This window comes from Scyliorhinus torazame, chromosome 5 (assembly GCF_047496885.1).
Source record: "Scyliorhinus torazame isolate Kashiwa2021f chromosome 5, sScyTor2.1, whole genome shotgun sequence".
NCBI lineage: Eukaryota > Metazoa > Chordata > Chondrichthyes > Carcharhiniformes > Scyliorhinidae > Scyliorhinus > Scyliorhinus torazame.
The window spans coordinates 166,164,350-166,452,707 of record NC_092711.1 but is presented as its reverse complement, the minus strand read 5'-3'; the positions used below and the strand labels follow the sequence as shown (position 1 = coordinate 166,452,707).

The window sequence follows — 288,358 nt, the reverse complement described above, 5'->3', positions numbered from 1 at the left end:
AAAGTAAAGGGGCAAAGTGGCAGCATGGTGGCACAGTGGTTAGTGCTGCTGCCTGATGGCGCCGAGGTCCCAGGTTTGATCCCGGCTCTGGGTCACTGTCCGTATGGAGTTTGCACATTCTCCCCGTGTTTGCGTGGGTTTCACCCCCACAACCCAAAGATGTGCAGGGTAGGTAAACTGGTATTGCTAAATTGCCCCTTAATTGGAAAAAATAAATTGGGTACTCTAAAATTTCAAAAAAAGTAAAAGGGCAAAGTCTATTTATAGTTTAAGAGATACATTCCTAATAAAAACAGTGTTTAGGCACTGTTGCTTCTAGTTTTTTGCAGTAAAAGTTATAAAATCTGAAGTTTTTGCCTTATGACTCTTTAATTTGTTCACTGGGTTTAGAATTTATCATTTAAAGTTACTGATCTGTTCAGAAATCTTACACAGTTGATTTAGAGCTACAAGTTTCAACTTCCCATTGAGCCTCAGGCAACTTCTGTCTCTCCATTGCTCATGTCAATGACAGCCCAGCAACAGAGCTGAGGGCTGGAGATGCTGTCACTCCTTGTAGGAGCTGGAATCAGTAGAAAGAAGAACCATAGTTTCTGGTTGAGCTATTTGTTCGCTGTCTGACCATATATAAATAGCTAAGCAGGTAATATGCTGTGATGAGGGTTTAGAAACAGACCCTGGGTAGACGAGTTCACTGAAGCTGTGGGCTTGTCAGCTGTACAGTGAAACCAGGCATCCAACAGCCACAGAGACCTCTAATATTGGACACTGGGTTTAACCCTGTTCTGTAAAAAACAGACCTATCTGATACTGGGGGTGATATGGTTAATCTGACCCTTAATTCATTTAATTCCAAAAGTGAATAACATTGATTCAAGTATAGTGATTACTCTGTTAATCTGTCAACAAAGTGGTGTCAGTTCATGCAGATCTCTGTCTGAACTCAATTTAATTACATATTTTTGTTACTGACTAGTATAGTGTCCAATCTAAAAGGACGGTAGCACAGTGGTTAGCACAGTTGCTTCTCAGCTCCAGGGTCCCAGGTTCAATTCCCGGCTTGAGTCACTCTCTGTGAGGAGTCTGCACTTTCTCCCCGTGTCTGCGTGGGTTTCCACCGGGTGCTCCGGTTTCCTCCCAGTCCAAAGATGTACAGGTCAGATGGATTGGTCATGATAAATTGCTCTTAGTGTTCAAAAAAGATTAGCTGGGGTTACTGGGTAAAAGGGGTAGGGTAGAGGCATGGGCTTAAGTAGGGTGCTCTTTCAAAGAGCCGGTGCAGACTCAATGGGCCAAATGGCCTCCTTCTGCACTGTAAATTCCATGATTCCTCTATGACACAGCTCAGAATAGGGATGTTTGGTTTGTGTTTCCTGTCTGCAAAACCTCTCTGCTCATCGCCTGGGAAAGGTGATTACAAAGGACATCGCTGTAAGTAAAGGGTAGAAATCCAGAACTGACAATTCTAGTCATCAGAGAACATACTTTTCCCTCTCAAACTATAAATCACTGTTCCCCACACACTCCCTATTGATTATAGATCGAATACATCCTCCTATCACATTACCATGGGCACCTCACCAGCAGAGAGACAGGAAGGCGCTGGAGGATGGACTGGAAATGGGGCTCTACCAATCAGGGCACAAGGTTTGGGACAATGTGGGGGGGGGGCTTTGGTATCGTGACCCACAGGGTTCAGTTCTCATGTCCAAAGCAGGGAGTCACGGGAACAGGGTACAGAGGAACCAAAGAGAAACAATTTGGATCCTGAACATTGTGAACATTCTTTACTCTGGTTGTCTTTGATCCTCAAGTCATTTTGTCTTTCTCACATTGTTTGTTTCATTAATTAACATTTGTTATAAAAATGTTGATTTTTGAGACTTTTCATGATTAGATTGATGCACTTTTGGGAAAGTGGGTGAGAGGGGTTGACAGGCTCTTATTAAAAATAAATTTAGAGTACCGAATTATGTTTTATCCAATTAAGGGGCAATTTAGCAGAGCCAATCCACCTACCCTGCACATCTTTGGGTTGTGGGGGTGAGACCCATGCAGACACTGGGAGAATGTGCAAACTCCACAAAGACAGTGACCTGGGGCTGAGATCGAATCCGGGTCCTCAGCGCCATGAGGCAGCAGTGCTAACCACTGCATCACCATGCCGTCCCTGACAGACTCTTTTAACAGAAAGTGAGTCCCTCCAAGGTAATTGACAAAGGAGCCAGAGGGACAGATGAGATTTTATTTTTGACACAGCGATGTTAGACAATGGGCTTCCGGGAGTCAATACAGCCTTTATCCCTCTTTCCCAAATTCGGGAATGATTCACAGTGATAACCCTTATTGGGGACAGCGGTTAGATTTTATTCAGTAGCTGACACATGCTAATGTCTGAGCAGTTGTATCAAAGTGCAGCAGCATTACCATTATACTCTGGGTAGAAGCACCATCTCCAGGTAAATGCTCCCTGCTCTGCCCCAGATGCCATGGTCCCAGTCAGTGGAATATGTAAAACCGCAACAAATCTCTGTGCTCGGGGAATCCCTTCTTATACTTTATTACATCACAAAGTCTGTGGAGACTGATTTAACCCAATCATTGCTGAGCTAACATTTGAACGGACCAATTACAAAACCTGCCATTGAACCATCTGTACCCGCTCAAGCCACATCAAACTCGCAAACAATTGTCTTCCCCACGCTCCGTCCCCAGTACAGGGAGTCAGCATTCCCATGTCAAGCAGTGAAAACATGATGGCCTTGACACTCGGGGTGTTGTCTAGGATTCCAGGCATTCTTGTTTTCTCTGTCCTCTGGGATCTGTTTATCTCCCTGTTCCCACACAGCAAGTTGTCTGTTCTCAGCTCTGTTCGATTTCTGCTGGAGTTTGGTCCCTTTTACACCTTTCGGATCAATAAAACATTTGGTCAGCGAAGACCCAAACCACAATTTCCCATCCTGTCACCTGTCAACCATCCTTACCCAGAGCGTAATCTCAACAGGAATAAAAACAGGAGTGGAACAATCAAATTCAAAATAAATCCACAGCCAGTCGTAGAATTTAATTTAATGTTCACTAATTAGCAAGAAAACCCGAAGCAGGGAGTCCCCCAGGATTCTTACACTCCACACCTTGAGGGAGAGGAGAACTCTCTCTCTGACCCCTCACTCAATTTCACTCCGTTATTTTCCAGTACTGTTCTGGCTCCACCTGGGGTAACATCTACTCGATCTTTTCGTCTCCTGAAGGAGCGCTGTGAGTTCTTGGTTACTGGTACAGTGGGACAGATGTTTCAAGGAGTAGATGAAACATGGACGTAAAAGATTCTCCAACTCTCTCTTTACCCCCGTTCAACTTGTGAGCACTTCTTACTTGTATTATTTCTCCCAAGTCCATTATTGGCCCAACTGAATTTTTAAATTAAAAAATACATATAGTTACAGGATGTGGGCCTTGCTGGCTAGACCCAGCATTTATTGAACATCCCTAGTTTCCTTAGAGAAGGTAGTGGTGAGCTGCCTTCTTGAACCACTGCAGTCCATGTGATGTTGGTATATCCACTGTGCTATTAGCGACTGAAGGAACAGCAATATATTTGCAGATCAGGATGGTGTGTGGCTTGGAGAGGAACATCCACATGGTGCTGTTCCCATGTGTCTGCTGTCCTTGTCCTATATGGTAGTGGTCATGGGTTTGGAAGGTACTGCCTGAGGAGCCTTGGTGAGTTCCTGCTGTGCATCTTCTAGATGGTACACACACTTCTGCTCCTGTGCCTTGGGTGGTGGAGGGAGTGAATGTTTGTGGGTGGGTGCCAGTGAAACAAGCTGCATTGTCTTGGAAGGTGCCGACCTTATTTAATTTTGGAGATGCACTCAGCCAGGTAACTGGAGAGTGATCCATCACACTCCTGAACTCGAGATAATGGACAGGCTTTCAGGAATGAGGAGGTGAGTGACTCACAGCAGGATTCCCAGCCTCTGACCCACTCTTGTAGCCACAGTATTTATATGGCTCGTCCAGTTCAGTTTCTGGTCAATGGTAACCCCCAAGATGTTGATAGTGGGGTATTTAGCAATGGTAATGCCATTGAATGTCATGGGGAGGTGGTTAGATTCTCTCATGAGGGAGGTGGTCATTGCCTGGCATTTGTGTGGCTCAAAGTTACTTGCAGGACTGCAGAGCTCAAATCTGATCGATTGGTTGTTGGATCATTTAGCTCTGTCTATTGATTGCTGCTTTTGATGTCTGGCATGCAAATAGTCCGGTTTCATTCATAATACCATTCCTGCCTCGCAGTGCCAGGGACCTGGATTCAATTCCAGCCTTGGGTGACTGTCTGTGTGGAGTTTGCACATTCTCCCCGTGTTTGCATGGGTTTCCTCCATCGCTCTGGAGTCCTCTCACAGTTCAAAGATATACAGGTTAAGTGGGTTTATGGGGATATGGCGGGGGAATAGACTGAGGTAGCTGCTCTGGGTACGGTTGGTGCAGACTCGATGGGCCGAATGGTCCCCTTCTGGGACTGTAGAATTCCATTCTATGGAATAAACATCCTTGCGGATTCTTACAGCTTTGTGCTGGGCCATTTCAGAGTCAACCACATTGCTGTGGATCTGGAGTCACACGTAGTCTAGACCAGGTAAGGAGGCAGATTCCTTCCCTAAAGGGAATTAGTAAACCAGATGGGTTTTTTCTACCAACAATGGACAAGATCATTCGACTTTTAGTTCGCGTTTTTAATATATGTATTTTATTCCAAACACAATCAATTATACAAACAACCGAATACCATTGGCTTTCAAACAGTTTGTCATTTTCCCCCTTTTCTTCCCTAAACTACCCCAACATTCCTTTCCCAACTGCTGCCCCCCCCCCCCCAACCCCGGCGACAAACAGATCCTCAAATAGAGACAGAAAGACCCTCCATCTTACGTAGAACCCTCTTTACCCTCGGAGAACGTACTTAGTCTTCTCCAACTGTAGAAATTCCGCCAAATCCCCCAACCATGCGAATACCTTCGGTGGGGCGACCGACCTCCAACCCAGTGAGATTCGCCACTGGGCAATCAGAGTGGTGAAGACCCACTTCCCCTCCAGCAGCTCTGGCAGATCTGAAACACCAGAAAGCCCCACCAAAGAGCACGGCTCCATCGTCACCCCCACACTTCCGGCAGGGTCTCGGAAATCAATGGCCAGAATCCCCCAACTTCGGGCACACCCAAAACATGTGAACATGATTGACAGGCCCCCTCCTGTACCTCTCACATCTGTCCTCAACCTCCGGGAAGAACCCACCCATACGAGCTTGAGTCATAACATGCACAAAACAACATAACATTTACAAAACTTGTATATACACGTCGAGACAGAACGATCCCACCATTAGTCCTCCCCCAACCCAAGCTCCTTGACAAAGTCATCCGCTTCCTCTGGCATCATAAAATAATGCCGTTTGCCCTTGCGAAAGTCACCCAGAGTTTGTCCGGGTACAACACCCCAAACCGGAGCTTGGTCAAAAGAGCGCCACCTGAGCTCTGTTAAAACCCGCCTGCCATTTGGCCAGGTCAGCCCCAATGTCCTGGTAGATCCGGATCAGATTCCCCTCCCAGCTACAGTCTCACATTGACTTCACCAACCTCAGAATCCTCTCCTTCTCCTGGAACTTGTGCATCCGGCCGATCACTGCCCACGGTGGCTCACCAGCTCTCAGCCTCCGTTGTAATGATTGGGAAGCCCGATCCACCTCCGGGGCCTTATCGCAGACCCCCTTCTCAACCAGCTTCGTGAACATTTTCAATACATAGCCCGTGGCACTCGTTCCCTCCACCCCTTCCTCAGACCTACAATTCACAGATTCTGTCGCCTGGACTGATTCTCCTGGTCGTCCACCTTCGCCCTCAGCACCTTGCAGGCCTCTCCCAGCATCACTATCTCTGCCTCCAGCAACACAATCTGATCACTGTGATCCAACACCATCCTTTCCACCTCTCGGATCATTGCACCTTCTGACTCCAGGCGCTCCACAACCCACTCCAAAGTCCCACGAAGAGGGGCTACTGCTTCCTCAATCACCCTGGACCAGTTCTCTTGCATCTCTTTCCGTTGCTGCCGAAACATCCTCCAACTCCACCATACTCTCAGTTGCTGCACCACACAGATCCTCCATCTCAAGCCAAGGCTTTACTCAACTTTTGCCGGGTGTTGTAACCTGCTGATATTCCACTTTGGAGGAGAAACCACTTCCCTCCACTTATTCTGCACTTTATACAAACTAAGTCGCCATTAACTGGGCAGAAAGGGCCAGAAATCCAAGCTTCCAAGATGCAGCCACCTTGTGTGCAGCCGATAAATTCATGGCCTCCACTGGAAGTCATTCCAGGACATTTTTGTCATTTAATCTCACCAATCCCTGACTTTCCCTTTTGTTCTCCCTGACCCTCCCCCTTTCTCACCAGCATCAAACCCATCACATTTCTCCCTCTCTTTAGTTCTGAAGTAGAGTTACATTGGACGTGAAACGTTAACTCTGTTTCTCTCTCACAGATGCTGCCAGACCTGCTGCGTTTTTCCAGTTCTTTCTGTATTTATTTTAGATCTACCTGTAATGGGGGGAAAACACTATTATTATTCAGGATAAAATAAATGTCCTTCATCAATTTTTGTGGATCAATTCAGTGGAAATGCGCTCTCCCAGGCTCAAAGAGCATCAACCCACTGGAAGCAAAGTTGTGAGATCGGCCAATCCAGCAGAAAGAAACTCTCCGACCCTCCCACTTCACCAAGTGTCAGAATGAACATGGTTCAGTCCTGGATGTGATTAACAGCAGTAATAACAGCATAATCCAACCCCTCTCTTCACTCGTGAACTTGCTGGTGTCTCAGCAGAAGTGTTGACCGAGTGAATCCCTTCTCACACACGGTGCAGGTGAATGGCCTCTCCCCTGTGTGAACTCGCTGGTGTGCCTGCAACGTGGCTAAGAGAGTGAATCCCTTCCCACATTCAGAGCAGGTGAATGGCCTCTCCCCAGTGTGAATTCGCTGGTGTGCCTGCAGATTGGGTAGCTGAGTGAATCTCTTTCCACAGTCAGAGCAAATGAACGGCCTCTCCCCAGTGTGAATTCGCTGGTGTGTCTGTAGGTGGGATAACCAAGTGAATTCTGTCCCACAGTCAGAGCAGGTGAATGGCCTCGCCCCAGTGTGAACTCGCTGGTGTCTCTGCAGGTGGGATAACCGAGTGAATCCCTTCCCACAGTCAGAGCAGGTGAACGGCCTCTCCCCAGTGTGAACTCGCTGGTGTGCCTGTAGGTTGCTTATTTGAGTGAATCCCTTTCCACACTGAGAGCAGGTGAACGGCCTCTCTCCGGTGTGCAGGAGCTGGTGTGTCAGCAGATGGGATGAGATTCGAAACATCTTTGTGCAGTGAGAGCAGCTGAACGGTCTCTCCCTAGTGTGAACTAGTTGGTGTGTCAGCAGTCTGGAAGAAGTACTGAACCCCTTCCCACACGTGGAGCAGGTGAATGGCTTCTCCCCGACGTGGACTGGCTGGTGCTTCTTCAGATTAGATAACTTAGCAAATCCCTTCTCACACTGAGAGCAGGTGAACGGCCTCTCCCCAGTGTGAATGCGTCGATGAGTTTCCAGTGCTGATGGGAATCTGAATCCCTTCCCACAGTTCCCACATTTCCAAGGTTTCTCCATGGTGCTGGTGTCCTTGTGTCTCTCCAGGTTGGACGATCAGTTGAAGGCTCCCACCGAACTCGGGTATGGTCACTCCCCGCTGTTTTTTTCAGGCTGTGTAACTGGTTAACGCTCTTTTCAGTCAGTACTCTGGAACACTCTCCCTCAGGTATGCGTGTCTCGATGATTTTCCAATCACACTGATGGTTAAATCCATCTGAAGCAGAAAGAATAGACAAATCTTTTTCCTTCTCAATTCAAAGGCCGAAGATATTCAAGTCCCGGTGAATTGAGTGAATCAGTCAAATCGAGACGTGAGGTTTGGTTTGAGATTTCTGTCTGTAATTCTTCCTCTTCTGATATCCTGTAAAAGGAGTTTACAAAAGACATCACTGTCAGTACAGGATCGGAATTCAGAACTTTTCTGGTTTCGATGGTCCTCTCTCATTTCCCCAAATCTGTAAATCTACATCCCACACACACCCCCTCCACTCTCACTCTGCTGTATCTAATATTCACCCTCCCAATTCTCCAGAAGGTGCTGATTCAGGCTGATTGACAGATCCCTGCTCACTGCTCACTCATCACAGAGAGATGAAAATCTTCATGCAGGCTGCTAGCCTATCGGAAATATGTAACAGGACTAAAATTGTGTTTGATGTATCGGATTGTTCCAGTTGGTTAAAATATACGGGGTTGTGATTGATCATGATCTGGAACTTTCTGGATTGGATGGACGCTGCAGGGTTACTTTTGTCAATAATAGATTATTATTATCCTCCTGTAACCAAAGGCTAGCCTACTCACTATTTACCACCACCAATTTTCACACAATCCGTGAACTTACTGAGAGACCTGGCCCAACCTTTCCAGAATCTGCACACTGGAATCACTTCCTTTTCCTTCAGAACCAGAGACCTTCCGGTCCTCCAACTATTCCCATTGGTCAACACCTCAGCTGAATGGTCAGGAGATGGGATCTTTCTGCACATGCGCAGCTCCCCATCGCTCCCATGGACATGGGCAGTCCGGGCCGCCCGCGCGGCGAATAGACCGGTTTCGTCCCCGCGGTGGGCTATGGGAGCTGTAACCGCCATTACCCATCCTGTTTCCAGTCTCCAAACTCCTTGGCATGGGATGAAATGTGTGTGTGTGTGTGGTGTGTGGCCGGGGGGGGGGGGGGGGGGGGGGATGACTCCACCCTGACACACAGTACATATGGGTAGTCAGTGGATTTGATTGTGGCGCCCCTTAACAAAACAGTTTGTTAACTTAATATGTAAAGGTTAGACACGTGGGTGAAATATTGGGGAGGGCAATAGTTTAGTGTGAAACTGAACTCGAGTGTCAGCGCCTTCAGGGGAGGAGATTTTGGGGAAAAGCAGGAGGATAGTGGAATGAGTTAGCGTTGAAATGAATAGGAAGGAGAGAATATGTGGGGGAATGAGATGTAGAATTTCTGAGAGCAGTATTTTGTGTCACATCATGATCTTCGACAACCTTCGTGAAACTTTGTTTTACAATGTTCCTGGAAAATCCTTGGCATTTTTTTATTAAGTCAAATGTGCTGACCAATAGGGCGGCACGGTGGCACAGTGGTTAACACTGCTGCCTACAGCGCTGAGGAGCTTGGTTCGACCCCAGCCCAAGTTGACTGTGTGGAGTTTGCATAATCTCCCTGTGTCTGCGTGGGTTCACCCCCGCAATCCAAAGATATGCCGGTTAGGTGAATTGGCCACATTAAATTGCCCCTCAATTGGAAAAAAATAATTAGGTACTCTAATTTTTTTTTTTTAATGTGCTGTCCAAATGCAATTAATGCTTTATTGAAGACAGCCACTTGAACTCCTCGACTACTCCCAAATACCAAGTACCTGTTCATGAACAGTCTGATCAACCATCTAATTCACACAGACCAGCCGAGCCCACCCATTAGCCTGGTATTGCCTTTAACTCTGACATTGTCCATTCCGGGTTCAAGAGAAAATGTTTCACTCACAGAACATTTCAGATCATTGTTTCCAATATTGCCCAATCAATGCCTTTCCCAATCCGGTATCTGAGTGAGCTGCTGAGGCAATAAATTCAACTACAAACATCAAATGGGATTTCTTCCAATATATCTTTGAAGAGCAGATTTTTTTTCAAGTGGACTAAATTGGTTATGTTTTCTCGGTCACAGTCCTTTCCGACAACAATTATTAATTATCAGCCAGTCTTATTCAAATTATGGAGTCTGTTTTATACAGTAAGAAGTCTCACAACACCAGGTTAAAGTCCAACAGGTTTATTTGAAATCAAAAGTTTTCGGAGCACTGCTCCTTCATCAGGTGAAGTGCTCCAAAAGCTTGTGATTTTAAATAAAGCTGTTGGACTTTATCTTGGTGTTGTGAGACTTCTCACTATGCCACCCCTGTCCAACGCTGGCATCTCCACATCATGTTTTATACAGGACAAAGCATCTGCTTGTTCAGTACCCCATTCACCATCTGAAACAGTGACTCTCTTGACATCCTGAGCACAATGGTGGCAGTGTGTGTACCATCTACAAGATATTTCACTGTAGCACAGTGATAGGGCAGGATGTTAGCACAGTAATAGGGGCAGCACGGTAGCACAGTGGTTCGGGCAGCATAGTGGTAAGGGCAGCACGGTAGCACAGTGGTTAGCACAGTTGCTTCACAGCTCCAGGGTCCCAGGTTCGATTCCAGGCTTGGGTCATTGTTTGTGCAGAGTCGGCACATTCTCCCCGTGTCTGCGTGGGTTTCCTCCGGGTGCTCTGGTTTCCTCCACAATCCAAAGATGTGCAGGTTCGGTGGATTGGTCAAAGTAAATTGTCCTTAGTGTCCAAAAAGGTTAGGTGGGGTTACTGGGTTATGGGGATAGGGTGGGGGCATGGGCTTAAGTGGGGTGTTCTTTCCAAGATCCGGTTTAGACTCGAAGGGCTGAATGGCCTCCTTTTGCACTGTAAATTCTATCATCTATGAGCTCACCAGGCCTCCTTCAACATCACCTTCCCAACCCATAACCTTGACTGTCATGAAGGACAAGGGCAGCAAACACATGGGAACAGCACCACCTGAAATTCCCTTAGGACGACTTGGAATTATCTGCTTCAGGGTCTGTGAATACAAAAAGTGCTTCAGATCAATATCTGTGTGTACACAAACCTCTTTAGTTCAGAGTCTGTCCAGACCCTGGTCCCTTTCAGCTCAGTATCAGCTTGCTCAGCCCATTCTGCTGCATTCTGGGCAGGTTTTAACTTGGCTATTTCCTGATCTTTAGCCCCTCCCCTCTGATCCTCGCTATTTTTACATTTATAAGCGTGGCGCTGTTTCAACATTAAGATCCCCACCCTAAACTTGAGCATGTTTTCCATGTTAAAACACCGCATCTCAAACAAAGTTTTTAACACATCAAATGCCAAAACGTTTTTTTAATAAGTATTTCATTGGCTGAAGAGGTGGGAATCTTCTGTGATGCAAGTTCTTCGCTCACAATGTACAGCACCCGAACCAGGCCATTCAGTCCCTGTTATTTATACTGTACACGAGACTCCTCCACTTTACTTCATCAAGCTCCAGCTTTCTTCCTCATGTGTTTACCCAGCTTCCCCTTACATACACCTGTATTGTTCACCTCAAACACTCTGTGTGGCAGCGAGCTCCACATTCTCACCACTCTTATCCTTCTCTTCTCCTTCATCTGTTCATCCAGCCACCCTTGATATACATCAATACTATCCACCTCATCCACTACCCGTGGTAGTGAGTTCCACAATTACAACTGTTCGCTTTGGAAGAGGATTATTTTTGTAACCTTTGTCTTTATCCCTTTTAGTTACTGCCCAGTTTCTCAGCTCGATTTGCTGTTCCTGGAATGGGGTAAAGGATAGGGAAAGGATGAGACTGAGGCTTCATATCACTTCCCCGAACACCGTGGCTCAGTCAATCTCATACTCTCGCCTCTGAGGCTGAAGGGTTCAAGTCCCCCCTCCAGAGACTCGACTCCCCCATAATTCAGGGCTGATTCTCTTTCAGTCTTCTGCTGCCAGGTTCCTAAACTCTGGAATTCCCTCCCTTGACCCCCTCCACTTCTCTCCCCTCCTTCAACACTCTGCTTAAAACCTACCTTTTCCTTTCGGTGACATCAAGGACTTGAAAAACTCACGGGAGATAATTTATTTGAAATTAATCCAGAATAATAAATTCCCAGCCCAGTTACAGGGATTATTAACAACAACAGAAAATACCTCAACTGTCAGAGTGAACATGGTTCAGTCCTGGATATGATTAACAGCAGCAATAGCAGAAGAATCCAACCCCTACATTCAAACAGAAACTCACTGGTGTGTCAGGATATTGTCAGGGAGTGAGTGACTCCCGTCCCACTGTTATGGGCCAGGGCTTAGGCAACTCCAAAATGTATTATGGCGTTCACCTGATCTACAACCTTTATGTTGAATTTGGCTAGGATGAGCGCAACATTTTTCAAAATTTTTCATTTTCAAAAGCCTTCGCCTCAGTTGTGATTCAACAGACTCCCTAGACACCTTCATCAAAACAAGGTTTATTCGAAGAATATAGTTAACATATATATATAAACACACAGCAAGAATGATCAATTACATATATAAAGGCGCCACACAGCTACAGTAATCTATGTATAACATTTAACGAATTCCCTCTTTAACTGTTCCAATTCAATAACAAAATCCAATAAACCAAAAAGCCCTACTCAAACCACACACTGCATTCTCACTTGAATGGGACTGGTCTTTTTCCTGAAATTCTGATCCAGTCTCAACCAGCAGATTTAAACTCCTTCCGGAAACCAAACTATATATTTTTAAGATACCAAAGCAGGTAACCACAACCAATGTTTTTTTTTATTGGAACAGATATTTCAAATGAAAATAGAGAGAGATAGGGAAAATCACTTATTTCCTCCTCTGCACTCAATGCACACAATGAAGCTGAGACCAAACACCTGACAGCGACAGCCCAGCTCCATACACAAAATGACATCACTGAAGCCATGTGATAAGACAATAATCTTTCTTCAAGGGACACTCGCATGACACCACACACACAACATTTAATCAGCCTCTTCCTGGAGTGAACTCACCGTGGCGTCAACAAATTGGAAAACTGGGTGTATCTCTTCACACACAGGGAACACTTAAATGCACCTAAGATAAAAGCTAATTACTGCAGATGCTCAATCAGAAACAAAACAGAAAATGCTGGACAGTCTCACCGGTCTGCCAGCATCGGTGGAGAGAGAATGGAGCTACCGTTCTGGATGTCTCTTTGTCAAAGATGGAGGAAACTGGCAATAAGATGAGATTTCTCCTGTTGTGAGGGGTGGCGGCGTGGAGCAGTGGGGCTGGATAGAGGGCCAGTGACAGGTGGAGATATCGGGGCATGTTTAGCACAGGGCTAAATTGCTGGCTTTTAAAGCAGACCAAGGCAGGCCAGCAGCCGGTTCAATTCCTGTACCAGCCTCCCCAACAGGCGCCGGAATGTGGCGACTAGGGGCTTTTCACAGTAACATAGAACATAGAAAATACAGCACAGAACAGGCCCTTCGGCCCACGATGTTGTGCCGAACCTTTGTCCTAGATTAATCATAGATTATCATTGAATTTACAGTGCAGAAGGAGGCCATTCGGCCCTTTGAGTCTGCACCGGCTCCTGGAAAGAGCACCCTACCCAAACTCAACACCTCCACCCAACACCAAGGGCAATTTTGGACATTAAGGGCAATTTATCATTGGCCAATTCACCTAACCTGCACATCTTTGGACTGTGGGAGGAAACCGGAGCACCCGGAGGAAACCCACGCAGACACGGGGAGGATGTGCAGACTCCGCACAGACAGTGACCCAAGCCGGAATCGAACCTGGGACCCTGGAGCTGTGAAGCAATTGTGCTATCCACAATGCTACCGTGCTGCCCTTAAGAACAAATAAATCTACACTATATCATTTTACCGTAATCCATGTACCTATCCAATAGCTGCTTGAAGGTCCCTAATGTTTCCGACTCAACTACTTCCACAGGCAGTGCATTCCATGCCCCCACTACTCTCTGGGTAAAGAACCTACCTCTGATATCCCTCCTATATCTTCCACCTTTCACCTTAAATTTATGTCCCCATGTAATGGTTTGTTCCACCCGGGGAAAAAGTCTCTGACTGTCTACTCTATCTATTCCCCTGATCATCTTATAAACCTCTATCAAGTCGCCCCTCATCCTTCTCCTTTCTAATGAGAAAAGGCCTAGCACCCTCAACCTTTCCTCGTAAGACCTACTCTCCATTCCAGGCAACATCCTGGTAAATCTTCTTTGCACCTTTTCCAAAGCTTCCACATCCTTCCTAAAATGAGGCGACCAGAACTGTACACAGTACTCCAAATGTGGCCTTACCAAGGTTTTGTACAGCTGCATCATCAGCTCACGGCTCTTAAATTCAATCCCTCTGTTAATGAACGCGAGCACACCATAGGCCTTCTTCACAGCTCTATCCACTTGAGTGGCAACTTTCAAAGATGTATGAACATAGACCCCAAGATCTCTCTGTTCCTCCACATTGCCAAGAACTCTACCGTTAACCCTGTATTCCGCATTCATATTTGTCATTCCAAAATGGACAACCTCACACTTTTCAGGGTTAAACTCCATCTGTCACTTCTCAGCCCAGCTCTGAATCCTATCTATGTCTCTTTGCAGCCGACAACAGCCCTCCTCACTATTCACAACTCCACCAATCTTCGTATCGTCTGCAAATTTACTGACCCACCCTTCAACTCCCTCATCCAAGTCATTAATGAAAATCACAAACAGCAGAGGACCCAGAACTGATCCCTGCGGTACGCCACTGGTAACTGGGATCCAGGCTGAATATTTGCCATCCACCACCACTCTCTGACTTCTATCGGTTAGCCAGTTCGTTATCCAACTGGCCAAATTTCCCACTATCCCATGCCTCCTTACTTTCTGCATAAGCCTACCATGGGGAACCTTATCAAATGCCTTACTAAAATCCATGTACACTACATCCACTGCTTTACCTTCATCCACATGCTTGGTCACCTCCTCAAAGAATTCAATAAGACTTGTAAGGCAAGACCTACCCCTCACAAATCCGTGCTGACTATCCCTAATCAAGCAGTGTCTTTCCAGATGCTCAGAAATCCTATCCTTCAGTACCCTTTCCATTACTTTGCCTACCACCAAAGTAAGACTAACTGGCCTGTAATTCCCTGGGCTATCCCTAGTCCCTTTTTTGAACAGGGGCACGACATTCGCCACTCTCCAATCCCCTGGTACCACCCCTGTTGACAGTGAGGACGAAAAGATCATTGCCAACGGCTCTGCAATTTCATCTCTTGCTTCCCATAGAATCCTTGGATATATCCCGTCAGGCCCAGGGGACTTGTCTATCCTCAAGTTTTTCAAAATGCCCAACACATCTTCCTTCCTAACAAGTATTTCCTCGAGCTTACCAATCTGTTTCACACTGTCCTCTCCAACAATATCGCCCCTCTCATTTGTAAATACAGAAGAAAAATACTCGTTTAAGACCTCTCCTATCTCTTCAGACTCAATACATAATCTCCCGCTACTGTCCTTGATCGGACCTACCCTCGCTCTAGTCATTCTCATATTTCTCACATATGTGTAAAAGGCCTTGGGGTTTTCCTTGATCCTACCCGCCAAAGATTGTTCATGCCCTCTCTTAGCTCTCCTAATTCCTTTATTCAGTTCCCTCCTGGCTATCTTGTATCCCTCCAATGCCCTGTCTGAACCTTGTTTCCTCAGCCTTACATAAGTCTCCTTTTTCCTCTTAACAAGACATTCAACCTCTCTTGTCAACCATGGTTCCCTCACTCGACCATCTCTTCCCTGCCTGACAGGGACATACATATCAAGGACACGTAGCACCTGTTCCTTGAACAAGTTCCACATTTCACTTGTGTCCTTCCCTGCCAGCCTATGTTCCCAACTTATGCACTTCAATTCTTGTCTGACAACATCGTATTTACCCTTCCCCCAATTGTAAACCTTGCCCTGTTGCACGTACCTATCCCTCTCCATTACTAAAGTGAAAGTCACAGAATTGTGGTCACTATCTCCAAAATGCTCCCCCATTAACAAATCTATCACTTGCCCTGGTTCATTACCCAGTACTAAATCCAATATTGCCCCTCCTCTGGTCGGACAATCTACATACTGTGTTAGAAAAGCTTCCTGGACACACTGCATAAACACCACCCCATCCAAACTATTTGATCTAAAGAGTTTCCACTCAATATTTGGGAAGTTAAAGTCGCCCATGACTACTACCCTATGACTTCTGCACCTTTCCAAAATCTGTTTCCCAATCTGTTCCTCCACATCTCTGCTACTATTGGGGGGCCTATAGAAAACTCCTAACAAGGTGATTGCTCCTTTCCTATTTCTGACTTCAACCCATACTACCTCAATAGGGTGATACTCCTCGAACTGCCTTTCTGCAGCTGTTACACTATCTCTAATTAATAATGCCACCCCCCCCCCCACCTCTTTTACCACCCTCCCTAATCTTATTGAAACATCTATAACCAGGAACCTCCAACAACCATTTCTGCCCCTCTTCTATCCAAGTTTCCGTGATGGCCACCACATCGTAGTCCCAAGTACCGATCCATGCCTTAAGTTCACCCACCTTATTCCTGATGCTTCTTGTGTTGAAGTATACACACTTCAACCCATCTCCGTGCCTGCAAGTACTCTCCTTTGTCAGTGTTCCCTTCCCCATTGCCTCATTACACGCTTTGGCGTCCTGAATATCGGCTACCTTAGTTGCTGGACTACAAATCCGGTTCCCATTCCCCTGCCAAATTAGTTTAAACCCTCCCGAAGAGTACTAGAAAACCTCCCTCCCAGGATATTGGTGCCCCTCTGGTTCAGATGCAACCCGTCCTGCTTGTACAGGTCCCACCTTCTCCAGAATGCGCTCCAATTATCCAAATACCTGAAGCCCTCCCTCCTACACCATTCCTGCAGCCACGTGTTCAACTGCACTCTCTCCCTATTCCTAGCCTCGCTATCACGTGGCACCGGCAACAAACCAGAGATGACAACTCTGTCTGTCCTGGCTTTTAACTGCCAGCCTAACTCCCTGAACTTGTTTATTACCTCCACACCCCTTTTCCTACCTATGTCGTTGGTACCAATGTGCACCACGACTTCTGGCTGCTCACCCTCCCCCTTAAGGATCCTGAAGACACGATCTGAGACATCCCTGGCCCTGGCACCCGGGAGGCAACATACCTTCCGGGAGTCTCGCTCGCGACCACAGAATCTCCTATCTATTCCCCTAACCATTGAATCTCCTACAACTATTGCTTTTCTATTCTCCCCCCTTCCCTTCTGAGTCCCAGAGCCAGACTCAGTGCCAGAGACCTGGCTGCTATGGCCTTCCCCCGGTAGGTCATCCCCCCCAACAGCATCCAAAACGGTATACTTGTTTTGAAGGGGAACGGCCACGAGGGATCCCTGCACTGTCTGCCTGTTTGTTTTTTTCCCCCTGACTGTAACCCAGCTATTCTTGTCCTGTACCTTGGGTGTGGTTACCTCCCTGTAACTCTTCTCAATCACCCCCTCTGCCTCCCGGATGATCCGAAGTTCATCCAGCTTCAGCTCCAGTTCCCTAACACGGTCTTTGAGGAGCTGAAGTTGGGTGCACTTCCCGCAGGTATAGTCACCGGGGACACCAGTTGTATCCCTCACCACCCACATCCTACAGGAGGAGCATGCAACTGGCCTAGCCTCCATCCCCTCTTACCTTACAGAATATAGCTGCCCTGTGGACCAACTGGACCTCCGCCCTCTGACTCTGCTCCCAGTCAGCTGCACTCTCTGTAAACTCCTGGCTCTCTTCTCACTCTTTGCGGAAATGTAGGAAACAAAATGAAAGGAGCACCTTACTCCCTCCTCACCTAACTCTCTCAGTCACCAAACTCTCACTATAGCACTCAAATGCACCAAATTCAGCACTTCCTCAATCACCAAACTCTCACTATAGCACTCAAATGCACCAAATTCAGCACTCCCTCAGTCACCAAACTCTCACTATAGCACTCAAATGCACCAAATTCAGCACACCCTCAGTCACCAAACTCTCACTATAGCACTCAAATGCACCAAATTCAGCACTCCCTCAGTCACCAAACTCTCACTCTAGCACTCAAATGCACCAAATTCAGCACTCAGTGCAAACAAAGTCTGCACTGTAGGGGATCACTTTTATACTGCGAATCGAGCCTCTGAAAACTGGCCTAATCCAATTAACTAATTAACAAGCTCCAGCTGCAAGTGCCTACAAGTAGAAGCTTGTTTAAAGCTGATTGAAAATTCACCTTCTTCTAAACCAAACAGCAACTTTTAAGTTAATTAACTAAATAAAAGAAAGACTAGACTTTAGATAAAAATGAAGCCTTATACTCCCTCAGTCACCAAACTCTCACTATAGCACTCAAATGCACCAAATTCAGCACTCAAACTTCATTTGAAGTCTACTTGTGACAATAAGCGATTTTCATTTCATGAACAACGTCTGGTGCATTTATTTATAAGAAACAATAATGAAATTTGAGACATGATTCACACATGATTGTAAGTAACAGGTTCACAGAATGTGTAGGTGACTATCTGTGTAAAAGAGGTGACTTTAATGTGAATGGTGAGTCAGTCTTAGATTATATAAAATTGGTCTCTTCCTTCATACATCGGAATAAAGCTGATCCTGAGTATCTCCTGGTGGGGACTGGGTTGTCCCACAACGGTCGCCATCAGCATTCTCAGCCTCAGAAGTTTTTGTTTGATTAGTTATTATTCAAAAACACGATTCTTTCGCTGATGACAATTCATTACATAATGATACTGAGAATCAATGATGAAAACACTGATTAATCATCCCCAGTGCATTTCCCGGGTTCAAACACCTCCGGTTACCATCCAAGACCCATATTTTGTTTCAACTTTCAAATTGATGAACAGTTTGACTATTTTCACATCACCTATCAGCAAACATACCTTGCTCCCAATATGTCACCCAGGTGTCTAAATCTTTACACCTGAAGTTAACGAAATATTTTGTAAACATAGAATATAGAACATACAGTGCTGAAGGAGGCCATTCGGCCCATCGAGTCTGCACCGACCCAATTAAGCCCTCACTTCCACCCTATCCCCGTAACCCAATAACCCCCCCTAACCTTTTTGGTGGCTTTATCATGGCCAATCCACCTAACCTGCACGTCTTTGAACTATGGGAGGAAGCCAGAGCACCCGGAGGAAACCCACGCAGACACGGGGAGAACGTGCAGACTCCGCACAGACAGTGACCCAGTGGGGAATCGAACATGGGAAGCCACAGTGCTATCAACTTGTGCTACCGTGTTGCCCCCGCCCCCCCTCTCCCATAAGGGGGTGTCACAATCAAATCCAGTGACCACCCAGATGTACTCTGTATCAGGGTGGGATCACCGCGCCCTGCCCCCCTTTTGAACACTGTCCCAGGTGTTTGGAGACTGGGCCCTGGATGAGTAATGGCGTCCGTCGCTCCCACAATCCCGCGCGCTGGGGAAATCGCTCCATCTGCCGTGCGGCAGGCGGCCCAGGACTGGGCATGTTCAAGGGAGAAGAGAAACAGCGCATGTGCAGTGGAGTGCCTACCCCCTGACCGTTCCCTCAGGTTTTGACCAATAGAAAGAGGTGACACCGGACAGACTCTTCTCCTCCAGCGAATCAAAGTGTGGGCTTTGTGTGACTGATTTAGCCCCACACAGACTGAAACTTCCTCCTGTGACTAAAACACTTTCTTTTCGCCCCTTTCCCATTTTCTCATTCTCACCTTCAATTGGTCACTTGCAGCAACTGAAGGGAAAGGAAGTGAATCCAGGGAGGGTGCAGACACTGGAAGGTTGGCCCAGGTCTCTCTCTCTCTCTCTTAAAGACATTGACAGCCTTTGCTCCCTCAGCCTGACACATTTATTTGTCTGACTGAAAGGATGGTCTCTTTCCTAATGTTCACAATTAAAGTGCTGGTTTCCCCAGGATATGGCTGACAATTGAGGGAGCAGTAAATTATCAGAAAGAGATATGTCTACTGTTGTTATATGGTACAGATTAGATATATTATTGATGGTTCAGTAATAAAATATATTTGTTATTATTCCTAGTTTTGTGATATAGGTGTGTATCTATGTTTCATTTTTCCAGTCATTGAGTGATGATAGCACAGAAGGAGTCCATTCATTAATTTGAAACCGTACCGAATCTGTTGAGCAAACTAGTCAGTGCAATTATATCTCTCTATCCATGTTCCCCTGCAGGTTTAGTTCCTAAATGGGCCCAAGCTATTTCATTTTGAAATCAATAATCATTGCAGCTTCCATCAACCTTATAGGCAGGAAGTTAGAATTCCTGACAACTCGCTCCTAAATAAAGTTTTTCCCATACACCCATCTCTAATCAAGCAATACAGTTCGGCAGCACAGTGGTACGGCTGCTCACAATACCAGAGACCCAGGTTCGATTCCAGCCTTGGATGTGACTTGGGTGACATATCCTTTGCTAATGTGGTGACCAGAAGTGTAACCAATATTCTACGTGTGGCCTAACTAAGGTTCTGTGCAGCTGCAGCATGACTTGCCAATTTTTATACTCAATGCCCAGACCAATGAAGACAAGCATGCCGTCTGCATTCTTAGCTCCTTATCCACCTGCGTTGCCACTTTCAGTGATATGTTTATTGTAATTTCCCCATCTACCACAGACAACTTGCCCCTCATACCATGACAGTTTCCTTCTGCAAGAAACATCCAGATAAATTAGGCAAAAGAACCATGTAACCACCATAGCCCATCTTCATGGCTGCTTTGGGAACTAAATATCTTCCAAAGTGCAAACACCTTTTCGTTCTGTGCTCCGCGTCAAACTTGGAACCAGGTAATTGCAACTAGCCTCAAAAATGGTCAGCCCACCGGAGGCAGAGGTGTTAGACTGGCCAGTCCAGCAGAAAGAAACCCTCCAATCATCACCATTCACCAGATATCAGAATGAACAAAATGCAGTCCTGGATGGAAGTGAGAGCAGAAACAATAACAACGGAGCCAACATCTGTAATTTATTGTGAACATGTTGGAGTCACAACGGGTGTGATGATTCACAAACCCCCTCCCCACATTGAGAGCAGATGAATGGTCTCTCCCCAGAATTAACTCGCTCGTGTCTCCGTAGTTGGGACGGATCATTGAATGTATCCCCTGCTCAGAGCAGGTGAATGGCTTCTTCCAGGTGTGAACTCGCTAGTGTTCCTGCAGGGTGTATGGCTATCTGAATCCCTTCTCTCACTAAGAGCAGGTTAACGCCGTCTCCCCTGTTAACTCGCTGGTGCCTCTGCAGGTTGGATAACTGAGAGAATCCCTTCCCACACTTAGAACATGTGAACGGCCTCTCCCCAGTGTGAACTCGCTGGTGTATCTGCAGATTCGATGAAGTAGTGAATCCTTTCTCACACTGAGAGCAGGTGAACGCCCTCTCCCCAGTGTGAACCCGCTGATGTTTCCACAGGTTCGATGAAGTAGTGAATCCCTTCTCACACGGAGAGCACGTGAACGGCTTTTCCCCAGTGTGAACTCGCTGATGTATCTGCAGGTTTGATGAAGTAGTGAATCCCTTCTCACACTGAGAGCAGGTGAATGGCCTCTCCCCAGTGTGAAGTCGCTGATGTTTCTGCAGGCTCTTTAAAGTAGTGAATCCGTTCTCAAACTCAGAGTAAGTGAATGGCCTCTCCCCAGTGTGAATGCATCGATGAGCTTCCAGCTGAGATGGAGCCCTGAATCCCTTCCCACAATCCCCGCATTCCCACGGTTTATTCATGTTTTAGGTCTCCTCGTGTCTCTCCAGGTTTGGCAATAAGTTGAAGCCTCGTCTACACAAAGAACACGTGTACGGCCTCTCCCTGCTGTGAATGGTGTAATATTTTTTCAGGCTGTGTAATTGGTTAAAGCTCTTTCCACAGTCAGTGCTCTGGAACACTCTCACTCGGGTGTGTATATCTCGGTGCTTTTCCAGTCACACTGATGTTTAAAATCTTTTGAAGCCAACAGAACAGACAAACATTTCTCCTTCTAGATTCATAGTCCGGTGATATCCAGTTCCAAGGAATTGAGAGACTCAGCCAGATTGAGACGTGATGTTTGAGATTTCTGTCTGTAATTCCTCCTCTTCTAATATCCTGTAAAAACAGTTTACAAAAGACATCACTGTCAGCACTGGATAGAATTCAAAACAGACAATTCTAGTTCCTAGAGAACATTCTTTCCTCTCTTATTCCCCAAAAGCTGTAAATCTCCATCCCACACACTCTCCCTCCATTCTCACTCTGCTGTATCTAATATTCACCCTCCCAATTCTCCTGAAGGTGCTGATTCAGGCTGATTGACAGATCCACTTCCTGTCCTGGTCACAGAGATCATAACAAATAGGAGCTGCAGTCGGCCATTCGGCCCATCAAGCCTGCCCATTTATTCTGTGGGATCATTGGGCGATCTATGTCAGCGATATTTTCCGTGTTATTGACCAGAGGCTGAGTGTGCTGACTCAACATCTGTGAGCTCAGGAGGCCGAGCTGTAAAACACCAAGGAAAGGATCGACGATCCTGAAGAGAGAATCCTGAATGTTGAGCAAGATGCCTCCTCGGGGGAGGCAAGAATTAAATCCTTGGAAAACCAGCTGAGTGATGTGGTGGACTCTTGGAGAACCGAGGGTCAGAGAAAGAACATCCGAGTTGTCGGCCTGCCAGAAGGTGTGGAGGGTGAGGCTCCGGTTAGGTTCTTCGAGGACCGGCTGCCATGTTTTCTCAAGCTGGATGTGAAGCCTGGGTGTTTCAAATTAGAAAAGGCATCGGATCCTGTCTTTGAGGCCGAAGGATAGTTTTCACCCCAGGCCTGTAATCATTCACTTCCATGTGGGAGGGACTTTCGACCCCCATTCCCTTGTTGGCCCTTCTTTTCTTCTCATTTTGGAGAAGGTGTCCTGAGGGTAATGACAGTCTGGCCGTGGGGTTAATCCTCCGGATCCTCAGTCTTATTGAGGATCACCAGAAGGTCCTTGAGATGGGTCAGATGAGATGGGACTTGGCTCCATGAGGGAGTGAGGATTTCCTTATTCGAGGATTTTTCAACAGCAACGCAAACGGAGCATCGAGGCTTCGATGAAGTTTGAAGGGAACTCTAGGCTGTGGGAGTGAATTATGTCGCTTTATCCTGAGACTCTGAAAATTGTATCTACAACTCCGTCAAGTCTTTCGAGAATCCATCTAGTGCCTTGGCCTTCGTTAAATCCATGAAGGTCAAGGATTTGGAGGGATGGTTTGCAGCTCAGACTAACTCAGGCTCTAATCTGGACTCTTTCCCTATCATGGTGTTGTCTGAATTTATTATCTTTTATCCTGTTGAAGGGAGTTGTTATTCTGTGAGCGCCGATTGAATGTCTTCTCCTCCTTGAGTGTGACAGGTTCTCGTGTTATCTTATCTCAGTTATGGTAGATGTGCCATATGCTTATTATCTGCCGTCTTTCTTCTATTATCCGAGCGTTAATCATGGCAGAATTGAGTGGTGCCATTGCCGAAGGGTGCGTTGTGGTGGATGCAGGTCTTCACGGGTGGGTCTAAAATGTGGGAGGGATATTCAATCCCCATTCCCTTGTTGGCCCTTCTTTTCTTCTCCTCATTTTGGGGAAGGTATCCTGAGGGTAACGACAGTCTGGCAGTGGGGTTAATCCTCCGGGTCCTCAGTCTTATTGAGGAATGTCCCCTTGGATCTATTGTGGTGGTGATTCTTTTGTATTTTTGTTATTATGGGAGGGTTTATGTGTTGTTGACTTTATCCTACTCTGGTACAGACAGGGCTTTTATCTGTGAAAGGAGCAGTTTGGGGAGACTGCTTCTGTTCTCTCTGTCGCCTAACTAATGGCGGCAGTTAATCTTCAAATTTTCTCAGGGAATGTACGGGGCATCCATCACCCTATCAGAAGGAAAAAGATCATCTCCTTTCTTCAGGAGAAAATTGACAAGAGCTTTATTCCAGGAAACTCATCTGGATGATGAGGAACACATTAAATTGAGACGGGATTGGGTGGGGAAGATTTTTTTCCTCCTCCTTTTCATCAAGTAGCAGGCGTGTGACAATCCTTATTGATCAAATATCCCTTTTAAGGTTTAAACGTATATCAAGGACAAAGGAGGTAGATATGTGATCATTAGAGGTTTGGTGCATGGAGATGCTGTTTCGAGAGTGAATGTTTATAGATCCCCGAGTTACTCCCTGGAGTTCATTACGAAGGTGTTTCTGGATTTTGCAGAGTTAGCTTCGACTAATTCTTTTGTGGTTGGTGACTTCAACGGCCACTTAAGTCCTCTGGTAGATAAGCTCCCGGTTAACAGGGTCACCCCCCCCCCCCCCCCCCCCGCGCATGCTGCAAGCTAGGCCCTCCCACTCTTCCCATTGGTCGACATCTCAGCAGGAAGGTCAGGAGGCGGGCTCTCCTTTGCACATGCGCAACTTTCCCTCTCGGACATGCGCAGTCACGGGCCGGGGGAAGGGGGCGATCACCGAGCGGCTTCTCGCTCTGGCCGGAGCCGTCAGCCAGTTGCCTGGAAACCTTGTCTCGAGGAGGTGAAGGGCGTGCGAACTGGAACCCAGAGATGTCATGGCGGAGATGATGATTTCTATTGGCTGATTTATTCAGGGCTTCATTTAGACGTCACAAAGCGAAAATTGGAGGTAAAACCTCCTCCTGTCTCCTGTGAGTAAAACACTTTCCTCCCCCTTTCCATTTCTTTTCTCATTCTCACCTTCAATTGGTCACTTGCAGCAACTGAAGGGAAAGGAAGTGAATCCAGGAAGGGCGCAGACTCTGGAAAGGTTGGCCCAGGTCTCTCTCTCTCTCTCTCAAAGACATTGACATCCTTTGCTCCCTCAGCTTGACACATTTATTTGTTTGGCTAAAAGGATGGTCTCTTTCCCAATGCTCACAATTAAAGGGCTGGTTTCCTCAGGAAATGGCTCACATTTAAGGGGACAGTAAATTAATACCAGACAGAGAAATGTCCAGTGTTGTTATATGTTACAGATTAGATATATTATTGATGGTTCTGTAATAAAGTACATTTATTATTATTTCTAGTAGCGTAATATTGTACTGTAGCTACGTTATATATTTCCAGTCATCTCTTCCGTCAGAGGGTTTTTAGTCTGTGGGTTTCTCTTCCACAGGGACCAGTGGAGTCTGGGGCCATTGAATATTTTCACAGATGAGTTTGACAGATTTTTAAAAATTCATTTTTCACATTTTGTTTTACCGTTGTATGACAATAAACACAACAGAGTAACAGAAAAATTGGTGGAAAATGGGCACAGAGCAGAACAAGAGGTATTGCCGCATAAATACAAGCAAAGCATTGCAGAATTCATTCGGAACAGGATATTTGACGGACCAGAGCCTCTAGGTGAAATGCCGGATCAATTGAACAACCAGTAATCGTGTTAACACGGTGAGAGTGGAAAAAAGATTAGATTCTATAAAAACAGGAGGATAACCATGCAGCTCGCACACCCCAAAATATTGTGAAACAGACTAACAACATAGTTGACTTAAAATGAATAAGGTGAATTGAATTTGGTCATGGAAAACCCAGGAGGAGCAAGTCAGCTGAATTGGAGCCTATGAATTTAAGATAGGGCTCCCATACTTTACACAATACTACTTTACACAATATTTCAGACTTGGAGCAGAGTACAGATGTTAAAAATTCCATAGGGATGCATTCTGTAATCAGCCTATCTCGGTTTTGGATAATCTAGGGAGATTATGCTTCAGTTATACAGGACATTGGTGAGACCACATCTGGAGCACTGTGTACAGTATTGCCCTCATTTAAGGAATGATGTAAATGTGTTGTAAGCAGTTCAGAGAAGGTTTACTGGACTCATACCTGGAATTGGAGGCTGGTTTTATGAGGAATGATTGGACGGCTGGTCTTGTGTCCAATGGAGTTTTGGTGACTTGATTGAACCGTATAAGATCCCAAGGGGCCTTGACAGGGTGGATGTGGAAAGGATGTTTCCTCTTGTGGGAGAATCTAGAAATTGGAGTCATCTTAAAATAACAACTTTTCCTACATTGTACTCCATTTGGGAAATTTTATCCCACTCATTTAACATATATTTTTGTAACCTCCTTATGTCCTGTTCACAATTTAATTTCCTACCTCTCTTTGTAACATTGGAACATAGGGGCAGGAGTTGGCCATTCTGCCCATCGAGCCTGCACCATCATTCAATACGATCATGGCCGATCATCCACTTCAATGCCTTTTCCCCCACACTATCCCCATATCCCTTTGTGTTGTTGATATTTAGAAATATGTCAGTTGGGCGGCATGGTGGCGCAGTGGTTAGCACTGTTGCCTGATGGCACCAAGGACCCGGGTTCGATCCTGGCCCTGGGTCACTGTCCGTGCGGAGTTTGCACATTCTCCCCTTGTCTGTGTGGGTCTCACCCCCAGAACCCAAAGATGTGTAGGGTAGGTGGATTGATACTGGTTTTGCAAATCAGTCCATAATTTTCCATGGTTTTTAATTCTATCTGGAATAATTGATTCTGGAAGCTTGCCCACCAATGATGTTAAACTAACTGATCTGTAATTGCTATCCTTTTTGAACAAATGCATAAGATTTGTAATTCTCCAGTCCTCTGGCACCTCCAGCAAAGACTGGGAAATTATTGCCAGCTCCCCTGTAATTTACATTCTCACTTTAACATTTCCTCACCTGTTCAGGTACACTGAGGGAGAATTCAGAATGTCCAATTAACCTAGCAAGCATATCTTTCGGGACTTGTGGGAGGAAACCAGAACACGTGGAGGAACCCCACGGAGACACAGGGAGAACATGCAGACTCTGCACAGGCAGTGACCCAAGCCGGGAATCGAACCCGGGACCCTGGCACTATGGAGTAAAAGTGATAATCACTGTGCTACTGTGCCGCTCTAGCGACAAAGTTTCCTAGTCTGCCTCCATGGCCTGGGTAGCATCTATATCCTTGGTAAAGACAGACAATGAGTTTAGTTTCATTTTGAACAGGGTGTCAAGTTACTGTGTCTCATTCTTTAAAAGATCCTTCTTCCCATTTAAACAGGTAATGGTAAGTGGGGGAAAAATGATGCACAGTGACCCAAAAACAAGATACTGTCGACTTTCAGATAAAAGCAAATTACTGCAGATGCTGGAATCTGAAACAAAAGCAGTAAAAATTCAAGTATTTCAGCAGGTCTGACAGCATCTGGGGAGAGAAAGGGAGCTAATGTTTCGAGTATGGATGGCTTTGACAAAGAGTCATCCAGGCACAAAACATTTGCTCCCTTTTCTCTCCACAGATGCTGTCGGACCTGCTGAGATTGTCCAGCATATTCTGTTACTGTAGACATTCCCTGTCTGCCCAGTTCTATTTTGAAGTCAGCCCCTGAATTGTGTGGACATAGTTTCAACTTTCTACATTTGAGGAACAAACGTTGAAATATTTGCTCCACACCCATAGGGTTTCATCTGTTTAAAGCCACACACAGAAAGGTGCAGTTTCCTCCTGGAGTTTGAGACAAATTAGCTTTCAAAATGCTGCAGAGTTTCAACCAATGAGGAAGATCCGGGCTCAGGCCCGCCCCTCATTCACTCTGATTGGCTGGTGGATCAGCCGCTCCCGTTCAGACATCCAGGTCCGTCCCCTCTTCGTATTGGTCTGGAGCTGCTGTCAATCAACCTGGCATTGTGATGCAGAGCATGCGCAATGCGGCTGCTATAGTTGGACACCAGTGCGCACGCTCAGGAACGAAATTTGGAGCATGCGCAATTCCAGTGTTGGCCTTGCGGATGAGTCCTTTGTCCCGGAGAAGCGGAGTCAGCGTCAGGCGGTGAGTGGGAGAATCCGCAAACCCTTCAGAATCATTGTCAGCTCCCTGGTTTGCAGCTGCCGGGAACAGGCCCAGGTTAACCCTCCTACTTCAGCGACTGGAGGATGGTTCACACCAGAGGAGGGGGGACAGTAAATAAGAGCTGTCACTTTGCACTCAAATCAATGAGGATTCTGATCTCTGGAAAGGAAGGAAACCCTGGGAGGTGGGCGGGGAGGATTCACAAACACCCGCTGGAGGCCCCAAACCCCCAATAGGAACCTGCAGGTCCCGAGTTTGCAGCTCCCGGGGCTTGTTTACTTGTGTGCCCAAGTGAGCGGGCATCAGGGTCCCAGCGACCAGGACAGAAAATGATTGATTAATTGATTTTATTCTCACTTTGCAAAGAGAGGCTTGAGAATTGAACACAGCCAGAGTGGAGGCAGGAGGTAAATTGTAAGGAAAATAATTGTGACGGTGCTGTGCTGGGTTTGACGGGCTGACCAACTCTCATGGTAAATATTAAGGGTGGCGTCTGCCAGAGCTGTTGGAACATAGAAGCGGTAAGGAACATGGTTCTGTGCAGTGACAAAGATCCAGTTTATAGTACAGCCAGCATCCAGGCAGCATGCAGACTGGGGCAGTGAACTCAAATACATTTCTGTAAAATATGGGACTATTAGTCACCCTGGGATTTGCATTCAGCGTGGGGTGCAAGAGAGTGTATGGGTTTACTGTTTTGCAGGTACAAATGAGGAAAATATGTTGTATAGAAAATAGAATTGTATTTTCAGGATTTCTCTCTATATAACGTTTTGTAAACTTCTTTTCCAGGGCTGAATGGGTGGATTTACAGACAGGAAGCTCAAACTGAACATCACAGCATGATCTGACAGAGTCACTGAGTCGCCATGGCCAGAATATCATTAGTCATTGAATTTGCAAGGAGAAAGGTTTGCGTGTTCTGCCTGTGTGACACCATTTCAGACATCATTGTGACTGGAAAAGCATCAGGACACACAATGGAATGAGAGTGTTCCAGTACATTGACTGTACAAAGAGCTTCAACCAGTGAAACAGCCTGTAAAAAAATCACACGATTCACAGCCAGGAGAAACCATACAGGTGTTCTGTGTGTGTGGACAAAGCTTCAACTGACTGTCCAAACTGGAGAGATATGAGGAAACTGGCACCATGGAGAAACCGTGGAAATGTGAGGACTCTGGTGAAGGATTCAATTCTTCACCTCGGCTGGAAATCCATCGACGCGTTCACACTGGGGAAAGGCCGTTCAGCTGTTCTGTGTGTGAGAGGAGATTCACTCAGTCATCTGCCCTTCGCTTACACCAGCGAGTTCACGCTGAGAAGAAACCATTCAGCTGCACAACCTGTGACGAGAAATTCAAGTCTTTATCCATCCTCACTGAACACCAGCGAATTCACACGGGTCAGAAACCATTCATTTGCTTTGTGTGTGGGAAGGGATTCACTCAGGTATTCACCCTCCAGACACACCACCAAATGCACACAAACGAGGAACCATTCAGGTGCATCACCTGTGGAGAGAGTTTCAATCAGTCTACTGACCTCAGTGAGCACCAACGCATTCACACTGGGGAGAAGCCGTTCACCTGCTCCGTGTGTGGGATGGGATTTCCTTGGGCATCCCAACTGCTGACACATCAGTGGGATCATACCGGGGGGAGACGGTTCTCCTGATCCTTGTGTGGAGCGGGATTCACTCAGTCACAACACCTGCTGAGACACCAGCGAGTTCACAAATGACTGCAGGGATTGGAATCTGCTGTTTTGCTGCTGCTAATCACATCCAGGATTGATAGTCTGACAATATCTGGTTTGATTCTGCTGATGTTAACAATCCCTATAACTGGCTGCAGTTTAATATTCTGAAAATGTCACTGATTTTTGGGGCTGAAATGTCCCTTTTTTAAATCCCCCCTGTGATCTTTCTCCTCAATTCAAAAACTCTCAACAGGAACACATTTACAGTAAAATTATGAACTTGTACTTCAATCCTAACGTGATCTTTGATGCAAATCAGTGTCTAAAAGGTTCCACTGATTGTCATCTCCAATTAGAAAGTGCAGATTAATCCTTGCTGACAATTCTTACTGACTCCTTCAGTGTTATGTCCATTATGATATTAAAATTGTGAAGGAAGCAAAACAAACAGTGAAATATTATACAGGTACTGTAAAAACGTACATAAAAACCATTACATCAACATTGACACTGATGAAGTTTGGAAGTCGCTGAGTTGAATCATTTCTGACACAGCAGCAGCAACATTTGGTAAAGGTGGAACCCACAACAAAGACTGGTTCAGACTCACTCAGCCGAGATGACGTCTGGCATTGAAGCAAAAAGCAAAGTCGACCTGATGTGCAACATAAACCTAACAGCTAGAACACTGCATTACTTGAACGTAGCCAAGACAGTTGTGTAAATATCAGGGAGATCCTGTGCAAATAAACATTGGACCAGCCTCTGTCAATAATTCCAAGCTGCCTGTGACAATGGAAATCTACGACTGATGGGGTCAAGGGGGATCTTTGTCCGACCATCACCAAAGTTGTGCGACTGAAATTGGAAGCTGGTGAAGTTCTCACCAACAGAAATAGACAGATGTCCTGCTGGGTTGATCACGGCTGTGAGCTGGACATCTCCCAGACTCTGATTGTCTCTATTGCAGCTTCCATGGTTGAGTTGGACAAGGAACCCTCACCGGTTGAGCTGGAAAAGGCCATTGATTGCTGAGCAAGCAGAAAGGCACCCGACAAGGATGGGATTCCAGCTGATCTGCTTACACACGGAAAGTCCCTTCGGCTGTTACACCTTCATGACCTCCGACGTCTCTGATGGGTGACAGGAACCATTCCATACGTGTGATGGAAAATCATCACAATATATAAAATCAGCAGTGACAGAGGAGATTCCAACAACTACAGGGACATCTCACTCCTTAGCTAGGAGGACCTTCACTAGGGTCATGTCTAAAAGATTCATCTACTTGCAGATTGAATGTATCCAGAAGCACAGTGCGGTTTCTCTGCTGACAGGTCTGCAGTGAACATGATCTCCACACACCAGCTACAAGAGAAGTGAACAATTGGTATTTAATCTAAAATGTCTATGCTGAGAAAAGTGAAACGTTATCATTACTGAGTGAAAGTGAACCATTCAGTGTGAATCACAATTTAATTGTACAATTGGAAAAGGCACCAAAATGTTTGATTCCCTCAAGACAAACTTCAGCCTCACATAGAAACATAGAAAATAGAAGCAGGAGGAGGCCATTCGGCCCTTCGAGCTTGCTCCATCATTCATTATGATCATGGCTGATCATCCAACTCAGTAACCTGTTCCCCGCTTTCCCTCCACATCCTTTGATCCCTTTTGTCCGAAGAGCTGTGTCTAACTGCTTCTTGAAAGCAGACAATGTTTTGTCCTCAACTCTTTCTGTGGTAGTGAATTCCCCAGGCTGACCACTCTCTGGGTGAAGAAATTTCTCCTAATTTCTGTCCTAAGTGGTCTACCCCATATCCTTCGACTATGACGCATGGTGCTGGACTCCCTCACCATCGGGAATCCTTCCCGCATTTACCCTGTCTAGTCCTGTTAGAAGTTTATAGGTTTCCATACGATCCCTTTCATTCTTCTGAACTCCAGCAAACATAATCCTAACTGGCTGAATCTCTCCTCATACATCGGTCTCGCCATCCCAGGAATCAGTCTGGTAAACCTTCACTGCACTCCCTCTATAGCAAGAACACCCTTCCTCAGATAAGGAGACCAAATCTGCAGACAATATCCCAGGTGTGGTCTCACCAAGGCCCTGTATAATTGCAACAAGACATCCCTGCTCCTGTACTCAAATCCTCCTGTTAATAAGGCCAGCATACCATTTTTCTTCTTCAGCACCTGTTGTACCTGCATGCTTACCTTCAGTGACTGGTGTGCGAAGACACCCAGGTCTCATTGCACATTCCCCTCTCTTAATTTATAGTTATTCAGATAATAATCTGCCGTCCTGTTTTTGCTGCCAAACTGGATAACCTCGTATTATCCACATTGTACTACATCTGCCATGCATTTTTCCACTCAACTTGTCCAAATAGCACTGAAGCATCCCTGCATCCTCTTCACAGCTCATCCTACCACATAGTTTTGTGCCATCTGCAAATTTTGGGATATTACATTTATTCCCTCATCTAAATCATGGATATAGTGAATAGCTGAGGTGCTGGTACCGATCCTAGCGGTACCCCACTGGTCACTGCTATTCGGAAAAATACTTGTTTATTCCTACTCTTTATTTCCTGCCTGCCAACCAGTTTTCTATCCATCTCAATATATAATCCCGAAACCCATGCGGTTTAACTTTCTGATGTGGAACTTTGTTGAAAGCCTTCTGAAAGTCCAAATAACCCACATCCACTGGCTTCCCCTCATCAACTATTCATCAGTTACATCCTTGAAGAATTGCAATAGATTTGTCAAGCATGATTTCCCTTTCCCAGGATGGTGTATTGCCTCCCTGGTGCCAGGGTCAAAGATGTGTCTGAACGAACACAGGACATCCTGAAGGGGGAGGGTGAACAGCCAGACGTCGTAGTATACATAGGTACGAATGACATAGGCAGGAAAAGGGATGAGGTCCTTCAGAAGGAGTTCAGGGAGTTAGGCAGTAAGCTAAGAAGCAGGACCTCTCGGGTTGTAATCTCGGGATTACTCCCTGTGCCATGTGCCAGTGAGGCTAGAAATAGGAGGATAGTGCAGCTAAACACGTGGCTAAACCAGTGGTGTAGGAGGGAGGGTTTCAGATTTCTGGGCCAGAGGGATCTCTTCGGAGGCAGGTGCAACCTGTACAAGAAGGACGGGTTGCATCTAAACTCGAGGGGTACCAATATTGGGGCAGCACGGTAGCATTGTGGATAGCACAAATGCTTCACAGCTCCAGGGTCCCAGGTTCGATTCCGGCTTGGGTCACTGTCTGTGCGGAGTCTGCACATCCTCCCCGTGTGTGCGTGGGTTTCCTCCGGGTGCTCCGGTTTCCTCCCACAGTCCAAAGATGTGCATGTTAGGTGGATTGGCCATGCTAAATTGCCCATAGTGTCCAAAATTGCCCTTAGTGTAGGGTGGGGTTACTGGGTTATGGGGATAGGGTGGAGGTGTGGACCTTGGGTAGGGTGCTCTTTCCAAGAGCCGGTGCAGACTCGATGGGCCGAATGGCCTCCTTCTGCACTGTAAATTCTATGAAATATCCTGGCTGGGAGGTTTGCTTGTGTCACTCGGGAGGATTTAAACTAATATGGCAGGGGTTGGGGACCAGAACGTTAGCTTAGAAGCTGTCATAACTGAAGAGGAAATAGAGAACAAAAATAGTAGAACATCACCCTCAGGCAGAACAAAAAAGGTGACAAGTGTGAGAAGGGAGGTGGTCAATGCAGGACTGAGGGTATTGTACCTTAATGATCGCAAGATACGTAATAAGATCAATGAGCTTGTTGCGCACATTGAAATTGGCCGGTACGATGTTGTGGGCATCACAGAGACGTGGCTGCAAGGGGATCAGGGTGGGATCTAAATATACAAAGTGCTGGTGGACAAGGATAAGAGCGGACCTCGGTTGAATGTGGTAAATTGGGGGAAGGCTAATTCTAACAATATTAGGCGGGAACTGAAGAACCTAGATTGGGGGCGGATGTTGAGGGTAGATCAACATCTGACATGTGGGAGGCTTTCAAATGTCAGTTGAAAGGAATTCAGGACCGGCATGATCCTGTGCGGAAGAAGGATAAATATGGAAAATTTCGGGAACCTTGGATAACGAAAGATATCGTAGGTCTCGTCAAAAAGAAAAAGGAGGCATTTGTCAGGACGAGAAGGCTGGGAACAGATGAAGCCTGTGTAGAATATAAGGAAAGTACGAAGGTACTTAAGCAAGGAGTCAGAAGGGCTAAAAGGGGTCACGAAAAGTCATTGGCAAATAGGGTTAAGGAAAATCCCAAGGCTTTTTACACGTACATAAAAAGCAAGAGGGTAGCCAGGGAAAGGGTTGGCCCACTGAAAGACAGGCAAGGGAATCTATGCGTGGAGCCAGAGGAAATGGGCAAGGTACTAAATGAATACTTTGCATCAGTATTTACCAAAGAGAAGGAATTGGTGGATGTTGAGTCTGAAGAAGGGTGTATAGATAACCTGGGTCACATTGAGATCCAAAAAGACGAGTTGTTGGGCGTCTTGAAAAATATTAAGCTGGATAAGTCCCCAGGACCTGATGGGATCTATCCCAGAATACTGAAGGAGGCAAGGGAGGAAATTGCTGAGGCCTTAACAGAAATCTTTGGATCCTCACTGTCTTCAGGTGATGTCCCGGAGGACTGGAGAATAGCCAACGTTGTTCCTTTGTTTAAGAAGGGTAGCAAGGAGACTACAGGCCGGTGGGCCTTACGTCAGTGGTAGGGAAATTACTGGAGAGAATTCTTCGAGGCAGGATCTACTCCCATTTGGAAGCAAGTGGACATATTAGCGAGAGGCAGCACGGTTTTGTGAAGGGGAGGTCGTGTCTCACTAACTTGATAGAGTTTTTCGAGGTCACAAAGATGGTTGATGCAGGTAGGGCAGTGGATGTTGTCTATATGGACTTCAGTAAGGCCTTTGACTAGGTCCCTCATGGTAGACTGGTACAAAAGATGAAGTCACATGGGATCAGGGGTGAGCTGGCAAGATGGATACAGAACTGGCTAGGTCATAGAAGGCAGAGAGTAGCAATGGAAGGGTACCTTTCTGATTGGAGGGCTGTGGACTCGTGGTGTTCTGCAGGGACCAGTGCTGGGACCTTTGCTGTTTGTAGTATATATCAATGATTTGGAGGAAAATGTAACTGGTCTGATTAGTAAGTTTGCGGACGACACAAAGGTTGGTGGAATTGCGGATAGCGATGAGGGCTGTCAGAGGATACAGCAGGATTTAGATCGTTTGGAGACTTGGGCGGAGAGATGGCAGATAGCGTTTAATCCGGACAAATGTGAGGTAATGCATTTTGGAAGGTCTAATACAGGTAGGGAATATACAGTGAATGGTAGAACCTTCAAGAGTATTGACAGTCAGCAAGATCTAGGTGTACAGGTCCACAGGTCACTGCAAGGGGCAACACAGGTGGAGAAGCTAGTCAAGAAGGCAGATGGCATGCTTGCCTTCATTGGCCAGGGCATTGAGTGTAAAAATTGGCAAGTCATGTTGCAGCTGTATAGAACCTTAGTTAGGCCACACTTGGAGTATAGTTTCAATTCTGGTCGCCACACTACCAGACAGATGTGGAGGCTTTAGAGAGGGTGCAGATGGGATTTACCAGGATGTTGCCTGGTATGGAGGGCACAAGCTATGAGGAGAGGTTGAATAAACTTGGTTTGTTCTCATTGGAACGACGGAGGTTGAGGGGCAACCTGATAGAGATCTTCAACATTATGAGGGGCATAGAGAGTGGATGGTCAGAATGAAGGGGTCAATTACTAGGGGGGATAGGTTTAAGGCGCGAGGGGCAAGGTTTAGAGGAGATGTACGAGGCAAGCTTTTTACATAGAGACTAGTGAGTGCCTGGAACTCGCTACCGGAGGAGGTGATGGAAGCAGGGACGATAGTGACGTTTAAGGGGCATCTTGACAAATACATGGATAGGATGGGAATAGAGGGATACGGACCCTGGAAGTGTAGAAGATTTTAGTTTAGTCGAGCAGCATGGTCGACGCAGGCTTGAAGGGCCGAAGGGCCTGTTCCTGTGCTGTCCTTCTCTTTGTTCTTTCATAAATCCATGTTGACTCTGACCAATTCTGCCACTGTTTTCTAAGTACTCCACTATAAAATCTTTGATTATGGACTTTAGAATTTTCCCCACTGCCGTAATCACGTCGATTAATCTATAATTGCATTTTCTTTCTACCTCCCTTTTTAAATAGTGAGGTTACATTAGCCTCCCTCTGATCTGTAGGAACGGTTCCAGAGTCTATACAATCTTGGAAGATGACCACCAATACATCCACTATTCCTTGAGTCACTTCCTTAAGTCGTCTGGTATGTAGATTATCAGGCCCCGGAGATTTATCGACCTTCAATCTCATCAATGTCCCCAACACCATTTCTCTACTCTGATTTCCTTCAGTTCCTCCCCTCTCTGAACCCTGCATTCCCCAACATTTCTGGTATGTTATTTGTGTCGTCCTTTGAGAAAACAGAACCAAAGTATGTATTGAGTTGCTCAGCCATTTGTCTTCACCAATCTCTTTCTCTTCATGTATCGATAGAAACTTTTGCAGTCAGTTTTTTATGTTCCACGCAAGCTTCCCTCGTACGCTATTTCCCCTTTCTTAATCAATCTCTTGGTCCTCCTTTGCTGAATTCTAACCTGCTCCCAATCCTCAGGTTTGTTGTTTCTCCTGGCCAATTTGTATGCTTAGTCCTTGGATCTTGGAGTAATGTTTCAGAACTCACAAACTGTGGGAGGCTTCACCCTCTTTAAGAAGGTTGAAGCTTACCTGTGAAAGCTAATGTTCTTGCTTTATTTTTCTTCAGGTTTATTCCTGTGATTTGGAAAGGTGCCTCAAGGAGAATGGGGGAAAACAGTCACAATTGGGCAAAGCTGAAACCCCCTTCCCAAAAGAATTGGAAAACAAAGTTTAAAATGGTATTTGGTTCATCTTTGATCTGAAAAGGAAAGTCACCTAAAGTCAGCACAATTGGCAGAGTTGGGAATGTTTGCAAACAAACCGAGAAGTTAACCCTTTCCACTGACAGCACGGTGATAATTTGCCTTTTAAAGATTTGGCTTTATCCCATTTCTTATCTTTCAAAACAGGGTGTTTGAGAACGGGAGATATGGGAGTTATCTCCAAACTGATTTCAAATATTTGTGTCTCTGATATACAAAGACAATATTGTGTGAATGCAATACTATTGGACAGTAAAGTTTCTCCAGGACTCCTGAATGAAACTGAATAATAATTAATAGGATGGCCCACTCAGAATAAGATCGAGAAAATCACATTACCCAATGGAAATTGGAATAACTCACCCCGGGGAGAGCTCAATAGAATAGATCAATGTTATATCGATGTACATTCTAGTGAAAAGCAGTGTAGATCAGACAAATAGATTGATAACTTTCTCTTGGAGATAAATGTGTCCCTGCCTCTGAACTTTAAAAGATAAACTGAATTGATTGGCCATTGACTGAGGCATTGGAGCCATGCAGGGAGAGAGAAGTACAGATCCTCCGACAGAGATCTCCCCCCCCCCCCCCCCCCCCCCCGGCCCACGCGCCAGATGTTTTGGTAAGATCACCTGAAAGTCCAAGAGTGACGTGTGTGGCACATGGAGCCTGATACTGGGATACCAGTGTGGGTGTGCTGATGTGGAAATGCATGGTGAAGCTGGAAGCTGCACTGAAGAGCGGGTCCCAGACATACTCAGCTATTCGATAACAGAACAACATTGAGTGATTAATGTGGTCAGTAAAATGAGACAACATTTTAAATCATTATGATATTGACACATATTCCACTGGAAAATAGACTTTAAAACAATCAGAATCTAATTATACACACTTGTATCTGTCAGAGGGAGTGAAATTAAAGTGAAAAGGGATCTAGAATCTGGATTTAGAAAATATCCACAAGGTGGAGGTAGGTGAACAGAGAGCTGGAGAATCTTTAAAGTCCGTGCATGAACTTCTGTTTGAAGCTGATGTATTTTCAACATGCCAATAATTTGGAATGGTGTGAGATGCTCTGCAGCTGGGAAAGATGAATCTAAGTGAACAGTTATCACATTTTACTGGAAAGGTTTTTACTTTTATTCTTGGTGGCAGCTCAAGCATTTGTGTTGCTGATTCTGATAATTTTAGCAGTTTTAGTATGTTGTCGAAATGTGTTATCGACGTAATCAAGAAATTATGAAAACAAGCTTGTAGTGTAGAAATAGGTGGGTTGATCAGAAATCAGTTGAGAGAAGTCAATAAGGATATTCACTTCTCAAGACGGGAAGATTTGTAAGAAATAAATGATAAAATATGAAGGCATTTATTGAATATTATAGGAATAGCTCACTTCCTTTCTCGCCTGTGAAGAAATCTTCCACAGCAGCTTGCTGGGTGACAAACACAGGACAGACCTGTTCTTTCTGCCCAGGACTGGTCTCTAACACAGGCTCTTAAATTGACATTTCTAATCCTGATATGATTGGATGTCAGGATCCATCCGCAAACCATTTGTCTGTGTAAAGGTTAAAACAGGAAGAGATTTCTAAAAAGATCCATACTGGCTTCACCCAACACCCACACTGGCTCACAGCAGTGAACCATCCAGAGTAGACTGCAGCCACTAGTCATGGAGACCAGTACTCATTCTGCATCATCCGTCTGTCCTCTGGGACTGGGAAATCATTCTCAGGCTGTATGATGTTTAGTGTGTCCATTATGCATCATTTTTAAACTGTTGTTTCTTAATAAACCAGCGTAAAATCGCATATTAGCTTGGTCCCATTTTTTGGGTTATCTGTGACTCTTGGATCAAGTATCTCACCGATCACTGCATGTTGTTCCGGTCACGATATTATAAAATGATACCGAGGCACTGAAGAGGGTGCAAAGAAGATTTATAATGGTGAAACCAGAAATGTGTAGGTACATATAAAATATCAGGAAAGGATTGACAGGCTGGGTCTCATCTCTCCTTAGAAATGAAGGCGGTGGGGATAACCTAATAGAAATCTTTAAAATAATGGAAGGTTTTGTGAGAGAGGATATGGAGAGAATGTGGGGAAGAGCATAACTAGAGAACATCAATACTTTATACACATGACATGGAGTCACCAATCCATATCTACATGTGTTCCAGATTTTAATGTAATTGTCCAATACAGAAAACACAGTATTTTGTGTCTGTGTGGGTCTCACCCTCAAACCCAAGGAAGTAATAAGGTATGAGAATTGAAATAATATAGAGTTAGAAAGGAGAAAAGTCCAAAAAATGGAGCAGTCTGTGACAGGACACAAATTAGTTGCCTCTTATCCTGGAGAAATTAAGGACCCAACAAAGTGTGTGTCTGAAACATTAATTTATTTGACAAATATCAAAATATTAAACTCCAACTGGTTACAGGGATTATTATCAGCAGAAACAAACTCCAGCTGTCAGAATGAACATGGTTCAGTCCTGGATGTGATTAACAGCAGCAATAACAGCAGAATCCAACCCCTGCAGTCACTCGTGAAGTCTCTGGTGTCTCAGCATGTGGGATGACCAAGTGAATCTCTTCCACACACACAGCAGATGAACGGCCTCTCCCCAGTGTGAGTGTGTTGGTGTTTCAGCAGATCAGATGTAGTTTTATAGCTCTTCTCACAGTCAGAACATTTAAAAGGTTTCTGATCACTGTGAACAAGTTGATGTGTAGCAAGGTTCCATAAGTGAAGGAATCTCTTCCCACACTCAGAGCAGGTGAACGACCTCTCTCCAGTATGAACTGTCTGGTGTCTCTGCAGGTTAGATAAATGATTAAATCTTTCCCCACACACGGAGCAAGGGAACAGCCTCTCCCCAGGGTGAACTTGCTGGTGTGTGAGCAGGTTGGCTGACTGAGTGAATCCCTTCCCACACTCGGAACAGGTGAATGGCCTCTTTCCGGTGTGAACTCGCTGGTGTCTCAGCAGATCCATTTCACTTTTGAAGCTCTTCTCACAGTCAGAACATTTAAAAGATCTCGTATTACTGTGCACAAGTTGATGTTTCATAAGGTGTGCTGACTGAGTAAATCCCTTTCCACACAGGCAGCAGGTGAATGGTCTCTCCCCAGTGTGACTGCGTTGATGAGCTTCCAGCAGGGATGGAGATTTGAACCCCTTCCCACAGTCTCCACATTTCCACCGTTTCTCCATGGTGCCGATGACCTTGTGTCTCTCCAGATTGGAGCCTCATTCACACACAGAACATCGTGTACAGTTTCTCTCTGCTGTGAATGATGTGATGTTTTTTCAGGCTGTGTAACTGGTTAAGGCTCTTTTCACAGTCAGCTCACTGGAACACATTCACTTGCGTATGTATGTGTCTCGGTGCTTTTTCCAGTCACACTGACCTTCCCGCAGATAGAACATAGAACATAGAAAATACAGCACAGAACAGGCCCTTCAGCCCACGATGTTGTGCCGAACCGTTGTCCTAGATTAATCATAGATTATCATTGAATTTACAGTGCAGAAGGAGGCTATTCGGTCCCCTGAGTCTGCACTGGCTCTTGGAAAGAGCACCCTACCCAAACTCTACACCTCCACCCAACACCAAGGGCAATTTTGGACACTAAGGGCAATTTATCATGGCCAATCCTCCTACCCTGCACATCTTTGGACTGTGGGAGGAAACCGGAGCACCCGGAGGAAACCCACGCAGACACGGGGAGGACGTGCAGACTCCGCACAGACAGTGACCCAAGCCGGAATCGAACCTGGGACCCTGGAGCTGTGAAGCAATTGTGCTATCCACAATGCTACCGTGCTGCCCTTAAGAACAAATAAATCTACACTATATCATTTTACCGTAATCCATGTACCTATCCAATAGCTGAAGGTCCCTAATGTTTCCGACTCAACTACCACAGGCAGTGCATTCCATGCCCCCACTACTCTCTGGGTAAAGAACCTACCTCTGATATCCCTCCTATATCTTCCACCTTTCAACTTAAATTTATGTCCCCTTGTAATGGTTTGTTCCACCCGGGGAAAAAGTCTCTGACTGTCTACTCTATCTATTCCCCTGATCATCTTATAAACCTCTATCAAGTCGCCTCTCATCCTTCTCCGTTCTAATGAGAAAAGGCCTAGCACCCTCAACCTTTCCTCGTAAGACCTACTCTCCATTCCAGGTAACATCCTGGTAAATCTTCTTTGCACCTTTTCCAAAGCTTCCACATCCTTCCTAAAATGAGGTGACCAGAACTGTACACAGTACTCCAAATGTGGCCTTACCAAAGTTTTGTACAGCTGCATCATCATCTCACGGCTCTTAAATTCAATCCCTCTGTTAATGAACGCGAGCACACCATAGGCCTTCTTCACAGCTCTATCCACTTGAGTGGCAACTTTCAAAGATGTATGAACATAGACCCCAAGATCTCTCTGCTCCTCCACATTGCCAAGAACTCTACCGTTAACCCTGTATTCCGCATTCATATTTGTCCTTCCAAAATGGACAACCTCACACTTTTCAGGGTTAAACTCCATCTGCCACTTCTCAGCCCAGCTCTGCATCCTATCTATGTCTCGTTGCAGCCGACAACAGCCCTCCTTACTATCCACAACTCCACCAATCTTCGTATCGTCTGCAAATTTACTGACCCACCCTTCAACTCCCTCATCCAAGTCATTAATGAAAATCACAACAGCAGAGGACCCAGAACGTATCCCTGAGGTACGCCACTGGTAACTGGGATCCAGGCTGGATATTTGCCATCCACCACCACTCTCTGACTTCTATCGGTTAGCCAGTTCGTTATCCAACTGGCCAAATTTCCCACTATCCCATGCCTCCTTACTTTCTGTAGAAGCCTACCATGGGGAACCTTATCAAATGCCTTACTAAAATCCATGTACACTACATCCACTGCTTTACCTTCATCCACATGCTTGGTCACCTCCTCAAAGAATTCAATAAGATTTGTAAGGCAAGACCTACCCCTCACAAATCTGTGCTGACTATCCCTAATCAAGCAATGTCTTTCCAGATGCTCAGAAATCCTATCCTTCAGTACCCTTTCCATTACTTTGCCTACCACCGAAGTAAGACTAACTGGCCTGTAATTCCCAGGGTTATCCCTAGTCCCTTTTTTGAACAGGGGCACGACATTCGCCACTCTCTAATCCCCTGGTACCACCCCTGTTGACAGTGAGGACGAAAAGATCATTGCCAACGGCTCTGCAATTTCATCTCTTGCATCCCATAGAATCCTTGGATATATCCCGTCAGGCCCAGGGGACTTGTCTATCCTCAAGTTTTTCAAAATGCCCAACACATCTTCCTTCCTAACAAGTATTTCCTCGAGCTTACCAGTCTGTTTCACACTGTCCTCTCCAACAATATGGTCCCTCTCATTTGTAAATACAGAAGAAAAGTACTCGTTCAAGACCTCTCCTATCTCTTCAGACTCAATACACAATCTCCCGCTACTGTCCTTGATCGGACCTACCCTCGCTCTAGTCATTCTCATATTTCTCACATATGTGTAAAAGGCCTTGGGGTTTTCCTTGATCCTACCTGCCAAAGATTGTTCTTGCCCTCTCTTAGCTCTCCTAATCCCTTTCTTCAGTTTCCTCCTGGCGATCTTGTATCCCTCCAATGCCCTGTCTGAACCTTGTTTCCTCAGCCGTACAGAAGTCTCCTTTTTCCTCTTAACAAGACATTCAACCTCTCTTGTCAACCATGGTTCCCTCACTCGACCATCTCTTCCCTGCCTGACAGGGACATACATATCAAGGACACGTAGTACCTGTTCCTTGAACAAGTTCCACATTTCACTTGTGTCCTTCCCTGACAACCTATGTTCCCAACTTATGCACTTCAATTCTTGTCTGACAACATCGTATTTACCCTTCCCCCAATTGTAAACCTTGCCCTGTTGCACACACCTATCCCTCTCCATTACTAAAGTGAAAGTCACAGAATTGTGGTCACTATCTCCAAAATGCTCCCCCACTAACAAATCTATCACTTGCCCTGGTTCATTACCAAGTACTAAATCCAATATTGCCCCTCCTCTGGTCGGACAATCTACATACTGTGTTAGAAAAGCTTCCTGGACACACTGCACAAACACCACCCCATCCAAACTATTTGATCTAAAGAGTTTCCACTCAATATTTGGGAAGTTAAAGTCGCCCATGACTACTACCCTGTGACTTCTGCACCTTTCCAAAATCTGTTTCCCAATCTGTTCCTCCACATCTCTGCTACTATTGGGGGGCCTATAGAAAACTCCTAACAAGGTGACTGCTCCTTTCCTATTTCTGACTTCAACCCATACTACCTCATTAGGGTGATACTCCTCGAACTGCCTTTCTGCAGCTGTTATCATAGAATTTACAGTGCAGAAGGAGGCCATTCGGCCCATCGAGTCTGCACCGGCTCTTGGAAAGAGCACCCTACCCAAGGTCCACACCTCCACCCTATCCCCATAACCCAGCAACCCCACCCAACACTAAGGGCAATTTTGGACACTAACGGCAATTCATCATGGCCAATTCACCTAACCTGCACATCTTTGGACTGTGGGAGGAAACCGGAGCACCCGGAGGAAACCCACGCACACACGGGGAGGATGTGCAGACTCTGCACAGACAGTGACCCAAGCCGGAGTCGAACCTGGGACCCTGGAGCTGTGAAGCAATTGTGCTAACCACCATGCTACGTTGCTGCCCCGGTGGTTATACTATCTCTAATTAACAATGCCACCCCCCCCCCCCCCCCCCCACCTCTTTTACCACCCTCCCTAATCTTATTGAAACATCTATAACCAGGGACATCCAACAACCATTTCTGCCCCTCTTCTATCCAAGTTTCCGTGATGGCCACCACATCGTAGTCCCAAGTACCGATCCATGCCTTAAGTTCCCCCACCTTATTCCTGATGCTTCTTGTGTTGAAGTATACACACTTCAACCCATCTCCGTGCCTGCAAGTACTCTCCTTTGTCAGTGTTCCCTTCCCCACTGCCTCATTACACACTTTGGCGTCCTGAATATCGGCTACCTTAGTTGCTGGACTACAAATCCAGTTCCCATTCCCCTGCCAAATTAGTTTAAACCCTCCTGAAGAGTACTAGAAAACCTCCCTCCCAGGATATTGGTGCCCCTCTGGTTCAGATGCAACCCGTCCTGCTTGTACAGGTCCCACCTTCCCCAGAATGCGCTCCAATTATCCAAATACCTGAAGCCCTCCCTCCTACACCATTCCTGCAACCACGTGTGCAACTGCATTCTCTCCCTATTCCTAGCCTCGCTATCACGTGGCACCGGCAACAAACCAGAGATGACAACTCTGTCTGTCCTGGCTTTTAACTTCCAGCCTAACTCTCTAAACTTGTTTATTACCTCCACACCCCTTTTCCTACCTATGTCTTTGGTACCAATGTGCACCACAACTTCTGGCTGCTCCCCCTCCCCTTAAGGATCCTGAAGTATTTGGCAGGAAGGATCAAGGAAAACCCAAAAGCTTTCTATAGGTATGTCAGGAATAAGCGAATGACTAGGGAAAGAGTAGGACCAGTCAAGGACAGGGATGGGAAATTGTGTGTGGAGTCTGAAGAGATAGGCGAGATACTAAATGAATATTTTTCGTCAGTATTCACTCAGGAAAAAGATAATGTTGTGGAGGAGAATGCTGAGCCCCAGGCTAATAGAATAGATGGCATTGAGGTACGTAGGGAAGAGGTGTTGGCAATTCTGGACAGGCTGAAAATAGATAAGTCCCCGGGACCTGATGGGATTTATCCTAGGATTCTATGGGAGGCCAGGGAAGAGATTGCTGGACCTTTGGCTTTGATTTTTATGTCATCATTGGCTACAGGAATAGTGCCAGAGGACTGGAGGACAGCAAATGTGGTCCCTTTGTTCAAAAAGGGGAGCAGAGACAACCCCGGCAACTATAGGCCGGTGAGCCTCACGTCTGTAGTGGGTAAAGTCTTGGAGGGGATTATAAGAGACAAGATTTATAATCATCTAGATAGGAATAATATGATCAGGGATAGTCAGCATGGCTTTGTGAAGGGTAGGTCATGCCTCACAAACCTTATTGAGTTCTTTGAGAAGGTGACTGAACAGGTAGACGAGGGTAGAGCAGTTGATGTGGTGTATATGGATTTCAGCAAAGCGTTTGATAAGGTTCCCCACGGTAGGCTATTGCAAAAAATACGGAGGCTGGGGATTGAGGGTGATTTAGAGATGTGGATCAGAAATTGGCTAGCTGAAAGAAGACAGAGGGTGGTGGTTGATGGGAAATGTTCAGAATGGAGTACAGTCACAAGTGGAGTACCACAAGGATCTGTTCTGGGGCCGTTGCTGTTTGTCATTTTTATCAATGACCTAGAGGAAGGCGCAGAAGGGTGGGTGAGTAAATTTGCAGACGATACTAAAGTCGGTGGTGTTGTCGATAGTGTGGAAGGATGTAGCAGATTACAGAGGGATATAGATAAGCTGCAGAGCTGGGCCGAGAGGTGGCAAATGGAGTTTAATGTAGAGAAGTGTGAGGTGATTCACTTTGGAAGGAATAACAGGAATGCGGAATATTTGGCTAATGGTAAAGTTCTTGAAAGTGTGGATGAGCAGAGGGATCTAGGTGTCCATGTACATAGATCCCTGAAAGTTGCCACCCAGGTTGATAGGGTTGTGAAGAAGGCCTATGGAGTGTTGGCCTTTATTGGTAGAGGGATTGAGTTCCGGAGTCGGGAGGTCATGTTGCAGATGTACAGAACTCTGGTACGGCCGCATTTGGAGTATTGCGTACAGTTCTGGTCACCGCATTATAGGAAGGACGTGGAGGCTTTGGAGCGGGTGCAGAGGAGATTTACCAGGATGTTGCCTGGTATGGAGGGAAAATCTTATGAGGAAAGTCTGATGGACTTGAGGTTGTTTTCGTTGGAGAGAAGAAGGTTAAGAGGAGACTTAATAGAGGCATACAAAATGATCAGGGGGTTGGATAGGGTGGACAGTGAGAGCCTTCTCCCGCGGATGGATATGGCTGGCACGAGGGGACATAACTTTAAACTGAGGGGTAATAGATATAGGACAGAGGTCAGAGGTAGGTTCTTTACGCAAAGAGTAGTGAGGCCGTGGAATGCCCTACCTGCTACAGTGGTGAACTCGCCAACATTGAGGGCATTTAAAAGTTTATTGGATAAACATATGGATGATAATGGCATAGTGTAGGTTGGATGGCTTTTGTTTCGGTGCAACATCGTGGGCCGAAGGGCCTGTACTGCGCTGTATTGTTCTATGTTCTATGTTCTAAGACACGATCCGAGACATCCCTGACCCTGGCACACGGGAGGCAACATACCTTCCGGGAGTCTCGCTCGCGACCACAGAATCTCCTATTTATTCCCCTAACCATTGAATCTCCGACAACTATTGCTTTTCTATTCTCCCCCCTTCCCTTCTGAGCTCCAGAGCCAGACTCAGTGCCAGAGACCTGGCCGCTAGGGCCTTCCCCCAGTAGGTCATCCCCCACAACAGTATCCAAAACGGTATACTTGTTTTGAAGGGGAACGGCCACGAGGGATCCCTGCACTGTCTGCCTGTTTGTTTTTTTCCCCCTGACTGTAACCCAACTATTCTTGTCCTGTACATTGGGTGTGGTTACCTCCCTGTAACTCTTCTCTATCACCCCCTCTGCCTCCCGGATGATCCGAAGTTCATCCAGCTTCAGCTCCAGTTCCCTAACACGGTCTTTGAGGAGCTGAAGTTGGGTGCACTTCCCACAGGTATAGTCAGCGGGGACACCGGTGGTATCCCTCACCACCCACATCCTACAGGAGGAGCATGCAACTGGCCTAGCCTCCATCCCCTCTTACCTGACAGAATATAGCCGCCCTGTGGACTAACTAGATCTTCGCCCTCCGACTCTGCTCCCAGTCAGCTACACTTTCTGTAAACTCCTGGCTCTCTTCTCACTCTTTGCGGAAATGTCGGAAACAAAATGAAAGGAGCACCTTACTCCCTCCTCACCTAACTCCCTCAGTCACCAAACTCTTACTATAACACTCAAATGCACCAAATTCAGCACTCCCTCGGTCACCAAACTCTTACTATAGCACTCAAATGCACGAAATTCAGCACTCCCTCGGTCACCAAACTCTTACTATAGCACTCAAATGCACCAAATTCAGCACTCCCTCGGTCACCAAACTCTTACTATAGCACTCAAATGCACCAAATTCAGCACTCAGTGCAAACAAAGTCTGCACTGTAGGGGATCACTTTTATACTGTGAATCTAGCCTCTGAAAACTGGCCTAATCCAATTAACTAATTAACAAGCTCCAGCTGCAAGTGCCTACAAGTAGAAGCTTGTTTAAAGCTGATTGAAAATTCACCTTCTTCAAAACCAAACAGCAACTTTTAAGTTAATTAACTAAATAAAAGAAAGACTAAACTTTAGATAAAAATGAAGCCTTATACTCCCTCGGTCACCAAACTCTTACTATAGCACTCAAAATGCACCAAATTCAGCACTCTGTGCAAACATTTCTCCTTTCACATAGAAGACAAACATTTCTCCTTCCACATTCAGGGGTCGATGATATTCATATCCTGAGAAATCAAAAGGCTCTCAAACCTTGAGTTTGCTGCCTGTAAGTCTTTCCATTCCATACCCTGTAAAAAGAATCAAAGTAGAATGAAACTCAATAGACAGCACAAAAACAGGTCATTGTACCCAGTGTCAGTGTATATATTCCCCATGAGCCTATCACTTCTCTCTGTCAGCAGGTATTTCTACTCCTTTCTCTCTTGTGTCTGCAACTTGCTAAGTGCATTCATGCTGTTTTCCTCAACCAGTCCCTGTGGCAGCAAGTTCCACACCCTCTGGATAAAGACATTGAATCTAACCAGTACTATCCTGTGTGGCCGCAGAGCAATGCTGCCTCTTTTCTCAATTTCCTGCAGAGGCTGAATCATTGTTGATGAAAAAGCGTTGAGCCCAGCAGCATTACTCTTGTCTGATCATCTCTGGAAAGCAGGCCTACCAGAAAAGTCAGCTCAGCCTTCACAACACTCACAATACAGCCAATACCTTGTCAAGGAACTGCAATGAACCACAAACAACTATTTGTAGGAACCACTGTCTGCCTATCCTCCGGTAAAACATCTTGAGATGTCAATGGCGATATGTGAATAAGATGAGGCGTCTCTTCATTCAAGTTTGTCAATTGGAATTCAACACCTTGAAGGCTGTGGATGCTCAGTCGCTGAGTATATTCAAGACTGAATTCAACAGATTATTGGATACAGGGGGAAAGAAGGAAAATGGCGACAAGGAGAAAAAGTGGAGCAGGCTCTATGTCCTCCAACTGCTCCTGTTTATTCTGCTCTTAAGTAGCTCTTGATGGACAGTGTCCTCTTTACATTTAGTAAAATGACCAATAACGATTTCGGATTTTATTTTGCTTCCATTCAGGTTCCGAGAATCGTAGAGATGCATTGCACAAGAGGGGGGCGATGGGGGTTGTTCAGCCCATCTTTCCTGTGCTGACTTTTAGAAAGAACGGACTTGTTCAGTCCCTCAGTCCAGTTTCATGTCCCTCGCCTTGCACCTTCTCATCCTCAGGTAACTATCCACCTCTCTTTTAAAATTAATTAGTGAATCGTATCGCTGCCTTTTCAGGCAGATCCTGGAACTCACTGAGTTTTGCTCAACTGCCATTGTGATACAGGTAGTTCAATGAAGGTTTTGCAGTGGGCAGTACGAGAGAATTTCAAAAATATCAACTGAAAACTATGTTTGAATATTAAAATTATTGGATGGGAGGGTAGAGCTGGTCCAGGGTTCAGAATGATTTTTCTTCTGGTCACTGGGACCCTGAAGCCTCCACTTCCTGTTCCTTCACCAAAATGGCCACACGTGCGCCACTTCTACCAAGTTTCTACTTTGTTTCTACCAAGATGGCGACCGGTCACCCTGGGTCAGTGGGCCGACACTAGACTCTGGACACTTTGGGAGCAGAAGGGGACAAATAGAAGTGGAGAGACAAGAGGTGAAAGAGACAGATTTTATACAACTACAACTTCAGACATGGTTGAATGGTGGAGTGGACTCGATGGGCTGAATGGCCTTACTTCTGCTCCTGTGTCTTATGGTCTTATGGTCTAACTTGAACAATAACTTTGACAGAATCTCAAACCCCCAACTTCCCCAAAGTAAGGGGTGTATATGAAAACCACCACCTCCAATTCACACATCGTCCTGACTTGTCTGACATCCAGAATTGGGTGAACAGACATTTCCTCCAATTAAACATCGGAAATAGTGAAGTCATTGAGTTTGCACATTCTCCCAGTGTCTGCGTGGGTGTCATCCCCACAACCCAAAGATGTGCAGCGTGGGTGGATTGGCCACGCTAAATTGGAAAATAATAATTGGGAACTCAAAATTTATTTTAAAAAATAAATAGTGAAGCCATTGTCTTATGGCCCTGCTACAAACTCCATTCTCTAGTCACCATCCACCTCCCTGGAAACTGTGTTTATTTTATCCTTTCATAGGGCGTGGATATTGCTGGGAGAAATCATTGCCCACTCCAAATTGCCCTTGAGAAGATGGTAGTGAGTTGTCTTCTCAAACCGCTGTAATACATGATGTGTAGGTTGAGTCACAGCATAGCCAGGGTGGGAGTTCCAGGATTTTCACCCAACAACAGTGAAGGAACAGTGACATAGTTCCAAGTCAGGATGTTGTGTGGCTTGGAGGGGAACCTGCAGGTGATGGTGTTCTCCTGTGTCTGCTGTTCTTGTCGTATGAGGTGGTCAAGGGTTGAAAAGTACTGTCTAAAGAGCCTTGATGAGTTGCTGCAGTGCATCTTGTAGGTGGTACGCGCACTGTGTGCGACTAATGCAGATTTCAATGTCATATTTGACCAGATGAGCTTTTGACTACATATTTGCACCATCACTAAGACTGTTTATATCCAGCTCAATAATATTGCCCTCACCTCAGTGTGTCTGCTCTGAAACCAACATCTATGCAACTGTTATCTTTAAACTTGATGATTGCAACATACTCCTGACCAACTTCCCAACTTTTATCATCTGTAAACCTGAAGATAATTTGCTGCCCATTTTCTCACTCTTACCAATTCCCTTTTCACTTGGCGCAGTCTTATCAACTGGTTGAACTGTTGATTACCAGAGGCAGCAGCAACACATCCAGCTCTACCTGGCCCTGCTCTCCTCTGCCTAAACTGATCACTATTTCTGGATTGTTCCTGGAAGCAAAGACAACCCAGATTCTGTTCTTCATGAATATCTTCTTAAATCTCTTTCCTGACTTCAAACAAGTGCAAGGAGCTCATTGATTTCTTTGTCACTGACACTGAGATCATCCGTTCAGCTGAATCTACTTCCAAAAGTTATTTGTGAACTCATTTGTGTCTCATTTGTGAAACAGTAAATCCTCATCACATCCATTCTCCCTCCTCCCTATGCTGGGATCCAAACCAGCCCACATTTTATGGGCCATATTTGAATCCACTGAGTTATTTGTGTCTCATTAGGTTTTGTGACTGCGTGAATCTCTTCCCACACATGGAGCAGTTGAAAGGCCTCTCCCCGGTGTGAACTCGCTGGTGTGTTAGAAGGTCAGGTGAATTAGTAAATCTCTTCCCACACTTGAAGCAGATGAACGGTCTTTCCCCAGTGTGACCACGTTTGTGTTTCAGCAGGTGTGATGAACTGCTGAATCCTTTCATACACACAGAGCAGATGAATGACCGCTCTCCAGTGTGAATTCGCTGGTGTGTGCGAAGGTTGAACAATCGATTAAATTGTTTCTCACACATGGAGCAGGTGAAAGGTCTCTCCCCTGAGTGACTACGCAGATGAGTTTCCAGTTGGGGTGGAGATATGAATGCCTTCCCACAGGCCCCGCATTTCCATGGTTTGTCTGTGGTGTGGATGTCCTTGTATCTCTCCAGGTTCGACGATTTCACACCTGTAGATTTCAAATTTCCCATAAAAAGAGTTTCTAAACATCATCATTGTCAACACCGAATAAAAATGAAGGAGAGACAATTTTCATTTGTATGGAACAGGCTTTCTGCACTTCTTTCTGTGAAACAGTAAATCCTCATCACATCCATTCTCCCTCCTCCCTATGCTGGGATCCAAACCAGCCCACATTTTATGGGCCATATTTGAATCCACTGAGATTTGCTGCTTGGGTGTCTGACTCGTCGACTGGACCTATGTAGAACTCTGTTCCAACCGTTCTGGCAGCCAACCACCCCCTCCCTGGCCTCACATTTCTGTCAGCAGCCCACCCAACACCGCCCACCTCTTCACGCAGACCCGTGCAGGCTTACCTTTAATTTTCACCATGAGAGTTTGTCAGTCTGCCAAACCTTTCAAACCATCTTCAAAATTCCTTTCCTTACAGTTTACCCGCTCCCTCCACTCTGGCTGGGTTCAGTTCTCAAGTCCCTTTGTGTAGAGTGAGAATAAATGGGTAATTTTCTCTCCTGGTCACTGGTACCCTGATGCTCCGCTCACTCTGTTGTTTCAACAAGACAGCCGCAGCTGAAGCAAACAAGCCCCGGGAGCTGCAAAATCAGGATCTGTGGGTTCTTCTTGGGGGTTTGGGGCCTCCAGCAGGTGTTTGTGAATCCTCCCCGCCCACCTCCCAGGGCTTCCTTCCTTTCCAGAGATCAGAGTCGTCATTGATTTGAGTGCAAAGTGTAAGCTCTTATTTATTGTCTCCCCCCTCCCCCATCCTCTGATGTGAACCATCCTCCAATCGCTGAAGCAGGATGGTGACCTTTAACCTGGGCCTGTTCCTAGGAGGGAGAAGCCCCGCAGCTGCAAATCAGGGAGCTGACAATGATTGTGAAGGGTTTGCGGATCCTCCCTCCCACCGCCTGACACTAACTTTGCTTCCGCGGGACAAAGGACTCTCCTCCAGACGAACAATAGCATTGCGCCTGCGCGCTACTGTCTCACCTCATCAACCGCACTGCACATGCTCCAGATCACAATGCCCAGGGGAATGATTGACGGCGGCTCCTGACCACTAGTAATAGGGGGCGGGACTGGAGGACTGTATGGGAGCAGCTGGTCCTCCAACCAATCGGAGCGAATGAGGGGCAGTGAATGAAGCATGCGCAGTGCGGGAAATGGCGAGGGGTGGATGCTTTTTTTCTCGGATCTGTAATTTGTAAGCGGAAAATCACAGATCAGAGCGTATGATGGAGCTGGCGTGTGGACGGTACAATTTCTATTCAGGTTCTGTCATCTACAAACTCCCTCAAAAACTCATCAATCCCATTTGTACTGAGCGGGGCCAAAGATCCCTTAAATCGTCCCGGTTAATGATCACCATCTTTATTGGGGGCAATGTGCAGCACTGAGCATGTGCGGCCGCCATCACGTTGGGGGCATTATTTTCATAGCTGGGTGGAGCTTGTCCCCCATTATTTCGAATAGAGACAACCTGTCCATCAAACTGGGTCACCCTTTGAGTCCCAGTGTCTTAATGAGGAGGCAGGGTGGGAGCAGGGAAGGAAGGAAAAGGATGTAACTCCTGCTCTCTGGATCCTACTTCCTCAAGGGACGTCCTGCCTTTTGTGCCCAAAAATCTGTGGCGAAGGTACCCTAAAACATATGGAATTATGCTCACTACTCCCAAAATGTTCCCCTACTGAAACCTCAACCACCTGTCCAGGCTCATTCCCCAATACCAGATCCAGTACTGCCCCTTCCCTCGTTGGACTATCTACATATTGCACCAAGAAGGGATTGCTGACAATGACAAGGGGTAAAGTTAAGTTCAGTAGGGCACACGAGTGTTCATCCTAAGTTAGAATTATATTCACACCCAAAGATGTGCTGGTTGGGTGGATTGGCCACGCTAAATTGCCCCTTAAATGGAAAAGAAATATAATTGGCTCCTCTGAAATATTTTTTAAAAGTTAGAATTATAGAATCCCTGTTTCTGGAAGGGCAGTTTACGAGCTTTGAGGAGCTGACCGAGATGTTTGGGTTGGCGTGGGGAGAATGTTTTAGGTATATGCGGGTGCTGGACTTTGCAAGGAAGGTCTTCCCGACCTTCCGAATAGTGCCTGTCTCCTCGCTGTTGGAGGCTGTGCTGTCAGCGGACCGGGGGCGGTGGGGGGGGGGTCGTCTCTGTGATTTACAGGGGATTTTGTAGGAGGATGAGGTGTCCATGGAGGAGTTAAGGTGAAGTGGGAGGAAAAGCGCTGGAAGAGGGGGTGTGCTTTGAGGTGCTGCGGAGACTTTGTGTGCGAGGCTGGGGCTGATACCGCTGAAGGTGGTGGACAAGGTGCACCTTACAAAGTCTTGTGGTCTTGGCACCTTCAGGTAATGCCACCTAAGACAGAGTAAATAAAATCAGGAATACTCAGGAAGTATCAATTCGAGGAGCATAGATCTCTCAGAGGTAACAAAGGAATAGATCAGAGTTTCAGCAACAGATGCTCTGAGCCTTGGCTGGAGTCAGGCAATGTTACTGAGGTGGAATCCAGTCTTCAAGATGATGTAAATATGTGGTTGGGAGCAAGTCACAGGGTCAAATATCACACCAACCATTTGGACAATCTCTTTCAATCTCAATTTCAAAACAATGACCAGGGTGAGGGATGGAGTCAGTGGCTAATAAATGGAGTTTGTTACAGGGGCTGAACGCAATGTCTTCCCAATGTTGAAGTGGAGAAAGTTTCTGCTCACCCATTACTTACTGTCAGAACTGTGTGTGCCTTGGAGGGGAACCTGGATGTGATGGTGTTCACAGACCCGATATCCTGGTCCTTCAAGGAGGTGGAGGTTAAGGGTTTGGGATATTCTGTCAATATAAATTCCCTTGCCTTCTCCACCTCTGCTCTCAATCTTTTCTCACTCTCCTCCCCCCACAAAGGCTTGTAACTTTTCTGGCCCAGACCTGTGGAAGGTTCCCTTCCCTGAACGACATCAGTGAATCAGTTCTTTTGTGAACATCTGGCAGTTTTGAAGGTCACCTTTTCCTAGTGCCGGCCTCACAAATGACCAGATTTCAGCTCAATATTCACAATCCACCTTTGTGTTTTTCTGGCTTTTCTCTCACTCCTTTTTTCTGTCTAAACAGATTTCACAGGATATTGGAAGGGGAAGGTTTGCATTTGGGAAACATCACATCAGGATCTGACGGAGTCGCTTAAGTTATTGTTACTGAATATCAGCAGGTTTTGAACATAATATAAAAATATAAGAACTGGAAGCAGGAGTAGGCCATCTGGACCTTCGAGCCTGCTCCGCCATTCAATGAGATCATGGCTGATGTATTGTCGACTTAGCTCCACTTTCCCGCCAGAACACCATAACCCTTTATTCCTTTATCCTTCAAAAAACGATCTATCTTTATCTTGAAAACATTTAATGAACGAGCCTCAACTGCTTCACTGGGCAGGGAATTCCATCGATTCACATGGAAGGAAAAAACACCGTTCACAGTGGAGAGAAACCATACATGGGTTGTGTGTGTGTGGACGAGGTTTCAGCCAATCTTCTGGCCTGTCAAGACACAAGCGCATTCACACTGGCGCGAAACCGTGGAAATGTGGAGATTGTGAGGTGGCATTTGGTTTCCCGTCTGAGCTGGAAACTCATCGACGCACTCACACTGGGGAGAGACCATTCATCTGCTCCGTGTGTGGGAAGGGATCTACTTGGTCAATAAACTTGCTGACGCAACAGCGGGTTCACACTGGAGAGAAGCTGTTCACCTGCTGTGCGTGTGGAAAAGGATTTACTGATTCATCCAACCGACTGAAACAGCAGCGAGTTCACACCAGGGGAGACCATTTGCCTGTACTGAGTGTGGGAAGGGATTCACTCATATATCCACACTGCTGAGACACCAGCAAGTTCACACTGACAAAATTCCTTTCAAATGTCTGCACTGTGGGAGTGCCCAGACTATGTGAAATGTTATGAAGGCTCCTGGGAGCTGATGTCCCATCAACATATTCACACTGATGAGAGACCGTTCAGGTGTTCTCGCTGTCGGACTGGGTTCAGGCGATCATCTCAACTCACTGCCCACCAGCGAATTCACACTGGGGAGAGGCCATTCATCTGATTGTGGGAAGGGATTCATGCAGTAATCCGCCTTGCTGAAATACTAGTGGGATCATATTGGGGTGGTACAGTAGCACAGTGGTTAGGGGTCCCAGGTTCGATTCCCGGCTTGGATCACTGTCTGTGGGAAGTCTGCACGCTCTCCCCGTGTCCACGTGGGGTTTCCTCCGGGTGCTCCGGTTTCCTCTCACGAGTCCCGAAAGAGGTGAACATAGAACAATACAAGAACAGCACGGTGGCGCAGTGGTAGCACTGCAGTCTCATGGCACCGAGGTCCCAGGTTCAATCCCAGCTCTGGGTCACTGTCCGTGTGGAGTTTGCACATTCTCCCCTTGTTTGCGTGGGTGTCACCCCCACAACCCAAAAGATGTACAGGTAGGTGGATTGAACATGCTAAATTGTCCCTTAATTTGAAAAGATGAATTGGGTACTCTAAATAAAAAAAAGCAGAGAACAATACAGCACAGGAACAGGCCCTTCGGCCCTCCAAGCCTGCACCGACCCTGGTACCTGCCTGAACTAAAACTGTCTGCACTTATGGAGTCCATATCCTTCCATTCCCACCATTTTCATATATTTATCTAGATGTCCCTTAAATGCTGCTACCGTACCTGCTCCCACCACCTCCCCAGGCAGCACGTTCCATATATTTCCCACCCTGTGTAAAAAACCTGCTCCGCACATCTGTTCTGAACATTTCCCCGTGCACTTTAAACCTCTGTCCCCGAGTACTTGACTCTCCTACCCTAGGAAAGAGCATCTGACTATCCACTCTGTCCATACCACTCATAATCTTGTAGACCTCTATCAGCTCGCCTCTCAACCTCCGTCGTTCCAGTGAGAACTGACCGAGTTTATCTAACGTGCTGTTGGGTAATTTGGACATTCTGAATTCTCCCTCCGTGTACCCGAACAGACGGCAGAATGTGGCGACTTGGGGCTTTTCACTTCATTGCAATGTTAATGTGAGCTTACTTGTGACAATAGAGATTATTATTATTAAAGACAGACCTTTCAAATGTCTAAACTGTGGGAAATTCTATAAAATGTCCGGGGAACTGATGCCCCATCAGTTTGGTCACTGATGAGAGACCGTTCAGGTGCTCTCACTGTGGGACGAGATTCATGCGATCGGAGCAACTCACTATACACCGGCGAATTCACACTGGGGAGATCCAATATTTCCTCATAGTTAAAATTCTCCATCCCTGGTAACATCATCATAAATCTCCTCTGCAGCAGGCAGCATGAGGTCCCAGGTTCGATCCCGACTCTGGGTCACTGTCCGTGCGGAGTTTGCACATTCTCCCCCCGTTTGCGTGGGTTTCGCCCCCACAACACAAACTTGTGCAGGGTAGGTCGATTGGCCAAAATAAATTGCCCCTTAATTGGAAAAATTAATTGGGAACTCTAAATTTAAATAAATAAATAAATAAATCTCCTCTGCAGTCTCTCTCGTGTGATCACATCCTTCATGTAATATGGCTGTGGTCTAACTGGTGTTTGATGCTGTTCCAGCACAATCTCCCTATTCTCATAATCTCAGCCCTCGGCTACCAAAGGAAACTATCCCACCTGCCTTCCTAAGCACTGAAGAGAGAGAGTGATTGGCAGCTGAGAGAGACAGAGGGAGAGAGAGGAAGCAGAGGGAGTGAGAGGCACCAGAGAGAAAGGAGCACCAGAGACTGAGAGAGGCAGGAGAGAGAGAGGCGAGAAGAGAGAGACAGTCTAGTCAGTAACAAAAATAAGTAATGGAATTGAGTTCAGACATGGATCTGCATGAACTGACACCACTTTACTGACAGATTGACATGGTAGTTACTTTACTTGAATCAATGTTATTCAATTTTGAATAAAGGGTAAGATTAACTATATCACAGTCACCCAGTATCAACTAGGTCTTCTGTTTAATACAGAACAGGATTAAACCCAGTGTCCAATATTCGAGGTCTCTGTGGCTGTTGGATGCCTGGTTTCACTGGACAGCTGACGAGCCCACAGCTTCACTGAACTCGTCTACCCAGGGTCTGTTTCTAAACCCTCATCACAACATATTACCTGGTTAGCTATTGCATATATCATCATGGTCAGACACCTCACACAAAGCTCAACCAGAAACAACGGTTCTTCTTTCTACTGATCCCAGCTCCTACAATGGGTCACAGCATCTCCAGCCCTCAGCTCTGTTACTGGGCTGTCATTGACATGAGCAACAAAGAGACAGCAAGTTGCCTGAGGCTGAATGGGAAGTTGAAACTTGTGACTCAAAACCAACTGTGTAAGATCTCTGAAAAGATCAGGAATTTTAAAGGATAAATTCTATACCCAGTGAACAAATTAATGAGACATAAGACAAAAACATCATGTTTTATGATTTTTACTGCAACAAACTAGAAGCAACAATGCCTTAACACTATTTTTATAGGGAACGTATCCCTTAAACTATAAATAGAATGTTGCCCTTTTACTTTTAAGACAATCAAAAATCACACTCCATGGTTTTGTCGCTGAAGTTGTCACTCAATTCTCCTGGAACCAGCCCAATGTGATTCTTCATTCCTGTGTTTACTTCCATTCTGTTCCTTCGCCTGACTGGCAATCCTTAACCCCAGATGTGTCTTTTGCAGTGATAGTTTTCCTGATAATATTCAGGTCCTGAAAAACCAAGTGACTCTTCCAAATCCTGAAGTGACGTTCGTTTTTTTTCTGCAAATCTTCATCTAATATCCTGTAAAAGGAATTTATAAATGGAAATTGAGAACAGGCAATTCTAGTTTCCATCCAACACACTCTCCCTCCATTCTCACTCTGTAATGTTCATCCTCCTAATTCTCTAAAGGTGCTGATTCAGGCTGACTGACAGATCCCTGCTCACTGCTTCCCATCTTGGAGAGGCCTGAAAATCTCCATGCAGACTGCCAGACATAAATATGTCTATATTACTGAACTCAAAATGTGTGGAACATATCGACTAGATTCACTTCCTTTCTCTTCAGTTGCTGCAAGTTACCAATGACCCCTCAGGATGAGAAAAGAAATGGAAAGATAAAGTAGACTTGGAGCGGCTGCTGCCTCTTGTGGGGCATTCCAGAACGAGAGGTAATAGTCTTACGAAAAGCGGTAGCAAATTCAAAACAGTTTTAATTTTAAAAATTTTTTTTTTTAGAGTAACCAATTATTTTTTCTTCCAATTAAGGGGCAATTTAGTGTGACCAATTCACCAACTCTGCACATCTATGGGTTGTGGGGGTGAAACCTACGCAGACACGGGGAGACAGTGCAAATTCCACAGGCAGTGACCCGGGGCCGGGATCGAACCCAGGTCCTCAGCACCGTAGACAGCAGTGCTAACCACTGGTCCACAGTGCTGCCCTATTCAAAACAGAGTTGAGGAAAAACTGTTTCTCCCAAGGGCTGTGAATATGTGGAATTCACTACCCCAGAGTGCGGTGGAGCTGGGACAGTGAGTAAATTTAGAGTTGGACAGATTTTTAATCGGGTTCAATGGTTCTGAAGAACTCTCAGGACAGTGGAGATAAGGCCAGGATGAGATCAGCCATGACCGAATGGCAGAGCAGACTCGATGGGCCAAATGGCCTAATTCTGCTCCTATATCTTATGAACTTCTGGTTAAAGTCCAACAGGTTTATTTCGATGTCACTAGCTTTCAGAGCTCTGCTCCTTCCTCAGGTGAAGGAGCAGCGCTCCAAAGCTAGTGACATCGAAACAAAACTGTTGGACTTTAACCTGGTGTTGTAAGACTTCTTACTGTGCCCACCCCAGTCCAACGCCGGCATCTCCACATTATGAACTTCTGAAAGGGGGAGACATTGATTTGATTCCCAGATGTTGCCCAGAGGAGGAAGTTTTAGTCTGAAACTCATTGTCCAATCTCCACATTGTGACATCACAAAGGAGATCATCCTCTAAATCAGCCAATAGGAATCGATCCGCTCCGCGGTGACGTCAATGCATTAGTGCGCACACGCAGGCGCGCGGACGCGCGAGCCCCGTCCCCACCCTTTGTTCTCTCTTCCCCAACACATCCTCGAAACGGTTTCCAGGCAACCGGCTGACAGTTCCGGCCGTCGGTGATAGCCCCCTCCCCTGACCCGGGACTGCGCATGTCTCAGGGAGAGGGGAAGCTCCGCATGCGCAGGAGAGCTCACTTCCGCTGACCTTTCCGCTCAGATGTTCACCAATGGAAAGACTGGGAGGACCGGAAATAATCTGCCCCTCCGCTAATCAGATGCGGAAGTTGGAAAAGGAGGTTTCTGCGGAGCAAAGCTGTTGTTCCTTGAACCCTGACTGAGCTTGAGCTGCAGACAGACTTCTGTCTTCAACATCTGTGAGTAAAACACTTTCTTTTCTCCCCCTATTCTCATTCTCACCTTTAATTGGTCACTTGCAGCAACTGAAGGGAAAGGAAGTGAATCCAGGGAGGGTGCAGACTCTGCAAAGCTTGGCCCAGGTCGCTCTCTCTCGCTTAAAGACATTGACATCCTTTGCTCTCTCAGCTTGACACATTTATTTGTCTGGCTAAAAGGATGGTCTCTTTCCTAATGTTCACAATTAAAGGCTGGTTTCTCCAGGAGATGGCTGGCATTGATGGGGTCAGTAAACAGGCCAAATCCAACCCAGCCAGTTACTTCCCTGTCGGAATACTCTCCATCATCAGCAAAGTGATGGAAGGAGTCATCAAAGGTCCTATTAAGTGGCACTTATTCTGCAATAACCTGCTCCTGGACGCTCAGTTTGGGTTCCGCAGGGTCACTCAGCTCCTGACCTCATTACATCCTTGGTTCAAACTTGGACGAAAGAGCTGAATGCCAGAAGTGAGGTGAGAGTGACTTCCCTTGACATCAAGGCAGCATTTGACCGAGTATGGCATCAAGGAGCCCCAGCTAAACTGGAGTCAATGGGAATCGGGGGATAACTTTCCACTGGTTGGAGTCATACCTGGCACAAAAGAAGATGGTTGTGGTGATTGGAGGTCAATCATCTCAGCTCCATGACATCACTGCAGGAGTTCCTCAGGGCAGTATCCTAGGCCCAACCATCTTCAGCTGTTTCATCAATGATCTCCCTTCCATCATAAGGTGAGAAGTGGTGATGTTTGTGGATGACTGCACAATGTTCAGCACCATTCTCAACTCCTCAGATAATGAAGCAGTCCATGTCCAAATTCAGTAAGACCTGGACAATATCCAGACTTGGGCTGATAAGTGGCAAGTTACATTCGCGCTACACAAGTGCCAGGCAATGACCATCTTCGAAAAGAGAGGATCTAACTACCACCCCTTGACATTCAGTGGCATTCCCATCGCTGACACCCACACAACCAACATCCTGGGGGTTACCATTGATCAAAAACTGAACTGGACTAGCCATATTAATACTGTAGCTACCAGGGCAGATCAAGGGTTGGGAATCCTACGACGAGTAACACGCTTCCTGATACCCCAAAGCCTGTCCACCAGACATCTACAAGCACAAGTCAGGAGTGTAATCGAATGCGCTCCACTTTGCTGGATGAGTGCAGCTCCAACAACAAAGAAGCTCTATCCAGGACAAAGCAGCCTAATTGATTGCACCCCCTTCCATAAACATTCAAACCTTCCACCACCTTCCAAACAGTAGCAGCTGTGTATACCATCTACAAGATACACTGCAGTAACTCATAAAGGTTCCTCAGACAGCAACTTCCAAACCCACAACCACTACCATCTAGAAGGACAAGAGCAGCAGAAACCTGGGAAGCCCACCACCTGGAAGTTCTCCTCCAAGTTACTCACCACCTTGACTTGGAAATATATTGCCATTCCTTCACTGTCCCTGGGGCAACATCCTGGAATTCCCTCCCAAACAGCACAGGGGATGTACCTACACCTCCAGGACTGCAGCAGTTCAAGAAGGCAGCTCACCACTACTTCGGAAGGGCAACTGGGGAAGGGCAATAAATGCTGGCCTGACCAGCATTGTCCATATCCCGTAAATTAATTTTTAAAAATTTAATATTGGACAGAGATATGTCTAGTGTTGTTATATGGTATGTATTGTAGATATTATTGATGGTTCTGTAATAAAATACATGGATTATTATTTCTACTTTTGTAACGTAGTACTGTACCTACATTATATATTTCCAGTTACAGTCATTGCAGCACTGACAGAATCCATTTGGGAACTCAACTCAATGCTGACTCTCTGTACAGCAATCCAGTCAGTGCCATTCCCCCTCGATATCCCTGTTCACCTGCAAGTTTATTTTCTTCAAGTAACCATCCTATTTTACTTTAAATTATTGATCATCTCGACTTCCACAACCCTTGTGGGCAGTGAGTTCCCTGTCATGACTAAATAAAATTCTTCCTCAGAATTTCCCTACCTCTAATCAGTAAATATACTTATATGGAGATTCTCTACTCTTGTACAGGTTTTAGTGAGTTTAGATTTGTTAATCAGCGCCTTCACGAAAACTGGGAGGGAAAATAAGTGAATACAATCTGTATATTACAAACATTTTTCATCCAGTAATATCGACATATATCTGTCTGGCAGCCTGCATGAAGATTTTCAGGTCTCTGTGTCCAGGACAGGAAGCAGTGAGCTTGGATCTGTCAATGAGCCTGAATCAGCACCTTCAGGAGAATTGGGAGGGTGAATATTAGATACAATGAAAATGAAATGAAAATCGCTTATTGTCACAAGTAGGCTTCAAATGAAGGTACTGTGAAAAGCCCCTAGTCGTCACATTCCGGCGCCTGTTCGGGGAGGCTGTTACGGGAATTGAACCGTGCTGCTGGCCTGCCTTGGAGTGTGTGGGATTGAGATTTACAGCATTTCAGGGGAAGAGAGAGGAAAGAATGTTCGATATAAACTAGAATTGTCTGTTCTGAGTTTCTATCCTGTACTGACAATGATTACTATTGTAAAATCTGTTTGCAGGAAGTTCGAACGAGAGGGGTTTGAGGCCGATATCTCAAACTAAATATCACATCAAGAACTGACTGAGTAACTCAATTCTTGGGATCATCGGCCTTTGAATCTAGAAGGAGAAATGTTTGTCTATTCTGTCTGCTTCACGAGATTTTAAACATTAGTGTGTCTGGAAAAGCACTGAGACACAAACACACACCCGTGTGAGACTGTTACAGAGCACTGACTGTGGAAAGAGCTTTAACCAGTGACACAGCCTGAAAAAATACTACACCATTCACAGCAGGGAGAGACTGTATAGGTGTTCCGTGTGTGGACGAGGCTTCACTGATTGGTCAACGCGGTGAGACGCAAGATCACCTGGACCATGGAGAAACCATGGAAATGTGAGGATTGTGGGAAGGGATTCACAGCCCCACACGAGCTGGCAAGGCATCAACACAGTCACACTGGAGAGAGGTCGTTCACCTCTCAGTGTTTAAAGGGATTCACTGCCATTGGCAGCCTGCGGAGACACGAACGAGTTCACACTGGGGAGAGGCCATTCATCTGCACTGTGTGTGAAAAGGGGTTCACTGACATTGGCAGCCTGCGGAGACACGAACGAGTTCACACCGGGGAGAGGCCATTCATCTGCACTGTGTGTGATAAGGGATTCACTGACATTAGCAGCCTGCGGAGACACGAAAGAGTCCACACTGGAGAGAGGCCTTTCACCTGCTCTCAGTGTGATAAGGGATTCACTGACATTGGCAGCCTGCGGAGACACGAACGAGTTCACACCGGAGAGAGGCCATTCATCTGCACTGTGTGTGATAAGGGATTCACTCATTTACACAACCTGCAGACCCACCAGCGAGTTCACACCGGGGAGAGACCATTCATCTGCACTGTGTGTGATAAGGGATTTACTCGGTTACCCCACCTGCAGAGACACCAGAGAGTTCACACCGGGGAGAAGCCGTTCATCTGCACTGTGTGTGATAAGGGATTCACTCAGTTATCCCACCTGCAGAGACACCAGCGAGTTCACACCGGGGAGAAGCCGTACATCTGCACTGTGTGTGATATGGGATTCACTCAATTATCCAACCTGCGTAGCCACAATGTCACTCACACCAAGAGCAGGCCCTTTAAATGCTCTGACTGCAGGAAGGGTTTCAAAAGCGCTCAGCTACTGATGTCCCACCAGCGCATTCACACTGAGGAGAGACCGTTCAGCTGCTCTCACTGCACAAAGAGGTTTCAAACATCATCCAGATTGCGGAGACACCAGCGAGTTCACACTGGAAAGAAGCCATTCACCTGCTCTCACTGTGGGGAGGGATTCACTCAGTCGTCCAACATGCTGAAACACCAAAGGGTTCACAAGTGATGTTGGGTTAGATTCTGCTGTTAATCACATCCAGGACTGAACCTGGAGTGGGTGTAAGTGTTTGTCTCCTCGCCAACTCCTGGTGCTCGGACGTGGTGACCCTGGCGAACTACTGCTCCCCGGATCTGGAATACCCGACTGTGAAGTGCCGTCCAAACTACCTTCCATGGGAATTCTCTTCTGCCATCATCACGGCGGTCTACATCCCACCCCAGGCGGAAGTGAAGAAGGCGCTTGCTGAATTGTACACCGCACTGCTATAAATAACAATGAAGCAGAATACCCGGAGGCCTTGTTCATCGTGGCCGGGGACTTCAACCAGGCCAACCTCGAGTGTACTGCCAAAATTTCACCAACACATCTCCTGTCCCGACAGGGACCCCAACATCCTTGACTGGAAGTATCGGCAGTATCAAGGTGCTAAAGTACATCCTGTACTTTCCCACTAACCTGCAGACAAAACAGCTGCAACTGTACTGTGTATAAACGTGTGTTATTGTAACTACTCCCAGAGATGCTTTGGTTCGCTGAAGCATTCCCTACATGTTTGTAATAAAGATTCCCAAACTTTACCCAACTCTAGACTCTGAGTGACATTTGTCCCAAAACAACCTGGTGTCAGGAACAGGATCCACTGACGGCTCTGATTAAAGGAAAGTCCCCGTGGACAGCAGATACCGGGGTGAGTATTGTTTGTTTTATACCACCCGTGTTTAGTTCAGTTTGACTGACCACTGGGGACTCCTCAGAACCTCAGGGAGCTGTTTCTGGTCTGTTTCTTTGACATCCATTCAATGCAATTTCAATAACTGGAACATTTCAGGCAGGGAATTGTCGGTTTTACACCAAGGATATGTTTGGGGGCGATACTGAAGTCCCCGTGACCGAGAGGGTTTTGTAGCTGCCAAAATATGAGGGGATAAAGGCGTACGGGAGGTGAAACAGAAAGATTTGGCAGTTGGACAGAGTTTGGCGTGTGTTCAGAGGTCCCAGATAGGGGTCAGCCAGCATCATCACATCGATGGATCTGCACAGAAAAGGTCCAACCAGATGGAACTTATAAGGCCCAAGGTGAGGTCAGTGACGCGGGAATTTGAAGAAGTCTTTGGAGAGAAAGAGGTCAGAGTGGACTCACCCACAGCGGGAAAGGTAAATTTGAAATTTCTTTGGCCCTTTTCGTGACTTTTTCTCGGAACCTTCAGTCAAGAAACATAAAAGCTGCATTTGCGCTGGGGGATCACCTCCAGAGGGCAGTGTTTCTGCAACCACCTACGGTGCCAGATGGAGATCGAAGACTTTGGAAGTTCAATAAGTTTGTCCATGTTTTGAACAATGTTTCAAGTGTATGGCACTTCTCAGTTAGATCAGTTTTGTCCAAGTCAGGTTGTCCCTACCTGAAGGCAGAAGCTGCCGTGCTTTATTGGTACGAAGGCAGGAAACTCTCGGGCATCTTTATGATGCATGTTGATGGCTGCCTATGTGGTGGTACTAGTGAGTTCCAAAATAATGTTACTGACAGGATCAGAACAACATTTAAGGTTGGAGCCAGGCTTCTGGGACCTTTAAATAAATTGGATTGGAAATCGGGCAGTGTGGGTCTGATGTGACTTTACATCAACAATCTCAGGGAGACAGTATGAACCCTGTCACAGTCAATGGGGCCGGGGCCTCACAGAAAGATGAAGATGTTTCCAAAGCTGGGACTGAGCTGCTGCAAAGTTGAATTGATGAATGGGGCCCACAGGCAAGGCTGGATACAAGTTTTGATGTCTTCGAGCTGAGTTCTGTAATGAAACATCCAGAGGGCAAGGATATTTAACAGGCAAACAAAACATTAAAAAATACAAGATGGAGAAACGTGTGCTGAAATTTCCATCTTTGAGTGAGCTGCAAAATATAAAATGGATTTTTTTAGTGATGCCTCACTCGGATGAGCCTGGCTCAGTGTCTGTACACTGAGTGATGTGTAAAAATCTCTTTCAGCTGAAGAACAGACAAACATTTCTCATTCTAAATTCAAAGGTCGATGATATTCAGCTCCCATGAATCGAGTGACTCTGTCACATCTTGATGTGATGTTTGGTGTGAAATTTCTGTCTGTAACTCCTCCCCTTCTAATATCCTGTAAAAGGAGTTTACAAAAGCCATCACTGTTAGTGCAGGATACCCAAATGAAATGTGAAATTCGATCCTATTGTAAGATCCGGGTTTGGCTCCAATCTCAATTGTAACACTCAAATCAATTACACGTCAGACTGTGTTGTGAAACTTACCTGCAGCTCCTGACTAGTTGCAGACCATTCCAGGTACAAGAATATTGTCACAGAATTTATTAAGTTAATTGTAATAAGTACAAAATCACAATAATTAACAAAGGCAGTGGATCAGTCCGTTCACTCTGGATCACCAGCTCTCAGCTTCCAGGTGACTGTGGAGCTGTCTCTTGTTCTGTTGACTGAAGTCTATCCTCTTTCTTCATGTTGTGTTGTGCACCGAGCTCGAGAATTGTAGCTCATTAACCCTTTCTAGTACCTACCTCTATGCATGGCTGGTAGTTTCCTGTGGTTCTGATTGGCCCAAGCAGCCCATGATCAGTCCCTGATTGGTTAAATGGGGCACGATCACTGTCTGATTGCTCTCTGAAGGATATCGGTCACCTTGCTGATGTGTGATGTCAGTTTCTCATTGTGGTGTCACTTCCTCATGATTAATATTCGTCAGGCTCATCGTCCTAACTGATGCCTAAAGTCACCCATGATTATTGTGGTACATTAATTACAAGCCTTATTTAATACTTCCTGTACACTCTACCTACAATGTAACTACTGTTAGGAGGCCCATTAACTACTCACACAAGAGACCTTGTAACTTATTAGTTCTTATCTCGAGCAAAGCTGATTCCACACCCTTAACGTTCAGGCTAAGTTGATCTCTCTGTCCTGAACTAATGTAATCCTTAATGAACAGGAGCAATCCCATCATCTTTTCCGAGCTTCATGCATTCCAATATGTCAAATACCCTTCAACATTTAGATTCCAGCCTTGGTCCCCTTTCAAACAAGTCTCTGGAACGTCTATCAGGACACACATTTATCTCTATCCGTGCTGACAATTCTTTTTTTTAAATTTAGAGTACCCAATTCATTTTTCCAATTAAGGGGCAATTTAGCATGGCCAATCCACCTAGCCTGCACATCTTTCAATTGTGGGGGTGAAACCCACGCAAACACGAAGAGAATGTGCAAACTCCACATGTCAGTGACCCAGAGCCAGGATCGAACCTGGGACCTCGGCGCCGTGAGGCAGCACTGCTAACCACTGCACCACCGTGCTGCCCCATCTGCGCTGACAATTCATCCAATCTCTGTCAAATGCTGCGTGCATTTTCAATCCATTTTCAGGGGTTCAATAATCCAATAGGGATTTCAAGTGAAACCTCTTCATCCAGCGAGTTGTGAGAATGTGGAACTCGCTACCACAGTGAGTGGTTGAGGTGAACAGCATGAATGCTGCATGAACAGCTGTATCTTGACAAGGGAGAAAGGAATAGAAGGATATGCTGATGGGGGGAGATGAAGAGGGCTGGGTGGAGGCTCATGTGGAGCATAAATACTGACAGAGACCAATTGAGCACCGACTGGCCTGGCCCAGTACTGTAGACTCAATGGAACCGAGACAAATGTATTTATTTTAGATCCACCTGATAAAACTCTTTTCTTGGGATGGAGACATCACGGGCTGGGTCAGCATTTGTTACCCATTCATAATTGCCCTTGAACTGAGTGGCTTGCTAGGTCATTACAGTGGGGGACAGTTAAGAGTCAACCACATCTGTGTGGCTCTGGAGTCACGTGTGGGCCAGACCAGGTAAGGATGGCAGATTTCTTTCACTGAAGGACATTAGTAAAACAGATGGGTTTTTACAACAATCGACAATGGTTTCATGGTCATCATTAGACTTTTAATTTCAAATTTTTATTGAATTAAAATTTCACCATCTGTCCTGGTGGGATTCGAACCCCAGAATAATACCTGGGTCTCTGGATTACTCGTCCAGCGGCAATACCACTAGGCCACCGCCTCCCCCATACTATCCAGGATAAAATAAATGCAAAGTCGTGAGACTGTCCAGAATGTACCTGTTGTATAGAACCTTGGTCAGACCGCAGCTGGAGGACTGTGTGCAGTTTTACTGCCCTTGTCGCCAGAGGGAAAGGGCAACAAAGGTTCACCAGACTTGTTCCGGGGATGGCAGGACTGCCCTTAGAGGAGATATTGGAGAAACCTGGCCTGTATCCTCTAGTGTCAAATAATGAGAAGTGATCACAATGAAACCTACAAAATACTGAAAGGAATAGACAGGGGAGGTGCAGGTGAGATGTTTCCCCTGGTTGGGGAGTCTGGAACCAGTGGACACAATTTCAAAATAAGGGGGAAGCCACTTAGGACCGGTCTCGGAGGAGACATTTTTTTACTCAGAGTGTTGTGAATGTTTGGAATTCTCTACCCCAGAGGGCTGTGGAAGCTCAGTCATTGAGTGTGTTTAAAGCAGAGACTGACAGATTTCTAAATAGCAATAACACAAAGGGATATGGGGATAGTGTGGGGGACCCAGACTCACTCACTCACTCACACAGACTCACTCACTCACTCACACAGACTCACTCACTCACACAGACTCACTCAATCACTCACCCAAACTCACTCACACAGAATCACTCATTCACTCCCACATACTCACTCAATCACTCACTCACTCACTCACACAATCACTCACTCACTCCCACATACTCACTCAATCACTCACTCACTCACTCACACAGACTCACTCAAGTGGATGATCAGCCATGATTGTCTTGAATGTTGGCGCAGGCTCGATGGGCTGAATGGCCAAGTCCTGCTCCTATGTTCCAATGATACAAAGAAAAGTAGGAAAGTGAATTGTGAAGAGGACATAAGGAGGTTACAAGGTGATATAGATAGGTTAAGTGAGTGGAAAAAATATGCAAAATGGAGAATAATGTGGGAAAATGTGAAATTGTCCATTTTGGCAGGAAGAATAAAAAAGCTTCTTATCTAAACGGTGAGAGATTGCAGAGCTCTGAGATTCAGAGGGATCTGGGTGTCCAAGAGCATGAATCACAAAAGGCGAGTATACAGGTACAGCAACTAATTAGGAAAGCTAATTGAATGTTATTGTTTATTGTGAGGGGAATTGAATACAAAAGTAGGTTATGCTCCTGTGAGCGGGAATGAATCCAAAAGAATCCCTCGACATTCAGGTCTGCTTCAAACACCAAACAGTTTATTGTTGTAACACCGGCGGGGAGTAAGCCTCTGGGCAAAGGCAGATACCTCTCCACTGAACAAAGAGAATCATCATCATTTATACAATTTCAAATAGTTAGTCAGCCCAACTCAGCCGGACACGATCCAATCACAATGATTGTAGATTACACACATTGACTGGTAGACCCAATGAAAGTGGTTACTGGGCAGCAGGGAATTGCGTGATCAGCTCATGGACAGCTAGGGGGTTACTCATGAACTCAGGATGCCTTCCAGACCCCCTCATCGACCATCCTTGGGTCTCGTGTATACATAACTCACTTATCTTAACCTTGTTACTGGCTGGTACCATTGTCAGAATTCCATACGAGCATCCCCCTTTGTGAGAGAGAGAGTGAGCTGACTGGTGGTGATTTAATCTGAGGGTCACCACACCTCAGACGAGGGACAATGTTGAGGAGGCGGGGCCTTCATGGATGGCCTCAGCCGGTACGGCAGTTGAACCCACGCTGTTGGTGTCGCTCAGTATCACAAACCAGCCATCCAGCCAACTGAGCTAACCAATCCCCTGAAATATTATTTATTGCCTGTCTCCCATCACACCATTTAATGTTGTTTCTCAGTCCATGTCAGACAACCTGCCCCATACCTTGATAATTTTCTTCTGCGAGAAACACAAGAGATAAATTAAACAAAAGAACCATGTACCCTCCATGGCCCATCTCCATGGCAAGGTGGCATGCTTTAGGGGGATCCAAACAGAAATGGGAAGGAAACATCTTCCAACTTCCAAACCAACTTTCAATCTGTGATCCTTGTGAAATTTGAAACCAGGTATTCGCAACAAGGCTCGAAGAGCAACAGCCCACTGGAGTCAAAGTCATGAGACCGGCCAGTCCAGTAGAGGAAACTCTCCAACCATCCCCATTGACCAACTGTCAGAATGAACAAAATGTAGTCCTGGATGTAATTGAGAGTAGCAACACTAACAGCAGAATCCAACCCCTGTAATCACTTGTGAACTTGTTTGTGTCTCAGAAGCTGCGATGAATCACGGAATCCCTTCCCACATTCAGAGCAGGTGAACAAACTCTCCCCAGTGTGAACTCGCTGATGTGCCTGCAGATGGGATAACTGAGTGAATCCCTTCCCACAAGGAGAGCAGGTGAATGGCTTCTCCCCAGTGTGAACTCGCTGGTGTCTCTGTAGGTTGGATAACCGAGTGAATCCCTTCCTACAATGAGAGCAGGTGAATGGCCTCTCCCCAGTGTGAACTCGCTGGTGTATCTGCAGGTGGGATAACCGAGTGAATCCCTTCCCACACTGGGAGCAGGCGAATGTCCTCTCCCCAGTGTGAACTCGCTGGTGTGACTGCTGGCTGGACATATGAGTGAATGCCTTCCCACACTGGGAGCAGGTGAATGGCTTCTCCCCAGTGTGAACTCGCTGGTGTGTCTGCAGGTGGGATAAGCGAGTGAATCCCTTCCCACACTGGGAGCAGGTGAACGGCCTCTCCCCAGTGTGAACTCGCTGATGTGACTGCAAGTTATCGAATCGAGTGAATCCTTTCCCACACTGGGAGCAGGTGAACAACCTCTCCCCAGTGTGAGTTCGCTGGTGTATCTGCAGGCTGATCAACTGAGTGAATCCCTTCCCACACTGGGAGCAGGTGAACGGCCTCTCCCCTGTGTAAACTCACTGGTGTCTCTGCAGGTTGGATGAGGAAATGAATCCTTTCCCACATAGAGAGCAGGTGAATGGCCTCTCCCCAGTGTGAATGCGTCGATGAATCTCCAGCGCAGATGGGACTCTGAATCCCTTCCCACAGTCCCCACATTTCCATCGTTTCTTCATATTTTGGGTCTATTTGTGTCTCTCCAGGGCGGACAATCAGTTGACGCCTTGTTCACACACAGAACACGTGTACGGTCTCTTCCTGCTGTTTTTTCAGGCTGTGTAACTGATTAGAGCTCTTTCCACAGTCAGTGCTCTGGAACACTCTCACTCGGGTGTGTGTGTCTCGGTGCTTTTCCAGTCACACTGATGTTTTAAAATCTTCTCAAGCCAACAGACGAGGCAAACATTTCTCCTTCTAGATTCAAAGTCCGATGATGTTCATGCCCTGATGAATCGAGTGACTCAGTCTGATCGAGACGCTTAGTTTGAGATATCTGTCTGTAATTCGTCCTTTTCTAATATCCTGTAAAAACAATTTACAAAACACATCAGTGTCAGTACAGGACAGAAACTCAGAACACACGGGGACTTCCGGTTGCGACATGTCGGGAGCGGCCGCATATGAGGCAGCTCTCATCCGGGGACTTTGTTTTCCATCTTTTTCACCCGGTCTTTGAGGGGGTTTGGGGATATTTCAAATTTGTCAATGGGATAAAGCTCAATTACTGTGGAAATGTCCAAGAAACCAAGTTTGAAGAAGCCAGCGGGCAAAGAATCGTCATCCGATTCAGATTCTTTTCCAGGCTCATTGGAAACAAAATGGCGGCGGCTGCTGCCGAAGCGAAAGTTATAGTGTTGTCAGTTGAGATGCTCATGGGCATCTTAGCAACAGCCGACTATCTCCGAGGATTTCCCTATATCAACCGAGAAGCCCCCAGCTCCTATTCAATTGATAAACGGTAAAGGGTGCAGGGCACGAGGGCGGCTCTTTCGATGAAGAGCAAGCAGATTGTCTCTTTAGAGGCTAAGATGGTCTTTTGGCTGATAATAACAAATCTCTATGTGCCAAAGTAGACGACTTAGAGAATCGCTTCAGGAGACAAACTCTTCGCGTTATGGGGCTGCTGGAGGGATTGGAGGGCCCGCACCCGACTGAATACACGTCCAGGATGTTTGGGAAGATGGTGGGGAGGGTGAACAGTTGTTCCTTCCTGAGCTGGATGGGGCCCATCACTCGCTCTGTCAGACGCCTTGCCCAGGAGAGCCACCTCGGGCAATTACCGTCAGGTTCCACAGTTACCGGGATAAGGAACGAGTCCTGAGGTGGGCGAATGATCACCGTAACTACAAATGGGATAGCCATGCCATCAGGCCCCATCAGGATGTGGGGGCGGAGCTGCCAAAAAAGAGGGCGGCATTTATCAAGCCCAAGGCTGCACTTTTCATACGTGGTGTTCGGTTTGGGGTGGTTTACCCAGCACACCTCCCAGTGAGTTTTAATTCAAAAGACCACTACTTTTGAGGCGCTGGATGATGCCGATGCTTTTGTGAGGAAGCTCAGGCTCGGTATTTTTGTATTATATATGGGGTCTTGTTGTTTTTGGAGAGGGATTGTGGTTTTGGGGTCTTGTTGGGGTTTCTTGTACCAGTTTGTATTTGACTGTTTTTTTGTGGGGGTGGGGGTTTCCTTTATTTAAAGTTGGGTGCAGGTGGGAGGGGGGTTTGTTATGGTTACTCAGTTTTATATGCCCCGGGGGGGGAGTTGCCCTGCGAGCTGAAGAAGGTAGTTAATGGGAACAAAGTGGTGGGGGTAACTGCAGCTCATTAACATAGTATAGGTTTTAGATTATGGGCTGAGTGTGTTGGTTCTGTTTGGCGTTAAGGATTGTTGAGCAAGGATTGTTGAGCTAAGGGTCTGAGGGGGTTCTTCGGGCTTTTGGTTGTGGTTTTACTGAGAGGCAGGGAGATGGGGGATGGAGAGCTGGGGGATGGAGAGCTGGGGGATGGGGAGCTGGGGGATGGGGAGCTGGGGGATGGGGAGCTGGGGGATGGGGAGCTGGGGGATGGGGAGCTGGGGGATGGGGAGCTGGGGGATGGGGAGCTGGGGGATGGGGAGCTGGGGGATGGGGAGCTGGGGGATGGGGAGCTGGGGGATGGGGAGCTGGGGGATGGGGAGCTGGGGGATGGGGAGCTGGGGGATGGGGAGCTGGGGGATGGGGAGCTGGGGGATGGGGAGCTGGGGGATGGGGAGCTGGGGGATGGGGAGCTGGAGGATGGGGAGCTGGGGGATGGGGAGGGTTTATCGACAGTGACTACAGCTTGCTCTTTGCTCTGTTTTGTTGGGGGCCTGGTGGCCGACTCAGGTGGGCTCGATGCCGATACTTTTTCAGTCATTTTAGAATGATCTCTTTTGGTGGATATGGCTGACTGGGGTACGGGGTGGGTGGGGGTAAACCCTCAATCCGACTGGCCATTTGGAATGTGAGGATGTGAGGGGGTTGAACGGTCTAGTGAAGAGATCAGGGATATTCGCTTATGTGAAGAGTTTGAATGCGGATGTGGTGTTTTTGCAGGAGAGCCATTTGCGGGTCAGGATCAGACACGGTTACGGAAGGCTTGGGTGGGACAGATGTAGGTCCCAGGGGACCGCAGTGTTGATAAGTAAAAGCGTTTCTTTTTCAGCTTTTCGAATTCTGACAGATCCGAATGGGAGACACGTGATTGTCAGTGGGTCTTTCGTGGGCACCTTGATAGTCCCAGTACATGTGTCCACTCCGAATTGGGACGATCACAGTTTATATTAATAAATTACTGACCTCTATTCCTGACTTGGACACACATCAGCTAATCTTGGGGGGAGACTTTAATTGTGTTTTGGATCCTAGTCTGACCGATCTATGCCCAGGTCTGTGATTCCTTCGGGGTGGCCAAAGTGGTGGTGACTTTCATAAGACCATATGACATAGGAGCAGAATTAGGCCACTCGGCCCATCGAGTCTGCTCCGCCATTCAATCATGGCTGATATTTTCTCATCCCCATTCTCCTGCGTTCTCCCCATAACCCCTGATCCCCTTATTAATCAATAACCCATCTAACTTCATGGAGCAGATTGGGGGGCAGAAATTCATACCTTGGATCCGTTGTTATAAAGGCCTCCCACCACTAGTGTTTATACAAATATGCTGAGCTCAGGTTATTTTCAGTTGGATAGGGGCACAAGGCAGTGTTGCCCACTGTCTCTGCTTCTGTTTGCCTTGGGGTGGCATGGTGGCACAGTGGTTAGCACTGCTGCCTCACAGCACCATGGACCCGGGTTCAATTCCAGCCTTGGGTGACTGTCTGTGTGGAGTTTGCCCTTTCTCCTCGTATCTGAGTGGGTTTCCTCCTGGAGCTCCGGTTTCCTCCCACAGTCCAAAGATGTTCAGGTGAGGTGGACCGGCCGTGATAAACATCCCCCTAGTGTCCAAAAGGGGATGGTTGGGTTACAGGAATAGGGTAGAGGTGTGGGCCTAGGTAGGATGCTCTTTCAGAGGGGCGGTGCAGACTTGATGGGCCGAATTGCCTCCTTCTGTACTGTAGGAATTCGATAATACTATGAATAAAGCCATTGGCTACTACGTTGAGGTTTTCCGGGTGATGGACAGGGTTAGAGAGGCGAGGGAGAGAGCACAGGGTGTCCCTGTATGCAGATGATCTGCTTCTTTATATCACGGACCCAGTCTCCATGATGGATGAGATAATGAAGCTTTTGTGGAGTTTTGACTCCTTTTCTGGGTACAGAGTAAATCCGGACAAGAGCTCATATTATCTGGTGATCCCCCAGAGAGGGGGGCTGACCTGGGGATGTTGCCTTTTAACCTTGCCAGATCCAGCTTGGTTATCTGGGAATCCAGGTAGCCCACGAGAGGGCCTCTCTTCAGAAATGTCAGTTTGCTCGGCTGGTGAATGAGGTCAGGGCAGATTTGCAGAGGTGGCAACCTCCCACTGTCTTTGGCCGACAGGGTTCAGATGGTTAACATGAACATCCTTCCGAGGTTGCTGTTTCTTTTCCAATGTCTCCCTATCTTTTATCTTTCTTCACAAATCATCCAATGTTAAAATCAATACGCTGATTACTTCTTTCATTTGGGTGGGAAGGACCCCGAGGATTTGCAGGACATTCCTGCAGAGAGAGAGAGACAGGCTTAGCCATATTTCATCTGTTTAAGAAGGGTAGCAAGGATAATCCAGGGAACTACAGGCCGGTGAGCGTTACGTCAGTGATAGGGAAATTACTGGAGAGAATTCTTCGAGACAGGATCTACTCCCATTTGGAAGCAAATGGACGTATTAGTGAGAGGCAGCATGGTTTTGTGAAGGGGAGGTCATGTCTCACTAACTTGATAGAGTTTTTCGAGGAGGTCACTAAGATGATTGATGCAGGTAGGGCAGTGGATGTTGTCTATATGGACTTCAGTAAGGCCTTTGACAAGGTCCCTTATGGTAGACTAGTACAAAAGGTGAAGTCACACGGGATCAGGAGTGAGCTGGCAAGGTGGATACAGAACTGGCTAGGTCATAGAAGGCAGAGAGGAGCAATGGAAGGATGCTTTTCTAATTGGAGGGCTGTGACTAGTGGTGTTCCGCAGGGATCAGTGCTGGGACCTTTGCTGTTTGTAGTATATATAAATGATTTGGAGGAAAATGTAACTAGTCTGATTAGTAAGTTTGCAGACGACACAAAGGTTGGTGGAATTGCGGATAGCGATGAGGACTGTCAGAGGATACAGCAGGATTTAGATTGTTTTGGAGACTTGGGCGGAGAGATGGCAGATGGAGTTTAATCCGAACAAATGTGAGGTAATGCATTTTGGAAGGTCTAATGCAGGTAGGGAATATACAGTGAATGGTAGACCCCTCAAGAGTATTGAAAGTCAGAGAGATCTAGGTGTACAGGTCCACACAGGTCACTGAAAGGGGCAACACAGGTGGAGAAGGTAGTCAAGAAGGCATACAGTATGCTTGCCTTCATTGGCCGGGGCATTGAGTATAAGAATTGGCAAGTCATGTTGCAGCTGTATAGAACCTTAGTTAGGCCACACTTGGAGTATAGTGTTCAATTCTGGTCGCCACACTACCAGACGGATGTGGAGGCTTTAGAGAGGGTGCAGAAGAGATGTACCAGAATGTTGCCTGGTATGGAGAGCATTAGCTATGAGGAACGGTTGAATAAACTTGGTTTGTTCTCACTGGAACGACGGAGGTTGAAGGGCGATCTGATAGAGATCTACAAAATTGTGAGGGGCATAGACAGAGTGGATAGTCAGAGGCTTTTCCCCAGGGTAGAGGGGTCAATTACTCGGGGGCATAGGTTTAAGGTGCGAGGGGCAAGGTTTAGAGTAGATGTACGAGGCAAGTTTTTTTACACAGAGGGTAGTGGGTGCCTGGAACTCACTACCGGAGGAGGTGGTGGAAGCAGGGACGATCGTGACATTTAAGGGGAGTCTTGACAAATACGTGAATAGGATGGGAATAGAGGGATACGGACCCAGGAAGTGTAGAAGATTGTAGTTTAGTCGGGCAGCATGGTCGGCACAGGCTTGGAGGGCCGAAAGGCCTGTTCCTGTGCTGTACTTTTCTTTGTTCTATTATTGGGCAGCCAATATTGAAAGGGTGCTGGGGTTATTCAGAGATCTGAATTCTATATGGGGGCAGATGGAGACAGGCACTTGTCAGGGTCCAGTTTACGGGCCTTGGTTAATGCCTTGCTTCCGTTTTCTCCTATGAAATGTACCTTGAGCCCTGTGGTGGTGGCTACACTGAGGGTTTGGAGACAGTTCAGGCAACGCTATTGGCTCAGCTCAATATTGTTGTTGGCCCCTCTCTATGGGACTCACCACATTTTGCCTACGGATTTAGATTTAGGTCCTCGAGGAGGGAAGCTCTGGAAAAGTTTGGTGACTTGTTTGTGAACGGCAGGTTTATTGGTTTTGATGAACTGGTGGAAAAATTACAACTCGCGAGCTCTAATTTTCTTAGATGCATGATTTCCTACGTAAGGAGATCTCGGCGTTTCCTTTAGCACGCCTGCCGTCTCTGATGATTTGGATTCTATCTCTTGCTGACGTGGGTGAGGGTAGGATTTCAGATATCTACAGTCTGCTAAGCAAGCTCCACTGAATGAGGTGAGGAGAAAGTGGAAGGGGGAATTGGATCTGGTTTCTGTGGAGGGGGTGTGGAGTGAGACTGTACAGGGTCAACACAACCTCCTCCTGTGTTAAGTGGAGCTTGACAGGGGACATCTGACTAGGTTGTGTGGTTTTGTTCTCGGGGGTGGCAGACAGGTGATCTTGGTGTTCTCGGGTCTGGCGAATCATAAAAGGTACCATCTTTTTAGCCAGACAAATAAATGTGTCAAGCTGAGGGAGCAAAGGATGTCAATGTCTTTCAGAGAGAGAGAGAGAGACCTGGGCCAACCTTTGCAGAGTCTGCACCCTCCCTGGATTCACTTCCTTTCCCTTCGGTTGCTGCAAGTCACCAATTAAAGATCAGAATGAGAAAATAAATGGAAAGGGGGAGAAAATAAAGTATTTTACTCACAGATGTTGGAGACAAGAGGAAGTATCAGTCAGGGTAAAGCTCAATAGTCATTCACACAAAGCCCGCGCTCTGATTGGCTGGAGGGCCAAAGTCCTTCCGGTGGCCCACTCTTTCCTTTCGTCAACATTTCAGCGGGAAGTCAGGGCGGGGGAGGGTCTCTGCACATGCGCAGCTGCCTCTCTGTTATGGACATGCGCATTACCGGTCGACGTTGGGACGCAAACGGAATTGTCGGTGTTTGGAGCATGCGCATTCGGAATAATGGGCCTGTTCGTTTTGGAAAGCCCGAGCAAAACTAAGGAGGTGGGTGGAAAGATTTGGAAATACTCTGTGGAGCCGCAAAACCTGATGAATAGTTGTCAGCTCCCTGATTCTGGTTCGGGAAATTCTTTCCCAGGACCAGGCTCAAGTTAATGCCCAAAATATTTATTCAGTGAGTGGAGGATAGGGAGGGGAAAACAATAAGGTTAGACCCCGCCCCTCATTCACTCTGACTGGCTGAAGGACCGAGCGGCTGTCTCCGTCCTCTAGCCCCGCCCCTCATTCTCTCTGATTGACTGGAGGACCGAGCGGCTCTCTGAGTCCTCCAGACCCGCCCCTCATTCACTGCGTGCTGGAGGACCATGTGTCTGTCTCAGTCCTCCAGTCCCGCCCCTCATTCACTCAAATGGCTGACACAGTCCTCCAGCCCCGCACCTCATTAACTCTGACTGGCTGGAGGGCCAAGCGGCAGTCTCAGTCCTCCAGGCCCGCCCCTCATTATCTCTGATTGGCTGGAGGACCAGTCGGCTCTCAGTCCTCCAGACCCGCCTCTCATTCACTCTGATTGGCTGGAGGACCAGGCGGCTCTCAGTCCTCCAGCTCCGATCCGTTACCTGGAGACTGGGCAGCGCATTCCCAACGTAAGGTATTCAAATTCCGGCTCCAATATCACACCCTGGCGAGTAGGCCGTGAATCCCCAAGGAAAGGTTTTTTCATTGAGCTCCGAAAATCCGGACCTCTCAGTCCACTCCCTGGAAACTAGGCCGTGAATCCCCGAGGAAAGGTCTTTATACTGACTGCACCGAGACTCTGCCCCTCCAAGTCCGCTCCCTGAAGACAGGGAGAAAGAGGCGTTAGAGACTCGGTATTGGGGAATGAGAGAGGAAAGAATGTTCTCCAGGAACTAGAATTGTCTGTTCTGAATTTCTATCCTGTGCTGACAGTGATGTCTTTTGTAAACTCCTTTTACACGATATGAGAAGAGGAGGAATTACAGACAGAAATCTCAAACGTAACGTCTCGATCTGACAGAGTCACCAGATTCCCTGGGATCTGACTATCATCAGCCTTTGAATCTACAAGGGAAGAAGAACTGTTTGCCTAATCTGACAGCCTCAAAAGGATTTTAAACATCATTGTGACTGGAAAAGCCCTGAACCCCCCCCCCCATGAATCAACATTGTGCCATTCACAGCGGGGTGTGACACATGTGAACGAGACTTCCAACTAATTTTCTGACCTGGAGAGACACAAGGAGACACAAAACATGGAGAAACCGTGGATATGTGGGGACTGTGGGAAGGGATTCAATGCACCATCTCAACTTGAGATTCATCGACGCATTCACACCGGGGAGAGGCCGTTCACCTGTGCTCAGTGTCGGGAGGGATTCACTGTGTTATCCCGCCTACAGACACACCAGCGAGTTCACACTGGGGAGAGGCCGTTCAACTGCTCAGGGTGGGAAGGGATTCACTCAGTTATCCCATCGACAGACACCAGCGAGTTCACACTGGGCATAAGCCATTCAACTGTTCAGTGTGGGAAGTGATTCACTCAGTTATCTCACCTGCGGAGACATCAGCAAGTTCACACTGGGGAGAGGCTGTTCACCAGCTCTCAGTGTGGAAATAAATTCTCTGAGTTATCCAGCCTGCAGACACACCAGTGAGTTCACACTGGGGAGAGGCCTGAGAAAGATGGAAAACAAAGTCCCCGGATGAGAGCTGCCTCATATGCGGCTGCTCCCGACATGTCGCAACCGAAGTCCCCGTCTGTTCTTAATTTCTGCTGTACTGACACTGATGTCTTTTGTAAATTGTTTTTACAAGATATTAGAAAAGGAGGAATTACAGACAGATATCTCAAACTAAACGTCTCGATCAGACTGGGTCACTCGATTCATCAGGGCCTGAACGTCATCGGACTTCGATCAGACTGGGTCACTCGATTCATCAGGGCCTGAACGTCATCGGACTTTGAATCTAGACGGAGAAATGTTTGCCTCGTCTGTCAGCTTGAGAAGATTTTGAACATCAGTATGACTGAAAAGGCACCAAGACACACACACCCGACTGAGAGTGTTCCAGAGCACTGACTGTGGAAAGAGCTTTAACCAGTTACACAGCCTGAAAAAAACATCACACCATTCACAGCGGGGAGAGACCGTACACATGTTCTGTGTGTGAACAAGGCGTCAACTGATTGTCCGCCCTGGAGAGACACGAGGAGACCCAAAATATGGAGAAACAATGGAAATGTGGGGACTGTGGGAAGGGATTCAGAGTCCCATCTGCGCTGGAGATTCATTGACGCAGTCACACTGGGGAGAGGCCCTTCACCTGCTCTCAGTGTGAGAAGGGATTCACTCAGTATTCTGACCTGCAGACACACCAGCGAGTTCACACCGGGGAGAGGCCGTTCACCTGCTCTCAGTGTGAGAAAGGATTCAGTCAGTTATCCAGTCTGCGGACACACCAGCGAGTTCACACTGGAGAGAGACCATTCACCTGCTCTCAGTGTGGGGAGGGATTCATTCAGTTGATCAGCCTGCAGATACACGAGCGAGTTCATACGGCAAGTGGCCGTTCACCTGCTCTCAGTGTGGGAAGGGATTCATTTCCTCATCCAACCTGCAGATACACCAGCGAGTTCACACTGGGGAGAGGCCGTTCACCTGTTCTCAGTGTGGGAAGGGAGTCACTCAGTTATCCCACCTGCAGTCCCCACATATCCACGGTTTCTCTCACCTGTGGAGACATCAGCGAATTCACACTGGGGAGAGGCCGTTCACCTGCTCTCTGTGTGAGAAGGCCATCACCACGTTATCCAACCTGCGGAAACACCAACGAGTTCACACCAGGGAGAATTAACTTAGTTGGCTGGATGGCTGATTTGTAATGCAAAGCGACTCCAACATCAGGGGGTTCAACTCCCGTACCGGCTGAGGTTATCCATGAAGGCCCCACCTTTTCAACATTGCCCCTTGCCTGAGGTGTGGTGACCGTCAGATTCAATCACCACCAGTCAGCTCTCTCTCTCTCTCAAGAGGGCAAAGCAGACTCTGGTCCTCTGGGACTTTGACGACTCTTATTTCACACAAATACAACAAACATAGATTCCTTTAAGGAGCAAAAATCCAACAGGAAAGGTGATGCAACCGTGGCTGCAAGAAATGTTAAAGATTCCATTAGATCAATGGAGGAGACTCATAAAGTGGCCAAAATAGTCGTAAGCCTGAGGATTGAGAACTTGTTTGAGAATTCAGCAAAGGAGGATCAAGAAACTGATAAAGAGAAAATAGAATATGAGAGCGATAAACATAAAAAATGACTGGAAAAGCTCCTATAGGAATGTGAAAAGGAAAAGATTAGCAAAGACCAATGTGGGTCCGTTCCAGGCAGAGACAGGAGTGTTTTTTTTAAAATTTAGAGTACCCAATTCATTCTTTCCAATTAAGGAGCAATGTAGAGTGGCCAATTCACCAACTCTGGACTTCCGGTGGCGGCTATGGAGGGAGACTTCCGGTGGCGGCTATGAAGGAGTAAGTTGCACATTTGGTGGCTCCCGCTCTGGTTGGACTTTCGGACCTTTCCCCTGGACTTTTTTCTGGTTTTAAACGGTAAATTCAAAGGCTGAATCAATTGGGCACTGTTTCCACGTATTCATGTATGGAGCAAAGAACCAGAAGTGCACGAAAAGGCAGAAATAAAAAGTTAGCCAAGAGCTGTGTTGAAGCTGCAGCAGGAGACAGCATGGCCGAGGACCGGACGCCTGGGGTGGTGGCGCTGCGACCATCCGAGCAGTTGATGCAGGTCATCCAGGATGGTTTCGGGGTATAAGCTCAATATGGGGAAGAGCAAGATGTTTGTGGTCCAGGCGAGAGATCAGGAGAGACGACTGCGGGATCTGCCATTCAGAGTGGTAGGGGACAGTTTCAGGTACCTAGGTATCCGAGTGGCGATGGATTTGCGACTAAATAGAATTTGGCCCGACTGGAGGATCAGATGAAGGAGGGATCCGGAAATGGGATGCGCTCCCGTTGTCTCTGGCGGGCAGAGATTAAACGGTAAAAATGACGGTCCTCCCAAGATTCCTATTCATTTTTCAATGTCTCCCCATCTTCATCCCGCAGTCCTTTTTTCAGCGGGTCAATAAAGGTATTGTGGGCTTTGTGTGGGGGGCAAGTCCCCGCGAGTGAAGAGGGCAATGCTTGAGTGGAGTCAGGGGGATCGTGAGCTGGCGCTGCCGAATTTCAGCAATTATTACTGGGCGGCTAACATAGCCATGGTGAGGAGGTGACTGGTGGGGGGGAAGCCGGCGTGGGTGCGCATGGAGGCGGCTTCTTGCAAGGGCACAGGTCTGGGGGCGTTGGTAACAGCGCCTCTACCATTCCCGCCAGCGCGGTACTCCACCAGTCCGAGTGGTGGTGGCGGCCTGAGAGTCGGGGGAGTGGAGGAGACATGTGGAAGCAGAGGGGGCATCGATATGGTCCCCAATCTGCGATAATCACTGCTTTGCCCCGGGGAGGATGGACGGGGGGGTTCCGAATTTGGCGGAGAGCGGGGATCGAGAGGACGGGCGACGTGTTTATAGAGGGGAGTTTTCCGAGTATGAGGGCGCTGGAGGAGAAGTTTGCATTGGCGGGGGGAAATGAATTTCGATATCTGCAGGTGCGGGACTTTTTGCGGAAGCAGGTACCAACCTTCCCACTCCTGCCGCTAAGGGGGATTCAGGATAGAGTGGTTTCTAGAGGATGGATAGGAGAGGGAAGCGCCTCGGACATATATAAAGAGCTTATGGGATCGGAGGAGATGCAGACTGAGGAGCCGAAGCAAAAGTGGGAGGAGGAGCTGGGGGGAGAGATAGAGGAGGGCCTTTGGGCTGACGCGTTGAGTCGGGTCAACCCGACCGCAACATGTGCCAGGCTCAGCCGGATCCAATTTAAGGTCGTTCACCGGCCCACATGACGGTGGCTCGGATGAGCAGATTCTTTGGGGTGGAGGACAGGTGTGCGAAATGTGCGGGGGGGCCAGTGAACCATGTCCACATGTTCTGGACATGTCCAAAGCTGAGGGGATTTTGGCAGGGGTTTGCCGACGTCATGTCCAAGGTATTAAATACGAGGGTGGCAATGAGTCCAGAGGTGGCGATTTTCGGGTTGTCGCCGGATCCGGGAATCCAGGAGGAGAAAGAGGCAGATGTTCTGGCCTTTGCTTCCCTGGTAACCCGGAGGCGGATATTACTGGCATGGAGGGACTCAAAGCCCCCGAAATCGGAGACCTGGCTTTTGGACATGGCTGGCTTCCTCTCTGCCTGGAGAAAATTAAGTTTGCCATGAGAGTCTCTGTTAGGGTTCACCCGGAGGTGGCAACCATCCGTCAACTTCTTTGCAGAGAATTAATCGTCAGCAGAAGGGAGGGGGGGGGGGGGGGAGGGGGTTAGACTCGCATAGATTAGGGGGGTAAGTAATTGTAGGACCTGTGGGAGAGGGAGGTGGTATTTGCACTAGGTTAATATTTTCCTTGTTATGTACATTGTTATTTTGTTGCTGTTACAATGCCAAAGAAATACCTCAATAAAATGTTTCTTTTAAAAAAACGGGGGGGGGGGGGGTGGGGAAGGCCCGGGGTGGCACCAAGTTGAGGTGGGGGGGGGGGGGGGGGGGTGTAAGGATGTTGTGGCTGTTCGCTGTTGCCATGGTTGTTTTGTGTTTTTCTTCTTTGTTAAGTATATATTTGAAAATGCCTCCAATAAAATATTTAAACAAAAAGAATCCCGCCGCCGGCGAATGGCGCGCCGCCGAGAACCACGCGGCTGGGGAACCGCAGAACCCCACGCCCTATCTCTCTCGGTACATCCAGACCATCTAACTCGCCCTATCTCTGTTACCAATTCCAATCTCTGCAACGATCCCCATCAATCTCACATTTTCCTCCCACTAGAACCCTCCAGTTCTCTTTACGATCCACTAAACCTTCGCCCCTTCCGATCTGAGTTTGTCATTCAGAGGCTACATCCTATATCTTCCAGCTCCTACAACCCTTCCTATCTCTGTGACCTCCTCCAATCCCAAAACTATCCCTATTTCTCCAACCTCATTAAGAGGTATAACCCTGTTTATCGTTGTAATATTCTTCAGTTCCTACATCCCCTCCACCCTCCATAACGCCCGTTAGCACATCAAATTACAGCAATCTCCTCCAGATGCTGCAACCCTAAAGCCCCTGCAATCCTACCTTATCCCTGAAACCACTTTAACCCCCTCCAACCTATTTTTTTCTGTTAAATCCTCGATGCCCCCACAATGCACACAGTGCTGTAATCTTCCCCAGCCTCTAAAAATACTCACTATTGCTGTATACCCTCAATTGCTCCCTTGTCTGATAATCCCAATAGCCATAAAACTCTCTCCATCCCAGTTACTGTGTTGAGACTCTTAATACCACCCCATGCCTGTTACCTTCTCTCAACTGTACAATTCTCCCTGTCTCTGTCACATCCGCCAGCCCCGACAACTCTCTCTATCTCTGTAGCTTCCTCCCATCCCTACAACGCTTCCTATCTCTGTAGCTTCCTCCCATCCCTACAACGCTGCCTCTCTCTGTAGCTTCCTCCCATCCCTACAACGTTTCCTATCTTTGAAACCTCCTATTGATGTTACACCCCACCTGAACTTTCATACAGCCCCAACAACCTTCCCTATCTCTATAATAGTTCCCTCCCCTACAGTAAAGTAAGTAAGTCGCAATAGTTGCAGATGACCATAGGCTGCTTTCCCCTTTGAGGGGGAGAGCTAACTTGTGGTGATTTAACCTGAGGATTACCATACCTCAGGTGAGGGGCAACATTGAGAAGGAGGGACCTTCATGCACAACCCTACATCCCCCACAGCCCTCCCTCTGTCCCCAGCATCCTGCTATCTATATAGGTTTCCCTCTCTGTGTAAAAAGTACTTTAGCCCCGACGACCCTCTCTATCTCTGTAACATTGTCTACCCCTACAACACTCCTGAATTCTGCAACCTCCTTCAGCCCCTGTGACCCTCCCTATCTCTGTAACCTCTGCTGTTCTCCTGCTGTGTTCTTCTCCTTTGTAGTTAATATAAACTCCGTATCCTTAAATCTGTCTCATCCGGTTCTGGTAACTTGCCGATTTTCAGTAAATTCAGCCTATCAAATACCTCACTATCAACGTTTAACCCATCAGTGTCTCGACTACCTCCTTTTTCACTCTGGCTTGGACACCAAGTTCTTTTTTAAAATAAATTTAGAGTAGCCAATTATTTTTTACAATTAAGGGACAATTTAGCACGGCCAATCCAATTACCCTGCACATCTTTTTTTGGGTTGTGGGGGTGGGACCCACACAGTCACTGCGAGAATGTGCAAACTCCACACGGACAGTGACCCGGGGCCGGGATCGAACCAGGGTCCAGCAATGCCTTGGACACCAAGTTCTGTGGTAAAGGCAGATACTCGTTCGGTACCAGTCTCCCTCCCTTCATGTCTAAATCCCCTTTCAGTTCCATATTCAGCTCCATGCTCCTTTTACAGCTTTGGGAGCAAAAATAGTGAAGCAGATTATTATTTGAATGGGTGTAAATTGTGAGAGGTGGGTACTCAGCGAGAACTTGGTGTCCTCGTGCATCAGTCGCTGAAAGTAAGCGCACAGATACAGAAGGCAGTAAAGAAGGCAAATAGTATGTTGGCCTTCATAGCGAGAGGATTTAAGGATTGGAATCGAGATGTTTTACTGCAATTGTATAGGGCATTGCTGAGGCCACACCTGGAATATTGTGCGCAGTTTTAGTATTCTTATCTGAGGAAAGATGTTCTTGCTGTGGAGAGAGTGCAGCGAAGATTTACCAGGCTGATCCCAGGGATGGCGGGACTGTCATATGAGGAGAGACTAAATCGGTTAGGATTAAATTCATTGGCGTTTAAAAGAATGAGAGAGGATCCCAAAGAAATTACAAAATTTTAACAGGATTAGACAGGGTAAATTCAGAAAGAATGTTCTCAATGGTGGGCGAGTCCAGAACTAGGGGTCATAGTTTGAGGATAAGGGGTAAACCTTTTAGGACTGAGGTGAGGAGAAATTTCTTCACCCAGAGAGTGGGGAATCTGTGGAATTCACCAACACAAAAAGTAGTTGAGGCCAAAAGGTAGTTGTGTAATTCAAGAGGAATTAGATATCACTCTTGGGACTAAAGGGATAAAGGGATATGGGGAAGGCGGGATCAGAGTATTGAACTTGATGATCAGCCATGATCATAATGATGGGTGGAGCAGGCTCGAAGAGCTGAATGGCCTCCTCCTGCTTCTATTTTCTATGTTTCCACCCTGTCACCTTTTAGTCAGCAATTGAAGTCTTTTGTGTTGATTTGCATGCTAACTGGCAGTCTCCACCCACAGTATTTTGGCCTCGGAGAAGGCAGTGCTGTGAACAGAATGTTCTCAGACCGAGGCAGTGGGTGGTGCGGTCACAGAGGCTCAGGCCCCAAACAGTAGTGACTGAGGCCGAGGCCGTGAGCGGCTCAGTAATGGGATGGGAGCAGTGCAGTCACAGAGGCCGTGGCCCTGAGCCGAGTGGTGACGGAGGCTGAGGCCGTGAACGGCTCAGTGGGGGGATGGGAGCAGTGGAGCCACAGAGGCTGTGGCCCTGCGCCGAGTGGTGACGGAGGCTGATGCAGTGAGCAGAGCATTCATAAAATCTGAGTCTGTGAGCAGTGTGAACAAAGAACAGAGAAAAGTACAGCACAGGAACAGGGCCTCCGGCCCTCCAAGCCTGTGCCGAACATGCTGCCCGTCTAAACTAAAATCTTCTATACTTCCGGAGTCCGTATCCCTCTATTACCATCCTATTCATGTATTTGTCAAGATGTCCCTTAAACATCACGATCGCCCCTGCTTCCACCACCTCCTCCGGCAGCGAGTTCCAGGCACCCACTACCCTCTGTGTAAAAAACTTGCCTCGTACATCTCCTCTAAACTTTGCCCCTCGCACCTTAAACCTATGCCCCCTAGTAATTGCCCCCTTTTTGTGAGGGCCAAGAAGAATCCAGCACGAGTTTCAAGGATACAAAGAAATAACATTTATTTACAATAACATATAAATACACAACAGCAGCAACCTCACTTGCTGCTTACTCCATCCTGCTAGTTCCAAACTGGCCAGCTTTATTTATACAGGGAGTCTGCTAATGATTTCTCCGCCCCCCTCAATGGGGAAGCTCATACTCCCACAGGATTGTGGGATTGTCATTAGTCTCCAGCCAATGGTAAGCAGGCAGGTTATAACATCCCCCCCCACCCCCCTGCCGAAGTCCAAGGAATCCACCGAAGACCCTGGCGAAGGAGGGCGTCGGACTCGTTTTGCCGCAGGCCGGACACCATTCGAACGAGGCGCTGGATCGGGTGGCGTGTAACGAGACGGAGACCGGCGCTTCCGTGATGAACGGCGTAACGGTTGTACATCCACGGCCCGTGTGCCCGAGGATTCCCCCTCTGATGCGTCCTGTGTCTCCATCTCGGAGTCAGAGTCTGCTGCCTCTGTCATCTCGGCGTCTCTATCTCCATGCGGTTCTGTAACGACCTGCGCAGGCTTTGAGTGAGGCACCAGAGGAAGATTGTGAGGACCATTGTCTCTGGTCTCTGCGGCTGTAGAAATGAGCTCCGGGGGCGGGGAATCTTTGGAAGGGATAGTCTTCTGGACCGAACGTGGTCTACATGTTTGCGCTGGAGACGACCCTGGGCTTGCACCTGGTAAGATATAGGGCCCGTTTGGCGAAAGATTACGCCAGGGACCCACTGGGCACCACCAGCAAAATTGCGAACAAACGCTGGGTCACCGGATGCAAACTGCCGAATTGGCCGATGCCGAGAAAAACCCTGTCCCTGCCGTTCTTGTGTGCGGCGTACTTTTGGGCCAATGTCTGGGAAAACCATACTAAGGCAGGTGCGAAGTCTCCGGCCCATTAGGAGTCCTGCGGGAGCTACCCCAGTCATCGCATGGGGGGTGGTTCTATACAAAAACAAAAAGCGAGCCAGTCTCGTGTCCATTGACCCGGAAGACTGCTTCTTTAGGCCTCGTTTGAATGTCTGCACTGCGCGCTCTGCCAACCCATTTGAAGCCGGGTGGTAAGGGGCAGTGTGGATATGGCGTATGCCGTTCATCTTAATGAACCTCGCAAACTCCTCACTGGTGAATGGAGTGCCGTTATCCGTGACCAGCACCTCGGGGAGGCCATGTGTACTAAAAGACAAACGCATCTTCTCAATTGTTGCGCAGGACGTTGTCCCCTGCATCTTATGCACCTCTAGCCATTTAGACTGGGCGTCGACTAATAGAAGGAACATGGATCCTTGAAAAGGGCCTGCAAAATCTGCATGCAAGCGTGCCCAAGGCCGCCCTGGCCATTCCCAGTGATGTAGGGGCACGGCCGGCTGAAGCTCCTGGCAAATGGAGCAGTTTTGGGCTACCTTCTCAATGTCGGTGTCGATGCCTGGCTACCAAACATAACTCCGGGCCAACATTTTCATTTTGGTCACACCTGGATGCCCATTGTGCAAGTCTCTTAGGATCAGTTCCTGTCCTTTTTCCGGGACAATCACACGCGTCCCCCACAAGAGGATGCCGTCTTCCACGCTGAATTCTGACAGCTTGGAGGAAAATGCCTGCAACTCGCCTGGGAGCTGTCTCTGCTGCCCACTATACAGGACTATGTGTCGAACCTTTGACAGGACTGGCTCCGTCTGGGTCTACTCACGGATTTGTGATGCCGTGATAGGCAAGGTGTCCATAAAATTTAGGGTTGCAACCACCTCACCGGTCGTGGGGGTCGACATGGGGCCGGTCGATAAAGGCAATCGGCTCAGTGCGTCGGCATTCGCTATCTGCGTTCCTGGTTTGTGCTCCAGAGAATACTCGTATGCAGTGAGCAACAAAGCCCAGCGCTGGATCCGTGCGGAAGCAATGGGCGGTATTGGCTTATCCTCTCTGAAAAGTCCCAGCAGAGGCTTATGATCAGTCACGAAAGTGAAGTGGCGGCCATACACGTACTGGCGGAAACGTTTCACCGCAAAGACCACTGCAAGGCCCTCCTTCTCGATCTGCGCATACTTTTTTTCCGCTGCAGTCAATGTGCGGGAGGCGAAAGCTATCGGCCGCTCGGCACCGTTCTCCATCTTGTGGGACAGGATGACTCCAATACCATACGGGGATGCATCACATGTGACAAGCAAAGGCTTTCCAGGATCATAGTGGGTTAGTAACCCGGACGACGATAATTGTTTTACCCGCCGGAAAGCAGTTTCTTGCGGCTGACCCCAAACCCAGGTGTGATTTGTCTTTAGCAGAAGATGCAACGAGGCCAGCGTAGTTGCCAGATTGGGAGGAACTTCCCGTAATAGTTTACGAGGCCAAGAAAAGAACAAAGATGCGAAGTGTCAGTCGGGGCGGGGGCCTGTTGAATTGATCGCACCTTCTCTGCGACGGGGTGCAAACCTTCGTGTTCCACCCAATAACCCAGGTAGACTACTTCCTTTGCCTGAAAGACGCACTTTGAGCGACGTAAAAAGACGCCAGCCTCCGAAAAGAGTCTTAACGACAGCCTCCAGATTTTCCAAATGCTCCTGCTCCAGCGTCCCTGTGATCGAAACGTCATCTAAGTAGACAGCGCCGCACAGTAAACCTCTCAAATGCCCTCCATAACGCGTTGAAAAATAGCGCAGGCAGAGGATACTCCAAAGGGCAAACGTGTACATTCATACAGGCCCCGGTGTGTATTAATCGTTACATATGGTCGGGAGGCAGGGTCCAGCTCCAACTGTAGGTAGGCGTGACTCATCTCATTTTGTGAACGGGAGTCCACCTGCAAGCTTTGCGTAGAGATCCACTATGCGAGGCATTGGATATCGGTCGAGTAGGGAAGCCGTGTATTCACTGGAAGTTTATAGTCGCTGCACAAGCGAACTGTGGCATCTGGCTTCATTACAGGTACAATTGGTGCTGCCCAGTCAGCGAAATGGACGGGCCTGATAATACCCAAAGTTTCCAAATGAGTGAGCTCCCCTTCTACCTTCTCGAGCAAGGCGTAAGGCACCGGGCGCGCCCGGAAATAGCGCGGCGTGGCTCCTGGTTCGACTTGGATACGGGCTACGGCCCCTTTTATTTTCCCCAAACCGGGCTGGAATACATCTGGGTATCGTCCTAGCACCTCAGTCAACCCTCCAGAAACTGTTTGGAGGATGTGCTGCCACTGCAAGCGCAAATGGCGCAACCAGTCCCGACCCAACAGGCTGGGCCCATGGCCGCGCACCACGATAAATGGGAAACGCTCCTCCTGGCGTCTATAAACAACAGGGGTCATCGTAGTTCCTGCGCTGTCCAATGGTTCCCCCGTGTAGGTGGCCAACCTGGCCTGTGTGTCGGTCCATGTAAGGGTCTGTATACCCTGCTTGATGCGGTCGAATGTCCTCTGGGCGATCACGGAGACCGCTACGCCAGTGTCCAACTCCATCTCAAGCGGGTGACCATTGACCCGTACTGTCACCTTAATGGGGGCCACACGGGGAGCTGCCACACAATGGAGCTGCAGGCAGTCGTCCTCCGTCTCCACGTCCTCAGGAGTAGTCGCCGCAGGTTCATCCACATGGAAGGTACGGCCTCTGGGCTGGTCCCAGTTTCGGTCGGAACGACGGCGCCTCTGGTGCCCCCAGGACCGGCGTCCGCGACGGGGTCGGCGCCTACAAGTCTGACACGGACATGGCTCCTCATCCATTGGTTCTGGAGAAGGCTCCCTTCGGGGAGGAATGTCCGACGGCCACTGGCGTCGATCCGGACGTCGTCTCGCCCAAGGTGCCGCAGGAGTGCGGGGGGACGTTTTTGGACAGAAGTGGTCGTGCCCCAAGGCATGCACTTCCATTCCCTGTATCTCCTGCACTCCTCGTTCTGCACTCTCTCGGGACAATACTATTTGAATGGCCTGTTGAAAAGTCAATGTTGGCTGAGATAACAACTTTCTCTGGGTGGCCGCATTATTAATACCGCAAACCAAACGGTCGCGTAACATTTCTGACAAGGTCTCACCATAGTCACAGTACTCCACAATCCTGCGTGGCCTGGATAGAAAGTCGGCAAGGGATTCTCCAGGGGTCCTCTCAGCGGTATTAAACCGGTAATGTTGGACTATCGTGGACGGGGCTGGGTTAAAATGCTGCCCCACTAAATTCGCAAGTTCCTCAAGCGTTTTGGTGTCCGGCAAAGTTGGGTACGTAAGGCTCCTAATCACCCCAAACGTATGCGGGCCAAAGGCGGTGAGCAATATGACCACCTGGCGCTCATTTTAGGTGATATTGTTTGCCCGGAAATAGTAACGCATCCGTTGTGCATACTGGTTCCAGCTTTCCAGCGCAGCATCAAAAACATTCAAACGTCCATACAGAGGCATGGTGTAATAGAAAACTACTTCCAAACTGTATCCAACAAAAATCCAGGGAGATGGCTTCAGTAGTGTAGACAGCTATTCACTTTAATTCTCGTCGCCAGTTTTGTGAGGGCCACGAAGAATCCAGCACGAGTTTCAAGGATACAAAGAAATAACATTTATTTACAATAACATATATATACACAACAGCAGCAACCTCACTTGCTGCTTACTCCTTCCTGCTAGTTCCAAACTGGCCAGCTTTATTTATACAGGGAGTCTGCTAATGATTTCTCCGCTCCCCTCATTGGGGAAGCTCATACTCCCACAGGATTGTGGGATTGTCATTAGTCTCCAGCCAATGGTAAGCAGGCAGGTTATAATGCCCATCTACCCTGGGACAAAGTGTGGTGACAGTGGGTGAGACTTTGAGCAGAGCTGGCACTGAAACAGAGGCCATGAGGGAGCAGACACTGAGCAGGCTGTGAGCAGAGTTCTGTCAACAGGGCCCGAGGCCTTCAGTCTTTCTCCCACACTCTCACTCTTTCCCCCTCTCTTTGTCATTTTTCCCTCTCTGTGAATGTGTGATTGGAGCTGGAAGAAACATTCACATCGATCATCACAACACAAGGAGGCGTGTAGGGTTAAATCTGTAAACATTGAATTTAATATAAATACCTCTAATGCAAGCTAGATCAATTAATTAATTTAAAACCAATAAGTAAACCTAATTAAAAAGTAAACTTAATTAAATACATGACATTAAAATTTCTATTTTACACATTGTATATCGATGAACAAAGGCAAATTATATCAGTAAACATTTTAAGTTTGTCTACATACAACTACATTTGAATGAAGAAATTGGATGAAACACAAGTTGAATTTGAGCCAATAATCTGTTTCAGTGGAGCGTTTATCCATGCTGCTGGTCTCCCGCTCGCTGTCTCACTGCTCCATTATCCTCCTCGCTGATCGAGCGATCGCTGCTCTCATCGCTCCGTTATCCTCCTCGCTGATCTGGCGATCGCTGCTCTCACTGCTCCGTTATCCTCCTCGCTGATCTAGCGATCGCTGCTCTCACTGCTCCGTTATCCTCCTCGCTGATCGAGCGATCGCTGCTCTCACCGCTCCGTTATCCTCCTCGCTGATCTAGCGATCGCTGCTCTCACCGTTCCGTTATCCCCCTCGCTGATCTAGCGATCGCTGCTCTCACCGCACCGTTATCCTCCTCGCTGATCCAGCGATCACTGCTCTCACTGCTCCGTTATCCTCCTCGCTCATCTAACGATCGCTGCTCTCACCGCTCCATTATCCTCGCTGATTTAGCGATCGCTGCTCTCACTGCTCCGTTATCCTCCTCGCTGATCTAGTGATCGCTGCTCTCACCGCTCCGTTATCCTCCCCGCTGATCTCGCGATCGCTGCTCTCACTGCTCCGTTATCCTCCTCGCTGATCTAGCGATCGCTGCTCTCACCGCTCCGTTATCCTCCTCGCTGATCTAGCGATCGCTGCTCTCACTGCTCCGTTATCCTCCTCGCTGATCTAGCGATCGCTGCTCTCGCCACATTTTTCTGCTTACTGCTGGTCTCCGCAACGTTTAGGGAAAAGGGAAAATAAGAACATACAAAAATTAGATAAGCTCTGGAAAAGAACAGGAAAGAATCGAGAATAAAAACACTTGGGACCAATTTCAAGGGATTTAGAACCTATTCCAGATTAATTGCAACCAACGATTGGCAGCAAAACTGTAACAGAACAGTGGTCCCCTTCTAGAGATTAAATACTTCAGGCACCGTCAGTGTTTATTCGTACAAGAAGGAAAAGCAGGACAACTCGTTGAGCTCCCAGGATGATAAAAGAACTGAAGTGTAAGATGAAGCAGAAATAGGGTGGCTAACGTCAGCTTAATAATCAGGTGAAAAGCAAGATCATGGCTGATCTGATTGTAACCTCAACGCCACATTCCCAGCTGCCCCCAACAACCATTCATGTTGCTACTTGTCAAGAATCTATCCAGTTCGCTGTAAATATATTCACCGACTCTGCTTCCACTGCCTTTTGAGGAAGAGTGTTCCAATGACACATCCCGCTCGGAGAGAAAATACTTCTTCTCAAATCTGCCTTAAATGGGCAACCCCTAAAGTTACTTGGATCCTTTCTAATGAACAATGATACAATTCTGTTCAATTCATCAGCCAGCTCCTTATTTTCCATTATCAATTCTTCACTCATTTTCTAGAGGACAAAAGCTCACAACGTTCACACATTTCACAGAGCAAACCCCAGACAGCACACAGCCATGCGGCCAAGGAGACCCGCACAGTGATTCAGGCGTGCTGACCTCACCAGACTGTTGAACACGGTGGAGTCCACACGGGATAAATTGTTCCTCGAAGTGGTTGGAGGGTCAGCCACAGGTCAGCCAGTGCCGCATGGGAGGCAGTGGCAGCGGCCATCAACTCGGGGGGTGTCACCAGGAGGACCGACACCCAGTGCCGCAAGAAGATCAACGACCTCCATCGGGCAGCAGGGGTGAGTTAGCATCCGCCACCTCGCACCAGTCTCACACGCCACCGCGGCTGCACCCCCTTATTCTCACGGCCCTGTGGTTTGCACAGCACCCCCACCCCCAGTACACCTTGGCACCAACCTGCGCACCCCACCCATCATCAGCAGCGGTGCCCATGCCTGTCACCCGCCACAGCTCCCCCTTCCGCCGCCACTGAAGCTTTTATGTGGCTCACATTGCCCTCTCTGTCCCACAGGAGAAGTTGGCCCATAACAGGCGAGAAAGGGCCCAGATGTTCAACCATCTTGTGGATTTAGTAAAGAAACATTACGACCCTAAACTGTCCATAAACCTGCAGCGTTACCGATTCTACACGGCTGGGACGATCCCTGGGAATACCAGGACAGAATTCCCTCTGAAAGCTCTCATGTGCCACACTCACCATCAACTCGACATTCAGCAAGGACATTCTGGCATCTCTAGACAGACACAAAACCCTAGAAGTACTGGGCAAACCTTCCGGGAGGACGACAAATGTCAGCCGCAAGATTGCTGTAAGTGTGGCCAAAAAACATGAGCCAGTCAGAGCTGTCAGAATGAGCAATACTAAACTGCATCATCATCCCTACGGTGTCCCTGATAAAGATAACACTCTTGGTCAATGGCCATTCCCGAGAAATAGAGGCGGATACGGGAGCTGACGTCTCCACCGTCAGGGAATAAACATTCCGGCAACTCCGGATGGGCATCTTGCCCCGAGCCCTGCGAGACTCCAGGGCCACGTTGGCCATATATACAGGGGAACCTTTGAAGGTTATGGGGATCACAATGACTCCGGTTACCTGTGAGCAGCAGACAGCCTCGATACTACGATCCTCGCCCCGGCCCCAACGATGTCTAGGAAACTGGACCAAAACCCAATATTTTAGTTTATTTTGTAAGAGTGTGCAGAAAGAATGATTCACTCCAGGAGTGACATCATAAAAACTACGGCTTGGCTATTGTTAAACAAAACTTTATTCTGAATCAGAATATTAAACTAGCTTTAACTTTAAACCCAAACTGAACAAGGTGCTGGGATGGCACTGCCGAGCCAGCAGGAGCACTGCCTGGTTGCCAGGGTTGCAGTGCAAGGGTGCCAGCTGGACAGTGCAAAGTTGACCGCATACCAGGGATAAGGCCAGAGGGCGACCCTGCAGCTACCCTGACCACCCTGGAGTCTCTGATGACCCCCCTGGGTGCCGTTCCGCCTGGTCCACCCCAGGTTGTCTCTTCCAAGGGGCGAGGGGGAGCTTGCCCATAATATGAGGGTGGAGGGAGGGTTTGAAGGGAGGGGGAGTACATGGCCCGTAAGTAGGGAGTGGGTGATGGGTGGGGGTCCTGAAAGGGAGACAGTGCTCTTCAAAATGGCGGCCCGATCTCTGAGTTCAGCTCCCCAGTGCCAACAGAAATTCTGGGCATGATCTTCTGGCCTCATTACACCTGTGCTCAAGCGTAACGAGGCCGGGAAATAGTGGGAGAGGCCAAAAACAGTAACCGCGCCAGGTGCCAAACAGTTTGCAATGCAACCGGCCTGCTCCCGTCGGTGAATTCGGAATCCCGCCGTAGCGTGGCAGAAACCAACTATCACCGATTTAAGGCCCATTTTCCATACAATTAACGAGAGCCACCTGTCATCCAACGGCCTCCTGTCATTTCCCGGCCTCCCCAGCAAGTGGTCACGCCGGCGCCCATTGATACTCCTTTTTCAAAACGTGCACCTGGCGGAAGGGTTTCCGTGGGGAGCTGAGAAGGGGAGAAGCAATCTTTGTGCACAGGAAAGAGACCGGGGGGTGGGGGCTGGTCTTGCCACCCCAGTACTCGGCGGGGGTTGGGGAACCCTCGGCTGGGGGTGGGCCACCATGGGAGGGTGGAGGGGAAACGCTGGGGGGGCAATCCCTTGCAGCGCCACCATGCCAACCCTTGAATCCCAATCCCATGTGTCGTGCCAAGTGGGACCATGTAGCATGTGGGAGTCATTGCCTCACATTCCAATGGAACCTTGATGCCTGGAGACTGTGTGGGGGTCAACACCACACACGCAGCAGCCAACATCCGAACACCCAGGGGCTGGGACACAGCTCCCGGGAGATGATCACGGCCGGAGGGTGGGTTGGTGCCAGGGAGAGGGGGGATTGTCTGGAGAGACAGGCAAAGTGTCCGGGGGTCAGCCCGCATTGCGGAGGAAAGTGACAGAGGCATCAAAATGTTTGTGCAGAGAGTTGTTTAATGTGCTGCACAATATCCCATTTCCGAGAGAGCCCCCCCCCCCAACCCTCCCGACCCCCGACCCCACTCCCTCATCACCCTCTACCTGGCCCCTCCCCCCTACCCCAGTGCCCTCTGATCCTCAACGTGCCTGGCCCTCCGAGCTCTACCTCGGCGAATCAACTGGCGAGCCGGCATTCGGGGCGGAAAGCACTATTGGGAATGGGATATTGTCCAGGGCCTCTGCGGATCTTCTCTTCAACTTCGGCTTTCCAACTTCTGACGCGAACTGCTGAGCGTTCAACGATGTTCCTGGTGTCTGAAGCGACTTGACTTTTTTTCAGTCCTTTCTTCACTGCATTCTCTCAACAGAATGTGTCAGTAATGGTCTCCGAATAGACTGCTCACTCTCAGTGTCACTCGGGAACTGCAAGAGTAAACGTCCGGTGAAATTGTAGGTCTCTGAGTCCAACAGCGATTCCAGGTCGATGTCATCCATTCCTCTCGCTGTGGTATTGTCCATTATGGCTCCCTCAATGTTGCTCAGCAGTGAGTCATTCTCACCGCTGCTCGGGAATTGCACGAATAAAAATCCGGAGGACCTGAAGCTCCTAGCGTCCGACGCGGATTCTAGATCGATACTGTCCATTTCTTCATCATCTATGAAGAAGATGGGGTATTGTCCACAGTGGCTCCCTCAGTGTTGCTGAGCAGTGAGGTTTGGTCCTCTGGATGATGATCGATGGCAACAGAGGAGACCTCACCGGCAGATCTGTCTTCCACATCACTACTGCCATTGACGCTATTTTCCTGCAGTTCAATTTGGCATTCAATGTCATCAAGATTAACAGCTGGAGTAAGAGATTCAACCATTGGTTCAGGTGCGCTGCTTGTCCACGTCGATCATTTTACAGTCTCTCACACCTTCGCTGATCTCCAGGGAAACTTCCAGATCCTGCTGGTCACTCTGGCCGCTCGGTACCAGGATCACCCTCCTCCACAACAGCTGACCTTTGATCTCTGACATGAGGGCCTAGAGGTTCAGCTCCTCTTCTGGCTGTTCGGTTCCAACTTCGATCTCCTCTGCAGACACAACAGCAGCTGAGGTATTTTGACTGTTGACACGTTGTGCCTGATCTCCACCGGGGATAATTTCTACAGTATTCACTTCATCAATCTTTGCGATAGAAACGGAACAAACTGCTCCGTGTATCTTACCATTTGCCCAACAATATATAATCCACGTAGTCACGATCATTGTTCTGAGTGCTTGGATAAAATGTTCACTTTTAGCAATCGTTTTCTGTGTGAGCAGTTGGCAGGTAGAAGACCAAATCAATGGTAAAGATTCTGTCAACAGCGAGTTAAACTGGGTAACTATGGAAAGAGGTGATGCGGGATGACGTAAACAAACATGGTGGGTACCGTGACATCACAGAACTCTGTCACAATAGCATCATACCCGACAGTGTGATGTCACAGGGACCACAATTCCCCAATTTAGAGAATCAAGTCAGGAAGCAAAGAACAAGGGGCAGAATTCTCTGTTTGAGAGGCTAAGTGTAGACACCAGGACTGAATGGGAGGTGTTCCCCGATCCTGATGGGGGCGTGACTGCCGGAGCCATTTAGGACATGCTAATGCGGCAGCATTCACACCACGTGGCACTAATGCAATTTCAAAGCAGGCCCCGAGATTCACGGATACAGAGCTCGAGCTTTTACTGGATGCCATGGAGGAGACGTGGGGCACGCTGTTCCCCGAGGTGGGAAGGAGGTTGTCACCCACAGATGTCAACCGGGCCTGGGCGGAGGTTGCAGAGGCCAGGATCGGATCATGGTCAGTAACTCGGGACCGAGTGGTTAGTGTCTACCTATATTTTCCAGTTATGGACACAGCGTACTCCCTATCGCCCCCCCAAACTCCCCATCCCCCCCATACTCCCCATCTCCATACTCCCCATCCCCCATATTCTCCATCCCCCCATAGTCCCCATTCCCCTCCGTACGCCCCCCCCCCCCTTCCCGCGATGAACGAAGCACGCAGCTCACAATGCCTCCTCTGTATGAGGCAGGAGAAGTTGGCCCACAACAGATGGGAGAATTGCCAGACAGGCGGTGGGGTGCCGGATATCAGAGTCCTCACATCCTACGAGGAACAGGCCCTGGAGGTTGCGGGGGATGACCTGTCACCCGTGAGTTGTTAATGCCATACAGCCTGACCCATCCCTCCCACTGACCACATATGTCCATTCTCCTGCAGGCTCCTCATCTGACGGTGCCGGCCCATCCAGGGTGGTCCCCCCCGCCCCCGAGTGTATCGAGACCAATGACCCTCACAATTAGATTACCACTTTGCAGTGGATTGAGCCAAGCCTCACCTTGATGGTTCAACACCGCACTGAAATATATCCAATCACATCCCAGTCTTGACTTGCGAGGAAGTGCAGCCGGGTCCGATGATGAAAATGGAGTAATGGCCTGTGGCAGTGTGACTGTTCTCAGTGTGGCTCCCACTTCTGAACACTTGTGCCCTCCCTCTGTCAGATCTGGACAAGCTGCCTCCTGTTCCAATGACCAAGTCTCTCTAACACACTGCTGCTGCCTCACAGAGCCAAGGACCCGGGTTCGATCCCGGCCCCGGGTCACGACCTGTGTGGGGTTTGCACATTCTCCGCGTGTCAGTGTGGGTCTCATCCCCACAACTAAAAGCTGTGCAGGGCAGGTGGATTGGCCGAGCTCAATTGCCTCTTTAGTTGATTTTTAAAAATGTCTCTCTAACATTCTCCAACCCCTGATTCTATCCTCAGCTCTTGCAACCCTCCCCATAACTGTAACTTGATACAGAGCCAACGATCCTCAACAACTGCGTCAGCTTCTTCAGCCCTTATTACACTCCCTGGGCGGAATTCTCCATAGCTGACACCAAAATTGGGATCGGCTACAGGGTGGAGAATGGCTTCCGACGCCGGAGTCGGGGCAGGCGCCGGTTTGACGCCCGAGTTACTGACCATGATGCCCCCTCCAAATTGGCATCATTGGGACGTGTAGCACACACAGTCGCAAGGCCGTTGCCACATCATCAGCCGGCCCACCCGCGATGATCCGTCTCCGATGGGCCCAGTTCCAAACGGCACGGGCCACGTGTGGTCCCAGCGGTCGTGAACCTGGTGTGCCGGCTGCGAACAGTGTCCTGCGCCGCCACATTGGGCCAGGATCCGTGCCGCTGGCCGGGGGCGTCTGCTAGGGCTGGAGGGAGTGGTGGGGGTTGGCCAGGGGGTGGGCTGTGGGGTCGAGGTGGGTGGGTATGCAGTCCAGCACGGCCGGCGGCATGTTTTCCAGCACGCCCGGTGCAGCTTGTCAGCCCTGCGCATGGGCGGCCCGGGACCCGGCCATTCTCCAGCCGGTTTCTGCACGATCCATGGGTGCTCCACGTGACGCTGGTGCTAGCCTCTCCCCGGGACCGGAATCGTTGAGGGGTTCGTGCCAATTTTCCCATCGTCAAAAATCCGCAGATCCTCTGTTGGCACCGGCACTTAGCCTCAGGAATGGAGAACTCCGCCCCCTATCTCTATTACCACCTCCAGACCATCGATCTCTGTTCCCAACTCCAACCACTACAACCCTCCCAATCAATTAACATTTTCACCCCTTGATCCCTCCATTTCTCTTTAAGATTCTCCAAACCTACGGCCCTTCTGATCTGCGTTTGTCATTCAGAGGCTACAACCTATATCCTCCAGCTCCTACAACCCTTCCTAGCTCTGTAAAATCCGTCAATCCCTATAACTGTCTCTATTTCTGTAATCTCATTCAGAGACTAGAACGCTCTCTATCTTTGTAATATTCTGCACCTCCTACAACCGGTACAACATCTGCAATACTGTAAGAACACCCCCAGTTGTTTTAAGCTCTTCCTGCTTTGTGTATTCTCTTGTAGCTCTCCTCTGAGATAGCACATCCTATCTCAGCAATCTCCTTCAGATCCTATAACCCTACCGTCCCGACAACCCTACCTACCTCTGTAATCTTCTCCAGCCCCTCCAACCTTCCCTACCTCCCGTAAAATCGTCTAATTCCCCACAATGCACACAGTGCTGTAATCTTCCCCAGCCTCTAAAAATACTCACTATTGTTGTATCTCCTCAATTGCTTTCAAATGCTCCCCTTTGTCTGAAATCCCCAACAGCCATAAACCCCTCTCCATCCCAGTAACTGTCTTCGGTCTCTTAATACCGCCCAATGTCTGTAACCTTCTTGTCAAGCGCCCAGTATTTCATCCTTTATACTCCGTGCATGGTTTGGGTCCTGTTAGGCGGCCTTAAGGGCTCACGGAGTTGGGGGCAAGATGGTTAGAGGATTGGTTAGAATAGTAATCAGAAACTGGGCATATGGAGAGCATTTCCAAGTTGGCAGACAGTAAACGTTCCGTACCACAAGAATCTGCTGGGTCTCGGCTATTTACATTTATATTATTACTTAGAAAAAGAGACAGAGTAACGTATGTGTGATAAACCTCACGAGGACCACGGGGGATCGCTGATTGATCTCCCCATGGGATTTGTAGAATACAAGTTCCCGTGGTGAGTGGGCGGAGGCTGGCCCCACTGGGGTTCGTTCAGATCTTTAAATGTAGCCCCCAGAACCAGACCGACAGTTGCCGATAGTCCAGGGCTGGGATGTTTGTTTTGTGCTGTGATAGCGGTTTTATTTTCAGTTTAAAATGAACCCGTTTGGCCTTTCACTCCGCTCGTCCTGTAATTATTACAATGTGCAAGTTTTCTGATGATACAAAGCTCAGTGGAAAGGTAAGCTGTGGGTGGGTATGGAAACTGCAAAGAGACATGGACAGGTAAATGGAGTGGGCAACAAGATAGCAGATGGAGTATCATTTAGGAAAGTGTGAAGTTATTTACTTTGGTTGTCAGAAAAGAACAGTAATATATTTGTGAAGAGATGAGAAATTTGTATGTTTTGATGTTCATTGGGACTGGGGAATGCTGGGACAAGGAACACAGAAAGTTAGCGTGAAAATACAGCAAACAATTCGAAAGGTAAATGGCATGTTGGCCTTTGTTGCAAGGGAATTGGAGTTCAGGAATAAAGATGTGCAGGACTTTTATAGATCACATCTGGAGTACTGGGTGCAGTATTAGATTGCACATTTAAGAAAGTGTGTATTTGCATTGGAGACCATAATCATCCAATCACATCGTTGATACAACACAGAAGACGGCTATTTGGCCCATCATGTCAGTACTATCTCTCAGAATGGACATTTCAATTAATGATATTCTCCTGCCTTCTCCCCATAACTTGGCAAATTGCTGCTTTTCAAGTAACAATCCTTTTGATTGCATCGTTTGAACCTGCATCACCACATTCTCAGACAATGCATTTTAGACCTACTCTCTGCGGGGGAAATGATGTTCACATTATACTTGAATCTTGTAAAACTGTGAACCCTGTGCTATCTAAGTGAATTTTACTTCGATTCACTGAGGGTGGTGTGAATCTTATGGATTTTCTCATTATACTTAGCTCACCAACAAAGTGTCAGTAAATTGGTCCTTGTGATGTGGGTCTGAGTGTGTATTGGGCCTATATTGGGCAGATGATACTAAGCTAAGGAGAATAGTGAATTGTGAGGATGACGCTGACCGACTTCAGAGGGACATTGATAAGTTGGCCAAATGGGCAGACACCTGGCAGTAGAACTTCAATGCAGTAAAATGTGAGGTAATGCATTTTGGTTGAAGAAACATGGGGAGACAATATAAGCTCAATGGTACAACTTTGAGGGGAGTGCAGGAGCAGAGGGACCTTGGGGTTAGAACATAGAACATAGGAAAATACAGCACAGAACAGGCCCTTCGGCCCACGATATTGTGCTGAACTTTTGTCCTAGGTTAAGAACAAATTAATCTACATCCCCTCATTCTACCGTAATCCATGTACCTATCCAGCAGCCGTTTGAAGGTCCCTAAAGTTTCCGACTCAACTACTTCCACAGGCAATGCATTCCATGCCCCCACTACTCTCTGGGTAAAGAATTTCCTCTGACATCCCCCCTATATCTTCCACCATTCAGCTTAAATTTATGTCCCCTTGTAATGGTTTGTTCCACCTGGGGAAAAAGTCTCTGACTGTCGACTCTGTCTATTCCCCTGATCATAGAATCATAGAATCATAGAAGTTTACAGCATGGAAACAGGCCCTTCGGCCCAACCAGTCCATGCCGCCCAGTTTTTACCATTAAGCTAGTCCCAGTTGCCCGCACTTGGCCCATAACCCTCTATACCCATCTTACCCATGTAACTATCTAAATGTTTTTTAAAAGACACAATTGTACCCGCCTCTACTACTACCTCTGGCAGCCCATTCCAGACACTCACTACCCTCTGAGTGAAGAAATTGCCCCTCTGGGCCCTTCTGAATCTCTCCCCTCTCACCTTAAACCTATGCCCTCTAGTTTTAGACTCCCCTACCTTTGGGAAAAGATGTTGACTATCTACCTTATCTATGCCCCTCATTATTTTATAGACCTCTATAAGATCACTCCTAAGCCTCCTACGCTCCAAGGAAAAAGTCCCAGTCTATCCAGCCTCTCCTTATAACTCAAACCATCAAGTCCCGGCAACATCCTAGTAAATCTTTTCAGCACTCTTTCCAGTTTAATAATATCCTTCCTATAATAGGGTGACCAGAACTGCACACAGTATTCCAAGTGTGGCCGTACCAATGTCTTGTACAACTTCAACAAGACGTCCCAACTCCTGTATTCAATGTTCTGACCAATGAAACCAAGCATGCCGAATGCCTTCTTCACCACCCTGTCCACCTGTGACTCCACCTTCAAGGAGCTATGAACCTGTACTCCTAGATCTCTTTGTTCTATAACTCTCCCCAACGCCATACCATTAACTGAGTAGGTCCTGGCCTGATTCGATCTGCCAAAATGCATCACCTCACATTTATCTAAATTAAACTCCATAATTCTTATAAACCTCTATCAAGTCGTCCCTCATCTTTCTCCGTTCTAATGAGAAAAGGCCTAACACCCTCAACCTTTCCTCGTAACACCTACTCTCCATTCCAGGCAACATCCTGGTAAATCTCCTTTGCACCTTTTCCAAAGCTTCCACATCCTTCCTAAAATGAGGTGACCAGAACTGCACACAGTACTCCAAATGTGGCCTTACCAACGTTTTGTACAGCTGCATCATCATCTCACGGCTTTTAAATTCAATCCCTCTGCTAATGAACACTAGCACATCATAGGCCTTCTTCACAGCTCTATCCACTTGAGTGGCAACTTTCAAAGATCTATGACCATAGACCCCAAGATCTCTCTGCTCCTCCGCATTGCCAAGAACCCTACCATTAACCCTGTATTCCGCATTCATATTTGTCCTTCCAAAATGGACAACCTCACACTTTTCAGGGTTAAACTCCATCTGCCACTTCTCAGCCCAGCTCTGCATCTTATCTATGTCTCTTTGCAGCCGACAACAGCCCTCCTCACTATCCACAACTCCATCAATTTTCGTATCGTCTGCAAATTTACTGACCCACCCTTCAACTCCCTCATCCAAGTAATGAATGAAAATCACAAACAGCAGAGGACCCAAAACTGATCCCTGCGGTACGCCACTGGTAACTGGGCTCCAGGCTGAATATTTGCCATCCACCACCACTCTCTGACTTCTATCAGTTAACCAGTTTGTTATCCAACTGGCCAAATTTCCCACTATCCCATGCCTCCTTACTTTCTGCATAAGCCTCCCATGGGGAACCTTATCAAATGCCTTATAAAATCCACGTACACTACATCCACTGCTTTATCTTCATCCACGTTCTTGGTCACCTTCTCAAAGAATTCAATAAGACTTGTGAGGCAAGACCTACCCCTCACAAATCCGTGCTGACTATCCCTAATGAAGCAGTGTCCAGATGCTCAGAAATCCTATCCCTCCGTACCCTTTCCATTACTTTGCCTACCGTCGAAGTACAACTAACTGCCTGTAATTCCCAGGGTTATCCCTATTCCCTTTTTTGAACGGGCACGACATTCGCCACTCTCCAATCCCCTGGTACCGCCCCTGTTGACAGTGAGGACGAAAAGATCATTGCCAACGGCTCTGCAATTTAATCTCTTGCTTCCCATAGAATCCTTGGATATATCCCGTCAGGCCCGGGGGACTTGTCTATCCTCAAGTTTTTCAAAATGCCCAACACAACTTCCTTCCTAACAAGTATCTCCTCTCCAACAATATGGCCCCTCTCATTTGTAAATACTGAAGAAAAGTACTTGTTCAAGACCTCTCCTATCTCTTCAGACTCCATACACAATCTCCCGCTACTCTCCTTGATCGGACCTACTCTCGCTCTAGTCATTCTCATATTTCTCACATATGTGTAAAAGGCCTTGGGGTTTTCCTTGATCCTACCCACCAAAGATTTTTCATGCCCTCTCTTAGCTCTCCTAATCCCTTTCTTCAGTTCTCTCCTGGCTATCTTGTATCCTTCCAGCGCCCTGTCTGAACCTTGTTTCCTCAGCATTACATAAGTCTCCTTTTTCCTCTTAACAAGACATTCAACCTCTCTTGTCAACCATGGTTCCCTCACTCGACTATCTCTTCCCTGCCTGACAGGGACATACATATCAAGGACACGTAGTATCTGTTCCTTGAACAAGTTCCACATTTCAATTGTGTGCTTCCCTGACAGCCCATGTTCCCAACTTATGCACTTCAGTTCTTGTTTGACAGCATCGTATTTACCCTTCCCACAATTGTAAACCTTGCCCTGTTGCACACACCTATCCATCTCCATTATTAAAGTGAAAGTCACAGAATTGTGGCTACTATCGCCAAAATGCTCCCCCACTAACAAATCTATCACTTGCCCTGGTTCATTACAAAGTACCAAATCCAATATGGCCTCTCCTCTGGTCGGACAATCTACATACTGTGTGAGAAAAGCTTCCTGGACACACTGCATAATCACCACCCCATCCAAACTATTTGATCTAAAGAGTTTCCACTCAATTTTTTGGAAGTTGAAGTCACCCATGACTACTACCCTGTGACTTCTGCATCTTTCCAAAATCTGTTTCCCAATCTGTTCCTCCACATCTCTGCTGCTATTGGGGGGCTATAGAAAACTCCCAACAAGGTGACTGCTCCTTTCCTATTTCTGACTTCAACCCATACTACCTCAGTAGGCAGATCCTCCTCCAACTGCCTTTCTGCAGCTGTTATACTATCTCTAATTAACAATGCCATCCCCCTAATCTTATTGAAACATCTATAACCAGGAACCTCCAACAACCATATCTGCCCCTCTTCTATCCAGGTTTCCGTGATGGCCACCACATTGTAGTCCCAAGTACCGATCCATGCCTTAAGTTCACCCACCTTATTCCTGATGCTCCTTGCATTGAAGTATACACACTTCAACCCATCTCCGTGCCTGCAAGTACTCTCCTTTGTCAGTGTTACCTTCCCCACTGCCTCAGTACATGCTTTGGCGTCCTGAACATCGGCTACCTTAGTTGCTGGACTACAAATCCGGTTCCCATCCCCCTGCCAAATTAGTTTAAACCCTCCTGAAGAGTACTAGAAAACCTCCATCCCAGGATATTGGTGCCCCTCTGGTTCAGATGCAACCTGTCCTGCTTGTACAGGTCCCACCTTCCCCAGAATGTACTCCAATTATCCAAATACCTGAAGCCCTCCCTCTTACACCATTCCTGCAGCCACGTGTTCAACTGCACTCTCTCCCTATTCCTAGCCTCGCTATCACGTGGCACCGGCAACAAACCAGAGATGACAACTCTGTCTGTCCTGGCTTTTAACTTCCAGCCTAACTCCCTAAACTCGTTTGTTACATCCACACCCCTTTTCCTACCTTCGTCGTTGGTACCAATGTGCACCACGACTTCTGGCTGCTCCCCCTCCCCCTTAAGGATCCTGAAGGCACGATCCGAGACGTCATGGACCCTGGCACCCGGGAGGCAACAAACCATCCGAGAGTCTCTCCCGTGCCCACAGAACCACCTGTCTGTACCTCTAACTATTGAGTCCCCTATAACTACTGCTCTCCTAATATCTCCCCTTCCCTTCTGAGCCCCAGAGCCGGACCTCGTGCCAGAGACCCGGTCACTGCAGCCTACCCCTGCTAGGTAATACCCCCCAACTGTATCCAAAGCGGTATACTTATTGTTGAGAGGAACGACCACAGGGGATCCCTGCACTGACTGCTTCCTCCTCTTCCCACCTCGAACTGTTACCCAGCTACCTTTGTTCTCAGGTGTAACTATGTCCCTGTTGCTTCTAGCTATCATCCCCTCAGCTTCCCGAATGACCCTCAGTTCATCCAGCTCCAGTTCCCTAACACTGGTCTGTGAGGAGCTGGAGATGGCTGCACTTCCCGCAGGTGAAGTCAGCAAGGACACCGGTGGTCTCCCTTACCTCGGACATTCTGCAGGAGGAACATTCCACTGCCCTCGCTGCTATCAACTCTACTTAGTCTCCCAGTAAAAATGAAAGAAAAAATAGCTTACCTGCTCACAGCACTGAGTCTTTTTTTTTTAGGTTAGAGGAGGCGGGAGGGTGGGAGACACTACACATGTAATGTCTCTGGTTTCCTCACCTTTCAAATTTATTGGGTAATACAACCTTCCCAGGTCTCCCCACGGCCGACTTCCGGTTTCCTGCTCCGAAAAAGTAAGTTAAAAATCAAAAACTGAGCTTAGCTTCCAGCTCTCCCCTCCAAAAATCGCTCCCCTCTCTGCCCGCTCCGCTGGAAGAATGAGCTTCCAGCTCATTCAAGTCCATAATTCTCTGAAGGTGGCAAGGCAGGTTGAAACAGGTGTTAAGAAGGCTTATAGCTGGTGCGGCGCATGGGCTAGAGGCGGGCCCAAGAAAGGGAATGGCTGACCAGCCCCTTTGCCCCTTTTTTTTGGGGGGGGGCCCTTTGCCCCCCAACTAGGCTGGTCACCTGGAATGTCCGGGGGCTAAATGGGCCGGTAAAGAGGGCACGTGTGTTTGCGCACCTGAGGAGACTGAAGGTGGACGTGGTGATGCTGCAGGAGACACATCTTAAAGTAGTGGATCAGGTCAGGTTGAGGAAAGGTTGGGTTATCAGGTTTTCCACTCGGGGCTGGATTCAAAGACAAGAGGGGCTGCGATTCTGATTAACAAGCGGGTGGCATTTGAGGTGGGGAGGATAGTCTCGGATGTGGGAGGCCGATATATCATGGTTAGTGGCAAGCTGCACGGGATGAAGGTAGTGCTGGTCAACATATACGCGCCACATTGGGACGATGGGGATTTTATAAAGAGGGTGCTGGGGAAGATTCCAGACCTGGAATCGCACAGGCTGATTATGGGTGGGGATTTCAACACGGTTATTGATCCAGGCCTGGATCGGTCATGCTCGAGAACGGGCAAGGTGCCAGCAATGGCAAAGGAGCTGAAAGGGTTCATGGAGCAGATGGGGGGGGGGGGTCCATGGAGATTTAGGCAGCGAGAGGGCCAAGGAATTTTCTTCTTTCTCCCACGTACATGGGGTGTATTCCCGAATAGATTTCTTTGTTGTGGGCAGGGCTCTGATGGTGGGGGTGGTGGACACAGGTTATTCAGCGATTACGATCTCAGACCATGCTCCGCACTGGATGGACAGGTCACTATGGATAGCAAGCAGCGCCCGCAATGGAGGTTGGATGTGGGGCTGTTGGTGTGCGAGAGGTTGAGGAAGTGCATGCTGAACTACCTGCAGGTAAACGACACGGGGGAGGTCTCAGCAGCGGTGGTCTGGGAAGCGCTGAAGGCAGTGGTGAGCTGATCTCGATCCGGGCTCACAGGGACAGGACGGATAGGGCAGAAACGGATCGACTGGTAAAAGAGATTCTGCGAGTGGATAGGAGGCATGCGGAGGCTCCAGAGGCAGGGCTGTTAAGGGAACGCCGGAGGCTGCAGGCGGAATTTGGTTTGTTCACCGCAGGAAGGGCAGTGGAGCAGATCAGAAAGGCGAAGGGGGTGATTTACAAGCATAGGGAGAAGGCCAGTAGGATGCTTGCACAGCAGCTCAGAAAGAGAGAGGCAGCTAGGGAAATAGGGAAAGTTGTTGACGGGGATGGGAACTCGGGGACTCGGCAGGAGTGAGCAAGACCTTTTGTGACTTTTATAGTAGGTTGTATAGGTCGGAACCCCCTGCGGGGCCGGATGGGATGAGGCACTTTTTGGATGGGTTGACTTCCCCGAAGGTGGATGGGGAGCTGGTAGAAGGGCTGGGGGCCCCGATCAGGCTGGAGGAGATAGTGGAGTGTTTGAAGGGCATGCAGTCGGGTAAGGCCCCGGGACCGGACGGGTACCCAATCGAGTTCTATAAAAAGTTCTCCAGAATATTGGGGTCTGTACTGTTGAAGGTCTTTAATGAGGCCAAGGAAAGACGTGTTTTACCCCAGACGATGTCACAGGCCATGATCTCGCTCATTCTGAAAAGGGACAAAGACCGGAGCTGTGTGATTCTTATAGGCCAATAGCCTTGCTGAACGTGGATGCCAAACTTCTGGCCTCTAGGATTGAGGACTGTGTACCGGACGTTATAGGGGAGGACCAGACAGGGATCGTTAAGGGTAGGCAGCTGGGGGCCAAAGTAAGAAGGTTGCTAAACGTGATCATGATGCCCCTGGAAGGTAGGGAAGTTGAAGTGGTGGTTGCGATGGACGCGGAAAAAGCCTTTGACCGGGTCGAGTGGGATTACTTATGGGAGGTGCTGGAGTGGTTCGGGTTTGGAAGGGGCTTTGTTGACTGGGTTAGGTTGCTGTACCAGGCTCCGGTAGCTCGTGTATGAACAAACAGGACGACTTCAGAATATTTCAGGCTACACCGGGGGAAGAGACCGGGATGTCCCCTCTCCCCACTGCTGTTTGCGCTGCCGATAGAGCCGCCGGCAATTGCTCTGAGGGCCTCAAGGGGCAGGAAGGGGTTGTTCCGGGGTGGGTGGAGCACAGAGCCTCGCTGTATGCGGATGACCTACTGATGTATGTCTCAGACCCAATGGAGGGGATGGGGGAAATTATGGGAATCTTAGGGGAATTCGGCCGGTTTCCGGGGTACAAGCTAATATGGGAAAGAGCGAGTTGTTTGTGGTTCAGGCGAGAGGTCAGGAGAGGCGACTGGGGGAACTGCCGTTTAGAGTGGTAGGGGACAGTTTTAGGTACTTGGGTATTCAGGTGGCGAGGGATTGGGACAGGCTACACAAATTGAACCTGGCCCGGTGGGTGGACCAGATGAAGGAGGATTTCCGAAGATGGGACACGCTCCCGTTGTCTCTGGTGGTCGGTCAAAATGATGGTCCTCCCGAAGTTCCTTTTCGTTTTCCAGTGCCTCCCCATCTTCATCCCGCGGTCCTTTTTTAAGTGGATCAATATGATTATGGTGGGCTTTGTGTGGGGGTGGCAAGCCGCCGCGGGTGAAGAGGGCAATACTCGAGCGGAGTCGGGTGATGGTGGGCTGGCGCTGCCGAATTTCAGCAATTACTACTGGGTGGCTAACATAGCCATGGTTTGGAGGTGGGGGGGGGGGGGGGGGTGAGCCGGCGTGGGTGCGCATGGAGGCGGCTTCATGTAAGGGCACAAGTTTAGGGGCATTGGTGACGGCGCCGCTGCCGTTCCCGCCGGCGCGGTACTCCACCAGTCCAGCGGTGGTGGCAGCCCTGAGAGTCTGGGGGCAGTGGAGGAGACATGTGGGAGCAGAGGGGGCATCGGTGTGATCCCCAATCTGCAACAACCATCGGTTTGCCCCGGGGAGGATGGACGCGGGGTTCTGAATTTGGCGGAGAGCGGGGATTGAGAGGATGGGTGACTGGTTCTTGGAAGGTAGCTTCCCAAGTATGAGGGCGCTGGAGGAGAAGTTTGCATTGGCGGGGGGAAATAAATTCCGATATTTACAGATACGGGACATTTTGCGGAAGCAGGTACCAACCTTCCCACTCCTGCCGCTAAGGGGGATTCAGGATCGGGTGGTCTCTAGAGGATGGATAGGGGAGGGGAGCGTCTCGGACATATATAGAGAGCTTATGGGTTCGGAGGAGACTCAAACCGAGGAGCTGAAGCAAAAGTGGGAGGAGGAGCTAGGGGGAGAGATAGAGGAGGGCCTCTGGGCGGACGCGTTAGGAAGGGTCAATACTACCGCAACGTGTGCCAGGCTCAGCCTTATCCAATTTAAGGTTGTTCACCGGGCTCACATGACAGCAGCCCGGATGGGGTGGAGGACAGGTGTGCGAAATGCGCGGGGGGGGGGTCAGCGAATTATGTCCATATGTTCTGGGCATGTCCAAAACTGAGGGGATTTTGGCTGGGGTTTGCCGATGCCATGTCCACAGTATTAAATGTGAGGGTGGCAATGAGGACGGGGGTGGCGATTTTTGGGGTGTCGCTGGATCCGGGAATCCAGGGGGAGAGAGAGGCGGATGTTCTGGCCTTTGCTTCCCTGGTAGTCCGGAGGCGGATATTGTTGGCATGGAGGGACTCAAAGCCCCCGAAATTGGAGACCTGGCTTTCGGACATGGCTGGCTTCCTCTGACTGAAGAAAATTAAGTTCGCCATGAGAGGGTCTCTGCTGGGGTTCGCCCGGAGGTGGCAACCATTCATCGACTTCCTCGCAGAGAACTAATCGTCAGCAGAAAGGGGGGGGGGGAGGGAGGGGGAGGGAGGGGGTTAGGTTTGCGTAGGTTCGGGGGGTAAGTAATGGCAAGGCCTGTGGGAGAGGAAGGTGGAATTTGCACCATGTTTATATTTTTCTTGTTATGTATATTGTTGATTTTGTTGTTGTTGAAATGCAAAAAGAAAAACCTCAATTAAACGTTTGTAAAAAAAAAGAAGTTTTTTTTAAACTTTGTATTAGATGTGAGTTGTCAAGTCTTTGACATCTTCTGGATAATGCGCAAAAGCTTGTTGAAAGGGTTAATTTTCCTGCAGAAACAAAAATGGGTGTATAATGGGTGGATACCTTGGAATGATGCCATTTGCATCTCAACGTTTTTTTAAAATGTCACTCAAATGGACTGGGAGTAAAAGTTGGATTGCTGCCAAATTCCCTTATCAAGTGTCTTCGAACAATGTGTTCTCTCCATGGATTTGTTTTTAATCAGGGTTACTTTCCTTAAAAACACCTTACACATTGTCTGAAGTTTTAATTTTCAAGCTAATTTTAAACATTTATTTTAAAATATCAAACACAATTTATTGAACATATGACTGAACCAATCTTGCGCTGAATGAACTTGGTTTTCTGTATATCAATTCATCGATTCTGTTAAAGGGAGTACTGCTAACAAGATTTGTTAATTTCCTAAAATTAACAAAGCAACATTCAAAATAATGACAGTTTTCTCAAGTTAACAGTTCTTGGCAACTTTTACGATACGTGACTTGGGGCGTATCCCTGTAGCCAGGGGGCGGGCCTTCATCAAAGGAGACCAGTTTGTAATCATGAAATCTGAAACTCGCAAAATGGCCGTCTTCAACACGAGAAAGGAATTTCATATCTCTTATGGACAGATTTGTCGGTAACGGAGGAGGAGAGGCGGTTTCTGACTGAGGTCTGGGTCGGATCAAGTTTAAAGCTGCAGACAGTTCTGGTTTTAAACCAGTGACAAAATGGGTTTTTGATAGATCTTTTAAATGGTTTACAACCTAGGTTGTTGTCTTTATCACTTCAACTCCAAGTTGTTTGGTGCTTAATGGGTTAAGTTGTATTACACTTTGTTTGCCATGAGGCTCGTTGCTTAACCGAATAGACTTTTCTTGTTTAAAAATCTCACAGTCTATTAAAGCTGCCATGAGAAGCTTTTGGATTGGTGCCAGCAGCATTTTGTGGTTGGTCTCAAGAGTAAGAATTAGGTTTGTTCTGTGGTAAAAGTGTCCTTGACAGATAGTTCATTTTGCCAGACTCCCCCTGTGGAACTTCGATCAGTGTATTCATTGTTTTCATGTCAGTAGCAGCTTGCAATAATATAGGATTTGGTTTAGATATCACTGGTATATCTTGGGCCTTAGTTAAAATCATTTCAACTCTTCCCGTTGGTGTCGCTGTTTGCTTTGGAGAGTTCAGCTGATTTATTAAAGACAGATTTGAAGGCTTTTGAGCTGTTAATTTGTCTGTCAGTAATTTGTTCTGACATTTCATGGTGTCCTTGTCATTTTCCAACATACATTTTTCCTCAAATAACTGGCAATTTTGACTTTTAAGACCATCATTTTCTGATATTAACTGTTGAAGTTTGGATTCTGAGTCAGTATCTTTCTTTTGGAGTTCATCAATTTGAAATGATTGTTGTTGAACTTTAAAGGTTTCATTTTCCAATAATGTTTTAATCTGATCACATTGTTCAAGTTTAGATTTTGCATCGCATAATTCTTCAACAACTGCTGCTAGTTGGTCTTTAGTGAACTTAAGGTCATGATCGAATTTAGCTTTTGCGATTGTCTCTTGATGTTTTTGGAGTTGTGCCATTACTGCAAAAGACCATTTCATACGTTTTCCTCCATTTAAACGTGTGGTTTTTCCCCATGCCTTCTTGATATTATCAAGGGACCACTGTCCTATGGGGATATCATATTTTGATTCAATCTTTCTTGCAACTTCAGACAGTCCATATTATCGACAAATCAAAGATCTAAGATCACCCAATATATCGTCAATAGAGACATCCGGTACAGCGCGACCTCCCTTGGACATTGTGGGAACCTGTTCTCTACCATTTGAAGGTCCTGAATCTATTTTAGGAGTCATGTCTGCCATAAACTCAGCCTTACTTTTTGGTCGCCAACTATGTTTGTGTATCTGTGTCCACTAGCCCGACTATTCTTTCAGTCCTGTTTTATTTTAGTTTCAACGACCAGCACCCGACTGAATTAACACAGTCTATAAAACGGTCCTTTCTAGGGATCGAAGCACTGCTTGAGGCGGCTTTAAGACTTTTAATGGGTGAAAAAGATATTTCTTAGCGCAGTCTAGCCGTTTTTATTTGGGTCTTCCATCCTTCTAGTCTTTCTTCAGTCTTCTGATTTCATCCTGGCTGGCTCCTCCCCTTTTGCCAAACGACGCCAGTTGTAGAGACCTACCATATGGATTTAGTGGCACTTGCGACACTAAAACTCAGTAGAAATTTGAGTTAAAATTTATTGGGTGCAAACAAGAATCGTTTATTGCCTCTATTTGTTTACAATTGAGAACCACTTAAATCTTATTCTCTAATAAGTCCGGCTAGCAAAAAGGACTTAAAAAGAAGCAACTTGTACACAATTTAACTTTGAAATAATACAGAAATGGTTTCTTGCTTACGGCAAATCAGTTTGCATTTACTTCAAGTTAGAGTGGAAAAGTGAAAGTATAGAGACAGCGAATAATTTAGATCAAAGTATAGATGATTCATGAATAAAGATGGCCATACGGACCCGCACGGTTATACAAAATCATATCAGTCTTTAGCCATCTACACCCCTATGTAATCCCAGTTGGTTTAGGTTAGAATCAAATGAGTTTGATTTGACGATTAGCTGTCAATCTTCAATGTGCAACATTAGCTTTAAATGTTTCATATCTGAATACTTGTGTATGTTATGGAATGCGATTCTGTGCTATTATCACAACCAGTTTAAACTAGACTTAGAATAATAGAATTTACAGTGCAGAAGGAGGCCATTCGGCCCATCGAGTCTGCACCGGCTCTTGGAAAGAGCACCCGACCCAAGGTCAACACCTCCACCCTATCCCCATAACCCAGAAACCCCACCCAACACTAAGGGCAATTTTGGACACTTAAGAGCATTTTATCATGGCCAATCCACCTAACCTGCACATCTTTGGACTGTGGAAGGAAACCGGAGCACCCGGAGGAAACCCACGCACACCGGGGAGGATGTGCAGACTCCGCACAGACAGTGACCCAAGCCGGAATCGAACCTGGGACTCTGGAGCTCTGAAGCAATTGTGCTGTCCGCAATGCTACCGTGCTGCCCTCGCTATTTTGCACATTGTGGACACTAGTGTCAGACTTCTGCTGACTTTGCTATTTTGCACATTGTGGACACTAGTGTCCGACTTCTGCTGACTTTGCTATTTTGCACATTGTGGACACGAGTGTCAGACATCTGCTGACTTTGCTATTTTGCACATTGTGGACACTAGTGCCTGCCCTGTCCCTGGAATGATATCTGGTACGACTTGTGTTTTAATGTCACACTGTCTTACAAATGTATTTGTTAGAACAATGGAGCTCAGTAAAAGTGCTGTTTTGATCAATAATGGAATTATGCTGTGTCGTGCTGTTTTGTGTCTCTGTTCTGTTGAAGCTATATGTTTTGAGATTACCTGAGGTTATGAGTGTTGAAATCCTTAATTTAAAATGGGTATTTAAAACTGGGGCTTAATATTAACGTTAAATAGCTATCTTTTAACTATCAGGTGTATTAGAAAATAGTTGGTTTCTACAGAAGCCATGTTAAACTCTAACGTGTGACGAGATCTTTATTTCAGAAATTAATACTGTATAAACGTGAATGCTTCGACGCTGCTGAGTGAGCATTAATTGTTGAAATAAATAAATTCTTCAATAATTTTGACAAGAAAGAGAACATTAAATTGTGCCAATGTCTGGCTCAACCACAAGGCTATTTGTTGAATCCAATCAAGATGAGTAAGAAATAAAGCTATTGTCTTTCACAAACTGTCTTTTTGAATCAGTGTACCTTGGAGTGACCAAATATATTAATTAAAGATTACTGTTTTATTTAGCCACCAATCAGTAACAGATGATTGATCCTTAATTCAGTTACAATGAATGAATCAATAATGAATCAGCAGTTCTCGTAAAAGACTGATTTTTATTTGCTGTAAAAATGCAAAAGCAGGGCAGCAGAGTAGCACAGCGGTTAGCACTGCTGCCTCACAATGCCAAGGTCCCAGGTTCGATCCAAGCTCTGGATCACTGTCCGTGTGGAGTTTGCACATTCTCCCCGTGTTCGCATGGGTTTCGCCCCCACAACTCAAAGATGTGCAGGGTAGGTGGATTGGCCACGCTAAATTGCCCCTTTGTTGGAAAAAAATGAATTGGGTACTCTAAATTTCTTAAAAAGCTTAATTGCTGTATATGTAAAGAATGTTTTGGGCTGCATGGTGGTGCAGTGGTTAGCACTGCTGCCTCACAGTGCCGAGAACGGGTTAGATCCCGGCCCAGGGTCACTGTCCATGTGGAGTTTACACATTCTCCCCGCGTCTGCATGGGTCACACCCCCACAGTCCAAAAAGATTGTGCAGGATAGGTGGATTGGCCACGCAAAATTGCCCTTAATTGGAGAAAAATAGTTGGGTAGTTTAAATTTATAAATTTTTAAAAAAGGAATGTGTAATGAAGGTAAAAGTACTGGCAAGAGAGACCTTCAAGGTCAGATTAACCTCATCATATGATAGTGTAAAATAAGGGATTCTATAGAAGCAGATAAAAGGACAGTATGAAACAGTTCTATTGTATTTCTGCCTAAGTTAATGAGAGAAGGTGGTGTCAGTAATTGGGGATCCAATTCAATTAATCTAGTGACCAAATTGACCAATTGTCATGTTATGAGGTAATGGTCACTTTGGTGATAAAAGTAGAGGTTCTGAACGCCTTCCTTGCTGGCCAAGTACTGAAGACTCCTGAGGCCGAGTTCCAAGGAAATTACTGTCAAAGAAGGAGCCAGACTTCCGAGGTTGAATTCCACAAGAATTACTGTCAAAGGAGCCAGAGAGGGTTACTCTTCTACAGACTGATCCCCCACCTGAAGTTGGAAAAGTCAATGCCTTAAAGTTCAGTAAACCTTTTTCTTTTCATAAACTTATTTTTGTATTTACTATCCAGAAAATTCTGCCTTTGTCTTAATTGATTTAATGCTGTCCAAACTAAAGTGAATTTATTAAATGGTAAGTTGGGGGTGGCTGAAATTAATTATGTTCTCGATAACAAGATCAGTATCTTCAATTAAAAACCTTGCATTTCTATAGCACCTTTCACAACCATAGGGCGTCCCAAAGTGCTTCACAGCCAATTAAGTACTTTGAAGTGTCATCACTTTTTGTAATGTAGGAATCGTGGCAATCAATTTACACACAGCAAGATCCCACACACAACAATGTGATAATGAGCAGGTGATCTGTTTTTAGTGATGTTGATTGAGGGATAAATATTGACCAGGACACTGGGGTAACTCCCCTGCTCTTCTTCAAAATAGTGCCCGTGGGATCTCTAACATCCATCTGATAGGGATAGACAGGGCCTCAGTTGAACATCTTATTTGAAAGAAAGCTGTTCTGACAGTGCAGCACTCCCTCAGTGCTGCGAGGAGGAATGTTGGATGTAATTTTTGTCCTCCAGTCCCTGAACTGGGACTTGAATCTACAGCCTTCTGACTCAGAGGTGAGAAAACTGCCCACTTAGCACGGCTGATACTATAGACAATACAAAGTTAGAAAGTGAAAGCTACCCTTTAAAGCCCCCATCCTTTGTCTCCAGTGCCTAAATGTAATAATAAAAACCCCAGTATAAATAACATGGATTTGACTGACAAATGTTGAGGTGTTGGTTTCGAGTCACAAGGTTTGACTTCCCATTTGAGCCTCGGGAACCTTTCTGTCTCTCTGTTGCTCATGTCAATGACAGACAGCAATGGAGCTGAGGGCTGAATTTAACTGAGAATAACGCTCCAGTTGGCAAACTCCCATGAACAAAGAACAAAGAAATGTACAGCACAGGAACAGGCCCTTCGGCCCTCCAAGCCCGTGCCGACCATGCTGCCCGACTAAACTACAATCTTCTACACTTCCTGGGTCCGTATCCTTCTATTCCCATCCTATTCATATATTTGTCAAGATGCCCCTTAAATGTCCCTATCGTCCCTGCTTCCACTACCTCCTCCGGTAGCGAGTTCCAGGCACCCACTACCCTCTGCGTAAAAAACTTGCCTCGTACATCTACTCTAAACCTTGCCCCTCTCACCTTAAACCTATGCCCCCTAGTAATTGACCCCTCTACCCTGGGGAAAAGCCTCTGACTATCCACTCTGTCTATGCCCCTCATAATTTTGTATACCTCTATCAGGTCTCCCCTCAACCTCCCCTCAACCTCACACAATTTATGTAAAGGGCTAAATCCAGATTTAGAGAAGACAGATTTTTAATGGGTTGAAGGGTAATGGAGAACTGGCAGTACGGTGGAATTAAAGCCAGGATGAGCACAGCCATGATAGAATGACAGAGCAAACTGGTTGGGCCAAATGGCCTAATTCTGCTCCTATATCTTATAACTTATGAAAGGGGGAGACATTGATTTGCTCCCAGATGTTGCCCAGAGGAGGAAGTTTTCGTCTGACACTCATTGTCGAACCTCCACATTATGACATCACAAAGGAGCTCGTCCTCTAAACCAGCCAATAGGAATAAATCCGTTCCGCAGTGGCGTCACTGCATTTGAGTGCACAAGCCCGGCGCGCGACCACCACCCCTGGTGCCGACCCCCCCCCCCCCCCCCCCCCCCCGTCTGTTCCCTCTTCCCCCAGCGCATCGTCGAGACGGTTTCCAGGCAACCAGCTAACAGCTCCGGCCAGAGCGAGAAGCCCCTCCCCCAATCCAGGACTGCGCATGTCTCGGGGAGAGGGAAATCTGCGCATGTGCAGGGTGAGCTCAATCCCGCTGATTTTACCGCTGACTTGTGCCCAATGGGAAGATTGGAGGACCGGAAGGACTCTGTTTCTCCGCCAATCAGAGCTCCCCCATTGTCTCAATGCGGAAGCTGGACATGGAGGTTTCTGCCGAGCAAAGCTGTTGTTCCTCCAACCCTGAATGAGCTTGAGATGCTCACAGACTCTGTCTCCAACATCTGTGAGTAAAACACTTTCTTTTCTCCCCCTTTCCATTTCTTTTCTCATTCTCACCTTCAATTGGTCACTTGCAGCAACTGAAGAAAAAAAAGTGAATCCACGGAGGGTGCAGACTCTGCAAAGCTTGGCCCAGGTCTCTCTCTCAAAGACATTGACATCCTTTGTTCCCTCAGCTTGACACATTTATTTGTCTGGCTAAAAGGGTGGTCTCTTTCCTAATGTTCACAATTAAAGGGCTGATTTCCCCAGGAGATGGCTGACATTTAAGGGGACAGTAAGCAGGGCAAATCCAACTCAGCCAATTACTTCTCTGTGGGTCTACTGTCTATCATCAGCAAAGTGATGGAAGGAGTCATCAAAGTTACTATTAAGTGGCACTTATTCTGCAATAACCTGCTCCTGGACGCTCAGTTTGGGTTCCGCAGGGTCACTCAGCTCCTGACCTCATTACAGCCTTGGTTCAAACTTGGACGAAAGAGCTGAATGCTAGAAGTGAGGTGAGAGTGACTCCCCTTGACATCAAGGCAGCATTTGACTGAGTATGGCATCAAGGAGCCCCAGCTAAACTGGAGTCAATGGGAATCAGGGGATAACTCTCCACTGGTTGGAGTCATACCTGGCACAAAGGAAGATGGTTGTGGTGATTGGAGGTCAATCATCTCAGCTCCAGGACTTCACTGTAGGAGTTGCTCAGGACAGTTTTCTCGGCCCAACCATCTTCAGCTGCTTCATCAATGACCTCCCTTCCATCATAAGGTGAAAAGTGATGATGTTTGTCGATGACTGCACAGTGATGTTTGTCGATGACTGCACAATGGTCAGCACCATTCTCAACTCCTCAGATAATGAAGCATTCCATGTCCAAATTCAGTAAGACCTGGACAATATCCAAGCTTGGCCTAATAAGTGGCAAGGTACATTCGTGCTACACAAGTGCCAGGCAATGACCATCTCCTACAAGAGAGGATCTAACGACCACCCCTTGGCATTGAGTGGCATTTTCATTGCTGAATCCCCCACAACCAACATCCTGGGGGTTACCATTGATCAAAAACTGAACTGGACTAGTCGTATTAATACTGTAGCTCCCAGGGCAGGTCAAAGGCTGGGAATCCTACGGCGAGTAACACCACCTGATGCCCAAAGCTTGTCTACCAGACATCTACAAGCACAAGTCAGGAGTGTAATGGAATACGCTCCACTTTGCTGGATGAGTGCAGCTCCAACAACACTCCAGAAGCTCAACACTATCCAGGACAAAGCCGCCTGATTGATTGCGTCGCCTTCCACAAACATTCAAACCGTCCACCACCGACAAACAGTAGCAGCCGTGTATACCATCTACAAGATATACTGCAGTAACTCATAAAGGTTCCTCAGACAGCACCTTCCAAACCCACAGCCACTACCATCTAGAAGGACAAGAGCAGCAGATACCTGGGAACCCCACCACCTGGAGGTTCGTTTCCAAGTTAGACACCACCCTGACTTGGAAATATATTGCCGTTCCTTCACTGTCCCTGGGGCAACATCCTGGAATTCCCTCCCTAACAGCACAGGGATGTAGGGCAGCATGGTGGAGCAGTGGTTAGCGCTGCTGCCTCACGGCGCCGAGGTTCCAGGTTCGATCCCGACTCTGGGTCACTGTCCGTGTGTAGTTTGCACACTCTCAAAGAACAAGAACAAAGAAAAGTACAGCACAGGAATAGGCCCTTCGGCCCTCCAAGCCTGTGCCGACCATGCTGCCCGACTAAACTAGAATCTTCTACTTCCTTGGTCCGTATCCCTCTATTCCCATCCTATTCATATATTTGTCAAGATGCCCCTTAAATGTCACTATCGTCCCTGCTTCCACCACCTCCTCCGGCAGCGAGTCCCAGGTACCCACTACCCTCTGTGTAAAAAAGCTTGCCTCGTACATCTACTCTAAACCTTGCCCCTCACACCTTAAACCTATGCCCCCTAGTAATTGACCCTCTACCCTGGGGAAAAGCCTCTGACTATCCACTCTGTCTATGCCCCTCATAATTTTGTAGACCTCTATCAGGTCGCCCCGCAACCTCCGTCGTTCCAGTGAGAACAAACCGAGTTTATTCAACCGCCCTCATAGCTAATGCCCTCCATACCAGTCAACATTCTGGTAAATCTCTTCTGCACCCTCTCTAAAGCCTCCATGTCCTTCTGGTAGTGTGGCGACCAGAATTGAACACTATACTCCAAGTGTGGCCTAACTAAGGTTCTATACAGCTGCAACATGACTTGCCAATCCTTATACTCAATGCCCCGGCCAATGAAGGCAAGTATGCCGTATGCCTTCTTGACTAACTTCTCCACCTGTGTTACCCCTTTCAGTGACCTGTGGACCTGTACACCTAGATCTCTCTGACTTTCAATACTCTTGAGGGTTCTACCATTCACTGTATATTCCCTACCTGCATTAGACCTTCCAAAATGCATTACCTCACATTTGTCCGGATTAAACTCCATCTGCCATCTCTCCGCCCAAGTCTCCAAACAATCTAAATCCCACTGTATCCTCTGACAGTCCTCATCGCTATCCGCAATTTCACCAACCTTTGTGTCGTCTGCAAACGTACTAATCAGACCAGTTACATTTTCCTCAAAATCATTTACATATACTACAAACAGCAAAGGTCCCAGCACTGATCCCTGATGAACACCACTAGTCACAGCCCTCCAATTAGAAAAGCATCCTTCCATTGTTACTCTCTGCCTTCTATGACCTAGCCAGTTCTGTATCCACCTTGCCAGCTCACCCCTGATCCCGTGTGACTTCACCTTTTGTACGAGTCTACCATGAGGGACCTTGTCAAAGGCCTTACTGAAGTCCATATAGACAACATCCACTGCCCTACCTGCATCAATCATCTTTGTGACCTCTTCGAAAAACTCTATCAAGTTAGTGAGACACGACCTCCCTTTCACAAAACCATGCTGCCTCTCACTAATACGTCCATTTGCTTCCAAACGGGAGTAGATCCTGTCTCGAAGAATTCTCTCCAGTAATTTCCCTACCACTGACATGAGGCTCACTGGCCTGTAGTTCCCTGGATTATCCTTGCTACCCTTCTTAAACAAAGGAACAACATTGGCTATTCTCCAGTCCTCCGGGACATCACCTGAAGACAGTGAGGATCCAAAGATTTCTGTCAAGGCCTCAGCAATTTCCTCTCTAACCTCCTTCAGTATTCTGCGGTTGATCCCATCAGGCCCTGGGGACTTATCTACCTTAATATTTCTCAAGATGCCCAACACCTCGTCTTTTTGGATCTCAATGTGACCCAGGCTATCTACACACCCTTCTCCAGACTCAACATCCACCAATTCCTTCTCTTTGGTGAATACTGATGCAAAGTATTCATTTAGCACCTCGCCCATTTCCTCTGGCTCCACACATAGATTCCCTTGCCTATCCTTCAGTGGGCCAACCCTTTCCATGGCTACCCTCTTGCTTTTTCTGTACGTGTAAAAAGCCTTGGGATTTTCCTTAACCCTATTTGCCAATGACTTTTCGTGACCCCTTCTAGCCCACCTGACTCCTTGCTTAAGTTCCATCCTACTTTCCTTATATTCCACACAGGCTTCGTCTGTTCCCAGCCTTTTAGCCCTGACAAATGCCTCCTTTTTCTTTTTGCCGAGGCCTACAATATCTCTCGTCAACCAAGGTTCCCGAAAATTGCTGTATTTATCCTTCTTCCTCACAGGAACATGCCAGTCCTGAATTCCTTTCAACTGACACTTGAAAGCCTCCCACATGTCAGATGTTGATTTACCCTCAAACATCCGCCCCCAATCTAGGTTCTTCAGTTCCCGCTTAATATTGTTATAATTAGTCTTCCCCCAATTTAGCACATTCACCCTAGGACCACTCTTATCCTTGTCCACCAGCACTTTAAAACTTACTGAATTGTGGTCACTGTTCCCAAAATGCTCCGCTACTGAAACTTCTACCACCTGGCCGGGCTCATTCCCCAATACCAGGTCCAGTACAGCCCCTTCCCTAGTTGGACTGTCTACATATTCTTTTAAGAAGCCCTCCTGGATGCTCCTTACAAACTCTGCCCCGTCTAAGCCCCTGGAACTAAATGAGTCCCAGTCAATTTTGGGGAAGTTGAAGTCTCCCATCACAACAACCCTGTTGTTTTTACTCTTTTCCAAAATCTGTCTACCTCTCTGCTCCTCTATCTCCCACTGGCTGTTGGGAGGCCTGTAGTAAACCCCCAACATTGTGACTGTACCCTTTTTATTCCTGATCTCTACCCATATAGCCTCACTGCCCTCTGAGATGTCCTCCCGTAGTACAGCTGTGATATTCTCCCTCACCAGTAGCGCAACTCCTTTTACATCCCCCTCTATCCCGCCTGAAACATCTAAATCCTGGAATGCTTAGCTGCCAATCCTGCCCTTCCCTCAACCAGGTCTCTGTAATGGCAACAACATCATAGTTCCAAGTATTAATCCAAGTCTAAGTTCATCTGCCTTACCCGTAATACTTCTTGCATTAAAACATATGCACTTCAGGCCACCACTGTGTTCAGCAACTTCTCCCTGTCTGCTCTGCCTCAGAGCCATACTGGCCCTATTCCCTAGTTCTCCCTCAATGCTCTCACCTTCTGACCTATTGCTCCCGTGCCCACCCCCCTGCCATACTAGTTTAAACCCTCCCGTGCGACACTGGCAAACCTTGTGCCTCTCCAGTTTAGATGCAACCCGTCCTTCTTATACAGGTCACACCGACCCCGGATGAACTCCCAGTGGTCCAGATAACGGAAACCATCCCTCCTACACCAGCTGTTTCGCCACGTGTTTAGCTGCTCTATCTTCCTATTTCTAGCTTCACTGACACGTGGCACAGGGAGTAATCCCGAGATTACAACCCTAGAGGTCCTGTCTTTTAACTTTTGCCCAGCTCCCTGAACTCCTGCTGCAGGACCTCATGCCCCTTCCTGCCTATGTCGTTAGTACCAATATGTACAACGACCTCTGCCTGTTTGCCTTCCCCCTTCAGGATGCCCGCTACCCGTTCGGAGACATCCTGGACCCTGGCACCAGGGAGGCAACATACCATCCTGGAGTCTCTTTCATGTCCACAGAAGCACCTATCTGTGCCCCTGACTATAGAGTCCCCTATGAGTATTGCTCTTCTGCGCTTTGACACTCCCTTCTGAGCATCAGAGCCAGCCGTGGTGCCACTGCTCTGGCTGCTGCTGTTTTCCCCTGATAGGCTATCCCCCCCCCGACAGTATCCAAAGGGGTATACCTGTTCGAGAGGGGGACAACCACAGGGGATTCCTGCACTGACTGCCTACCCTTTCTGGTGGTCACCCATTTATCTGCCTGCACCTTGAGTGTGACCACATTTATATAACTGCTATCTATGACGCTTTCCGCCACCTGTATGCTCCTAAGTGCATCCAACTGATGCTCCAACCGAACCATGCGGCCTGTGAGAGCTCCAGTTGGGTGCATTTTCTGCAGATGAAGCCATCCGGGATGCTAGAAGCCTCCCGGACCTGCCACATTCACAGTCAGAGCACTGCACCCCTCTAATTGAGATTGCGTCAATTAATTAGTAAAGTAAATTTAAAAGTTTGAAAGAAAAAAGTTATTGTTAACTATATGTTTCCTAGCACTAGATTTCTACTATAAATGTGAAAGCTAAATACAGTACTCTCCGATCTCTGGCTTAGATACCCCTCTAAATTATAATTAAGTAATTATGTTTAATTAGTTTAACAATGCTTAATTTTTTACATTTCGTGTAGATTCCCAACCAGCCAATCAGGTCACAGCTTTTCTGTGATGTCATTTCAGTTTCGCCCCCACACACACAATTTGAAAAGGTAATAAAAGTTAAAATGAATAAAAATCACTTACTGACCTTCCCAGGGTCTCAGATGCTCTCTGGTTCTCTCCCTGCAGATTTACATTTACAGGCCAGAAGAAAGAGAGAGAACAAAACAATAGGGAACAAGCACCATCTCCCACTATGCACCGAATTACCTCACTGCACCAAATTACCAAGTTCCAAATTCCCACTCTGGATATGTCTCACTCCGGCTGTGTCTCCTTCACTTGCGCAAATCCGTGTTTGCGTGGGTTTCTCCCCCACAACCCAAAGATGTGCAGGGTAGGTGGATTGGCCACGCTAAATTGCCCCTTATTTGGAAAAAAAATGAATTGGGTACTTTAAATTTATAAAAAACAATTATAAAAAAAAAAAACAACCCAGCACCGGGGATGTACCTACACCTCAAGGCTGCAGCAGTTCAAGAAGGCAGCTCACCACTACTTCGGAAGGGCAACTGCGGATGGGCAATAAATGCTGGCCTGACCAGCATTGTCCACATCCCGTAAATTAATTTTTAAAAATTTAATGTCGGACAGAGATATGTCTCATGTTGTTATATGGTATGTATTGTAGATATTATTGATGGTTCTGTAATAACATCCATGTATTGTTATTTCTAGTTTTGTAAATAGTACTGGACCTACATTATATATTTCCAGTCATACAGTCATTACAGCACTGACAGAATCCATTTGGGAACTCAAGTCAGTGCTGACTCTCTGTACAGCAATCCAGTCAGTCCCATTCCCCCTCGATATCCCTGTTCCCCTGCAAGTTTATTTTCTTCAAGTGACCATCCTATTTTATTTTAAATTATGAATCATCTCAATAACTTCCACAACCCCTGTGGGCAGTGAGTTCCCTGTCATGACCACTCCATGACTAAATAAAATTCTTCCTCAGAATTTCCCCATCTCTAATCAGTAAATGTACTTATATGGAGATTCTCTACTCTTATATAAATCAAAAGAGTGGCTAAGGTAAATATTGGTCCTTTCGATGATGAGAAGCGAGATTTAATAATGGGAGATGAGGAAATGGCTGAGGAACTGAACAGGTTTTTTGGTTCGGTCTTCACAGTGGAACACACAAATAACATGCCAGTGACTGATGGAAATGAGGCTATGACAGGTGAGGACCTTGAGAGGATTGTTATCACCAAGGAGGTAGTGATGGGCAAGCTAATGGGGCTAAAGGTAGACCAGTCTCCTGGCCCTGATGGAATGCATCCCAGAGTGCTAAAAGAGATGGCTAGGGAAATTGCAAATGCACGAGTGATAATTTACCAAAATTCACCAGACTCTGGGGTGGTCCTGGCGGATTGGAAATTCGCAAACGTGACACCACTGTTTAAAAAAGGACGTAGGCAGAAAGCGGGTAATTATAGGCCAGTGAGCTTAACTTCGGTAGTAGGGAAGATGCTGGAATCTATCATCAAGGAAGAAATAGCGAGGCATCTGGATGGAAATTGTCCCATTGGGCAGACGCAGCATGGGTTCATAAAGGGCAGGTCATGCCTAACTAATTTAGTGGAATTTTTTGAGGACTTTACCAGTGCGGTAGATAACGGGGAGCCAATGGATGTGGTATATCTGGATTTCCAGAAAGCCTTTGACAAGGTGCCACACAAAAGGTTGCTGCATAAGATAAAGATGCATGGCATTAAGGGGAAAGTAGTAGCATGGATAGAGGATTGGTTAATTAATAGAAAGCAAAGAGTGGGGATTAATGGGTGTTTCTCTGGTTGGAAATCAGTAACTAGTGGTGTCCCTCAGGGATCAGTGTTGGGCCCACAACTGTTCACAATTTACATAGATAATTTGGAGTTGGGGACCAAGGGCAATGTGTCCAAGTTTGCAGACGACACTGAGATAAGTGGTAAAGCAAAAAGTGCAGAGGATACTGGAAGTCTGCAGAGTGATTTGGATAGGCTAAATTAATGGGCTAGGGACTGGCAGATGGAATACAATGTTGACAAATGTGAGGTTATCCATTTTGGTAGGAATAAAAGCAAAAGGGATTATTATTTAAATGATAAAATATTAAAACATGCTGCTATGCAGAGAGACCTGGGTGTGCTAGTGCATGAGTCGCAAAAAGTTGGTTTACAGGTGCAACAGGTGATTAAGAAGGCAAATGGAATTTTGTCCTTCATTGCTAGAGGGATGGCGTTTAAGACTAGGGAGGTTATGCTGCAATTGTATACGGTGTTAGTGAGGCCACACCTGGAGTATTGTGTTGAGTCTTGGTCTCCTTACTTGAGAAAGGACGTACTGGCACTGGAGGGTGTGCAGAGGAGATTCACTAGGTTAATCCCAGAGCTGAAGGGGTTGGATTACGAGGAGAGGTTGAGTAGACTGGGACTGTACTCGTTGGAATTTTGAAGGATGAGGGGGGATCTTATAGAAACATATAAGATTATGAAGGGAATAGATAGGATAGATGCGGGCAGGTTGTTTCCACTGGTGGGTGAAAGCAGAACGAGGGGGCATACCCTCAAAATAAGGGGAAGTAGATTTAGGACTGAGTTTAGGAGGAACTTCTTCACCCAAAGGGTTGTTAATCTATGGAATTCCTTGCCCAGTGAAGCAGTAGAGGCTCCTTCATTAAATGTTTTTAAGATAAAGATAGATAGTTTTTTGAAGAATAAAGGGATTAAGGGTTATGGTGTTCGGGCCGGAAAGTGGAGCTGAGTCCACAAAAGATCAGCCATGATCTCATTGAATGGTGGAGCAGGCTCGAGGGCCAGATGGCCTACAACTGCTTCTAGTTCTTATGTTCTTGTACAGATTTTAGTGAGTTTAGATTTGTTGATCAGCACCTTCAGGAAAATTGGGAGAGAAAGTAAGTGTCTGTATATTACACACATTTTCCATCCAGTAATATCAACATATATCTATGTGGCAGCCTGCATGAATATTTTCAGGTCTCTGTGTCCAGGACAGGAAGCAGTGAGCGTGAATCTGTCAAACAGCCTGAATCAGCACCTTCAGGAGAATTGGGAGGGTGAATATTAGATACAGCAGAGTGAGAATGGAGGGAGAGTGTGTGGGATTGAAATTTGGAGCATTTCATTGAAAGAGAGAGGAAAGAATGTTCGATAGAAACTAGAATTGTCTGTTCTGAGTTTCTATCCTGTACTGACAATGATTACTATTGTCAAATTTGTTTGCAGGCAGTTCGAACGAGAGGAGTTTGGGCCGAGATCTCAAACTAAATATCACGTCAAGAACTGACTGAGTCACTCAATTCTTGGGATCATCGGCCTTTGAATCAAGAAGGAGATATGTTTGGCGATTCTGTCTGCTTCACGAGATTTTAAACATCAGTGTGTCTGGAAAAGCACTGAGACAGACACACACACCCGTGTGAGACTGTTACAGAGCACTGACTGTGGAAAGAGCTTTAACCAGTGACATAGCCTGAAAAAATACTTCACCATTCACAGCAGGGAGAGACTGTACAGGTGCTCTGTGTGTGGACGAGGCTTCAACTGATCGTCCAACGCGGTGAGACGCAAGATCACCCGGACCATGGAGAAACCATGGAAATGTGAGGATTGTGGGAAGGGATTCACAGCCCCACACGAGCTGGCAAGGCATCAACACAGTCACACTGGAGAGAGGCCGTTCACCTGCTCTCACTGTGAAAAGGGATTCACTGACTTTTACAGCCTGCGGAGACACGAACGAGTTCACACTGGGGAGAGACCGTTCACCTGCTCTGACTGTGGGAAGGGATTCACTCAGTTATCCAACCTGCAGACACACCAGCGAGTTCACACTGGAGAGAGGCCTTTCACCTGCTCTCAGTGTGAAAAGGGATTCATTGACATTGGCAGACTGCGGAGACACGAACGAGTTCACACTGGAGAGAGGCCTTTCACCTGCACTCAGTGTGAAAAGGGATTCACTAACATTGGCAGACTGCGGAGACACGAAAGAGTTCACACCGGGGAGAGGCCATTCATCTGCACTGTGTGTGATATGGGATTCACTCGGTTACACCACCTGCAGACACACCAGCGAGTTCACACCAAGGAGAGGCCGTACATCTGCACTGTGTGTGATAAGGGATTCACTCAATTATCCAGCCTGCAGAGACACCAGCGAGTTCACACCGGGGAGAAGCCGTACATCTGCACTGTGTGTGATAAGGGATTCACTCAATTATCCGGCCTGCGTAGCCACAATGTCACTCACACCAAGAGCAGGCCCTTTAAATGCTCTGACTGCAGGAGGGGTTTCAAAAGCTCTTGTCTACTGATGTCCCACCAGCGCATTCACACTGAGGAGAGACCGTTCAGCTGCTCTCTCTGCACAAAGAGGTTTCAAACATCATCCACATTGCGGAGACACCAGCGAGTTCACACTGGAAAGAAGCCATTCACCTGCTCTCACTGTGGGGAGGGATTCACTCTGCCGTCCAACATGCTGAGACACCAAAGGGTTCACAAGTGATGTCGGGTTAGATTCTGCTGTTATTCCTGCTGTTAATCACATCCAGGACTGAACCTGGAATGGGTGGAGGGGTTTGCCTCCTCGTCAACTCCTCCTGGTGCTCGGACGTGGTGATCCTGGTGAACTACTGCTGCCCGGACCTGGAATACCCGACTGTGAAGTACCGTCCATACTACCTTCCATGGAGTTCACTTCTGCCATCATCACGGCGGTCTACATCCCACCCCAGGCGGAAGTGAAGAAGGCGCTTGATGAATTGTAACCGCTATAAATAACAATGAAGCAGAATACCCGGAGGCCTTGTTCATCGAGGCCGGGGACTTCAACCAGGCCAACCTCAAGAGTGCACTGCCCAAATTCCACCAACACATCTCCTGACCCAACAGGGACCCCAACATCCTTGACCACTGCTACACAAACATCAAGGGCGCCTGATGATCCGTCCCCTGACTGCAATCGGACCACAAGACGGTGCTCCTTCTCCCGGCATACAAGCAGAAACTTTAAAAAAAAAATTTTATTAAGAATTTATAAACAAAATTTTCAACCATACAAACAACCCCCCCCCCCCTATAACAAAAAGAAAAGAAAGCTCGCATAGCAAGACATAAACATGGCAAGTCAATATGATACAGAACCTTGTACATTGGATTCCTCCCGTACATATCAGTTTTCCGGATCCTTTATGTATTTTCTTGCTCAGATACCCCACAGAAAAAAAAACCTTTCCCCCCCCCTTCCCTCTTCTCCCCCCCCCCCTTCCCTCCCCCCCCCCCTTCCCTCCCCCCCCCCCCCCCCCCGCCCCCAAGAAAGATATCCCCCCCCCCGGGTTGCTGCTGCTGACCGAACTCCACCTAACACTCCGCGAGATAGACCGCCTGAAGAACCCCTGCGCAGACCCTCTCAAGGCAAACTTTATCCTCTCCAACTTGATAAACCCTGCCTTGTAATTTATCCAGGCTTCCACACTGGGGGGCTTCGCATCTTTCCACACTAACAAGATCCTCCGCCGGGCTACCAGGGATGCAAAGGCCAGAATGCCGGCCTCTTTCGCCTCCTGCACTCCCGGCTCGTCCGCTACTCCAAATAATGCTAGCCCCCAACTTGGCTTGACCTGGACTTTCACCACCTTGGATATAGTTCTCGCAACTCCCCTCCAGAACCCATCCAGTGCCGGGCACGACCAAAACATATGGACATGATTCGCCGGGCTTCCTGATCACCTCCCACAAATGTCCTCCACCCCAAAGTACCTACTCAGCCTCGCCCCCGTCATGTGCGCTCTGTGAACAACCTTAAATTGTATTAGGCTAAGCCTGGCACACGAGGAAGAGGAATTAACCCTACTTAAGGCTTCAGCCCACAGACGCTTCTCAATCTCCTCCCCCAGCTCCAATTCCCATTTACCCTTCAGCTCCTCTACCAAAGCCTCCCCCTCTTCTTTCAACTCCTGGTATATCGCCGACACCTTGCCCTCTCCGACCCATACGCCCGAAATCACCCTGTCTTGAATCCCCTGTGCCAGGAGCAGCGGGAATTCCCTCACCTGCCGCCTCACAAACGCCCTCACTTGCATGCACCTGAAAGCGTTTCCCGGGGGTAGTCCAAACTTCTCCTCCAGCGCCCATAAGCTCGCAAACGTCCCATCGATGAACAGGTCCCCCATTCTTCTAATCCCTGCCCGATGCCAGCTCTGAAACCCCCCGTTCATCCTTCTTGGGACAAACCGATGGTTATCTCTGATCAGGGACCACACCAAGGCTCCCATCGCACCCCGTGCTGTCTCCACTGCCCCCAGATCTTTAGCGTTGCCACCACCACCAGACTCGTGGTGTACCTTGTCGACGAGAGCGGCAGCGGTGCTGTCACCAGCGCCCCCAGGCTCGTTCCTTTGCAGGACGCCATCTCCAGCTTCTTCCATGCCGCCCCTTCTCCCTCCATCACCCACTTACGGATCATCGCCACGTTGGCTGCCCAGTAGTAGCCACCCAGATTCGGCAACGCCAGCCCTACTCTATCTCTACTACGCTCCAGGAACCCCCTCCTTACCCTCGGGGTCTTACTCGTCCACACAAAACCAATAATGCTCCTGCCTACCCTCTTAAAAAAGGCCTTGGTGATCACAATTGGAAGGCATTGGAATACAAAAAGAAACCTCGGGAGGACCATCATTTTAAGCGACTGTACCCTGCCCTCTAGCGAGAGTGGCAACATGTCCCACCGTTTAAAGTCCTCCTCCATCTGCTCCACCAGCCGCGTCAAATTAAGTTTGTGCAGGGTCCCCTAGCTACCTGGATCCCCAAGTATCGAAAGCTCCTTTCCACCCTCCTCAACGGTAGGTCGTCTATCCCTCTTCCCTGATCCCCCGAATACACCACAAAGAGCTCACTCTTCCCTACATTGAGCTTGTAGCCCGAGAAGTCCCCAAACTCCCTTAGGATCTGCATGACCTCCACCATCCCCTCCACTGGGTCCGCCACATACAGCAACAGGTCATCTGCGTACAGCGACACTCTATGCTCCTCTCCCCCTCGAACCACCCCCCCTCCATTTCCTGGACTCCCTTAATGCCATGGCCAAAGGTTCAATTGCTAATGCAAACAACAGGGGGGACATGGGGCACCCCTGCCTCGTCCCTCGATACAGCCGAAAATACTCCGACCTCCGCCGATTCGTAACCACACTCGCCACCGGGGCTCTGCATAGGAGCTTAACCCAACTGATAAACCCCGCCCCAAACCTCCGCAGCACTTCCCAGAGATACTCCCACTCTACTCGGTCAAAGGCCTTCTCCGCGTCCATAGCTGCCACTATCTCCGCCTCTCCCTTCACCGATGGCATCATTATCACATTTAGGAGCCTCCGCACATTGGTATTTAACTGCCTGCCCTTTACAAATCCCGTCTGGTCCTCGTGAATCACCCCCGGGACACAGTCCTCAATCCTCGTAGCCAACATTTTTGCTAGCAACTTAGCACCTCCGTTGAGGAGCGAGATCGGCCTATACGACCCGCATTGCAGTGGGTCCTTATCCCGCTTCAGGATCAAAGAGATCGTCGCCTCTGACATTGTCGGGGGCAGGGTCCCCCCCTCCCTTGCCTCATTGAAGGTCCTTACCAGCAACGGGGCTAACAGGTCTACATACTTCCTATAGAACTCCACCGGGAACCCATCCGGTCCCGGGGCCTTCCCTGCCTGAATGTTCCCCAGTCCTTTAACCAGCTCCTCCATCCCAATTGGCGCCCCCAAACCAGCCACCTCCTGCTCCTCCACCCTCGGGAACCCCAGCTGGTCCAAGAATCGTCGCATCCTCTCTTTTCCCCCTGGGGGCTGGGACCTATACAGGTCCTCGTAGAAGGCCTTGAATGCCTCATTCACTTTCACCGCACTCCGCACCGTAGTTCCCTTTCCATCCTTGACTCCACCAATTTCCCTCGCTGCCATCTTACGGAGCTGATGTGCCAGCATCCGGCTCGCCTTCTCCCCATACTCATACATCGCCCCCTGTGCTTTCCTCCACTGTGCCTCTGCCTTCCCTGTGGTCAACAGGTCGAACTCCGTCTGGAGACTTCGTCTCTCCCTGAGTAGTCCCTCATCTGGAGCCTCTGCATAGCTCCTGTCCACTCTTAAGATCTCCCCCACTAACCTCTCCCTTTCCCTGCCCTCTCTCTTCTCCCTATGAGCCCTGATGGAGATTAACTCTCCCCTGACCACCGCCTTCAGCGCCTCCCGTACTACTCCCACCTGCACCTCCCCGTTGTCGTTGGCCTCCAGATACCTTTCGATGCACCCCCGCACCCTTCCGCACACTTCCTCGTCTGCCAGCAGTCCCACATCCAACCGCCACAGCGGGCGTTGGTCCCTCTCCTCCCCCAGCTCCAGTTCCACCCAGTGCGGGGCGTGGTCTGAAATGGCTATGGTCGAATACTCCGTTCCCTCCACTTTCGGGATCAATGCCCTGCCCAGAACAAAAAAATCTATCCGGGAGTAGGCCTTGTGTACATGGGAGAAAAAAGAAAATTCTCTGGCCAAAGGGCTGGCAAATCTCCATGGATCTACTCCCCCATCTGATCCATAAACCCCCTGAGCACCTTGGCTGCAGCCGGCCTCTTTCCGGTCCTAGATCTGGAGCGATCCAGTGCTGGGTCCAACACCGTGTTGAAATCCCCACCCATTATCAAGCTTCCTACCTCGAAGTCCGGAATACGGCCCAACATCCGTTTCATGAATCCAGCATCGTCCCAGTTCGGGGCATATACTTTCACCAGTACCACCTCCGTCCCCTGCAACCTACCACTCACCATCACATATCGGCCTCCATTGTCCGCTACTATGTTCTTGACCTCAAACAACACCTGCTTCCCCACCAGTATTGCCACCTCTCTATTCTTCGCATCCAGCCCCGAATGGAACACCTGTCCTACCCATCCCTTCCTTAACCTGACCTGATCTGCCACCTTCAGATGTGTCTCCTGAAGCATGACCACGTCTGCCTTCAGTCCCTTTAAGTGCGCGAACACTTGGGCCCTCTTAACCGGCCCACTGCCTCCTGCTGACCCCGGCTTCCCCCGCCTTCCCGTTGACCCCGCCCCCGTGTGGAAATCCCTCCTCCTCCTTACGCGGGAAAAAGCCCGCGCTTTCCTGAGCCAGCCCCGCCCCCTGTGGCGCAGCTCCTGTTGCGGCCTTATCCAAATTCCCCCATCCCCGAGTCTCACCTCCCTCCAGCACCGACGCCCACATTCCTCTTTGTCCCCCCCATCAAGAACCCTTCCCCCATCCCCATCCATCGTCCCACCCGTGAAACATTCTTTACCCATATTTACAACCCTGTATAGTCAACATCTCCCCCACATCCACAGTCCCTCAGTTCGAGTCCAATTTTTCCGTTTGGATAAAAGTCCAAGCCTCTTCTGGCTTTTCAAAATAGTGGTGTCGGTCCTGATAAGTGACCCACAGTCGCCCTAGCTGCAGCATTCCGAATCTCACCCTTTTTTTATGCAGCACCGCCTTGGCCCGGTTGAAGCCAGCTGTCCTCTTTGCCACCTCCGCGCTCCAGTCCTGGTATACTCGGATCACCGCATTCTCCCATCTGCTGCTCCGCTCCTTCTTGGCCCATCTCAGGACACTCTCTCTGTCCGCGAAGCGATGGAACCTCGCCACTATCGCCCTTGGCGGCTCGCCAGCCTTGTGTCTCCTCGCCAGGACCCGGTGAGCCCCTTCTAGCTCCAGGGGGCTCGGAAAGGCCTCTGCACCCACCAGCGAATGGAGCATCATGCTCACATACGCACCGGCATCAGCCCCCTCCACTCCTTCGGGGAGACCCAGGATCCGGAGATTCTTCCTCCTCGACCTGTTCTCCAGGACCTCGAGTCTCTCGGCCCACCTCTTGTGCAGCGCCTCGTGCGACTCCATCTTCACCGCCAGGCTCAAGATCTCGTCCTCGTTCTCGTTAGTTTTGTCCTTCACCTCTCTGAGCTCTACGGCCTGGGGCTTCTGGGTCTCCTTCAGCCCCTTGATCGCCAACAGCATTGGCGCCAGCGCCTCCTTTTTAAGCTCCTCCATGCAGCGCCTGAGAAACTCCTGCTGGTCCGGCCCCCATGCTGCTCGATCTCCGACCTCCGCCATCTTGATTTTCCCCCCTCGTTTCTGCCGCTGCTCCAGAGCTTGTTTTTTGGTCGTTCACTGCTAATCCCCTCCATGTGACGGAAGGGGGACCTTACTTCACCTTCCCACACAGGATTTAGTCAAAATACAATTCCGTTGGGGCTCCTCCGGAGAGCCCAAAAGTCCGTTATAGCGGGAGCTGCCGAATATGTGCGGCTTAGCTCCGCATCGCCGCAATTGGAAGTCCAAGAAGCAGAAACTTAACAGGAGAATCCGGTTAAGAAGGTTGATGCAACAGAAGGTCAATGCAACGCGACTGCTTGGAGTCAGTGGACTGGTCCATATTCAATAACAAGGGCAGCACGGTAGCACAAGTGGATAGCACTATGACTTCACAGCACTAGGGTCCCAGGTTCGATTCCCTGCTGGGTCGCTGTCTGTGCGGAGTCTGCACGTTCTCCCTGTTTCTGCGTGGGGTTCCTCCGGGTGCTCCGGTTTCCTCCCACAGTCCAAAGACTTGCAGGTTAGGTGGATTGGCCATGATAAATTGCCTTAGTGACCAAAAAAGGTTAGGAGGGGTTATTGGGTTACAGGGATAGGGTGGAAGTGAGGGCTAAAGTGGGTCGATGTAGACTCGATGGACCAAATGGCCTCCTTCTGCACTGTGTGTTCTATGTTAACTCAGCAGCCAACCTAAACGAGTATGCCAGCACCGTCACAGACTTCATCAGTAAATGTGTAGAAGATTGCGTGCAAAAGAAGGTAGTCTGTACGTTACCCAACCAGAATCCATGGTTTCATTGGGAGATTCACTCCCGACTGAAGGTGTTCAAGGCAGGCAACCCTGACCTATTCAAGAAATCTATATATGACCTCCGCAAAGCCAACAGGGACTCCCAAGTGACGATACCAAACTAATCTCGAGTTGCAGACTAACGACCGGGACTGTCGTTGGTTGTGCCAGGTCATGCACCCAGATCCTGCGCTGACCCACTGGCAGGTGTGTTTCCGGACATCCTCAATCTCTCCCTCCTCCGTTCCAAGGTTCCCATCGGCTTCAAGAAGACCACCATCATACCGGTGCCAAAGAAGAACCAGGCAACGTGCCTCAATGACTATCACACGGTGGCCTTGACATTGATCATTATGAATTGCTTCGAGATGTTGGACACATCAACTCCATACTCGCAGCATTCCTTGATCCACTGCAATTTGCATACCGCCACAACCGGTCCACATAAGCCATCTCCCTGACCCTATACTCGCCCCCGAAGCATCTCGACAACAAGGACTCCTATGTCAGACACCTATTCATTGACTATAGCTCCGCCTTCAACACCATAATCCCAGCCAAGCTCATATCAAAACTCCAAAACTTCGGACGAGGCTCCTCCCTCTGCAACTGGATCCTCGACTTTCTGACCCACAGACCACAATCAGTAAAGATAAACAACACCTCCTCCATGATAGTTCTCAATTCAGGAACCCCGCAAGGCTGCACTGCCTATACACACACACAACTGCATGGCAAAATTTGGCTCCAAATCGATCCGCATGTTTGCTGATGACACGACTATAGTGGTTCGAATCACGAACATCTCCACGATAGTCCTCAATACCGGGGCCCCACAAGGCTGCGTACTTAGCCCCCTACTACGCTCGTTATACACACGACTGTGTGGCAAATTCTGCTCCCGCTCCATCTACAAGTTTGCTGATGACACGACGTAATGGGTCGGATATCAAACAACGATGAGTCAGAGTCCAGGAGGGAGATAGAGAACCTAGTGGCATGGTGTAATGACAACAATCTCTCCCTCAATGTCAGCAAAACTAAGGAGCTGGTCATTGACTTCAGGAAGCAAAATATCGTACACACCCCTGTCTGCATTAATGGGGCTGAGGTGGAGATGGTTCGCAGCTTCAAATTCCGAGGTGTGCACATCACCAGCATTCTGTTCTGGTCCACCCACATCGACGCTACGACCAAGAAACATATACTTCCTCAGGAAACTAAGGAAATTCAGCATGTCCACACTGATTGCCACATGGGAGGCACGGTAACACAGTGGTTAGCATTGTTGCTTCACAGCGCCAGCGTCCCAGGTTTGATTCCCGCTTGGGTAATTGTCTGTGTGGAGTATGCATGTTCTCCCCGTGTCTGCGTGGGTTTCCTCCGGGTGCTCCGATTTCCTCCCACAAGTCCCGAAAGACATGCTTGTCAGGTGACTTGGACATTCTGAATTCTCCCTCAGTGAACCCAAACAGGCACCAGAGTGTGGCGACTCGGGGATTTTCACAGTAACTTCATTGCAGCGTTAACGTAAGCCTACTTGTGACAATTATGAAGATTATCATTGAGTTTTACCAATTATTACAGGTGCACCAACTTTTACAGGAGCACCATAGAAAACATCTTATCTGGCTGCATCACAGCTTGTGTTATGGGCCAGGGTTCAGAAAACTCCAAAGTATATCATAGAGTTCACCTGACCTGACAATTGTTTATTGACTTTGGTTCCGATGAGCACAGGGCCTGCCTTTCAGGGGTTATTCAACAGAGGCCTTAAGCACTTTTAATCAAAACAAGCTTTATTCTACAAATTTAGTTAACATTTTATAAACCCACACAGTAAGCATTTTTATCAACTACAAACATAGAAACCACACACGCTACAGTACTCTATGTATAACCCTTAACAATTCCCCCCTTTAACTGTTCCAATTTAACAAGATCCGATAAACCAGTACCTCCTTTTCAAAGGTGTGGCCCAGCACACAGCACTCAAGACCTGGTATGGATGCTCTTGTTTCCTCTCCAAAAGAGTAGGTTTGAATTCCTTCCAGGAAGCAATTATTTATTTTCAAGTTATCAAGCAGTCTGGAAACAGCTTTTAAAATGAAGATCGAGAGAGAGGCCAAAATACTCCTCTTTCTGAGTACAGCAGCCAAAAATGTGACAACGAAAGCAAAAGACTCAGAGCCACAAAACAGCCCCAAACCAAAGTGAAAGTAAAACCAACACACAGAGCCACAGCCCAGCTCCACCCACACAATGACATCACTGAAGCCATGTGATAAGACAAAACATTTCTTAAAGGGACACTCCCATGACACTTGGTATGGCAACTGCTCAGCCCAAGACTAAGAAACTACAGAGAGTTGTGAACACAGCCCAGTCCCTCACACGAACCCGCCTCCCATCCATTGACTCTGTCCACACCTCCAGCTGCTTTGGGAAACCGGCAGCAAAATCAAGGACCCTCCCACCGAGGTTATTCTCTTTTCCAATCTATTCCATTGGGCAGGAGATACAAAAGTCTGAGAACTCGCAATAACAGATTCTAAACAGCTTCTTCCCCGCTGTTACCAGACTGCTGAATGACCCTCTTATGGACTGAACTGATCTCTCCACACATCTTCTCTACTGAGTAGTACTACACTCCGTATGCTTCACCCGATGTCTACATATTTATATTGTGTATTTATCATATGTCCTATGTGTTTTCATGTATAAAATGATCTGTCTGTATTGTACGCAGAACAATACGTTTCACTGTACCTCGGTGCACGTGAATAAATTTAATCAGATCAAACTTTCTTCATTCTGACACTTGGTGAAGTGGGAGGGTCGGAGGGTTTCTTTCTGCTGGATTGGCCGGTCTCACGACTTTGCTTCCAGTGGACCGATGCTCTTTGAGCCTGGGGGAGAGCACATTTCCACTGGAATGATCCACAAAGGCTGGAGTACATTTATTTTATCCTGGATAGTAAATAGTGTTATTCCCCCACTACAGGTGGATCTAAAAGAAACCAGATGGGTTTTTACAACGATCGACAATGCTTTCATGGTCATCGATTACTTTTAATTCCAGATTTTTAATTAATTTAAATTTCACCATCTGCATTATCCTGGGTCTCTGGATTACTGGTCTGGCTATTGTTTTCCGAGATGTGTGTTGTGAGAGATGAAGTCACTATAGCCAATAAGTGAGCTGTTTTCGAGTTGTTTCTTTTAAGTCCTGTACTTTCCCACTAACCTGCAGACAAAACAGCTGCAACTGTACTGTGTATAAACGTGTGTTATTGTAACTACTCCCAGAGATGCTTCGGTTCGCTGAAGCATTCCCTGCATGTTTGTAATAAAGATTCCCGAACTTTATCCAACTCTGGACTCCGAGTGACATTTGTCCCAAAACAACCAGGTGTCAGGAACAGGATCCACTGACGGCTCTGGGGATAAAGCCGTACGGGAGGTGAAACATAAAGGGTCAGGGAGCTGGACAGAGTTTGGCGTGTGTTCAGAGGTCCCAGATAGGGGTCAGCCAGCATCATCACATTGATGGATCTGCACAGAAAAGGTCCAACCAGATGGAACTTATAAGGCCCAAGGTGAGGTTAGTGACGTGGGAATTTGAAGAAGTCTTAGGAGAGAAAGAGGTCAGAGTGGACTCACCCACAGCGGGAAAGGTAATTTTGAAATTTCTTTGGCCCTTTTCGTGACATTTTCTCAGAACTTTCAGTCAAGAAACATAAAAGCTGCATTTGCGCTGTGGGATCACCTCCAGAGGGCAGTGTTTCTGCAACCTCCTACGGTGCCAGATGTAGATGGAAGACTTTGGAAGTTCAATAAGTTTGTCTATGTTTTGAACAATGTTTCAAGTGTACGGCACTTCTCAGTTAGATCAGTTTTGTCCAAGTCGGGTTGTCTCTACCTGAAGGCAGAAGCTGCCGTGCTTTATTGGTTCCAAGGCAGGAAACTCGGACATCTTTATGATGCATGTTGATGATACTAGTGAGTTCCAAAACAATGTCACTGACAGGATCAGAACAACATTTAAGGTTGGAGTCAGGCTTCTGGTACCTTTAAATAAATTGGATTGGAAATCGGGCAGTGTGGGCTGATGTGACTTTACATCAACAATCTCAGGGAGACAGTATGAACCCTGTCACAGTCAACGGGGCCGGGGCCTCACAGAAAGATGAAGATGTTTCCAAAGCTGGGACTGAACTGCTGCAAAGTTGAATTGACGAATGGGGCCCACAGGCAAGGCTGGATACAAGTTTTGATGTCTTCGAGCTGAGTTCTGTAATGAAACATCCAGAGGGCAAGGATATTTAAAGGGCAAACAAAACATTAAAAAATACAAGATGGAGAAATGTCTGCTGAAATTTCCATCTTTGGGTGAGCTGCAAAATATAAAATGGATTTTTTTAGTGATGCCTCACTCGGATGAGCCTGGCTCAGTGTCTGTACACTGAGTGATGTTTAAAAATCTCTTTCAGCTGAAGAACAGACAAACATTTCTCATTCTAAATTCAAAGGTCGATGATATTCAGCTCCCATGAATCGAGTGACTCTGTCACATCTTGATGTGATGTTTGGTGTGAAATTTCTGTCTGTAACTCCTCCCCTTCTAATATCCTGGAAAAGGACTTTACAAAAGCCATCACTGTTAGTGCAGGATACCCAAATGGAATGTGAAATTCGATCCTATTGTAAGGTCCGCGTTTGGCTCCAATCTGAATTGTAACACTCAAATCAATTACATGTCAGACTGTGTTGTGAAAGTTACCTGCAGCTCCTGACTAGTTGCAGACCATTCCGGGTACAAGAATGTTGTCGCAGAATTTATTAAGTTAATTGTAATAAGGACAAAATCACAATAATTAACAAAGGCAGTGGATCAGTCCGTTCACTCTGGATCACCAGCTCTCAGCTTCCAGGTGACTGTGGAGCTGTCTCTTGTTCTGTTGACTGAAGTCTATCCTCTTTCTTCATATTGTGTTGTGCACCGAGCTCCAGAGAATTGTAGCTCACTAACCCTTTCTAGTACCTACCTCTATGCATGGCTGGTAGTTTCCTGTGGTTCTGATTGGCCCAAGCAGCCCATGATCAGTCCCTGATTGGTTAAATGGGGCACAATCAATGTCTGATTGGTCTCTGAAGGATATCGGTCACCTTGCTGATGTGTGATGTCAGTTTCTCATTGTGGTGTCACTTCCTCATGATTAATATTCGTCAGGCTCATCGTCCTAACTGATGCCTAAAGTCACCCATGATTATTGTGGTACATTAATTACAAGCCTTATTTAATACTTCCTGTATACTCTACCTACAATGTAACTACTGTTAGGAGGCCCATTAACTACTCACACAAGAGACCTTGTAACTTATTATTTCTTATCTCGAGCAAAGCTGATTCCACACCCTGAACCTTCAGGCTAAGTTGATCTCTCAGTACTGAACTAATGAACAGGAGCAATCCCATTATCTTTTCCGAGCTTCATGCATTCCAATATGTCAAATACCCTTCAACATTTAGATTCCAGCCTTGGTCACCTTTCAAACAAGTCTCTGTAATGTCTATCAGGACACACATTTATCTCTATCCGTGCTGACAATTCTTTTTTTTTCAATTTAGAGTACCCAATTCATTTTTTCCAATTAAGGGGCAATTTAGCGTGGCCAATCCACCTACCCTGCACATCTTTCAATTGTGGGGGTGAAACCCACGCAAACACGGGGAGAATGTGCAAACTCCACATGACAATGACCCAGAGCCAGGATTGAACCTGGGACCTCGGCGCTGTGAGGCAGCACTGCTAACCACTGCGCCACCGTGCTGCCCCATCTGCGCTGACAATTCATCCAATCTGTTACAAATGCTGTGTGCATTTTCAATCCATTTTCAGGGGTTCAATAATCCAATAGGGATTTCAAGTGAAACCTCTTCATCCAGTGGGTGGTGAGAATGTGGAACTCACTACCACAGCGAGTGGTTGAGGTGAACAACATGAATACTCCTGTATCTTGACAAGGGAGAAAGGAATAGAAGGATATGCTGATGGGGGAGATGAAGAGGGGAGGGTGGAGGCTCATGTGGAGCATAAATACTGACAGAGACCAATTGAGCCAACTGGCCTGGCCCTGTGCTGTAGACTCAATGGAACAGAGACAAATGTATTTATTTTAGATCTACCTGTAGTAGTATGATAAAACCTTTTTCTTGGGATGGAGGCATCACTGGCTGGGTCAGCATTTGTTGCCCATTCATAATTCCCTTGAACTGAGTGGCTTGCTAGGTCATTACAGTGGGGGACAGTTAAAAGTCAACCACATCTGTGTGGCTCTGGAGTCACATGTGGGCCAGACTGGGTAAGGATGGCAGATTTCCTTCACTAAAGGACATTAGTAAACAGATGGGTGTTTACAACAATCGATAATGGTTTCATGGTCATCATTAGACTTTTAATTCCAAATTTTTATTGAATTCAAATTTCACCATCTGTCCTGGTGGGATTCGAACCCCAGAATAATACCTGGGTCTCTGGATTACTAGTCCAGCTGCAATACCACTAGGCCACTGCTTCCCCCATACTATCCAGGATAAAATAAATGCAAAGTCATGAGACTGTCCAGAATGTACCTGTTGTATAGAACCTTGGTCAGACCGCAGCTGGAGGACTGTGTGCAGTTTTACTGCCCTTGTCGCCAGAGGGAAAGGGCAACAAAGGTTCACCAGACTTGTTCCGGGAGTGGCAGGACTGCCCTTTGAGGAGAGATTAGGGAAACCTGGCCTGTGTTCTCTAGAGTTTCAAAAAATGAGAAGTGACCTCAATGAAACCTACAAAATACATAATGGAACAGACAGGGTGGGTACAGGTGAGATGTTTCCCCTGGTTGGAGAGTCTGGAACCAGGGGACACAATTTAAAAATACGGGGGAAGCCACTTAGGACCGGTCTCAGAGGAGACATTTCTTTACTCAGAGGGTTGTGAATCTTTGGAATTCTGTCCCCCAGAGGGCTGTGCAAGCTCAGTCACTGAGTGTGTTTAAAGCAGAGACTGACAGATATCTAAATACCAATAACACAAAGGGATATGGGGATAGTGTGGGGGGAAAGGCATTGAAGTGGTTGATCAGCCATGATCGTATTGAATGGTGGAGCAGGCTCGATGGGCTGAATGGCCAATTCCTGCTCCCATGTTCCAATGTTGCAAAGGTAGGTAGGTAAGTAAATTGTGAAGGGGACATAAGGAGATTACGAAGGGATATAGATAGGTTACGTGAGTGGGAAAAGATCTGGGAAATGGAGAACAACGTGGGAAAATGTGAAATTGTCCATGTTGGCAGAAAGAATAAAAAAGCTTTTTATCGAAATGGTGAGAGATTGCAGAGCTCTGAGACTCAGAGGGATCTGGGTGTCCAAGAGCATGAATCACAAAAGGCGAGTATACAGGTACAGCAAGTAATTAGGAAAGCTAATAGAATGTTATTGTTTATTGTGGGGGAATTGAATACAAAAGTAGGTTATGCTTTTGTTAGCATGAATGAATCCAAAAGAATCCCTCGACATTCAGGTCTGCTTCAAACACCAAACAGTTTATTGTTGTAACACCGGCGGGGAGTAAGCCTCTGGGCAAAGGCAGATACCTCTCCACTGAACAAAGGGAATCATCATCATTTATACAATTTCAAATAGTTAGTCAGCCCAACTCAGCCGGACACGATCCAATCACAATGATTATAGATTGCACACATTGACTGGTAGATCCAATGAAAGTGGTTACTGGGCAGCAGGGAACTGCGTGATCAGCTCATGGACAGCTAGGGGGTTATTCATGAACTCATGATGCCTTCCAGACCCCCTCATCGACCGTCCTTGGGTCTTGAGTATAAATAACTCCCTTATCTTAACCTTGTTACTGGCTAGTACCATTGTCAGAATTCCATAAGAGCATCCCCCTTTGTGAGAAAGAGAGAGAGAGCTGACTGGTGGTGATTTAATCTGAGGGTCACCACACCTCAGATGAGGAGCAATGCTGAGGAGGCAGGGCCTTCATGGATGACCTCAGCCGGTACGCTGTTGGTGTCGCTCAGTATCACAAACCAGCCATCCAGCCAACTGAGCTAACTAATCCCCTGAAATATTAGTTATTGCCTGTCTCCCATCACACCATTTAATGTTGTTTCTCAGTCCATGTCAGACAACCTGCCCCATACCTTGATAATTTTCTTCTGCGAGAAACACAGAGATAAATTAAACAAAAGATCCATGTACCCTCCATTGCCCATCACCATGGCAAGGTGGCATGTTTTAAGGGGATCCAAACAGAAATGGGAAGGAAACAGCTTCCAACTTCCAAACCAACTTTCAATCTGTGATCCTTATGAAATTTGAAACCAGGTATCCGCAACAAGGCTCAAAGAGCGTCAGCCCACTGGAGTCAAAGTCGTGAGACCAGCCAGTCCAGCAGAGGAAACACGCCAACCATTCCCATTGACCAACTGTCAGAATGAACAAAATGCAGTCCTGGATGTAATTGAGAGTAGCAACACTAACAGCAGAATCCAACCCCTGTAACCACTTGTTAACTTGTTTGTGTCTCAGCAGTTGCGATGAATCACGGAATCCCTTCCCACATTCAGAGCAGGTGAACGGCCTCTCCCCAGTGTGAACTTGCTGGTGTCTCTGTAGGTTGGATAACCGAGTGAATCACTTCCTACAATGAGAGCAGGCGAATGGCTTCTCCCCAGTGTGAACGCGACGGTGTGCCCGCAGGTTGGATAACAAAGTGAATGTTTTCCCACACTGAGCACAGGTGAATGGTCTCTCCCCAGTGTGAACTCGCTGGTGTGTCTGCAGGCTGGACATATGAGTGAATGTTTTCCCACACTGAGCACAGGTGAATGGCTTCTCACCAGTGTGAACGCACTGGTGTGTCTGCAGGTGGGATAAGCGAGTGAATCCCTTCCCACACTGGGAGCAGGTGAACGGTCTCTCCCCAGAGTGAACTCGCTGGTGTGGCTGCAGGTTATCGAACCGAGTGAATCCTTTCCCACACAGAGAGCAGGTGAACAACCTCCCCCCCCCCAGTGTGAGTTCACTGGTGTATCTGCAGGCTGATCAACTGAGTGAATCCCTTCTCACGCTGGGAGCAGGTAACCGGCCTCTCCCCTGTGTAAACTCGCTGGTGTCTCTGCTGGTTGGATGAGGAAATAAATCCCTTCCCACACAGAGCAGGTGCCAAAATGTGGAGCGTAGGGGCTTTTCAGAGTAACTTCATTGCAGTGTCAATGTAAGCCTACTTGTGACAATAAAGATTATTGAAACAAAGAGGTCGCAAATTCAAAACAGGGCTGAAGAGAAACTGCTTCTCCCAAAGGGCTGTGAATCTGTGGAATTCACTACCCCAGAGTGCGGTGGAGCTGGGACAGTGAGTAAATTTAGGGAGGAGTAAGACAGATTTTTAATCGGGTTGAAGGGTTCTTCTCGATGGGCCAAATGGCTAATTCTGCTCCTATATCTTATGACCTTATGAAAGGGGAGACACTGATTTGCTCCCAAATGTTGTCCAGGGGAGGATGTTTTAGTCTGAAACTCATTGTCCAACCTCCACATTGTGACATCACAAAGGAGCTCGTCCTCTTAATCAACCAATAGGAATAAGCCCGCTCCGCCGTGACGTCACTGCCCAGCGCGCAGATGCGGGAGCCCCGTCCGCACTCATTGTTTTCCTTCCCCCACACATCCTCGAGACAAAGTTTCCAGGCAGCAGGCTGACAGTTCCGCCCGTCAGTGTGTCCCTTCCCCACCACTAATACGGGATTGCGCATGTCTAAGGGAAGGGGAATCTGCGCATGTACAGGGGAGCTCACTTCCGCTGACCTTATTGCTGAGGTAACCAATAGGAAGACTGGAGGACCGGAAGGGCTCTGCTCCTCCGCCAATCAGAGCTCCCCCATTGTCTCAATGCGGAAGTTGGACATGGAGGTTTCTGCCGTGCAAAACTGTTGTTCCTCCGACCCGAAATAAGCTTGAGCTGCACACAGACTGAACCTTCCTCCTGTCTCAAACATCTGTGAGTAAAGCACTTTCTTTTCTCCCTCTTTCCGTTTAATGTCTTCAATTGGTGATTTGCAGCAACTGAAGGGAAAGGAAGTGAATCCAGAGAGGGTGCAGACCCTGGAAAGCTTGGCCCAGGTCTCTCTCTCACTCAAAGACATTCACATCCTTTGCTCCCTCAGCTTGACACATTTATTTCTCTGGCTAAAAGGATGGTCTCTTTCCAAATGTTCACAATTAAAGGTCTGGTTTCCCCAGGAGATGAAGGACATTTAAGGGCCAATCCAACACAGCCAATTACTTCTGGAGGTCTACTGTCCATCATCAACAAAGTGATGGAAGGAGTCATCAAAGTTGCCATTAAGTGGCAATTATTCTGCAATAACCTGTTCTTGGACGCTCAGTTTGGGTTCCGCCAGGGTCACTCAGCTCCTGACCTCATTACAGCCTTAGTTGAAACTTGGACGAAAGAGTTGAATGCCAGAAGTGAGGTGAGAGTAACTGCCCTTGACATCAATGCAGCATTTGACCGTGTATGGTATCAAGGAGCCCGAGCTAAACTGGAGTCAATGGGAATCTCCACTGGTTTGAGTCATACCTGGCACAAAGGAAGATGGTTGTCGTGATTGGAGGTCAATCATCTCAGCTCCAGGACATCATTGTTGGAGTTCCTCAGGACAGTTTCCTCAGCCCAACCATCTTCAGCTGCTTCATCAATGATCTCCCTTCCATCATAAGGTGAGAAGTGGTGATGTTTGTGGATGACTGCACAATGTTCAGCACCATTCTCAACTCCTCAGATAATGAAGCAGTCCATGTCCAAATTCAGTAAGACCTGGACAATATCCAGGCTTGGCCTAATAAGTGGCAAGTTACATTCGTGCTACACAAGTGCCAGGCAATGACCATCTCCTACAAGAGAGGATCTAACCACCACCCCTTGACATTCAGTGGCATTTTCATTGCTGAATCCCCCACAACCAACATCCTGGGGGTTACCATTGATCAAAACTGAACTGGACGAGCCATATTAATACTGTAGCTCCCAGGGCAGGTCAAAAGCTGGGAATCCTACAGTGAATAACACACCACCTGATGCCCCAAAGCTTGTCTACCAGACATCTACAAGCACAAGTCAGGAGTGTAATGGAATACGCTCCACTTTGCTGGATGAGTGCAGCTCCAACAACACTCAAGATGCTCGACACTATCCAGGACAAAGTAGCCTGATTGATTGCGTCGCCTTCCACAAACATTCAAACCTTCCACCACCGACAAACAGTAGCAGCTGTGTGTACCATGTCCAAGATACACTGCAGTAACTCATAAAGGTTCCTCAGACAGCACCTTCCAAACCCACAACCACTACCATCTAGAAGAACAAGAGCAGCAGATACCTGGGAACCTCACCACCTGGAGGTTCATTTCCAAGTTACACACCACCCTGACTTGGAAATATATTGCTGTTCCTTCACTGTCCCTGGGGCAACATTCTGGAATTCCCTCCCTAACAGCACAGGGGATGTAGGGCAGCATGGTGGAGCAGTGGTTAGCGCTGCTGCCTCACGTCGCCAAGGTCCCACATTCGATCCCGGCTCTGGGTCACTGTCCGCGTGGAGTTTGCACACTCTCCTTGTGTTTGCGTGCGTTTCGCCCCCACAACCCAAAGATGTGCAGGGTAGGTGGATTCGCCATGCTAAATTGCCCCTTAATTGGAAAAAATGAATTGGGTACTTTAAATTTATAAAAAACAATTAAAAAAAAAAAAAAACAGCACAGGGGATGTATCTACACCTCAAGGACTGCAGCAGTTCAAGAAGGCAGCTCACCACTACTTCGGAAGGGCAACTGGGGATGGGCAATAAATGCTGGCCTGACCAGCATTGTCCACATCCCATAAATTAATATTTTAATATTTAATATTGGACAGAGATATGTCTAGTGTTGTTATATGGTATGTATTGTAGATATTGTTGATGGTTCTGTAATAAAATACATCTATCATTATTTCTAGTTTTGTGATATAGTACTGTACCTACATTATATATTTCCAGTCATTTCCCTATCTCTAATCAGTAAATGTACTTATATGGAGATTCTCTACTCTTGTACAGGTTTTAGTGAGTTTAGATTTGTTGATCAGCACCTTCAGGAAAATTGGGAGGGAAAGTAAGTGAATACAGTCTGTATATTACACACATTTTTCATCCAGTAATATAGACATATATCTGTCTGGCAGCCTGCATGAAGATTTTCAGGTTTGTGTGTCCAGGACAGGAAGCAGTGACTTAGATTTGTCAATCAGCCTGAATCAGCACCTTCAGGAGCATTGGGAGGGTGAACATTAGATACAGCAGAGTGAGAATGGAGGGAGAGTGTGTGGGATTGAGATTTAGACCATTTCACGAAAAGAGAGAGAGGGGAATGAATGTTCGATAGAAACTAAAATTGTCTGTTCTGAATTTCTATCCTGCACAGACGATGATTACTATTGTAAAATCTGGTTAAGGAAGTTCGAAGAGGAGTTCGAGGCTGATATCTCAAACTAAATATAACGTCAAGAACTGACTGAGTCACTCAATTCTTGGGATCATCTGCCTTTGAATCTAGCAGGAAAAATGTTTGTCTATTCTGTCTGCTTCAAGAGATTCCCGTAACAGCCTCCCCGAATAGGCGCTGGAATGTGGCGACTAGGGGCTTTTCACAGTAACTTCATTGAAGCCTACTTGTGACAATAAGCGAGTTTCATTTTTCATTTTAAACATCAGTGTGTCTAGAAAAGCACTGAGACAGACACACACACAGACCCGTGTGAGGCTGTTACAGAGCACTGACTGTGGAAAGAGCTTTAAGCAGTGACACAGCCTGAAAAAATACTGCATCATTCACAGCAGGGAGGGACTGTATACGTGTTCTGTGTGTAGACGAGGCTTCAACTGATCGTCCAACGTGGTGAGACGCAAGATCACCCGCACCATGGAGAAACCATGGAAATGTGAGGATTGTGGGAAGGGATTCAAAGGCCCGTACAGGCTGGAAAGGCATCAAAGCAGTCACACTGGAGAGAGGCCTTTCACCTGCTCTCAGTGTGAAAAGGGATTCACTGACATTGGCAGCCTGCGGAGGCACGAACGAGTTCACACTGGAGAGAGGCCTTTCACCTGCTCTCAGTGTGATAAGGGATTCACTGACATTGGCAGCCTGCGGAGGCACGAACGAGTTCACACTGGAGAGAGGCCTTTCACCTGCTCTCAGTGTGAAAAGGGATTCACTGACATTGGCAACCTGCGGAGACACGAACGAGTTCACACCGGAGAGAGGCCATTCATCTGCACTCAGTGTGAAAAGGGATTCGCTGACATTGGCAACCTGCGGAGACACGAACGAGTTCACACTGGAGAGAGGCCTTTCACCTGCTGTCAGTGTGAAAAGGGATTCACTGACAATGGCAGCCTGCGGAGACACGAACGAGTTCACACTGGAGAGAGACCATTCACCTGCTCTCATTGTGAAACGGGATTCACTGACATTGGCAACTTGCGGAAACACGAACGAGTTCATACTGGGGAGAGACCGTTCATCTGCTCTCAGTGTAAAAAGGGATTCATTGACATTGGCAGCCTGCGGATACATGAACGAGTTCACACTGGAGAGAGGCCTTTCACCTGCTCTCAGTGTGAAAAGGGATTCACTGACATTAGCACCCTGCGGAGACATGAACGAGTTCACACTGGAGAGAGACCATTCATCTGCTCTGACTGTGGGAAGGGATTCACTCGGTTATCCAGCCTGCAGAGACACCAGAGTGTTCACACCGGGGAGAAGCCGTTCATCTGCACTGTGTGTGATAAGGGATTTGCTCAATTATCCAGCCTGCAGAAACACAATGTCACTCACACCAAGAGCAGGCCCTTTAAATGCTCTGACTGCAGGATGGGTTTCAAAAGCTCTCAGCTACTGATGTCCCACCAGCGCGTTCACTCTGAGGAGAGACCGTTCAGCTGCTCTCACTGCACAAAGAGGTTTAGATCCTCATCCAACCTGATGAAACACGAGCGAGGTCACACTGGGGAGAGCCCGTTCATCTCTCCGACTGGGAAAAGATTCACTCGGTCATCACTTGCTGAACCACAATGTCACTCACACTAATGAGAGACCCTTTAAATGCTCCGACTCTGGGAGTGGGTTTAAAAACTCTCGGGTACTGATGTCCCACCAGCGCATTCACACGGAGGAGAAACTGTTCAGATGCTCTCATTGCACAAAGAGGTTTCAAACATCATCCACATTGCGGAGACACCAGCGAGTTCACACTGGAAAGAAGCCATTCACCTGCTCTCACTGTGGGAAGGGATTCACTCAGTCGTCCAACATGCTGAGACACCAAAGGGTTCACAAGGGTTGGGTTGGATTCTGCTGTTTTTCCTGCTGTTAATCACATCCAGGACTGAACCTGGAGTGGGTGGAGGGATTTGCCTCCTCGTCAACTCCTCCTGGTGCTCGGACGTGGTGACCCTGGTGAACTATTGCTCCCCGGACCTGGAATACCCGACTGTTAAGTACCGTCCAGACTACCTTCCACGGAATTCACTTCTGCCATCATCACGGCCATCTACATCCCACCCCAGGCGGAAGTGAAGAAGGCACTTGATGGATTGTAACCGCTATAAATAACAATGAAGCAGAATACCTTGCAGCCTTGTTCATAGTGGCCGGGGACTTTAACCAGGCCAACCTCAAGTGAGTACTGCCAAAATTCCACCAACACATCTCCTGTCCCGACAGGGGGCCCAACATCCTTGACCACTGCCACACAAACATCAAGGGCGCCTGATGATCCATCCTGACTGCACTTCGGAAAATCGGACCACAATACGGTGCTCCTTCTCCCCGCATACAAGCAGAATCTTAACGGGAGAATCCGGTTAAGAAGGTCGATGCAACGGAAGAGCTCCTACGCGACTGCTTAGTGTCAGTGGGCTGGTCCATATTCAAGAACAAGGGCAGCATGGTAGCACAAGTGGATAGCACTGCGGCTTCACAGCGCCAGGTTCCCAGGTTCGATTCCCTGCTGGGTCACTGTCTGTGCGGAGTGTACACGTTCTCCCTGTTTCTGCGTGCGTTTCCTTCGGGTGCTCCTGTTTCCTCCCACAGTCCAAAGACTTGCAGGTTAGGTGGATTGGCCATGATAAATTGCCCTCCATGACCAAAAAAGGTTAGGAGGGGTTATTGGGTTACAGGATAGGGTAGAAGTGAGGGCTTAAGTGGGTCTGTGTAGACCCGATGGGCCGAATGGCCTCCTTCTGCACTGTGTGTTCTATGTTAACTCAGCAGCCAGCCTAAACGAGTATGCCAGCACCGTCACAGACTTCATCAGTAAATGTGTAGAAGATTGCGTGCAAAAGAAGGTAGTCTGTACTTTACCCAACCAGAATCTATGGTTTAATCGGGAGATTCAAAGCTAACAGGGACTCCCAAGTGACGATACCAAACTAATTTAGAGTCACAGACTAACGACAGGGACTCTCATTGGTTGTGCCAGGTCGTGCACCCAGATCCTGCGCAGACCAATTGGCAGGTGTGTTTCCGGACATGCTCAACCTCTCCCTCCTCCGTTCCAAGGTTCCCATCTGCTTCAAGAAGACCAGCATCATACCGGTGCCAAAGAAGAACCAGGCAACGTGCCTCAATGACTATCATCCGGTGGCCTTGACATCGATCATTATGAATTGCTTCGAGATTTGGACACATCAACTCCATACTCGCAGCATTCCTTGATCCACTGTAATTCGCATACCGCCACAACCGGTCCACATAAGATGCTATCTCCCTGGCCCTATACTTGCCCTGAAGCATCTCGACAACAAGGACTCCTACGTCAGACTCCTATTCATTAACTACAGCTCCGCCTTCAACCCCATAATCCCAGCCAAGCTCATATCAAAACTCCAAAACTTCGGACAGGTGCCAGAGTGTGGCGACTAGTGGATTTTCACAGTAACTTCATTGCAGTGTTAATGTAAGTCTAGTTGTGACAAATATAAAGATTATTATCATTGACTTTTACCAATGTTTACAGGTGCACCACAGAAAACATCTTATCTGGCTGCATCACAGCTTGTGTTATGGGCCAGGGTTTAGAAAACTCCAAAGTATATCATGGAGTTCACCTGACCTACAATTGTTTAATGATTTTGGTTCCGATGAGCACAAGGGCTGCCTTTCAGGTGTTATTCAGCAGAGGCCTTAACCACTTTTCATCAAAACAAGCTTTGTTCTACGAATTTAGTTAACATTTTTACAAACACACACAGTAAGCATTTTTATAAATTACAAACATAAATACCCCACACAACTACAGTGATCTATGTATAACCCTGAATAAATTCCCCTCTTTAACTGTTCCAATTTAATAACAAGATCCCATAAACCAGTACCTCCTTTTCAAAGGTGTGGCCCAGCACACAGCACTCAATACCTGGTATGGATGCTCTTGTTTCCTTTCCAAAACAGCAGGTTTGAATTCCTTCCAGAAAGCAATTATTTCTTTTCAAGTTATCAAGCAGTCTGGAAACTGCTTTTAAAATGAAGATCGAGAGACAGGCCAAAATACTCCTCTTTCTGAGCACAGCAGCCAAAAATGTGAAAACGAAAGCAAAAAACTCAGCCACAAAACAGCCCCAAACCAAAGCGAAAGTAAAACCAACACACAGAGCCACAGCCCAGCTCCACCCACACAATGACATCACTGAAGCCATGTGGTAAGACAAAACCATTTCTTAAAGGGACACTCGGTATGGCAACTGTTCAGCCCAAGACTGTAAAAAACTACAGAGAGTTGTGAACACAGCCCAATCCCTCACACAAACCCGCCTCCCATCCATTGACTCTGTCCACACCTCCCGCTGCTTTGGGAAAGCCGGCAGCAAAATCAAAGACCCTCCCACCGAGGTTATTCTCTTTTCCAATCTCTTCCATTGGGCAGGAGATACAAAAGTCTGAGAACTCGCAATAACAGATTCTAAACAGCTTCTTCCCCGCTGTTACCAGACTCCTGAATGACCCTCTTATGGACTGAACTGATCTCTCCACACATCTTCTCTACTGAGTAGCACTACACTCCGTATGCTTCACCCGATGTCTACATATTTAAATTGTGTATTTATCATATGTCCTATGTTTTTTCATGTATAAAATGATCTGTCTGTATTGTACGCAGAACAATACGTTTCACTGGACCTCGGTGCACGTGAATAAATTTAATCAAATCAAACTTTGTTCATTCTGACACTTGGTGAAGTGGGAGGGTCGGAGGGTTTCTTTCTGCTGGACTAGCCGGTCTCACAACTTTGCTTCCAGTAGGCTGATGCTCTTTGAGCCTGGGGGAGAGCACATTTCCACTGGAATGATCCACAAAGGCTGAAGTACATTTATTTTATCCTGGATAGTAAAGAGTGTTATTCCCCCCCACTACAGGTGGATCTAAAAGAAACCAGATGGGTTTTTACAACTACCGACAATGCTTTCATGGTCATCAATGACTTTTAATTCCAGATTTTTAATTAATTTACATTTCACCATCTGCCGAACCTGGATCCCTATTGCATTATCCTGGGTCTCTGGATTACTGGTCTGGCTATTGTTTTCCGAGATGTGTTTTGTGAGATGAAGTCACTATAGCCAATAAGTGAGCTGTTTGAGTTGTTTCCTTGACGTCCTGTACTTTCCCACTAACTTACAGACAAAACAGCTGCAACTGTACTGTGTATAAACGTGTTATTCTAACTACTCCTTGAGATGATTCGGTTCGCTGAAGCATTCCCTGCATGTTTGTAATAAAGATTCACAAACTTTAACCAACTCTGGACTCCGAGTGACATTTGTCCCACAACAACCTGGTGTCAGGAACAGGATCCACTGACGGCTCTGATTAAAGGAAAGTCCCCGTGGACAGCAGATACCGGGGTGAGTATTGTTTGTTTTATACCACCCGTGTATAGTTCAGTCTGACTGACCACTGGGGACTCCTCAGAATCTCAGGGATCAGTTTCTGGTCTGTTTCTTTGACATCCATTCAATATAATTTCAATAACTGGAACATTTCAGGCAGGGAATTGTCGTTTTTATACCAAGGATATGTTTGGGGGCGATGCTGAAGTCCCCGTGACTGAGAGGGTTTTGTAGCTGTCGAAAAATGAAGGGATAAAGCCGTACGGGAGGTGAAACAGAAAGAGTTAGGCAGTTGGACAGAGTTTGGCGTGTGTTCAGAGGTCCCAGATAGGGGTCAGCCAGCATCATCACATCGATGGATCTGCACAGAAAAGGTCCAACCAGATGGAACTTATAAGGCCCAAGGTGAGGTTAGTGGTGCAGGGATTTGAAGAAGCTTTGGGAGATAAAGAGGTCAGAGTGGACTTGCCCACAGCGGGAAAGGTAATTTTGAAATTTCTTTGGCCATTTTCGTGACATTTTCTCGGAACTTTCAGTCAAGAAACATAAAAGCTGCATTTGCGCTGGGGGTCACCTCCAGAGGGCAGTGTTTCTGCAACCTCCTAAGGTGCCAGATGTAGATGGAAGACTTTGGAAGTTCAATAAGTTTGTCTATGTTTTGAACAATGTTTCAGAGTGTACGGCACTTCTCAGTTAGATCAGTTTTGTCCAAGTCAGGTTGTCCCTACCTGAAGGCAGAAGCTGCCGTGCTTTATTGGTACGAAGGCAGGAAACTCTCGGGCATCTTTATGATGCATGTTGATGGCTGCCTATGTGGTGGTACTAGTGAGTTCCAAAATAATGTTACTGACAGGATCAGAACAACATTTAAGGTTGGAGCCAGGCTTCTGGGACCTTTAAATAAATTGGATTGGAAATCGGGCAGTGTGGGTCTGATGTGACTTTACATCAACAATCTCAGGGAGACAGTATGAACCCTGTCACATTCAATGGGGCCGGGGCCTCACAGAAAGATGAAGGTGTTTCCAAAGCTGGAACTGAGCTGCTGCAAAGTTGAATTGACGAATGGGGCACACAGGCAAGGCCGGATACAGGTTTTGATGTCTTCGAGCTGAGTTCTGTAATGAAACGTCCAGAGGTCAAGGATATTTAACGGGCAAACAAAATATTAAAAAATACAAGATGGAGAAATATGTGCTGAAATTTCCATCTTTGGGTGAGCTACAAAATATAAAACGGATTTTTTTTAGGGATGCCTCACTCGGATGAGCCTGACTCAGTGCCTGTACACTGAGTGATGTTTAAGAATCTCTTTCAGCAGAAGAATAGACAAACATTTCTCATTTTAAATTCAAAGTTCGATGATATTCAGCTCCCATGGATCGAGTGACTCTGTCACATTTTGATATGATGTTTGGTGTGAAATTTCTGTCTGTAACTCCTCCCCTTCTAATATCCTGTAAAAGGACTTTACAAAAGCCATCACTGTTAGTGCAGGATACCCAAATGGAATGTGAAATTTGATCCTATTGTAAGATCTGGGTTTGGCTCCAATCTCAATTGTAACACTCAAATTAATTACACGTCAGAATGTGTTGTGAAAGTTACCTGCAGCTCCTGACTAGTTACAGACCATTCAAGGTACAAGAATATTGTCACAGAATTTATTAAGTTAATTGTAATAAGTACAAAATCATAATAATTAACAAAGGCAGTGGATCAGTCCGTTCACTCTGGATCATCAGCTCTCAGCTTCCAGGTGACTGTGGAGCTGTCTCTTGTTCTGTTGACTGAAGTCTATCCTCTTTCTTCATGTTGTGTTGTGCACCGAGCTCCAGAGAATTGTAGCTCACTAACCCTTTCTAGTACCTACCTCTACGCATGGCTGGTAGTATCCTGTGGTTCTGATTGGCCCAAGCAGCCCATGATCAGTCCCTGATTGGTTAAATGGGGCACGATCAATGTCTGATTGGTCTCTGAAGGATATCGGTCACCTTGCTGATGTGTGATGTCAGTTTCTCATTGTGGTGTCACTTCCTCATGATTAATATTCGTCAGGCTCATCGTCCTAACTGATGCCTAAAGTCACCCATGATTATTGTGGTACATTAATTACAAGCCTTATTTAATACTTCCTGTACACTCTACCTACAACATAACTACTGTTAGGAGGCCCATTAACTACTCACACACGAGACCTTGTAACTTATTATTTCTTATCTCGAGCAAAGCTGATTCCACACCCTGAACTTTCAGGCTAAGTTGATCTCTCAGTACTGACCTAATGTAATCCTTAATGAACAGGAGCAATCCCATCATCTTTTCCGAGCTTCATGCATTCCAATATGTCAAATACCCTTCAACATTTAGATTCCAGCCTTGGTCACCTTTCAAACAAGTCTCTGTAATGTCTATCAGGACACACATTTATCTCTATCCGTGCTGACAATTTTTTTTTTTAAATTTCGAATACCCAATTCATTTTTTCCAATTAAGGGGCAATTTAGCGTGGCCAATCCACCTAGCCTGCACATCTTTCAATTGTGGGGGTGAAACCCACGCAAACACGGGGAGAATGTGCAAACTCCACACGGACAGTGACCCAGAGCCAGGATTGAACCTGGGACCTCAGCGTCGTGAGGCAGCACTGCTAACCACTGCACCACCGTGCTGCCCCAGCTGCGCTGACAATTCATCCAATCTCTTTCAAATGCTGTGTGCATTTTCAATCCATTTTCAATAATCCAATAGGGATTTCAAGTGAAACCTCTTCATCCAGTGGGTGGTGAGAATGTGGAACTCGCTACCACAGCGAGTGGTTGAGGTGAACAGCATGAATACGCCTGTATCTTGAGAGAAAGGAATAGAAGGATATGCTGTGGGGGGAGATGAAGAGGGCTGAGAGGAGGCTCATGTGGAGCATAAATACTGACAGAGACCAATTGAGCCGACTGGCCTGGCCCTGTGCTGTCGACTCAATGGAACAGAGACAAATGTATTTATTTTAGATCTACCTGTAGTATGATAAAACCTTTTCTTGGGATGTAGGCATCACTGGCTGGGTCAGCATTTGTTGCCCATTCATAATTGCCCTTGAACTGAGTGGCTTGCTAGGTCATTACAGTGGGGGACAGTTAAGAGTCAACCACATCTGTGTGGGTCTGGAGTCACATGTGGGCCAGACCGTGTAAGGATGGCAAATTTGAAATGAAATGAAAATCGCTTATTGTCACAAGTAGGCTTCAAATGAAGTTACTGTGAAAAGCCCCTAGTCGCCACATTCCGGCACCTGTTCGGGGAGGCTGTTACGGGAATGCAGTCCTGGATGAAATTGAGAGCAGAAACAATAACAGTATCCAACCCACATTATTAATTGTGAACTTGTTGGTGTCTCAGCAGGTGCGATGAATTACAAAATCCCTTCCCACATTCAGAGCAGAGGAATGGCCTCTCCCCAGTGTGAACATGTTGATGTTTTTGCAGGCTGGATGAATGTCTGAATTCCTTCCCACACCAAGAGCAGGTGAATGGCTGTTCCCCAGTGTGAACTTCCTGGTGTGACTTCAGGCTGGATAACCGACTGAATCCCTTCCCACACTGAGAGCAGGTGAACGGCCTCTCCCCAGTGTGAACTCACTGGTGTCTCTGCAAGTCGGATAGCCAAGTGCATCCCTTCCCACACTGAGAGCAGATGAATAGCTTCTCCCGAGAGTGAACATAGAACATAGAACATAGAAAATACAGCACAGAACAGGCCCTTCGGCCCACGATGTTGTGCCGAACCTTTGTCCTAGAATAACTCGCTGGTATGACTTCAGGCTGCATAACTCAGTGAATCGCTTCTCACACTGAGAGCAGGTGAACGGCCTCTCCCCAGTGTGAACTCGCTGGTGTGTTTGCAGGTTGGATAGACAAGTGAATTCCTTCCCACACTGAGAGCAGGTGAACGGCCTCTCTCCAGTGTGAATTCGTCGATGAGCTTCCAGCTGAGATGGGGCTCTGAATCCGTTCCCACAGTCACTACATTTCCACATTTTTTCCATGTTCTGGGTCTCCTCATGTGTCTCTCGGTTGGATAATCAGTTGAAGCCTCGTCCACACACAGAACACGTGTACGGTCTCTCCCCGCTGTGAATGGTGTGATGTTTTTTCAGGCTGTGTCACTGGTTAAAGCTCTTTCCACAGTCAGTGCTCTGGAACACTCTCACTCGGGTGCGTGTGTCTCGGTGCTTTTCCAGTCACACTGATGTTTCAAATCTTCTTAAATAGACAGAGCGGGCAAACATTTTGCCCCCTAGATTTAAACGCTGATGATAGTCGGGGCCTGATGAACCTAGTTGCTCAGTCAGATCGGGATGTGACATTTGAGGTTGCTGTCTATAATTCCTCTTCTTCTAATATCCTGTAAAAACAATTTAGAAACGACATCACTGTCAGTACGGGATTGGAATTCAGATCAGACAAATTTAGTTTCTCTGGAACATTCTTTCCTCTCTCATTTCCCAAAAGGTGTAAATCTCCGTCCCACACACTCTCCCACCATTCTCTCTCTGTTGTATCTAATATTCACCCTCCCAATTCTCCTGAAGGTGCTGATTCAGGCTGATTGACAGATCCCTGCTCACTGCTTCCTGTCCTGGACACAGAGACCATAACAAATGGGAGCTGCAGTTGGCCATTCGGCCCATTGAACCTGCTCAACCATTCGGTTAGACCATTGGCCGATCTACCTCAACATCATTTTCTCACACCATTCCCCATATCCCTCAATATCTTTAATATCGAGAATCCTAAATTACCTTGCTAAATTACCCTTAGTGTCTAAAACAAAAGGTTAGGTGGAGTTACTGAGATAGGTGGAGGTGTATCAATCTCTGTCTTGAAAATACTTGATGACTGAGGCACCACGGCCTCTGGGGTAGAGAATTCCAAAGCTTCACCACATCCTAGAGTGAAGAAATCCCTCCTCTTCTTGCCTTTCCCTTAATTTTATGATCTATTCCCCATAACCCTTGACTCCCTCGTCAAATATAAATCTGTCCAACTCATCCATGAATATATTCAATGACCCCCCCCAGACTCCACTGGTCCCTGTGGAAGAGAAATCCAGAGACTAACAACCCTCAGAGAAGGGATGACTCAAAATATATAACGTAGCTACAGCACAATATTACACAACTGGAAATAATAAATGTACTTTATTACTGAACCATAAATAATATATCTAATCTGCATAATATAACAATACTGGATATTTCTCTGGTCTGATATTAATTGACTGTCCCCTTAAATGTCAGCCATCTCCTGGGGAAACCAGCCCTTTAATTGTGAACATTAGGAAAGAGACCATCCTTTTAGCCAGACAAATAAATGTGTCAAGCTGAGGGAGCAAAGGATGTCAATGTCTTTCAGAATCATAGAATTTACAGTGCAGAAGGAGGCCATTCGGACCATCAAATCTGCACCGGCCCTTGGAAAGAGAACACTATCTAAGCCCACACCTCCACCCTATCTCAGCAACCCCACCTAACCTTTTTTTTTGGACATTAAGGGTAATTGAGCATGGCCAATCCACCTTACCTGCACATCTTTGAACTGTGGGAGGAAACCGGAGCACCCGGAGGAAACCCACGCAGACACAGGGAGAACGTGCACACTCCACACAGACAGTGACCCAAGCTGGAATGGAACCTGGGACCCTGGAGCTGTGAAGCAACTGTGCTAACCACTGTGCTACCATGCTGCCCCTAAAAGAGAGAGAGAGAGACCTGGGCCAACCTTTCCAGAGTCTGCACCCTCCCTGAATTCACTTCCTTTCATTTCAGTTGCTGCAAGTCACCAACTCAAAGCCAGAATGAGAAAACAAATGGAAAGGGGGAATCATTGATTTCCTCCCAGATGATGTTGCACAGAGGATAAAGTTTTACATCTTTTTTTTCTGAACAATTCCACAATGCAAAAGGACAAAGCTGAATGCAGAACAATCAGCAATACACTAAAAATACACCCACAATACACGCAAAACAGAAACTAATGAATAATCAATCCAAAACAGAAACCAATGAATAATCAATCCAAAACAGAAACTAATAAATAATCAAACCAAAACAGAAATGAATGAATAATCAATCCAAAACAGAAACTAATGAATAATCAATCCAAAACAGAAACTAATGAATAATCAATCCAAAACAGAAACTAATCAATAATCAATCCAAAACAGAAACTAATCAATAATCAATGCAAAACAGAAACAAATGAATAATCAATCCAAAACAGAAACAAATGAATAATCAATCCAAAACAGAAACGAATGAATATTCAATCCAAAACAGAAACGAATGAATAACCAATAAAAAAACAAAACCTGGAGCATTCAAGCCAGTGCACTCCCACCCCACCCCCCCTCCTCCCCCGAGCAGTCGCCCCACATAGGTGAAGGGTGTCCAACACATGTATGGGAAAGTATGCGTGTGAAAAGCAGAGGACCAAGCAGGCACACCTGTCACATTAGAGGTAAGCGAAAAGCTGGGTCGTGAAGGATGGCCGGTTGGTAAAAATGGGTACCGGGCAAAAAAGTTTGAAAAACACTGACTGTGAATCCCTTCTGCACACGGAGCAGGTGAATGGTCTCTCCCCAGTGTGACCACATTGATGAGTTTCCAGCTGAGATGAACCTTTGAATCCCTTCCCACAGTCCCCACATTTCCACGTATTTTCTATGGTGCGGGTATCCTCATGTTTCTCCAGGTTGGATAATCTATTGAAGCCTCCTCCAAATGGTACAGTCCTGCTGTTCAATGATTTTCAGGCGGCCATCTGTCAGATCTTCTCGTGACATCAGGTTTCAGATTTCTGGCTGTGAATCCTCCTCACCTAATATCCTGTAAAAGGAGTTTGCAAAATTCATCACTGTCTGTACGGATAGAAATTCAGGAGAAAAATCCTGGGCCAACATTTCCAGAGTCTCCACCCTCTCTTCCTGGATTCATTTCCTTTCCCTTCAGTTGTTGCAAGTCACCAATTCAAGACCAGAATGGGTAAAGAAATGGAAAGGGGGAGAAAAGAAAGTGTTTTACTCACAAATGCTAGAGACAGGAGGAAGTTTCCGTCCGTGTGAACCTCAATCTTCACTCACAAATTGGCTGGAGAAGAGTCCTTCCGGTCGCCCCGGTTTCCCATTGGTCAATCCCTTCTGACAGACGATGAGGGGCGGAACACCACGTGGGGGTGGGAGAGACTTTTCCCTCCAGCCGCGCTGAGCTGGTGTCCAATGGGAAAGGCTGGAAGACCCGGACACACAATGGTCAGTGCGCCGCTTTGTTCCGGTCCCCGCCTCACTCCCGCACATGCGCACTCCTCATACGAAAATCAGCACATGCGTACCACGCCTCTTCCGGCTCACATACGCAGTCTCTCTGCCCTGCACATGCGCAGCAACTGAAGGGAAAGGCAGTGAATGCAGGGAGGCTGCAGACTTTGGAAAGGTCGGTTCAGGTCTCTCTCTCCCTTAAAGACATTGACATCCTTTGCTACCTCAGCTTGACACATTTATTTGTCTGGCTAAAAGGATGGCCTCTTTCCAAATGTTCACAATTAAAGGGCTGCTTTCCCCAGGAGATGGCTGACATTTAAGGGGACAGTCAATTAATATCAGAGAAATGTCCAGTGCTGTTATTTGGTACAGATTAGATATATTATTGATGGTTCTGTAACAAAGTACATTTATTATTATTTGTAGTTGTGTAATATTGTGCTGTAGATGTGTTATATATTTCCAGTCATCTCTTCCCTCAGAGGTTTGTTAGTCTTTGGATTTCTCTTCCACAGGGACCAGTGGAGTCTGGGGGTCACTGAATATATTCACCGCTGAGTTGGACCGATTTCTGGTTGACCAGTGAGTCGAGGGTTATGGGGAACCGGCAGGAAAATAGAGAGAAAGCTGCGATGAGGAGGGAGTTCTTCACTTGAGGATGGAATTCTCTACCTCAGAGGACTGTGGAGCCTCAGTCATCAAGTATTTTCAAGATCAAGATTGATCCGTTTCTCGATATTGAAGATATCGAGGGATATGGGGGATAGTGTGGGAAAATGGTGCTGAGGTAGATCGGTAAATGAGCTCATTGAATGGTTGAGCAGGCTCGATGGGCCAAATGAACAACTGCAGCTCCGATTTGTTATAATCTGTGTCCTGGACAAGAAGCGGAGAGCAAGGATCTGTTGAGAGAGTGTGCGAGACAGAGATTTACAGCTCTTGGGGAATGGGCGACACAGTAGCACAGTTAGCACTGTTGCTTCACAGCTCCAAGGTCTCCGGTTCGATTCCCGGCCTGTGTCACTGATTGTGCGAGTCTGCACATTCTCGCCATGTCTTAGTGGGTTTCCTCCGGGTGCTCCGGTTTCCTCTCACCGCTAAAAGATTTGCAGATTAGGTTGATTGGACATGCTCAATTGCCCTGAATGTCCAAAAAGGTTAGGTGGGGGTCACTGGGTTACGGGGGTAGAGTGGAGATGTGGGTTTAAGTAGGGTGCTCTTTCCGCAGGCCAGTGCAGACTCGATGGGCTGAATGGCCTCCTTCTGCACTGTAAATTATATGACAGCGGAAAGAATGTTCCATAAAAACTAGAATTGTCTGTTCTGAATTTTTATCCTGTATTGACAGTGATGACTTTGTAAATTGTATTTCCAGGATATTAGAAGAGGAGGATTGATAGCCAGAAAACTTACTCATACCGAGATCTGATGGAGTCACTCGATTCATTGGAACCTGAAAATTAGCAGCCTTTGAATCAAGAAGGAGAAATTTTTGCCTAATCTGTCACCTTCGAAAAATTGTAAACATCAATGTGACTGGAAAAGCATCGAGACCCGCCCCCAAGTGAGAGTGTTCCAGAGCACTGACTGTGGAAAGAGCTTGAACCAATTACACAGCCTGAAAAATATCACACCATTCACAGCGGGGAGAGACTATTCACTGTGTGTGGTCAAGGCTTCAATTGATTGTCCAATCTGGAGAGACACAAGGACATTGTCACCATGAAGAAACCGTGGAAATGTGTGGACTGTGGGAAGGGATACAGAGCCCCATCTGTGCTGGAAGCTCATCGACGCAGTCACACTGGGGATAGACCATTCACTTGCCCTCGCTGTGAGAAGGGGTTCACTTGCTTGTCCCACTTGCAGTCACACATGCGCGTTCACACAGGGGAAAGGCTGTTCACCTGCTCTCAGTGTGGTAAAGGATTCAGTGATTCAACCACCCTGCAGACACATCAGCGAGTTCACACTGGGGAGAGGCCATTCGCCTGCTCTCAATGTGGGAAGGGATTTATTCAGCCATCCAGCCTGCAGAGACATCAGCGAGTTCACACTGGGGAGAGGCCATTCGCCTGCTCTCAGTGTGGGAAGGGCTTTACTCAGTTATCCACTCTGCAAACACACCAGCGAGTTCACACTGGGGAGAAGCCATTCACCTGCTCTCAGTGTAGGAAGGGATTCACTCAATTATCAAGCCTGCAGAGACATCAGAGGGTTCACACTGGGGAGAAGCCATTTACTTGCTCTCAGTGTGGGATGGGATTCGCTCAGTCAAGCAGCCTACAGACACACCAGCGAGTTCACACTGGGGAGAGGCCATTCACCTGCTCTCAATGTGGGAAGGGATTCATTAACTTATCCAACCTGCAGGTACATAAGCGAGTTCACACTGGGGAGAGGCCATTTACCTGCGTTCAGTGTGGGAAGGGATTCAGTGATCCATCTACCCTGCGGACACACCGGCGAGTTCACACTGGGGAGAGGCCATTCACCTGCTCTCAGTGTGGGAAGGGATTCACTCAGTTATCCAACCTACAGACACACCAGCGAGTTCACACTGGGGAGAGGCCATTCAGCTGCTCTCAGTGTGGGAAAGGATTCAGTCGCTTGTCCAACCTACGGGTGCACCAGCGAGCCCGCACCGGGGAGAAGCCATTCTCTTGCTCTGAATAGGGGACGGCATTCGGTGATCCATCCCAGCTGCAGGGACACCAGCGCGTTCATACTGGGCAGAGGCCATTCACAAGAGCTCAAAGTCGAAAGGGATTTTGTAATTCATTGTGCTGAGACATCAAGTTCACAATTGATCACAGGGGTTGGATTCTGTTATTGTTTCTGTTCTCAGTTACATTCGGGGCTGCATTTTGTTCATTCTGACAGTGGTCAATGGGGAGGGTCGGAATGTTTCTTTCTGCTGTTCTGGCCGGTCTCACAACTTTGCTTCCAGTGGGCTGATGTTCTTTGAGCCTTGTTGCAATTACCTGGTTTCAAATTTCACAAAGATCACAGAGTGAAAGTGCATTTAAAGTAAGAAAATATTTAGTTTGCATTTCTGTTTGGAACCTTCCCCCCCTTCCAAAGCAGCCACGTTGCTATGCAGGTGGGCTATGGTGGTTACATGGTTCTTTTCTTTTCTTTATCAAGAAGAAAACTAACAGGGTATGAGGGGCAAGTTGTCTTGAGGTGGACTGGGAAACTACATGGGAGACAGGGAATAGCTAATATTTCAGGAATTATTAAATCTATACCAGGGGTCAGTTAGCTCAGTTGGCTAGATGGCTGGTTCATGATGCAGAGCGACGCCAGCAGCGCGGCTTCAACTCCTGTACCGGCTGAGGTTATTCAGGAAGGCCCCGCCTTCTCAACATTGCCCCTCATCTGAGGTGTGGTGACCCTCAAATTAAATCACCACCAGTCAGCTCACTCCCAGAATATGGTCCTCCGAGACTTTGGCAACTTTCATTTCACATTTTACAAAATATTCCATAATTACATCAAGGGGAAGCAGATAACCAGGGAGGGGACAGGACCTATTGGGGACCGAGGGTGTAAACTGTTCATCGAGCCGGATGACAATGGTAGGATGTAAAGTTTCATAGAGTTTCATAGAATTTACAGTGCAGAAGTGAGTACTTCAGATCTGTCATCCCTTTGGAGAAGGAAGATGTGGGTGATGAATTCAGTCAGAGGGAGTGTGAGGTTCTTGAGCAGTTTGACATGGGGGGGCGGGATTCTCCGATAATGAGGCTAAGTGTTGACGCCGTCGTAAACACCGGTGAGTTTTACGATGGCATCATCTGGCCACTAGCACGATCGTATTCCATCTGCCAGGCCCTGGCCCATTCACGTAACCTTTCCAAATCCCTCTGCAGACTTCCAGTATTACAGACCAGTGAAGTAGGGAAACTATTGGGTAAAATTCTGAAGAACGGAATCTATCTCCACTTGGAGAGGCAAAGTTTGATCAGGATAGTCAGCATGGCTTTGTCACAGGGAGGTCATGGATAACAAATTTGATTGAATTTTCTGAGGAGGTGACCAGGTGTGCAGATGAGGGAAGTGTAGTTGATGTAGTTCATATGAATTCCAGCAAAGCTTTGACAAGGTCCCGCATGGTAGGCTGATAAAGACAGTAAAAGCACATGGGATACAGGGTAATGTGGCAAATTGAATCCAAAATTGTCTTTGTGATAGGAGACAGACAGTGGAGGTAGAAGGCTGTGTGACTGGAGGCCTGTGTCTAGTGGCGTACCACAGCGATCAGTGCTGGGACCCTTATTGTTTGTGCTCTATACACAATACAGAAGAAAATGTGCGGTGATGACAAATAAGTTTGTAGATGTCATGAAGATTGGTCGCGTGGTTGACGATGAAGGAGGTCAAGTTGCAGGAGGATAAAGACACATTGGGCAGATCAATGGCAGATGGAATTTAACCCTGACAAGTGCGAGGTGATGCACTTTGGAGGGAGTAACACAACAAGGGAGCAGTCAATGAATAGCAGGAGACGAGGAAGCTCAGAGGAACAGAGGAATCTTGGGGTTCATGTCCATAAATCCCTGAAGGCAGCAGGATAGGTTAATGGGGTAGTTCAGAAGACATACGGGCCACTTGCCTTTATCAGACGTGGCATAGGTTATATGAGCAGGGAGATTATGTTGGAGATGTACAGGACTTTGGTTAAGTAATAGCTGGAATACTGTGTGCAGTTCTGGTCACCGCACAATAGGAAGGATGTGATTGCACTGGAGAGATGCAGTGGAAATTCACCAGGCAGCACAGTGGTTAGCATTGTTGCTTCACAGCTCCAGGGACCCGGGTTCGATTCCCGGCTTGGGTCATTGTCTGTGCGGAGTCTGCATGTTCTCCCTGTATCTGCGTGGGTTTTCTCCGGGTGCTCCGGTTTCCCCCCACAATTCCCGAAAGACGTGGCGTTGGGTGAATTGGCCATTCTGAATTCTCCCTCAGTGAACCCGAACAGGCACCGGAATGTGTGACTGGGGGATTTTCACAGTAACTTCATTGCAGTGCTGATGTAAGCCTACCTGTGACACTAATAAAGATTATTAAAGGCTGTTGCCTGGGATGGAATATTTTACCTATGCAGAGAGTCTGGATAAGCTCGGGTTGTTTTCTAGAGCACAGAAGGCTGAGAGGGACCTGATTGATGTGTATAAAATTGAGGCTCAGTGACGGTGGATAGAAAGCAGCTGCTCTCATTAGTTGAAGTGTCAATAACAAGAGGACATGGAAATGAGGAAGAAAGTTTTCACCCAGAAGGTCTCAAACCGGCTGTGGTTAATTGTGCCAATGCAAATCAGGATGCAAAGTGAAATACTGGCAAATGAAAGTTTAAAACCCACCGAGGCATTTGAATACTAACCACAGCGGGTTTCAGGACAAACCTCTTGATTTATTTCAAAGGATGTAGCAATGTTCTGTATAACTGAAGCATAACCTCCCTACTTCTGTATTCAATTCCCCTCACAATAAACAATAACATTATATTAGCTTTCCTAATTACTTGCTGTAGCTGTGCCTTTTGTGATTCATGCTCTTGGACACCCAGATCCCTCTGAATCTCAGAGCTCTGCAATCTCTGACCATTTAGATAATAAGCTTTTTTATTCTTCCTGCCAAAATGGATAATTTCACATTTTCCCACATAATACTCCATTTGGCAGATAGTTTCCCACTCACTTAACCTATCTATATCCCTTTGTAACCTCCGTATGTCCTCTTCACAATTTACTTTCCTACCTATCTTTGTATCATTGGAACATAGGAGCAGGCGTTGACCATTCAGCCCGTCGAGCCTGCTCCACCATTCAATACGATCATGGATGATCATCCACTTCAATGCCTTTTCCCCCACACTATCCCCATATCCCTTTGTGTTATTGGTATTTAGAAATCTGTCAGTCTCTGCTTTAAACACACTCAATGACTGAGCTCCCACAGTCCTCTGTTTGTAATATCTTCCCTGGATCAGAGAAAGACGTTTGCCCAGACTTGAGTATCATCCCAGTACTGTGTGGTAACTGTAGCCGGTTATTTAATTTGGGAACAGGGGAAGTCTTACAGAGCTCAGGATTGTAGATATATTATGTAACCAGGAGTATGTTCTCTACAAATTGTGGCGTTTAGTAGTTCACACATCTGAATCGCGTGAGAATAGAGTCATCTTGTTTGTGTGTATTTGTCTTTCTTTACTTTAATAAATAGTCTTTAATAATTGTTACACGATGACTGGGCTATTTATTCTCACTGGGGTCTCGTTTGTCTCCTCACACCAAAACAAAATCAATCTATACACCGCCATGAACCGATGTTCCAAGTTGGGATACCCAACAGATAACATTAGTATGCTTCATGACACCCTTCAGTGCGTTCATGGCTGATCATCCACTTCAATGTCTTTTTCCCCACACTATCCCCATATCCCTTTGTGTTATTGGTATTTAGAAATCTGTCAGTCTCTGCTTTAAACACACTCAGTGACTGAGCTCCCACAGCCCTCTGGGGTAGACAATTCCAAAGATTCACAACCCTCTGAGTAAAGAAATGTCTCCTCCGAGAGAAGACTGATCCTAAGTGGTTTCCCCCTTATTTTGAAATTGTGTCCTGATTCTGGATTCCCCAACCAGCGGAAGCATCTCACCTGCACCCACCCTGTCTATTCCTTTCAGTATTTTATAAGTTTCTATGAGATCACCTCAGCCATGATTGAATGGCGGAGCAGACTCGATGGGCTGAGTGGCCTAATTCTGCTCCTATGTCTTATGGTCACCTTTCATTCTTCGAGACTGTAGAAAATACAGGCCCAGTTTCCCCATTCGCTCTTCATAGGACAGTCCTGCCATCCCTGGAACAAGTCTGGTGAACCTTCACTGCCCTCCCTCTGTGGCAATAATATCTTTCCGAAGGTGAGGGGAGTAAAACTGCACACAGTACTCCAGCTGGGGTCTAACCAAGGTTCTGCACAGTGGGTCTATTCTGGCCGGTCTCACGACTTTGCTTCCAGTGGGCTGATGCTCTTTGAACCTGGGAGAGCACATTTCCACTGAAATGACCCACAAAAGCTGATGAAGGACATGTATTTTATCCTGGATAGTAAATAGTGTTTTTCCCCCACTACAGGTAGATCTAAAATAAATACATTTGTCTCTGATCTGTTAGAGTGGGCCAATGCAGAGATACCTACAATATATGGATATTGTGTGTGGAAATATGAATTATGTTAAGATGGAGCATCACAAACTAAAGTAAGGGGCATGATGGGTTTTGCTGACTTGAGCACATTAATCAGAGACACAGACAATGAGCTGCTGAGCCAGGCCTATCATCAGTGGCACAGGCAGCAACGTGGAGTCCCTGTTAATTGAATTACTGAGTTAGAACCATACAGTGCAGAAGGAGGCCATTCGGCCCATTATGCCTGCACCAAACAAAGAACAAATGAGGAAATGAACAAAAGGGGATGGCACTGAAGCATGGTGGGTAGCTAGGCCAAGTCAGGAGTATTATGGTGAGGGGGATGGGTGATCACAGGGGCCTCAGGCAAAAGGAATGTGAGGGCAGCCTATTGGGACCAGTAATTGCTAAGATTACCTTATATGGCTGGGTTAAGGAATGTGAGAGAACCTATGGGAAACCCTACAATTGCCAAGTTACCTGACTTGGTCGTGTGTGTAACCTCATTTTTTTATACCAATGTATATGAGACAAAGTCTTTGTTCTGTACCTCACTCACTCTGGGGATTCGACAAGACTCTGGCAGAGTGAGTCAGCTTGAAAGCTGCACAAATAAAGTAAATTGTTTTACCTACAATCCGACTCATTATATTTACTGAGACCAGACTGAGGGCAAAAATTCTCATTTGGTGTCAGAAGTGGGATCTCAACAGACGATCACCGGTCATCTGCGAAATCAGAATTAAACTAGTCTTGGACGGAGAGAGAGGAAATGGGCCCACGATGTGAGTGGTTGGAAAATAACCATGTTGGTTTTCCTCTGTCTCGTAGTTTGATCACTCACCCATGGTCAGGTAAGATTGTCTCGACGAGATCAAAGGTCAGTCTGGCGGATTAGAAAAATTAAATTTCAGTCGATGTAGGTACGACTGAGGGTCGATGAGAACTGAGGGAATATCCTAGCGATAATTCAGTTAGAAACGAAGGAAATATCCTAGTGATAGTTCAGTTAAAAGCCGATTAGAGAACTGAGGGAATATCAGGGATAATTCAATTCCGTGTGTGTTGAAAACTAGAATTGATTAAGTTAAGTTGCATTCTTGGACTGCAGTGGCGAACAACGCAGTCTGAGGAATAGTTCGAGATTATGGGGAATTGTTTAGATAACACGAATGACCCAGGTAGTTCGTTACAAGCATTATGTGGTAAATACCCAGACCAAGGAAGGGACTTTAGGCAGTTTTCCGCAGCTCTGAATAAGAAATTGGGAGATGAATGGCCACTAGGGGGAACCAAAAATTTGGAAATCGTTAAGAAAATTCAGGAGAAAATCTGGAAAAAGAATAGGGAATGAAGGCCAAAGAGGTAATTGGATTATGGAGGCAATATTGCCAAGAGGAGAAAGATAAAACCCTGTTATCAAATTGGCAAGAAAATGCCCCTAAAATGGCAATATCAATTATTGAAGGGGGGAACCAGAAAACTCTGAAAAAGGAGTATGCATTCAAAAAACGCGCACAGAAAATGAAAAAATGAAATTAAAATTGCTTATTGTCACAAGTAGGCTTCAAATGAAGTTACTGTGAAAAGCCCCTAGTTGCTACATTCTGGTGCCTGTTCGGGGAGGTTGGTACGGGAATTGAACCGTGCTGCTGCCCTGCCTTGGTCTGCTTTAAAAGCCAGCAATTTAGCCCAGTGTGCTAAACCAGCCCCATCACAGAAGGAAAGGGAGACACCTAAAAGGGCAGACTCGAGTGAGAAAAGTGGACTACGTAGTTCAATGGCTGGCCTTGCATTGACAGAGGTAGACAACGACCTAGAGAATTGGACCATGTCCGGTAGGGTCCCGACGGCACCAGAGGCATTGCCTTCGCCACCTCCGGAGCCGCCAGCGTATCATAATTTATATCCAGTCCCTGTTCCACAGATTCAAATCATTCTGGCCACTCCAGTCCCTTTAGACTCAGTCTCACAGGCCCAGACGATTATCCCTCCCCCTCTGGCCGATCGTCTAGTAGCTCCGGAGGCACCGCTGCCAGCTCCTTCAATTGATAGCTCAGGTCCTACTTCCTCACCCCCGACACCCGTTAGAAAAGGGAATCCCCGCTATACAAGCCAGGTCGGCTGGAGGACCCGATCTCGGACAATGAAAAAGGCATCTTGAGACCACCCGGAAATAATTACGCCTACGACCTAGATCCTTTAAGGCCAAGATGACAGGACAGAAACTTTTGTTACCACGGGATGAGGACAGGGACGGTTCTGAAGAACCGGAGCCCCCCATATCAGAAGGGAAGGACTCCGACGCCTCTGAAGAGGAATCTTCGCTACCTACACCACCTTTGACGCCCCCTAGCGAGACTCCGAGACAGTTACCGATTAGGAAATGCCCAACCCTGATGTCGCTACAGCGGCAGCTCAGCCCACGATAGATGTTTACTTTCCGTGGAGACCCAGTGAGATGGTGGCTATTCTAGCTGCAATCCCAGACAGGAAGAAATTCCCTGATGCTTTTTGGACTATCTGAGAACCACCATCTCAGTTTATCAAGCAGACTCTAGGGACCTCTGGGCCCTAGTCCAACAGGTCTTAACCCCAGCCGAATACCGCAGTCATCTCAACCATTTGAATTATGCCGACCACGCGGCACTTCAACAGGCCCATGCCCTGGACGATGATAGACCGGCACAAATCCTGAATGCACTAAGTGCCACATTTCAAAAGCCCATAAACATCTCTGCCATCCTAGATATCAAACCCAAAAAGACTGAGGAGCCAGAGGAATTTCTGGAACGCTTTAATGAAATCTATCGTGGGCAATCAGGTGACTTACCATATCAAAATGGTCAGAATTCCCCTCAATATTGTGCTATGTTAATGCATTGCCTACCACCTTCCGTGGCCACCGCTGTGAAGTGTAATAACATGAGTTGGACAGAGAACGACCCTTCCCAGATAGCCCAGGAAGTTAGATTTTACTGGAAGGAGGGCGGAGGCCAAGAAGGAGGCCCAGTTACAAATTAAGACCGAGTATGTCACAAAAAAGGACGATCCGAGACCCCAACTGAGCGCAGGTACGGTGGCTTACCAGCTGGAACCCCAATATTGTGACCTCGGGTGGGTGGATCAACACGGGGGAGGATATCAAACCCACCCAAATGGATCTTCAGCCCCTCTCCACGGCCCGCCGTATGCACCAGCAACCTTGCAACTGCCACTCCCTCTGCGGGGCCATTGGTCCACCGGAAGAAGGCCGGGATATAGAGGGAATAATTCATGTTTCAACTGTGGCCACGCAGATCACTGGCAGCAGGAATGTCCATTTAGAAGACAGGTGGCAGGAGGAGGATACCCAACGCAAAGGAGGGGGTACCCACCAAGGGGAGGGCAGACGAGGCACACCGACGTCCCCCAAGCAAACCCCTTCCCACAAGACTGGCGAGCCAATTTAGTCATACGGACTCTCCATTCGGACAGAGAACCCATCGTTTCTCTGCAGATAGGAGATCAACATTACCCATCTATGATCGACACCAGAGCAGCCATGTCTTCAGTGCAATCGGAACTCCAGCTACCACTATCCGACCACACCCAGCATTTGTTGGGGTTCCAAGGCCAGGTGCGTCAGTATCCCATTTCAGAATCGGTGAAGGCAACTTATGAGAATGAGTCGACAGATCATCAATTTGTCGTCACCACCGGATTGGACTGCAATTTGCTGGCCCGAGATCTACTGTGTATCTTCCAGCTGCGGCTGGAATGCGGGGACAAGGGGGTAATGGTTCAATCATGGAGGCCGAGACAACAGTGTTATGTCTCTACTACACCCCAGTGGTGGACGTTGGACATAGAACATTCGCTGTCCCACGTTACCCTGGCTTATGACAGAACCGGACAGAGCCGGGAATTAGAGGACAAATATCGGTCGTTAGTTGGGACCGGATGGCCAATCACGATTACAGCCACAGTCACGGGACAAGAAGGTACAGCCGACTTTGTTACAATACCACCACATTTATGGCAACAATCCGCCTCCGTGGCCCCCCATATTACACGCCAGGTCCACAACCCATACCATGCCAAGGATCTGGGGCTTATGGTAAGGAGGGCGGTGGACCAATCGGATCTGACAGAATATGCACTCCAGGTACTGCCAGACGGCACTTCCATACGGTACTCTGAGGCCCGAGACGGTTAACACCCGACTCCAGCATCATCTGGGGCGCGACGTTTTGGAATATGTTAACCCTCAGGTTTGGGCGGATCACCCGTCACAGGTGGGACAGGCGGAGGTTACATCCATTAAGGACCATGTGACTCCGCCCTCCATTCGACAAAGCCCCTAAAACTCCAAGCCATCCCATCTGTAGCCAGATTAATCCAAGGACTGTTGCAACAGGGGATCCTGGTCCCGTGCCAATCTGAATGTAACACACCCATACTTTGCGGTGTCCAAATCAGGCAAACCGGACCAGTACCGGCTAGTACAGGACTTGCGTTCAATTAATGCCATCGCGCAGCCATTCCATGCCCTCGTCCCTAATCCCGCCCACATACTGGCTCAAATCCCAGCCTGAGCCCGGGTCTTCGCCATAGTCAACCTCCAACACGCTTTCTTTGCTCTCCCACTCGCGCTTGAAAGCCGGTATTTGTTTGCCTTCACCTACAATGGATAGCAGTATACCTGGACCCGACTTCCACAGGGATTTGTTAACTCACCCACTCTCTTCTCCAGATGTCTGCAGACTCAACTCCAGACTCTGAATTTGAAACATGGTTCCACTCTCGTACAGTACGTAGATGACCTGTTGATAGTCAGCCCCGATGAGCCCAGTAACAGGGAAGATGTGATACAATTATTAAATCACCTATCCTCACTGGGCTATGTTGTTTCACAATCCCAGGTATTGGTGGCCCAGACAAAAGTCAAGTTCCTGGGAGTCCTACTCACAGCCACAGAAAGAAGTCTCGAAACCAGTTGAATTGAACCTATGTGCCAACTCCCCGCCCCTACCACAGCCAAGGAGGTCTGTCACTGGCTGGGCATGGTAAATTATTGTAGGCAGTGGATACCAAACATCGCTGTCTATACTAAGCTGCTGACGCCTTACGCCAGCATGGAAGGGACTTTTACTCTCGCCACCGAGGCCCTCGAAGCCTTCCGTCTCTTAAAACAGGCCTTATTACAAGCCCCAGCCCTGGGCAGGCCCTTATATGACGGACTGTTCCAGTTGTACTTTACTATTACTGAGACCAGACTGAGGGCAAAAGGAACGTAAATTCTCACAGAAACCTCCACGGGTCCACCCCTCCCATTTCCACCATTAGCCCAGCCAACGCCTTCACCCCCCCCTGATGGGACCAGAGAGCGCAGCCGTGACCTGTCTAACCTTGGCTCCTACACCAAGTTCCAACCCCACTCAGTTCGTGTGTGTCCAAGTCAGGGACAGCCCCAAACACCTTCTTTGCGAATGCCACATCGTCCCAATTGGGACCGTATACACTTACTAGCGCCACTAACCTCCCCTCCAGTGCCCCTGTCACAATCACATACCTACCTCCCTGACCTGCCACCACCTTCTCCATCTGGAAGCGTACTCTTTTGCTGACCATTACCGCTATCCCTCGAGCCCTTCCGTCAAATCTAGAGTGAAACATCTGACTAACCAACCCCTTTTTAAGTCTCACCTGGTCCTTCACCCTCAAGTGAGTCTTCTGCAGCATTGCTACATCAGCTTTCAAACCTTTAAGATGCGCAAGCACCCTTGACCTCTTGACTGGACCTCCCAACCCCCTCACGTTCCACATGACTATCCTAACTGAGGGTCTCTCACTCCCCCCCCATCCTTCTTAACCACCATCATCATACCACCGGGCCCTGCCCCATGAGCCTTACCCACCCCTAAGCATTGTTAACATCGAACCCCTTCCCACCCCTCCCAGAATTCCCCCCCTGCACTTCCTCTCAAAAAAAAGTCTCCCTGTATCGACCCCCCCCCCCCCCCCCCTTGCTCGGCTCGTAGGCCCATCAAAACCTGCCAACCAGGCTCCAATGTCCGCAGCCCTCCTCTCACCTCACCTCCGTTCACTAGCCAACTTTAGTTAGCTTGCACTGGTTCCTCCCCCCAAGGTATACTGTCACCTCCCACCCAGCCCCAGAGAAAAACAACAATCCATCCCATACAATTCATTGAAATAACATATAACCATTGCAACACAGAATGCCAATGAACCCAAACAATAAAAACTCTGTAACAATGTGAAGAAAAGAAAATTACAATACACGACAATGAAAAGAAAGTTATAGCATTTATACATTTTCCAGCTCGCCAATCACAGTCCACAGTCTCTCTTCCAGCTCCGCTCCTCACGTCTGTCCCAAGCCTTCTGCCTGCACGAACGCCTCAACCGCCTCCACTGTTATACGTCACCCTCAGCTTCGCCGGGTATACCACACCAAGTCGCACCCCCTTGTTGTAAATGTTGCCTTTACTCGGCCGAATGGTGCTCGTCTCTTTGCCAACTCCACTGTCAAGTCCTGGTAAACCCAAATTCCACACCATCCCATTGCACCTCGCGCTTCTGCTTCGCCCAGCTTAACACCTTCTCCTTCATGTGGTATTCATGGAAGCAGATAATTACTGCTCCTGGCGGTTCATTTACTTTGGGCTTTGGCCTTAACGACCGATGAGCTCGGTCCAGCTCAAACCGGGAGGGTTCTCACTCTCTCCCATCAACTCTGCCAGCACCTTAGCAAAGTACTCTGTTGGCCTTGAGCCCTCTGTCCCTTCGGGCAAGCTCACAATTCTCAGATTTGCTCGGAGTCCTCTGTTAGCCTCCACCAGCCTCCGCATCTCGTCCCACACCGAGGTGAGCTGGTCGCTGTGCTGCGACATGGCCTCCTCCACTTCCTTCATCTTCTCGCCCTGCTTGCTCACCTCGGCCGATGTCTTTGCCACAGCTACCCTCACCGGGGCAATTGCCTCCTCCACCAATGATCTCAGTGCAACCGCCATCTCCTTCCTCAAAGCCTCCATGTGCCTCGCAAACTGCTTCTCCAGCTCCACAGCCATCACCTCGGTCATCTGTTCCACCGTAAGCAGTGCGGCCCCACCTTGCGGTCCGGCATCTGCCATCTTGTCAGTGCTTTTGCTGGTCCTCTCATTCGACGGCGAACCCACGTTTCCTTCTTCGCCGCTGCTTTTTGCATCTTTTTTTTCCCCCAGTGATTGGTGTCATTCTTTTATTTAATGATGTGATATTCCCAATGAGAGAGTGACCTCGAGGAATTGAGCTGAGTTCTAACTGTACCATCAAGCAACATTGCATAATATTATGTATTAAAACCCCATTCCTGTTTGTTTCAGTCAGGTCAATGAACTTAAACTATGTGACGATGGATCAATATAGGAAATGATAGAGGCAATGATTCAATAACAGTCCTGCTGATATTGTCTTTTTAAACATTTCAAATTCTTTTTTTAAATAAATTTAGAGTTTCCAATTATTTTTTCCACCTCCCCAGCGCGCTGGCTTAATCTGTCACAGCTGGAGGTCTGAGTCAGGCCGCCATCGGCGGCGAGACCTTCCCCCCTCACCGCTCCCGCTGTCCGATCTCCCGCGTCTCACGTTCAGGGAGCGAGCAGCCAGCTTCCGTCCTCCTCCACCTCCCTCGGCACCACCAGCAGCAGCTCACAGGGATCCTGGGTGATCTGATCCTGCAGGAACTTCCTCAGTTCCTCCTCATTCCCGATTGGAACCGGGGCCTTTAGCTTGGAGTCCAGGTTGTAGTAGGCCCCGTTGATTTGCCTGACTGCCACCCAGTGCTTGCGCTGGATGGGGAGCAAGACAAAGCCCAGCGTCATGTTGGAGGGAATGTTGAGGATGAAGCCATGGACCCGGCTCAGCACCAAGCTGCTGAGCGACTTGCGTTTATCCCACCAAATCGCAGCGAGACCTTGAGTTAGCAAGGCGGCCATGAGGACGTTGACATCATAGTTCCCAGTTCCTAACAAACTGCGATGTGGATTTAGCAGTGAGTCGGGAGCCAGCTGGCCGCTCAGCCCGTCCAGCTGCTGCTGGGTGAAGAGCGGCTGCTGCAGGAGGTTGTTGAGGGTGTGGAGGGCGCAGAGCTCCAGACGCTGCCGCTCGTGGTACAGCGGAGGGGGGGGCTCCGACATCCCCACACCCGGGGGGGGGGCTCCGACATCCCCACACCTGGGGGGGGCTCCGACATCCCCACACCCGGAGAGTGAGGACAGGCCGCCGGGTGAGTCACTGCCAACCCCGAGGATGCGCCATTCCCGACCAGGCCCGGACGGAGAGCCCTTTTATTATCTTTTAACGACTTATTGTTTTTCTTTTTCTTCCTTCAATCTAAAAAAAAAATGTCTTCAAAAATATTTATTAAAAATATTCCTCAAAACGTCCCCTGGGACCGGATTTCCGACTTCTTAAAAAAACACACTCTAGGCGGGAGCCACCCGGTGTGGAACATCTCCACTACATTGCGCCCTGGCTTCGGGCCTGCCGCCTCATCCTCAGTTTGGCTCCGCCCCCGTTGCTCCAAATGCGTGCGTCCCGGGCCCGATACCCCAGCTCCGGCCGCCAGACACTCGCGTGGGGTTCCTCGCCGGTTCTGAAACCGGCTCGGCTGGGCGCCCGGGACAGCCCCAAAGGCTGCCAGAAATCGGAGGTGGGGGGGGGAGCAAAAAAACGGGGAAACCCCCGAAATCGGCATAGACAGTGGCCACTGGCGGGAGCTCCTCTAGGACCGAGACTTGGACTCTTTCCACAGTCAGTCCCCTGGAACACTCTCACTCGGGTGTGTGTGTCTCGGTGCTTTTCCAGTCACACTGATGGTTAAAATCTTTTGATGCCGACAGATCGGGCAAACATTTCTCCTTCTAGATTCAAAGTCCGATGATACTCAGATCCCAAGGAGTGACTCTGTAAGACCGAGACGTGACAATTGAGATTTCTGTCTGCAATTCCTCCTCTTGTAATATCTGTAAAAGGAGTTTACAAAAGTCAACACTCAGTACAGGATAGAAATTCAGAACAGAGAATTCTAGTTTCTATGGAATATTCCTTCCTCTCATTCCCCAATACCTCGTCTCCAATACCTATTCCCCATGCCTAGTCTCCAGGGAGCTGACTCGGAGGGAGGGACATTCGGAGCTGTGAGTACAGAAACCTTATCTTGGGGATTCACAGCCGAGTCTCCAGGGAGCGGACTCGGAGGGACGGAGTTTCGGAGCTGTGAGTACAGAAACCTTATCTCGGGGATTCGCAGCCGAGTCTCCAGGGAGCGGACTCGGAGGGGCAGGGCATCGGAGCAGTGACTGTAGGAAGGATGAGCTAGCTGACCACTGCACCCTGGTACAGGAGGCCATTCAAGTGGGGGGAGGAAGTGGTAGTTGTCGGGGATTCTATAATTAAGGGAACTGCTGACATCCTTTGGAAGCAGGACCGAGAGTCCCACATGGTATGTTGCCTGCCTGGTGCCAGAGTGAGGGGCATCTCTAACCGGCTTGAAAGGATATTGGAGAGGGAGGGGGAGGATCCACGTTGGGGCAAACAACATCTGCAAGACTCGGAAAGAGGACCTGTTTGGGGAAAATCAGGAACGAGGAACAAAATTAAAGAACAGGTCCTCAAAGGATATAATCTCTGGATTATTACACGAGCCACGTGCAAATTTGACACAGGGATGAGAAAATTACAGAAGTAAACACGTGGCTAAAGGAGTGGTGCGGGAAAGAGGGGTTCCATTTCACGGGGCACTGGCATCAGTATTGGGATAGGAGGAATCTGTACCGTTGGGATGGTCTCCACCTGAACCGATCTGGGACCAGTGTCCTTGTGGAAAGGATAAATAGGGAGGTCAGAAGGACTTTAAACTAATAAATGGAGGGGGAGGGGAAGGCCTCAGGGGAACTCAATACTGTTCCAAAAACAAGTAGCAGGATGGTCTGGACTGGGAAAATACACCGGTCATAAAGTTTACAGGAGGGACAGAGAATATGGCAGAGTGGGTGGAGTAGCCTTACTGATTAGAAATACAATCACCTCAATGGTGAGGATTGGATTTGTTAATTGTCACGTGTATCGAGATACAGGGAAAAGTATTGTTCTGTGTACAGTTCAGATAGATCATTCCATACATGAGAACAATACATAGGGCAAACATCAATACACACAGCGCCTTCTCCTCCTCCAAAATAGCCCCGTAAACCGGCAATACTACCCCTTCCCCAGTCCCCCTGTCGTCAGCACATCCTCCAGCAATGTGGAAGCTGGCTCTACTGGGAAACTCTGTATCACCTTTCTGGCAAACTCTTGAACCTGCAAGTATCTAAATATTTTCCATTGCTCCAGCCCATACTTCACTCCCAGCTCCTTCAATCCCGCAAAACGACCCCCAAGAAATAAATCTTTTAGTGTCCAAATTCCTTTCCAATCTCGTCTCCGAAAATTTCCAATCCCACTTCCCTGGCTCAAATCTATGGTTATCCTCTCCTTTCTTAAGGAGAAAGTCGACATGGCTTTATTACAGGAAACTCATCTGGATGATGAGGAACACTTTAAATTAAGGCGGGATTGGGTGGGGCAGGTTTTTTCATCTCCTTTTCATCAAGTAACAGGGGTGTGGCAATCCTTATTAATAAAAATATCCCTTTTAAGGTTGAAACCTGCACCAAGGACAAAGGAGATAGATATGTGATCATTAGAGGTTCGGTGCATGGAGATGTTGCTTCAATAATGAATGTTTATGGATCCCCGAATTACTCCCCGAAGTTCATTACTAAGTCCTTTGTGGATTTTGCAGAGCTAGCTTCAACAAACTCTTTTGTGGTTGGCGACTTCAACTGCCACTTAAATCGTCTGGTAGATAAGCTCCTGGTTACCAGGAACACCCCCACCCCCACCCCTACCCCTACCCCCCAACCCGCAAGCTAGGGCGTCGGCCTTTACTTGTGAGGAGGTGGGTTATGTGGATGTTTGGAGAACTTTGCACCAGAGGGGCGGAGATTTTACCTTCTTTCCAGCCCTAATCAATGTCATACTGGAATCAACAAAATTTTTATGTCAAGGACGATCCTACACCTGGTGTCCTCTTGCACCGTAGTGAACATCGATTGTGGACCATCCCGTTTCTCTGGAATTCTACTTGAGGGTTCACCCCCAGGTCGAGAATGTGGAGGTTTGCTGCCTCTCTGATAAGAGATACTTAATTTACTAAGCATTGTAAGAACGAGTTGGAGTTCTTCCTTTGGGTTAACCCAACCCCTGGTATTCCCCCCTCCATTTTATGGGAGACATGTAAAGTTTATGCTCGAATGCTGAAGAACCAGCAATGTCTGGGGGTTTGTTTCATGAAGGCCGAGCAGAATTATAAGGAGATCTCGAATAAGCTACTGCTGAAGGAGCTTCCTGAGACAAGAGTGGTTTTGGATTCCCTATTGATGCAGCAGGTCGAGAAAGGTTTGCGAGGCAGACGGTGTACGAGTTTGGGAATAAACCGAGCAAATACATGACCTGTTTGACAAAGAAAAAGGCCGACATTGGAACAATTCCCTCTGTGCGGCTTGGGGGAGGGAAAAGGGTTGTGAGGACAGAGGAGATAAACAGGGATTCAGGGAATTCTATGCAGGATTATAAAGTCTGTGAAGTCTGGTGAAGGGTTGCTGGATATGGAGCATTTATTCTCTTCCTTGAAGCTTACGGAGGCCTCAGAAAGCCAGTGTGAGCCTCTTAATGCTCCCCTTTCTAGGGAAGAGGTCTCAAAGGCCATGAAGGAGCTCAGCTGGGTAAAGCACCAGGAGCGGATGGCTGTGGGTGTGAGTTTTATAGGGGGCTTGAGGATTTGTTGTTGGACCCATTGATGGTGAGAAGGCTGGAGGACATCCTTCCAACAATCGTGGTGGGTGGGGGCGGGGCGGGCGGGGGGGGGGGGGGGGGGGGGTGGTAACCAGACTGGGTTTATAAGGGTTTTCCAGTCACAATGTCAGACGGTTGCTGAATGTGATTCAGGCTTTTCAGAAATACACAGTGGATGGGCTGGTGATCTCCTTCGATGCAGAGAAAGCTTTCGCTCAAGTCGAATTATCTGGTGCATACGGTTCGAGGCTTCGGAATCGGTGAGGATTATGTCGAGTGGATTAAATTGTTAGATTATAGGTAAAGTCGCCAAGGTCCCAGATGACCATCGGCTGCTTTCCCCATTGAAAGGTAGAGCTGACTGGTGGTGATTCAACCTGAGGATCAACACACCTCAGGCAAGAGACAAGGTTGAGACAAGGTTGAATAACATCAGCCAGGAATTGAACCCTCGCTCTGCATCACAAACCAGCTGTCCAAACAACTGAGGTTAACCGGCCCCTGTTATATTACAGGCTGGTCAGGGGCAGGGCTCATGGATGGTTTATAATTGTCGTATTTGAGCTTCAGAGAGAGTCTCGACAAATAAATGTGTCAAGCTGAGAGAGATAGAGACCTGGGCCAAGCTTTGCAGAGTCTGCACCCTCCCTGGATTCACTTCCTTTCCCTTCAGTTGCTGCAAGTCACCAATTGAAGATCAGAATGAGCAAAGAAATGGAAAGGGGGAAAAAAAGAAAGTGTTTTACTCACAGATGTTGCGGACAAGGGGACGTTTCAGTCTGTGTGATGTTCAAGCTCCATTCACACAAAGCCCGAGCTGATTGCCTGGAGGACCAGAGCCTTCCGGTCATCCAACACTTCCCATTGGTCAACGCCTCAGCAGAAAGGTCAGCGGTGAGCTTTCCCTCGCACATGCGCAATCTCTCCCTCAGACATGCGCAGTCCCGGGCCGGGGCGGGGGGAGAGAAAATCACCGAGAGGCTTCTCGCTCTGGCCGGAGCCGTCAGTCGGTTGCCTGGAAACCTTGTCTCGAGGAGGGGGAACAATGACTGGTGGAAGGTTGTTGACCAATGGGAAGAGTTGGTGAACCGGAAGGCCTCCTTCCACCATCCAATCAGCTCCCCCGTTCGAACGTGGAAGCTGGACAATGAGGAAACCTGCGGCCTCGCACGGACTGAAAACTTCTTCATGTCTCCTACATCTGTGAGTGAAACACTTTCTTTTCTCCCCCTTTCCATTTCTTTTCTCATTCCCACCTTCAATTGGTCACTTGCAGCAACTGAAGGGAAAGGAAGTGAATCCAGGGAGGGTGCAGACTCTGCAAAGCTTGGCCCAGGTCTCTCTCTCTCTGAAAGACATTGACATCCTTTGCTCCCTCAGCTTGACACATTTATTTGTCTGACTAAAAGGATGGTCTCTTTCCTAATGTTCACAATTAAAGGGCTGGTTTCTCCAGGCGATGGCTGACATTTGAGGGGACAATAAATTAATACCAGAGACATGTCTCGTGCTGTTATATGGTACACATGAGATATATTACTTATGGTTCTGTAATAAAGTACAATCCAGTCATCTCTTCCCATGGAGGGTTATTAGTCTCTGGATTTCTCTTCCCAGGGGCCAGTGGCGTGTGGGGGTCTTTGAATATATTCACGGATGAGTTGGACTGATTTTTAATAAATTGTTTTGTTTTAAATCATTTTTAATCAATGAATGCAACAGAGTAACAGAACAAAATCGTGGCAAATGGGCACAGAGCGGAACAAGAGATATTGCCAACATCAATCCAAGCAACACATTGCAGAATTAATTTGGAACAGGATATTTGAGGGACCAGAGCCTCGAGATGAAATGCCAGATCAATTGAAGAACCAGTTAACAGGTTAAAGTAGTGAATGGGGAAAGAGGGTAAGAGTATATAACAGTTCAGTTTGTAAACCCAAAAATATCACAAACGGGACGGGCTAACAGCATAATGAAATTAAAATGAATTACACAACATAGATGACATAGAACTCCTGTAGTGCAGAAGGGTATTCGCCCCTTCACATCTGCACTGAGCCTCAGAAAGAGCATTTCACACAGGCCCACTCCCCATCCAATCCTCGTAAGCCTGTCCATTGATCATGGTCAACCCACCTAACCTACACATCTTGGACACTAAGGGGCAAAATAGCGTGACCAATCCACTTTCGCTGCACTTCTTTGGATAGTGGGAGGAAACCTGAGCACCCGGAGGAAACACTCAAAGCCACAAGGTGAATACACAAACTCCACACAGACAGCCACCCAAGGCTGGAATTGAACCTGGGTCCCTGACGCTAAGGGAGCAGTACTAACCACTGTGCCCTAAGTTAAATTGAATTCACTCATGGAAAGTCCAGGAGGAGCAAGTCAGTGAATTTGGAGCCTATCTATTTGAGATAGGAGTCCCATACTTTACCCAATGCATCAGACTCCGAATGAATTACAGACATAAAAATTGCATGGAGATGCTTTCCATAATCAGCCTATGCCAGTTTTGGATCGAGGGAGAACTGACTGGTCTGCTTCTGTATTGAGCCAGATGAATGTTGGCTCCATCCTAACCCAATCCCTTATGAACCTAAGACGAGAGGCCAATTGATGAAGCCTGATTTTTCAGGAGACCATACCCTCCCTTAGCTCCTGGTGATTGGAGCTTAACAAACTTGAGGCAAGGTTTATTTGTATTCCAGGTAGAGTCATAGATGTTTACAGCTTGGAAACAGGCCCTTCGGCCCAGCTTGTCCATGCCGCCCAGCTTCTATCACTAAGCTAGTCCCACTTGCCAGCATTTGGCCCATTTCCCTCTATACCCACCATGCCCATGTAACTTCTAACTGCTTGTTAAAGGACAAAATTGTACCCGCCTCTACCACTGCCTCCGGCAGCCATTCCAGATGCTCACCACCCTCTACCAGCCTCCCCGAACAGGCGCCGGAATGTGGCGACTAGGGGTTTTTCACAGTAACTTCATTTGAAGCCTACTTGTGACAATAAGCAATTTTCTTTTCATTTAATTTCTATGTAAAGAAACTTCTCCTCTGGTCTTTTTGTATCTCTCTTCTCTCACCTTAAACCTATGCCCTCTAGTTCTAGACTCCTCTACCTGAGGGAAAATATGTTGACTATATACCTTTTCTATGTTCCTCATTATTTTGTAGACTTCTATAAGGTCACACCTAAGCCTCCTACGCTCCAGGGAAAAAAAGTCCCAGCCTATCCATCTGCGGTCTTACCAATGTCTTGTCCAACTTGAATAAGTCATCCCAACTCCGGTGTTCAATATTCTAACCAATAAAACTGAGCATACTGAATGCCTTCTTCACCACCCAGTCCACCTGCGACTCCACCTACAAGGAGCTGTGAACCTGTACTCCTAGATCTCTTTGTTCTGTAACTGTCCCCAACTCCCTACCATTAACTGAGTAGGTCCTGCCCTGATTTGATTAATTCCCCTAACAACTCTGGTTGACAGCAGTATAGGCAGCATCTGCAGAGGGTACAACAGTCTGGGCAACACATTCACTTTAATGAAGGCAATCCTCGCCATGAAATCGGAAGAGCCGACCACCGGGCAAGGTCCCACCTAATAGTCACCATCAGCTGTGAAAAGTTGGCCCCATACAGCTGCCTGAAAGAGGGGCCATTGACATTCACCGGTTTTTAAATGGCATGGTGGGGGTGGGGGGGCATCTGAAGGGGAAGTTAGCAAGAGGAGGGGGCTTACACCTCAACCCCTCCCCACCGGCATGGCCTTGGACTCAGTAAAATTGATCTCGTAACCGGAGAAGGCACTAAATCTACCCACTACTCCAATAATGACCAGGACTGAAACACTGGGGATCGACATCATCAGCAGCCCGTCATCTGCACACAGAGTGATCGTGTGCTGCCTCACGCCACTCCCCAGTCCCGATATCAGAGGATCTGACCTGATATCCTCCAGCAAGGGCTCAATGGCCAATGCAAACAGCAAGGGGGACAGAGGGCAGTCCAGTCTTGTCCCTCTCTGAAGCTCAAGGTTTGATGCCCTTAAACCATTGGTGAGCACCGCCGCTGCCGGTTTGTGATGTATCAATTGAATCCACTCAATATAAACCTCACCCAACCCGAAGCCTCGCAGCGGATACACCAGATAATTCCACTCAACTCGAGCAAAAGCTTTCTCTGCATCGAAGGAGATCAGCAGCCCATCCAGTGCATATTTCTGAAAAGCCTGAATCACATTCAGCAACCTTCCAACATTGTTACTGGAAAACCTTCTCCGTATAAACCCAGTCTGGTCCTCCCGCACGATTGTCAGAAGGATGTCCGCCAGCCTTATCGCCAAAACATAAGATCGCAGTTTCAAGTCAACATTCAAAAGAGAGATTGGGCGATAAGAGGCCCACTCCTTGGGTCCTTGCCCACCTTCAGGATCAAAGAGATATTAACCTCACCAAGAGTCGGTGGCAGCATCCCTGAGTCAAAAGAGTGACAATACATATCTATCAACGGGTCCAACAACAAATCTTCAATCCCCCGATAAAACTCACCCACAGACATCCGGTCCCGGGCTTTACCCGGCTGCAGCTCCTTCATGGCCTTCAATACTCTTCCCTCGAAAGGGGAGCGTTAAGAGCCTCACAATGGCTTTCTGAGGCCTCCAGAAGCTTCAGGGAAGAGAAAACATGTTCCACACTCACCAACACATCAGAATATTGCTCAGACTTGTATAATCCTGCATTGAATTCCTGAAATACTAGTTTGTCTTCATGACCCTTTTCCCTCTCCGAAGCTGAACAGAGGGAATTGCTCTAAAGTCGACCTTTTCTTTGTCAAACAGGCTAAGTATTTGCTCAGCTTATTCCCCAAACTCGTACAACTTCTGCCTCGCAAACGTCCAACTTTTCTGTTGGGACAATAGGGAGCCCAAAGCTGCTCCGCCGTGTTGACCCAAAGCCGCTCTTGCCGTGTTAACCCAAAGCCGCCCTTGCCGTGTTAACCCAAAGCCGCTCTTGCCGTGTGAACCCAAAGCACTCTTGCCGTGTTATCCTCCTTCAACAGTAGCCGACTCGGGCCCTCCATATGATTCTCCTCCACCTTCACCAAACAAACCTCCAGATGCCGCTGGTTCTCCAACATCCTGCACCTTTTATTAGCAGTGTAAGACATGATCAGCCCCGAGCATAAACTTTACACGTCTCCCACAAAATGGAGGGGGAAATACCAGGAGTCGAGTTAACCGAAAGGAAGAACTCAAACTATTCCGTAAAGTGTGCCGTAAATGAAGTGTCTCTTATCAGGGAGGCATCAAACTTCCACGTTCTCGACCTGGGGGTGAGCCCCTGAGCAGAAACTCCAGACAAACGGGGGAAGGTCTGTGATTACGATGCTCCCTGTGGTGCAAGTGGACACCAGGTGTAGGATCGTCCTCGGCACAAACAAATTGCTGATTCGAGTATGACAATGATGTGGGGCTGGAAAGAAGGTAAAATCTCTGCTCCTCGGGTACAAAGTTCTCTCAACATCCACATAACCCACCTCCTCACAAGCCGAGGCCAACACCCTAGCTTGCAGCGTGAGTGGGGGGGGGGGGGGGGGTTCCTGGTAACCGGGAGCTTATCTACCAGAGAATTTAAGTGGCAATTGAAGTCACCAACCACAAAGAGTTAGTCGAAGCTAACTGTACAAAATTCACAAAAACCTTCGTAATGAACTCCGGGAGTAATCGGGGATCCATAAAGATTCATTATTGAAACAACATCTCCATTCACCAAACCTCTAATGATCACATATCTCCCTCCTTTGTCCTTGGTGCAGGTTTCAACCTTAAAAGGGATATTTTTATTCATAAGGATTGCCACACCCCTCCTATTTGAGGAAAAGGAGGTGAAAAAACCTGCCCCACCCAATCCTGCCTCAATTTAAAGTGTTCCTCATCATCCAGATGGGCTTCCAGTAATAAAGCTATGTCGACTTTCTCCTTACGAAAGGAGAGGATCTTTTTCCTTCTGATAGGGTGATGGATGCCCCGTACATTCCCTGAGAAAATTTGCAGATTAACTGCTGCCATTAGTTAGGCGACAGAGAGACAGGAACAGATTTTCACACCACAATCGGGCGTGCGCCATTACCCCCTCCTCCAACTCTCTTTACACCAGAGGCACCAACGTTTCCACAAACTGCTCCTTTCACGGATAAAAGCCCCGTCTGTACCAGAGTAGGATAAAGTCAACAACACATAAACCCTCCCATAATAACAAAAATACAAAAGAATCACCAACACAATAGATCCAAGGGGACATTCCTCAATAAGACTGAGGACCCGGAGGATTAACCCCACGGCCAGACTGTCGTTACCCTCAGGATACCTTCTCCAAAATGAGAAGAAAAGAAGGGCCAACAAGGGAATGGGGAATGAATGCCCGTCCCGCATTTTAGACTCACCCGTGAAGACCTACATCCACCACCACCCACCCTTCGGCAATGGCACCACTCGGTTCTGCCATGATTAACGCTCGGATAATAGAAGACAACGGATAATAAGCACACGGCACATCTGCCATAACTGAGATAAGATAATCCGAGTCCCTGGAACACTCGAGGAGAAGAAGAAGACATTCAATTGGCGCTCACAGAATAACAACTCCCTTCAACAGGATAAAAGATAACAATTTCAGACAACAACACCAAGATAGGGAAAGAGTTTAGATTAGAGCCTGAGTTAGTCTGAGCTGCAAATCATCGCTCCAATCGTAGCCCTTCGAGGATTTAGCGAAGACCAAGGCAGTAGTCAGATTATTGAAAGACTTGACGGAGTTGTCAATATAATTTTCAGGGTCACAGGATGACTCAACATAATTTGCTGTAAGGTGAGGTGGGAGCCAGGTCTCACCTCACCTTGCCCGTCTCCAGGACCCTCTGGTGATCTTTCAAGTTGTGGAAGGGAATGATTACAGGCCTGGGATGAAAACTATCCCTTGGCCTCAAAGACAGGATCCGATGCCCTTTCTAATTTCTAATTCTAATACCCAGGCTTCAGATCCAGCTTGAGAAAACGTGGCAGCCGGTCCTCGAAGAACCTAACGCGAGCCTTCCCCTCCACACCTTCTGGCAGGCCGACGACTCAGATGTTCTTTCTCTGACCTTCGGTTCTCCAAGTTCTCCAGGAGTCCACCACACCACTCGGCCAGTTTTCCAAGGATTAAATTTGTGCCTCCGCCGAGGACGCATCTTGCTCAACGTTCAGGATTCTCTCCTCCGGATCATCGAGCCTCTTAATGGTGTTTTACAGCTCGACCTCATGAGCTCACAGATATTGAGTCAGCACACTCTGGTCAATAACACTGAGAATGTCGCTGACATAGATCGGCCAATGATCCCACAGAATAGACGAGCAGGCTCAATGGGCCAAATGGCCAACTGCAGCTCGTATTTGTTATGATCTCTGTGCCTAGGACAGGAAGCAGTGAGCATGCGTCTGTCAATCAACCTGAATCAGCACCTTCAGGAGAATTGGGAGGGTGAATATTAGATACAGCAGTGAGAATGGAGGGAGAGTGTGTGGGATGGAGATTTGCAGCTTTTGGGGAATGAGCGAGGAAAGAATGTTCTCTAGGAACGAGAATTGTCTGTTCTGAATTTCTGTCCTTTACTGACAGTGATGTCTTTTGTAAATTGTTTTTACAGGATATTAGAAGAGGAGGAATTACAGACTGAAATCTCAAACTTCACGTCTCAATCTGACTGAGTCTCTCAATTCCTTGGAACTGAATATCACCCGACTTCGTATCTAGAAGGAGAAATGTTTGTCTTTTCTGTCAGCCTCAAAAGATTTTAACCATCAGTGTGACTGGAAAAGCACCGAGACACACACACCCGAGTGAGAGTGTTCCAGAGCACTGACTGCGGAAAGAGCTTTAACCTGTTACACAGCCTGAAAAAACATCACACCATTCACAGTGGGGAGAGACTGTACACGTGTTCTGTGTGTGGATGAGGCTTAAACTGATTGTCCAACATGGAGAGACACGAGGACACCCAAAACATAGGGAAACCGTGGAAATGTGGGGACTGTGGGAAGGGATTCAGGGTCCCATCTCAGCTGGAAGTTCATCGACGCAGCCACACTGGGGAGAGGCCGTTCACCTGCTCTGTGTGTAGGAAGGGATTCATTCGGTTATCCAACCTGCAGAGACACCAGGGAGTTCACACTGGGGAGAGACCATTCACCTGCTCTCAGTGTGAGAAGGGATTCACACACTTATCCAGCCTGCAGACACACCAGCGAGTTCACACTGGGGAGAGGCCATTCATCTGCTCTGTGTGTGAGAAGGGATTCACTCAATCATCCGTCCTGCGGAAACACCAGCGAGTTCACACCGGGGAGAAGCCGTTCACCTGCTCTCACTGTGATAAGGGATTCACTCAGTCATCCCACCTGCAGAGACACCAGCGAGTTCACACCGGGGAGAAGCCATTCACCTCCTCTCAGTGTGAGAAGGGATTCACACACTTATCCAGCCTGCAGACACACCAGCGAGTTCACACTGGGGAGCGGCCGTTCATCTGCTCTGTGTGTGAGAAGGGATTCACTCACTTATCCAGCCTGCAGACACACCAGCGAGTTCACACTGGGGAGAGGCCATTCATCTGCTCTGTGTGTGAGAAGGGATTCACTCACTTATCCAGCCTGCGGAAACACAAGCGAATTCACACTGGGGAGAGGCCGTTCACCTGCTCTCAGTGTGAGAAGGGATTCACTCAATCATCCGTCCTGCGGAAACACCAGCGAGTTCACACTGGGGAGAGGCCGTTCACCTGCTCTCAGTGTGAGAAGGGATTCACTACTTCATCGAGCCTGCTGACACACCAGCGAGTTCACACTGGGGAGAGGCCGTTCACCTGTTCTCAGTGTGAGAAGGGATTCACTCAATCATCCGTCCTGCGGAAACACCAGCGAGTTCACACCGGGGAGAGGCCGTTCACCTGCTCTCAGTGTGATAAGGGATTCACTACTTCATCGAGCCTGCAGAGACACCAGCGAGTTCACACCGGGGAGAAGCCGTTCACCTGCTCTCAGTGTGATAAGGGATTCACTCAGTCATCCCACCTGCAGAGACACCAGCGAGTTCACACCGGGGAGAAGCCATTAACCTGCTTTTAGTGCGAGAAGTGTGAGCAAGCGGGTGACTTTTGAGGCGGAGTATTGTGGCGGATAAAGGGGGCCGATCTGTGATGGTGAGTGGTAGGCTGCAGGGGGCCCGGGTGGTGCTGGTGAATGTATATGCCCCGAAATGGGACGATAGAGGGTCCATGAAGTGCATGCTGAGCCGGCTCCCGGATCTGGAGGTGGGGGGGGACTTTAATCCGGTACTGGACCCGGCACTGGATCGATCCAGGTCAAGGTCGGGCAAGAGGCCAGCTGCAGCCAAGGTTCTGAGGGGGTTTATGGATCAGATGGGGGCAGTGGACCCGTGGAGGTTTGCCAGGCCAGCGGCTAGAGAGTTCTCCTTTTCCCATGTGCACAAGGCCTATTCACGGATAGACTTCTTCGTGGTGAGTAGGGAGTTGATCCCAAGATTGGAGGGGACGGAGTACTCGGCAATAGCGATTTTGGACTATGCCCCGCACTGGGTGGAGCTGGAGTTGGGGGAGGAGAGGGGCCAGCGCCCGCTGTGGCGCATGAATGTGCCACTGCTGGCAGATGAGATCTGTGGGCGGGGCCGAGGGTGCATTCAAAGGTACACGGAGGCCAATAATAATGGGGAGGTATTGGTGAGTGTGGTTTTGGAGGCGGTGGTCAGGGGAGAGCTAATCTCAATCAGGGCTCACAGGGATAAGAGGGAGAGATTGGTGGGGGAGTTACTGAGGGTGGGTAGGAGATACGCGGAATCCCCTGAAGAGGGGCTGCTGAAGGAGCGCCGGAGCCTCCAAACGGAGTTTGATTTGCTGACTATGGGGAAAGCTGAAGCCCAGTGGAGGAGGGTACAGGGTGCAGCGTACGAGTATGGGGAGAAGGCCAGTCGGATGCTGGCGCATCAGCTACGTAGGAAGGAGGCGGCAAGGGAGATTGGAGGAATCAGGGACAGAGGGGGGAACACGGTGAGGAGTCCGGCCAAAATAAATGAGGTCTTTAGAGATTTCTACGGGAACCTGTACAAGTCAGATCCCCCAGCGGGGGGGGGGGATGTGGCGGTTCCTGGACCAATTGAAGTTTTAGAAGGTTTGGGGGCCCCGATCGGGATGGAGGAGCTGGTTAAGGGGTTGGGGAGTATGCAGGCGGGCAAGGCCCCGGGGCAGATGGGTTCCCGGTTGAGTTCTACAGGAAGTTTGTGGAACTGCTGGGCCCGTTGCTGGTGAGAACCTTCATCGAGGCGAAGGAAGAAGGGATTCTTCCCCCAACGATGTCGCGGGCTCTGATCTCGCTTATCCTCAAGCAGGACAAGGACCCGCTGCAGTGTGGCTCGTATAGGCTGATTTCGCTCCTCAATGTGGATGCCAAGTTGTTGGCGAAGGTCCTGGCGACTAGGATTGAGGATTGTGTCCCGGGAGTGATACACGAGGACCAGACGGGGTTTGTGAAGGGCAGGCAATTGAATGCAAATGTGCGGAGGCTCCTGAATGTGATCATGATGCCCTCGGAGGATGGGGGAGGCGGAAGTGGTGGCGGCAATGGAAGTGGAGAAGGCCTTTGATCGGGTGGAGTGGGAGTACCCGTGAGAAGTGCTGGGCAGGTTTGGGTTCGGTGAGGGGTTGATAGGGTGGGTCAAATTGTTGTACCAGGCCCCGGTGACGAGCGTATCGACAAATCGGCTGAGGTCAGAGTACTTTAGACTGTACTGCGGGACAAGACCGGGGTGCCCCCCTGTCCCCCCTGATGTTTGTCCTGGCAAATGAGCCGCTGGCCATGGTGCTGAGGGAGTCTATAAACTGGAGGGGGTTGGTCCGGGGAGGGGAGGAGCATCGGATCTCATTTGTGCAGATGACCTGCTTTTGTATATCGCAGTTCCAGTGGAGGGGATTGCAGAGGTCATGTAGACCCTTAGGGAGTTTGGAGACTTCTCAGGATACAAGCTCAACGTTGGGAAGAACAAGCTCTTTGTGGTGCATGCGAGGGGTCAGGAGAAGAGGTTGGAGGAGCTGCCGCTCAAGAGGGTGGAGAGGAGTTTCCAGTATTTGGGTATCCAGGTGGCCAAGAGTTGGGGGTCCTGCATAAGCTCAACTTGGTGTGGTTGGTGGTCCAGATGGAGGAGGACTTTAAGAGATGGGACGTGTTGCCACTCTCCCTGGCGGGCAGGGTGCAGTTCATTAAGATGACGGCCCTCCCTAGGTTCTTGTTCGTGTTCCAGTGCCTATTCTCAACCCTAAGGCCTTTTTCAAGCGAGTGAGCAAGAGCATTATGAGGTATGTGTGGGCAAGTAAGACACCGAGGGTTAAGAGACTGTTCTTGGAGCCCAGTCGGGAGGGGGGTGGGCTGGCACTGCCGAATCTGTGTAGTTACTACTGGGCAGCTAATGTGGCAATGATTCGGTAATGGAGGGGGAGGGGCGGAGTGGAAAAGACTAGAGGCGGCGTCATGTGTAGGTACTAGCCTGGAGGCACTGGCGATGGCACCGTTGCCGCTACCGCCGACGCGGTACACCACGAGCCCGGTGGTGGCGGCGACATTGAGGATCTGGGGGCAGTGGAGATGGTACAGGGGGAGGTGGGGGCCTCAATCTGGTTCCCGATACGGAACAACCATAGGTTTGCACCGGGCAGGATGGATGGCAGATTCCTAAGTTGGCATCGGGCGGGAATCAAAAGGATGGGGGACCTATTCATTGATGGGACTTTTGCCAGTCTGAGGACGCTGGAAGAGAAATTTGGGTTACCCCTGGGAAATGCCTTCAGGTATGTGCAGGTTGGGGTCTGTGAGGAGGCAGGTAGGGGAATTCCCGCTGCTGCCTGCCCGGAGGATACACGACAGGGTGATTTCGGGCGTGTGGGTCAGAGAGGGTAAGGTCTGGGCAATATACCAGGAGCTGCAGGAGGCGGAGGGAGCCTCGGTGGAGGGGCTGAAGGGCAAGTGGGAGGAGGAGCATGGCGAGGAGCTCGATGAGGGCCTGTGGGCTGACGCCCTGGGCAGGGTTAATTCCTCCTTGTCTTGCGCCAGACTCAGCCTGATCTAGTTTAAAGTGTTACGCAGGGCGCATATGATAGGGGCCGAGGATGTGTCAGTTTTTTTGGGTAGAGGACAGGTGTGTGAGGTGCTCGGGGAGCCCAGCAAACCACGCCCATATGTTCTGGGCGTGCCCGGCGCTGGCGGGGTTTTGGAGGGGCTTCACAAAGGCTATGTCCAAGGTCTTGGACACTCGGGTAAAACTGAGCTGGGGATAGCAATATTTGGGGTGTCAGACGAGCCGGGAGTACAGGAGCCGAAAGAGGCCGGAGTTCTGGCCTTTGCCTCTTTGGTAGCCCGGAGAAGGATCTTGCTAATGTGGAGGGACGCGAAGCCCCCAAGCTTGGAGGCTTGAATCAATGACATGGCGGGATTTCTCAGGTTGGAAAGATAAAGTTTGCCTTGCGAGGGTCTGTGCAAGATTCTCCAGACGGTGGCAACCGTTCCTAGACTTTCTCACGGAACGTTAGGTGGAGGTCAATAGCAGCAGCAACACTGGGTGGGGGGGGGGGGTGTTCTTGTTTTGGTTTATGTAAGGGGCATTTGTCCCATTTTTATTCTTAATTTGTTAAATCGTTTAAGGGTTAGAGGATTAAGATGCTTTGTTTGTTGGCGTATTGCCCTGTTTATTTCTCTATTGTATATTTTCTTTCCTTTTTGTAAAAATTATTGAAAAACATTGAATAATCATAATTTTAAAAAATAAATAAATAACAGATTAATTTGCATTTATACAGCACATTTAATGTAATTAAATTTCCCAAGGTGTTCCACAAGGACATTGTAAATCCAGGTTTCACAAATGATTTGATAAAATTGTCCAAGCTCATGATCATGACAGAAAATACTGCTTCTCCCTGTCTCTGCCTCCACACACTCCTCCCTATTGATTGTAACACTAATTCATCCCATTTATCCTCCTCCTGCTTTTCCCCCAATTCGCCTCCCCTGAAGATGCTGATTCTCGGGTTCAGTTTCACACTCCCCAATATGTCTAAATCGTTACAGCTGAAGTTAACAAAAAATTGTGCTAAGGGGAGTCACAAAATCCAGTGACTACCCACATGTACTCTGTGTCTGGAATGGGGGCACTGCTCGCCACTCCCTCTTTTCATCCCAGTCCCAGACGTTTGTAGACTGGGCTCCGGATGGGTAATGGCGGCTTAATCTCCCATAGTCCCCAGCGCCGGGGAAACCGCTCCATCCACCGCGGGGCGCGGGGGGGGGGGGGGCATTAACGAGAGGAGAAGAGGCGCATGCGCGGTGGTGATTATTCCCTCGGGTCAAAGGAGCATCGATGACCACGTGACACCCGTTGCCCATTGTCTTCAGGCAGGCGGCCAGCAACCAATGGAAAGATTGGAGGACCGGAAGGACTCTAGTCCTCCAGCTATTGAGAGCGGGGGATTTGTCTGGATGACATTTGAGCTTCACAAAGACTGAAGCTCTGTCCTGTGCCCAACATCTGTGCGTATAACACTTTATTTTCTCCACTTTTCCATTTCTTTTCTCATTCTGGCCTTCAATTGGTCCCTTGCAGCAACGTTATATTCCAGAAGAGAAAATGCTGGAAAATCTCAGCAGGTGTGGCAGCAACTGAAAGGAGAGAAAAGAGCTGACATTTAGAGTCCAGATGACTCTTTGTCAAAGCTAAAAGGCGTTGATATTTATACTGTAGTGTGAGGGAATGAAAGATGAGTCATAGCCGCAGAAACAAAGCAAAAAGAGTGCTAATAGCTACAGAAACCAAGGGGAAAGAGTGCTAATGATAGTCCCCAGAGAGAATAAAAGATGTGAAAGGTCAAACAGCCGAGAAACTAAAATCAGAGGGTAAGGTGTGACAGATACAGATGTGGGGAGAAGGGGGACATGGGTGGGAGAGAGGTAAAATGAGAGAAAGGGGAGAAAAGGTAAGGAAAGAGAATAAGATTGGGGGGAAAATATATATGAAGAAAGAAATAAAAGGTAAAAGACAGTTAAAATGAGATGGAATGAAAACGAAAAGGGTCGAGGTGGGTAGAGCTAATCATCTGAAGTTGTTGAATTTGATGTTCAGACCGGAAGGCATGTCTAACTGGAAGGTGAGATGCTGCTCCTCCAATATGCGTTGAGCTTCTCTGGAACATTGTAGCAGGCCAAGGACAGGGCATGGGAGCAGGGTCTTGTGTTAAAATGGCGAGCAATGGGAAGGTCAGGGTCCTGAATGCACACAGACTGAAGGTGCTCAGCAAAGCGATCACCCACTCTACGTTTGGTCTCTCCGACATAGAGGAGACGACATTGGGAGCAGTGAATGCAATCAACCAAATTGAAAGGGGTGCAAGTGAAACACTGCTTAACTTGGAATGAGTGTTTTGGGCCTGGGATGTTAAGCATGGAAGAGGTAAAGGGGCAGATGTTACACCTGTGATTGCATGAGAAGGTGCCATGGGTGATGGGAGAGGTGTTAGATATGATGGAGGAGTGGACTAGACTATCCTGAAGGGAACGGTCTCTGCGGAATGCTGACAGCGGGCGGAAGGAAAGATGTGTTTGGTGGTGGCATCACGCTGGAGTTGGCGAAAATGGTGGAGGATTATGCTTTGCATATGGAGGCTGGTGGGATGAAATGTGAGAACGAGGGGGACTCTATCCTTGTTCTGGGAGGGAGGGGGCGAGGGTAGTGGCGCGGGAGATGGACCGCATGTTGCTGAGGGTCCTGTCCACAATTGTCGGTGGGAAATCATGGTTGAGGAAGAAGGAACACATTTTCGAAGCACCTTTGGAAAGTGCCATCATTGGAACAAATGCGATGGCGAAGGACCTGCGAGAAAGGGATGGAGCCTTTACAGAATTTAGGGTGCAAAGAGCTGTAGTCCAGATAGCTGTGGGAGTCCGTGGGCTTGTAATTGACATTAGTGGATAGACTATTGCCGGAAATGGAGACAGAAAGGTCAAGGAAGGGAAGAGAAGTGTCTGAGATGGAACAGGTGAAAATGATGGAGGGGTGGAAACTGGAAGCGAAGTTGATGAATTTTTCAGATCTGGACGAGAGCTTGAAATGGCACCAAAATAGTCATCAATGTATTGGTAAAGGAGTTGTGGGAGGGGACCTGGGTCAGCCTGGAACAAGGAATGTTCCACATACCCCATAAAAAGGCAAGCGTAGCTAGGATCCATGCAGCTACTCATTGCTTCACCTTTGATTTGGAGAAAGTGGGATGAGTTGAAGGAGAAGTTGTTGAGAGATAGAACGAGTTCAGCCAGGCGGAGGAGAGTAGATGGGAATTGTTAAGGCCTCTTTTCAAGAAAGAAGCGCAGAGCTCTCTACACCATCACCCCATACCAGGATGGCCTTTGGGAATGACTCTAAAGTCGGCCTTTTTCTTTGTCCAACAGGCCAAGTATTTGCTCGGCTTATTCCCAAACTCGTACAACTTCTGCCTCACAAACTCTCAACTTTTCTCGACCTGCTGAGTCGATGGGAGTCCAAAGCCACTCTTGCTGCGTTAACCTCCTTCAGTAATAGCTTACTCGGGCCCTCCATATGATTCTCCTCCACCTTCGCCAAACAAACCTCCAGACGCCGCTGGTTCTCCAGCATCCTGCACCCTTCATTAGCAGTGTGAGAAATGATCAGCCCCGAGCATAAACGTCACACGTCCTCCACAAAATGGAGGGGGAAATCCCAGGGTTTGAGTTAACCAAAAGGGAGACCTCGTATCTCGTTTTTGTGGCTGCCAAAAAATCCTGGAAGAACTAAATCCTCAGTCCCTCATGGAGCCGGGTCCCAAATGACCTTACCCGTCTCCAGGACCCTCTGGTGATCTTTCAAGTTGTGGAAGGGAATGATTACAGGCCTGGGATGAAAACTATCCCTCGGCCTCAAAGACAGGATCCGATGCCCTTTCTAATTTGAAACACCCAGGCTTCACATCTATCTTGAGAAAATGTGGCAGCCAGTCCTCGGAGAACCTAACAGGAACCTTATCCTCCACACCTTCTGGCAGGCCGACGACTTGGATGTTCTTTCTCTCACCCTCGGTTCTCCAAGTCCTCCAGGAGTCCACCACACCACTCAGCCGGTTTTCCAAGGATTGAATTCTTGCCTCTGCCGAGGAGGCATCTTGCTCAACGTTCAGGATTCTCGCCTCCGGATCATCGAGCCTCTTCATGGTGTTTTGCAGCTCGGCCTCATGAGCTCACAGATATTGAGCCAGCTCACTCAGCCTCTGGTCAATAACACGGAGAATGTCGGCAGTCATCATTTTCACCGCCTCCGAGAGAGTCCCGGAGAGCGCGGGGTCGAGGGACCTCCTGAGGGTCAGGGTGCCATGTTCAAAATGCGGCTCCACCCCCACTGAATCCGCCTGCACTCTTTTATCGATAGATTTCTTTTTTTAAATAAAATTTAGAGTACCCAATTATCTCTTTATTCCAATTAAGGGGCAATTTTGCATGGCCAATCCACCTACCCTACACATCTTTGGGTTGTGGGGGTGAAACCCACACAGACATGGGGAGAATGTGCAAACTACACACGGACAGTGACCCAGGGTCGGGATTCGGACCCGGGTTCTCAGCGCTGCAGTCCCAGTGCTAACCACTGTGCCACGTGCACCCCAATCAATAGATTTCTTGACATATTTCGGCATAATCTCACCAAAACCAATCCTGAAGTCTTCCAGGGACATGAGAACAAATATTAATTCTGGCATTAATTAGATGAATGCCGGGAAATCAGGATAAATGACGGATTATAGGCGAGTGGCACCAGAACCTGCGGAAAAGCCGCTTCACGTGGTCCCCCCCAGACAGATTTCTGATTGGCGAGGGAGTCAAGGGTCATGGGAAACCGGCAGGAAAATGGAGAGAAAGCTGAGATGAGGAGGGATTTCCTCACTCGAGGATGTAACACAAGTGCAAGGCAATGGCCATCTCCTGCAAGATGAGAATAATAATCTTTATTGTCACAAGTAGGATCACATTAACACTGCCATGAAGTTACTGTGAAAAGCCCCGAGTCGCCACATTCCGGCGCCTGTTCGGGTACACAGAGGGAGAATTCAGAATGTCCAAATTACCTAACAATACGTCTTTCAGGATTTGTGGGAGGAAACCGGAGCACCCGGAGGAAACCCACGCAGACACGGAGAACATGCAGACTCCACGCAGACGGTGGCCCAAGCCTTGAATCAAAGCTAGGACCCTGGAGCTGAGAAGCAACAGTGCTAACCACTGTGCTACCCTTACATCTAACCACCGCTCCTTGACATGCAATGGCATTACCATCGCTGAATCCCCCACAAACAACATCCTGGGGCTTACTATTGATCAGAATCTGAAGTGGACTAGCCATATTAGTACTGTGGTTACCAGGGCAGGTTAAAGGCTGGGAATTATTTTTCTTACTAAATATTTTTATTCTCCTTTTTCACATTTTCATCCAAATTTACACCCACCGACAAACAATCAACAGTAACAAATATAATGTCAATCCCCTGGCCAACAATTCCTCCCTCCCACCAACCCCCAAACAACCCTCAACATTTTAAATACAAACATCAAAGAAAAGGATTCAGGAATTCACCATACAACCCCATACATAGTCACCAACAACATACACAGTCCAACCCCACCCCAACACCCCCACTCCACTCTTTTGTTCAATGTCATCCAATTTTTGAAAGTGCATAATAAACACATGAATTGTACAATCCTTCCACCCTTCCCTTCAACTCAAACTTCACTTTTTCGAGTGTTAAAAACTCCAACAGATCCCCCCGCCACGCCAGGGCACAGGGTGGAGAAACTGACCTCCACCCCACCAGGATCCGCCTTTGGGCGATGAGCGAGGCGAAGGGTAAAACATCTGCCTCCGCACCCGCTTCCAACCCTGGCCGATCCGATACCCCGAATATGGCCTCCAGAGGACCCGGCTCATGCCTCACATGTACCACCTTCAAAATTACCTTGAACACCTCCCACCAATACCCCTCCAGCTTTGGACAGGATCAAAACATATGAACGTGGTTTGCGGGTCCCCCCCCCCCCCCCCAACGTTCACAAACATCCTCTACCTCCTCAAAGAGTCGGCTCATCATCACCTTTGTGAGGTGCGCCCGATACACCACGTACAGCTCTATCAGCCTCAACCTCGTGCACAAAGTTGAGGCATTTACCCTCCAGAGCACCTCACACCACAACCCCTCCTCCATGCTCTCTCCCAGCTCTTCCTCCCACTTTGCCTTAATCCCCTCCAGTGGGCCTTCTGTTCTCCTCAAATCGCCCCATAAATTGCCAACACCACCCCCTTCTCCATTCCCGGAAAGCTCTGTATCTCCTTCTTAGCGAAATAAAGGCTGGAAATCCTACAGCGAGTAACTCACAACCTGACCTCCCAGATCTTGTCCAAACATCTACAAGGCACAAGTCAGGAGTATAATGGAATACTCTCCACTTGCCTGGATGAGTGCAGCTCCAACAACACTCGAGCAGCTCGACACCATCCAGGACAAAGCAGCCAGGTTGATTGCTCCTCTGTCCACAAACATTTAAACCCTCCACCACTGACGAACAGTGGCAGCCGTGTGTACAATTTACAAGATACACTGCAGTAAGTCGCCAAGGTTCCTCAGACAGCACCTTCCAAAGCCACGACCACTACTATCTAGAAGGACAAGAGCAGCAGATACCTGGGAACCTCACCCCCTGGAGGTTCCCCTCCAAGTCACTCACCAGACCGACTTGGAAATATATCGCCGTTCCTTCACTGTCGCTGGGGCAAAATCCTGGAACTCCTCCCTACCAGCACAGTGGGTGTACCTACACCTGAGGGACTGCAGACGTTCAAGAAGGCAGCTCACCACCACCTTCTGAAGGGCAACTAGGGATGACAAAGAATACTGGCCTAACCAGCGGCCCCCAAATCCCCGTCAATGAATTGATTAATTTTTTTAAATACCCAATTTTCTTTTCCAATTCAGGGGAAATTTAGCATGGCCAATCCACCCACCCTGCACATGGGTTGTGGGGGTGAGACCATGCAGACACTGGGAGAATGTGCAGACTCCACATGGACAGTGACCTGGGGCCGGGATCGAACCCGGGTCCTCGGCACCGAGAGGCAGCAGGGCTAACCGTTGTGCCACTGTGCTGCCCCCATCAATACATTTAAAGGAAATGTGGTGAAGCTTTGGAATTCTCTACCCCAGAGGACTGTGGAACCTCAGTCATCAAATATTTTCAGGGCAGTTTGATAGGTTTCTAGGTAGTGAAGTTATCGAGGGATATGGGGGATGGCGTGGAAAAATGGTGCTGGGCGGCACGGTACCAGAGTGGTTAGCACTGTTGCTTCGACTGTACCTCCTGTTTGTTATGGTCTCTGTGCCTAGGACAGGAAGCAGTGAGCATGGATCTGTCAATCAGCCTGAATCAGCACCTTCAGGAGAATTGGGAGGGTCAATATTAGATACAGCAGAGTGAGAATGGAGGGAGAGTGAGTGGGATGGAGATTTACAGCTTTTGGGGAATGAGAGGAAAGAATGTTTCATAGAAATTAAAATAATCTGTTCTGAATTTCTATCCTGTACTGACTGTGATGTATTTTGTAAACTCATTTTACAGGATGTTAAAAGGAGAGGATTTACAGACGGAAATCTCAAACATCATGTTTAGATCTGACAGAGTCACTCGGTTCATTGGCCATTAAATCGGGAAGGAGGAATGTTCGCCCGACCTGTTGGCTTCAAAAGATTTTAAATATCAGTGTGACTGGAAAATCACCGAGACACACACACACCCGAGTGAGAGTGTTCCAGAGCACTGACTGTGGAAAGAGCTTTAACCAGTTACACAGCCTGAAAACACATCACACCATTCACAGCGGGGAGAGACCGTACACGTGTTCTGTGTGTGGACGAGGCTTCAACTGATTGTCCGACTGGAGAGACAAGAGGAGACCCAAAACATGGGGAAACGGTGGAAATGTGGGGACTGTGGGAAGGGATTCAGGGTTCCATCTGTGCTGGAGGCTCATCGACACATTCACACTGGGGAGAGGCTCTTCACCTGCTCTGTGTGTGGGAAGGGAGTCACTCAGTTATCCCATCTGAAGTCACACCAGCGGGTTCACACCAGGGAGAGGCCGTTCACCTGCTCAGACTGTGAGAAGACATTCAGTCACTCATCCACCCTGCAGACGCACTAGCGAGCACACACTGGGGAGAGACCGTACACCTGCTCTCAGTGTGAGAAGGGATTCCCTCAGTTATCCAGCCTGAACTCACATCAGCGAGTTCACACTGGGGAGAGGCCATTCACCTGCCCTCAGTGTGGGAAGGGATTCACTCAGTCATCCAACCTCAAGTTACATCAGCGAATTCACACTGGGGAGAGACCGTTCACCTGCTCTCAGTGTGGGAAGGGATTCTGTGTTTCCTCGAACTTGCTGAGATACCAACAAGTTCACAATTGATTACAGGGGTAGGATTCTGTTGTTATTGTTTCTGCTTCAATTACACCCAGAACAGCATTTTGTTCATTCTGACAGTTGGTCGATGGGGAGGGTCGGAGGGTTTCTTTCTGCTGGACTTGCCGGTCTCACGACTTTGCCTCCAATGGGCTGATGCTCTCTGAACCTTCTTGCAAATACCTGGTTTGAAGTTTCACAAGAATCAGAAGAGTGAAAGGGAGTTTTGAAGTTTAAGACTATTTGTTTCCATTTCTGTTTGGAAGCCCCAGAACCATGCCACGTTGCCATGAAGAGGGACTATGGTGGTTACATGGTTCTTTTGTTTAGTTTATTTGGGTGTTTCTCACTGTGAAAAACTGAGTATGCGGGGCTCAGGGTATGAGGGAATAAGGTGTCTGAGGTGGGCTGGGAAAATACATTAAAAGGTATGATGGGAGATAGCTATTATTTAAGGAATTATTACATATTTACAAGGGGATTGGTTAGTTCAGTTGGCTGGATGGCTGGTTTGTGATACTGAGCGACACCAACAGCTTGGGTTAAACTGCCGTACCGGCTGAGGTTATCCATGAAGGCCCCGTCTTCTCAACATTGCCCCTCGCCTGAGGTGTGGTGATCCTCGGATCAAATCACCACCAAGCAGCTCTCTCGCTCTCTCTTTCTCAGGAGAGAGAAGCCTGTGGTCCTCTGGGACTTTGGCGACTTTCACATAATGTATGACAAATATAAATTAATTTAAGGAATAAATATCCAACAGTAATAGTGATGCAATGGTGTCGAGGGGATTTTCACAGTAGTTTCTTTTGACAATAATAAAGATTATTATTATAACAGGAAACATTAAAGATTCCATTACATGAAAAGAAGGGGCTCATAAAATGGCCAAAATAGGTAATAAGCCTGAGGATTGGGAACTTGTTTTAGAATTCAGCAAAGGAGGATCAAGAAACTGATAAAAAGAAAATAGAATATGAGAACAAACTGGCGAGAAACATTAACAAAAGGACTGGAACAGCTCCTATAGGAATGTGAAAAGGAAAAGATTAGCAAAGACCAATGTGGTCCATTCCAGACAGAGACAGGAGAGTTTATGATGGGGAATAAGGAAATGGCAGAGAAACTAAACAATGTGTGTCTGTCTTCACGGAGCAAGATACAGAAATTGTTCTAAAAACACCAGAGAACCAAGGGACCAGTGAGCACGAGGAACTGAAAGAGATTAGTATTAGTGAAAAAGTAGTACTGGAGAAATTAATGTGGTTGAAAGTTAATAAATCCCCAAAAGCTGCTGCTCTACATCCCAGAGTGTTGAAAGAGGCGGCTGTAGAGATAGAGGATACATTGGTGATCATCTTTCACAATTCTGTAGATTCTGGAATGGTTCCTGCAGATTGGAAGGTGGTAAATGTAACCCCACAATTTAAGGAGAGAGAGAGAAAACAGGGAACTACAGACCCATTAACCTGACATCATTGGAGGAAAAATGCTACAATCTATTATAAAGGATGTGATAACATATGAATTAGGAGCAGGAGTAGGCCACTCGGCCCCTCGAGCCTGCTCCACCATTCATTACATCCTGGCTGATCTGATTGTAACCTCAACTCCACACAGGCCCCTTAGAAATTAAATCTGCGGAGATAGTTATGGGAAATAAGGAAATGGCAGAGGAGTTAAACAGATATTTTGCATTAGTCTTTATGGTTGAAGAGACTTCAAATATTCCATTAATACTAAAGAATATGGAGGAGGAATTAAATACCAATACTAGAGATGCAGTATTCAACAAACTAATGCGGCTAAAGACAGATAAGTACCCTATCCCTGATGACTTACACCTTAGGATCCTAAAGAAATGCCTACAGAGATAGTGTCAGCAGTTTTGGCCCCCTTATTTAAGGAGAGATATTATTTTATTGGAGGAGGGTTAGAGAAGATTCACTATGATGATACCCGGTATGAAGGGATTGTTTTAGGAGCAAAGGTTAAACAGGTTTGGACTCTACTCATTGGAATTTAGAAGATTGAGAGATGATCTCATTGAAACATACAGGATTCTTCAGGGGCTTGACAGGGTAAATGCTGAGAGGATGTTTCCCCTCGTGGGAGAGTCTAGGCCCAGAATAAAGAGATGTCAATTTGAGACTGAGATGAAGAGGAATTTCTTCTCTGAGGGTTGTGAATCTTTGGAACTGAAAGCTGTGGGGACAGAGTCCCTGTGTATATTTAAAGCTGAGATAGATTCTTGATCAGTGAGGGAATCAAGGATTCCAGGGAAAGGGCAGGAAAGTGGACGAGAGAAATGTTGAATCAGCCATGATCCTATTTAAAGGCTGAACAGCATCCTCTTCTTCCTATTTCATATCGTTATATGATGGTCGTCACCCCACCTATTGTCCCGATAACCTTTCACCCCCTTGCTTAACACAAATCTATCCAGCTCTGCCTTCTAAATATTCAAAGACTCTGCTTCCACTGCCCTTAGGAAGAGAGTTCCAAAGACTCAGCACCCATTGCGAGAAAAAAAGTTCTTCTCTGCCTTAAAGGGGCAAGTTGCTACTTTTTTTAAATTCCAATTAAGGGGCAATTTAGCCTGGCCAATCCACCTACCCTGCAAATCTTTGGGTTGGGGTAATGAGACCCACGCAGACACGGGGAGAATGTGCAAACTTTACACAGACAGTGACTTGGGGCTGGGATCAAACCCGGGTCCTCAATGCCGTGAGGCAACAGTGCTAACCACTGTTGTTACTTTAAGAAGACTTCAATTTCTAGATTCTCTCATAAGAGGAAACATCCTTTCCACATCCAACATCAAGGTTCAATCAAGTCACCTAAACTCCATCGGACACCAGCCCAGCCTGTCCATTCATTCCTCATAAGATAACCTCCCTACTTTTGTATTCCATTCCCCTCACAATAAACAATGACATTCTATTAGCTTTCCTAATTACTTGCTGTACCTGTATACTCACCTTTTGTGATTCATGCTCTTGGACACCCAGATCCCTCCGAATCTCCGAGCTCTGCAATGAATACAAATCTTCAAGTAATAACTTTTCCTACATTGCACTCCATTTGGGAAATTTTATACCACTCATTTAACATATATTTTTGTAACCTCCTTATGTCCTCTTCACAATTTAATTTCCTACCTATCTTTGTATCATTGTAACATAGGAGCAGGAGTTGGCCATTCAGCCCATTGAGCCTGCTCCACCATTCAATACGATCATGGCTGATCATCCACTTCATTGCCTTTCCCCCCACACTATTCCCATATCCCTTTGTGTTATTGACATTCAGAAATCTGTCAGTTGGGCGGCACGGCGGCGCAGTGGTTAGCACTGCTGCCTCACAGCACCAAGGACACGGATTTGATCCTGGCCCTGGGTCACTGTCCATGCGGAGTTTGCACATTCTCCCCATGTCTATGTGGGTCTCACCCCCAGAACCCAAAGATGTGCAGGGTAGGTGGATTGATACTGGTTCTTGCAAATCAGTCCATAATTTTCCATGTTTTAAAATTCTATTTGGAATAATTGATTCTATAAGCTTGCCCACCAATGATGTTAAACTAACTGATCTGCAATTGCTGGGGCTATCCTTATTGAACAAATGCATAAGATTTGTAATTCTCCAGTCCTCTGGCACCTCCAGCAAAGACTGGGAAATTATTGCCAGCTCCACTGTAATTTACATTCTCACTTTAACACTTCCTCCTGATCAATTAAAAATAATAATTTTTATTATTGTCACAAGTAGGCTTATATTAACATTGCATTGAAGTTACTGTGAAAATCCCCTCGTCGCCACACTTCGCGCCTGTTCAGGTACACGGAGGGAGAATTCAGAATGTCCAATTAACCTAGCAAGCATGTCCTCCGGGACTTGTGGAAGGAAACCGGAGCACCTGGAGGAAACCCACGGAGACACAGGGAGAACATGCAGACCCTGCACAGGCAGGGACCCAAGCCGAGAATCAAACCCGGGACCCTGGCGCTATGGAGTAACAGTGCTAATCACTGTGCTACCGTGCCGCTCTGGCAACAAAGTTTCTTAATCTGCCTCCATGGCCAGGGTAGCCTCTATATCCTTGGTAAAGACAGACAGTGACTTTAGTTTCATTTTGAACAGGGTGTCAGTTACTGTGTCTCATTCTTGAAAAGCTCTTTCTTCACATTTAAACAGGGAATGGTAAGTGGGGGAAAATGATACGCAGTGACCCCAAAACAAGGTACTGTCGACATTCCGATAAAAGCAAATTACGACAGATGCTGGAATCTGAAACAAAAGCAGTAAAAACTCAAGTATTTCAGCAGGTCTGACAGCATCTGGGGAGAGAAAGGGAGCTAATGTTTCGAGTATGGATGGCTTTGACAAAGAGTCATCCAGACACAAAACATTTGCTCCCTTTACTCTCCACAGATGCTGTCGGACCTGCTGAGATTGTCCAGCATATTCTGTTACTGTAGACATTCCCTGTGTGCCCAGTTCTATTTTGAAGTCAGCCCCTGAATTGTGTGGACATAGTTTCAACTTTCTACATTTGATGAACAAACGTTGAAATATTTGCTCCACACCCACAGGGTCTCATCTGTTTAAAGCCACAAACAGAAAGGTGCAGTTTTCTCCTGGAGTTTGAGACAAATTAGCTTTCAAAATGATGCAGAGTTTCAACCAATGAGGAAGATCCAGGCTCAGGCCCGCCCCTCATTCACTCTGATTGGTTGGTGGATCAGCCGCTCCCGTTCAGGCAGCCAGGTCCGTCCCCTCTTCGTATTGGTCTAGAGCTGCTGTCAATCAACCTGGCATTGTGATGCAGAGCATGCGCAATGCGGCTGCTATAGTTGGACACCAGTGCACAGGCGCGGGAACGGAGTTTGGAGCATGCGCAATTCTAGTGTTGGCCTCGGGATCCGCAAACCCTTCAGAATCATTGTCAGCTCCCTGGTTTGCAGCTGCCGGGAACAGGCCCAGGTTAACCCTCCTACTTCAGCGACTGGAGGATGGTTCATACCAGAGGAGGGGGGACAGTAAATAAGAGCTGTCACTTTGGACTCAAATCAATGAGGATTCTGATCTCTGGGAAGGAAGGAAACGCTGGGAGGTGGGCGGGGAGGATTCACAAACACCCGCTGGAGGCCCCAAACCCCCAATAGGAACCTGCAGGTCCCGGGTTTGCAGCTCCCGGGGCTTGTTTACTTCTTGTGTGTCCCAGTGAGCGGGCATCAGGGTCCCAGTGACCAGGACAGAAAATGAGTGATTAATTGATTTTATTCTCACTTTGCAAAGAGGCTTGAGAACTGAACCCAGCCAGAGTGGAGGCAGGAGGTAAACTGCAAGGAAAATAATTGTGAAGGTGCTGTGCTGGGTTTGACGGGCTGACCAACTCTCATGGTGAAAATTAAGGGTGGTGTTTGCCAGAGCTGTTGGAACATAGAAGCGGTAAGGAACATGGTTTTGTGCAGTGACAAAGATCCAATTTGTAGGACAGCCAGCATCCAGGCAGCATGCAGACTGGGACAGTGAACTCAAATACATTTCTGTAAAATATGGGACTATTAGTCACCCTGGGATTTGCATTCAGCGCGGGGAGCAAGAGAGTGTATGGGAGTAGGATTTACTGTTTTGCAGGTACAAATGAGGAAAATATGTTGTATAGAAAATAGAATTGTATGTTCAGGATTTCTCTCTGTATAACGTTTTGTAAACTTATTTTCCAGGGCACTAGAATGGGTGGATTTACAGACAGGAAGCTCAAACTGAACATCACAGCATGATCTGACAGAGTCACTGAGTCGCCACAGCCAGAATATCATTAGTCATTGAATTTGGAAGGAGAAATGTTTGTGTGTTCTACCTGTGTGACACCATTTCAAACATCATTGTGACTGGAAAAGCATCAGGACACACACTGGAATGAGAGTGTTCCAGTACATTGACTGTACAAAGAGCTTTAACCAGTGAAACATCCTGTAAAAAAAATCACACGATTCGCAGCAGGGAGAAACCGTACAGGTGTTCTGTGTGTGTGGACAAAGCTTCAACTGACTGTCCAAACTGGAGGGATATGAGGAAACTGGCACCATGGAGAAACCGTGGAAATGTGAGGAGTGTGGTGAAGGATTCAATTCTTCCCCCCGGCTGGAATTCCATCGACGCGTTCACACTGGGGAAAGGCCGTTCAGCTGTTCTGTGTGTGAGAGGAGGTTCACTCAGTCATCTGCCCTTCGCTTACACCAGCGAGTTCACGCTGAGAAGAAACCATTCAGCTGCACAACCTGTGAAGAGAAATTCAAGTCTTTATCCATCCTCACTGAACACCAGCGAATTCACACGGGTCAGAAACCATTCATTTGCTTTGTGTGTGGGAAGGGATTCACTCAGGTATTCACCCTCCAGACACACCACCAAATGCACACAAACGAGGAACCATTCAGGTGCATCACCTGTGGAGAGAGTTTCAATCAGTCAACTGACCTCAGTGAGCACCAACACACTCACACTGGGGAGAAGCCGTTCACCTGCTCCGTGTGTGGAATGGGATTTCCTTGGGCATCCCAATTGCTGACACATCAGTGGGATCACACCGGGGGCAGACGGTTCTCCTGCTCCTTGTGTGGAGCGGGATTCACTCAGTCACAACACCTGCTGAGACACCAGCGAGTTCACAAATGACCAGGGATTGGAATCTGCTGTTTTGCTGCTGCTAATCACATCCAGGATTGATAGTCTGACAATATCTGGTTTGATTCTGCTGATGTTAACAATCTCTATAACTGGCTGCAGTTTAATATTCTGAAAATGTCACTGATTTTTGGGGCTGCAATGTTCCTTTTTAAAATCCCCCCTGTGATATTTCTCCTTAATTCAAGAACTCTCAACAGAAACACATTTAGGGTAAAATCATGAACTTGTACTTCAATCCTAACTTGATCTTTGATGCAAATCAGGCCTAAAAGGTTCCACTGATTAACATCTCCAATTAGAAAGTGCAGATTAATCCTTGCTGACAATGCTTACTGACTTCTTCAGTGTTCTGTCCATTATGATATTAAATTGTGAAGGAAGCGAAACAAACAGTGAAATATTATACAGGTACTGTAAAAACGTACATAGAAATCTTAACATCAACATGTACACTGATGAAGTTTGGAAGTCGCTGAGTTGAATCATTTCTGACACAGCAGCAGCAACATTTGGTAAAGGTGGAACCCACAACAAAGACCGGTTCAGACTCACTCAGCCGAGATGACGTCTTGTCATTGAAGCAAAAAGCAAAGTCGACCTGATGTCCAACATAAACCCAACAGCTAGAACACTGCATTACTTGAAAGTAGCCAAGACAGTTGTGTAAATATCAGGGAGATCCTATGCAAATAAACATTGGACCAGCCTCTGTCAATAATTCCAAGCTGCCTGTGACAATGGAAATCTATGTCTGATGGGGTCAAGAGGGATCTTTGTCCGACCATCACCAAAGTTGCCCAGCTGAACTTGGCAGCTGGTGAAGTTCTTACCAACAGAAGTAAACAGATGTCCTGCTGGGTTGATCACGACTGTGAGCTGGACATCTCCCAGACTCTGATTGTCTCTATTGCAGCTTCCATGGTTGAGTTGGACAAGGAACCCTCACCAGTTGAGCTGGAAAAGGCCATTGATTGCTGAGCAAGCAGAAAGGCACCCGGCAAGGATGGAATTCCAACTGATCTGCTTACACACGGAAATTCCATTGGCTGTCACACCTTCATGACCTCCTACGTCTCTGATGGGTGACAGGAACCATTCCATACGTGTGATGCAAAATCATCACAATATATTAAATCAGCAATGACAGAGGAGATTCCAACTACTACAGGGACATCTCACTCCTTAGCATCACTGGGAGGACCTTCACTAGGGTCATGTCTAAAAGATCCATCTACTTGCAGATTGAATGTATCCAGAAGCACAGTGTGGTTTCTCTGCTGACAGGTCTGCAGTGAACATGATCTTCTCCACACACCAGCTACAAGAGAAGTGAACAATTGGTATTTAATCTAAAATGTCTATGCTGAGAAAAGTGAAACGTTATCATTACTGAGTGAAAGTGAACCTTTCAGTGTGAATCACAATTTAATTGTACAATTGGAAAAGGCACCAAAATGTTTGATTCCCTCAAGACAAACTTCAGCCTCACATAGAAACATAGAAAATAGAAGCAGGAGGAGGCCATTCGGCCCTTCGAGCTTGCTCCGTCATTCATTATGATCATGGCTGATCATCCAACTCAGTAACCTGTTCCCCGCTTTCCCTCCACATCCTTTGATCCCTTTTGCCCGAAGAGCTGTATCTAACTGCTTCTTGAAAGCAGACAATGTTTTGTCCTCAACTCTTTCTGTGGTAGTGAATTCCCCAGGCTGACCACTCTCTGGGTGAAGAAATTTCTCCTCGTCTCTGTCCTAAGTGGTCTACCCATATCCTTCGACTATCACGCATGGTGCTGGACTCCCTCACCATCGGGAATCCTTCCCGCATTTACCCTGTCTAGTCCTGTTAGAAGTTTATAGGTTTCCATAAGATCCCTCTCATTCTCCTGAACTCCAGCGAACATAATCCTAACTGGCTGAATTTCTCCTCATACGTCAGTCTCGCCATCCGAGGCATCAGCCTGGTAAACCGTCACTGCACTCCCTCTATAGCAAGAACACCCTTCCTCAGTTAAGGAGACCAAAACTGCAGCCAATATCCCAGGTGTGGCCTCACCAAGGCCCTGTATAATTGCAACAAGACATCCCTGCTCCTGTACTCAAATCCTCCTGCTAATAAGGCCAGCATACCATTTTTCTTCTTCACCACCTGCTGTACCTGCATGCTTACCTTCAGTGACTGGTGTGCGAAGACACCCAAGTCTCATTGCACATTCCCCTCTCTTAATTTATAGTTATTCAGATAATCTGCCATCCTGTTTTTGCTACCAGACTGGATAACCTTGTATTTATCCACATTATACTCCATCTGCCAGGCATTTTTCCACTCAGCTTGTCCAAATAACACTGAAGCATCTCTGCATCCTCCTCACAGCTCACTCTACCACATAGTTTTGTGTCATCTGCAAATTTTGAGGTATTACATTTATTCCCTCATCTAAATCATGAATATATATTGTGAATAGCTGAGGTGCTGGTACCGATCCTAGCGGTACCCCACTGGTCACTGCCATTCAGAAAAATACTTGTTTATTCCTCCTCTTTATTTCCTGCCTGCCAACCAGTTTTCTATCTATCTCAATACACTATCCCCAAACCCATGCGGATTAACTTTACACACTAATCCTTGATGTGGAACTTTGTTGAAAGCCTTCTGAAAGTCCAAATAAACCACATTCACTGGCTTCCCCTAATCAACTCTACTAGTTACATCCTTGAAGAATTCCAATCGATTTATCAAGCATGATTTCCCTTTCCCAGGATGGTATGTTGCCTCCATGATACCAGGGTCAAGGATGTCTCTGAACGAACACAGGACGTCCTGAAGGGGGAGGGTGAACAGCCAGAGGTTGTAGTACACATCGGCATAATGACATAGGCAGGAAAAGGGATGAGGTCCTGCAGAAGGAGTTCAGGGAGTTAGGCAGTAAGCTAAGATGCAGGACCTCTAGAGTTGTAATCTCAGGATTACTCCCTGTGCCACGTGCCAGTGAGGCTAGAAATAGGAGGATAGTGCAGCTAAACACATGGCTGAACCAGTGGTGTCGGAGGGAGGGTTTCAGATTTCTGGACCACTGGGATCTCTTCCGAGGCAGGTGCGACCTGTACAAGAAGGACGGGTTGCATCTAAACTCGAGGGGCACCAATATCCTGGCTGGGAGGTTTGCTTGTGTCACTCGGGAGGATTTAAACTAATATGGCAGGGGGGTGGGAACCAGAGCGTTTGCCTAGAAGGTGCCATAACTGAAGGGGAAATGGAGAACAAAAATAATAGAACATCATCCTCAGGCAGAACAAAAATGTGACAAGTGTGAGAAGGGAGGTGGTCAATGCAGGACTGAGGGTATTGTACTTTGATGATTGCAGGATACGGAACAAGGTAAATGAGCTTGTTGCGCATAATGAAATTGGCCGGTACGATGTGGGCATCACAGAGACGTGGCTACAAGGGGATCAGGGCTGGGATCTAAATATACAAAGTGCTGGTGGACAAGGATAAGAGTGGACCTCGGTTGAATGTGCTAAATTGGGGGAAGGCTAATTACAACAATATGAGGCGGGAACTGAAGAACATAGATTGGGAGCGGATGTTTGAGGGTAAATCAACATCTGACATGTGGGAGGCTTTCAAATGTCAGTTGAAAGGGGCAGCGCGTTAGTATTGCGGATAGCACAATTGCTTCACAGCTCCAGGGTCCCAGGTTCAATTCAGGCTTGGGTCACTGTCTGTGCGCAGTCTGCGCATCCTCCCCGTGTGTGCGTGGGATTCCTCCAGCTGCTCCGGTTTCAGCCCACAGTCCAAAGATGTGCAGGTTAGATGAATTGGCCATGATATATTGCCCTTAGTGTCCAAAATTGCCCTTAGTGTTGGATGGGGTTACTGGGTTATGGGGATAGGGTGGAGAAGTTGACCTTGGGTAGGGTGCTCTTTCCAAGAGCCGGTGCTGACTCGATGGGCCGAATGGCCTCCTTCTGCACTGTAAATTCTATAAAAGGAATTCAGGACCGGCATGATCCTGTGCGGAAGAAGGAAAATTTCGGGAACCTTGGATAACAAAAGATATCGTAGGTCTCATCAAAAAGAAAAAGGAGGCATTTGTCAGGACTAGAAGGCTGGGAACAGACGAAGCCTGTGTGGAATATAAGGAAAGTAGGAAGGTACTTAAGCAAGGAGTCAGGAGGGCAAAAAGGGGTCACGAAACGTCATTGGCAAATAGGGTTAAGGAAAATCCCAATACTTTTTACATGCACATAAAAAGCAAGAGGGTAGCCAGGGAAAGGGTTGGCCCACTGAAAGACTGGCAAGGGAATCTATGTGTGGAGCCAGAGGAAATGGGCAAGGTACTAAATGAATACTTTGCATCAGTATTCACCAAAGAGAAGGAATTGGTGGATGTTGAGTCTGGAGAAGGGTGTATAGATAACCTGGGTCACATTGAGATCCAAAAAGACGAGGAGTTGGGCGTCTTGAAAAATATAGAGGTGGATAAGTCCCCAGGACCTGATGGGATCTATCCCAGAATACTGAAGGAGGCAAGGGAGGAAATTGCTGAGGCCTTAACAGAAATCTTTGGATCCTCACTGTCTTCAGGTGATGTCCCGGAGGACTGGAGAATAGCCAATGTTGTTCCTTTGTTTAAGAAGGATAGCAAGGATAATCCAGGGGACTACAGGCCAGTGGGCCTTGCATCAGTGGTAGGGAAATTACTGGAGAGAATTCTTTGAGACAGGATCTACTCCCATTTGGAAGCAAGTGGATGTATTAGCGAGAGGCAGCACGGCTTTGTGAAGGGAGGTCGTGTCTCACTAACGATAGAGTTTTTCGAGGTCACAAAGCTGGTTGATGCAGGTAGGGCAGTAGATGTTGTCTATATGGACTTCAGTAAGGCCTTTGACAAGGTCCCTCATGGTAGACTGGTACAAGCGATAAGTCACACGGGATCAGATGTGAGCTGGCAAGATGGATACAGAACTGGCTAGGTCATAGAAGGCAGAGAGGAGCAATGGAAGGGTGCTTTTCTGATTGGAGGGCTGTGGACTCGTGGTGTTCCGCAGGGACCAGTGCTGGGACCTTTGCTGTTTGTAGTATATATAAATGATTTGGAGGAAAATGTAACTGGTCTGATTAGTAAGTTTGCAGATGGCACAAAGGTTGGTGGAATTGCGGATAGCGATGAGGACTGTCAGAGGAGACAACAGGATTTAGATCGTTTGGCGACTTGGGCGGCGAGATGGCAGATGGAGTTTAATCCGGACAAATATGAGGTAATGCATTTTGGAAGGTCTAATACAGGTAGGGAATATACAGTGAATGGTAGAACCCTCGAGAGTATTGACAATCAGAGAGATCTAGGTGTACAGGTCCACAGGTCACTGAAAGGGGCAACACAGGTGGAGAAGGTAGTTAAGAAGGCATACGGCATGCTTGCCTTCATTGGCCGGGGCATTGAGTAAAAATTGGCAAGTCATGTTGCAGCTGTATAGAACCTTAGTTAGGCCACACTTGGAGTATAGTGTTCAATTCTGGTCGCCACACTACCAGAAGGATGTGGAGGCTTTAGAGAGGGTGAAGAAGAGATTTACCAGGATGTTGCCTGACATGGACGGCGTAAGCTATGAGGAGAGGTTGAATAAACTTGGTTTGTTCTCACTGGAAGGACGGAGGTTCAGGGGCGACCTGATAGAGATCTGCATAGACAGAGTGGATGGTCAGAGTGAAGGGGCCAATTACTAGGGGGCATAGGTTTAAGGTGCGAGGGGCAAGGTTTAGAGGAGATTTACGAGGCAAGTTTTTTTCACAGAGAGTAGTGGGTGCCTGGACCTCGCTACCGGAGGAGGTGGTGGAAGCAGGGACGATAGTGATGTTTAAGGGGCATCTTGACAAATACATGAATAGGATGGGAATAGAGGGATACGGACCAGGGAAGTGTGGAAGATTTTAGTTTAGACAGGCAGCATGGTCGGCGCAGGCTTGGAGGGCCGAAGGGCCTGTTCTTGTGCTGTACTTTTCTTTGTTCTTTCATAAATCCATGTTGACTCTGTCCAATTCTGCCACTGTTTTCTAAGTACTCCACTATAAAACTTTTGATTATGGACTTTAGAATTTTCCCCACTGCCGTTATCCCGTTGATTGGTCGATATTTGTCTTTGCTTTGATCTTTAAGTCATCTTTGTCTACAGGAATAGTGCCAGAAGACTGGAGGATAGCAAATGTTGTCCCCTTGTTCAAGAAAGGGAGTAGATTCAACCCCGGTAACTATAGACCAATGAGCCTTACTTCTGTTGTGGGCAAAATCTTGGAAACGATTATAAGAGATAGGATGTATAATCATTTGGAAAGGAATAATTTGATGAGAGATAGTCAACACGGTTTTGTGAAGGGTAGGTCGTGCCTCACAAACCTTATTGAGTTCTTTTAGAAGGTGACCAAACAGGTGGATGAGGGTAAAGCAGTTGATGTGGTGTATATGGATTTCAGTAAAGCGTTTGATAAGGTTCCCAACGGTAAGCTACTGCAGAAAATACGGAGGCATGGGATTCAGGGTGATTTAGCAGTTTGGATCAGAAATTGGCTAGCTGGAAGAAGACAAAGGGTGGTGGTTGATGGGAAATGTTCAGACTGGAGTCCAGTTACTAGTGGTGTACCACAAGGATCTGTTTTGGGGCCACTGCTGTTTGTCATTTTTATAAATGACCTGGAGGAGGGCGTAGAAGGATGGGTGAGTAAATTTGCAGATGACACTAAAGTCGGTGGAGTTGTGGACAGTGCGGATGGATGTTACAAGTTACAGAGGGACATAGATAAGCTGCAGCGCTGGGCTGAGAGGTGGCAAATGGAGTTTAATGCAGAAAAGTGTGAGGTGATTCATTTTGGAAGGAATAACAGGAAGACAGAGTACTGGGCTAATGGTAAGATTCTTGGCAGTGTAAATGAGCAGAGAGATCTCGGTATCCATGTACATAGATGCCTGAAAGTTGCCACCCAGGTTGATAGGGTCGTTAAGAAGGCGTACGGTGTGTCAGCTTTTATTGGTAGAGGCATTGAGCTTCGGAGCCATGAGGTCATGTTGCAGCTGTACAAAACTCTGGTGCGGCCGCATTTGGAGTATTGCGTGCAATTCTGGTCGCCGCATTATAGGAAGGATGTGGAAGCATTGGAAAGGGTGCAGAGGAGATTTACCAGGATGTTGCCTGGTATGGAGGGGAGATCTTATGAGGAAAGGCTGAGGGACTTGAGGCTGTTTTCATTGAGAGAAGAAGGTTAAGAGGTGACTTAATTGAGGCATACAAGATGATCAGAGGATTGGATAGGGTGGACAGTGAGAGCCTTCTTCCTCTGATGGTGATGTCCAGCACGAGGGGACATAGCTTTAAATTGAGGGGAGATAGATATAAGACAGATGTCAGAGGTAGGTTCTTTACTCAGGGAGTAGTAAGGGCGTGGAATGCCCTGCCTGCAACAGTAGTGGACTCGCCAACACTAAGGGCATTCAAATGGTCATTGGATAGACATATGGACGATAAGGGAATAGTGTAGATGGGCTTTAGAGTGGTTGCACAGGTCGGCGCAACATCGAGGGCCGAAGGGTCTGTACTGCGTTGTAATGTTCTATGTTCTATAATTGCGTTTACTTTCTACCTCCCTTTTTAAATAGTGGAGTTACATTAGCCACCCTCTAATCTGTAGGAACTGTTCCAGAGTCTATACAATCTTGGAAGATCGTAACCAATATATCCACTTTTCCTTGAGTCACTTCCTTATGTAGTCTGGTATATAGATTATCAGGCCCTGGAGATTTATCGACCTTCAATCTCATCAATTTCCCCAACACCATTTCTCTACTCTGATTTCCTTCAGTTCCTCCCCTCTCATTCCCCAACATTTCTGGTATGTTATTTGTGTCGTCCTTTGAGAAAACAGAAGCAAAGTATGTATTGAGTTACTCAGCCATTTGTCTTCACCAATCTCTTTCTCTTCACGTATCTATAGAAACTTTTGCAGACAGTTTTTTATGTTCCACACAAGCTTACCCTCGTACGCTATTTCCCCTTCTTAATCAATCTCTTGGTCCTCCTTTGCTGAATTCTAACCTGCTCCCAATCCTCAGGTTTGTTGTTTCTCCTGGCCAATTTGTAGGCTTATTCCTTGGATCTTGAAGTAATGTTTCAGAACTCACAAACTGTGGGAGGCTCCACCCTCTTTAAGAAGGTTGAAGAGTACCTGTGAAAGCTAATGTTCTTGCTTTATTTTTCTTCAGGTTTATTCCTGTGATTTGGAAAGGTGCCTCAAGGAGAATGGGGAAAAAAAGTTACAATTGGGCAAAGCTGAAACCCCCTTCCCAAAAGAATTGGAAAACAAAGTTTAAAATGGTGTTTGGTTCATCTTTGATCTGAAAAGAAAAGTCACCTAAAGTCAGCACAATTGGGCAGAATTAGAAATGTTTGCTCCAATCCCTTTGCAAACAAACAGCGAAGTTAACCCTTTCCACTGACAGCACGGTGACAATTTGCCTTTTGGCTTTATCCCATTTCTTAACTTTCAAAACAGGGTGTTTGAGAACGGGAGATATGGGAGTTACCTCCTAACTGATTTCAAATATTTGTGTCTCTGATATACAAAGACAGGAAGATTTGTAAGAAATAAATGATAAAATATGAAGCATTTATTGAATATTATAGGAATAGCTCACTGCCTTTCTCGCCTGTGACGAAATCTTCCACAGCAGCTTGCTGGGTGACAAACACAGGACAGACCTGTTCTTTCTGCCCAGGACTGGTCTCTAACACAGGCTCTTAAATTGACATTTCTAACCCTGATATGATTGGATCTCAGGATCCATCCGCAAACCATTTGTCTGTGTAAAGGCTAAAACAGGAAGAGATTTCTAAAAAGATCCATACTGGCTTCGCCCAACACCCACACTGGCTCACAGCAGTGAACCATCCAGAGGAGACTGCAGCCACTAGTAATGGAGACCAGTACTCATTCTGCATCATCCGTCTGTCCCCTGGGACTGGGAAATCATTCTCAGGCTGTATGATGTTTTGTGTGTCCATTATGCATCATTTTTAAACTGTTGTTTCTTAATAAACCAGCGTAAAATCGCACATTAGCTTGGTCCCATTTTTGGGGTTATCTGTGACTCTTGGATCAAGTATCTCACCGATCACTGCATGCTGTTCTGGTCACCATATTATAAAATGATACCGAGGCACTGGAGAGGGTGCAAAGAAGATTTATAATGGTGAAACCAGAAATGTGTAGGTACATATAAAATATCAGAAAGGGATTGACAGGCTGGGTCTCCTCTCTCCTTCGAAATGAAGGCGGAGGGGATAACCTAATAGAAACCTTTAAAATAATGGAAGGTTTTGTGAGAGAGGATATGGAGAGAATGTGGGGAAGAGCATAACTAGAGAACATCAATACTTTATACACATGATATGGAGACACCAATCCATATCTACACGTGTTCCAGATTTTAATGTAATTGTCCAATACAGAAAACACAGTATTTTGTGTCTGTGTGGATCTCACCCCCAAACCCAAGGAAGTAATAAGGTATGAGAATAGAAATAATCTAGAGTTAGAAAGGAGAAAAGTTCCAAAAATGGAGCAATCTGTAACAGGACACAAATTAGTTGCCTCTTATCCTGGAGAAATTAAGGACCCAACAAAGTGTGTGTCTGAAACATTAATTCATTTGACAAATATCAAAATATTAAACTCCAACCGGTTACAGGGATTATTATCAGCAGCAACAAACTCCAGCTGTCAGATGAACATGGTTCAGTCCTGGATGTGATTAACAGCAGCAATAACAGCAGAATCCAACCCCTGCAGTCACTCGTGAAGCCTCTGATGTCTCAGCATGTGGGATGACCAAGTGAATCTCTCCCCACACACACAGCAGATGAACGGCCTCTCCCCAGTGTGAATGTGTTGGTGTTTCAGCAGATCAGATGTAGTTTACAGCTCTTCTCACAGTCAGAACATTTAAAAGGTTTCTGATCACTGTGAACAAGTTGATGTGCAGCAAGGTTCCATAAGTGAAGGAATCTCTCCCCACACTCGGAGCAGGTGAACGACCTCTCTCCAGTGTGAACTCTCTGGTGTCTCTGCAGGTTAGATAAATGATTAAATCTTTCCCCACACACAGAGGAAGGGAACAGCCTCTACCCAGTGTGAACCTGCTGGTGTGTGAGCAGGTTGGCTGACTGAGTGAATCCCTTCCCACACTCGGAGCAGGTGAATGGCCTCTTTCCGGTGTGAACTCGCTGGTGTCTCAGCAGATCCATTTCACTTTTGAAGCTCTTCTCACAGTCAGAACATTTAAAAGATATCTTATTACTGTGCACAAGTTGATGTTTCATAAGGTGTGCTGACTGAGTAAATCCCTTTCCACACAGGGAGCAGGTGAATGGTCTCTCCCCAGTGTGACTGCGTTGATGAGCTTCCGGCAGGGATGGAGATTTGAACCACTTCCCACAATCTCCACATTTCCACCGTTTCTCCATGGTGCCGATGACCTTGTGTCTGTCCAGATTGGAGCCTCATTCACACACAGAACATTGTGTACAGTTTCTCTCTGCTGTGAATGATGTGTTGTTTTTTCAGGCTGTGTAACTGGTTAAGGCTCTTTTCACAGTCAGCTCACTGCATATGTATGTGCTTTTTCCAGTCACACTGACCTTCCCATAGATAGAAGACAAACATTTCTCCTTCCACATTCAGGGGCCGATGATATTCATATCCTGACAAATCAAAAGACTCTCAAAAACCTTGAGTTTGCTGCCTGTAAGTCTTTCCATTCCATACCCTGTAAAAAGAATCAAAGTAGAATGAAACTCAATAGACAGCACAAAAACAGGTCATTGTATCCAGTGTCAGTGTATATATTCCCCATGAGCCTATCACTTCTCCCTGTCAGCAGGTATTTCTATTCCTTTCTCTCGTGTCTGCAACTTGCTAAGTGCATTCATGCTGTTTTCCTCAACCAGTCCCTGTGGCAGCAAGTTCCACACCCTCTGGATAAAGACATTGAATCTAACCAGTACTATCCTGTGTGGCCGAAGAGCAGTGCTGCCTCTTCTCAATTTCCTGCAGAGGCCGAATCATTGTTGATGAAAAAGCGTTGAGCCCAGCAGCATTACTCTTGTCTGATCATCTCTGGAAAGCAGGCGTACCAGCAAAGTCAGCTCAGCCTTCACAACACTCAGAATAAAGCCGATACCTTGTCAAGGAACTGGAATGAACCACAAACAACTATTTGTAGGAATCCCTGTCTGCCTATCCTCCGGTAAAACAGCTTGAGATGTTAATGGCGATATGTGAATAAGATAAGGTGTTTCTTCATTCAAGTTTGCCAATTGGAATTCTACACCCTTGAAGGCTGTGGATGCTCAGTCGCTGAGTATATTCAAGACTGAATTCAACAGATTATTGGATACAGAGGGAAAGAAGGACTTCCGGGTGCGGCGATGACCAGCTAAGTCACACGTTTCGGCAGCTCCCGTTGGAACGGACTTTTGGGCTCTTAATAGGAGCCCCAACGGCAATTTAAATGGCCAAAAACACTGTGCGGTAAACCAGAAGGGAATCCCCCCCGAACACGCATGGATAAGGGAGAGGATAGCGGCCGGATTGCGGAGGATCCTCTGGAGCAGCGGCAAGGAAGAGAAGCTCAAAGCAAGATGGCGTCGGAAGGTGGCCGCTTGTTATGGGGCTCGGACCAACAAGAGTTCTTGCGGCGCTGTGTGGAAGAGCTGAAAAAGGAGTTGAAGAAGGAGCTGTTGGCCCCGATATTACAGGCGATTGAAGGGCTAAAGGAGGAGCAGAGGACCCAAGAGTTGGAGCTTCGGGTCGTGAAGGCAAAGGCTGCTGAAAACGAAGACGAAATACAGGGCCTGGTGGTGAAGGCAGAGACGCACGAGGCACAGCACAAAACGTGTGTGGAAAGGTTGGAAGTACTGGAGAATAACTCGAGGAGGAAGAATATAAGGGTTCTGGGTCTTCCCGAAGGCGCAGAAGGGGCAGACGTCGGGACATATGTGAGCACGATGCTTCACTTGCTAATGGGATCGGAGGCCCCGACGGGCCCTTTGGAGGTGGAGGGAGCTTATCGAGTTCTGGCACGAAGACCGAAGGCTGGAGAAACACCCCGAGCTATAGTGGTGAGGTTTCTCCGCTATAATGACAGAGAGACGGTCCTCAGATGGGCGAAGAAAACTCGGAGCTGTAGGTGGGAGAACGCGGTGATCCGCGTATACCAGGATTGGAGTGTGGAGGTGGCGAGAAGGAGGGCAAGTTTTAATCGGGCTAAGGCGGTGCTTCACAAAAAGAAGGTCCAGTTTGGAATGTTGCAACCGGCGAGATTGTGGGTCACACACCAAGGGAAGCACCACTACTTTGAGACGGCAGAAGAGGCGTGGACATTCATTGTGGACGAGAAGCTGGAATAGTCTGGCGAGAGAAAGAACTTTTGGGACAAAGTGGTGGGGTGATTATGTGGGGCGAGAAAAAGGTGGGGAGGATGGTTTTTTCAATTTGTTAGTTTTGCGATCCTGTAACTTTTCTCTCTTCCCCATGTTGGGGGTGGGGGGGAGTATGAGGAACTGTGGGTGCCGGCCATTAGGGGCGGGGCCGAGTGGGAAACCCAGCTTATATTTGTTCCCGCGCTGTGGTAATTATGGTGGGAACAGGGACACAGGAAGGAGGGGGCCTCGCACAGTGGGGGTCGAGGACAAGGGGGGAAGCCGAGGTCAGCTAGAGTTCGCTGACTTCTGGGAGCAACATGGGGGGTGCAACTACGCTAGAGGGGGATCTAGCGGAGGGGGGTGGTTAACTGGGTTGCAGCTGCTAAGGAGAAGGGGGAGCTGTTATGGGATGGGGTGGTCGAGGTGGGAGGGCGCCGTCGGGGGGATATACGGGTATGTGGGAACCGGGTGAGGAGCTGGGTTAAAAAAGGGGATGGCTAGTCGACAAGGGGGGGGGGGTAAAGAGCCCCCCAACCCGGCTGATCACGTGGAACGTGAGAGGGCTGAACGGGCCGATTAAAAGGGCACGGGTACTCGCACACCTAAAGAAATTAAAGGCAGATGTGGTTATGTTGCAGGAGACGCATTTGAAACTGATAGACCAGGTCAGACTACGTAAAGGATGGGTGGGGCAGGTGTTTCATTCGGGTTTAGATGCGAAGAACAGGTGGGTGGCTATTTTAGTGGGGAAACGGGTACTGTTTGAGGCAAAGACCATAGTGGCGGATAGTGGGGGTAGATATGTGATGGTGAGTGGCAGATTGCAAGGGGAGGCGGTGGTTCTGGTGAACGTATATGCCCCGAACTGGGATGATGCAAATTTTATGAGGCGTATGTTGGGACGTATCCCGGACCTGGAGGCGGGAAAGTTGGTAATGGGGGAGACTTCAATACGGTGCTTGATCCAGGGCTGAACCGGGAGGAGGCCGGCAGCGGCCAGGGTACTCAAGGACTTCATGGAGCAGATGAGAGTAGACCCCTGGAGATTTATTAGGCCTAGGAGTAAGGAGTTCTCATTTTGCTCCCATGTTCACAAAGTATACTCACGGATAGACTTTTTTGTCTTGGGAAGGGCACTGATTCCGAAGGTGACAGGGACGGAATATACAGCCATAGCCATTTCGGACCACGCTCCACATTGGGTAGACCTGGAGTTAGGAGAGGAAAAAGAACAGCACCCACTCTGGAGAATGGGTATGGGCTTATTGGCGGATGAGGGGGTATGTTTAAGGGTGAGGGGGTGCATCGAAAGGTACTTGGAGCTTAATGACAATGGAGAGGTTCAGGTGGGAGTGGTCTGGAAGGCGTTGAAGGCAGTGGTTAGAGGGGAACTGATATACATAAGGGCACATAAAGGGAAGCAAGAGGGTAAAGAAAGGGAGCGATTGCTGAAAGGACTTTTGAGGGTGGACAGGCAATATGCGGAGGCACCGGAGGAGGGACTGTACAGGGAAAGACAAAGGCTACATGTGGAATTTGACCTGCTGACCACGGGTAAGGCAGAGGCACAGTGGAGGAGGGCACAGGGTGTACAGTATGAGTATGGAGAGAAGGCGAGTCGGCTACTGGCCCACCAATTGAGGAAGAGGGGAGCAGCGAGGGAGATAGGTGGGGTGAGAGATGAGGAGAGTGAGATGGAACGGGGAGCGGAGAGAGTGAACGGGGTGTTCAAGGCATTTTATGAGAGGTTATATAAGGCTCAGCGCCCGGAAGGGAAGGAGGGAATGATGCATTTCCTGGATCAGCTAAGGTGGAGGAGCAGGAGAGGGCGGGACTGAGAGCACAGATTGAGATGGAGGAGGTGGTAAAAGGGATTGGGAGCATGCAGGCGTGGAAGGCCCCGGGACCGGACGGATTCCCAGTGGAATTTTATAGGAAGTATATGGACCTACTGGCCCCGCTTTTGACGAGAACCTTTAATGAGGCCAGGGAAAGGGGGCAGCTGCCCCAGACTATGTTGGAGGCAACGATATCGCTCCTTTTGAAGAAGGAAAAAGACCCGCTGCAGTGTGGGTCCTACAGGCCCATTTCCCTTTTAAATGTAGATGCTAAGCTCCTGACTAAGGTGATGGCGACAAGGATAGAGGACTGTGTCCCGGGGGTGGTCCACGAGGATCAAACTGGGTTTGTTAAGGGGAGACAGCTGAACACGAACATACGGAGGTTGCTAGGGGTAATGATGATGCCCCCACCAGAGGGGGAGGCGGAGATAGTGGTGGCGATGGACGCCGAGAAAGCATTCGACAGAGTGGAGTGGGATTATCTGTGGGAGGTGCTGAGGAGATTTGGTTTTGGAGAAGGGTATATCGGATGGGTACAGCTGCTGTATAGGGCCCCGGTGGCGAGCGTGGTCACGAACAGATAGAGGTCTGACTACTTCCGTCTTCATAGAGGGACAAGGCAGGGGTGTCCCCTGTCTCCGTTACTGTTTGCATTGGCGATTGAGCCCCTGGCCATAGCACTGAGGGGCTCCAGGAAGTGGAGGGGAGTACTCAGGGGAGGAGAAGAACACCGGGTATCATTGTATGCAGATGATTTATTGCTGTATGTTGCGGACCCAGTGGAGGGGATGCCTGAGATAATGCAGACACTCAGGGAGTTTGGGGAATTTTCGGGGGAAAAATTGAATATGGGGAAGAGTGAGTTGTTTGTGGTGCATCCGGGGGAGCCGAGCAGGGGAATAGATGACTTACCGCTGAGGAAGGTAACAAGAGATTTCCGGTACTTAGGGATTCAGATAGCCAGGAGTTGGGGAACATTACATAGGCTTAATTTAACAAGATTGGTGGAACAGATGGAGGAGGATTTCAAGAGATGGGACATGGTGCCCCTGTCACTGGTGGGTAGGGTGCAGGCAGTCAAAATGGTAGCCCTCCCGAGATTCCTTTTTGTGTTTCAGTGCCTTCCGGTGATGGTCACGAAGGCTTTTTTCAAGAGAATTGAGAAAAGTGTCATGAGTTTTGTGTGGGCCGGGAAGACCCCGAGAGTAAGGAGGGGGTTCTTGCAGCGTAGCAGGGATGGGGGGGGGGGGGGGGGGCGGGGGCTGGCACTACCGAGCCTAAGTGAATACTACTGGGCCGCCAATATCTCAATGGTGTGTAAGTGGATGGGAGAAGGGAAGGGAGCGGCGTGGAAGAGATTGGAGATGGCGTCCTGCAAAGGAACCAGCCTACAAGCAATGGTGACGGCGCCGTTGCCGTTCTCCCCGAGGAAATACACCACAAGTCCAGTGGTGGTGGCAACACTAAAAATTTGGGGGCAGTGGAGACGACATAGGGGAAGGACGGGAGCCTCGGTGCGGTCCCCGATAAGAAATAACCATAGGTTTGTCCCGGGGAGAATGGATGGGGGATTTGGAGCATGGCAGAGAGCTGGGGTTGTGCAACTGAGAGATCTGTTCGTAGACGGGACGTTTGCGAGTCTGGGAGCGCTGACGGAAAAATATGGGTTGCCCCAAGGGAATGAATTTCGATACATGCAACTAAGGGCTTTTGCGAGGCAGCAGGTGAGGGAATTCCCGCAGCTCCCGATGCAGGAGATTCAAGGTAGAGTGATCTCAGGGACATGGGTGGGGGATGGTAGGGTGTCAGATATATACAGGGAAATGAGGGACGAGGGGGAGATCATGGTGGATGAGTTGAAGGGGAAATGGGAAGAAGAGCTGGGGGAAGAGATTGAGGAGGGGCTGTGGGCTGATGCCCTACGTAGGGTAAACTCGTCGTTCTCGTGCGCCAGGCTAAGCCTGATACAATTCAAGGTTTTACACAGGGCGCATATGACCGGAGCAAGGCTCAGTAAATTTTTCGGGGTAGAGGATAGGTGTGGGAGATGCTTGAGAAGCCCAGCAAACCACACCCACATGTTTTGGTCATGTCCGGCACTACAGGGGTTCTGGGTGGGGGTGGCAAAGGTGCTTTCGAAGGTGGTGGGGGTCCGGGTCGAGCCAGGCTGGGGGTTGGCTATATTCGGGGTTGCAGAAGAGCCGGGAGTGCAGGAGGCGAAAGAGGCTGATGTCTTGGCCTTTGTGTCCCTAGTAGCCCGGCGAAGGATATTGCTTATGTGGAAGGAAGCCAAACCCCCGGGCGTGGAGACCTGGATAAATGACATGGCAGGGTTTCTAAAACTAGAACGGATAAAGTTCGCACTAAGGGGTTCGGCTCAAGGGTTCACCAGGCGGTGGCAACCGTTCATTGACTACCTCGCAGAACGATAAAGGAAATGGGAAGGTAACAGCAGCAACCCAGGGGGGAGGGGGGTTGCGGGGGAGGGAGGGCCCGTGCGGGTCCTCAGGGGTGTTTTTCTATAGATATTTGTATTAGGCTATGTATGTTGGATTGTTTGATTTTATTCTTGGAGAGTTATTATTTTTGATATGGCAGTTGCCATTTAGTTTATATATTATTTATTGATTTGTTAAAAATGGCCACTGTTATTTATACTGTTTTATTGTTGTAAAAAGGAAAACCTTTGTATTGTTTTGTTGGGCCAAAAAATTTGAATAAAATATTTTTCAAAAACAGAGGGAAAGAAGGAAAATGGTGACATGGAGAAAAAGTGGAGCAGGCTCGATGTCCTACAACTGCTCCTGTTTATTCTGCTCTTAAGTGGCTCTTGATGGACAGTGTCCTCTTTACATTTAGTAAAATGACCAATAACGATTTCAGATTTTATTTTGGTTCCATTCAGGTTCCGAGAATCGTAGAGGTGCATTGCACAAGAGGGGGCGGGGCGATGGGGGTTGTTCAGCCCATCTTTCCTGTGCTGACTTTTAGAAAGAACGGACTTGTTCAGTCCCTCAGTCCAGTTTCATGTCCCTCACCTTGCACCTTCTCATCCTCACCTCTCTTTTAAAATTAATTAGTGAATCGTATCGCTGCCTTTTCAGGCAGATCCTGGAACTCACTGAGTTTTGCTCAACTGCCATTGTGATACAGGTAGTTCAATGAAAGTTTTGCAGTGGGCAGTACGAGAGTATTTCAAAAATATCAACTGAAAAATATGTTTGAATATTAAAATTATTGGATGGGAGGGTAGAGCTGGCCCAGGGTTCAGAATGATTTTTCTTCTGGTCACTGGGACCCTGAAGCCGCCACTTCCTGTTCCTTCACCAAAATGGCCACACGTGCGCCACTTCTACCAAGTTTCTACTTTGTTTCTACCAAGATGGCAGCCGGTCACCTGGGTCAGTGGGCCGACACTAGACTCTGGACACTTTGGGAGCAGAAGGGGACAAATAGAAGTGGAGAGACGAGAGGTGAAAGAGACAGATTTTATACAACTACAACTTCATCCATGATTGAATGGTGGAGTGGACTCGATGGGCTGAATGGCCTTTCTTCCGCTCCTATGTCTTATGGTCTAACTTATAGAACATAGAACATAGAACAATACAGCGCAGTACAGGCCCTTCGGCCCACGATGTTGCACCGAAACAAAAGCCATCTAACCTACACTATGCCATTATCATCCATATGTTTATCCAATAAACTTTTAAATGCCCTCAATGTTGGCGAGTTCACTACTGTAGCAGGTAGGGCATTCCACGGCCTCACTACTCTTTGCATAAAGAACCTACCTCTGACCTCTGTCCTATATCTATTACCCCTCAGTTTAAAGTTATGTCCCCTCGTGCCAGCCATATCCATCCGCGGGAGAAGGCTCTCACTGTCCACCCTATCCAACCCCCTGATCATTTTGTATGCCTCTATTAAGTCTCCTCTTAACCTTCTTCTCTCCAGCGAAAACAACCTCAAGTCCATCAGCCTTTCCTCATAAGATTTTCCCTCCATACCAGGCAACATCCTGGTAAATCTCCTCTGCACCCGCTCCAAAGCCTCCACGTCCTTCCTATAATGCGGTGACCAGAACTGTACGCAATACTCCAAATGCGGCCGTACCAGAGTTCTGTACAGCTGCAACATGACCTCCCGACTCCGGAACTCAGTCCCTCTACCAATAAAGGCCAACACTCCATAGGCCTTCTTCACAACCCTATCAACCTGGGTGGCAACTTTCAGGGATCTATGTACATGGACACCTAGATCCCTCTGCTCATCCACACTTTCAAGAACTTTACCATTAGCCAAATATTCCGCATTCCTGTTATTCCTTCCAAAGTGAATCACCTCACACTTCTCTACATTAAACTCCATTTGCCACCTCTCAGCCCAGCTCTGCAGCTTATCTATTTCCCTCTGTAACCTGCTACATCCTTCCACACTATCGACAACACCACCGACTTTAGTATCGTCTGCAAATTTACTCACCCACCCTTCTGCGCCTTCCTCTAGGTCATTGATAAAAATGACAAACAGCAACGGCCCCAGAACAGATCCTTGTGGTACTCCACTTGTGACTGTACTCCATTCTGAACATTTCCCATCAACCACCACCCTCTGTCTTCTTTCAGCTAGCCAATTTCTGATCCACATCTCTAAATCACCCTCAATCCCCAGCATCCGTATTTTCTGCAATAGCCTACCGTGGGGAACCTTATCAAACGCTTTGCTGAAATCCATATACACCACATCAACTGCTCTACCCTCATCTACCTGTTCAGTCACCTTCTCAAAGAACTCAAAAAGGTTTGTGAGGCACGACCTACCCTTCACAAAGCCATGCTGACTATCCCTGATCATATTATTCCTATCTAGATGATTAGTCTCTTATAATCCCCTCCAAGACTTTACCCACTGCAGACGTGAGGCTCACCGGTCTATAGTTGCCGGGGTTGTCTCTGCTCCCCTTTTTGAACAAAGGGACCGCATTTGCTGTCCTCCAGTCCTCTGGCACTATTCCTGTAGCCAATGATGACATAAAAATCAAAGCCAAAGGTCCAGCAATCTCTTGCCTGGCCTCCCAGAGAATCCTAGGATAAATCCCATCAGGTCCCGGGGACTTATCTATTTTAAGCCTGTCCAGAATTGCCAACACCTCTTCCCTACAAGTTATTGAACAATAAATTTGACAGAATCTCAAACCCCCAACTTCCCCAAAGTAAGAGGTGTATATGAAAACCACCACCTCCAATTCACACATTGTCCTGACTTGTCTGACATCCAGAATTGGGTGAACAGACATTTCCTCCAATTAAACATTGGAAATAGCGAAGTCATTGAGTTTGCACATTCTCCCAGTGTCTGCGTGGGTGTCATCCCCACAACCCAAAGATGTTCAGCGTGGGTGGATTGGCCACGCTAAATTGGAAAATAATAATTGGGAACTCGAAATTTATTTTTAAAAATTAATAGTGAAGCCATTGTCTTATGGCCCTGCTACAAACTCCATTCTCTAGTCACCATCCACCTCCCTGGCAACTGTGTTTATTTTATCCTTTCACAGGGAGTGGATATTGCTGGGAGAAATCATTGCCCACTCCAAATTGCCCTCGAGAAGATGGTAGTGAGTTGTCTTCTCAAACAGCTGTAATACATGATGTGTAGGTTGAGTCACAGCATAGCCAGGGTGGGAGTTCCAGGATTTTCACCCAACAACAGTGAAGGAACAGTGACATAGTTCCAAGTCAGGATGTTGTGTGGCTTGGAGGGGAACCTGCAGGTGATGATGTTCTCATGTGTCTGCTGTTCTTGTCGTATGAGGTGGTCAAGGGTTGAAAAGTACTGTCTAAAGAGCCTGATGAGTTGCTGCAGTGCATCTTGTAGGTGATACACGCACTGTGTGCGACTAATGCAGATTTCAATGTCATATTTGACCAGATGAGCTTTTGACTACATATTTGCACCATCACTAAGACTGTTTATATCCAGCTCAATAATATTGCCCGCCCTAGCCCTCACCTCAGTGTGTCTGCTCTGAAACCAACATCTATGCAACTGTTATCTTTAAACTTGATGATTCCAACACACTCCTGACCAGCATCCCAACTTTTATCATCTGTAAACTTGAGATCATTTGCTACCCATTTTCTCACTCTTACCAATTCCCTTTTCACTTGGCGCAGTCTTATCAACTGGTTGAACTGTTGATTACCAGAGGCAGCATCAACACATCCAGCTCTACCTGGCCCTGCTCTCCTCTGCCTAAACTGGTCACTATTTCTGGATTGTTCCTGGAAGTAAGGACAACCCAGATTCTGTTCTTCATGATCATCTTCTTAAATCTCTCTCCTGACTTCGAACAAGTGCAAGAAGCTCATTGATTTCTTTGTCACTGACACTGAGATCACCCGTTCAGCTGAATCTACTTCCAAAAGTTATTTGTGAACTCGCCTGTGTCTCATTAGGTTTTGTGACTGCATGAATCTCTTCCCACACATGGAGCAGTTGAAAGGCCTCTCCCCGGTGTGAACGCGCTGGTGTGTTAGAAGGTCAGGTGAATTAGTAAATCTCTTCCCACACTTGAAGCAGATGAACGGACTTTCCTCAGTGTGACCACGTTTGTGTTTCAGCAGGTGTGATGAACTGCTGAATCCCTTCATACACACAGAGCAGATGAATGGCCGCTCTCCAGTGCGAATTCACTGGTGAGTGCGAAGGTTGAACAATCGATGAAATTGTTTCCCACACATGGAGCAGGTGAAAGGTCTCTCCCCTGAGTGACTACACAGATGAGTTTCCAGTTGGGATGGAGATATGAATGCCTTCCCACAGGCCCCACATTTCCATGGTTTGTCTATGGTGTGGATGTCCTTGTGTTTCTCCAGGTTCGACGATTTCACACCTGTAAATTTCAAATTTCCCATAAAAAGAGTTTATAAACATCATCATTGTCAATACCGAATAAAAATGAAGGAAAGACAATTCTCGTTTGTATGGAACAGGTTTTCTGCACTTCTTTCTGCGAAACAGTAAATCCTCATCACATACGTTCTCCCTCCTCCCTATGCTGGAATCCAAACCCCAGGGTGACAAACCAGCCCACATTTTATGGGCCATATTTGAATCCACTGAGATTTGCTGCTTGGGTGTCTGACTCGTCAACTGGACCTATGTAGAACTCTGTTCCAACCGTTCTGGCAGCCAACCACCCCCTCCCTGGCCTCACATTTCTGTCAGCAGCCCACCCAACACCGCCCACCTCTTCACACAGACCCATGCAAGCTTACCTTTAATTTTCACCATGAGAGTTTGTCAGTCTGCCAAACCTTTCAAACCACCTTCAAAATTCCTTTCCTTACAGTTTACCCGCTCCCTCCACTCTGGCTGGGTTCAGTTCTCAAGTCCCTCTGTGTAGAGTGAGAATAAATCGGTAATTTTCTCTCCTGGTCACTGGAATCCTGATGCCCCGCCCACTCTGTTGTTTCACCAAGACGGCCGCAGCTGAAGCAAACAAGCCCCGGGAGCTCAAAATCAGGATCTGTGGGTTCTTCTTGGCAGTTTGGGGCCTCCAGCGGGTGTTTGTGAATCCTCCCGCCCATCTCCCAGGGCTTCCTTCCTTTCCAGAGATCAGAGTCCTCATTGATTTGAGTGCAAAGTGTCAGCTCTTATTTATTGTTCCCCTCCCCCATCCTCTGATGTGAACCATCCTCCAGTCGCTGAAGCAGGGTGGTGACCTTTAACCTGGGCCTGTTCCTAGGAGGGAGAAGCCCCGCAGCTGCAAATCAGGGAGCTGACAATGATTGTGAAGGGTTTGCGGATCCTCCCTCCCACCGCCTGATGCTAACGTTGCTTCCGCGGGACAAAGGACTCTCCTCCAGACGAACAACAGCATTGCGCCTGCGCGCTACTGTCTCACCTCATCAACCGCACTGCACATGCTCCAGATCATAATGGGATGATTGATGGCGGCTCCGGACCACTAGTAATAGGGGGCAGGACTGGAGGACCGAATGGGAGCAGCTGGTCCTCCAACCAATCGGAGCGAATGAGGGGCAGTGAATGAAGCATGCACAATGCGGGAAATGGTGAGGGGTGGATGCTTTTTTTCTTGGATCTGTAATTTGTAAGCGGCAAATTGCAGATCGGAGCGTATGATGGAGCCGGCGTGTGGACGGGACGATTTCTATAAAGGTTCTGTCATCTACAAACTCCCTCAAAAACTCAGCAATCCCATTTGTACTGAGCGGGGCCAAAGATCCCTAAAGTCGTCCCGGTTAATGATCACCATCTTTATTGGGGGCAATGTGCAGCACTGAGCATGTGCGGCCGCCATCACGTTGGGGGCAATATTTTCATAGCTGGGTGGAGCTTGTCCCCCATTGTTTCGAATAGAGACAAACTGTCCATCAAACTGGGTCACCCTTTGTGTCCCAGTGTCTTAATGAGGAGGCAGGGTGGAAGCAGGGAAGGAAAGAAAAGGATGTAACTCCTGCTCTCTGGATCCTACTACCTCAAGGGACGTCCTGCCTTATGTGCCCAGAAATCTGTGGCAAACGTACCCTAAAACATATGGAATTATCTTCACTACTCCCAAAATGTTCCCTTACTGGAACCTCAACCACCTGTCCAGGCTCATTCCCCAATACCAGATCCAGTACTGCCCCTTCCCTCGTTGGACTATCTACATATTGCACCAAGAAGGGACTGCTGACAATGACAAGGGGTAAAGTTAAGTTCAGTAGGGCACACGAGTGGTCATCCTAAGTTAGAATTATATTCACACCCAAAGATGTGCTGGTTGGGTGGATTGGCCACGCTAAATTGCCCCTTAATTGGAAAAGAAATATAATTGGCTTCTCTAAAATATTTTTTAAAAGTTAGAATTATAGAATCCCTGTTTCTGGAAGGGCCGTTTACGAGCTTTGACGGGCTGACTGAGGTGTTTGGGTTGGCGTGGGGAGAATGTTTTAGGTATATGCGGGTGCTGGACTTTGCAAGGAAGGTCTTCCCGACCTTCCCAATAGTGCCTGTCTCCTCGCTGTTGGAGGTCGTGTTGTCAGCGGACGGGGTGAGGGGGTCGGGGGGGGGGGGGGGGGGTGGCGACAGGGGATCGTCTTGGTGATTTACAGGAGGGTTTTGGAGGAGGATGGGGTGTCCATGGAGGGGTTAATGCGAAGTGGGAGGAAAAGCTGGCTGTGGCGCTGGAGGAGGGGTGTGTGCTGCGGAGGCTAAACGCCTCGATTTTGTGTGTGAGGCTGGGACTGATACCGCTGAAGGTGGTGTACAAGGTGCACCTTACAAAGTCTTGAGGTCTTGGCACCTTCAGGTGATGCCACCTAAGACAGAGTAAATAAAATCAGGAATACTCAGGAAGTATCAATTTGAGGATCATAGATGTCTCAGAGATAACAAAGGAATAGATCAGAGTTTTAGCAACAGATGCTCTGAGCCTTGGGTGGAGTCAGGCAATGTTACTGAGGTGGAATCCAGTCTTCAAGATGATGTAAATATGTGGTTGGGAGCAAGTCACGGGGTCAAATATCACACCAACCATTTGGACAATGTCTTTCAATCTCAATCTCAAAACAATGACCAGGGTGAGGGATGGAGTCAGTGGCTAATAAATGGAGTTTGTTACAGGGGCTGAACGCAATGTCTTCCCAATACTGAAGTGGAGAAAGTTTCTGCTCACCCATTACTTACTGTCAGAAAGAACTGTGTGTGCCTTGGAGGGTACCTGGATGTGATGGTGTTCACAGACCCGATATCTTGGTCCTTCAAGGAGGCAGAGGTTGAGGGTTTGGGAGATTCTGTCAATGTTCTGGTTGAATTTTGGAAATATAAATTCCCTCTCCTTCTCCGCCTCTGCTCTCAATCTTTTCTCACTCTCCTCCCACCACAGAGGCCCGAAACGTTTCTGGCCCAGACCTGCGGAAGGTTCCCTTCCCTGAACGACATCAGTGAATCAGTTGTTCTTTTGTGAAAATCTGGCAGTTTTCAAGGTCACCTTTTCCTAGTGCCGGCCTCACAGGTTTTGAACATAATATAAGAACATAAGAACTGGAAGCAGGAGTAGGCCACCTGGACCTTCGAGCCTGCTCCGCCATTCAATGAGATCATGGCTGATCTTTTGTCGACTCAGCTCCACTTTCCCGCCAGAACACCATAACCCTTTATTCCTTTATTCTTCAAAATACTATCTATCTTTATCTTGAAAACATTGAATGAAGGAGCCTCAACTGCTTCACTGGGCAGGGAATTCCATCAATTCACATGGAAGGAAAAAACACCGTTCACAGTGGAGAGAAACCATACATGTGTTGTGTGTGTGGACGAGGTTTCAGCCAATCTTCTGGCCTGTCAAGACACAAGCGCATTCACACTGGCGCGAAACCGTTGAAATGTGGGGATTGTGAGGCGGCATTTGGTTTCCCGTCTGAGCTGGAAACTCATCGACGCACTCACACTGGGGAGAGACCATTCATCTGCTCCGTGAGTGGGAAGAGATCTACTTGGTCATCAAACTTGCTGACACAACAGCGGGTTCACACTGGAGAGAAGCTGTTCACCTGCTGTGTGTGTGGAAAAGGATTCACTGATTCATCCAAGCGACTGAAACAGCAGCGAGTTCACACCGGGGAGAGACCATTTGTCTGCACTGAGTGTGGGAAGGGATTCACTCATATATCCACCCTGCTGAGACACCAGCGAGTTCACACTGACAAAATGCCTTTTAAATGTCTGCACTGTGGGAAGTTCTTTAAAAGCTCTGGAAAACGGATGTACCATCAACATGTTCACACTGATGGGAGACATTTTAAATGCCCAGACTATGTGAAATGTTATAAAGTCTCCTGGGAGCTGATGGCCCATCAACATATTCACACTGATGAGAGACCGTTCAGGTGCTCTCGCTGTGTGACTGGGTTCAGGCGATCATCTCAACTCACTGTCCACCAGCGAATTCACACTGGGGAGAGGCCATTCATCTGATTGTGGGAAGGGATTCATGCAGTCATCCGCCTTGCTGAAATACTAGTGGGATCATATTGGGGTGGTACAGTAGCACTGTGGGTAGCACTGTTGCTTCATAGCGCCAGGGTCTCAGGTTTGATTCCCGGCTTGGGTCACTGTCTATGTGGAGTCTGCACGTTCTCCCCGTGTCTGCGTGGGTTTCCTCCTGGTGCTCCAGTTTCCTCCCATGAGTCCCGAAAGAGATGAACATAGAATAATACAAGAGCAGCACGATGGCGCAGTGGTAGCATTGCAGTCTCACGGCACCGAGGTCCCAGGTTCAATCCCAGCTCTGGGTCACTGTCCGTGTGGAGTTTCCACATTCTTCCCGTGTTTGCGTGGGTGTCACCCCCACAACTCAAAAGATGTGCATGGTAGGTGGATTGAACATGCTAAATTGCCCCTTAATTGGAAAAGGTGAATTGGGTACTCTAAATTTAAAAAAAAACAGAACAATACAGCACAGGAACAGGCCCTTCGGCCCTCCAAGCCTGCGCCGACCCTGGTACCTGCCTAAACTAAAACTGTCTGCACTTATGGAGTCCATATCCTTCCATTCCCACCCTATTCATATATTTATCTAGATGTCCCTTAAATGCCGCGAAGGTACCGGCTCCCACCACCTCCCCAGGCAGCACGTTCCATATATTTCCCACCCTGTGTAAAAAACCTGCTCCGCACATCTGTTCTGAACATTTCCCCGTGCACTTTAAACCTATGTCCCCGAGTACTTGACTCTCCTACCCTAGGAAAGAGCATCTGACTATCCACTCTGTCCATACCACTCATAATCTTGTAAACCTCTATCAGCTCGCCTCTCAACCTCCGTCGTTCCAGTGAGAACTGACCGAGTTTATCTAACGTGCTGTTGGGTAATTTGGACATTCTGAATTCTCCCACCGTGTACCCGAACAGACGGCAGAATGTGGCGACTCGGGGCTTTTCACTTCATTGCAATGTTAATGTGAGCTTACTTGTGACAAGAGATTATTATTAAAGACAGACCTTTCAAATGTCTAAACTGTGGGAAATTCTATAAAACGTCCGGGGAACTGATGCCCCATCAGCTTGTTCACTGATGAGAGACCGTTCAGGTGCTCTCACTGTGGGACGAGATTCATGCGATCGGAGCAACTCACTGTACACCGGCGAATTCACACTGGGGAGATCCAATATTTCCTCATAGTTAAAATTCTCCATCCCTGGTAACATCATCATAAATCTCCTCTGCAGCAGGCAGCATGAGGTCCCAGGTTCGATCCCGACTCTGGGTCACTGTCCGTGTGGAGTTTGCACATTCTCCCTGTGTTTGCGTGGGTTTCGCCCCCACAACACAAAGTTGTGCAGGGTAGGTCGATTGGCCACAATAAATTGCCCCTTAATTGGAAAAATTAATTGGGAACTCTAAATTTAAATAAATAAATAAATAAATCTCCTCTGCCGTCTCTCTCGTGTGATCACATCCTTCATGTAATATGGCTGTGGTCTAACTGGTGTTTGATGCAGTTCCAGCACAATCTCCCTGTTCTCATAATCTCAGCCCTCGGCTACCAAAGGAAACTATCCCACCTGCCTTCCTAAGCACGGAAGAGAGAGAGTGATTGGCAGCTGAGAGAGACAGAGGGAGAGAGAGGAAGCAGAGGGAGTGAGAGGCACCAGAGAGAAAGGAGCACCAGAGACTGAGAGAGGCAGGAGAGAGAGAGGAGAGAAGAGAGAGACAGTCTAGTCAGTAACAAAAATAAGTAATGGAATTGAGTTCAGACATGGATCTGCATGAACTGACACCACTTTACTGACAGATTGACATGGTAGTTACTTTACTTGAATCAATGTTATTCAATTTTGAATAAAGGGTAAGATTAACTATATCACAATCACCCAGTATCAACTAGGTCTTCTGTTTAATACAGAACAGGATTAAACCCAGTGTCCAATATTCGAGGTCTCTGTGGCTGTTGGATGCCTGGTTTCACTGGACAGCTGACGAGCCCACAGCTTCACTGAACTCGTCTACCCAGGGTCTGTTTCTAAACCCTCATCACAACTTATTACCTGGTTAGCTATTGCATATATCATCATGGTCAGACACCTCACACAAAGCTCAACCAGAAACAACGGTTCTTCTTTCTACTGATCCCAGCTCCTACAATGGGTCACAGCATCTCCAGCCCTCAGCTCTGTTACTGGGCTGTCATTGACATGAGCAACAAAGAGACAGCAAGTTGCCTGAGGCTGAATGGGAAGTTGAAACTTGTGACTCAAAACCAACTGTGTAAGATCTCTGAAAAGATCAGGAATTTTAAAAGATAAATTCTATACCCAGTGAACAAATTAATGAGTCATAAGACAAAAACATCATGTTTTATGATTTTTACTGCAACAAACTAGAAGCAACAATGCCTTAACACTATTTTTATAGGGAACGTATCCCTTGAACTATAAATAGAATGTTGCCCTTTTACTTTTAAGACAATCAAAAATCACACTCCATGGTTTTGTCGCTGAAGTTGTCACTCAATTCTCCTGGTACCAGCCCAATGTGATTCTTCATTCCTGTGTTTACTTCCATTCTGTTCCTTCGCCTGACTGGCAATCCTTAACCCCAGATGTGTCTTTTGCAGTGATAGTTTTCCTGATGATATTCAGGTCCTGATAAACCAAGTGACTCTTCCAAATCCTGAAGTGACGTTCGTTTTTTTTCTGCAAATCTTCATCTAATATCCTGTAAAAGGAATTTATAAATGGAAATTGAGAACAGGCAATTCTAGTTTCCATGCAACACACACTCCCTCCATTCTCACTCTGTAATGTTCATCCTCCTAATTCTCTAAAGGTGCTGATTCAGGCTGACTGACAGATCCCTGCTCACTGCTTCCCATCTTGGAGAGGCCTGAAAATCTCCATGCAGACTGCCAGACATAAATATGTCTATATTACTGAACTCAAAATGTGTGGAACATATAGACTCGATTCACTTCCTTTCTCTACAGTTGCTGCAAGTTACCAATGACCCCTCAGGATGAGAAAAGAAATGGAAAGATAAAGTAGACTTGGAGCGGCTGCTGCCTCTTGTGGGGCATTCCAGAACGAGAGGTAATAGTCTTACGGTAAGCGGTAGCAAATTCAAAACAGTTCTAATTTTAAAAAATTTTTTTTTAGAGTAACCAATTATTTTTTTTTCCAATTAAGGGGCAATTTAGTGTGACCAATTCACCAACTCTGCACATCTTTGGGTTGTGGGGGTGAAACCTACGCAGACACGGGGAGAAAGTGCAAATTCCACAGGCAGTGACCCGGGGCCGGGATCGAACCCAGGTCCTCAGCACCGTAGACAGCAGTGCTAACCACTGGTCCACAGTGCTGCCCTAATCAAAACAGAGTTGAAGAAAAACTGTTTCTACCAAGGGCTGTGAATATGTGGAATTCACTACCCCAGAGTGCGGTGGAGCTGGGACAGTGAGTAAATTTAGAGTTGGGCAGATTTTTAATCGGGTTCAATGATTCTGAAGAACTCTCAGGACAGTGGAGATAAGGCCAGGATGAGATCAGCCATGACCGAATGGCAGAGCAGACTCGATGGGCCAAATGGCCTAATTCTGCTCCTATATCTTATGAACTTCTGGTTAAAGTCCAACAGGTTTATTTCGATGTCACTAGCTTTCGGAGCTCTGCTCCTTCCTCAGGTGAATGAGCAGCGCTCCAAAGCTAGTGACATCGAAACAAACCTGTTGGACTTTAATCTGGTGTTGTAAGACTTCTTACTGTGCCCACCCCAGTCCAACGCCGGTCTCCACATTATGACTTTATAAAAGGGGGAGACATTGATTTGATTCCCAGATGTTGCCCAGAGGAGAAAGTTTTAGTCTGAAACTCATTGTCCAACCTCCACATTGTGACATCACAAAGGAGCTCATCCTCTAAATCAGCCAATAGGAATCGATCCGCTCCGCGGTGACGTCAATGCATTAGTGCGCACACGCCGGCGCGCGGACACGCGAGCCCCGTCCCCACCCTTTGTTCTCTCTTCCCCAACACATCCTCGAAACGGTTTCCAGGCAACCGGCTGACAGTTCCGACTGTCGGTGTTCCCCCTACCCTGACCCGGGACTGCGCATGTCTCAGGGACAGGGGAAGCTCCGCACGCGCAGGAGAGCTCACTTCCGCTGACCTTTCCACTCAGATGTTGACCAATGGAAAGACTGGGAGGACCGGAAAGGATCTGCCCCTCCGCCAATCAGATGCGGAAGTTGGAAAAGGAGGTTTCTGCGGAGCAAAGCTGTTGTTCCTTGAACCCTGAATGAGCTTGAGCTGCACACAGACTCCTGTCTCCAACATCTGTGAGTAAAACACTTTCTTTTCTCCCCCTAGTCTCATTCTCACCTTTAATTGGTCACTTGCAGCAACTGAAGGGAAAGGAAGTGAATCCATGGAGGGTGCGGACTCTGCAAAGCTTGGCCCAGGTCTCTCTCTCTCTCTCTCTCTCTTAAAGACATTGACATCCTTTGCTCCCTCAGCTTGGCACATTTATTTGTCTGGCTAAAAGGATGTTCACAATTAAAGGGCTGGTTTCTCCAGGAGATGGCTGGCATTGATGGGGTCAGTAAACAGGCCAAATCAAACCCAGCCAATTACTTCCCTGTCGGAATACTCTCCATCATCAGCAAAGTGATGGAAGGAGTCATCAAAGGTCCTATTAAGTGGCACTTATTCTGCAATAACCTGCTCCTGGACGCTCAGTTTGGGTTCCGCCAGGGTCACTCAGCTCCTGACCTCATTACATCCTTGGTTCAAACTTGGACGAAAGAGCTGAATGCCAAAAGTGAGGTGAGAGTGACTCCCCTTGACATCAAGGCAGCATTTGACCGAGTATGGCATCAAGGAGCCCCAGCTAAACTGGAGTCAATGGGAATCGGGGGATAACTTTCCACTGGTTGGAGTCATACCTGGCACAAAGGAAGATGGTTGTGGTGATTGGAGGTCAATCATCTCAGCTCCATGACATCACTGCAGGAATTCCTCAGGACAGTATCCTAGGCCCAACCATCTTCAGCTGCTTCATCAATGATCTCCCTTCCATCATAAGGTGAGAAGTGGTGATGTTTGCGGATGACTGCACAATGTTCAGCACCATTCTCAACTCCTCAGATAATGAAGCAGTCCATGTCCAAATTCAGTAAGACCTGGACAATATCTAGACTTGGGCTGATAAGTGGCAAGTTACATTTGCGCTACACAAGTGCCAGGGAATGACCATCTTTGAAAAGAGAGGATCTAACTACCACCCCTTGACATTCAGTGGCATTCCCATCGCTGACACCCACACAACCAACATCCTGGGGGTTACCATTGATCAAAAACTGAACTGGACTAGCCATATTAATACTGTAGCTACCAGGGCAGATCAAGGGCTGGGAATCCTACGACGAGTAACACGCTTCCTGATACCCCAAAGCCTGTCCACCAGACATCTACAAGCACAAGTCAGGAGTGTAATCGAATGCGCTCCACTTTGCTGGATGAGTGCAGCTCCAACAACAAAGAAGCTCTACTCTATCCAGGACAAAGCAGCCTAATTGATTGCACCCCCTTCCATAAACATTCAAACCTTCCACCATCGACAAACAGTAGCAGCTGTGTATACCATCTACAAGATACACTGCAGTAACTCATAAAGGTTCCTCAGACAGCACCTTCCAAACCCACAACCACTACCATCTAGAAGGACAAGACCAGCAGAAACCTGGGAAGCTCACCACCTGGAAGTTCTCCTCCAAGTTACTCACAACCGTGACTTGGAAATATATTGCTATTCCTTCACTGTCCCTGGGGCAACATCCTGGAATTCCCTCCCTAACAGCACAGGGGATGTACCTACTCCTCCAGGACTGCAGCAGTTCAAGAAGGCAGCTCACCACTACTTCGGAAGGGCAACTGGGGAAGGGCAATAAATGCCGGCCTAACCAGCATTGTCCACATCCCGTAAATTAATTTTTAAAAATTTAATATTGGACAGAGATATGTCTAGTGTTGTTATATGGTATGTATTGTATGGTATTATTGATGGTTCTGTAATAAAATACATGGATTATTATTTCTACTTTTGTAACGTAGTACTGTACCTACATTATATATTTCCAGTCATACAGTCATTGCAGCACTGACAGAATCCATTTGGGAACTCAACTCAATGCTGACTCTCTGTACAGCAATCCAGTCAGTCCCATTCCCCCTCGATATCCCTGTTCACCTGAAAGTTTATTTTCTTCACGTGACCATCCTATTTTACTTTAAATTATTGATCATCTCGACTTCCACAACCCTTGTGGGCAGTGAGTTCCCTGTCATGACTAAATAAAATTCTTCCTCAGAATTTCCCTACCTCTAATCAGTAAATATACTTATATGGAGATTCTCTACTCTTGTACAGGTTTTAGCGAGTTTAGATTTGTTGATCAGCGCCTTCACGAAAACTGGGAGGGAAAATAAGTGAATACAATCTGTATATTACACACATTTTTCATCCAGTAATATCGACATATATCTGTCTGGCAGCCTGCATGAAGATTTTCAGGTCTCTGTGTCCAGGACAGGAAGCAGTGAGCTTGGATCTGTCAATGAGCCTGAATCAGCACTTTCAGGAGAATTGGGAGGGTGAATATTAGATACAATGAAAATGAAATGAAAATCGCTTATTGTCACAAGTAGGCTTCAAATGAAGGTACTGTGAAAAGCCCCTAGTCGTCACATTCCGGCGCCTGTTCGGGGAGGCTATTACGGGAATTGAACCGTGCTGCTGGCCTGCCTTGGAGTGTGTGGGATTGAGATTTACAGCATTTCAGGGGAAGAGAGAGGAAAGAATGTTCGATATAAACTAGAATTGTCTGTTCTGAGTTTCTATCCTGTACTGACAATGATTACTATTGTAAAATCTGTTTGCAGGAAGTTCGAACGAGAGGAGTTTGAGGCCGATATCGCAAACTAAATATCACATCAAGAACTGACTGAGTAACTCAATTCTTGGGATCATCGGCCTTTGAATCTAGAAGGAGAAATGTTTGTCTATTCTGTCTGCTTCACGAGATTTTAAACATTAGTGTGTCTGGAAGAGCACTGAGACACACACACACACACCCGTGTGAAACTGTTACAGAGCACTGACTGTGGAAAGAGCTTTAACCAGTGACACAGTCTGAAAAAGTACTACACCATTCACAGCAGGGAGAGACTGTATAGGTGTTCTGTGTGTGGACGAGGCTTCACTGATTGGCCAACGCGGTGAGATGCAAGATCACCTGGACTATGGAGAAACCATGGAAATGTGAGGATTGTGGGAAGGGATTCACAGCCCCACACGAGCTGGAAAGGCATCAACACAGTCACACTGGAGAGAGACCTTTCACCTCTCAGTGTTTAAAGGGATTCACTGCCATTGGCAGCCTGCGGAGACACGAACGTATTCACACTGGGGAGAGGCCATTCATCTGCACTGTGTGTGAAAAGGGGTTCACTGACATTGGCAGCCTGCGGAGACACGAACGAGTTCACACCGGGGAGAGGCCTTTCATCTGCACTGTGTGTGATAAGGGATTCACTGACATTAGCAGCCTGCGGAGACACGAAAGAGTCCACACTGGAGAGAGGCCTTTCACCTGCTCTCAGTGTGATAAGGGATTCACTGACATTGGCAGCCTGCGGAGACACGAACGAGTTCACACCGGGGAGAGGCCATTCATCTGCACTGTGTGTGATAAGGGATTCACTCATTTACACAACCTGCAGACCCACCAGCGAGTTCACACCGGGGAGAGACCATTCATCTGCACTGTGTGTGATAAGGGATTTACTCGGTTACCCCACCTGCAGAGACACCAGAGAGTTCACACCGGGGAGAAGCCGTTCATCTGCACTGTGTGTGATAAGGGATTCACTCAGTTATCCCACCTGCAGAGACACCAGCGAGTTCACACCGGGGAGAAGCCATACATCTGCTCTGTGTGTGATATGGGATTCACTCAATTATCCAACCTGCGTAGCCACAATGTCACTCACACCAAGAGCAGGCCCTTTAAATGCTCTGACTGCAGGAAGGGTTTCAAAAGCGCTCAGCTACTGATGTCCCACCAGCGCATTCACACTGAGGAGAGACCGTTCAGCTGCTCTCACTGCACAAAGAGGTTTCAAACATCATCCAGATTGCGGAGACACCAGCGAGTTCACACTGGAAAGAAGCCATTCACCTGCTCTCACTGTGGGGGGGGATTCACTCAGTTGTCCAACATGCTGAAACACCAAAGGGTTCACAAGTGATGTTGGGTTAGATTCTGCTGTTAATCACATCCAGGACTGAACCTGGAGTGGGTGAAAGTGTTTGTCTCCTCGCCAACTCCTGGTGCTCGGACGTGGTGACCCTGGCGAACTACTGCTCCCGGATCTGGAATACCCGACTGTGAAGTGCCGTCCAAACTACCTTCCATGGGAATTCTCTTCTGCCATCATCACGGCGGTCTACATCCCACCCCAGGCGGAAGTGAAGAAGGCGCTTGATGAATTGTACACCGCACTGCTATAAATAACAATGAAGCAGAATACCCGGAGGCCTTGTTCATCGTGGCCGGGGACTTCAACCAGGCCAACCTCGAGTGTACTGCCAAAATTTCACCAACACATCTCCTGTCCCGACAGGGACCCCAACATCCTTGACTGGAAGTATCGGCAGTATCAAGGTGCTAAAGTACGTCCTGTACTTTCCCACTAACCTGCAGACAAAACAGCTGCAACTGTACTGTGTATAAACGTGTGTTATTGTAACTACTCCTTGAGGTGCTTCAGTTCGCTGAAGCATTCCCTGCGTGTTTGTAATAAAGATTCCTAAACTTTACCCAACTCTAGACTCCGAGTGACATTTGTCCCAAAACAACCTGGTGTCAGGAACACGATCCACTGACGGCTCTGATTAAAGGAAAGTCCCCGTGGACAGCAGATACCGGGGTGAGTATTGTTTGTTTTATACCACCCGTGTTTAGTTCAGTTTGACTGACCATTGGGGACTCCTCAGAACCTCAGGGAGCTGTTTCTGGTCTGTTTCTTTGACATCAATTCAATGCAATTTCAATAACTGGAACATTTCAGGCAGGGAATTGTCGGTTTTATACCAAGGATATGTTTGGGGGCGATACTGAAGTCCCCGTGACCGAGAGGGTTTTGTAGCTGCCAAAATATGAGGGGATAAAGGCGTACGGGAGGTGAAACAGAAAGAGTTAGGCAGTTGGACAGAGTTTGGCGTGTGTTCAGAGGTCCCAGATAGGGGTCAGCCAGCATCATCACATCGATGGATCTGCACAGAAAAGGTCCAACCAGATGGAACTTATAAGGCCCAAGGTGAGGTCAGTGACGCGGGAATTTGAAGAAGTCTTCGGAGAGAAAGAGGTCAGAGTGGACTCACCCACAGCGGGAAAGGTAATTTTGAAATTTCTTTGGCCCTTTTCGTGTCATTTTCTCGGAACCTTCAGTCAAGAAACATAAAAGCTGCATTTGTGCTGGGGGATCACCTCCAGAGGGCAGTGTTTCTGCAACCACCTACGGTGCCAGATGGAGATCGAAGACTTTGGAAGTTCAATAAGTTTGTCTATGTTTTGAACAATGTTTCAAGTGTATGGCACTTCTCAGTTAGATCAGTTTTGTCCAAGTCAGGTTGTCCCTACCTGAAGGCAGAAGCTGCCGTGCTTTATTGGTACAAAGGCAGGAAACTCTCGGGCATCTTTATGATGCATGTTGATGACTGCCTATGTGGTGGTACTAGTGAGTTCCAAAATAATGTTACTGACAGGATCAGAACAACATTTAAGGCTGGAGTCAGGCTTCTAGGACCTTTAAATAAATTGGATTGAAAAACGGGCAGTGTGGGTCTGACGTGGCTTTACATCAACAATCTCATGGAGACAGTATGAACCCTGTCACAGTCAATGGGGCCGGGGCCTCACAGAAAGATGAAGATGTTTCCAAAGCTGGGACTGAACTGCTGCAAAGTTGAATTGACGAATGGGGCACACAGACAAGGCCGGATACAAGTTTTGATGTCTTCGAGCTGAGTTCTGTAATGAAACGTCCAGAAGTCGAGGATATTTAACGGGTGAACAAAACATTAAAAAATACAAGATGGAGAAATGTGTGCTGAAATTTCCATCTTTGGGTGAGCTGCAAAATATAAAATGGATTTTTTTAGCGATGCCTCACTCGGATGAGCCTGGCTCAGTGTCTGTACACTGAGTGATGTTTAAAAATCTCTTTCAGCAGAAGAACAGACAAACATTTCTCATTCTAAATTCAAAGGTCGATGATATTCAGCTCCCATGAATCGAGTGACTCTGTCACATCTTGATGTGATGTTTGGTGTGAAATTTCTGTCTGTAACTCCTCCCCTTCTAATATCTTGTAAAAGGAGTTTACAAAAGCCATCACTTGGTGCAGGAATGTGAAATTCGATCCTATTGTAAGATCCGGGTTTGGCTCCAATCTGAATTGTAACACTCAAATCAATTACACATCAGACTGTGTTGTGAAAGTTACCTGCAGCTCCTGACTAGTTGCAGACCATTCCGGATACAAGAATGTTGTCACAGAATTTATTAAGTGAATTGTAATAAGTACAAAATCACAATAATTAACAAAGGCAGTGGATCAGTCCGTTCACTCTGGATCACCAGCTCTCAGCTTCCAGGTGACTGTGGAGCTGTCTCTTGTTCTGTTGACTGAAGTCTATCCTCTTACTTCATGTTGTGTTGTGCACCGAGCTCCAGAAAATTGTAGCTCATTAACCCTTTCTAGTACCTACCTCTACGCATGGCTGGTAGTATCCTGTGGTTCTGATTGGCCCAAGTAGCCCATGATCAGTCCCTGATTGGTTAAATGGGGTACGATCAATGTCTGATTGGTCTCTGAAGGATATCGGTCACCTTGCTGATGTGTGATGTCACTTTCTCATTGTGGTGTCACTTTCTCATGATTAATATTCGTCAGGCTCATCGTCCTAACTGATACCATCGCACCACTGAATCTCTAGAGTGCAGAAAGAGGCCATTCAGCCCATCAAGTCTGCATCGGCCCTCTGAAAGAGCACCTTATCTAGGCCCACTCCCCCACCCTATCCCCATAACCCCACCTAACCTGCACATCTTTGGACTGTTGGAGGACACTGGAGCACCCAGAAGAAACCCACACAGATACAGGGACAACGTGCAAACTCCACACAGACATTGACGCAAGGCCAGAATTGAACCCGGGTCCCTGGTGCTGTGAAGAGGTTGTGCTAGCCATTGTGCCGCCGTGCTGAGATGATACATCTTCAGGTGTCATGTGTAACTCAGTGATTGTCAATGACTGAAGCAAGTTACTTAAATACAAATAACTGAAAGTGCACAAGATACACAAACTTAAACTAATACAGCAATTCCTACTGAACACAGAATAAATTTGTAACGGTGATCGGTGTGCTACAGTTCAAGTAGCAAGATACACGTTACAAAATATCATTTTCTGTTCATAAATTACATGTTCACAAGAAATAAAAGTCACAGAAAAGACATAACTACAACACCATCACAGAAACTGATAAAACCACAATAATGCAGAAAATCTGTTGTACAATTTGAAGGAAAGTGACTCTTTTGCAATAAGTTAAAAAGCAAATACAATTTAAGACAGCATTTCTCTAGCATCGACACGTAGTAATAATAATCGCTTATTGTCACAAGTAGGCTTCAATGAAGTTACTGTGAAAAGCCCCTAGTCGCCACATTCCGGCGCCTGTTCGGGGAGGCTGGTACAGGAATTGAACCCGCGCTGCTGGTCTTGTTCTGCATTACAAGCCAGCTGTTTAGTCAAATCCTGCAATAACAGAGATTCTCATTCATCATTAGTCTTGTGGTAAAACCATAAAATTAAACCTACTTTAGCCGAAGACAATACGGCACAAGTCACTTGTCAAGGACGAGTGCACCTGAATACAGAGACTCAGAGTGAGATACCGTATTGAGTGAATTGATTCATACACTTTGATTCTGCAATAACTGAACATAACTAAAACAAAACTATTAAAATGAATAAACATTGACTTACATAATAATCTTTATTGTCACAAGTTGGCTTGCATTAACACTGCAATGAAGTTACTGTGAAAAGCCCCAGTCACCATATTCCACTGCCTGTTCAGGTACACAGAGGGAGAATTCAGAATGTACAAATTACCTAACAGCACGTCTTTCAGGACTTGTGGGAGGAAACCAGAGCACCCGGGGAGAATGTGCAGTATTATGATCACTGTTACATAGATGCTCCATCACCACATATTTATTGATTAAGCCTGTCTCACTGCACACGGAGGTCTCGGATTGACTGCTCCCTGGTTGGCTCCAGAAAGACGCGCTCCAAGAAATTCTCCCCCAAAATCTTTATTAACCGATGTTCCAGGCTATCTCTGCCTATCTGACTCTCCCAATCGATATTCGATTAAAGTCACCCATGATTATTGTGGTACATTAATTACAAGCCTTATTTAATACTTCCTGTACACTCTAGCTACAATGTAACTACTGTTAGGAGGCCCATTAACTACTTACATGAGACCTTGTAACGTATTATTTCTTATCTCGAGCAAAGCTGATTCCACACCCTGAACTTTCAGGCTAAGTTGATCTCTCAGTAATGAACTAATGTAATCCTTAATGAACAGGAGCAATCCCATCATCTTTTCCGAGCTTCATGCATTCCAATATGTCAAATACCCTTCAGCATTTAGATTCCAGCCTTGGTCACCTTTCAAACAAGTCTCTGTAATGTCTATCAGGACACACATTTATCTCTATCCGTGCTGACAATTCTTTTTTTATAATTTAGAGTACCCAATTCATTTTGTCCAATTAAGGGGCAATTTAGGGTGGCCAATCCACCTAGTCTGCACATCTTTGGGTTGTGGGGGTGAAACCCACGCAAACACGGGGAGAATGTGCACACACATGTCAGTGACCCAGAGCCAGGATCGAACCTGGGACCTCAGCGTCGTGAGGCAGCACTGCTAACCACTGCACCACTGTGCTGCCCCATCTGCGCTGACAATTCATCCAATCTCTGTCAAATGCTGCGTGCATTTTCAATCCATTTTCAGGGGTTCAATAATCCAATAGGGATTTCAAGTGAAACCTCTTTACCCAGCGAGTGGTGAGAATGTGGAACTCACTACCACAGTGAGTGGTTGAGGTGGACAACATGAATACTCCTGTATCTTGACAAGGGGGAAAGGAATAGAAGGATATGCTGATGGGGGAGATGAAGAGGGCTGGGTGGAGGCTCATGTGGAGCATAAATACAGACAGAGACCAATTGAGCCGACTGGCCGGGCCCTGTGCTGTAGACTCAATGGAACCGAGAAAAATGTATTTATTTTGGATCTACCTGTAGTAGTATGATAAAACTTTTTGAGAAACACAAGAGATAAATTAAACAAAAGAACCATGTACCCTCCATGGCCCATCTCCATGGCAAGGTGGCATGCTTTAGGGGGATCCAAACAGAAATGGGAAGGAAACATCTTCCAACTTCCAAACCAACTTTCAATCTGTGATCCTTGTGAAATTTGAAACCAGGTATTCGCAACAAGGCTCGAAGAGCAACAGCCCACTGGAGTCAAAGTCATGAGACCGGCCAGTCCAGTAGAGGAAACTCTCCAACCATTCCCATTGACCAACTGTCAGAATGAACAAAATGCAGTCCTGGATGTAATTGAGAGTAGCAACACTAACAGCAGAATCCAACCCCTGTAATCACTTGTGAACTTGTTTGTGTCTCAGCAGGTGCGATGAATCACGGAATCCCTTCCCACACTGAGAGCAGGTGAACGGCCTCTCCCCAGTGTGAAGTCGCTGGTGTCTCTGTAGGTTGGATAACCGAGTGAATCCCTTCCTACAATGAGAGCAGGCGAATGGCTTCTCCCCAGTGTGAACTTGACGGTGTGCCCGCAGGTTGGATAACAAAGTGAATGTCTTCCCACACTGAGAACAGGTGAATGGCCTCTCCCCAGTGTGAACTCGCTGGTGTGTCTGCAGGTGGGATAACCGAGTGAATCCCTTCCCACACTGGGAGCAGGTGAATGTCCTCACCCCAATGTGAACTCGCTGGTGTGACTGCAGGCTGGACATATGAGTGAATGCCTTCCCACACTGGGAGCAGGTAAATGGCTTCTCCCCAGTGTGAACTTGCTGGTGTGTCTACAGGTGGGATAAGCGAGTGAATCCCTTCCCACACTGGGAGCAGGTGAACGGCCTCTCCCCAGTGTGAACTCGCTGATGTGACTGCAAGTTATCGAACCGAGTGAATCCTTTCCCACACTGGGAGCAGGTGAACAACCTCTCCCCAGTGTGAGTTCGCTGGTGTATCTGCAGGCTGATCAACTGAGTGAATCTCTTCTCACACTTGAGAGCAGGTGAACGGCCTCTCCCCAGTGTGAACTCGCTGGTGTATCTGCAGATGGGATAACTGAGTGAATCCCTTCCCACACTGGGAGCAGGCAAACGGCCTCTCCCCTGTGTAAACTCGCTGGTGTCTCTGCAGGTTGGATGAGGAAATGAATCCTTTCCCACACTGAGAGCAGGTGAATGGCCTCTCCCCAGTGTGAATGCGTCGATGAATCTCCAGCATAGATGGGACTCTGAATCCCTTCCCACAGTCCCCACATTTCCATCGTTTCTCCATATTTTGGGTCTATTTGTGTCTCTCCAGGGCGGACAATCAGTTGACGCCTTGTTCTCACACAGAACACATGTACGGTCTCTTCCTGCTGTTTTTTCAGGCTGTGTAACTGATTAGAGCTCTTTCCACAGTCAGTGCTCTGGAACACTCTCACTCGGGTGTGTGTGTGTCTCGGTGCTTTTCCAGTCACACTCATGTTTTAAAATCTTCTCAAGCCAACAGACGAGGCAAACATTTCTCCTTCTAGATTCAAAGTCCGATGATGTTCATGCCCTGATGAATCGAGTGACTCAGTCTGATCGAGACGCTTAGTTTGAGATATCTGTCTGTAATTCCTCCTTTTCTAATATCCTGTAAAAACAATTTACAAAACACATCAGTGTCAGTACAGGACAGAAACTCAGAACACACGGGGACTTCCGGTTGCGACATGTCGGGAGCGGCCGCATATGAGGCAGCTCTCATCCGGGGACTTTGTTTTCCATCTTTTTCACCCGGTATTTGAGGGGGTTTGGGGATATTTCAAATTTGCCAATGGGATAAAGCTCAATTACTGTGGAAATGTCCAAGAAACCAAGTTTGAAGAAGCCAGCGGGCAAAGAATCGTCATCCGATTCAGATTCTTTTCCAGGCTCATTGGAAACAAAATGGCGGCGGCTGCTGCCGAAGCGAAAGTTATAGTGTTGTCAGTTGAGATGCTCATGGGCATCTTAGCAACAGCCGACTATCACCGAGGATTTCCCTATATCAATCGAGGAGCCCCCAGCTCCTATTCAATTGATAAACGGTAAAGGGTGCAGGGCATGGGGGTGACTCTTTCGATGAAGAGCAAGCGGATCGTCTCTTTAGAGGCTGAGATGGTCTGTTAGCTGATAATAACAAATCTCTGTGTGCCAAAGTAGACGACTTAGAGAATCGCTTCAGGAGACAAACTCTTCGCGTTATGGGGCTGCTGGAGGGATTGGAGGGCCCGCACCCGACTGAATACACGTCCAGGATGTTCGGGAAGATGGTGGGGAGGGTGAACAGTTGTTCCTTCCTGAGCTGGATGGGGCCCATCACTCGCTCTGTCAGACGCCTTGCCCAGGAGAGCCACCTCGGGCAATTACCGTCAGGTTCCACAGTTACTGGGATAAGGAACGAGTCCTGCGGTGGGCGAATGATCACCGTAACTACAAATGGGATAGCCATGCCATCAGGCCCCATCAGGATGTGGGGGCGGAGCTGCCAAAAAAGAGGGCGGCATTTATCAAGGCCAAGGCTGCACTTTTCATACGTGGTGTTCGGATTGGGGTGGTTTAATTCAAAAGACCACTACTTTTGAGGCGCTGGATGATGCCGATGCTTTTGTGAGGAAGCTCAGGCTCGGTATATTTTGTATTATATATGGGGTCTTGTTGTTTTTGGAGAGGGATTGTGGTTTTGGGGTCTTGTTGGGGTTTCTTCTACCAGTTTGTATTTGACTGTTTTTGTGTGGGGGTGGGGGCTCCCTTTATTTAAAGTTGGGTGCAGGTGGGGGGGGGGGGTTGTTATGGTTACTCAGTTTTATATGCCCCAGGGGGAGGGGAGTTGCCCTGCGAGCTGAAGAAGGTAGTTAATGGGAACGAAGTGGTGGGGGTAACTGCAGCTCATTAACATAGTATAGGTTTTAGATAATGGGCTGTGTGCGCTGGTTTTGTTTGGGGTTAAAGATTGTTGAGCTAAGGGTCTGGGGGGGTTCTTCGGGCTTTTGGTTGTGGTTTTAATGAGAGGCTGGGGGATGGGGAGCTGGGGGATGGGGAGGGTTTATCGACAGTGACTACAGCTTGCTCTTTGCTCTGTTTTGTTGGGGGCCTGGTGGCCGACTCAGGTGGGCTCGATGCCGATACTTTTTCAGTCATTTTAGAATGATCTCTTTTGGTGGATATGGCTGACTGGGGTACGGGGTGGGTGGGGGTAAACCCTCAATCCGACTGGCCATTTGGAATGTGAGGATGTGAGTGGGTTGAACGGTCTAGTGAAGAGATCAGGGATATTCGCTTATGTGAAGAGTTTGAATGCGGATGTGGTGTTTTTGCTGGAGAGCCATTTGCGGGTCAGGACCAGACACGGTTACGGAAGGCTTGGGTGGGACAGATGTAGGTCCCAGGGGACCGCAGTGTTGATAAGTAAAAGCGTTTCTTTTTCAGCTTTTCGAATTCTGACAGATCCGAATGGGAGACACGTGATTGTCAGTGGGTCTTTCGTGGGCACCTTGATAGTCCCAGTACATGTGTCCACTCCGAATTGGGACGATCACAGTTTATATTAATAAATTACTGACCTCTATTCCTGACTTGGACACACATCAGCTAATCTTGATGGGAGACTTTAATTGTGTTTTGGATCCTAGTCTGACCGATCTATGCCCAGGTCTGTGATTCCTTCGGGGTGGCCAAAGTGGTGGTGACTTTCATAAGACCATATGACATAGAGCAGAATTAGGCCACTCGGCCCATCGAGTCTGCTCCGCCATTCAATCATGGCTGATATTTTCTCATCCCCATTCTCCTGCGTTCTCCCCATAACCCCTGATCCCCTTATTAATCAAGAACCCATCTAACTTAATGGAGCAGATTGGGGGGCAGAAATTCAGACCTTGGATCCGTTTGTTATAAAGGCCTCCCACCACTAGTGTTTATACAAATATGCTGAGCTCAGGTTATTTTCAGTTGGATAGGGGCACAAGGCAGTGTTGCCCACTGTCTCTGCTTCTGTTTGCCTTGGGGTGGCATGGTGGCACAGTGGTTAGCACTGCTGCCTCACAGCACCATGGACCCGGGTTCAATTCCAGCCTTGGGTGACTGTCTGTGTGGAGTTTGCACTTTCTCCTCGTATCTGAGTGGGTTTCCTCCGGGAGCTCCGGTTTCCTCCCACAGTCCAAAGATGTTCAGGTGAGGTGGACTGGCCGTGATAAACATCCCCCTAGTGTCCAAAAGGGGATGGTTGGGTTACAGGAATAGGGTAGAGGTGTGGGCTTAGGTAGGATGCTCTTTCAGAGGGGCGTGCAGACTTGATGGGCCGAATTGCCTCCTTCTGTACTGTAGGAATTCGATATTACTATGAATAAAGCCATTGGCTACTATGTTGAGGTTTTCCGGGTGATGGACAGGGTTAGAGAGGCGAGGGAGAGAGCACAGGGTGTCCCTGTATGCAGGTGATCTGCTTCTTTATATCACGGACCCAGTCTCCATGATGGATGAGATAATGAAGCTTCTGTGGAGTTTTGACTCCTTTTCTGGGTACAGAGTAAATCCGGACAAGAGCTCATATTATCTGGTGATCCCCCAGAGAGGGGGGCTGACCTGGGGATGTTGCCTTTTAACCTTGCCAGATCCAGCTTGGTTATCTGGGAATCCAGGTAGCCCACGAGTGGGCCTCTCTTCAGAAATGTCAGTTTGCTCGGCTGGTGAATGAGGTCAGGGCAGATTTGCAGAGGTGGCAACCTCCCACTGTCTTTGGCCGACAGGGTTCAGATGGTTAACATGAACATCCTTCCGAGGTTGCTGTTTCTTTTCCAATGTCTCCCTATCTTTTATCTTTCTTCCCAAATCATCCAATGTTAAAATCAATACGCTGATTACTTCTTTCATTTGGGTGGGAAGGACCCCGAGGATTTGCAGGACATTCCTGCAGAGAGAGAGAGACAGGCTTAGCCATATTTCATCTGTTTAAGAAGGGTAGCAAGGATAATCCAGGGAACTACAGGCCGGTGAGCGTTACGTCAGTGATAGGGAAATTACTGGAGAGAATTCTTCGAGACAGGATCTACTCCCATTTGGAAGCAAATGGACGTATTAGTGAGAGGCAGCATGGTTTTGTGAAGGGGAGGTCGTGTCTCACTAACTTGATAAGAGTTTTTCGAGGAGGTCACAAAGATGATTGATACAGGTAGGGTAGTGGATGTTGTCTATATGGACTTTAGTAAGGCCTTTGACAAGGTCCCTCATGGTAGACTAGTACAAAAGGTGAAGTCACACGGGATCAGGAGTGAGCTGGCAAGGTGGATGCAGAACTGGCTAGGTCATAGAAGGCAGAGAGGAGCAATGGAAGGATGCTTTTCTAATTGGAGGGCTGTGACTAGTGGTGTTCCGCAGGGATCAGTGCTGGGACCTTTGCTGTTTGTAGTATATATAAATGATTTGGAGGAAAATGTAACTAGTCTGATTAGTACGTTTGCAGACGACACAAAGGTTGGTGGAATTGCGGATAATGATGAGGACTGTCAGAGGATACAGCAGGATTTAGATTGTTTTGGAGACTTGGGCGGAGAGATGGCAGATGGAGTTTAATCCGGACAAATGTGAGGTAATGCATTTTGGAAGGTCTAATGCAGGTAGGGAATATACAGTGAATGGTAGACCCCTCAAGAGTATTGAAAGTCAGAGAGATCTAGGTGTACAGGTCCACACACAGGTCACTGAAAGGGGCAACACAGGTGGAGAAGGTAGTCAAGAAGGCATACAGTGTGCTTGCCTTCATTGGCCGGGGCATTGAGTACAAGAATTGGCAAGTCATGTTGCAGCTGTATAGAACCTTAGTTAGGCCACACTTGGAGTATAGTGTTCAATTCTGGTTGCCACACTACCAGACGGATGTGGAGGCTTTCGAGAGGGTGCAGAAGAGATGTACCAGAATGTTGCCTGGTATGGAGGGCATTAGCTATGAGGAGCGGTTGATTAAACTCGGTTTGTTCTCACTGGAACGACGGAGGTTGAAGGGCGATCTGATAGAGATCTACAAAATTGTGAGGGGCATAGACAGAGTGGATAGTCAGAGGCTTTTCCCCAGGGTAGAGGGGTCAATTACTCGGGGGCATAGGTTTAAGGTGCGAGGGGCAAGGTTTAGAGTAGATGTACGAGGCAAGTTTTTTTACACAGAGGGTAGTGGGTGCCTGGAACTCACTACCGGAGGAGGTGGTGGAAGCAGGGACGATAGTGACATTTAAGGGGCATCTTGACAAATACATGAATAGGATGGGAATAGAGGGATACGGACCCAGGAAGTGTAGAAGATTGTAGTTTAGTCGGGCAGCATGGTCGGCACAGGCTTGGAGGGCTGAAGGGCCTGTTCCTGTGCTGTACTTTTCTTTGTTCTATTATTGGGCAGCCAATATTGAAAGGGTGCTGGGGTTATTCAGAGATCTGAATTCTATATGGGGGCAGATGGAGACAGGCACTTGTCAGGGTCCAGTTTACGGGCCTTGGTTAATGCCTTGCTTCCGTTTTCTCCTATGAAATTTACCTTGAGCCCTGTGGTGGTGGCTGCACTGAGGGTTTGAGACAGTTCAGGCAACGCTATTGGCTCAGCTCAATATTGTTGTTGGCCCCTCTCTATGGGACTCACCACTTTGTGCCTATGGATTTAGATTTAGGTCCTGGAGGAGGGAAGCTCTGGAGAAGTTTGGTGACTTGTTTATGAACGGCAGGTTTATTGGTTTTGATGAACTGGTGGAAAAATTACAACTCGCGAGCTCTAATTTTCTTAGATGCATGATTTCCTACGTAAGGAGATCTCGGCGTTTCCTTTAGCACCCCTGCCGTCTCTGATGATTTGGATTCTATCTCTTGCTGACGTGGGTGAGGGTAGGATTTCAGATATCTACAGTCTGCAGAGCAAGCTCCACTGAATGAGGTGAGGAGAAAGTGGAAGGGGGAATTGGATCTGGTTTCTGTGGAGGGGGTGTGGAGTGAGACTGTACAGGGTCAACACAACCTCCTCCTGTGTTAAGTGGAGCTTGACAGGGGGCATCTGACTAGGTTGCGTGGTTTTGTTCTCGGGGGTGGAAGACAGGTGAGCTTGGTGTTCTCGGGTCTGGCGAATCATAAAAGGTACCATCCTTTTAGCCAGACAAATAAATGTGTCGAGCTGAGGGAGCAAAGGATGTCACTGTCTTTGAGAGAGAGAGACCTGGGCCAACCTTTGCAGAGTCTGCACCCTCCCTGGATTCACTTCCTTTCCCTTCAGTTGCTGCAAGTCACCAATTAAAGATCAGAATGAGAAAATAAATGGAAAGGGGGAGGAAAGAAACTGTTTTACTCACAGATGTTGGAGACAAGAGGAAGTATCAGTCTGGGTAAAGCTCAATATTCATTCACACAAAGCCCGCGCTCTGATTGGCTGGAGGGCCAAAGTCCTTCCGGTGGCCCACTCTTTCCTTTCGTCAACATTTCAGCGGGAAGTCAGGGCGGGGGGGGTGAGTCTCTGCACATGCGCAGCTGCCTCTCTGCATTGGACATGCGCATTACCGGTCGACTCTGGGACGCAAGCGGAATTGTCGGTGTTTGGAGCATGCGCATTCGGAATAATGGGCCTGTTCGTTTTGGAAAGCCCGAGCAAAACTAAGGAGGTGGGTGGGAGGATTGGGAAATACTCTGTGGAGCCGCAAAACCCTGATGAATAGTTGTCAGCTCCCTGATTCTGGTTCGGGAAATTCTTTCCCAGGTCCAGGCTCAAGTTAATGCCCAAAATATTTGTTCAGTGAGTGGAGGATGGGGAGGGGAAAACAATAAGGTTAGACCCCGCCCCTCATTCACTCTGACTGGCTGAAGGACCGAGCGGCTGTCTCCGTCCTCTAGCCCCGCCCCTCATTCTCTCTGATTGACTGGAGGACCGAGCGGCTCTCTGAGTCGTCCAGACCCGCCCCTCATTCACTGCGTGCTGGAGGACCATGCGTCTGTCTCAGTCCTCCAGTCCCGCCCCTCATTCACTCAAATGGCTGACACAGTCCTCCAGCCCCGCACCTCATTAACTCTGACTGGCTGGAGGGCCAAGCGGCAGTCTCAGTCCTCCAGGCCCGCCCCTCATTATCTCTGATTGGCTGGAGGACCAGTCGGCTCTCAGTCATCCAGCCCCGCCTCTCATTCACTCTGATTGGCTGGAGGACCAGGCGGCTCTCAGTCCTCCAGCTCCGATCCGTTACCTGGAGACTGGGCAGCGCATTCCCAACGTAAGATATTCAAATTCCGGCTCCAAAATCACACCCTGGCGAGTAGGCCGTGAATCCCTAAGGAAAGGTTTTTTCATTGAGCTCCGAAAATCCGGACCTCTCAGTCCACTCCCTGGAAACTAGGCCGTGAATCCCCGAGGAAAGGTCTTTATACTGACTGCTCCGAGACTCTGCCCCTCCAAGTCCGCTCCCTGAAGACAGGGAGAAAGAGGCGTTAGAGACTCGGTATTGGGGAATGAGAGAGGAAAGAATGTTCTCCAGAAACTAGAATTGTCTGTTCTGAATTTCTATCCTGTGCTGACAGTGATGTCTTTTGTAAACTCCTTTTACAGGATATGAGAAGAGGAGGAATTACAGACAAATCTCAAACGTAACGTCTCGATCTGACAGTCACCAGATTCCCTGGGATCTGACTATCATCAGCCTTTGAATCTACAAGGGAAGAAGAACTGTTTGCCTAATCTGACAGCCTCAAAAGGATTTTAAACATCATTGTGACTGGAAAAGCCCTGAATCCCCCCCCCCCCCCATGAATCAACATTGTGCCATTCACAGTGGGGTGTGACACATGTGACGAGACTTCCAACTAATTTTCTGACCTGGAGAGACACAAGGAGACACAAAACATGGAGAAACCGTGGATATGTGGGGACTGTGGGAAGGGATTCAATGCACCATCTCAACTTGAGATTCATCGACGCATTCACACCGGGGAGAGGCCGTTCACCTGTGCTCAGTGTCGGGAGGGATTTACTGTGTTATCCCGCCTACAGACACACCAGCGAGTTCACACTGGGGAGAGGCCGTTCAACTGCTCAGGGTGGGAAGGGATTCACTCAGTTATCCCATCGACAGACACCAGCGAGTTCACACTGAGCATAAGCCATTCAACTGTTCAGTGTGGGAAGTGATTCACTCAGTTATCTCACCTGCGGAGACATCAGCAAGTTCACACTGGGGAGAGGCTGTTCACCAGCTCTCAGTGTGGAAATAAATTCTCTGAGTTATCCAGCCTGCAGACACACCAGTGAGTTCACACTGGGGAGAGGCCTGAGAAAGATGGAAAACAAAGTCCCCGGATGAGAGCTGCCTCATACGCGGCTGCTCCCGACATGTCGCAACCGAAGTCCCCGTCTGTTCTTAATTTCTGCTGTACTGACACTGATGTCTTTTGTAAATTGTTTTTACAAGATATTAGAAAAGGAGGAATTACAGACAGATATCTCAAACTAAACGTCTCGATCAGACTGGGTCACTCGATTCATCAGGGCCTGAACGTCATCGGACTTCGATCAGACTGGGTCACTCGATTCATCAGGGCCTGAACGTCATCGGACTTTGAATCTAGAAGGAGAAATGTTTGCCTCGTCTGTCGGTTTGAGAAGATTTTGAACATCAGTATGACTGGAAAAGCACCAAGACACACACACCCGACTGAGAATGTTCCAGAGCACTGACTGTGGAAAGAGCTTTAACCAGTTACACAGCCTGAAAAAAACATCACACCATTCACAGCGGGGAGAGACCGTACACGTGTTCTGTGTGTGAACAAGGCGTCAACTGATTGTCCGCCCTGGAGAGACACGAGGAGACCCAAAATATGGAGAAACGATGGAAATTTGGGGACTGTGGGAAGGGATTCAGAGTCCCATCTGCGCTGGAGATTCATCGACGCAGTCACACTGGGGAGAGGCCCTTCACCTGCTCTCAGTGTGAGAAGGGATTCACTCAGTATTCAGACCTGCAGACACACCAGCGAGTTCACACCGGGGAGAGGCCGTTCACCTGCTCTCAGTGTGAGAAAGGATTCAGTCAGTTATCCAGTCTGCGGACACACCAGCGAGTTCACACTGGAGAGAGACCATTCACCTGCTCTCAGTGTGGGGAGGGATTCATTCAGTTGATCAGCCTGCAGATACACGAGCGAGTTCATAGCGGCAAGTGGCTGTTCACCTGCTCTCAGTGTGGGAAGGGATTCATTTCCTCATCCAACCTGCAGATACACCAGCGAGTTCACACTGGGGAGAGGCCGTTCACCTGCTCTCAGTGTGGGAAGGGAGTCACTCAGTTATCCCACCTGCAGTCCCCACATATCCACGGTTTCTCTCACCTGTGGAGACATCAGCGAATTCACACTGGGGAGAGGCCGTTCACCTGCTCTCCGTGTGAGAAGGCCATCACCACGTTATCCAACCTGCGGAAACACCAACGAGTTCACACCAGGGAGAATTAACTCAGTTGGCTGGATGGCTGGTTTGTGATGCAAAGCGACTCCAACATCAGGGGGTTCAACTCCCGTACCGGCTGAGGTTATCCATGAAGGTCCCACCTTTTCAACATTGCCCCTTGCCTGAGGTGTGGTGACCGTCAGATTCAATCACCACCAGTCAGCTCTCTCTCTCTCTCAAGAGGGCAAAGCAGACTCTGGTCCTCTGGGACTTTGGCGACTCTTATTTCACACAAATACAACAAACATAGATTCCTTTAAGGAGCAAAAATCCAACAGGAAAAGTGATGCAACCATGGCTAACAAGAAATGTTAAAGATTCCATTAGATCAATGGAGGAGACTCATAAAGTGGCCAAAATAGTCGTAAGCCTGAGGATTGAGAACTTGTTTGAGAATTCAGCAAAAGAGGATCAAGAAACTGATAAAGAGAAAATAGAATATGAGAGCGATAAACATAAAAAATGACTGGAAAAGCTCCTATAGGAATGTGAAAAGGAAAAGATTAGCAAAGACCAATGTGGGTCCATTCCAGGCAGAGACAGGAGTGTTTTTTTTAAAATTTAGAGTACCCAATTCATTCTTTCCAATTAAGGAGCAATGTAGAGTGGCCAATTCACCAACTCTGGACTTCCGGTTGCGGCTATGGAGGGAGACTTCCGGTGGCGGCTATGAAGGAGTAAGTTGCACATTTGGTGGCTCCCGCTCTGGTCGGACTTTCGGACCTTTCCCCTGGACTTTTTTCTGGTTTTAAACGGTAAATTCAAAGGCTGAATCAATTGGGCACTGTTTCCACGTATTCGTGTATGGAGCAAAGAACCAGAAGTGCACGAAAAGGCAGAAATAAAAAGTTAGCCAAGAGCTGTGTTGAAGCTGCAGCAGGAGACAGCATGGCCGAGGACCGGACGCCTGGGGTGGTGGTGCTGCGACCATCCGAGCAGTTGATGCAGGTCATCCAGGATGGTTTCGGGGTATAAGCTCAATATGGGGAAGAGCGAGATGTTTGTGGTCCAGGCGAGAGATCAGGAGAGACGACTGCGGGATCTGCCATTCAGAGTGGTAGGGGACAGTTTCAGGTACCTAGGTATCCGAGTGGCGATGGATTTACGACTAAATAGAATTTGGCCCGACTGGAGGATCAGATGAAGGAGGGATCCGGAAATGGGATGCGCTCCCGTTGTCTCTGGCGGGCAGAGATTAAACGGTAAAAATGACGGTCCTCCCAAGATTCCTATTCATTTTTCAATGTCTCCCCATCTTCATCCCGCAGTCCTTTTTTCAGCGGGTCAATAAAGTTATTGTGGGCTGTGTGTGGGGGGGGCAAGTCCTCGCGGGTGAAGAGGGCAATGCTTGAGTGGAGTCAGGGGGATCGTGAGCTGGCGCTGCCGAATGTCAGCAATTATTACTGGGCGGCTAACATAGCCATGGTGAGGAGGTGACTGGTAGGGGGGAAGCCGGCGTGGGTGCGCATGGAGGCGGCTTCTTGCAAGGGCACAGGTCTGGGGGCGTTGGTAACAGCGCCTCTACCATTCCCGCCAGCGCGGTACTCCACCAGTCCGAGTGGTGGTGGCGGCCTGAGAGTCGGGGGAGTGGAGGAGACATGTGGAAGCAGAGGGGGCATCGGTATGGTCCCCAATCTGCGATAACCACTGCTTTGCCCCGGGAAGGATGGACGGGGGGGTTCCAAATTTGGCGGAGAGCGGGGATCGAGAGGACGGGCGACATGTTTATAGAGGGGAGTTTTCCGAGTATGAGGGCGCTGGAGGAGAAGTTTGCATTGGCGGGGGAAATGAATTTCGATATCTGCAGGTGCGGGACTTTTTGCGGAAGCAGGTACCAACCTTCCCACTCCTGCCGCTGAGGGGGATTCAGGATAGGGTGGTTTCTAGAGGATGGATAGGAGAGGGAAGCGCCTCGGACATATATAAAGAGCTTATGGGATCGGAGGAGATGCAGACTGAGGAGCCGAAGCAAAAGTGGGAGGAGGAGCTGGGGGGAGAGTTAGAGGAGGGCCTTTGGGTGGACGCGTTGAGTCGGGTCAACCCGACCGCAACATGTGCCAGGCTCAGCCGGATCCAATTTAAGGTCGTTCACCGGCCCACATGACGGTGGCTCGGATGAGCAGATTCTTTGGGGTGGAGGACAGGTGTGCGAAATGTGCGGGGGGGCCAGTGAACCATGTCCACATGTTCTGGGCATGTCCAAGGCTATGGGGATTTTGGCAGGGGTTTGCCGACGTCATGTCCAAGGTATTAAATACGAGGGTGGCAATGAGTCCAGAGGTGGCGATTTTCGGGTTGTCGCCGGATCCGGGAATCCAGGAGGAGAAAGTGGCGGATGTTCTGGCCTTTGCTTCCCTGGTAACCCGGAGGCGGATATTGCTGGCATGGAGGGACTCAAAGCCCCCGAAATCGGAGACCTGGCTTTTGGACATGGCTGGCTTCCTCTGCCTGGAGAAAATTAAGTTTGCCATGAGAGTCTCTGTTAGGGTTCACCCGGAGGTGGCAACCATCCGTCAACTTCTTTGCAGAGAATTAATCGTCAGCCGAAGGGAGGGGGGAGGGGGGGGGAGGGGGGAGGGGGTTAGACTCGCATAGATTAGGGGGGTAAGTAATTGTAGGACCTGTGGGAGAGGGAGGTGGTATTTGCACTAGGTTAATATTTTCCTTGTTATGTACATTGTTATTTTGTTGCTGTTACAATGCCAAAGAAATACCTCAATAAAATGTTTCTTTTAAAAAAACGGGGGGGGGGGGGTGGGGAAGGCCCGGGGTGGCACCAAGTTGAGGTTGGGGGGGAGATTTCTGGGGGGGGGGGGGGGTTGTAAGGATGTTGTGGCTGTTCGCTGTTGCCATGGTTGTTTTGTGTTTTTCTTCTTTGTTAAGTATATATTTGAAAATGCCTCCAATAAAATATTTGAACAAAAAGAATCCCGCCGCCGGCGAATGGCGCGCCGCCGAGAACCACGCGGCTGGGGAACCGCAGAACCCCCACGCCCTATCTCTCTCGGTACATCCAGACCATCTAACTCGCCCTATCTCTGTTACCAATTCCAATCTCTGCAACGATCCCCATCAATCTCACATTTTCCTCCTACTAGAACCCTCCAGTTCTCTTTACGATCCACTAAACCTTCGCCCCTTCCGATCTGAGTTTGTCATTCAGAGGCTACATCCTATATCTTCCAGCTCCTACAACCCTTCCTATCTCTGTGACCTCCTCCAATCCCAAAACTATCCCTATTTCTCCAACCTCATTAAGAGGTATAACCCTGTTTATCGTTGTAATATTCTTCAGTTCCTACATCCCCTCCACCCTCCATAACACCCGTTAGCACATCAAATTACAGCAATCTCCTCCAGATGCTGCAACCCTAAAGCCCCTGCAACCCTACCTTATCCCTGAAACCACTTTAACCCCCTCCAACCTATTTTTTTCTGTTAAATCCTCGATGCCCCCACAATGCACACAGTGCTGTAATCTTCCCCAGCCTCTAAAAATACTCACTATTGCTGTATCCCCTCAATTGCTCCCTTGCCTGATAATCCCAATAGCCATAAAACTCTCTCCATCCCAGTTACTGTGTTGAGACTCTTAATACCACCCCATGCCTGTTACCTTCTCTCAACTGTACAATTCTCCCTGTCTCTGTCACATCCGCCAGCCCCGACAAGTCTCTCTATCTCTGTAGCTTCCTCCCATCCCTACAACGCTTCCTATCTCTGTAGCTTCCTCCCATCCCTACAACGCTGCCTATCTCTGTAGCTTCCTCCCATCCCTACAACGTTTCCTATCTTTGAAACCTCCTATTGATGTTACACCCCACCTGAACTTTCATACAGCCCCAACAACCTTCCCTATCTCTATAATAGTTCCCTCCCCTACAGTAAAGTAAGTAAGTCGCAATAGTTGCAGATGACCATAGGCTGCTTTCCCCGTTGAGGGGGAGAGCTAACTTGTGGTGATTTAACCTGAGGATTACCATACCTCAGGTGAGGGGCAACATTGAGAAGGAGGGACCTTCATGCACAACCCTACATCCCCCACAGCCCTCCCTCTGTCCCCAGCATCCTGCTATCCATATAGGTTTCCCTCTCTGTGTAAAAATTACTTTAGCCCCGACGACCCTCTCTATCTCTGTAACATTGTCTACCCCTACAACACTCCTGAATTCTGCAACCTCCTTCAGCCCCTGTGACCCTCCCTATCTCTGTAACCTCTGCTGTTCTCCTGCTGTGTTCTTCTCCTTTGTAGTTAATATAAACTCCGTATCCTTAAATCTGTCTCATCCGGTTCTGGTAACTTACCGATTTTCAGTAAATTCAGCCGATCAAATACCTCACTGTCAACGTTTAACCCATCAGTGTCTCGACTGCCTCCTTTTTCACTCTGGCTTGGACACCAAGTTCTTTTTTTAAATAAATTTAGAGCAGCCAATTATTTTTTACAATTAAGGGCCAATTTAGCACGGCCAATCCAACTACCCTGCACATCTTTTTTGGGTTGTGGGCGTGGGACCCACACAGTCACTGCGAGTATGTGCAAACTCCACACGGACAGTGACCTGGGGCCGGGATCGAACCAGGGTCCTCGGTGCCGTGAGTCAGCAATGCCTTCGACACCAAGTTCTGTGGTAAAGGCAGATACTCGTTCGGTACCAGTCTCCCTCCCTTCATGTCTCAATCCCCTTTCAGTTCCACATTCAGCTCCATGCTCCTTTTACAGCTTTGGGAGCAAAATTAGTGAAGCAGATTATTATTTGAATGGGTGTAAATTGTGAGAGGTGGGTACTCAGCGAGAACTTGGTGTCCTCGTGCATCAGTCGCTGAAAGTAAGCGCACAGGTACAGAAGGCAGTAAAGAAGGCAAATAGTATATTGGCCTTCATAGCGAGAGGATTTAAGGATTGGAATCGAGATGTTTTACTGCAATTGTATAGGGCATTGCTGAGGCCACACCTGGAATATTGTGCGCAGTTTTAGTATTCTTATCTGAGGAAAGATGTTCTTGCTGTGGAGAGAGTGCAGCGAAGATTTACCAGGCTGATCCCAGGGATGGCGGGACTGTCATATGAGGAGAGACTAAATCGGTTAGGATTAAATTCATTGGCGTTTAAAAGAATGAGAGAGGATCCCAAAGAAATTACAAAATTTTAACAGGATTAGACAGGGTAGATTCAGAAAGAATGTTCTCAATGGTGGGCGAGTCCAGAACTCGGGGTCCTAGTTTGAGGATAAGGGGTAAACCTTTTAGGACTGAGGTGAGGAGAAATTTCTTCACCCAGAGAGTGGGGAATCTGTGGAATTCGCCAACACAAAAAGTAGTTGAGGCCAAAAGGTAGTTGTGTAATTCAAGAGGAATTAGATATCGCTCTTGGGACTAAAGGGATAAAGGGATATGGGGAAGGCGGGATCAGAGTATTGAACTTGATGATCAGCCATGAGCATAATGAAGGGTGGAGCAGGCTCGAAGGGCTGAATGGCCTCCTCCTGCTTCTATTTTCTATGTTTCCACCCTGTCACTTTTTAGACGGCAATTGAAGTCTGTTGTATTGATTTGCATGCTCACTGGCAGTCTCCACCCACAGTATTTTGGCCTCGGAGAAGGCAGTGCTGTGAGCAGAATGTTCTCAGACCGAGGCAGTGGGTGGTGCGGTCACAGAGGCTCAGGCCCCAAACAGTAGTGACTGAGGCCGAGGCCATGAGCGGCTCAGTAATGGGATGGGGGGATGGGAGCAGTGCAGTCACAGAGGCCGTGGCCCTGAGCCGATTGGTGACAGAGGCCGAGGCTGTGAGTGGCTCAGTAATGGGATGGGGGGATGGGAGCAGTGCAGTCACAGAGGCTGTGGCCCTGAGCCGAATGGTGACGGAGGCTGAGGCCGTGAGCGGCTCAGTGGGGGGATGGGAGCAGTGCAGCCACAGAGGCCGTGGCCCTGAGCCGAGTGGTGACGGAGGCTGAGGCCGTGAGCGGCTCAGTGGGGGGATGGGAGCAGTGGAGCCACAGAGGCTGTGGCCCTGAGCCGAGTGGTGATGGAGGCTGATGCAGTGAGCAGAGCATTCATAAAATCTGAGTCTGTGAGCAGTGTGAACAAAGAACAGAGAAAAGTACAGCACAGGAACAGGCCCTCCAAGCCTGTGCCGAACATGCTGCCCGTCTAAACTAAAATCTTCTATACTTCCGGAGTCCGTATCCCTCTATTCCCATCCTATTCATATATTTGTCAAGATGTCCCTTAAACATCACGATCGCCCCTGCTTCCACCACCTCCTCCGGCAGCGAGTTCCAGGCATCCACTACCCTCTGTGTAAAACACTTGCCTCGTACATCTCCTCTAAACTTTGCCCCTCGCACCTTAAACCTATGCCCCCGAGTAATTGCCCCCTTTTTGTGAGGGCCAAGAAGAATCCAGCACGAGTTTCAAGGATACAAAGAAATAACATTTATTTACAATAACATAAATACACAACAGCAGCAACCTCACTTGCTGCTTACTCCATCCTGCTAGTTCCAAACTGGCCAGCTTTATTTATACAGGGAGTCTGCTAATGATTTCTCCGCCCCCCCTCATTGGGGAAGCTCATACTCCCACAGGCTTGTGGGATTGTCATTAGTCTCCAGCCAATGGTAAGCAGGCAGGTTATAACATCCCCCCCCACCCCCCTGCCGAAGTCCAAGGAATCCACCGAAGACCCTGGCGAAGGAGGGCGTCGGACTCGTTTTGCCGCAGGCCGGACACCATTCGAACGAGGCGCTGGATCGGGTGGCGTGTAACGAGACGGAGACCGGCGCTTCTGTGATGAACGGCGTAACGGTTGTACATCCACGGCCCGTGTGCCCGAGGATTCCCCCTCTGATGCGTCCTGTGTCTCCATCTCGGAGTCAGAGTCTGCTGCCTCTGTCATCTCGGCGTCTCTATCTCCATGCGGTTCTGTAACGACCTGCGCAGGCTTTGAGTGAGGCACCAGAGGAAGATTGTGAGGACCATTGTCTCTGGTCTCTGCGGCTGTAGAAATGAGCTCCGGGGGCGGGGAATCTTTGGAAGGGATAGTCTTCTGGACCGAACGTGGTCTACATGTTTGCGCTGGAGACGACCCTGGGCTTGCACCTGGTAAGATATAGGGCCCGTTTGGCGAAAGATTACGCCAGGGACCCACTGGGCACCACCAGCAAAATTGCGAACAAACGCTGGGTCACCGTATGCAAACTGCCGAATTGGCCGATGCCAAGAAAAACCCTGTCCCTGCCGTTCTTGTGTGCGGCGTACTTTTGGGCCAATGTCTGGGAAAACCATACTAAGGCGGGTGCGAAGTCTCCGGCCCATTAGGAGTTCTGCGGGAGCTACCCCAGTCATCGCATGGGGGGTGGTTCTATACGAAAACAAAAAGCGAGCCAGTCTCGTGTCCATTGACCCGGAAGACTGCTTCTATAGGCCTCGTTTGAATGTCTGCACTGCGCGCTCTGCCAACCCATTTGAAGCCGGGTGGTAAGGGGCAGTGTGGATATGGCGTATGCCGTTCATCTTAATGAACCTCGCAAACTCCTCACTGGTGAATGGAGTGCCGTTATCCGTGACCAGCACCTCGGGGAGGCCATGTGTACTAAAAGACAAACGCATCTTCACAATTGTTGCGCAGGACGTTGTCCCCTGCATCTTATGCACCTCTAGCCATTTAGACTGGGCGTCGATTAATAGAAGGAACATGGATCCTTGAAAAGGGCCTGCAAAATCTGCATGCAAGCGTGCCCAAGGCCGCCCTGGCCATTCCCAGTGATGTAGGGGCACGGCCGGCTGAAGCTCCTGGCAAATGGAGCAGTTTTGGGCCACCTTCTCAATGTCGGTGTCGATGCCTGGCTACCAAACATAACTCCGGGCCAACATTTTCATTTTGGTCACACCTGGATGCCCATTGTGCAAGTCTTTTAGTATCAGTTCCTGTCCTTTTTCCGGCACAATCACACGCGTCCCCCACAAGAGGATGCCGTCTTCCACGCTGAATTCTGACAGCTTGGAGGAAAATGCCTGCAACTCACCTGGGAGCTGTCTCTGCTGCCCACCATACAGGACTATGTGTCGAACCTTTGACAGGACTGGCTCCGTCTGGGTCTACTCACGGATTTGTGATGCCGTGATAGGCAAGGTGTCCATAAAATTTAGGGTTGCAACCACCTCACCGGTCGTGGGGGTCGACATGGGGCCGGTCGATAAAGGCAATCGGCTCAGTGCGTCGGCATTCGCTATCTGCGTTCCTGGTTTGTGCTCCAGAGAATACTCGTATGCAGCGAGCAACAAAGCCCAGCGCTGTATCCGTGCGGAAGCAATGGGCGGTATTGGCTTATCCTCTCTGAAAAGTCCCAGCAGAGGCTTATGATCAGTCACGAAAGTGAAGTGGCGGCCATACACGTACTGGCGGAAATGTTTCACCGCAAAGACCACTGCAAGGCCCTCCTTCTCGATCTGCGCATACTTTTTTTCCGCTGCAGTCAATGTGCGGGAGGCGAAAGCTATCGGCCGCTCGGCCCCGTTCTCCATCTTGTGGGACAGGATGACTCCAATACCATACGGGGATGCATCACATGTGACAAGCAAAGGCTTTCCAGGATCATAGTGGGTTAGTAACCCGGACGACGACAATTGTTGTTTTACCCGCCGGAAAGCAGTTTCTTGCGGCTGACCCCAAACCCAGGTGTGATTTGTCTTTAGCAGAAGATGCAACGGGGCCAGCGTAGTTGCCAGATTGGGGAGGAACTTCCCGTAATAGTTTACGAGGCCAAGAAAAGAACAAAGATGCGAAGTGTCAGTCGGGGCGGGGGCCTGTTGAATTGCGCGCACCTTCTCTGCGACGGGGTGCAAACCTTCGTGTTCCACCCAATAACCCAGGTAGACTACTTCCTTTGCCTGAAAGACGCACTTTGAGCGACGTGAACAGACGCCAGCCTCCGAAAAGAGTCTTAACGACAGCCTCCAGATTTTCCAAATGCTCCTGCTCCAGCGTCCCTGTGATCGAAACGTCATCTAAGTAGACAGCGCCACACGGTAAACCTCTCAAATGCCCTCCATAACGCGTTGAAAAATAGCGCAGGCAGAGGATACTCCAAAGGGCAAACGTGTACATTCATACAGGCCCCGGTGTGTATTAATCATTACATATGGTCGGGAGGCAGGGTCCAGCTCCAACTGTAGGTAGGCGTGACTCATCTCATTTTGTGAACGAGAGTCCACCTGCAAGCTTTGCGTAGAGATCCACTATGCGAGGCATTGGATATCGGTCGAGTAGGGAAGACGTGTATTCACTGTAAGTTTATAGTCGCTGCACAAGCGAACTGTGGCATCTGGCTTCATTCCAGGTACAATTGGTGCTGCCCAGTCAGCGAAACGGACGGGCCTGATAATACCCAAAGTTTCCAAATGAGTGAGCTCCCCTTCTACCTTCTCGAGCAAGGCGTAAGGCACCGGGCGCGCCCGGAAATAGCGCGGCGTGGCTCCTGGTTCAACTTGGATACGGGCTACGGCCCCTTTTATTTTCCCCAAACCGGGCTGGAATACATCTGGGTATCGTCCTAGCACCTCAGTCAACCCTCCAGAAACTGTTTGGAGGATGTGCTGCCACTGCAACCGCAAATGGCGCAACCAGTCCCGTCCCAACAGGCTGGGCCCATGGCCGCGCACCACGATAAATGGGAAACGCTCCTCCTAGCGTCTATAAACAACAGGGGTCATCGTAGTTCCTGCGCTGTCCAATGGTTCCCCCGTGTAGGTGGCCAACCTGGCCTGTGTGTCGGTTCATGTAAGGGTCTGTATACCCTGCTTGATGCGGTCGAATGTCCTCTGGGCGATCACGGAGACCGCTACGCCAGTGTCCAACTCCATCTCAAGCGGGTGACCATTGACCCGTACTGTCACCTTAATGGGGGCCACACGGGGAGCTGCCACACAATGGAGCTGCAGGCAGTCGTCCTCCGTCTCCACGTCCTCAGGAGTAGTCGCCGCAGGTTCATCCACATGGAAGGTACGGCCCCTGGGCTGGTCCCAGTTTCGGTCGGAACGACGGCGCCTCTGGTGCCCCCAGGACCGGCGTCCGCGACGGGGTCGGCGCCTACAAGTCTGACACGGACATGGCTCCTCATCCATTGGTTCTGGAGAAGGCTCCCTTCGGGGAGGAATGTCCGACGGCCACTGGCGTCGATCCGGACGTCGTCTCGCCCAAGGTGCCGCAGGAGTGCGGGGGGACGTTTTCGGACAGAAGTGGTCGCGCCCCAAGGCATGCACTTCCATTCCCTGTATCTCCTGCACTCCTCGTTCTGCACTCTCTCGGGACAATACTATTTGAATGGCCTGTTGAAAAGTCAATGTTGGCTGAGATAACAACTTTCTCTGGGTGGCCGCATTATTAATACCGCAAACCAAACGGTCGCGTAACATTTCTGACAAGGTCTCACCATAGTCACAGTACTCCTCAATCCTGCGTGGCCTGGATAGAAAGTCGGCAAGGGATTCTCCAGGGGTCCTCTCAGCGGTATTAAACCGGTAATGTTGGACTATCGTGGACGGGGCTGGGTTAAAATGCTGCCCCACTAAATTCGCAAGTTACTCAAGCGTTTTGGTGTCCGGCAAAGTTGGGTACGTAAGGCTCCTAATCACCCCAAACGTATGCGGGCCAAAGGCGGTGAGGAATATGACCACCTGGCGCTCATTTTAGGTGATATTGTTTGCCCGGAAATAGTAACGCATCCGTTGTGCATACTGGTTCCAGCTTTCCCGCGCAGCATCAAAAACATCCAAACGTCCATACAGAGGCATGGTGTAATAGAAAACTACTTCCAAACTGTATCCAACAAAAATCCAGGGAGGTGGCTTCAGTAGTGTAGACAGCTATTCACTTTAATTCTCGTCGCCAGTTTTGTGAGGGCCACGAAGAATCCAGCACGAGTTTCAAGGATACAAAGAAATAACATTTATTTACAATAACATATATACACAACAGCAGCAAGCTCACTTGCTGCTTACTCCTTCCTGCTAGTTCCAAACTGGCCAGCTTTATTTATACAGGGAGTCTGCTAATGATTTCTCCGCCCCCCTCATTGGGGAAGCTCATACTCCCACAGGATTGTGGGATTGTCATTAGTCCCCAGCCAATGGTAAGCAGGCAGGTTATAACGCCCATCTACCCTGGGACAAAGTGTGGTGACAGTGGGTGAGACTTTGAGCAGAGCTGGCACTGAAACAGAGGCCATGAGGGAGCAGACACTGAGCAGGCTGTGAGCAGAGTTCTGTCAACAGGGCCCGAGGCCTTCAGTCTTTCTCCCACACTCTCACTCTTTCTCCCTCTCTTTGTCATTTTTCCCTCTCTGTGAATGTGTGATTGGAGCTGGAAGAAACATTCACATCGATCATCACAACACAAGGAGGCGTGTAGGGTTAAATCTGTAAACATTGAATTTAATATAATACCTCTAATGCAAGCTAGATCAATTAATTAATTTAAAACCAATAAGTAAACCTAATTAAAAAGTAAACTTAATTAAATACATGACATTAAAATTTCTATTTTACACATTGTATATCTATGAACAAAGGCAAATTATATCAGTAAACATTTTAAGTTTGTCTACATACAACTACATTTGAATGAAGAAATTGGATTAAACACAAGTTGAATTTGAGCAAATAATCTGTTTCAGTGGAGCGTTTATCCATGCTGCTGGTCTCCCATCGCTGTCTCACTGCTCCATTATCCTCCTCACTGATCGAGCGATCGCTGCTCTCACCGCTCCGTTATCCTCCTCGCTGATCTGGCGATCGCTGCTCTCACTGCTCCGTTATCCTCCTCGCTGATCTAGCGATCGCTGCTCTCACCGCTCCGTTATCCTCCTCGCTGATCTGGCGATCGCTGCTCTCACTGCTCCGTTATCCTCCTCGCTGATCTAGCGATCGCTGCTCTCACTGCTCCGTTATCCTCCTCGCTGATCGAGCGATCGCTGCTCTCACCGCTCCGTTATCCTCGCTGATCTAGCGATCGCTGCTCTCACCGTTCCGTTATCCCCCTCGCTGATCTAGCGATCGCTGCTCTCACCGCACCGTTATCCTCCTCGCTGATCCAGCGATCACTGCTCTCACTGCTCCGTTATCCTCCTCGCTCATCTAGCGATCGCTGCTCTCACCGCTCCATTATCCTCGCTGATTTAGCGATCGCTGCTCTCACTGCTCCGTTATCCTCCTCGCTGATCGAGTGATCGCTGCTCTCCCCGCTCCGTTATCCTCCCCGCTGATCTCGCGATCGCTGCTCTCACTGCTCCGTTATCCTCCTCGCTGATCTAGCCATCGCTGCTCTCACCGCTCCGTTATCCTCCTCGCTGATCTAGCGATCGCTGCTCTCACTGCTCCGTTATCCTCCTCGCTGATCTAGCGATCGCTGCTCTCGCCACATTTTCCTGCTTACTGCTGGTCTCCGCAACGTTTAGGGAAAAGGGAAAATAAGAACATACAAGAATTAGATAAGCTCTGGAAAAGAACAGGAAAGAATCGAGAATAAAAACACTTGGGACCAATTTCAAGGGATTTAGAACCTATTCCAGATTAATTGCAACCAACGATTGGCAGCAAAACTGTAACAGAACAGTGGTCCCCTTCTAGAGATTAAATACTTCAGGTACCGTCAGTGTTTATTCGTACAAGAAGGAAAAGGAGGACAACTCATTGAGCTCCCAGGATGATAAAAGAACTGAAGTGTAAGATGAAGCAGAAATAGGGTGGCTAACGTCAGCTTAATAATCAGGTGAAAAGCAAGATCATGGCTGATCTGATTGTAACCTCAACGCCACATTCCCAGCTGCCCCCAACAACCATTCACGTTGCTACTTGTCGAGAATCTATCCAGTTAGCTGTAAATATATTCACCGACTCTGCTTCCACTGCCTTTTGAGGAAGAGTGTTCCAATGACACATCCCGCTCGGAGAGAAAATACTTCTTCTCAAATCTGCCTTAAATGGGCAACCCCTAAAGTTACTTGGATCCTTTCTAATGAACAATGATACAATTCTGTTCAATTCATCAGCCAGCTCCTTATTTTCCATTATCAATTCTTCACTCATTTTCTAGAGGACAAAAGCTCACGACGTTCACACATTTCACAGAGCAAACCCCAGACAGCACACAGCCATGCGGCCAAGGAGACCCGCACAGTGATTCAGGCGTGCCGACCTCACCAGACTGTTGAACACGGTGGAGTCCACACGGGATAAATTGTTCCTCCAAGTGGTTGGAGGGTCAGCCACAGGTCGGCCAGTGCCGCCTGGGAGGCAGTGGCAGCGGCCATCAACTCGGGGGGTGTCACCAGGAGGACCGACACCCAGTGCCGCAAGAAGATCAATGACCTCCATCGGGCAGCAGGGGTGAGTTAGCATCCGCCACCTCGCACCAGTCTCACACGCCACCGCGGCTGCACCCCCTTATTCTCATGGCCCTGTGGTTTGCACAGCACCCCCACCCCCAGTACACCTTGGCACCAACCTGCGCACCCCACCCATCATCAGCAGCGGTGCCCATGCCTGTCACCCGCCACAGCTCCCCCTTCCGCTGCCACTGAAGCTTTTATGTGGCTCACATTGCCCTCTCTGTCCCACAGGAGAAGTTGGCCCATAACAGGCGAGAAAGGGCCCAGATGTTCAACCATCTTGTGGATTTAGTAAAGAAACATTACGATCCTAAACTGTCCGTAAACCTGCAACGTTACCGATTCTACACTGCTGGGACGATCCCTGGGAATACCAGGACAGAATTCCCAATGAAAGCTCTCATGTGCCACACTCACCATCAACTCGACATTCAGCAAGGACATTCTGGCATCTCGAGACAGACACAAAACCCTAGAAGTACTGGCAAACCTTCCGGGAGGACGAACAAATGTCAGCCGCAAGATTGCTGTAAGTGTGGCCAAAAAACATGAGCCAGTCAGAGCTGTCAGAATGAGCAATACTAAACTGCATCATCATCCCTACGGTGTCCCTGATAAAGATAACACTCTTGGTCAATGGCCATTCCCGAGAAATAGAGGCGGATACGGGAGCTGACGTCTCCACCGTCAGGGAATAAACATTCCGGCATCTCCGGATGGGCATCTTGCCCCGAGCCCTGCGAGACTCCAGGGCCACGTTGGCCATATATACAGGGGAACCTTTGAAGGTTATGGGGATCACAATGACTCCGGTTACCTGTGAGCAGCAGACAGCCTCGATACTACGATCACCGACCCGGCCCCAACAGTGTCGAGGAAACTGGACCAAAACCCAATATTTTAGTTTATTTTGTCAGAGTGTGCAGAAAGAATGATTCACTCCAGGAGTGACATCATAAAAACTACGGCTTGGCTATTGTTAAACAAAACTTTATTCTGAATCAGAATATTAAACTAGTTTGACTTTAAACCCAAACTGAACAAGGTGCTGGGATGGCACTGCCGAGCCAGCAGGAGCACTGCCTGGTTGCCAGGGTTGCAGTGCAAGGATGCCAGCTGGACAGTGCAAAGTTGACCGCATACCAGGGATAAGGCCAGAGGGTGACCCTGCAGCTACCCTGACCACCCTGGAGTCTCTGATGACCCCCCTGGGTGCCGTTCCGCCTGGTCCACCCCAGGTTGTCTCTTCCATGGGGCGAGGGGGAGCTTGCCCATAATATGAGGGTGGAGGGAGGGTTTGAAGGGAGGGGGAGTACAGGGCCCGTAAGTAGGGAGTGGGTAATGGGTGGGGGTCCTGAAAGGGAGACAGTGCTCTTCAAAATGGCGGCCCGATCTCTGAGTTCAGCTCCCCAGTGCCAACAGAAATTCTGGGCATGATCTTCCGGCCTCATTACACCTGTGCTCAAGCGTAACGAGGCCGGGAAATAGTGGGAGAGGCCAAAAACAGTAACCGCGCCAGGTGCCAAACAGTTTGCGATGCAACCGGCCTGCTCCCGTCGGTGAATTCGGAATCCCGCCGTAGCGTGGCAGAAACCAACTATCACCGATTTAAGGCCCATTTTCCATACAATTAACGAGAGCCACCTGTCATCCAACGGCCTCCTGTCATTTCCCGGCCTCCCCAGCAAGTGGTCACGCCGGCGCCCATTGATACTCCTTTTTCAAAACGTGCACCTGGCGGAAGGGTTTCCGTGGGGAGCCGAGAAGAGGAGAAGCAATCTTTGTGCACAGGAAAGAGACCGGGGGGTGGGGGCTGGTCTTGCCACCCTAGTACTCGGCGGGGGGTGGGGAACCCTCGGCTGGGGGTGGGCCACCATGGGAGGGTGGAGGGGAAACGCTGGGGGGGGCAATCCCTCGCAGCGCCACCATGCCAACCCTTGAATCCCAATCCCATGTGTCATGCCAAGTGGGGCCATGTAGCATGTGGGAGTCATTGCCTCACATTCCAATCGAACCTTGATGCCTGGAGACTGTGTGGGGGTCAACACCACACACGCAGCAGCCAACATCCGAACACCCAGGGGCTGGGACACAGCTCCCGGGAGATGATCACGGCCGGAGGGTGGGTTGGTGCCAGGGGGAGGGGGGTTTGTCTGGAGAGACAGGCAAAGTGTCCGGGGGTCAGCCCGCATTGCGGAGGAAAGTGACAGAGGCATCAAAATGTTTGTGCAGAGAGTTGTTTAATGTGCTGCACAATATCCCATTTCCGAGAGAGCCCCCCCACCCCCCAACCCTCCCGACCCCCAGCCCCACTCCCTCATCACCCTCTACCTGGCCCCTCCCCCCTACCCCAGTGCCCTCTGATCCTCAACGTGCCTGGCCCTCCGAGCTCTACCTCGGCGAATCAACTGGCGAGCCGGCATTCGGGGCGGAAAGCACTATTGGGAATGGGATATTGTCCAGGGCCTCTGCGGATCTTCTCTTCAACTTCGGCTTTCCAACTTCTGACGGAAACTGCCGAGCGTTCAACGATGTTCCTGGTGTCTGAAGCGACTTTACTTTTTTTCAGTCCTTTCTTCACTGCATTCTCTCAACAGAATGTGTCAGTAATGGTCTCCGAATAGACTGCTCACTCTCAGTGTCACTCAGGAACTGCAAGCGTAAACGTCCGGTGAAATTGTAGGTCTCTGAGTCCAACAGCGATTCCAGGTCGATGTTGTCATCCATTCCTCTCGCTGTGGTATTGTCCATTATGGCTCCCTCAATGTTGCTCAGCAGTGAGTCATTCTCACCGCTGCTCGGGAATTGCACAAATAAAAATCCGGAGGACCTGAAGCTCCCAGCGTCCGACGCGGATTCTAGATCGATACTTTCCATTTCTTTATCATCTATGAAGAAGATGGGGTATTGTCCACAGTGGCTCCCTCAGTGTTGCTGAGCAGTGAGGTTTGGTCCTCTGGATGATGATCGATGGCAACAGAGGAGACCTCACCGGCAGATCTGTCTTCCACATCACTACTGCCATTGATGCTATTTTCCTGCAGTTCAATTTGGCATTCAATGTCATCAAGATTAACAACTGGAGTAAGAGATTCAACCATTGGTTCAGGTGCGCTGCTTGTCCACTCGATCATTTTACAGTCTCTCACACCTTCGCTGATCTCCAGGGAAACTCCCAGATCCTGCTGGTCATTCTGGCCGCTCGGTACCAGGATCACCCTCCTCCACAACAGCTGACCTTTGATCTCTGACATGAGGGCCTGGAGGTTCAGCTCCTCTTCTGGCTGTTCAGTTCCAACTTCGATCTCCTCTGCAGACACAACAGCAGCTGAGGTATTTTGACTGTTGACACGTTGTGCCTGATCTCCACTGGGGATAATTTCTACAGTATTCACTTCATCAATCTGTGCGATAGAAACGGAACAAACTGTTCCGTGTATCTTACCATTTGCCCAACAATATATAATCCACGTAGTCACGATCATTGTTCTGAGTGCTTGGATAAAATGTTCACTCTTAGCAATCGTTTTCTGTGTGAGCAGTTGGCAGGTAGAAGACCAAATCAATGGTAAAGATTCTGTCAACAGCGAGTTAAACTGGGTAACTATGGAAAGAGGTGATGCGGGATGATGTAAACAAACATGGTGGGTACCGTGACATCACAGAACTCTGTCACAATAGCATCATACCCGACAGTGTGATGTCACAGGGACCACAATTCCCCAATTTAGAGAATCAAGTCAGGAAGCAAAGAACAAGGGGCAGAATTCTCTGTTTGAGAGGCTAAGTGTAGACACCAGGACTGAATGGGAGGTGTTCCCCGGTCCTGGTGGGGGCGTGACTGCCGGAGCCGTTTAGGACATGCTAATGCGGCAGCATTCACACCACGTGGCACTAATGCAATTCCAAAGCAGGCCCCGAGATTCACAGATACAGAGCTTGAGCTTTTACTGGATGCCATGGAGGAGACGTGGGGCACACTGTTCTCCGAGGTGGGAAGGAGGTTGTCACCCACAGATGTCAACCGGGCCTGGGCGGAGGTTGCAGAGGCCAGGATCGGATCATGGTCAGTAACTCGGGACTGAGTGGTTAGTGTCTACCTATATTTTCCAGTTATGGACACAGTGTACTCCCTATCCCCCCCCCCCCAAACTCCCCATCCCCCCCATACTCCCCAACTCCATACTCCCCATCCCCCATATTCTCCATCCCCCCATAGTCCCCAGTCCCCTCCGTATGCCCCCCCCCCCCCCCCCAAGCCCCGGCGATGAATGAACGAAGCACGCAGCTCACAATGCCTCCTCTGTATGATGCAGGAGAAGTTGGCCCACAACAGATGGGAGAATTCCCAGACAGGCGGTGGGGTGCCGGATATCAGAGTCCTCATCTCCTACGAGGAACAGGCCCTGGAGGTCGCGGGGCTGCTGTGGACAGACCTGTCATCGACGTAGAGGTCGCCGCAGAGATCCCCGTTCCACCGGCCCTCACCCAGATGACCTGTCACCCGTGAGTTGTTAATGCCATACAGCCTGACCCATCCCTCCCACTGACCACATATGTCCATTCTCCTGCAGGCTCCTCATCTGACGGTGCCGGCCCATCCAGGGTGGTACCCCCCCCCCCCCCCCCAACCCGGGTGTATCGAGACCAATGACCCTCACAATTAGATTACCACTTTGCAGTGGATTGAGCCAAGCCTCACCTTGATGGTTCAACACCGCACTGAAATATATCCAATCACATCCCAGTCTTGACTTGCGAGGAAGTGCAGCCGGGTCCGATGATGAAAATGGAGTAATGGCCTGTGGCAGTGTGACTGTTCTCAGTGTGGCTCCCACTTCTGAACACTTGTGCCCCTCCCTCTGTCAGATCTGGACAAGCTGCCTCCTGTCCTCATGACCAAGTCTCTCTAACACACTGCTGCTGCCTCCCAGAGCCAAGGACCCGGGTTCGATCCCGGCCCCGGGTCATTACCTGTGTGGGGTTTGCACATTCTCCGCGTGTCAGTGTGGGTCTCATCCCCACAACTAAAAGCTGTGCAGGGCAGGTGGATTGGCCGCGCTCAGTTGCCTCTTTATTGGATTTTTAAAAATGTCTCTCTAACATTCTCCAACCCCTGATTCTATCCTCAGCTCTTGCAACCCTCCCCATAACTGTAACTTGATACAGAGCCAACGATCCTCAACAACTGTGTCAGCTTCTTCAGCCCTTATTACACTCCCTGGGCGGAATTCTCCATAGCTGACACCAAAATTGGGATCGGCTACAGGGTGGAGAATGGCTTCCGACGCCGGAGTCGGGACAGGCGCCGGTTTGATGCCGGTTCACGATGCTCCGCCCCCTCCAAATTGGCGTCATTGGGACGCGTGGCACACACAGTCACAAGGCCGTTGCCACATCATCAGCCGGCACACCCGCGATGATCCGTCTCCGATGAGCCCAGTTCCAAATGGCACGGGCCACGTGTGGTCCCAGCGGTCGCGAACCTGGTGTGCCGGCTGCGAACATTGGGCCAGGATCCGTGCCGCTGGCCGGGGGCGTCTGCTAGGGCTGGAGGGAGTGGTGGGGGGTGGCCAGGGGGTGGGCTGTGGGGTTGAGGTGGGTGGGTATGCAGTCCAGCACGGCCGGCGGCATGTTTTCCAGCACGCCCGGTGCAGCTTGTCGGCCCTGCGCATGCGCGGCCCGGGACCCGGCGATTCTCCAGCCGGTTTCTGCACGATCCATGGGTGCTCCACGTGACGCTGGTGCTAGCCTCTCACCGGTACCGGAATCGTTGAGGGGTTCGTGCCAATTTTCCCATCATCACAAATCCGCAGATCCTCCGTTGGCACCGGCACGTAGCCTCAGGAATGGAGAACTCCGCCCCCTATCTCTATTACCACCTCCAGACCATCGATCTCTGTTCCCAACTCCAACCACTGCAACCCTCCCAATCAATTAACATTTTCACCCCTTGATCCCTCCATTTCTCTTTAAGATTCTCCAAACCTACGGCCCTTCTGATCTGCGTTTGTCATTAAGAGGCTACAACCTATATCCTCCAGCTCCTACAACCCTTCCTAGCTCTGTAAAATCCTCCAATCCCTACAACTGTCCCGATTTCTGTAATTTCATTCAGAGACTATAACCCTCTCTATCTTTGTAATATTCTGCACCTCCTACAACCGGTACAACATCTGCAATACTGTAAGAACACCCCCAGTTGTTTTAAGCTCTTCCTGCCTGCTATGTGTATTCTCTTCTAGCTCTCCTCTGAGATAGCACATCCTATCTCAGCAATCTCCTTCAGACCCTATAACCCTACCGTCCCGACAACCCTACCAATCTCTGTAACCTCCTCCAGCCTCTCCAACCTCCCCTATCTCCCGTAAAATCCTCTATTTCACCACAATGCACACAGAGCTGTAATCTTCCCCAGCCTCTAAAAATACTCACTATTGTTGTATCTCCTCAATTGCTTTCAAATGCTCCCCTTTGTCTGAAATCCCCAATAACCATAAACCCCGCTCCATCCCAGTAACTGTCTTTGGTCTCTTAATACCGCCCAATGTCTGTAACCTTCTTGTCAAGCTCCCAGTATTTCTTCCTTTGTACTCCGTGTATGGTTTGGGTCCTGTTAGGCAGCCTGGCCACCGCTCCCACAATGACTTATGGCATTCATCATTTCTGATCGCTACACAAAACCCTTTTCCTGTACGTTGTCTTCCCTCTCTACCGTGCTAAGACCACCATTGATTAACAGAGCCACCCAGCCAATGCTTCCTACCTCCTGTCCTTGCTAAATGTCATCAGTTGTTACAATTCTGGAATCAATTATTAAGGAGGTCTTAACAGTGCAATTAGTATTGTATGATTAGAACAAGTCAACACGGTTTTACCAAAGGAAACCCTGTAAGTCAATGTTATTCGAGTTCTTTAGAGGATGTAAATAACAGGTAAGATAAAGAACAGTAGATGTAATCTACTGGATTTCCAAACTGCATTTGATAAAGTGGCACAGAAATGGTAAAAAGGCAAAATAAGGGCTCACGGAGTTGGGGGCAAGATGGTTCGAGGATTGGGTAGAATAGTAATCAGAAACTGGGCATATGGAGAGCATTTCCAAGTTGGCAGACAGTAACCGTTCCGTACCACAAGAATCAGTGCTAAGGTCTCAGCTATTTACATTTATATTATTACTTAGAAAAAGAGACAGAGTAACGTATGTGTGATAAACCTCACGAGGACCACGGGGGATCGCTGATTGATCTCCCCATGGGATTTGTAGAATACAAGTTCCCATGGTGAGTGGGCGGAGGCTGGCCCCACTGGGGTTCATTCACGAGATCTTTAAATGTAGCCCCCAGAACCCGACCGACAGTTGCCGATAGTCCAGGGCTGGGACGCTTGTTTTGTGCTGCGATAGCGGTTTTATTTTCAGTTTAAAATAAACCCATTTGGCCTTTCACTCCACTCATCCTGTAATTATTACAATGTGCAAGTTTTCTGATGATACAAAGCTCAGTGGAAAGGTAAGCTGTGGGTGGGTTTGGAAACTGCAAAGAGACATGGACAGGTAAATGGAGTGGGCAACAAGATAGCAGATGGAGTATCATTTAGGAAAGTGTGAAGTTATTTATTTTGGTTGTCAGAAAAGAACAGTAATATATTTGTGAAGAGATGAGAAATTTGTAAGTGTTTTTTAAAAAATATATATTTTATTCAAATTTTTCGGTCAAACAAAGACAAAACAAAATTTTTCCATTTTACAACTTTAAAAACAATATATATATGACCGTTTTTTAAAATAAATAATATGCTAACTAATTGGCAACTGCCAACAACAGAAATAGTAACTAATACCTAAAATAATAATGTCACAAAAACCGATATAAATAACTAATATATAAACACGTGTATAAAACCCCTGAGGACCTGAATGAGCCCTCCCCCCCCCCCCTCTCCCCCCCTCCCTCCTGGGTTGCTGCTGCTACCATTCCTATTTTCCCTTATCGTTCTGCGAGATAGTCGAGGAACGGTTGCCACCGCCTGGTGAACCCTTGAGCCAAACCTCTTAGTGCGTATTTTATCCGCTCCAATTTTATAAACCCTGCCATGTCGTTTATCCAGGCCTCCACGCCCGGGGGTTTAGCTTCTTTCCAAATAAGTAATATCCTTCGCCGGGCTACTAGGGACGCAAAGGCCAAAACATCAGCCTCTCTCGCCTCCTGCACTCCCGGCTCATCTGCAACCCCGAATATAGCCAACCCCCAGCTTGGTTCGACCTGGACCCCCACCACCTTTGAAAGCACATTCGCCACACCCACCCAGAACCCATGCAGTACCGGACATGACCAAAACATGTGGGTGTGGTTCGCTGGGCTTCCCGCGCATCTCCCGCACCTATCTTCCACACCAAAAAATCTACTTAGTCTTGCTCCAGTCATGTGCGCCCTGTGTAGAACCTTGAATTGTATCAGGCTGAGCCTGGCGCATGAGGATGAAGAGTTTACCCTCAGGGCATTTGCCCACAGCCCCTCCTCGATCTCTTCCCCCAGCTCCTCTTCCCATTTTCCCTTCAGCTCCTCTACCATCGTCTCCCCCTCGTCTCTCATTTCCCTGTATATGTCTGACACCCTACCATCCCCCACCCATGCCCCCGAAATCACTCTGTCCTGGATCTCTTGCGCCGGGAGCGGGAATTCCCTCACCTGTTGCCTCGCGAATGCCCTCACTTGCATATATCGAAATGCATTCCCCGGTGGCAACCCATATTTTTCTGTCAGTGCTCCCAGACTCGCGAACGTCCCATCTAGGAACAAATCCTTCAATTTCACAATCCCTGCTTGCTGCCAAGATTTAAATCCCCCATCTATCTTCCCCGGGACGAACCTATGGTTGTTCCTTATCGGGGACCACACCGAGGCACCCGTCACTCCCTTATGCCGTCTCCACTGCCCCCAAATTTTCAAAGTTGCCACCACCACTGGACTTGTGGTGTATTTTTTCGGGAAGAACGGTAAAGGCACTGTTGCTAATGCTTTTAGGCTGGTTCCCCTACAGGACGCCATCTCTAGTCTTTTCCACGCCGCTCCCTCCCCTTCTCCCATCCACTTACATACCATTGACACGTTGGTGGCCCAATAATAGTCACTTAAACTCGGCAGTGCCAGTCCCCCCTATCCCTGCTACGCTGCAGAAACCCCCTCTTCACTCTTGGGGTCTTCCCAGCCCACACAAAGCTCATAATACTCTTATCCACTTTCTTGAAAAAGGCCTTTGTAATCATTACAGGGAGGCACTGGAACACAAAAAGAAAATGAAACTGAAATGAAAACCTCGGAAGGACCACCATTTTGACTGCCTGCACCCTGCCCGCCAGTGACAGGGGCACCATGTCCCACCTCCTAAAGTCCTCTTCCATCTGCTCCACCAATCTTGCTAAATTAAGCTTATGCAAGGTTCCCCAGTTCCTGGCCATCTGGATCCCTAGGTACCGAAAATCCCTTAGAACATAGAACATAGAACGATACAGCGCAGTACAGGCCCTTCGGCCCACGATGTTGCACCAAAACAAAAGCCATCTAACCTACACTATGCCATTATCATCCATATGTTTATCCAATAAACTTTTAAATGCCCTCAATGTTGGCGAGTTCACTACTGTAGCAGGTAGGGCATTCCACGGCCTCACTACTCTTTGCGTAAAGAACCTACCTCTGACCTCTGTCCTATATCTATTACCCCTCAGTTTAAAGCTATGTCCCCTCGTGCCAGCCATTTCCATCCGCGGGAGAAGGCTCTCACTGTCCACCCTATCTAACCCCCTGATCATTTTGTATGCCTCTATTAAGTCTCCTCTTAATCTTCTTCTCTCCAACGAAAACAACCTCAAGTCCATCAGCCTTTCCTCATAAGATTTTCCCTCCATACCAGGCAACATCCTGGTAAATCTCCTCTGCACCCGCTCCAAAGCCTCCACGTCCTTCCTATAATGCGGTGACCAGAACTGTACGCAATACTCCAAATGCGGCCGTACCAGAGTTCTGTACAGCTGCAACATGACCTCCTGACTCCAGAACTCAATCCCTCTACCAATAAAGGCCAACACTCCATAGGCCTTCTTCACAACCCTATCAACCTGGGTGGCAACTTTCAGGGATCTATGTACATGGACACCTAGATCCCTCTGCTCATCCACACTTCCAAGAACTTTACCATTAGCCAAATATTCCGCATTCCTGTTATTCCTTCCAAAGTGAATCACCTCACACTTCTCTACATTAAACTCCAGTTGCCACCTCTCAGCCCAGCCCTGCAGCTTATCTATATCCCTCTGTAACCTGCTACATCCTTCCACACTATCGACAACACCACCGACTTTAGTATCGTCTGCAAATTTACTCACCCACCCTTCTGCGCCTTCCTCTCGGTCATTGATAAAAATGACAAACAGCAACGGCCCCAGTACAGATCCTTGTGGTACTCCACTTGTAACTGAACTCCATTCTGAACATTTCCCATCAACCACCACCCTCTGTCTTCTTTCAGCTAGCCAATTTCTGATCCACATCTCTAAATCACCCTACATCCCCAGCCTCCGTATTTTCTGCAATAGCCTACCGTGGGGAACCTTATCAAACGCTTTACTGAAATCCATATACACCACATCAACTGCTCTACCCTCGTCTACCTGTTCAGTCACCTTCTCAAATAACTCGATAAGGTTTGTGAGGCATGACCTACCCTTCACAAAGCCATGCTGACTATCCCTGATCATATTATTCCTGTTTAGATGATTATAAATCTTGTCTCTTATAATCCCCTGGCCTCTCAGAGAATCCTAGGATTAAAAAAATAATAATAATAAAATATGGTACTTACCTCACACCAATGGGTTTTATTATTAGGTTAGAGGAGGAGGGCGGGTGGGAGACACTGCACGTGTAGTGTCTCGGGTTTCCTCTCCACCAGAATATATTGGTGAGGGTCTTCCCAGATGTCCGCGGGTCGAATTTCCTGTTCCCGCCTTAAACACTAAAAAAAATTTTTAAACAGCAAAGAGGGACCGAAAACGGGACCAGGTAAGTGTTTACCGCTGAAATTGACTAGCCTGCTCCTGTGAAGGTCTCCCAGAAATCACTAACGCACCGCTCCCGCTGAAATCGACTGGCCTGCTCCTGCAAAGACAAGTGTTTTTAAAGGAGAAACTTACCTCCCAGAAATCACTTGCGCACTGCTCCCGCTGAAATTGACTAGCCTGCTCCGCTCCCACTGAAATCGACTGGCCTGCTCCTGCAAAGACAAGTGTTTTTAAAGGAGAAACTTGCCTCCCAGAAATCACTTGCGCACTGCTCCCGCTGAAATTGACTAGCCTGCTCCGCTCCCGCTGAAATCGACTGGCCTGCTCCTGCAAAGACAAGTGTTTTTAAAGGAGAAACTTACCTCCCAGAAATCACTTGCGCACTGCTCCCGCTGAAATTGACTAGCCTGCTCCGCTCCCGCTGAAATTGACTTGTTACTCTCCTCAACGGCAAATCATCTATTCCCCTGCTCTGTCCCCCAGGATGCATCACAAACAGCTCACTCTTCCCCATATTCAATTTATATCCTGAAAATTCCCCAAACTCCCTGAGTGTCTGCATTATCTTGGGCCCCCCCTCCACTGGGTCCACGACATACAACAACAAATCATCCGCGTATAATGACACCCGATGTTCTTCTCCTCCTCTAAGTACTCCCCTCCACTTCCTAGAGCCCCTCAGCGCAATGACCAGTGGCTCAATTGCCAACGCGAACAGTAACGGGGACAGGAGACATCCCTGTCTTGTACCCCTATATAGTCGGAAGTGGTCAGATCGCTGCCTATTTGTAATCACACTTGCCACCGGGGCCCTGTATAGGAGCTGAACCCATCTAACGAACCCCTCTCCAAATCCAAATCTCCTCAACACTTCCCACAGGTAATCCCACTCCACTCTGTCAAATGCTTTCTCTGCATCCATCGCCACCACTATCACCGCCTCCCCCTCCGGTGGGGGCATCATCATCACCCCCAGCAGCCTCCGTATGTTATTCAATTGTCTCCCCTTAACAAACCCCGTTTGATCCTCATGAACCACCCCCGGGACACAATCCTCTATCCTCGTCGCCATCACCTTGGCCAAAAGCTTGGCATCTACATTCAGGAGGGAAATAGGCCTGTATGACCCGCACTGCAGCGGGTCTTTGTCTCTTTTCAAGAGCAGCGATATTGTCGCCTCCGACATCGTCGGGGGTAGTGTCCCCCTTTCCCTAGCCTCATTAAAGGTTCACGTCAGAAGTGGGGCCAGCAGGTCCACGTACTTCCTATAGAATTCCACCGGGAACCCATCCGGTCCCGGGGCCTTCCATGCCTGCATGCTCCCAATCCCTTTTACCACCTCCTCCACCTCAATCTGCGCTCCCAGTCCTGTCCTCTCCTGCTCCTCAACCTTCGGGAACTCCACCTGGTCTAGGAAGTGCATCATTCCCTCCTTCCCTTCCGGGGGTTGAGCCTTATATAGCCTCTCATAAAATGCCTTAACCACCCCGTTCACCCTCTCCGCTCCCCGTTCCATCTTACCCTCCTCGTCCCTAACTCCTCCAATCTCCCTCGCCGCCCCCCTCTTCCTCAGTTGTTGGGCCAGCAACCGGCTCGCCTTCTCTCCGTACTCATACTGCACTCCCTGTGCCTTCCTCCATTGTGCCTCCGCCTTGCCCGTGGTCAACAAATCAAATTCCGTGTGCAATCTTCGTCTTTCCCTGTATAGCCCTTCATCTGGAGCCTCCGCATACTGCCTATCCACCCTCAAAATTTCCCTCACCAATCTCTCCCTTTCTTTGCTCTCTTGTTTCCCCTTATGGGCCCTTATGGAAATCAATTCCCCTCTGACCACCGCCTTCAGCGCTTCCCAGACCACTCCCACCTGAACCTCTCCGTCGTCATTAATCTCTAGGTACCTTTCAATACATCTCCTTACCCTTACACATACCCCCTCGTCCGCCAACAATCCCATATCTAATCTCCAGAGTGGGTGCTGTTCCTTTTCTTCTCCTACTTCCAGATCTACCCAATGTGGGGCATGATCTGAAATGGCTATAGCCGAGTACTCCGTCCCTGCCACCTTCGGGATCAGCGCCCTTCCCAGGACAAAGAAGTCTATCCGAGAATACACTTTGTGGACATGGGAGAAAAAGGAGAACTCTTTACTCCTAGGCCTAGTAAATCTCCAGGGGTCCACTCCTCCCATCTGCTCCATGAAGTCCTTAAGCACCTTGGCCACTGCCGGCCTCCTCCCGGTCCTAGACCTGCACCGGTCCAACCCTGGATCCAGCACCGCGTTGAAGTCTCCCCCCATTACCAACTGTCCCGCCTCCAGGTCCGGGATACGCCCCAGCATACGCTTCATGAAGTTCGCGTCATCCTAGTTCGGGGCATATACATTCACCAGCACCACCGCCTCACCTTGCAATCTGCCACTCACCATCACGTATCTACCGCCACTATGGTCTTCGCCTCAAACAATACCCGTTTCCCCACCAGTATTGCCACCCCTATATTTTTCGCATCCAAGCCCGAATGAAATACCTGTCCCACCCATCCTTTTCGTAATCTGACCTGATCCGCCAGTTTCAGCTGCGTCTCCTGCAGCATGACCACATCTGCCTTTAGCTTCTTTAGGTGCGCAAGTACCCTTGCCCTCTTAATCGGCCCATTCAGCCCTCTCACGTTCCACGTGATCAACCGGGTTGGGGGGCTCTTTACCCCCCCCCCTCGTCGACTAGCCATCCCCTTTTTTAGGCCAGCTCCTCACCCGGTTCCCAAGCACCCGCTTATCCCCCCAACGGCGCCCTCCCGTCCCGACCATCCCATCCCGTGGCAGCTCCCCCTTCCCCTTAGCAGCAGCAACCCAGTTAACACCCCCACCCCACCCCGCTGGATCCCCCTCTAGCTTAGTTGCTCCCCCCATGTTGCTTCCGGAAGTCAGCAAAATCTGGCTGACCTTGGCTTCCCCCGTTTATCCTTAGCCTCCCATTGTGTGAGGCCCCCTCCCTCCTGCGCCCCATTTTCCCGCCACAATTACCATAGCGCGGGAACAAAGCCCGCGTTTCCCTCACGGCCCCGCCCCTAATGGCGCAGCTCCCTCTCTCCTTCCCCCTCCCCTTCCCCACCGGCGCCCACAGTTCACCATGCCCCCCCCCCTTCGAGGGTAAAGAAAAATTTCCCCCCATCCGATTCCCAGTCCCATGCAACCACCCCACTACTTCATTACAAAAGTTCTTTCTCCAAACTAGTCCAACTTCTCCTCTTCAATAAATGTCCACACCTCTTCTGCCATCTCAAAGTAGTGGTGTTTTCCCTGGTGCGTAACCCACAGTCTTGCCGGCTGCAACATTCCAAATTTCACTTTCCTCTTGTGGAGCACCGCCTTGGCCCGATTAAAACTCGCCCTCCTTCTCGCCACCTCCGCACTCCAATCCTGATACACGCGGATCACCACGTTCTCCCACCTGCTGCTCCATGTCTTTTTCGCCCATCTCAGGACCATCTCCCTGTCTTTATAACGGTGAAACCTCACCACTATAGCTCGAGGTATTTCTCCTGCCTTCGGTCTTCTCGTGAGGACTCGATACGCTCCCTCCACTTCCAAGGGGCCCGTCGGGGCCTCCGGTCCCATTAAGGAATGAAGCATCGTGCTCACATACGCCCCGACGTCCACTCCCTCTGCACCTTCGGGAAGACCCAAGACTCTTAGGTTCTTCCTCCTCAAGCTAGTTTCCAGGGCTTCCAGCCTCTCCATACACCTCTTATGCAGTGCCTCGTGCGTCTCTGTCTTCACCACCAAGCCCTGTATCTCGTCCTCATTTTCGGCAGCCTTTGCCTTCACGCCACGAAGCTCCATCTCTTGGGTCTTCTGCGCCTCCTTTAACCCCTCAATCGCCTGCAGCATCGGGGCCAGCACCTCCTTCTTGAGCTCCTCCACACATCGCCGAAGGAACTCCTGCTGTTCCAGGCCCCATACCAATCGGCCTCCCTCCGCCGCCATCTTGCTTCTCGCTTCCCTTCCTTGCCGCTGCTCCAGAGGATCCTCTGCAATCTGGCCACTATTATCTCCTTTCTCCATTTACATCCGGGGGGACTCCCTTCTATTTCGCCGCACAATGGGTTTAGCCTTCAAAAATTGCCATTGGGGCTCCCGATAAGAGCCCAAAAGTCCGTTAAAACGGGAGGTGCCGAAACATGCGACTTAGCTGGTCATCGCCGCACCCGGAAGTCGGAATTTGGTTTGTTAACCACAGGAAGGGGAGTGGAGCAGCTCAGAAAGGCGAAGGGGGCGATTTATGAGCACAGGGAGAAGGCCAGTAGGATGCTTGCACAGCAGCTCAGAAAGAGAGAGGCAGCTAGGGAAATAGGGAAAGTTGTTGACGGGGATGGGAACTCGGGGTCTCGGCAGGAGTGAGCAAGACCTTTCGGGACTTTTATAGCAGGTTGTATAGGTCGGAACCCCCTGCGGGGCCGGACGGGGTGAGGCACTTTTTGGATGGGTTGACTTCCCCGAAGGTGGATGGGGAGCTGGTAGAAGGGCTGGGGGCCCCGATCAGGCTGGAGGAGATAGTGGAGTGTTTGAAGGGCATGCAGTCGGGTAAGGCCCCGGGACCGGACGGGTACCCAATCGAGTTCTATAAAAAGTTCTCCAGAATATTGGGGCCTGTACTGTTGAAGGTCTTTAACGAGGCGAAGGAAAGAGGGGTTTTACCCCAGACAATGTCACAGGCCATGATCTCGCTCATTCTGAAAAGGGACAAGGACCGGAGCTGTATGGTTCTTATAGGCCGATAGCCTTGCTGAACGTGGATGCCAAACTTCTGGCCTCTAGGATTGAGGACTGTGTACCGGACGTTATAGGGGTGGACCAGACAGGGTTCGTTACGGGTAGGCAGCTGGGGGACAAAGTATGAAGGTTGCTAAACATGATCATGATTGCCCCTGGAAGGTAGGGAAGTTGAAGTGGTGTTGCGATGGACGTGGAAGAAGCCTTCGACCGGGTCGAGTGGGATTACTTATGGGAGGTGCTGGAGCGGTTTGGGTTTGGAAGGGGCTTTGTTGACTGGGTTAGGTTGCTGTACCGGGCTCCGGTAGCGAGTGTACGGACAAACAGGACGACTTCAGAATATTTCAGGCTACACCGGGGGACGAAACCGAGATGACCCTCTCCCCACTGCTGTTTGCGCTGGCGATAGAGCCGCTGGCAATTGCTCAGAGAGCCTCAAGGGGCTGGAAGGGGTTGGTCCGGGTGGGGGGGGAGCACAGAGTCTCGATGTATGCGGATGACCTACTGCTGTATGTCTCAGACCCAATGGAGGGGATGGGGGAAATTATGGGAATCTTAGGGGAACTCGGCCGGTTTTTGAGGTACAAGCTTAACATGGGGAAGAGCAAGTTGTTTGTGGTTCAGGTGAGAGGTCAGGACAGGCGACTGGGGGATCTGCCGTTTAGAGATGTAGGGGACAGTTTTAGGTACTTGGGTATTCAGGTGGCGAGGGGTTGGGACAGGCTACACAAATTGAACCTGGCCCGGTGGGTGGACCAGATGAAGGAGGATTTCCGGAGATGGGACACACTCCCGTTGTCTCTGGTGGGTAGGGTGGGCGGTAAAAATGATGGTCCTCCCGAAGTTCCTTTTCGTTTTCCAGTGCCTCCCCATCTTCATCCCGCGGTCCTTTTTTAAGTGGATCAATATGATTATCGTGGACTTTGTGTGGGGGTGGCAAGCCGCCGAGGGTGAAGAGGGCAATGCTCGAGCGGAGTCTGGGGGATGGTGGGCTGGCGCTGCCGAATTTCGGCAATTACTACTGGGCGGCTAACATAGCCATGGTTCGGAGGTGGTAGGTGGGGGGGGTGAGCCGGCGTGGGTGCGCATGGAGGCGGCTTCATGTAAGTACCGCGCCGCTGCCGTTCCCGCCGGCGCGGTACTCCACCAGTCCAGTGGTGGTGGCGGCCCTGAGAGTCTGGGGGCAGTGGAAGAGACACGTGGGAGCAGAGTGGGCATCGGTGTGGTCGCCAATCTGCGACAAACATCGGTTTGCCCCGGGGAGGATGGACGGGGGGGTTCTGAATTTGGCGGAGAGCAGGGATTGAGAGGATGGGGGACTTGGTCTTGGAAGGTAGCTTCCCGAGTATGAGGGCGCTGGAGGAGAAGTTTGCATTGGCTGGGGGAAATGAATTCCGATATTTACAGGTATGAGACGTTTTGCGGAAGCAGGTACCAACCTTCCCACTCCTGCCGCGAAGGGGGATTCAGGATAGGGTGGTCTCGAGAGGATGGATAGGGGAGGGGAGTGTCTCGGACATATATAGAGAGCTTATGGGTTCGGAGGAGACGCAAACAGAGGAGCTGAAGCAAAAGTGGGAGGAGGAGCTAGGGGGAGAGATAGAGGAGGGCTTCTGGGCAGTCAAATTAGGAAGGGTCAATACTACCGCAACATGTGCCAGGCTCAGCCTTATCCAATTTAAGGTTGTTCACCGGGCTGACATGACAGCGGCCCGGATGGGGTGGAGGACAGGTATGCGAAATGCGTGGGGTGGGGGGGCCAGCTAATCATGTCCATATGTTCTGGGCATGTCCAAAACTGAGGGAATTTTGGCAGGGGTTTGCCGATGCCATGTCCACAGTATTAAATACGAGGGTGTCAATGAGTACGGAGGTGCCGATTTTTGGGGTGTCGCTGGATCCGGGAATCCAAGGGGAGAGAGAGGCGGATGTTCTGGCCTTTGCTTCCCTGGTAGTCCGGAGGCGGATATTGTTGGCATGGAGGGACTCAAGGCCCCCGAAATCGGAGACCTGGCTTTTGGACATGGCTGGCTTCCTCTGCCTGGAGAAAATTAAGTTTGCCATGAGAGGGTCTCTGCTGGGGTTCACCCGGAGGTGGCAACCATTCATCGACTTCCTCGCAGAGAACTAATCATCAGCAGAAAGGGGGGGGAGGGAGGAAAGGGGTTAGGTTCACGTAGGTTAGGGGGGTAAGTAATGGCAAGACCTGTGGGAGAGGAAGGTGGAATTTGCACTATGTTTATATTTTTCTTGTTATGTATATTGTTGATTTTGTTGTTGTTGAAATGCCAAAGAAATACCTCAATAAAACGCTTATTAAAAAAATAGTTTTTCTTTGAACTTTGTGAGTTGTCAAGTCTTTGACATCTTCTGGGTGATGCATGAAAGCTTGTTGAAAGGGTTAATTTTCCTGCAGAAACAAAAATGGGCGTATAGTGGGTGGATAACTTGGAATGATGCCATTTGCATCTCTAAACGTTTTTTATATATATATCACTCAAATGGACTGGGAGTAAAAGTTGGATTGCTGCCAAATTCCCGTTATCAAGTGTCTTAGAACGATGTGTTCTATCCATGGATTTGCTTTTTAATCAGAGTTACTTTCCTCAAAAACAGTTTCCACATTGTCTGTAGTTTTAATTTTCAAGCTAATTTTAAACATTTATTTTAAAATATCAAACAGAACAACTTATTGAATATATGACTGAACCAATCTTGCGCTGAATGAACTTGGTTTTCTGTAGATAAATTTGTCGATTCTGTTAAAGGAAGCACAGCTAACAAGATTTGTTAATTTCTTAAAATGAATAAAGCAACATTCAAAATAATGACAGTTTTCTTAAGTTAACAGTTCTTGACAACTTTTAGCGATACGTGACTTGGGGCGTATCCCTGTAGCCAGGAGGCAGGCCTTCATCGTAGGAAACCAGTTTGTAATCATGAAATCTGAAACTCTCAAAATGGCCGTCTTCAACACGAGAAAGGAATTTCATATCTCTTCTGGACAGATTTGTCGGTAATGGAGGAGGAGAGGTGGTTTTGGACTGAAGTCTGGGTAGGATCAAGTTTAAAGCTGCAGACAGTTCTGGTTTTAAACCAGTGACAAAATCTTTTTTTGATAGATCTTTTAAATGGTTTAAAACCCAGGTTGTTGTCTTTATCACTTCAACTTCAAGCTGTTTGGTGCTTAATGGGTTAAGTTGTATTACACTTTGTTTGCCATGAGGCTCGTTGCTTAACCGAATAGGCTTTTCTTGTTTAAAAATCTCACAGTCTATTAAAGCTGCCACTGTCATAATATACACCAGTATATCATGGTGCCGAAACACACACTGATGGACGCACAGCAAGACCAATCAACACACACAACACCGCAGCCAATTACCAGTTAGAGCACACTCACTATAAAGACAGAGTGCATCTGTTTTCCCGCTCATTCGGGATGCAGCCTCTCAGAAGGACAGAGCTTACAGCACAGATCTTTACCATGTGCTGAGTGCATAGACTGGTTAGGACAGGCATAGGTCTTTAGTTTAATCTAACATTGTGTTAGCCCACAGTGAAAGTATGTTCAACAGTTTCTAGCTTAATAAAATAGTGTAGTACTGTTTTAAGTGTTGGTGGCCTGTATGTGTTTCATGGATCCAGAACACCCAACACATCAGCCATGAGAGGCTTTTGGATCGGTGCCAGCAGTATTTCGTGGTCGGTCTCAGAGTAAGAATTAGGTTTGTTCTGGGGTAAAAGTGTCCTTGACAGCTAGTTCATTTTGCCAGTCTCCCCCTGTGGAACTTCGATCAGTGTATTCATTGTTTTCATGTCAGTAGCAGCTTGCAATAATGTAGGATTTGGTTTGGATCATAGATCATAGATTTTACAGTGCAGAAGGAGGCCATTCGGCCCATCGAGTCTGCACCGGCTCTTGGAAAGAGCACCCTACCCAAGGTTAACACCTTCACCCTATCCCCATAACCCAGGGCAATTTTGGACACTAAGGGCAATTTATCATGGACACTAAGGGCAATTTATGAAATGATTTTAACTAAGGCCCAAGATATACCAGTGATATCCGTGTTGGCAGCACGGTAGCATTGTGGATAGCACAAATGCTTCACAGCTCCAGGGTCCCAGGTTCGATTCCGGCTTGTCACTGTCTGTGCGGAGTCTGCACATCCTCCCCGTGTGTGTGTGGGTTTCCTCCCACAGTCCAAAGATGTGCAGGTTAGGTGGATTGGCCATGCTAAATTGCCCTTCGTGTCCAAAATTGCCCTTAGTGTTGGGTGGGGTTACTGGGTTATGGGGATAGGGTGGAGGTGTTGACCTTGGGTAGGGTGCTCTTTCCAAGAGCCGGTGCAGACTCGATGGGCCAAATGGCCTCCTTCTGCACTGTAAATTCTATGATAAAACTCAGTAGAAATTTGAGTTAAAACTTCTCGGGTGCAAATAAGATTTGTTTATTGCCTCTATTTGTTTACAATTGAGAATCACTTAAATCTTATTCTCTAATAAGTCCGGCTAGCAAAAAGGACTTAAAGAGAAGCAACTTGTACACAATTTAACTTTGAAATAATACAGAAATGATTTCTTGCTTACGGCAAAACAGATTGCATTTACT

At 48.0% G+C, this 288,358-nt stretch overlaps 5 protein-coding genes, 6 long non-coding RNA genes and 1 pseudogene across 15 annotated transcripts; 6 read left to right on the top strand and 6 right to left on the bottom strand.

Moving 5' to 3' along the window:
• The first annotated feature begins 24,234 nt into the window (after positions 1-24,234).
• LOC140420491 (uncharacterized) lies at positions 24,235-38,228 on the top strand. The gene is made up of 2 exons (XR_011946408.1): positions 24,235-24,544; positions 28,521-38,228. It is a non-coding gene; the product is annotated as an uncharacterized lncRNA (long non-coding RNA).
• An 18,714-nt stretch (positions 38,229-56,942) lies between these two features.
• LOC140420490 (uncharacterized) lies at positions 56,943-58,741 on the bottom strand. Of its 2 annotated transcripts, none has more exons than XR_011946407.1 (2): positions 58,602-58,741; positions 56,943-57,309 (listed from the first exon to the last, which is right to left on the bottom strand). It is a non-coding gene; the product is annotated as an uncharacterized lncRNA (long non-coding RNA). The 2 variants fall into 2 exon arrangements; XR_011946406.1 differs by lacking the exon at positions 58,602-58,741 and adding an exon at positions 58,360-58,593.
• Positions 58,742-58,766: 25 nt separating this feature from the next.
• LOC140420489 (uncharacterized) lies at positions 58,767-63,472 on the top strand. Its single transcript, XM_072504497.1, has 2 exons — positions 58,767-58,929; positions 61,530-63,472. Exon 2 carries the CDS (start codon positions 61,888-61,890, stop codon positions 62,893-62,895), a length of 1,008 nt encoding a protein of 335 aa, XP_072360598.1. The 5' UTR covers positions 58,767-58,929; positions 61,530-61,887; the 3' UTR covers positions 62,896-63,472.
• Positions 63,473-68,178: 4,706 nt separating this feature from the next.
• Positions 68,179-77,053, bottom strand: LOC140420488 (uncharacterized). The gene is made up of 3 exons (XR_011946405.1): positions 76,442-77,053; positions 72,993-74,024; positions 68,179-70,384 (listed from the first exon to the last, which is right to left on the bottom strand). It is a non-coding gene; the product is annotated as an uncharacterized lncRNA (long non-coding RNA).
• A 39,744-nt stretch (positions 77,054-116,797) lies between these two features.
• LOC140420478 (uncharacterized) lies at positions 116,798-239,470 on the top strand. Of its 2 annotated transcripts, none has more exons than XM_072504487.1 (2): positions 116,798-116,816; positions 237,527-239,470. In XM_072504487.1, exon 2 carries the CDS (start codon positions 237,887-237,889, stop codon positions 238,892-238,894), a length of 1,008 nt encoding a protein of 335 aa, XP_072360588.1. In that variant the 5' UTR covers positions 116,798-116,816; positions 237,527-237,886; the 3' UTR covers positions 238,895-239,470. The 2 variants fall into 2 exon arrangements, with proteins under 2 accessions (XP_072360588.1, XP_072360587.1); XM_072504486.1 differs by lacking the exon at positions 116,798-116,816 and adding an exon at positions 234,737-234,924.
• Positions 143,522-151,461, top strand: LOC140420473 (uncharacterized). Of its 3 annotated transcripts, none has more exons than XM_072504481.1 (2): positions 143,522-143,617; positions 146,111-151,461. In XM_072504481.1, the coding sequence occupies exon 2, from the start codon at positions 146,578-146,580 to the stop codon at positions 147,748-147,750; it is 1,173 nt and encodes a 390-aa protein (XP_072360582.1). In that variant the 5' UTR covers positions 143,522-143,617; positions 146,111-146,577; the 3' UTR covers positions 147,751-151,461. The 3 variants fall into 3 exon arrangements, 2 of the variants coding, with proteins under 2 accessions (XP_072360582.1, XP_072360581.1); XM_072504480.1 differs by having other exon boundaries at positions 146,080-151,461; XR_011946395.1 differs by lacking the exon at positions 143,522-143,617 and having other exon boundaries at positions 145,898-149,620; positions 151,078-151,461.
• Positions 153,202-158,628, bottom strand: LOC140420475 (uncharacterized). The gene is made up of 2 exons (XR_011946396.1): positions 158,054-158,628; positions 153,202-155,953 (listed from the first exon to the last, which is right to left on the bottom strand). It is a non-coding gene; the product is annotated as an uncharacterized lncRNA (long non-coding RNA).
• Positions 160,246-165,110, top strand: LOC140420474 (uncharacterized). The gene has a single exon (XM_072504482.1). The coding sequence runs from the start codon at positions 160,589-160,591 to the stop codon at positions 161,540-161,542; it is 954 nt and encodes a 317-aa protein (XP_072360583.1). The 5' UTR covers positions 160,246-160,588; the 3' UTR covers positions 161,543-165,110.
• LOC140420482 (josephin-2 pseudogene) lies at positions 172,324-178,829 on the bottom strand (annotated as a pseudogene).
• LOC140420477 (uncharacterized) lies at positions 178,907-190,619 on the top strand. The gene is made up of 2 exons (XM_072504485.1): positions 178,907-179,149; positions 185,642-190,619. The coding sequence occupies exon 2, from the start codon at positions 185,973-185,975 to the stop codon at positions 187,116-187,118; it is 1,146 nt and encodes a 381-aa protein (XP_072360586.1). The 5' UTR covers positions 178,907-179,149; positions 185,642-185,972; the 3' UTR covers positions 187,119-190,619.
• Positions 232,943-234,739, bottom strand: LOC140420483 (uncharacterized). Its single transcript, XR_011946397.1, has 2 exons — positions 234,599-234,739; positions 232,943-233,309 (listed from the first exon to the last, which is right to left on the bottom strand). It is a non-coding gene; the product is annotated as an uncharacterized lncRNA (long non-coding RNA).
• A 1,725-nt stretch (positions 239,471-241,195) lies between the features above and the next one.
• On the bottom strand, positions 241,196-248,228 carry LOC140420486 (uncharacterized). Its single transcript, XR_011946403.1, has 2 exons — positions 247,943-248,228; positions 241,196-245,677 (listed from the first exon to the last, which is right to left on the bottom strand). It is a non-coding gene; the product is annotated as an uncharacterized lncRNA (long non-coding RNA).
• Positions 248,229-288,358: the final 40,130 nt, after the last annotated feature.

What these genes read in the sequence shown, in the direction of transcription:
- LOC140420473 (XM_072504481.1), top strand. Translation starts at nt 146,578, where the DNA reads ATGGAGAAACCATGGAAATGTGAGGATTGTGGGAAGGGATTCAAAGGC.
- LOC140420474 (XM_072504482.1), top strand. Translation starts at nt 160,589, where the DNA reads ATGAAGAAACCGTGGAAATGTGTGGACTGTGGGAAGGGATACAGAGCC.
- LOC140420477 (XM_072504485.1), top strand. Translation starts at nt 185,973, where the DNA reads ATGGAGAGACACGAGGACACCCAAAACATAGGGAAACCGTGGAAATGT.
- LOC140420489 (XM_072504497.1), top strand. Translation starts at nt 61,888, where the DNA reads ATGGAGAAACCATGGAAATGTGAGGATTGTGGGAAGGGATTCACAGCC.
- LOC140420478 (XM_072504487.1), top strand. Translation starts at nt 237,887, where the DNA reads ATGGAGAAACCATGGAAATGTGAGGATTGTGGGAAGGGATTCACAGCC.